A 269,544-nucleotide genomic window follows, 5' to 3' on the forward strand; every position below is an offset into this window, starting at 1 on the left:
GCTCACCTGTGTGCAAGCCTTTGTGGCCCATAGCACAGCCCTTGGCCCCCTGCTGCTGTTCCACAGTAGAAATCTCCCAAGTAAAGAGGATTCCGGGGTGTTCATGAGCTTGCTGTTAACTCTCAAAACCTCCAGTTGGGTTGAAAAGGAGTAGTTTTATTCTGAGAATGCCTTTTTTTTTTCCTACACCATGTGGAATGCAGGATTTTAGTTCCCTGACCAGAAATCGAATCTGTGTCCCCTGCAGTGGAACCCTGGTCTTAGCCACTGGATCACCAGGAAGTCCAGAGAACTCATTTCTTTTTTGGAGGGGGATATGCATTTATTTTTAATTAAAAAAAAATCCCCCCCCCCAAAAAAATTGAGGGCCATGACTCATTCTGTCAGTTCTCACACATGTGCAGATGTCTGGACCTGGGGAGGAGGACTCACAACCTTCTCAGGACATGTTTCCTGTCCTCCTGCCACAGGGGACATCAGCCTCCAAACCAAGGTCAGCCTGAGGTGTTTGTTTCTTTGAACTTCAAGGGCCAAAGCCAGAGAGAGCTCCTCCTAACTAGAGGAGGACCTTCAAATCCTTGAGAGGGTGTCTGAGTTGCTGCATGGCCCTCCTGGACAGCAGGGGTGGCCACTCCAGGGTCACCACACCTGGCACGTCTGGATCACCTCCTTCAGAGCCTTCACCACCACCATGCTCTTGTCCTTCCTGTCCAGGGTGAGGAGAACTGCTCTGTTTCCAGCTTCTTGAGACACAAATGCCACCAGGTTCTTTGCGAAGACATGGATGAGAGGCTCACCCTTCCCGAGGAGGACTTTAGTGGTAAGCACAGGCTTGCCAATGTCACTGGTCACACTGCTGGGTTCCAGGGTACCCATCTTCCCCAACTGGGTCACCACCACCAGGATGTGACTGGTAAACGCTGTGCAGACCACCTGGGTGGGGACTCCACACACCACTGCAGTCTTCTGTTTAGATATCACCAATGGTTTACCTTCCGTAGCTGAGTCTGCTCAATGGCACCTAGCCACCCGCCACGCCACCCGCACTTACTGCGCCCAGAGAACTCTGACAGTAGTCTTTATCAAAACATTTGATCACTCAGTTGTTTAACCAGTAAGCACCTTTTCTGGGTGTGAGAGACCCCTAGAGGTTATCCTGAGCTGACTGCGCTGGGTTCAGAGATGCCAGAGCCACAGCTGCCAGGTGGGTAGGCTCTGCCCTCCAAAGACACACTCAGTTCAGGGCACTAGCCTGAATGACCATGGCTTCATCACTTCTTCCTAGGGTTGCCCTAGAAAGGCCTGTGAGTGGCCTTAGGAAAAAGACACTAGCCCTCCCCTCAGGGCCAAGGCCTGGCCTATGTTCTGGGGGACAGTATGCACCCCTGCACCTCACCCAGCTATTTACCAACCCCAGAAACTGGAGACCTGGGGCCTCTCTCCCACTTTTTGGGAACCCTGCTCCTGCATAGGTCAGTGCACAGGTTGATTCATGATGGGTGACTGTGCTTTGAGAAGGTACATCAATGCAGACAAACCATGAAAGTATCATGCCCCCACCGACACCAGAGCCCTGGTGAGGCCCTGGTCCTCACAGAAGGATGACTTGCTGTGTCCATCTAGGCTGCAGAATAGTGGCCCTGTCATCACCTGCATCAGGTGTGTCCCAATTGCCTTTGGTTTTGACTGGGGAGTTCAAATTGAACCACAGTGAGGCTCAACCATCGCCAGCAGCTCAGATCCTTGCTGTTCTGCATCTGGTCTGTTCTTCCCTTGGTCCCAGTAGTCTCAACTATTTACCATATGTTGTGAGGCCAAGCTCCCTCCAAACCGTCACCAAGTATATCTTCATTCTGTTAGCTGAAAAAACTATAAAGTCCCCAAATTTAGGTATCTAAACTCAGATTTCATGAGTGCCTCTGAAATAGAGATGTGGTACAAAGATCCCTTGTCTCAGGCCCCAAATTGTGGTCTGTAAAACAGTCATGGCAATCACAAAAATGTGGGTAGACTGGGCAGGAGACATGAGGCAGTTCCCACCGGTTCCCAGAGAGCAGAGAAGGCCTGTGATGCTTATTATGAAGCCCTGCCAGCTGCTCTGTGGGACAGCACCCAAGCCAGAACACGGAAGTGGGGTGGAGGCTGCAAACACCTATTCATAGCCTTTTCTTTCGGGAGGCCCAGCTCCTGTAAAGTACCCCCCAGGAGGTACAACCACTTCCTCCTGACTTGCTCTACTGGCACTGGGGGAGGGGCACAGAGCACCTGGTCTTGACCTTCAGAAATTCATATTCTAGAAGGAATACTGCATAGGATATGAGAACACATGCCCTCAGGAGCAAGGTGTCAACAAATGCAAACTCTCTAGAGTACAAAAGCATACTTTTTCTGTTTTACCATTTTTAAAACCAAGATGTTACTATAGCCAACGTGTACATTTAATGTAACACTGTCTCCCTCCTGCCAAGTTATTAAATCGATGATGAGTTTTAGTGGGGGTGGCATTTCACAACCGAGGAAGTGAACACAAATGAAGAGTGTCGACGGGGTTGGGGGTTGGGCTTTGAGCCTTTGAGGGCAAGGCGCTGCTCCGTCCGAATTGCGCCGCCGGACAGAAGCTAACATTCCGGCCACGCATATTATTTTAAATGCTCTGAAGTCACGTTAAAGAAAAAGAAATCTTTAATTTTAATATTTTCACTTAACCCAACAAAATATTCCAACGTATCCATACAAAAAGTCGTCAAAGGAATATCGTACACTCCTCTTCCATCCTCAATCTGTGTGTTCACTGTGTGTTACACTCACTCCGGGTCACACTGCCCGGTCGCATTGTAGAGCTCGGTGATAGTGGCCGCTAGCCAACTCGGAGGCGGACGGCGCAGGTTTACCCGGTCGCCTGAAAGCTTCCCGAAGCCCGCTTCATGGGAGGCAGCCGGTAGGAAGGAAGGGAAGTGCCCACAGTGGACGGTGGCGGACCGGAGCCTCTCACCAGGCGAGTGGCTCCAATCCGAGAACAGCTCCGGTGGGCCTTGCTGGCTCCTCCATCGCATTCCGTCTGGGGCCGTCCCCGGCCCCCCGCGCGCTGCCCTTGCGCCTCGCTCCGCCGCAACCGAGTAGCGCCATGGCCACTCACGGAGGCCACCCGGGCAACGCCCGCACGAGAGACCAGCAGCCACGGCAGGCGCCGCACGGGCCTCACGCGCGCCGGAAGCATGTCAGCCTAGCTTCCGGTCTGCAGAGCCGGGGTGGGGGCGGTGTCAGGTGGGGATACGCGGTCCAGTCAGAAAGCAACACGAGGGGTTTCGGAGGCGCAAGCGTGGCTCCGCCCCTCCGCTGAGGACTCCTCCCCACTGCCACGTTCGACAAAGGATCGCGCGGTGAGCGCGCATGTCTTGGCCAATCAGGAGCCGCACAATCCGGGTCCCTGAAGGTAGCAGCCATTCCAGGCCCGGGGAAGGTGTATGAGAAAACCACCAGTCACAAGTCGAGAGAGAGAAAGTTCTCCGACAGGAGCCAATGAGAGGCCGGGAGAGAGTGCGAGCGCGAGCTCCTCGACCAATCCCGGGCGAGGACTAGGGAGGTGCCTGTAGCAATTCCGAATCCGGGGCCGTGACTTGTATGGGCCCCCAATGCGAGCTCAGCGGAGGCGGGCCCCGAACCCCCCAGGCCAATTGGAGGTGGGCAGGGCGGGCGCGCGCGCGGCGGCCGGAGTTATAAGAGCGGGACGGGCGGCGCGCGCTCTCGTGGCCTGCTGTCCTGGCGGCGCCAACTGAAGCGCCGCTCCCGTGCCGACATGCTGCGCCGCGCTCTGCTCTGCCTGGCTCTGACCACACTATTCCGCGCGGATGCCGGCGCCCCCGATGAGGAGGACCACGTTCTGGTGCTCCATAAGGGCAACTTCGACGAGGCGCTGGCGGCCCACAAGTACCTGCTGGTGGAGTTCTGTGAGTGCCTCCAGCTCGTCCATCCGGGCCTGGCCTCGCGGCCACTCGCGGGATGGAAACGAAGCAGGGACAGAGGAGGGGGCAGGGGCACCGGGGTGGACTGGGGGGCGGGGGGGGCTGGAGGATGGGGGACCTGGGCGCCCTTCCCACGCTTCCTTCCCCGGCCCCGCCAGAGATGGGTTGGAGTCTAAAGGAGTGTCAGCGGGCCACCCCTAGACGCGCTGACTTCTATCCCCTGGAGAGGCCCATCTGTAAGCGGAAACAGCTCACAGACCTGCTGTCAGCGTCCCTACGCTGCCCGCGTCCTGGGGGCATACCTCCTGCCCAGCTGGACCTTGATGATGACCGAGGGCAGACATCCTGAATGTGCCTTTGTGCCTGACGTCCACATGTCAGGATCCCTCTGTTAGCCTAAGAAAAGTAGGGTCGACTCTATGAACTGGCACAAATAAGGAAGGACTATGCAGGAGGTAGCCTCCGAATTGCTCACCTGAACTAGTTCCCGGAGAGCACTGCTCCAGCCCACACCACCGTTCACCAGGGACAGATGTTTTCTGATGAACAGTGTTGCCTACCAGAATTCAAAACTTTTGTTTGTGTTCGTAAGTGTATGAGCCCTGACTATCTCAGATGGAAATCTTAGACCCAGCACAGCCACTAACCTGAGTTGAGAGAGAATCTAAAGAACTTGTGTTAGATGTGAGTCTCTGGCTGGTGTGCACGGATGTGTGTCTCACAGTTACCACTCATCAGTAAATATACAGCAGCCATGGCTTTAGCTTTAGCTTCTTAATTTCTCTGGTTCCGAAAGGGAAATTCTAGGACCCGACTGCGTTAACTGCCTGCAAGTAGTAGGAAGTTATTAATCATTGACGATGAGGGAGAGTAGGAACCAATGGTTTGTCTTTTGTGCCACTTACCCGATATTGCTCAAGAGCATCCACAGCCCCTGCATTCAGAGGCTTTATCCTGGTACAGAAATAAAGATCTCATGGAGGGAGGTACCAAAGGAAACGGGAAGGGAGGCGGTGGAGTGGATCGGTGCTGCTTTCTAGGTCTTGCTTTCTCTCCCAGACGCCCCATGGTGTGGCCACTGCAAGGCTCTGGCCCCAGAGTATGCCAAAGCAGCTGGGAAGCTGAAGGCAGAAGGTTCTGAGATCAGACTGGCCAAGGTGGATGCCACTGAAGAGTCTGACCTGGCCCAACAGTATGGTGTCCGAGGCTACCCTACCATCAAGTTCTTCAAGAATGGAGACACAGCTTCCCCCAAAGAGTACACAGGTGAGAGTGCGGCGCTATCCTTTCCTTGCCAGTAGACAGGGTCTTGGAAGATAACAGGCATGGAGGAGAAGTTGTTCTCCGACTGGGTTCTGGGGTCTAGTTCAGCCTTTCAGGGTTGTGTGAGGAACGTTCTCTCAAGGAGAGAGGGTCATCCCACAAGGTGCCTAGCTGGCTGAAGCTTGTCCTCAGGTTGACCAATGTGGGGGTGGGGGGAGGCTGAGCAAGCGGAACAACATGTTTTAGCCTTTGCTCACTCTGTGGTGTGCCTGCCACCAAGGCAGGTGTGAGGGCCTTTCACAGAGGAGGGGCAGGCAGAGATTAGCGGGTACCAAGCTGGGGCTTGTGGCGGTCGTGGTAGAGCTCAAATCCAAGCTCAGCTGCACCGGCCCCTCCCTCAGTTGCTGCTCAGCCGCCTCCCCTATGTAGTCCAGTCGTTACTGGTGACCAAAGGGGAATCTTTATGAAACCAGTTCCGTGGCTTATCCACCCGAATCCTTTAGAGCAGCCCGTCTTGTTCATTCTGACATCAGCTCTGATCTCAGTAGGCTGCTGTTCTGGTGCTCCCACTTTTACTTGTGTTTGCTTTTGGAATGGGAGTGCCATCTGCAGAGTTAACACAATCCTGTCACTAACACTGAGGTCTTGTAGATGAGAAAACCCTTTCTGACTCCCCCTGTAACTGATAGCACAGCTTTTATTAACTCTAGGCAGAGTCCTTTTAAACATGAGATTTGGCAACCCCATTCCAGGTCAGTCACACGAGGGGATAAAGGGCAACTGGTCTCAGTCTTGGAAGGAGCAATTTTTTTCCTTCTCGTTTTACCTGCCATGGTGGTGTGCGTGGGCTGATCTCTTCCTCCTGCCAGTCCAGGAGGTGTGTAGGTTGAGGACACCTGACCAGTCTGGGTGCACGAGGCAGTAGTGCCCAACCTGCTTTTTCAGGGGAAAGCTGGTCTTGAGGCTGTCTCGCTAAGCAGCCCTTTCTTCCAGCCCTACCACATTGCTAATTAAGACGAAGCCTAGTGTGAGATCACTGGGGGGAAAGTACGCGCGTGTTTAGTGAATTTAAATATCAAGGAAAATTTACAAGATGCAAAAGTGTTAGAGGAAAAAAAAGGTGATTTATGATCTGTTACCCAGAGGTCACTCTTGCCTTTCCCTTCTTTAAGCACATCTACAGTCTCCCATATACACATACAAGCCGTTTTTTAACCTTGGAATTTGGGTAGGTATGTAGACAAGATGCCTTTCCTGTGGCAAGGTGATATTTTGCTCTGGTTTTAGCAGAGAGCTCAGATAAGGATAGGTGGGGAGGGTGGGTGCATCCCTGATATCAAGTGGACCCTGCTTGTGTTTGGGCGTAGCCGGCCGAGAAGCCGATGATATCGTGAACTGGCTGAAGAAGCGCACTGGCCCCGCCGCCAGCACGCTGTCCGACGGGGCTGCTGCAGAGGCCTTGGTGGAGTCCAGTGAGGTGGCTGTCATCGGCTTCTTCAAGGTAGAGGCTCTTTAACTTCACCCTGGGTCTTCCCCCCACCGGCCGTGGCCTGGGCATTGTGGTCTCCCCCATTGCTGACCAGGGCAGGAGTCCTCAGTGTTGGGACAGTGGCCACCTCTGCTGCTTCTCTCCAGGACGTGGAGTCGGACTCCGCAAAGCAGTTCTTGCTGGCAGCAGAGGCCATTGATGACATCCCCTTCGGGATCACATCTAACAGTGACGTGTTCTCCAAATACCAGCTGGACAAGGATGGGGTTGTCCTCTTTAAGAAGGTGAGTGCCCCTCCCCCCACCCCCCTGGTGGGGAGTTGAAGTTCCGGGCTGGTGTTGCCTTTGAGGACCTTGCCCAGGTGGCGCTGGCTGCTGGACTGCGGCCCGCCTGTTATCAGGGCCCGTTTGGCAACGTCAGGTAGTAGGAGCCTCTTAGACTGTGGCCTTCAGCCCTTCAGCTGTGGGCCCTATGTCCAGCTTCTGTGTTGGCCCCATTGCGGTGTTTTATGCAAGCCAAGTAGCTTCAGAAAATTAAAGGAAAGCTGTGATGAGACATATGTGATAAAGTTTAGCATTTTAACCACTTTTAAGTTTTCAGTGGCATTAATTACAGTTGTGGTATCGTGCAGCTGTCATGTCTGTTTGTTTCCACGGTGGGGTATTAGTGGCAGGTGTTCCCACTCTGTTGGCAGAGCTGGGCCTCAGGGCTCCTTTGGGCTCCTGCAGGCTCCCCAGGCCCTATGTCTGTTATGCTTGGTCATGAAGGGGCCGTGTGTCTCTTGACTTCTCCGCACTCTTCCTGGGACACAGCTGGGGTTTGTGTGTGTGCACAGCAGTTGGTGGGTGATCGGGGTCTCTTTTTTATCTTAGCCACCAGATAGTGGGCCTGGGGCTGGCCAAGCACACATGCTCTTGGGACACAGCTGTCCGTGGATTGGGTACAGAGTGGAGGAGGAGGGAAGGCTATGATGGAGGGGAGCTGGAGCTGGAGGTACGTCTTCAGGGAGAGGGGCTAAGCCTTGGACTCCTGTCCTGTTTTGTTCCCAGGGTTAGAAGGTAGTTGCAGCATTACAGCAAAGTTGTAAACTGAGTAATCAGAAAGGACACAGTGTTTGGGGGGCCCAGTCCCCCCACTGTGTGCACTCCTGGGTGGGGCACTGCTGAGCCTCTAGCACCTGGGGGTAGGGAGGGCAGCCCTCCCAGGTGCACTGGGTTCTGGGGTAGCTTGCTTTCAGCTATTTCTGAAGTCCTTTTGTCTTTCTCAAAACAAGAGGTATTATATACATTTTCTTGACTCAGAGGCCATCCTTACCATGTCCCTTAAAGGGAACAGAATTGCTAAATTAGTCAATTATCTTCCCAAAGGTACCCAGGAAACTTATTAACAGCTGATTAGGACTTCCCTGCCTGGTGGCTCAGACGGCAAAGTGTCTGTCTACAATGTGGGAGACCCGGGTTCGATCCCTGGGTCAGGAAGATCCCCTGGAGGAGGAAATGGCAGCCCACTCCAGTACTCTTGCCTGGAAAATCCCATGAACGGAGGACCCTGGTGGGCTACAGTCCCTGGGGTCGCAAAGAGTCAGACACGACTGAGTGACTCCACTACCAGGAGAAGACCCAGCCAAACTGGATAGAGTTGAGTGGAATGAAGGTCCTGGGGGCCTTGAATAGAAAGTCTCGGGTATGTCTTGCAGTTCTGGGTGAAGGACGGAGGAGATTCAGGCCTGTGGCGCTTAAAAACCCCTTTTCATCAGCTTGATCCACAGTCCTTTTCCATTACCCTTGAGATCTGGAGTGGCACTTGTCACACTGGATTGATGATGGTTCTGGTGATCACATTTTCTTGAAGGTTAGAAGGATGGTTCTTTGTTCTACAAAGACTGTAGTCATGGTTGCTCATCTCTTCTCGGCCTTAAGTCTCTGGTATCTATTCGGGGAGAAGCTCTTCCACTTGCTGGCTTCCGGCAACCATGCTGGAATGCCATGCTACTTTGGGCAGTTGTGAGCAGGAGCCTGGCAGAGCCCATGGGCTTTGTGCTGAGGAGTCAGTTGGGGTCACAACTGCAGTCAGGCAGAGAGCTCTAGGGATGAGAGGAAGAAGGTGCAGATTCCCCGCTGGCCCATTGTCCCCTTCTCCACCGTTACTTGTTCCGCTTCCTTCAGGCTGTTTGCCTGGTTCCTCAGTGTGAGCAGGGTCTTCTGTGTGGGCAGCCTTGAGAGATGGGACTCCCAAGAATGGCCAGTTGCCACTTGTACCTCTGAGTCCGAGTCCTGGCTTGGGTCTGCTTGGACCACTGGTTTGAGAGCTGATCATCCTGTGTCTTTGGTGTTTATTTTGTTTTTCTCTTTCATCTTTGAAGCCAGGGGCTTAAGAGTGGGGGTAGGGCCTTATTTTTGTGATGTTCTCATTGCAGACTGGTGGGGTGGCTTCTGCCCAGGGCCACAAGACCTCCTGCGGCTGTCCCCAGATAAACAAGGGTTGTTTGTTTCTCACCAAAGCAGGCACTGAACACAGTGTAACGTGGCACTGTTACCTCGACCAAGGTTGTGTCCCAATAGAGACACGGCGGTTTTGGAGGAGTGGGGATGCCGTCTGTTTATCTCTTTAATGGGAGATCTGCTTTATGCCTGATGGAGCCTGGCCGTGGCTAGCCTCTTGCCTCCATGTCCTTCTTGTCTCTCGGCACCTTCCCGTCGCGTGTGTGGGGAAGGCAGAGCCAGCTTTAGCTCTATATAAGTGGGGTGGGAATGGGAAGTGGCTAGTTATTTTGGGAAAATGCAGAGGGAAATGACCGGGCAGGGAAGGTGAGTGGTTTCTCTCTGTAGGTCCCATCTGAGTTCACCCAGGTGATGGGAGGCTCACTGACCAGCCGCACAGGCTGAAGCATCGCTCGGCCTCCTCACAGGGATCTGTGTCTGCCCCACCCATCCGGAGCTGGGGCCACACCTCTCAGCTCTGTGACTGCAGCCTTTGCTTTTCATGGCTCCAGGACTTTGAAACTCTTTTTAAATAGATTACTGGAGTTCCCAAAGACCTTTTTTTGTGTGTGGAATACCTACCCATTTTTATTGTGTTAGATATGTTAGAAGTGAGAAATTAAAAAAAACACTGTTCGTTGTAAAATAACAATAATAAATGTTACACGTTATCAAAAAAGACATTTCCCGATGGTCCAATGGTTAGGAATCCATCTGGGATTCAATCCCTGGTCGGGGAACTAAGATCCCACAAGCTGCGTGGTGTGGCCAAAAAAAAAACCTAAACATTTTTGTGAAAATTAATTTTTTCCCAAACAACGTTTTCGTGGTCAGAGTGGTGTTTTAGATTTCTGCCGGTCTCTAATGTCTGTCCGAACAGAAGACAGCTGGGTTCTCCTGTTTGCCTTCAGTCTGACGCAATGTCACACGCCGTGCTGCATACTCTGGGGGAGAATGCATGACAGGGCACCTGCTGTCTGAGCATGGTTGTGAAAATCAGTCTGACCTTGCGGCCGCCCTGGAAGGGCCTTGGGTCCAAGAGGGGTGAGGCTCATATTTGGAGGGCCGCAGTTTTAGGGACTTGGCAATGAGGAGTCCCCTGGCACCCCACCCAGGACGTGGGGCTCTCGAGGCTTGTCAAGAACGTGCTGGGGCAGGGTCTGAGCCAGCTGCTGCGGTCTCAGCCTGCAGGAGGCTGCCTGTTGGTGTTCGTGGGGAGCCTTTGTGCACTGCTGGTGACCTCACTGTCACCTAGTGCCTAGAGGATGTGTCCTGGCAGCCATCACCTGGTTTTGCTTTGGATGGAGACATGCGGGTCCTGCTGTCACAACCCAGACAAGAAAATGAGGCTATAAGACTCCCTTCCTGGCCATGGTCAGCCGGCCAGGGCCACAGGGGGCTTTGTGGAGAGTCTTGGCACCCACGCCTTTCTCTGTTCACAGTTTGATGAAGGCCGGAACAACTTTGAGGGGGAGGTCACCAAGGAGAAGCTTCTGGACTTCATCAAGCACAACCAGTTGCCCCTGGTCATCGAGTTCACCGAGCAGGTGTGTCTCTGTTGCTGATCTTGCCCCAGTTGGGGGGCTGGGGCTGACATTTGGTCCTGGGGATCCTGACTTACAGAGGCCAGGTGTATGGTGGCCTTGGGGCCAAGGAGAGAATAGCCCATGTCAATAGCTTGGTTTGTGTCTCAGACCAAGTAACCTGTGTTTCCAATGCAGACAGCCCCGAAGATCTTCGGAGGGGAAATCAAGACTCACATCCTGCTGTTCCTGCCAAAAAGCGTGTCTGACTATGAGGGCAAGCTGAGCAACTTCAAAAAAGCGGCTGAGAGCTTCAAGGGCAAGGTGTGTGCTCCCCATGGCCTGCGAGCAGCTTGGCACCCCCAGGTCAAAGGCTGATCGGAGGGTTCCTCCTGCCTCAGGACAGCCTGTTTTTGTGTGGGGTCCCGGTCGTTGGGGAGTGGGCAGCAGGGAAGTCTAGGGAGCCCTCATTGTGCAGTGCCGTCAACATGCCTTTTCTCTCCCAAGATCCTGTTTATCTTCATCGACAGCGACCACACTGACAACCAGCGCATCCTGGAATTCTTCGGCCTGAAGAAAGAGGAGTGCCCGGCTGTGCGCCTCATCACGCTGGAGGAGGAGATGACCAAATACAAGCCAGAGTCAGATGAGCTGACAGCAGAGAAGATCACTGAGTTCTGCCACCACTTCCTGGAGGGCAAGATTAAGGTGCGGACCTTGTCCAGGATCGGGGTGCTGAGGATCCTTGGGGCGCACAGAGCAAATAGGTGGCAGAGGGGTCCCCAGGCAACTGCACGTGCCTGACTCTTCTCTACTCGCCCTCCAGCCCCACCTGATGAGCCAGGAGCTGCCTGACGACTGGGACAAGCAGCCTGTCAAAGTGCTGGTCGGAAAGAACTTTGAAGAGGTCGCTTTTGATGAGAAGAAGAACGTCTTTGTAGAGTTCTGTAAGTGAGGCCCTCCACTCCTCTGGGCTCGCTGGGGTGGGGCACTTCCTGGCCCAGCGAGATGCAGAACGGCTTTCTTTCAGATGCCCCGTGGTGCGGTCACTGCAAGCAGCTGGCCCCCATCTGGGATAAGCTGGGAGAGACCTACAAGGACCACGAGAACATAGTCATTGCCAAGATGGACTCCACGGCCAACGAGGTGGAGGCAGTGAAAGTGCACAGCTTCCCCACGCTCAAGTTCTTCCCTGCCAGCGCTGACAGGACGGTGCGTCCACCACCGAGGGGTGTGCGGAGGGGTTGGGGGGCTTTTGGGGGGACTGCGTCTCACATCTCATCCCCCCTCCCTGCAGGTCATTGACTACAATGGGGAGCGGACACTGGACGGTTTTAAGAAGTTCCTGGAGAGCGGTGGCCAGGATGGGGCCGGAGATGACGACGTAAGTGGTCGTTGGACCTGGCGGGCTGTGGGGGCCGTGGGGTGTGCTGCCACGCAGTACTGCACAGGATCGGGCGGGAGGTTGGAAGGGTCTTAAGGTGCCACTGTTTGCTCAGGAATCCTTGCAGGCACATCCAGCATGTTCTCTAGAGAGTTGGCTGAGGTGCTCTGCCCGGTGTGAGCTCAGCCCTCTCCACATCAGCTGCGGGGAGTGGAGGGGATAGCAGAAGTGTGCACCCGGGCCAAGAGGGTGAGGTGGTGGAGGGACTGGCCAGTTCAGGCCACAGGGTCTGCCCAGAAGTTCAGGGATGTGGGACGAGGGGCAGACCCAGCTGCAGGGTGCAGTGAGGACTGTCAGGGCCGCGTGTGCTGCTGTGACTGGCGGGCTGTCACCGGCCCCGCCAACTCCAGGACTTGAGGGGTGGCTGCTGCACACCAGTGGCTCCCTGCTCAGCCTTCACATTTGTGCCATGGATGGAGTAGGTCGAAGCAGTCACTCGCTCGACAGCATGGGGTGAGCTCCCAGAGCACCAGTTCTGCTTCCACCCTATATTGTGGGCAGGAGCCCCCGTGCCTCGCTGTCGTCCAGAAGCCCACCCCACACATCCACGCATCTGCTCATAGAGACCAAAGTTGGCTGCTTGTGTCTGAGCGCCAGACTGGTCTCTAGTGTCCTCGGCATGGGTGTGGAGGCCTCAGCAAGCTGGCCCAGCCTGGACGTCTCACATCCTTTCCTTTTCTTCCTATGTCCCAGGATCTAGAAGATCTTGAAGAAGCAGAAGAACCTGATCTGGAGGAAGATGATGATCAAAAAGCTGTGAAAGATGAACTGTAACGCAGAGAGCCAGACCTGGGCACCAAACCCGGCACCTCCCAGTGGGCTGCACACCCAGCAGCACAGCCTCCGGACGCCCGCAGACCCTCCCGGCGAGGGAGCGTCAATCGGAAATGCAGGGAACTTTTCTGAAGCCACACTTCACTCTAACACACGTGCAAATCTAAACCCGTCTTCCTTTGCTTTTCAACTTTTGGAAAGGGGTTTATTTCCAGGCCAGCCCAGCCCAGCCCATCTTGGTGGGCCTTTTTTTTTAAATCGTGATGTACTTTTTTTGTACATGGTTTTGTCCAGAGTGCTCGCTAAAATGTTTTGGAATCTCACGCTGGCAAATGTCTCTCATTCCTGTTAGGTTTATACTATCACTTTAAAAAAATTCCGTCTGTGGGATTTTTAGACATTTTTGGACGTCAGGGTGTGTGCTCCACCTTGGCCAGGCCTCCCTGGGACCCCTGCCCTCTGTGGGGCAGAACCAGGCAAGGTTGGACGGGTCCCTCACCTCATGCGGTATTGCCATGGTGGAGCGCAGCTCCTGCATCATTTGATTAAATGGAAACTTCCGGTCTCTGTCACAGGGGCCCCCCCGCCATGAGCGGAGGGTGCAGCTGGGCCCACGACAAGCCCAGCAGCCCCCTCCTTCCCCAAGCCAGGGTCCTTATTGTTCTGTGATGTCCAGGGTGGCCTGAGGCCTGCGCCAGGCAGAACCGGGACCCTTCCTTTCCAGGCTGGGAGACAGCCAAGGATGCTTGAGCTGAATCACATGTTGACAGTTCTTCAGGCATTTCTACCACAATATTGGAATTGGACACATTGGCCAAATAAAGTTGAAATTTTCTGCCTTTTGTCGCCTCTGCCTTACAACTTCCAGGCATGGGGATGGGGGTTGGAATTCTGACACTCTACGGAGAGGAGGTGCGCTTGGTGCTGCTCTTGTTGAGCCATCTCTTTCTTTTGGAGCATGGCAGACACCCAGAAGCATGTACACATCCCGTGGGCACCGTGCGTGGAGCTGTCAGCATGTGTGGAGCTGACACCACGTGTCACGTGGTGCATGTGGCCGGGGTAGAGGCGGGGCTGCCTCCTGGCCCTGCTCCTATGCTGTCCAGCTGGCTCACCTGTGATGGGGGTCTGCAGCTTTACCTGTTGTGGACACCCAATGGTCACAGCATGGATTCTGCCAACATGCCATGTCAGGACACGACAGCCAGGGGAGCGCAGGTCTATTGTGCAAGAGTGCCCCCCGCAGCCTAGAACCACTGCAGCTTTGGATGAGAAATCAGGGGCGTTCAGACTTCAAGAATGCTGTGCTCAGAGACTTCCCTGGTGGTCTAGTGGCTAAGACTCCAAGCTCCCAATCCAGGGGGCCTGGGTTTGATCCCTGGGGAGGGAACTAGATCCCACAAGCCACCACTAAGAGATCCTGCATGCTCCAACTAGGATCCAGCACAGCTGGAGTAAGTTAAAAAAATTTTTTTATTTTCTTTCATTTATTTTTATTAGTTGGAGGCTAATTACTTCACAACATTTCAGTGGGTTTTGTCATACATTGACATGAATCAGCCATGGAGTTACATGTATTCCCCATCCGGATCCCCCCTCCCACCTCCCTCTCCACCCGATTCCTCTGGGTCTTCCCAGTGCACCAGGCCCAAGCACTTGTCTCATGCATCCAACCTGGGCTGGTGATCTGGTTCACCCTAGATAATATACATGTTTCGATGCTGTTCTCTCGAAACATCCCACCCTTGCCTTCTCCCACAGAGTCCAAAAGTCTGTTCTGTACATCTGCGTCTCTTTTTCTGTTTTGTATATAGGGTTATCGTTACCATCTTTCTAAATTCCATATATATGTGTTAGTATTCTGTATTGGTCTTTATCTTTCTGGCTTAGTTCACTCTGTATAATGGGCTCCAGTTTCATCCATCTCATTAAAACTGATTCAAATGAACTCTTTTTAACGGCTGAGTAATATTCCATGGTGTATATGTACCACAGCTTCCTTATCCATTCGTCTGCTGATGGGCATCTAGGTTGCTTCCCTGTCCTGGCTATTATAAACAGTGCTGCGATGAACATTGGGGTGCACGTGTCTTTTAGATCTGGTTTCCTCAGTGTGTATGCCCAGAAGTGGTATTGCTGGGTCATATGGCAGTTCTATTTCCAGTTTTTTTAAGAAATCTCCACACTTTTCCATAGCGGCTGTACTAGTTTGCATTCCCACCAACAGTGTAAGAGGGTTTTTTAAAAAGCGCTGTTCTCATCACTAGACCTTTGTGTAAAAAAGAATCTGATGTTACGATAGCAAATCTCTTACGTTTTTAAAATGTAATTTGACTCCTTAGAGCCTCTGCTTACGCATAGCTTGCATAAGGAAGAGTAGTTCAGTTGACCTTTCCTTCCCCCTGCCCCCGCAGATTGAAAAACCAAAACTCAAAAACCATGACAAAGCTGTCATCCTGGCTGCAGTGGCTGATGGCACCTGCACCTGGACTGGGGACACCTCTTGGGTCTTGGGGTTCCACGAGGGCTCTGAGTGGGACACCCACAGGAGCCAGAAGGGCTCGGGTGGGCATCAGTCCCCAGCCAGGGCACCCCTACCCAGGGCAGAGTTTCCTGTCTGTTCTGTGCACGTCTGTACTCACAGTGGGACATTGATGTCATTCTTGGAGGAAACAGGGGTGGAGATCCAGCCCACTTTGGGAGGTCAAGAACAGCAAATGTGGCTAGGTCTCCAAGGAGCCCAGGCTGACTCCACATGCTCCATCAGCCCCTCCAACGTGCTGCCGGAGTAGGAAGTATGTGCGCCTTACCCGACCTGCGGCCCCCAGCTCTGACGCTGCTGGGGCCCTGGAGATGGCTGGGGCATGTCTGGCAGACATGACGGTGAGACTTGCTATGAATGTGGTTCCCTTGGTGGTCTCAGTTTGCGGGGAGGTGTGTGTGTGTTACTTCCCCCATGACCACAGCTACGTTCCAGCCAGAGGCCTGTGTGTCTGCTCCCTGCCCTCAAACCCCAGGGCTCCTCCCTTCTCCCACCTGGGCATGTGGTATACAGCTGGTATTCAGCAACAACCTAGCATTAGCACCGTGGGCAGCAGCAACTAAACCCTGGCTTGTCCACACACTCTGTCATCCGAGTACTGCTCCCCAGCTCAGCCAACAGCGGGGCTCCCGTCCCTGGTTCTCAGGTGGCCTGTGCTGGGGCTGTTCCAGGGTCTGTGTGTGTTGTGCCTTGGTCCTGCTGATACGGTGAGACATGTATTCGCAAAGTAGTGAGCTCGGGCACTTGGAGGTTCTGTGGGAGATTTCCGGGGAGACGATAGCCCTGCCCTCCAAAATGGGAGAGGGTTCCCAGAGGTACACATGTGGATTCCAGAGAAGCGGATCCAGGATGGGCTGATGGCAGGGCTGTCCAGAGTCCCAGCTGCGAGGGGTGGGCTTTGCCCAGTGATGGACGCTGGTGACCCCGCTGACCAACTCCGCAGAGCCTGGCCCTCCGTGCAGAAAGTTTGGGAGCAGGCATTGCTGCCCAGAGCACGTCGTCATGTCATGTGCTCCTAGGAGGGGGAGTGAGTCACTGATACCTTTCCCCTTTTGCCCAGGCAGCTGATTAGCACATTCCTGGGCCTGGGATTGCTGGGAGGTGGCGGTTGGAGTCCCAGACCAGGCAGGGCTGGTGGATTAGCAAGGTAACTTTGCGGGCTCTGGGGTAGGCAGTCAGGGCTTAACAGCCTAGGGCGTCCCAATCTCTCTCTTCCTCTTTCCAGGTGGTAGGAAGCGATTGGCCTGGAACCTAAAAAGCAGCTGCTGGGGCTGTGTACTGGACCCTCAAGATCTGGCTTCGGCATCTGCTGGGAGGCGGCCGAGTGGGCCTGCGCAGACTCCCCTCCAGGCCCCTGGCTTGTTTTCTACTGGAGGCAGACCTCTGCTAGTTAAGTCTCCTTGGACTTTTCAAAGTGAGCGTTCTCCATTAACTGTTTCAGTTTGCTTCAGTTCTCCAGAAAGCAGAATGTTCAAGTTGTGCAAACCAGGTCACTTGACAAGTTCACAGGGGCAGAGGCTCAGGGACAAAGCTGTGTAAATACAGGTTTGGTGCTGGTGTGGCTGTGCGAATAGCAGGTTAGACTGCTCACGGCTGACTTCTGCCAAAAGTTGCTACAGGCTGTGTCCATGGCTTTGAGGACGTGTTTCCCAAGTTGTCACCAGAATACCTTTCAGGCATCTGTCCCTTCTCTGATCCAAATATTCAAACAGAAACCCCAGAGCCCAGATCCTGAGCTTTCTCAGCTTGCCTCTGGCAGGATGGAGTGGGAGGGTCCTTCTTGCGGTCACTAGTAGGCCCACCCTGATGGTTTGCCCTATCTGGCCAGGCTTTTGGTGGCAGCTTCTTCATCCAGAGTTCTTTCATTTGATCCTCTGAGCAGGGCAGGCAGACAGAACTTTCCACAACGGCAGAAAAGGCAATCTTCACATCAAAGGAAAGTTCTGTCTCTGTGTACAGCATGGTACTCTGTCTCTGGGCTTCATGTAAACATGCTGATAGAAACTGTACCCGCTCGTAAGTGACACAAGTGATCAAGAGCTGGGATCGCTCAGCACTACACTCTGTGCCTGAAATGCAGGAGCCCTGGGAACCACCCCTCCCTTGGGGCCCCACAGGGCGTGGGCCGGGTGGAGTTTCCCAGGGAACGTCAGCGGCAGAGAGGCAGGAAAAGAAACCCCATCAGGGCAGTGCAGTTTTCTGCAGCATTTGGCCCAAGTCTTTGCACCTGGAGTGTTGATGAATTTGTTGATTTTGCTGGGACGAGATCAACATGGTGGTGCAAGGGCTTCTCGTAACCAAGGTCCTGCCCCCCACGAGACTGCTGGCCCATCTCCAGCATCCAGGTCTTTAGTGACTGCCTGGAGGATCTTGCCAGCATTAGGGGCCAAACTGCACCCCTCAATATTTATATGCTGAAGTGTTAACTCCCAGTACTCCAGCATGTGACCTTATTTGGAAATGGAGTTGCTGCAGATGTAACTGGTTAAGATGAGGTCAAACTGGAGTAGGGTGGGCCCTACTTCCTGGACATCAGTAGGCTGGTGTCCTTACTAAAAGGAGAAATTTGGACTTCCCTGGTGGTCCAGTGGTTAAGAAGCTGCCTCCCAATACAGAAGACACAGGTTCAACCCCTGCTCTGGGAAGAGTTCATACATAGAGGGGAAAATAAGCCCTGTGAGCCACAACTACCAAACCTATGCGCTCTAAAGCCCATGCTCTGCAACGAGAAGCCTCTGCAATGAGAAGCCTGTACACCACAATGAACAGTAGTCGTCACTCACCACAACTAGAGAAAGCCAGCGAACAGCAACAGAGACCCAGTGAAGCCACAAATAAATACATAAATAAAACTTAAAAATACAGGGAAACTTTTTTAAAAATAATATTTGGCTGCACTGGGTCTTCATTGTGGCACGTGATATTTTCTATTTCCTTGCAGCATGAAGGATCTTTCCTCACGGCATGTAGGATCTAGTTCCCTGACCAGGGATGAACCCAGCCACCTGCATTGGGAGAGGGGAGTCTTAGCCACGGGACCACCGGGGAAGTTGTGCATTTTGACTCTAATCTCGGAGGTTTCCAAGCAGAAGGGCAGTGCCACTAAAGCCCACATTTTGGGAAAACTGCCCTGAGAGTGATACAAGCCATGATAGATAGTGACAAATGACAGGGAGATGGGTTGGACTGGGCCTTCTTCTGTACAGCCTCTCCTGTGTTTCCTCAGGTGTGGGCCATCCCCTCGCCTTCCTAGTGGGCAGAGGTAGCTGTGCTTATCATGTATCATGCCCTTCTCCCCAAGTTCTCGGGACGGAGGGAGACCCTGGTCCTCATGACCTTGGTTATCTGTCCGCCTTGCTTATGGGCCTTGCCCTTCTAGTGCCTCTCCTGCCCTCTGTCAAGCACCTTCGAGGTCCAGTTGTGGGGCAGGGAGCAGTGGCCAGGAAGGATCTGACCCCTTTGGCCAGGCACAGCGACAGGTGGGCTGAAAGATGAACCACTAAACATGATCCTGAGGGCAGGGCTGGAGCGGCTCAGTTTCAGCCCCTCGGGTGCGAGCATGACTGCGCAGCTTTATATAGCTCTGCCGGCCCTATATAAGAAGGTGCCCTGGCCAACGGGAGCAGGGAGAGCACTGTGGCGGCGGTGCTGGAGGTCACCGTCAGTCAGAAGAGCCTGCACACGGTTCAGGTCCGTGCACCTTCCTTCCCCGAGCAGGAGGGTCCCCACAGGGGTGGCCCAAACCATAGCTGCCAGGATGCCCAGCAGAACAGCCCGCTATGCCCGCTACAGCCCAAGGCAGCGGCGCCGGAGGCTCCTGGCTGATCGCAGCGTGCACTTCCCGAATGACGTCCTGTTTTTGGACCACATCCGCCAGGGCGACCTGGAGCAGGTGGGGCGCTTCATCCGGACTCGGAAAGTCTCTCTCGACACCATCTACCCCTCAGGTGAGTGCCTGCGGGACTGGTGAGGCTCTGTGGGGTGGCAGGGGAAGGCCTGAGCCTTGACCCCTCCCGTCCTATCCAGGCCTGGCGGCCCTTCATGAAGCAGTGCTTTCTGGAAACCTCGAGTGTGTGAAGCTGCTAGTCAAATATGGGGCAGACATTCATCAGCGAGACGAGACAGGCTGGACACCCCTGCACATTGCCTGCAGCGACGGATACCCTGATATAGCCAGGTGAGAGGGTGGCCTCCAGGATGTAGTTCCCCAAAAGGTGGCCCTGCTAGTATAGCTAAAAACCCTAAGGGCTTCTGGAATCTCCTTTCTGCCCTGTTGCCTTCCAAGAGCAAACTGCAAAAGTTAGCGAAGCTTCCCAACGGTCGGTTTCTTTCTCCTCACCTCACCTGGAAAGAGAAAAAACAGATAGATCTCAGAACTGCAGGCTGCTACCTTCAGGCAGGGGTGAGCATTCTCCAGGCCACATTCCCTCCTCAACCAGGGCTGCCCTTTGCACCCCAGGTACCTCATTTCCCTGGGGGCAGACAGAGAAGCGGCGAACGACGATGGAGATCTGCCTTCAGACCTCATTGACCCGGAATTCAAAGACTTGGTGGAGCTATTCAAAGGGACTAAGATGGACTGAGCCCAGCCCTGCCCTCCCAAGGCGCTAGCTCTGCCTGGAGAAGTCAGGTGCCCATCTCCCCCGGATGCCAGGAGTGCCCCACCAGCGGGGCTATGGGCCGGCCAGACTGGCCAGGATCCCACACCTGGGCAAAACCCCTCCCCTCTCCCAACCGCGGCCTGGCTTTTTCTTCGGGTGAATTTTTTTTTTTATTGCTATACTTTTTACTTTTTCAATAAACGTGATTCCCAAGCCCGTGGTGATGGCCTGATTACTGGGGGCCGTCCTGTCCCAGTCTTTCGGCTCCGGTTGCTCCGGTGGTCAGCAGACAATCGCCGTCCACTCTGGTCTGGGGATCCGGCAGTGTCGGAGCAAGGAGCTAGAGTCTCGTGGCTCCCGACCGCCGGTCCATGCCGTCCATCGATCCCGCTACTCCCAGGCCCTGTCTGTCCCAGAACCCCGACCCCGCTGACCCAGGAGACTGTCCTCGACATCCCTCGTCCCCGGCTGGCACGAACTCCAAGAACACCTCACACCCCAGCCTCTCGGCCCCAGCCCTCAGTCTCCGCCCCTCCCCGCGCAGGCGGTCACGTGACCTGCGTCAGTGCGCGTGCGCGGCGGCGACACGTCACTTCCGGCCGGGCCCCTGGCAGCGGCGGCGGCGGCCGAGAGGGCGAGGTGAGGCGGTAGCGGCGGGGGCGGGGCGGACGCGGCCCGGACCCGCCCTGGCGCGGCGGCCGCGAGGGGAGGGCCCCGGGCTGGGTCGCGGGGTTCCCGGCCCGCCGCGGCGGAGGCTAGGGAAGGGCGCCGCGAGGCGGGGCGGGGCAAGGGGCTCAGAGGGAGTAGCGGGCCGCCGTTCTCCGTCGCTGAAGCTGCCGCCTCCTCGTCGTCCCGGGAGCAGCCCTGACGATGCTTCCTGACCGCGAAGCGCGGCCGGCCGGGCTCCCGCGGTTCGCCCTCCATCGCCTTCCCGCGTGTCCCACTCTCCTGGTGTCCGAGCTGGGCGAGGCAGTGTCAGGGGAGGGAAGGGGGTAAGAGGCTGCCAGTCCTCGGGGAGCTCACCGGAACCCCGGAGGATGCCGGGGTGGGCGGGGACCGCCATGGGGAGGCCGCGAACGGAGCGACCCAGGTTTGTGAGAAACTTCGGGTAACGCGGAGGCGCACAAGTCGTGTCCCCCACCTGCCTTCTAGGAAGACTTCCCAGAGAAGATGGTCATGAGCCAGGCCCCCAGGGCCAGGGCGATGATTTTGGGCAGATGGGACATTTTGAGCAAAAGCCTTTGCGGTGTCAGGGGGAGTGTCCAGAGCTTTTAGAGAGCCGTGCGGGGAGGGAGGGGGCAGGCGCCAAGTCTTGAAGGAAGAGGCTTGATTTGGGGTGAGTGGAAGGGCTGGCGAGATTTCCAAGTGAGGAAGGAGGGGAATGCATACATTGGGGTTTGTTGCTTGGGAGGGAAGCTGCTGCTGTCACCAAGAAAAGAGGGAGAGGGGTGGTGCAGTGCTTAGAGGCTTCGCCTGGGGGTCTTCAAGGGTTGCCAGGCCCATTTGGCATCTAAAACAGCAGTGTCCTGCTGGGGCTTGCTTGAGTGGTAGATTGCCTTCTAAAAGTCTCATTGGTAGAAACTGGGCTGTTGAGATCCCCAGAGACACAGAATATGAAGGGGAAATGGAGTCTTGAGAAAATTTGAGTACCTACCAAAAATTTTAAAGGAACACAAAGTGGCTGCAATTGCATCATTGATTCTTAACTCCGGAATATCCATTGTCACTTTTCCAGACAACAGAATATCAGCTCACCCCCTGTCTTTAGACATATGGCTGTGTGTGGGGAAAGAGTTCGAGACTGGTCTTTGGGCTCCCTTCCCGGCATTCCTCCTCCCTGGAGGTCTCTGAAGCCCTTTTTTCCCCCATGAAAGAGCAAGGCGCTACATAGATCCATCCAGGAAGAGTCCTTCCCTGTCTCTAAGCATAACCACATTGGTGCCAGGGGTCTGGAACCTGCCAGGGGCACAAGCGAAGGCAGAGGCAGTCTCTGGGGTGCTCAGGGCAGCTCAGTCATCCTAGCCTAGCCCTGATTTCTGTGGCCTGGGAGGCCGAGAGGTTGGGAGTCTCTTGGGGCCCAGACCCCACTGTGCTGAATGGCAGGTTGCTTCATCCGCTAAACCTCCAGAATGGGGTTTATCGGTGTTCTCGCTGGCTCAGTGCGATGGCTCCTGCACAGTTGGCCCCTGGCTGCTGCCCCTCCACAGTGTCATGCTTGTGGGTCTCCACCATGCCTGAGGAAACTTTCTGCATTCAGTTTGCCCAAGGCTGTCCTGGCTCACACTTCGTAGTCAAGAGCAGCCCTTTTACTCTCAGAAATGCCCAGTTGGATGATGCATTCCTTCTATGATTGCCCTGTCCACTGTCTTGTTGGATAAGCAGCCACAGAGATCTTGTTTGAGGTTGTGGCTTCATGTGGCTGTACTTGGGTCCCTTTGAGCAGGAAGGCCTAGTGAACATTCTTGGGGGTTGTTTTGGCTCAGATGGAGATTCCACGGCCCATAGAGGGAAGAGACCTGCCCAGGGGTGACAGAGCAGCAATGGATGACCCCCAGTCACAGAGTGGTTCTGGATCCTGCTGGGTGCTGAGCATGCAGCCCACTGGCTGCTATGGGCTAGGCTGTTGTGGACAATAGTCAAGGCCTGTGGAGCACACCGGGGGACTTTGTATGGTTCTCTGTGACTCTGGCACCAGCGGAGGTGGCTCTGTGGCTCAGACTGTGTTTGGGATGGGCTGGGGGCCCAGTAGCTGGTGACACCCACACCTGGTGAATTAGATTGTGGCCAGACTGAGGGCCTGATGGCAGTAGAAGGCCCTGGTAGTGTCTGGGTGGGGAGTGACTTGGGTGGGGAGAGGTTTTGGGAAGATCATGCTGGCATCATGTGAACCAGGGATGGAGGAGGGTAGTGCAGGGTGCTGTCCCGTCATGGATTGGAGAGTGAGCAGTGGGTGTCAGACCAGGGGTGGGTGGGAATGGGAAGAAGTAACTGAAGAGTACACACATGTAGGGGGAGGCTTGGGATCTGTGGGCCAAGGGGAAGCTCAGCATCATTAGATCTGAGACCTCAGTAGTGTGAGCTGGGCCACACAAGCTCCACCGAGCATGAAAAAAAAATGGTGCTAACCTTTGTGCTGGCGATTGCCAGATACAACCCGATTTCAAAGCTATTAAAAGGATAAAAAAGTTTCTCAGAGTTGATGGGATGTAGTACATGTAGTGAGGTTTTGAGCTCCAGTTTTCAGGAAATAATTGTCCCTGATAATCATGGTAAACAAAAGTCGGAAAGCAAACAAGAGGAGGGAGATGTTTGCAGAAGTGGATGCTTCCTCCCCACTGGCCAGATGGACTGGAAACTCCAACCTTAGGGGACTCTCATGGCCTACTGGGCCTTTTTGGTGTCCCTGGCACTTTTCCAGGCGTGCCATTCTCCCCAGCCTGCTGGTCGCCTGGCTCCTCTGCAGTCACCTCTGTAGAGGCCCTGCTCAGCACTTTCCCCAGACAGTAAATGTGCTCGAGTTTCCCTTTGCTTCACCACACACACCACTGTCAGCCCAGGCCTCGTGCCTCTTTTCACAACCGATTGTCAGGGACAGGCAGTCTTAGCTGATGGTCCCACTTCCTCCCCTCACTCCACTGAGCCCCTTCATGCTAGGTCGTTGGAGATTTTGTCATGGTGGCTCAGTGGTCACCTCTCCGCCCTGGCCTTCCTTGAGTCCAACTGCCCTTTTAGACACCTCCTCCCTGACCTTGTTTTGTCTCTTGTCCACGCCTTGCAGCTCGGCCCTCTCCGCTGGACAGCCGTGTGTCCCCAGGCTTCTGTTTTTAGCATCAGTGGTATGATTCGCCCGCCGTTGCCATGGCTCGTACTTGTAGCTGTCACCTTCCAAGGCGGAAGCAGGCCCAGTGTACATGGGCCCCTTTCAGTGGCTCTCCCTCGGCACAGACAAGTGCTGTTTCTCTGGTTGTTCCTGTGCACCTCTCGGTAGCCACCAGGCCTTTGGGTACATCCTGGAACTGGAATGGCTGTCACGGGGCATGCGTATTTGTTAGATTTTTCCCGGAAATTTCCTTTGGGGTCAGCATGGGGGGCCCACCTTCTTGGAGGAGCTGCAGGAGATTATGAAGGTGAGCGAGTGCAGCTCACTGTCCCTCTGTCTTCAGGGGAGCAGCAGGTCCTGGCCCCGCAGGAAGCTGCTGGTACACTCAGGTGAAGCCTTGGTGTCCCTGCATCCCACAGGAGGCAGGGTATCCACGGGGGCGGGGCAGGGCCAGCCCGAGGTCCTAAGGAGAAAGGCCCCTGGAGGGAGGCCGAGCTGCTGGGAGAAGATGGAGGACTTGGGGGTTCCTCACAAGTAGGAACCAGCTGGTAGGACACAGGCCATTAAAGACAGACCTGGTTGGGTGTGACCTCCCCCATTGAGAGGAGGCAGACAATGACTCCTTTTTAAAAAGTCCTTTTACTCATTCTTCAAGTCCTGAGGACATGAGAGCCTGCGGGTGTCTTGCCTCTGGCCAGGGTACTTCCTGGCCGCTCTGTCCAGGGCACCAGAAACCTTATTAACTCAAGTAGCATATCCGTGTGGACAGGTGCCCAGTGACAGGTACACAGCTCCACGGCTCGTGGGGGATTCTAGCCTGTGGTCAGGAAGCGCAGCCAGTGGGGGCAGCAAGGGGTGGGTTCCCACTGTGGAGACCAAATGCTCCAGGGGCCTGGGATCCAGGCCTTGGGAATGCAGAGACCAAGGGGAGCAGGTGAGGTGCTCAGAGAACCCCAGAGCCATAGATGCATGTGTGCAGTCGGGGCAACGGGAGCTGGAAGGGGCTGGCCTATGAGTTAGGCCTGAGACTGAATGGGGCCCTGGACCAAAGTCAGGCACCCACAAAGGCTAGGCAGCTCTCAGGCTGTGACCAGAGGAGGCCAAACCCAGGCTGCCCTGGAAAGAAGAGGCCCTGGAGATGGACAAAGATGGGAAGGCAGGTACCCTGAAGAAGTGGCCCCCGAGGTCTGAGAGGACAGACTGCAGGAGGGCTGAAGGGGCCTGGGCATGAGGGGCCAGCCTGGACTGGGCGGGGGATGGCTGATCTCCAGGCGCCTCCCTCCTGTTGCTTAATTGAAGCCTCCTACCTCATTGCGTTGCCAACAGCCCCTTGAGACGTGAGTGTTCTTGAGCCCCTTCAGTGTCCCCAGGGCACCCTCAGGCCAGAGAGGCTTTCCCTCTTTGCTCTGGTGTCTGTGGGACTGGCACCTGGACAGGAGAATCATAGGCAGTGAGATCCCTGAGTCCAGAGAAAGGAGAAGTCACTTTGTGAGGAGCAGGGCCTCTCTCCTGGGAGGGCATAGGCTTCGATGTGCCCTCCAGAAGCTGGCTTTATGCTTTGTTGTTACTACCTCAGCTTGTAGGCTGTTTCACCTGTGCAGATTTTTTTCCCCCAGCTGTGATGTGCAGCATGTGTGATCTCAGTTCCCCTACCAGGGATCAAACGTACGGCCTCTGCAATGGGAGCACAGTGTCTTAACCCCTGGACCACTAGGGAAGTCCCCCTGTGCAGGTGTTTAAATGCCAAAGGAGCCAGAGAGGAAGTATCCACTGGGTCTCATCTTCCAGGCTCTTCAGGAGGGGCTGTGGCTACACGCTCTGAGCATTCTGGGGCCCCCAGGCTCCAGGGGCTGGGGAGGGGAGGCGCTTGTGCTCACAGGCCGTTCCCAGGCGTCCCCCTTTCCCCAGCACCTGGGGTTGGCCTACTCTGGGGCAAGGCCAGGCCTGGGACTAGCCCTATGCAACTAGCTTCCTCACCCTGCAGTGTGTGTCCTCAGCCGGAGAGGGGACTTTGTCCAATTGGGCGGTTTGAGAGTGAGTCTAAAAATAGACCCCCATCCAGGGCTGTCTGGTTCCTGGGCTGAGAGAGCCTGTAAACAGGACACACCCCAGAGTCTCGGTCACCAGGATTGACCTGATGGCTTCCTCCAGGTTCACAGCCCTCCCCAGCCCTCCTGTCACACCCTGGGGACCAGGAAGCCAGGCAAGCACTTTTCCCATTGGGAAGCATATCCCCATTTTACAGATAGGAAACTGAGGCTCAATGGAAACAAGATACTAGGCCCTGCAGGCCATGAGGGCACTGGACGACTACAGGCCTTTCCTGCGGCTCCGCGCGCTGTCAGGAGTGGTGTCCTGAGACTTGAACTGGGAATATCAATGGGGCTTCCTGACCCTGGGGTAGGTGCTCCCTGGGCCACAGTGGTCCAAGTGTGGGGTCCACTTGGAGCTCAAGCTGCTCCGACTCATGCCTGTTGGCGACCCCTGGCTGCATTTGGCTAATGGTACTATACCCTTAGCCAGCTGGATTGTGGCTTGACCCTGTCTCCTGGAAGGCAGGGAGATCACAGCTAAAGGGAAGAGGCAAATGCCCCCACGCCTTTCCCACCCCTGGACCCCTTCTGGAGAGGGTGGCAGGGTGGCCTTCATCCCACCCCTATGTCGTGGGCCTTCCCTTCCAGAGGCCGAGGGGATCCGGCAGTGGAGTGGGAGGACCAGACACCCCAGCGATGACCAGGTGGGTCTTAGGTAGTGGAATGACCTCCAGGTGTGGGGGGGCCCTGCCCTGAAGCCCCTCCTCACGGGCCGGGCTCCCCCCAGCTCCCCCGTCTCCAGAGTCGTCTACAACGGCAAGAGGAACAGTAGCCCCCGCTCTCCCCCCAACAGCAGCGAGATCTTCACGCCGGCCCACGAGGAGAATGTGCGCTTCATTTACGAAGGTACGTGAGGTGTCCCCAGTCAGCCACCCTGAGCCCCTTCTGCCCTGCACTCCTTTGGGGTGTGGAGACCTGTTCTGGTCACGGGTGTGCCTGGTCAGCACTGTGGTGTTCCTGACAGGCAGCACCCCAGAAGAGGCAATGTTTGGAGTCAGTGGTGTTTGCTTGGGAAGAGGGGGGCCATGGAAGATGGCGCACCCTGGGGAACCTGGGGTGTCTTGGGAGTGGTGTGGTGGAGGTGTGAGCACGTGTGCACAGCATTTGTGCTGGGAGGTGGGGGACAGGACGTGGGAAAGATGGGGCGCCCACCTGGAGGAAGTGCTGTACTCTAGTGGGTCTCATATGCCTCTGTGACTGCAGCTCTGGTCATGGTACCATGAGGCCGAAAGGGGCATGGCTTGGGCAGGGCTCCTCGAGGGAGCAGGGTGTGTTGAGGACAAGTTCAGGTTAAGAGCAGGCTGGACTCAGGAGCCAGAAACTGTTGAAGTGGGAGTTTGGGCATGGGGGGCCTGCAGGGCCACTTGGAGGGGAGGGACGGCAGGAGCTGGTGCCATCTGCTCGGACATTGATGGGGCCGGATTGCAGGCCCGGGGGTCGGGGCCCTGACCACCCCTGCTTCCTGCAGCCTGGCAGGGTGTGGAGCGGGACCTGCGCAGCCAGATGTCGGGCAGCGAGCGGGGCCTGGTGGAGGAGTACGTGGAGAAGGTCCCTAACCCCAGCCTGAAGAGTAAGTGGGGCTGCCCTGGGCGTGAGGGGCCGGCTAGGGGGCAGGAAGGCCCACCCGCCTGCTGCTTCCAAGACAGCCTGGTTGGGTGGCCTGGATCCCAGGGCTTTCAGAGGCAAGGGCAGGACAAGGGACAGACCCTGCCTCTCCACCCGTACCCACCACTGACCATTCTGTCCCTCGGCAGCCTTCAAGCCCATCGACCTGAGTGACCTGAAGCGCCGGAACACGCAGGACGCCAAGAAGTCCTAAGGCGCGCCAGTGCCCCTCCCCTGGCCTCCGGGAGATCTGGGTGCAGCCTGCCGCTGGCCGCCTCCTCTCCTGTGGGCTCAGCTCCTGGGAGGGGGAGGGGGCCTTGCTCCCAGTGGGCCGAAAATCCCAGGACCAGGACAGGCATGATTGATGGCCAAGGCCTGCCCCTCCTCCCCGAGCCTTTCCTTTCCTCTCGGGGGATCTCAGGTTACCCCCGTCCCTAGGAGGGCCTCGGCCCTGCCAGCCCGTGCCCCCCAGGCCTGGCTGGACCTTTGGAGCTGCTGGTCCTGCCTGCCCCCCAGGGCCCTGACCCTGATTCTTACCACCTTCTCCTGCCCCCACCTCCCAACCCCTGGCCACTTACAGGATCAGGAGGGAGATGAGGGGCCCTTTGTTGTCTCCTGTGCTGTGGGACTGGGCTGGTTTTGTCCTGAAGTGGCCAGGAGCCAGGACAGGGTGGTCCCACCCACACCCAGCATGGGTCCCTCACCGACCCCTGCTGCATCTGTGGCCTGGGCACCGGGAGCGTCTGACCCCCCCACCTCACTGTCCAGCCTGACCCCTTCCTTCCCTGTCAGCTTCAGGGTGACACCGGCTCTCCGGGCCTGGCACACTGCTGGGTGCCCCCTCCACGGGTTCTAGGCAGCCAGGTCTGGCCCACCTTTGGGAGGGGGCGTGGGGCTGGCCTGAGCTGGCGAGGCTACCCAGTGGGTCCTGCTCTGTGTGGTGAGTTGGGAGGGTCTTCAGGGCCATTTTTTTCTTCCTGTGCCCTCCAGATCCAAGTGTCTGACTGGAACCTGAGGACCAGTAAATAAAGGTGGGGTGGCATTGGCTTGGCAACTTGGTCTGTGAGGCCCCTGTTTTTCTCGGCTGCCCACACAGGGCTGGAAGTCTAAGGCCCAGAAGTTCCGTCTGATCCCTGGGCTCCACCAGGGGGCTTGGGCTTCTGGAGGGCAGTGGGAGGTGGAGGTGGGGGCCCTGGAGGTAACACATCTCCTGTCCGCTGTCCAGGGAGGGTGGCTGCTGGACTTGGAGAGCCCCAGTGCACTTGACCTTCAGACCTGGACGTAGCCCTGGCGGACAAGCCAAACCGGAATTTATTTCGGGAGCAGCCTTTCCTGTTAGAGTGTTCTGGGGCTCCAGCGGCCCCACAGGTGGCTCTGGGAGACGTCTTCTCCTGGAGGGGGTTCCCCAGGGATGAGGGTACAGGAAGGATGGTTCATGCAGTAAGCAGCAGTCAGTGGGCGTTGGCTGGTGCCAGGCCCTGAGCCAAGTTCCTGTAACCACACAGGCCTGTTTGCTCCCCAGGGACCTATGGGGCATCCTGCCAAGGGTCTGACTGCCTGCTGGGCTGGGTCACCCACACAGCCCCCCTGTCTGTGGCTGGAAGGAGGTGGGCGTGGCCTGGCTGGGGTTCCGGGCCCTGTGGTCAGAGGCTCAGTGGGCACACGGGCACACGTACCCTCCACCCAACATGTCAGAGACCACTGAGGATGGGGTGATGGTTGGCCAGCAGAGATCCCCTGTTGGGGAAGGGGAGGGGTGGGCCTGAACCCAGCTAAGCCACTGCTGCACGTGTGGCATTGAGCAAGCTGCTGAGTCTCGCAGCCTCAGTTTCCTGAAGTGGAGGTTAGCACCTTCCTCTGGGTGGCTGCCAAGTATTAGGGCCTGCCGCCGCTACAGTCACCTCATGGATGCTCGACAGGGCACTCGACCCATAAGACTTCGGGAGCCTGGATGTCTGCCTTCTCGCAGCCACGGTCCTGGCCTTGCTGTGAACTCTGGGGCATGTAACACTGCTGTCCTGCCTCAGTTTCCCATTTAAAGTGAGGGTTTGGGCTGTGGTGCCTGGAAGGCCTCCCCCTGAAGGGGTGTTCAGGCCCCCTGGCAGCACACTGGAAAAATCTAATATGTTGCGTTGATTTTGCTCCCAGCCCTCTCTGGGTCATTCCTCCCTCCTGTGGGGTTGGAAAGTGGGAATGGTGGCACACCGGGCCCCCAGCATCTGGGTCTCCTCTGTCTACGACCACCCTGGCCTCACCTGCTAGCACTGATACTTGCCCCTGTGTGGGTGGGCCCATGGGACAACCCTCAAGGCCTTTTCATTCTTGCTGTCCCTGCCAACTTAAGATTTTCTGAGGTAGAGGCCCTAGGCCTGGAGTCTTCAGAGGTGGGAATGTGGTTAACGGGCTGTGCCGGGGTTGCAGGGGAGTGGTGATAGAATCCTCACCAGCATGGTGGGCTGTCTGGTTGACCCTGAGTGGCTGGAGACACCTTCCCTAGCCTCAAGACAGTGAGGGCAGAGGAGATGAGGGAGTGTCCTGGTGGACGGGGTACCCACACCTCCATCACATTCTACCCTTGGCCGTGCCATACACGTTTCTGTTTGCTTTTATTCTGTGCTGGCAACTTGGTGGGGGATGGGGTTATTACCATAACACCTCAGGGAGGGGGCAATTTTATTGCCCACATCTTTCATATGAGGGAATGGTGACCTGCTGTAGGAGACTGGCCGTATCTGATTTTTAAGCTTGTTTATAAAAATCTGAATTTAGCACGTACTTGCTGAGTATGTACTCTGAGCATGTTCACGTGTATTGAGCATAAGCAACAACTCCCCAGTGTCATACCCATACTGTAATACCCAGTCCACAGTCCCCTACTGTCGACAATAATGTATTCCTCACGGGTTATACACTGAAAGGCCAAGTGCATCAGCTGCATCAGCTTGGTGTGTCCCTAGTACTGCCTCCTACATTTTCCCTCCATTTATGATGGCAGACTCCCTGGATACCTGATGTTGGAGTTTCCCAAATTCTGGTTTTGGCTGGTTGCATCACTGTAGTGTTAACAGGCTCCTCTGTTCCCTGCACTTTTGTAAACTGAGGTGAGATATGATGAGTGATGGAATTCACTGGAGCAGACTTTGGGTGTAAAGGGATCACTCTGGCTGCTGTGTTGAAAACAGGCCATAAGACTCAGGGTAGAAGTGGCGAGACGTGTTAGGAGGGCTACCTCTGGTGAGTCGTGGAAGGAAGAAGCTGGGTGAGGGGGTAACATGCCCATGCTTAACGTGAGCAGTGGAATTCGAGATGCCATTGGATGTCTTAAGTAGAGGTGCCAAGTGGGAAGGTGAGTCTAGTGTGGATCTGGAGGGGCCGCAGGGGTTGGAGATAAAGGTTGGGAGTAATTTTAATGTTGATGAAGAAGGGAGGAGGGTGGGACCTGATATGGTCCCTGCGTTCAGGGGAAGGAGGCGGAAGCAGGACAGGGGCCTGGGAGTAGTGGAGAGCAAGGTAAGAGAAAGGGCAGGCAGGGGAGGACCCGGGACTGAAGGCTGCCACAGTGTCCAGGAGGAGGCCCAGGCCGTCAGAGAGTTTGGCCAGGTGCAGCCCTCAGACTTCTCTGACTGTCACTTAGAGGCAACCACTTTCAACTTTTCTGCTGATTCTTTTGTGTTTCTATTTTTAAATAGCATACATGAACGGTTACTTCTTACCCTTTCCTTCTTACCCCCAGCCCAGCTTACTTGCATGTGTGCTCAGTCATGTCTGACTCTGCAACCCATGGACTATAGCCCCGTCCTCTGTCCATGGGATCCTCCAGGCAGGAATACCGGAGTGGGTTGCCATTTCCTTATCCATGGGATCTTCCCGACCCAGAGATCTTCCCGACTCCAGGGATCAAACCCACTTCTCTTACTTTTCTTGCATTAGCAGGAGGATTATTTACCACTGGCACTACACACACATGTTTTTACCATCCACTGTCCTCCCTAGTTTTTTTTCTCTCATAACTTTGGTTACATCAGTGTTGAGTATTTAAATTATGATGTCTGTGTGTGCAGAGCTGAGCCATGTGGTAAATTGTAATTTTTTTTCTTTTCTGCTCAACTTTCTGTTCTTGAAGTTATTATTGTCTTCTTTTTTCATTTGCTTAGTTTTCTATGTTCTAACACTGAAGACCTGAACTCTCCACCAGGTTATCTAAATCTTTTCTCAGTGTGTTCAGTCACTTTGATCCCCCTGAGGGTGTCTCTCCTGTAAACTTGCCCTGCTTAAGGCTGCCTCCCCCAGTGACCCACTCTGCCTGGCACACTAGTGCCATCCTGGGGATGCCCATCACTCTCCTAGGTGTGATCCTTGTTTATTATAGTCCCTCTGAGTGCTGCACACACACAAACACACATACACAGACACACACTCTGGGTAGTTCTCATGCTTGTGGGGGAAGGGCATGAGATGAAGGGCTGGGGTGGAGGTGGGAAGGGAAGCAGAGATGGCGAAGGGGCAGAGAGCCTGGAACGTTCATCTTCCTGAATGCAGGGTGATGCTGTGTGGGTGCTGGGCCCTGCTTTGGAACGTGGGTTCCCCCACCTGTAGCCCCTCCACCCCACCTGCAGGACAGACTGGTCAGAGTCTATGTTTATTGGCTGGATGAGTCCAGCCCCTGCCCGGCCTCCACCTCCACCCTTGACTTCACCAGCCTGTTCCAGTTCCCTTGGGGACAGGGACAAGGTGGAGGAGGACAAGGGCAGAGGGAGTCAGGATGGGGAGGGCTGTCAGGAGGCCCCTGGGTGAGGGCAGTCACCAACCCTGAGCTCAGCTGGCGTGAAGGAGAACTTGTGCCCTCCCTGTGCTAGCTTGTGTGCCCACAAGGCTTCTGGGCACGGAGGACGGGAAGGGGTGCCCCTGTGGACAGGGGCTCAGAGGCGTGCTCGGGCCTGGGGAGCCTGGGACAAGAAGTGGTTGAAGCCTCAAGGTCAGGGGTCTCGGGTCCTCAGAGGTGCAGTCGGCCACGCTGCCTTGCTACCCTGCAGCCCCCACCAATCACAGTAACATCTCATCCCACCTGAGCCACAGGAGAGCCCAGTCTACTGCAACTCACTTTCTGCCCTTCCCTCCCTGCAATATCCGGTGGCACGAGGTCAGGGTCCCCCTCAGGAGGGCCCCAGTGCCTGGGAGGTGAGTAATTCTATTTACCTTTCCTGAGAGGCCTCCTGTCCTTTCATTTGCCCCAATTAACCCAGCTTTGCCTGAGCAGCTCCAGCCCACGTGGCTGGGCGGGGACTGTGAACACCCCCTCCCCCAGGTTCCAGCAGTCACTTCCCACCAGCTCCTAGAAGCAGGGCCACCTGACTGGCCCATTTGGCTTCTGCTCTTGGCTCCCGCTGCCTCTTTCGCTTTTGACAGCACCCCTGCTCCTCCCTTCACACCTCCCTGCACCAGGCATCATGGCACCAGCCACAGGGGCTGCTCGTGAGGCATGACCATAGTCCTGATGCTCCTACACTTGCCTCTACCCTCTCCATCAGATGCGCTGTGCCCCAGGGGTCCACAGCTTGGACTCGGCGTGCCCGCTTGACTCTGCATGAACATCAGCCCTCACTGACTACCAAGCAGGGTGCTCACCCACCACACAACGGACAACACCCTCGTGCACAGCTGTCGTGCTGGAGTAGCAAGGACTGCAGGGACTTACTGTGAACTCTGTTGGGTTGTGCCACGGTCTTAGGAAAACTCTGCTGTGCCTGCACTTGGGTGGTCTCGATTTGGGGCATTCATCTCTCCCCACTTCAGTTGGCAAGGTGGACTGTGATGCTGGGGTGGAGGCAGAGACCAGCAGAGGACATCCAGTTCTGGCCTGTCCAGTGATGCCCTCACTGGGCCTGAGTCCAGTCATGGCTGCGGCTCCAGCAGGGAACCAGATGGATTCATGTGGGGTTGGTAGGACTGTGATGTCAGTGGCTCCCCCCTAGGCCATCAATGCCCTTCATTTCCCTCTGCAGGCGAATGGTGACCCTCCAGGGGTGGGGGGCCAAGACTGAATGGGCACTGTCCACTCTGGCTGGGGGTGGGGGTAAGCCCACCTAAACTGGGCTGGGGGCAGCACACACTGGTGGGGCACTGCCAGCCACCACTCACTCATCCTCAAGGGTTCCAGCTCCAATTCACTGGTATGACAGGGTAGCAAGGAGAAATCTGGAGGGTGTGAGCCCACACGGGCTGTCCATGGCCACTCCCTTCTCATGGGAAAGCCCTGGGCTCAGCCGGCCCTTCTCCTCCAGCCCAGCTCTCCATCTAGGGTGTACACAGAGCTCTTTATTGTTGGAGGACATGTTTCCTTGAAAGGGGACACACTGACCCAGGATGACAAAGGGGCACACGTTCACAGAACAGCTTTCCCACCACAGTCCGTCCCCCACCCCTGGGCACAGAGCAGGTGCCCTCAGACCACCACACTGGGGAATGTGTGGACAGTGGGGTGCTGTCTTGCTTCCACACTCTAGCCTTTGTTGGACATCAGTTCCAGATTTCTGGTGATGGCCTCTCTGGGCCTCTGGAATTCTGGGGGCTTCACTGGGGGTTTTCGGCCGATCCAGGAAGGCCACCAGCCAAGCGGGTCTCAGCAGAGGGGTCCTGGCTGGTCCCATTGCTGCCACTGCCCCTTGAAAGCAGCAGCTTCTCACTGGGGGGGCCCCTGAGGGGCCTGGTCATGTGGCTGCCGGCGTGGCGCTCCTCCTGCAGTGCTTTGCCCTCACGCCAGCGATGCCAGCGCCGCAGCAGCTCTGACTGCACCTGGGGTGGGCAGGTGGGTCGGGCCATACCCAGGGCCTAGCCCCTGCCACCCTCCCAGGATCCCCAAGCTGCCAGCTTTGAAGGGCAGTGTGGTGCCCTGGGTATGGAGCCAGGCAGGCTCTGTCACCACAGAAAGCTGGGGACATCTGGGAAGCCCTCACTCTCTAGGTGCAGGGCTGAGGCTGACCCAACTTGGCAGGCCTGACACCCAGCATACGGCAAGTGAGCCCAGTAAGTGCAGGTGGACACAAGGGGCTTGCACCCCTGAGGGGTAGGGTCTGAGGGTGTCTACACTCCCCCTGACACACACCCCATCACCTACCTCCTTGTTGAGGAAACAGTAGAGAACAGCCACCAGCAGACCCTGGAGAGAGTGGGGGGGGTGGTCAGGGCTGCTCAGGGCCTGGGTTTTGGGCAGTTATGGGGTGGGAAGGCACCTGGAAGGAGCTGAGGAAGAGGTCGAAGAAGAGCTTGGCGGAGCGCAGGGTGCCCTGGGCGTGCTCATCTGTCACAAAGGCGAATACCACCTCGTGGACTCCCAGCAGGGGGATGAGGGTCAGTGTGGACTTGGCCAGCCTGCGGGGGCAGAGCCTGAGCCACCTGGCCCAGGCCCTCACCAAGGCTCTGGTGCCCCACACCCACCTATACCCGCTCTGGCCCCCGGGGGTGTCCGGGTCTGTAAGCCTCCTACCCCCCCACAACCCCACACCCACCGGAATTTGTAGTCAGTATAACGCATCTGGTGGGCTCGCAGCTTGGCCACCAGGAGGTGAAGGATACGGATGAAGATGAAGAAGTTGATCTGTGTATGTGGAGGACACAGCTCAGGGCAGCCCTTGGCCTCCCCCCCCCCATCCCTCCTGGAGGTGGGCCGGGCAGCCAGCCAGGCCCTGGCTTCCGGGGCCCTAGGGCTGTGGGCACCCACTCAAGGATGAGAAGCCTGGCCTGAGGCAGGGCACTGGCCAGTGTCCTGGCAGAGTGCCAGGCCTCCCTCCCTGTCCACCCAGGCAGGATGCTGTCTGTCTCCTTGGGCTGCTGCAGGCCAATGAAGGAAGGGAAGGGCGGGGGGCAACTCCAGCAGCCTCTCAGCCCTCCCTGTGGTGCCAGCAGGTGCCCTGTTTCCTCACCAGGATGGCCAGGAAGACAGGGAAGCGCAGAATCCACCAGAAGGCCATGTTGTCATTGCTAGTCCAGCACCTACAGGACAGGGACTGCTTGTGTCCTGGCAGCCTCCCAGCATTGCCCCGCCCCGCACCACCACCCGCCACCCCGTAGATTCTATGGGATCTAATTAGTGCCTCAGGAAAAGAAGGGAGATAATTACCAATGACCTCCACCCTGGGGCACCAGGTTTGCTTACCACCCCCCACTGATGCTGGCCAGAGACCCCGAGCCACTTTCACATTCTGAAGCCACATGGCCATTCCGCAAGGGGCTGGGCTCACCTCCCAGCCAGGAGAGGTGAGCCCCTCTCCAGCCCGCCCTCCAGTCAGCCAATACTCACTGGATGTTCTCAAACAGACACTTGACCACGGCCCAGGGGATGACGAACAGCATGGGGGCACCTGTGGAGGGGAGAAAACAGCTCTGGTCCCAGGGCCCTGGACTGCCTGCCCTCACCCCTGACCCCCGCACACCAGTCCACTCACCCCAGCCGATGCCCAGGTAGAGGGGGAAGCAGCTCCTCTCGGGGACAGCGGCGAGGCTCAGCAGGCTGTGCAGGTACACGCCCTCCACCAGCAGCCAGCAGTAGTTGGCCACGATGCCGTACTGCATGAACACTGCGGCCACCCGGCAGCCAGCCACTGCCTGGCCACGGGGGCAGCGTGAGCACAGGTCTCCCAGCCGCCTGCCACCCCGGGGCCCGGAGGCCAAGAAACCGGGTCCGGGCACTCACCCCATCACTCAGCCAGACGCTCACGCTGATGTCGTCCCCGATCCTCTGGCTGTAGCGCGTCTTGAGCAGCGTGTCGATGACCAGCACGGAGCTGGCCTTGAGCATGAAGGACACGAACAGGTTCATGTGGATGTAGTTGCGGGTGCAGTGCAGCTTACTGTGGGCACGGCGAGTTAGTCCCTGCCCCCCTGCCCACTGTGGCCCCACCACCCCCACCCCCGTGCAGGTCAGTGGGTGTACCTGAGGCCCAACAGGGTGGCGAGGGCCAGGAGCAGGGCCCCAAGGGACAGGGAGTAGCCCACCGTGTACATCACCTGGAAGCTGCTGTACATCTTGGCCACCTCCTTCTGCAAACGGCAGTGGCCAGTCGGGGCTGGAGGGGGCCGCCTTGCCCGACCCCACCCTAACCCCAACCCCACCCTGTAGCACCCACCGCGGGCTGACCTGCACTTCAAGCTCCTCGTTGTCCATCTGGCACTGGGAGGCGTTTCGCCACGGCTGCCCCCGAGGCCCACGCACCCACTGCCCATCGGGCCCACACCTCTTGAAGACGAGGCGGTGCTGCACTGGGAGGGGCAGGCTCTGGTCAGCGCCCCGCCCCCACGCTCGACCCCCTTGGCCAACCCCCCACATCCCTCCTGCGGTTACCTTTGTGGTACCAGGGCAGGTACCAGGGGCAGGAGATGTTGGCCGTGGTGTTGGGAGGGGTGTCCGGCCAGCAGGAATATTTGTCGAAGGTTCTGTTACAGACCAGCTCTGCAGAGGCGGGGCCAGGGTTGCTCCTCAGCAGGGTCCGGCCCCCACGACCCCTGCTGCACGCTCTCTGCTCCCTGCAGTGCATGCTGACCATCCTGCCTGCCCCGGACGCCTCTGTCCAGCCCGGTCCTGAGCTCCAGCTCTGCCTGGCCACCTCCCCTCGGATACCCCACCTCTCACCCCGGGGGTCTCCCCTCTTCCTAGTGCCCCTCTGGCATCACTTCTGTCCCTGGAGGCTGAACCCCAATTCTGTTGCCATCCTTCTGGTCCCAACACCAGCCCCCTTCCTTGCGCAGACAATGGCTTCCCAGGCAGCTCCTCCTGCCCTAGTCTCTCTCTCTCTCTCTGCACCTGAGTGATCTTCAGAACTTGTTCAGAACACTGGGGCCCAGTCTGCCTGAGCACTCCAAATAATGGCCCATCTCCCTGCCCGTCACCAGGCCCAATGCCCTCTGCTTGCCCCTCCCGGTTCACTTCCCCCACACATTGCCTGCTGGGCCTTGAGCTCCATGGGAGCGAAGACTGTGTCCAGGCCTCAGGTGTGGAGGGCTGGTGCCTGGCAGCAGAGGAAGGTGGTAAAGCACCCCAGTTCTGGGGCAGTTCTACCATTTCTTAGACACCCTGATCTGCAGCCCTGGGCTAGTCACTAGCTCCTCTGTGGCTCAGTTTCCTCACTTGTAAATGGGTGGGTGGGGGTTGGGGGCACAGGGCTTTCCCATGATGGGAGCACTGGACTCGGGCCAAAGGTGGGTCTCACCAGTCGGAGGGGGCAGCAGGCTCAGGTTGTGGAGACACTGGTCACCATAGAGCTTCCACTTCTCAAACAGGAAATCCATCACCTGAGCAGAGGGGGTCTGTGGCTAGTGAGGGAACAGACGGATAGACAGAGGGGACAGAGGCATCAGCACGAGGAGCAGGCAGCCTGGTGGGAGTCAGGGGCTGGGTGGGGGGCTGGCAGCACTCACCTGGCAGGCCAGCAGCAGCAGCAGGAAGAGGTGGGGGTAGCATGGCTGGATGGGGGGCATGCCTCTGGGAAGCTGCCCCCCACATCTGGCTGGGGTTGCACAGCTGGGGCAAAGAGGTCCTCGTGGGTGCACGCTCCTCTGGGGTTTCGAGTATCAGAGCAGCAGGGTCTGTGCGGTGGGGGGCAGGCTCTGGTGTGAAGAGGCGCAGCTGGTTTCTTTCACGATCAGCAGGGTGTCCTGCTCCCCTAAAACCACCCCTCCCTCGGAGTCTCCGAATCCTACTGATGGAGTGGGAGCTGGGAGGGAAGTTATGCAAGAAGTGGTCACTCTGCCACTTGGGGGTTGGGGTCTGGCCCCGTGCCTGGGGGTTTGGCGCCATCATCCAAGGGGAGCTGCTTTCTCACGGCCCGTGGCTGTCTGTCTGGAGGCTGGGCCAGCCCCAGAGCCCCTCCCCTCCATGCTAGCTAAGTGATCGCTGTCCTGCCTGGTACCAAAGATGTCAGTGGGGGAAGCAGCCTCCCTAACTGCCCACCTCCTCCTTCGGCCCTCACTATCCTTCCCACTATTCTTAGCCCCTGGGAAAGTCAGCTTGGCAGGCCGGGATAGGGTGCTGGGACCATCCATCATCACTTAGTCCCCAGGGATGCGGTTATTGAGGTGGCCCTGGGCCAGCTTCCAGCCTTGCCAGGAGCCAGGAGTGCCAGGCATATACTTAAGGTGGTCCCTGGCACAGGCATGCTCCCACGCCCAGGACTGGGGTGTCTAGGGGCTTCCTTGGGCCCCACCTAAGACTCAAGCTGGGCTTCCTGGGTTCCCTGGGCCATAGCATGCAGGCAGCTGCAGTGTGTTCCTTTGAGACGAGCACTGCCGGGCCGCCAGGGGCTCAGAAGCAGGACCGCTGCCCTCATGGTTCCTGCAGTGGGGGGGCCCGAGTTGCCTGGTCCTGGCCAGAGCCGTGCTTCAGGCACCAGCAGCCCCATCAGGCATCGTGTCACTGCTTCCAGAGTCCATCTTCTGCTCTACTGAATTCCACGAGGGCACAGGGAGGAGCTGCCTCACATGAGCACCTCTAGGGCTGTGGATGGGCCCCTCCCACCAGGTACCCTGCCACAGAGTGAGCACGTGGTGGACTGATGGATGGACAGATGGACAAAACTGGCTGGCTGGAAGGCAGTGCCTGGGAGAAGCCAGGGAGGAGGTGGGGAGGAGGGGCGCAGCCTATGACTGAAGGTGGAGGGTTCCCGGACAACCCTGGATCTCAGTCTCCTCCCATCGGAGTCCAGATGGGCCCTCAGGGGGCCAGCTCACGTGGACTCTCCTATGATTCACTCCTCACCCTTCATGGGACGCCATGGGGTGAGTCTACATGGCCTGCAGTGGGGCTCCTCACCCTGGCCCTTGGGCCAGGGTGTGGGTCAGGCCTGGTGAGGCAGGGCCCAGGAGTCACTGGTCTGCGGGCCCTGGTCTAGGTGAGGAGCCAAGGTTTAGGGCTGCTCTGGAGGAGCTGGACCGGAGGGCTCTCCGAGGGAGTAGCCCCCCAGGCGGGTGGAGGACGAGGGGCGGTTCAGGTGTCCCTAGCCCAAGGGGCCTTATCTCTTGATTGTTATCAAACAGCCTGCTGCCCTGCCCTTGCCCAGGCCACAGAGCCTGCTGTGTGAGGAGCACCGTGCCCTGCTGCTGGAGAAGGGGAGACGGGTGGGCCGGCTCAGGGAGGCAGAGGCAGTCTGGATAACTAGAGGCTGGAGGGACGCGGGAGGCAGAGTGACAAAGGATGGCTGGGGCTGAGTGGATGGTGCACAGCAATCAGGGGACCTGGGGAGAAAAGATACTGCCCGATAAGCTGTCCCCGCCCAAAGGCCCTGCAGCCGGTGGTGAGGGGAGGGCGAAGTGGGGGGGGTCCTCCAGTGAGGAGCTCCAAAGCAAAATGTCGGCCCCCTCAGAGCCCAGCTGGGGGTGGGGGAGGGCGTGCCCCAGCAGTGCCTTGACCTTCCCACCTGAAAAGTGGAAGTTCACCTTGCTGACTTCCTAGGGCTGTTAGGAGAACTCAGGGTGGGCAGGGCAACAGCTGGGCCAGTCTGCCTTCCAGGTAGGAGTCAGTCAGTCTGGGAACCGCAGAGAGAAGCAGAGCCCCAGGGTAGAGGGGGAGGAAGGATGGGCTGCCCTGGGGCCCCAGTAAGGGCAGGGGAGGGGGGCGATCCTCCATACCCTTTACTCTCGTCTGGCACATGGGGCTGGGAATCCTTGAAGATTCACGCCATACAGTTCAGTACCTACAGATCCCAGGCTGGGTAACCGGTTCAAGGCACCCAGGGCCCCAGGGCCCTAGGGATCAGAGCAGCAGCACCCCGCCACCAATTTAAGAGGAGGATGACTGCTCTCACTAAGACTCTGATAGAAACACAAGAAGCGGCAGAAATGGATGAGGCCCCCCATGCCTTTCAGGGGAGTACGGGCAAGATTTCTAGACACCTCTCTGCATGAGGGCTGAGTACGGGATGACTTCCAGCTGTGTGCAAGGCGGAGGTCCTGCGGTCCCTGCCCTGAGCACTCAGGTGTGAGGCTGACCCCACAGGAGAGGGGGACATTGCGGGTCCCAGTTCTGGTCCTAGGACCAAGGACAAATATTAATAATTTAACTTCTCAGAGCCTCGGTTTCCTACTTGCAAAATCATTGGCTCCTCATCACCAAAGAGTAAATGAGCTTTGCCACTTAAAGAGGAGAACAGAGTATCACGTCCAGGCCCCCTCCCTACCGTGGGGGACACTGCAACCCCAGAGGCAGCCTGCCAGCCCCAGGGATAAATATTTGTTGAATGAATGAGGACTGAGACCTGGATGCGGAGGTGCCCCTCCACGCCTCCCATTGGCTGTGGCATCAGGCAGGGCTGCTGTTTTCCACCTTATTACTCTCCTGGAACGGCCCGGGAGCTGGTGGGGGATGGGGGACTAACAGCAAGGGACCAAGCCTTCTCCGTTCACCGACCTGGAGGCTGGGCTCCCTCTCTGGCCCTAGACTGCACCCGCCCAGCACAGGTAGCTCAGGATTAGACACTGATGGGGTGGGACGGAGGCCCAACTTTCTCCCAGCCCCAGCTCACCCCCTCCTCTGTTTTCCAGCCTCCTCCACTCCACGGGCAGGGGCCGGGGGGCATGTGTTCTGTCCCCTGCCTGGCAGAACGCACCACTCCTAGGGGCTCAAAGCTCAGCCATTTTCCCAGTTTCTCTTGGGGATGTCCCAGACTCCCAGACCGGGAACTGGGGAAAAGACCCCCCCAGGATGGATGGATCTCCATGAGGTGGGTGCTGGTCACCCCAGCTTCTGAATGGGGCCTGCCAGCTTCTGATGAGAATGGGCTTGGTGGGTGTTTGTGAAACCAGAGCGAGTGGCAGAAGGTCATGGCCCCAGGGCGAGATCAGATCACCGGCCACAGGTTGTTGACAAAGCCTGATTCCTGCCTCCTCTCCCACTCGGTGGGGGCAGGGCGGGCCTGGAAGAGGGCCAGGGTGCTATTGCCCCACCAACCCTCATCCCCCAGCACAGAAGGGTGGACAACATCCCGAGGGGTCCTCGGAGAATGCAGGTGCCCAGACATCAGGAGTCAGTAGGTTCCTGGTAGGGGCAGAAACCCTGCGGCCCCTACCTGTGAGTGGGGGCTGCCCGGTGAGGAAAGAGCAGACTGGACAATGCCCTGCCCTCTCTGAGGATCAGAGTGACAAATGTAGGCTCCCCGGATGAACGTATCAGGCTGGGTGCTATCGCCCCTCGGCCCCTCCGGGGAAACCCGGGTAACCAAGACACTGCTGGGCAGCTTTGTGGGGCAGCCCCGGCTGGAGTAAAGCAGGGCTGCCCAGCGCCGGTCCCCACGCTTCTGGGGGTGTCTCCGCGGTTCTGTGTATGCGCGGGGAGGGGAGAAGAGGGGGTGATGGAGGGAGGAATCGGGAGTGGAGGGGGCGGCAGGACAGAGCGCCCGGCGGCCACAGACACCCCACTTTTTTCCCCCTGGGACGCGCTCCCCCAGGAGGAGAGGACGGAGGAAGCGAGGAAGCGCCGAGACACGCCGAACTGCCCTCCGGCTAGTTCGGAACCAGGTTGACCCTTCCGAGCTGGAAGGGCGCATCCTGGGGTTGGGAAGGGGGTGTCCGACGGATGAGGAGGGCGATACCCAGGGCCGAGACCGCCCACCTACGAGAGGGGTGCGCGCCAGCCAGTCCCGCGCACCAGCCTTCGGCCCCTGGCCGGGAACGTGCCCTCGGGCAGGTACCAGGTGCTCACCACGCGCCTCTCCGGTCTCTCCCTGCTCTCCGCCGTCCTCCGCGCGCTCGGGTCGGGGGCCCGCACCGCTCGCCCCCGCAGGGCTGCCTGATCAGGGTCGGCGCCGGCTCCGCGCCCGCGCCCGCGCCCGCGCCCCGCGCCAGCCACACGCGAACTTTCCGGCGGCGGTGGCGGCGACGCTGGGCGGCGGCGGAGGGGGAGGGAGGGGGCGGGGGCAGGAGCGGCTCGCAGGTGGAGCGGCGGCCGAGGGTCCCCGCCTGCCGCTCCGGGCCCCTGCCCGCGCCTCCGCCCTCCCGCAGCGGCCGCGGGGAGCGACTCGGCCGCCCCGGAGCTCCTGCCCGACAGACCCCTCCCTGCGCGCCGGTGCCGGCACCTGCCTCGCGGACTCCTGTCCTGCAGAACTCTCCCCGAGGACGCCGCCCCGCAGACCTTCTCACTCAGAGCTCACTGGGCAGACCCCCGCCCGGGGAACCCCGGCCGGCCGATTGCAGCTCCCAGCCGGGAAAGGAGCGGTGGACGGACAGGTGGGATGCGTGGTAGGCGCGCGACCAGAGATGGGGGCTGTGGCCCCCTGCCCTTTCCTCTCACTTTCTCCGCGTTTTGGGCCCTTGCCACTTTTTTCCCGGGTGCTGATTGCGGGAAGGACTGACGCTCCACTTACCCTGCAACGTGGCTCCTAGGTGACCTTTCCAGCGACCAGAGCAAGCTTGATTGGAGTGGGGGCCAAGGCCCTCCACGGGCCGAACCCACGCCAGGCGGGGAAGGGTGGCCCCTGGAATGCCTCTTTAAGCCCGGGTGTCCCAAGTCTTCTCCCTTAAGCCCCCTCCGAGCCGTTCATCCATCAGCCCCCCACCCCACCCTCTACACCAAGCCGGCTGCCCAGAGTGCCTGGCCACTGCTTCTCCTGCTTCGAGAGGAGAACGCTATGCTCCTTCCCACACCTCCTCCTTCCCACATCTCCTCCTTCCGAATGCCAGATCCCAGATTCACCCTCCTGACTATGTCCTCTTCTCCCCGCCCCCCCCCCCCCCTCGGGTCTAAAGCCAGCCAGCATCTCAACTGCCGCTTTAGGACCCCTTTCACTTTCTCACCTGCATCCCTACACACACCCCAGTGGTCAGTCCCCAGTGACCTCAGGGTCACCAAACCACATGGACACTTTGGGGCCTCATCTTTCCTGGCATTTCAGGATCTGGGGACCCTGATGGTCATGCCCTCCTATGGAACATTCTCCCATGGCTATGGTTTCCAGGCTGGCATTCCCATCTCCTCTCTGCACTCTCCTCCGCTTTCCCTTGGACAGTTCCCCATGTACCACCGGGTCTCCTGATGTTCACACTGCTAGATGCTCAGGACCACACCAGGACCCCTTTCCACTGGCCTGCTGCCATTTCCTGGATGCACTTCCTCGGCCCACCCACCAGCTGGACACCCTGCAGGGATCCTGAGATTTCCAGTCATCACCAAATCCTAATTATCCCTCTCATGTTTCCCTGGAATCCACTGTCAACCACTGTCCTGGGTGCCTTCCCTGACCCACTGGGTCAGCTCTTTTTTAGATCTTTGGGGCCCTTCTCTAAATTCTACTTCTGTTTGGGGGCTGGAGGACTTTGGAACACGTGGTTCTCCTCTACCCATGGCTCCCCCACCCTCCAGCCCCCAGAGCAGAGCTGCAGCTGGTCCCAGCACCCCGTGACATGCACACAGGTGCTTGGTAACCTGACCTCTACACACCTGCCCTGCCACTGTCTGAAGGCTCGGGATGGGGGAGTATTACTGAGGGTGCCCTCCAGACCCCCATTCTTACCAGCCCACCTGGAAGCCTGCCCTTAGAGCAGCCTGTTTTGGTTCAGGCAGTGGCCAGAAGGCAAAGGTCATTGGCAAAGTCTAGCTCTGCTTGTATAGGGCTGACTGCGAGTGCTGGGTTCAGGTGCTGGGGGAGGGGAGCTTTCTGAGATGGGTCCCCAAAGACCGCCATCCTCCATGCTCTTCTCCCCTCCCCTGGCGCCTCTCTTCCAGCTCTCCTCCCACCTCTCTGGCAGTGGGGCACCCATACAGACCACACTGATCTGAGTAGGTGGAATCTTGCTTGTGACCTTGGTGGGCTCCTGCCTCACCGTGAGCTGGGTAACTGGCACCACTCTGGGTGTCTGTGAGGCTCAGGGCAGAAACTAGAGGTTCTTCCTAGAGGTGGGATTAACCTGAGGAACTGGGAAGGTCATCCCTGCTGTGTGATCTTCAGAGAGGCCCTCTGGACCTTGTTTTCCTGAAGATGTTTCGGTTGGGTGGAGACCTGGCAGTCTGGGGGTAGGTTCTGGTTGGCCCCAGTTGGGTTCTAGCAGAAAGAGATGAGAAAGAATAAATGTAGAGTGTATGATATGGGGGTGGGGGCATACCTGAAATGTGTGGACACAATGGGGAGCAGAAGGCAGAGGGAGAGGGAACAGATGGGGGTGAGGGCCCCCACCCCGGGCTGGGCCACCTTTATTTACATAACTGAATTCATAAGACATAAATAGACCAGAAACTGGGAACGAAGGGGGCTGGGCCTTCCCACGGAGTGTTGGAGGTCTGGAGACTGAGGAAGGGGCCTGTCTACCACTGAGTCCCTGAGGGTCCTGTTGGCGCCTTGGAGATGTGCTGGTTCCCATGTGCCAGGGCAGGCGGGGGGCTGGGGGCTGCCCTCTGCAGCCTCAGAAGTGCTGTTCCGTCTGCCTGTGCTGTGGGCTCTGGAGGGCACATCAGTAGAGCTCAGTTTAGGCATTTGGCTGAGTGGTATGAGCTGGTACTGCCGACAAAGCTGGCAGGGAGAATCTGACACCCCAGCCTCAAGTTCTGGGGGGAAGATGATGATAAGTGGCCAAGAAAGAGGTGGCCTTACAAGGTGGTTTGTGGCCAGATGCGGTGGTTCGTGGCCAAATGGGGTGGTTCGTGGCCAGACAGGGTGGTTCGTGGTCAGACTGGGTGGTTCTCGGTAGAAACCCAGGGCAGAGGGACCCTGGATTTGGGAGCTGCAGAAAATTGGGCAGAGGGAAAAGAGATGGTGCCCCCAGAGAGACAGCTGTTAACGTCACAGGGTGGTTCCTTTCAGATCTCTTTACTGTGCCTTAATACATTGCTTTTGATAGTTTTATGTCTAGGTATTCCAGCACAGTTGGTAACACAAGCATTTCCCCATCTTCATAAGAAGTCCTCTCAACACCATGGTACATGGGCACTTAGTATTCCATTGTGTCGGTCTGTCAGACTTTACTCAACCATTCACAGGATATAGGAATCAAAAAAGGGAACAGTCCAAAGCTGTTTCAGGTATGCCCCATCCCACCCCAGGGAATGAGCCCCAAACTGCATCCTCAGATGTGCTTGAGAGACCGAGAACCAACAGAAGAGAGGACACTGGAGGAAACAAGAGCTAATGCAGGGACCAGAAGAAAACTTCAGACGATCTTCCTCAGATAGGGAAAGACAAAGCACCCATGCGACTAGGAGAGGGCACTTCAGAAAACAGGAGGAAAACAAAAAAGAGTCCTTGTAAGGTACAAAATAATATCTGAAAACTTAAAAATTTGGTAGAAGGATTGAAAGAAGGAGTTGAAATCTCACAGAAGAAAGAACAAAAATCAGAGAGACAGAAACTAAGGGATGGTGGAGGATCCATATGGGAGGTCAGAGGGACAGAGTTTCCAAAGACCAGCGGAGGAGGAAGACCATTGTGAAAAGTAATACAAAGTTCTTCCTAGAACTTCCCTAGTGGGAAAGTCTGCCAAGTACCCGGCACAATAAAAACAGCAAACCAGCTAATGGATTAAAAAATTCAACCATGTTGCATCCTCATGAAATTTCAAACTCATCAGAATAAAGAGAAGATATGGAAAGTTTCTAGAGTGTGAACAGAGGTCTCCTGGAGATGGGCACTGTTCAGCATGGCATCAGACCTGTTGCCGGCAGTTGAGGGAGCCACGTTCCCAGTGACAGGATTTCTCACCTTATATCCTCTTACCAGGGCCACCATCTTCCAAGTTATGCCACAGGTTGCGAGGGCAGAATAAGGACATTTCCAGACACCAGAGGACTCTTAAGTTCCCATGCAGTTCTTCTTAAGAAGCTCCAAGCTTGAGCCACCCAGCATGGAGTGGGGTGCCATCCAGTCAAGAAGACACTGGATTTTGAAAGCTTAGTATAAAAATAGAACATAAAGTGTCATGAATCGTGTGTGCTGGTACATGTTGAAGGAATCCTCTTCCCGACAAATTGGGTCAAATAAAAGGTTTTGTTGTTCAGTCACTAAATCGTGTCCAACTCTTCTGTGACCCCATGAACTGTAGCCCGCCAGGCTCCTCTGTCTATGGGTTTTCCCAGGCAAGAATACTGGAGTCAGTTACCATTTCCTACTCCAAAGGATCTTCCCAACCCAGAGATTGAACCCATGTCTCCTGCATTGGCAGGCAGTTTCTTTACCACTGGGCCACCAGGAAAGCCTTCGTTTCATCAGTTCCTTTTCCTTTTTAAATGTGGTTACAGAATGTTTGAAATGACACGTTGGTTCACCGTTGTGATGCAAAATATTTCTGTTGGCCGGCACTGTCTAGAGACACCAAGAAATTCTATCAAGAAGGAAATGTAATCATAGCCCCAGGTCACCCACCGACCATTCCACCAGCAAAATTTCCACAATTAGGGTACGAATGCAGAAGGTCATGATGCCTCTGGATTGAGGGGGGGAAAGGGGTCATGAGGGCCCTGGTGGGGGTCCTGGGAAGTTGGGATAATGCTGTACAAAGCAAATCAAGACTGATCCAAACTATCGATTGAGCACCTACTGTGTCCTGGATGCTGGGAGACGGAGGGAAACTGACATCTTAGGAGAGGGAGGCGGACAATACACAACCCAGCAGATCTGCATGTTCCTGCTGTGACGTCAGGTTCTGATAAAATACGGCAGATAAGGAGATAGAGTGAAGAATGTGGTTACTGTAGATATTTTCTTAAAGTCCTGGATGTTCCCAGACCTTGCCTACTCCTCCCCCTAAAATTTCCACTGCTCCAAACTGGGTGTTTCTCCCTTAGTTTTCCATACTGCTGTTGCACAAATATGGAAATGATGCATGATATCTGTGGCAGGTTGTTTTTTTTCTTCTTGTTGTTGTCGAAGTATTGTTGATTTACAGTTCCATGGCCTCTTATTAAAACACCAGCTCTGATATATCTGTTTTTCCACTCAGAAGTATGCTTTTGGGCTGCATTTGTGCTGACCCGGGTTGGGGAGTGAGTATTTAGTTATTATTTGAGGGGATCACAATGGAGCTCTTTACTTGAACCCCCTAGACATGTAAACACCTAGGGAAAAAAACTCACCTCTCCCATTTTTGGTCTAAAATATTAAAAATAAGGACTTCCCTGATGGTCCAGTGGCTAAGACTCCATCCTCCAATTCAGGGAGTCCATGTTTGATCCCTGATCAGGGAATTAGATCCCACATGCTGCAACTAAGCATTTGTATGCCACAACTAAAGATCTCACGTGCTGCAATGAAGATCAAAGATCCCAAGTGCTGCAGTTAAGACCCAACGTGGCCAAAAATAAATAAATAAATTTTAAAAAACATTGTGGGGGGGCTACAAAAGTGTACTATAAAAATACATATAGGACTTTTTTGTTGCCCCCAAATTCCTTCATGACACCCTGTAGTCCATCCTCCCCCTCCAGGCCCCTAGCCATCACTGACCTGATTTCTGGGCCTATGGATCTGCCTTTCCAAGAATACATATAAATAGAATATGTAGTCTTTTGTATCTGGCTTCTCATATATGGCAAAATTTTTGAGATCCATCAGTGATACAGCCTGTAATAGTGGTTCCTTCTGTTTGTTGCTGAGTCCTGTTCCACCGGATGAGTGACCTGAGATTTTGGTTATCCATCCAGTTGGTGAACATGGACATTTGGGTTGTTCCCAGTTTGTGTGTGTGTGTGTGTGTGTGTGTGTGTGTTGGTTGAAGTACATGGCATTAAGGATCTCAGCTTCCTGGGACCGAACCCCCGCCCCTTGGACTGGAAGCGCAGAGCCTTAACCATTGAATCATCATGGAATCTCAAGTTGTTCTCAGATTTTGGCATTGGGAATTCATCTCCTCTAAACGGTTGTGTGCAGATCTTTATGTGGACACATGTTTTCATTGCTCCAGAGGAAATACCTCAGGGTATTGTGGTTCCCACGCCCATGTCTGACTTTATAAGAAACCTCCAAGCTCTTGTCCTGAGTGGCTTCACTGTCCTGCATCTCCAATGGCCTTGAGGGAGAGCTGCCATTGCCCCGCATCCTTCTAGGCCCTCAAGCTCTTCAGGGTTTTTGAATTGTTGACTCTGATTTTTTAGCCATTCTACTTCCAATGTGTTCCAATGCAAGTCCTTCAGCAGATGCATGTTTTGTAAATATTCTCTCCTATTCAATGACTTGCTCTCCTAATTTCTTATTTGTTCCTCAGAGAGCAGACATTTTTTAATTTTGATGAAATCCAAGTATCATATTTTTGTTTCAGGACTTGTGCTTTTTGTGCCCCATCTGAGACATCTTTGCCTGATCCAAGGTGGCTAAGACTTTCTCCCGTGTTGTTGTTAGGAAGAGTATTTCATGATTTTTGATGCTATAGTGAAGGATAGTTTTGTAAAATTTCTGTTTCCAGTTGCTTGTTGCTATTGTATAGAAATGCAACTCATGTTGCATAGAAAAACTGATGTGTTTTCTTCTGTTAATTTGGTATCCTATGACCTTGCTAAACTCATTTATTAGTTCTACTTGTGTGTGTGGATTCCTTTCTTCCATGTTTTCTCTTTAAGATTTGTCATTTCAGCTCTTACACATTGATCTATGATTTATGGTAAGCTATCCTGGCATGTGGTGCAATGTGTTGTTTGTTTGGCAAATGCACCCAGTTGCTCCAGCTCCATTTACTGAAAAGACTGTCTTTCTTCACTGAGTTACCTCAGCACCTTTATAAAAAACTCTCTTGACCATTACTGTGGGTCTGTTTCTGAATTCTCTTCTATTTCATTGTTCTGTATGTCCATGTGTATGTCAATACTACACTCTCTTGGTTACTGTAGCTTTGTAGCATGTCTTGAAATTGGGTACTGTGACTTCTTCAACTCTTTTAAAGATGTTTTTGTACTATATGTTCATTGCATTTTCATTTGAATATTAAAATCAGGTTGTCAACTGCTACCAAAAAAGTCTACTAAGATTTTGATTGAGATTCAGTTGGGGAGAAAAGACATCTTAACGTTGAATCTTCCTAGCCACAAATAAGATGTATCTCTTCATTTATTTGGGTCTTCTTTAATTTCTCTCAGCAACGTTTGATCATTTCCAGTACAGAGGTCATACAGATATTTATTTGTTGTTGTTAGGAAGAGTATTTCATGATTTTTGATGCTATAGTGAAGGATAATTTTGTAAAATTTCTGTCTCCAGTAGCCTATTGCTACTGTATAGAAATGCAACTGATGTGTTTTCATTGGTTAATTTTGAATCCTATGACCTTGCTAAACTCATTTATTAGTTGTACTTGTGTTGTGTGTGTGGATTCCTTGGGTTTTTCTATGGAGGTGACCGTGTACTCTGTAAGAAAGGATGTTTTCTTCCTTTACAGTCTGTGTGCCTGGTTGTTTATTTTTTGGTAACTTATTGTACAGACTGTGACCTGTAGTACAATGTTGAGCAAAAGCGATCAGAGCTCATATCCCTGCTTTATCCCCAATCGTTGGGAGAAAAGCATTCAATTTTCCACCAGTAAGTATGATGTTATTTATAGGTTTTACAGAGTTGCCCTTTATCAATCTGAGAATGTTTCCATTCATTCCTAGTTTGCTGAGAGATTTTTTCTTTTTAAATCATGAATGGATGTTGAATTTTATCAGATGTCTTTGGTTTTTTGTGAGATTTGTCTTTCTCTATTTCTGTACTGAATAATACTGATTTTCAAATGTTTACCAACCTTGCATTTCTGGGATACATTTCATTTGGTCATGAAATATTCTCCTTTTTATGTACTTCTGGGTTAGATTTGCTGACATTTTATGAAGAGCTTTTGCATCTGTGTTCATTAAGGATTTTAGTGTGTAATTTTATTTTCTTTTAATAAGAAAATTGTCTGGCTTTGGTATCGAGATGATATTGGCCTCATAAAATGAGCTGGTAAGTACGCCTCCCTCTTCTGTTTTCTGGAAGTCTGTATAGAATTGGTATTATTACTTCCTTAGACATTGATAGAATTCATTTCTGAAGCATCTGGGTCTAGACTGTCTTTTTTGTAGGAAGGTTTTTAACTACACATTCACTTTTTAAAATAGACATAGTGCTATTTCCCTAGATATTGCCCCATTGCTATTTGAAATTATTGTGCCAATTTTTTAGTATCTCTAGCAGGATTTAGGGTTTCCCTGGTGGATTTAAGACTTTCTTTTGCTGGAATTCCCCAGCAGTCCAGCGCTCAGGACTCTGCATTTTCAGGATGTCAGTTCCCTGAACATGGATTGAACCACAGCCACAGCAGTGAAAGTCTAGAATCTTAACTATGAGGCCACCAGGGAACTCCTGATATTTTCTTACAGTAAAGGAAAAAGGTGTTGGGTCATTGTTGGTGGAAACATGTCTGGAATGGAGTGGAGCCTTCCTCCTGGGGCGGGTCTGAGCTGAGGCCCCTCCTCCCTGAGCCTCCTCCCAGGTATTCATCCTCCTTCCTTTCTGACCTGCCAGCTCCTCCTCCCCTAACCTTGACTTTGATTACAAGAGAAACTCCTACAAGTGGACTTTGCCAGCCCTGCCGCTCTCTGGCCTCAGCAGTCTTCCCAGGTCCCACTGCTATGGTAGCAGGTGGTTACTGGCCTGAGTCCCCCTCCAAGCCTGTCCGTTCACACAGCCATGAATCCGGTGGAGGCTGCCTCTTCTTGCCCTCCACGCAGGCCTCCTCTGCCTGTTGGACACCATGGCTGCCCTCCTGCTGCCAGGGACCACCCCACTCCAAACTCACCTCCAGTCTCCATCTGTGACCTCCAGATAAACTGAGGCTGGGGTGGCCACTGTGCATATGGGCCATGCCCAGACCCCACCTCTAGAGGGCAGGGGATGTGCTCAAAGATGTGGGGGAGCCTGGAACAGGGAGAAGCCAGGCTCACCATAACCAGCCACAGTCACCCCCAAGTCTAGATAGCCTCTAGGGCACCCAGGACATGTCCCCCCTCACTGCCCATCTTCTGGGAGGGTCAGCTTACCCCTAGTGTTCACCCAGGTCCTCTGCAGGTTGGGCCCTGGGCCAATCCCCACCCACTCACCCTCTTTAAAAAAAAAATTTTTTTTTAGGGTATTCTTTTATTATTATTATTATTATTTTTTATAATCTTTTTTTTTTTTTTTTACCCCATGGACTGCAGCCTACCAGGCTCCTCCGTTAATGGGATTTTCCAGGCAAGAGTACTGGAGTGGGTTTCCATTGCCTTCTCAAAAAGAAAATTTTTTTTTTAATTGGAGTAATGTTGATTTACAATGTGGTGCTAGTTTCTGCTGTACAGAAAAATGAATCAGTTATACCTACATATATATGCACTTATTTTTAAGATTCTATTCCCATATAGATCTTTACAGGGCTTCTCAGGTGGTGCTAGTGGTCAAGAATCTGCCTGCCAATGCAGAAGATGCAGGAGATGCAAGTTGGGAAGATCTCCTGGAGAAGGAAATGGCAACCTGCTCCAGTATCTTGCCTGAAAAATTCCATGGACAGAGGAGCCTGGTGGGCTATAATCCATGGGTTCACAAAGAGGTTGACACAACTGAGTGACTGCACACACACAGGTCTTTACAGAGTACTGAATAGAGTTCTCTGTGCAAGTTGTAGGTTCTATGTATTCTATATATAGTAGTGTGTATATGGTCAATCCAAGTAAGTAAGTAAGTGTTAGTCGCTCAGTCGTGTCCAACTCTGTGACCCCATGGACTGTAGCCTGCCAGGCTCCTCTGTCCCTGGGATTCTCCAGGCAAGAATGCTGCGGTGGGTTGTCATTCCCTTCTCCACGGGATCTTCCTGAGCTAGGAATTGGATCCGGGTCCCTGCACTGCAGGCAGATTCTGAGCCACCTGGAAAGCCCATCTCCCAGTTTACCCTTCCCTCCTTCCTTTCCCCCTGGTAAGGACAAGTTTGTTTTCTCCATCTCCCCCACGGCCTCTCTGAATTCTCCCTGGAGGGTGGTGGTGGGGATCTGGCCTCTTTAAGAAAAGGTAACTGAAGAAGTTGAGCCTGCCTGAGGCCGCTCAGCCAAGGTGGAGGCAGTGGAAGCCCAGAAGCCTCTGTCTTGACCAAATGGGACACTGGACCTAGAGAACAATCTCTTCAGAGGGCTGGGGTCCCCGCTCCCATTTTACAGATGAGGAGCTTGAAGCTCTGGAAGCCAAGTGGCCAGTCCAGAGTCTTCAACCTGGGCTGACTGAGGGGTGCAGTGTCCTCCCTCCCTGGCCGTCGTTCTCTCTGCAAGTGACCCCTACTCTCTGGGTCCTGGCCTCTATCTTGCTGGCTGACTCTTGCCCTGAGCTACCATCAAGTTCGTCAGGCTGAGCAAAGTCACATCAGGTGGCATCCGGCGTGGCTCAATCAAATCAAACCACTTAGAGCGATGGGAGCAACAGGAAGGGGCCCCGGGGCTGCAGCCCCTGCCCCTGCCCAGGATGAGGGGGGCAGACAAGCCCAGGCCCCCACCTGGGCCATCAGGGCGGGATGCAGAGCACAGGTGAGGTGGGAATGGAGGAGGCAGGACCCAGGGGCTCCTGCAGAATGAGCCCAGGCCAAGTGGAATGGAGAAGGGGGTGACAAGGAGGCTGGAAAAGTTGGGGAGGGGTCCTGCAGGGCTGGGGGCCAGAGTGTAGGGAATGAAGCCTGAAACTTTGCTTGAGTCAGACTCGCCCCAAAGCATAAGCACTTTCGGATTGTCCTCACTTCTTCCCACCACACCGTGTTCTTAAAACCTCCGATGGTTCCCCTTTGCCTCCAGGGCTGTGTCTTCTCCCAGTGGTGCAGAATGGTCCACCGGCTGGCCCAGCTGGTCTTCCTTAGCTAGCTTCCCCAGTCTTCTGTCACCCATTCTCCCAGCTGGCCCCAGAGCTCACCTGCAGTGGCTCCTCTATGCCACGGACTTCCTACAGAAAAAATCTGATGGCTTCTCTGAGTGATGGCCTCAACCTCTGAGAGGTGGGAATTAACAGAACCCTGGAGCAAAAAAGCTGGGGTTTATCCACCATTCCCATTCCTCGAGGCAGCTGGTGATGGGGTCGTGACAGCTGCTCACCTAGAGTGGACTGGCCTGAGTCACGGGTGGGCAGGGACACGCTGGTTGAGCCTTGTCTTCAGCATCGGAGAGATGAGGGGGAGGAAAGAGAAGTTTTAAGGGTTGGACATCGACTGGCCTGAAGCCTCGAAGAAATCTCTGGTCAGCCAGTTCAGGGTCCCAGTGAGATCCAGAGCCCTCTGTTTCCAGATGAGTTGTATCTCCCCAAATTGTGTATAATGGCAAAAAGTGAAGAGGAACTAAAGAGACTCTTGATGAGGGTGAAGGAGGAGAGTGAAAGAGCCAACTTAAAACTAAAAATACTAAAAAAACTAAGATCACGTCATCCAGCCCCATTACTGCATGACAAATAGAAGCGGAAAAGGTGAAAGTAGTGACAGGTTTCCTCTTCTTGGGCTCCAGAATCACTGCGAATGGTGAGTGCAGCCATGAAATCAGAAGATGATTGCTTCTTGGCAGGAAAGCAATGACAAACCTAGACAGTGTGTTGAAAAGCAGAGACATTACTCTGCTGACAAAAGTCCATGTAATCAAGGCTATGGTCTTCCCAGTGGTCATGTACAGTTGTGAGAGCTGGATTGGAAAGAAGGCAGAACACCAAAGAATTAATGCCTTTGAACTGTAATGCTGGAGAAGACTCCTAAAAGTCCTTTGGACAGCAAGGAGATCAAACTAGTCAATTTTAAGGGAAATCAACCCTGATTATTCACTGGAAGGACTGAACTGGACAGACTGTTGTTGAAGCTCCAGTAGTTTGGTCATCTGATGAGAACAGATGACCCATTGGAAAAGTCCCTGATGCTGGGAAAGATTGAGGGCAGAAGATGGCGTCAGAGGATGAGATGGTTGGACAGCATCACTGATACAATGAACATGGAACTTGGGCAAACTCTGGGAGATGGTGAAGGACAGGGAAGCCTGGCGTGCTGCAGTCCATGGGGTCGAAAAGAGTCGGACACAACGACAACAAAAATATATATATATATTTGGCTGCACTGGGTCTTAATTGCAGCATGTGTGATCTTCAGTGTGGCGCTCAAACTCTTAGTTGTGACATGGGGGACCAGGGATTGAACCTGGGCCCTCTGCACTGGGAGTTCAGAGTCTTAGCCACTGGACCACAAGGAAAGTCCTGTAGACTGTAAGTTGATAAAACTGTTGTTCAAGCCACCCAGTCTGTCCAACCATTGTGGCAGCCCCAAGACACTCATAGAGCCATCATGCAGTAGGTAGAGTCACAGCCCCTAAAGCCAGAGGGCAGGTTTGCAGGTAGTTGGGTCAAAGACTTGATTCTGGGGAGGTGTGGGGCCGCAAAGGAAAGGACGTTTGTGCTTCACCATCTCCTGGGCCTATGCCAGGACCCATAGCAGAATGTGGACTCTGCAAGCCAGATCGGGTGTCAGGGTGGAAACCCTCAGCCCCGGAACTCAGACCTCCCGAAACTGCTGGCAGCAGAAGTGGCCACAAGCCTGGCTGGAGGAGACCAGCCTCCCGCTGCCCAGGCCACACAGGCGTCACCAGGTAGGTGTCCTTCCCCAGGTCCGCCTGCCTCCCCTCCAAACCCCTGACCATCACGAGGGGCAAGTCTCGTGTGGCCTGATGATGGGCAGAGATGGATCATTTCCCAGGGAGCTGTGGCCAGGCAGGCGTGTGTCAGCAGGATCCGGGAGGAGGGGAAGTGGATATTGAGGATCTAGAGGAGGTGGTGGAACTGGGCTGGGGAAGGGAAAGGTATTGATAAGGGCATTTTCCAAATCTTGGCAAGGACACCTGGACTTGGTCCTAAGATGCCGTTGGAATGGCTCCTGGGAGACTGAGGGTGAGAGTCTGGGGAAACGAGGAGAGCTGGGGGATGTATTTGCAAGAGGATCTGCAGCTGACGGAGAACAATGAGGAAAGCCCTGGGAGGGAGCGCCCAGGCCCCCATGGCATGGCTATCACGTCTTTAGGTCTTTGCTGGGTGCTGGCTGGACACAGTTGGCTCCTTCCTTGGGGCCAGAGCAAGATGGCAGCCAGTCTTTAATGTCCAGTCTCACAAGGGACATCCTGTCACTTTGTCACCTTATATTAGAGGCAAGTCAAGTGTGCACTCAGTAGAGAGGACTTCATGAGGGCGTGGATGACAGGGTAGGGCCCTGGGGCAGTTAGAGGAGCCCCCTCAGGGAGTGGGGGTGGGCATCGCTTCACTTTTATCCCTTAGAAAGGTCAAGGGTGGGTAACCCTTCCCTGACACTCTAGACCCGAGCCTCGACCCAGGACAGAGGAGACCACTCAGATGTCTCCAGAGCTGCAGATGAGGGTGTTGACCCTGAGACCAAGACACGAAGGAACCATGAGGCCTCCCTGTTGGGTGGGGGCGTCCAGAGTCTTAAAGACCTAAGAGACAGAGTCCTTAAAAAGTTAGACATGATGTTTCGAGAGAACAGCATCGAAACATGTATATTATCTAGGGTGAAACAGATCACCAGCCCAGGTTGGATGCATGAGACAAGTGCTTGGGCCTGGTGCACTGGGAAGACCCAGAGGGATCAGGTAGAGAGGGAGGTGGGAGGGGGGATCGGGATGGGGAATACATGTAAATCCATGGCTGATTCATGTCAATGTATGACAAAAACCACTACAATATTGTAAAGTAATTAGCCTCCAACTAATAAAAATAAACGAAAAAAAAAAAAGTTAGACATGGAATCACCATGTGATCCAGCAAGTCCACTCCTGGGTGTATTCCCAAAAGAACTGAATATGGGGCTTGAACAGATATGTGTACATTCATTTCATAGCATCACTATTTTTTTTAAAAAATATTTATTATTTATTTTAGTTTTTGGCTCTGCTGGGTCTTGGTTGCTGCAAGTGGGCTTTCTCTTTGTATTTATATTACTTGTTATATTTTATTGTATTTTACCAGAATGAAAAAATTTTTAAGTCTTAAGATGCAGGGAGGCTCGTACACATCATACCCCCTTTTTTTTAACTCTTTTTAAAAATTTTTATTATTTATTTTTTTTATTGAAGGATAATTGGTTTACAGAATGTTGTTATTTTCTGTCAAACTTCAACATGAATCAGCCATAGGTATACATGTATCTCCTCCCTTTTGAACCTCCCTCCCATCTCCCTTCTCATCCTGCCGCTCTAGGTTGATACAGAGCCCCTGTTTGAGTTTCCTGAGCCAGACAGCAAATTCATACCCTTGTTTAATTCCGGAGCATGACCGCCGCCAGCACCAGCTGAATCACGGACAACCGTGAATTCGACCAAGCAACCAAGCGGTGGCGGAGGGGCGGGGGGGTGGGGGCCTGAGCGCAGCAGCCCAGCAGGTCAGCTCCCCCCTCAGCCTCCACTGCGTCCTGCAGACACCCACCCAGGGAGCGTGCTTCCTGCGTCCTCATCAGAGGGGAAGTGGCGGCATGTTCCCCTGCCCTGGGGCCCTGTCTCCTCGGCTGCTGCCGCCAACTCTAATATTGGGAAACAGGAAAGATGTTTCTGGTTGTGAGTTGTTGGAAACTCAACTAGCTGGCTGGAAGGATAAATGGATGGAAAAACAAAATTCTTTAGGGTTCGGCCTGACCCTGACCCTCACCGGGGCCTGGTGGACCCTCTGGAGGGGCTGGCCTATAGAGCCCACGTGACCAGATCTCAATGATGGGGTCCAGGGCTGAGCCTGGACACTGGGAGCTGTTGTGGGAGGTGGGTCCCCCCCCCCCACCAGGGTGCAGAGATAGCTAACCATTGCTGCCACAGAGATAGCTAACCACAGAGATAGCTATCCACTGCTGCCAGGTGTGGCCCCTGCAGTGGCCCTGTGTGGCAGTGTAGGCAAGGGTGGCTAGTCCTCCAGTTTCCCTCACTGGGGGCTCTGTGTTGGCTTCTGGGAGAGAGGGAGCCTCACCAGGGTCCTGGGCTTCCTGGTCACCCTCCTAGGGTCTGGAAAATAAAATTGTGCCCAGTTGGCTTATGTGAGGAAGGAGCTGGTCGCCCACAGGGCAGAAGAGGGAGGTTGAAGGGTGAAGGGAGGACACAAAGACCCCGGAGACCACACTGGGAACTTGACCAGGCTCCTCTCAGCACCCCTTCACTATACCCCGTGTTCAGTGCCCCCAGGGCCTACGGTAATGGCTTTCCTCTGAAGCCCTCTCTCCTCCCAACCCTCCCTTGTTCCACTGGAACCCCACCATCACAACCCCAAAATTATTCACTAAAGGCAGCCAGAGCCTTCTGTCCACACTCTGCCCCCAAGCCAGCTCGGATCAAGCCCTGCTGCAGAACCCCCACTGTCCCCAGCAACATTCAGAACAGATAGACACTCTCCATGCGACAGACTGGCCACAGGGTCTGGTCTTGCCCCCTTCCATCATCTTTCCCAGCCAACTCTCAGACCACACGAAATGGCTCTGCACTCTCCACCCAGTCACCTGCTGGCCCTTCCAGGCTTGATCATGGCACCATGTGAGCCGTCGTGGGTTGCCCCCCCCCCATCCTGCCTGCCCCCTCCTCCATGAATAAGGCTCTGAGGTCTGAATCCTCTCTCCCATCAGCCCAATAGCCCACACTGGGCACTGGCGATGCTGGTGGATGGTCCAGCCGTGGACCTGGGTCATATCCCCTCTCCCTAAGGTTGGCTGAGCTCCAGGAAGGCTGAGGGTCTGGAGGAGACCCTGTCCTGAAACCTGAGTTCTCCTCCCACCTGGGCCAGGCCGCTGCCCTCTCTCTGAAGGCACTGGGTTTTACCCTGGGTGGGTGGCTTTGATGGGATCTAGACCCTGGCATTTTGGAGTTTTGCATTAACACTTTTCTAGACCACTGCTGTTCCTAGAAAATGTTCCAGCCAGCTTCTCCTTTGGTCATCCTCCTTTCACCTTGGAAGGCAGCCTTGCAAAGGGGAGCCCCCTTAGCCCCTCCTAGGCAGCAGTGCCCCCATCATTGGGCCTCCCTACACCTCCGGCTCCGAGCCCTCTGGCCATAGTGTCACCAGGCTGCCACCCAGCGGCCACTCGGGGAGTGGCCAGCTTTCTGTTTGGCAACCGGCCTGCTGGGTGGACCCACCCAGGCCCAGCTGCTTCTCCCATCTATTTTCTCCCTCACTCACTCCCTCATCTGTTCACTCATTCATTCACTTAGCAAACCACAGGGAGCCCAGCTGAGCCAGGTCCCGATGGACCTCATGGCTGGAAGGACACAGCCAAAGAAAATGCTCAGCCCTCCTCTCGTGGAGTTGACTTTCTAGCTGGGACACAGACGGGGTCAAACAACTGGGGATGGTGGGATGAATTGGGAGATTGGGATCGATATACATATACTGAAAGTGAAAAAGTGTGTTAGTTGCTTAGTCATCTCCAATCTTTGCGACCCCATGGACTGTAGCCCGCCAGGCTCCTCTGTCAATGGAATTCTCCGGGCAAGAATACTGGAGTGGGTAGCCTTTCCCTTCTTCAGGGGATCTTCCCGACCCAGGGTTCGAAGCTGGGTCTGCTGCATTGCAGGCGATTCTTTACCATCTGAGCTACCAGGGAAGCCACAAATATACACCACCATGTGTAAACAGTAGTGGGAACCTTCTGTATAGCCCAGGGAACTCAGCTCGGTGCTCTGTGATGACCTAGAGATGTGGGATGGGGGGGCGGTGGAAGGGAGGTCCAAGACGGAGGGGATATATGTATACATATAGCTGATTCAATCCATTGTAGAGCAGAAACTAACAACATGATAAAGCAATTATACTCCAATTAAAAAAAAAAAAGAGGCACTCTTTTTTGGTTTTCACGGCTCAAGGAACGATGAGCAGCAGTCTCCTGAGACACCCTCTTTTTTTTTTTTTTTTAATTTTTTATTAGTTGGAGGCTAATTACTTCACAACATTTCAGTGGGTTTTGTCATACATTGACATGAATCAGCCATAGATTTACATGTATTCCCCATCCCGATCCCCCCCTCCCACCTCCCTCTCCACCTGATTCCTCTGGGTCTTCCCAGTGCACCAGGCCCGAGCACTTGTCTCATGCATCCCACCTGGGCTGGGGATCTGTTTCACCATAGATAGTATACATGCTGTTCTTTTGAAATATCCCACCCTCACATTCTCCCACAGAGTTCAATAGTCTGTTCTGTATATCTGTGTCTCTTTTTCTGTTTTGCATATAGGGTTATCGTTACCATCTTTCTAAATTCCATATATATGCGTTAGTATGCTGTAATGTTCTTTATCTTTCTGGCTTACTTCACTCTGTATAAGGGGCTCCAGTTTCATCCATCTCATTAGGACTGGTTCAAATGAATTCTTTTTAACGGCTGAGTAATATTCCATGGTGTATATGTACCACAGCTTCCTTATCCATTCATCTGCTGATGGGCATCTAGGTTGCTTCCATGTCATGGCTATTATAAACAGTGCTGCGATGAACATTGGGGTGCACGTGTCTCTTTCAGATCTGGTTTCCTCAGTGTGTACGCCCAGAAGTGGGATTGCTGGGTCATACGGCAGTTCTATTTCCAGTTTTTTAAGAAATCTCCACACTGTTTTCCATAGCGGCTGTACTAGCTTGCATTCCCACCAACAGTGTAAGGGGGTTCCCTTTTCTCCACACCCTCTCCAGCATTTATTGCTTGTAGACTTTTGGATAGCAGCCATCCTGACTGGCGTGTAAATGGTACCTCATTGTGGTTTTGATTTGCATTTCTCTAATAATGAGTGATGTTGAGCATCTTTTCATGTGTTTGTTAGCCATCTGTATGTCTTCTTTGGAGAAATGTCTGTTTAGTTCTTTGGCCCGTTTTTGAATTGGGTCATTTATTTCTCTGGAATTGAGCTTCAGGAGTTGCTTGTATATTTTTGAGATTAATCCTTTGTCTGTTTCTTCATTTGCTATTATTTTCTCCCAATCTGAGGGCTGTCTTTTCACCTTACTTATAGTTTCCTTTGTAGTGCAAAAGCTTTTAAGTTTCATTAGGTCCCATTTGTTTAGTTTTGCTTTTATTTCCAATATTCTGGGAGGTGGGTCATAGAGGATCTTGCTGTGATTTATGTCGGAGAGTGTTTTGCCTATGTTCTCCTCTAGGAGTTTTATAGTTTCTGGTCTTACATTTAGATCTTTAATCCATTTTGAGTTTATTTTTGCTGAGACACCCTCTATAAGGCAGTGCAGGAAGTCCTGTCCGGGAACAGCGCAAGCACCAGAAGTGTTTGGAGACGGTGGAGCTTCAGGGCAGCCTGAAGAACTATGCCCCTCAGAAGGACAAATGCTTCCCAGGCACTGTCAGGCTTAATGTCCCACTTGTGGTGTCCACTCCCCGCCCCAAATATGTGTCCTGGGGGACCAGCAGCACTGTGATAAGGCCAAGGCTTGGAAATCCCCCACGGACAGCAAGGCGCTGAAGAAACTCAAGAAGAGTAAGAAGAAACAAGAGTAAGAAGCTGGTCAAGAAGCTGGCCAAGAAGTATGACCCTTTTCTGGCTTCAGGGTCTCTCTGTGATTAAGCAGATCCCACGAATCCTGAGCCCAGACCTGAACAAGGCTGGCAAGTTCCCATCCTTGCTGACCCACAGTAGGAACATGGTGGCCAAAGTTGATGAAGTGAAGTCCATGATCTGGAAGAAGTCCATGATCCAGATGAAGAAGCTGCTGTGTCTGGCAGTGGCTGTTGGCCATGTGAAGATGACAGATGGGGAGCCGTGTACAACATCCACTTGGCTGTCAACTTCCTGGTGTCATTGCTCAAGAAAAGTTGGCAGCACATCAGGGCCTTGTCCATTAAAAGCACTGTGGGCAAGCCCCAGCAACCTGTACTAAGGCACAGCTTAATAAACCATACTCCACACACACAAAAAAGAGGCAAGATTGAAACTTCCATTGAATTTATGTCAGAAAATACTTGAGATTGGTTGAATTACCTCACAATAAAAATCAAACCCATCAGACTGAAAAAGCAAAAACAACTGGGTAGATGGCAGGTAGGATGGGGAAGGGGAGGCTCCTTTTGTCCCAGCCTCACAGATTCTACCTGTTATTCTGCCTGGGGCCATGTTGTGGGTGAGAAGATGCTACTTCTGTGAGAGCAGTGGACTCCTCCCCGCCGGGATGTGGCCCGAGTCAGCAGTGGACTGCATCTGTTTCCCGGGGGTCCCCCACTCCACTCAGCTTCTGCATTCCTAACTCACCTGCAAGCACTGTCTTTTTTTTTTTAAAATAAATCATTCTTTAATTTGGCTGCACTGGGTCTTCGTTGCTGCTCGAGGGCTCTCTCTAGTTGTGGCAAGTGGGGGCTACTCTTCATTGTGGTGTGTGGGTTTTAGGGCTCATGGATTTAGTTGCTCCGTGGCCTGTGGGACCTTCCTGGACCAAGGTTGGAACCCATGTGCCCTGCATTGGAAGGCAGAGGACCTTAACCACTGGACCATCAGGGAAGTCCCTGTTTTGTTTTAACAGCTTTGTTGAGACGTAATTCACATACCTTGAAGTATTTCTTTTCCTATTTGGAACCAGTCTGTTGTTCCATGTCCAGTTCTAACTGTTGCTTCCTGATCTGCAATGCATATAGGTTTCTCAAGAGGCAGGTCAGGTGGTCTGGTATTCCCATCTCTTTCAGGATTTTCCACAGTTTATTGTGATCCACACAGTCAAAGGCTTTGTCATAGTCAATAAAGCAGAAATAGATGTTTTTCTGGAACTCTCTTGCTTTTTTAATGATCCAGTGAATGTTGGCAATTTGATTTCTGGTTCCTCTGCCTTTTCTAAAACCAGCTTGAACATCTGGAAGTTCATGGTTCACGTATTGCTGAAGCCTGGCTTGGAGAATTTTGAGCATTACTTTACTAGCGTGTGAGATGAGTGCAATTGTGTGGCAGTTTGAGCATTCTTTGGGATTGCCTTTCTTTGGGATTGGAATGAAAACTGACCTTTTCCAGTCCTGTGGCCACTGGAAGAAACCTATATGCAGGTCAGGAAGCAACAGTTAGAACTGGACATGGAACAACAGACTGGTTCCAAATAGGAAAAGGAGTATGTCAAGGCTGTATATTGTCACCCTGCTTATTTAACTTATATGCAGAGTACATCATGAGAAATGCTGGGCTGGAAGAAGCACAAGCTGGAATCAAGTTTACTGGGAGAACTATCAATAACCTCAGATATGCAGATGACACCACCCTTATGGCAGAAAGTGAAGAGGAACTAAAAAGCCTCTTGATGAAAGTGAAAGAGGAGAGTGAAAAAGTTGGCTTAAAGTTCCACATTCAAAAAACTAAGATCACGGCATCTGGTCCCATCACTTCATGGGAAATAGATGGGGAAACAGTGGAAACAGTGTCAGACTTTATTTTATTGGGCTCCAAAATCACTGCAGATGGTGACTGCAGCCATGAAATTAAAAGACGCTTACTCCTTGGAAGGAAAGTTATGACCAACCTAGACAGCATATTAAAAAGCAGAGACATTACTTTGTCAACAAAGGTCCGTCTAGTCAAGGCTATGGTTTTTCCAGTGGTCATGTATGGATGTGAGAGTTGGACTGTGACGAAAGCTGAGTGCTGAAGAATTGATGCTTTTGAACTGTGGTGTTGGAGAAGACTCTTGAGAGTCCCTTGGACTGCAAGGAGATCCAACCAGTCCATCCGAAAGGAGATCAGTCCTGGGTGTTCATTGGAAGGACTGATGCTGAAGCTGAAACTCCAATACTTTGGCCACCTCATGCGAAGAGTTGACTCATTGGAAAAGACCCTGATGCTGGGAGGGGTTGGGGGCAGGAGGAGAAGGGGACGACAGAGGATGAGATGGCTGGATGGCATCACCGACTTGATGGACATGAGTTTGAGTAAACTCTGGGAGTTGGTGATGGACAGGGAGGCCTGGTGTGCTGGGATTCATTGGGTCGCAAAGAGTCGGACACGACTGAGCGACTGAACTGAACTGAACTGAATTCACATGCCATATAATTCACTCATCTGAAGCGTACAGTTCAGTGGTTTTTAGTGTGTTCACAGCCATGCAGCTGTCACCACAGTTAATTTTTAGAACATTTCATCACTTCAAAAGAAAATCTCCTGCCTTCTGGCCCCAATCCCTCAGCCGTCCTTCCCTCCCAGCCCTAGGCAAGTGCTAATAAACTCTCTGTCTCTATGAGTTTGTCTGACTCTTTTCACTGAGCTTAATATCTTTAGGGTGTAGCTGTGTTTTAGCGGGTGTGAGGGTTTCATTCCCTTTAAAAGCTGGGTAGGTCCACCCATTGAATGGATGGACCACGATTTGTTTATCCCTTCATACACAGACGAACTTTTGGCTACTGTGATAAGGTGGCTGTGATCACCCGTTTAACAGCCTTTCACGTGGACACGTGTTTTCATTTCTCTTGGGAATAAACCTAACAGCCTTTCACGTGGACACGTGTTTTCATTTCTCTTGGGAATAAACCCAGAAGAGGAATTGCTAGGTAACATGATAATTCTTAGGGCTTCCTTGGTGGCTCAGCTGGTAAAGAATCTGCCTGCAATGTGGGAGAACTGGGTTCAATCCCTGGGTCAGGAAGATGGGAATGGCTACCCACTCCAGTACTTTTGCCTGGAGAAATCCCTGGACAGAGGAGCCTGGCGGGCTATAGTCCTTGGGGTCGCAGAGAGTTGGACACGACTGAGTGACTTACCACTTTCACTTTCATAGCAACTCTTAGTGACTAAACAATGACAACAATGGTAACTCTATATTTAATTGATGAACTGCCAGCCCCAAGAATCCTTTAATATCCACGCCTGACCTAGTCACAGCCCTGATCAAGGCCCTCTAACAGTGTCTGACCTCATAACCCAGGCCCTGTTGGCCCATCTTCTGCCCTCCACCCACTGGCTTCCATCCTGGGACTCAGCTCCCAGGCTCCCGCCCACTGCAGAGGTTTGGCAAGCGCCAGGTTCTCCACATGGAGCTCTCCTGCCTCCCTCCTGCTTTTCTTCGGGCCTCTCAGAATTCCTCCCAGAAACCCAGGCAGGCTCCCAGAAGTCCCTTCCTATTTTGCTTCCATGGCGTTTATGCAATTAGTTAATTAGAATCCACGTCTGGAGGCACCAGAAGGGCAAGTACTCTGTATTTTAAAGTACATAATAGATTGTGGTACTGATGACAACACGTAATACAATTTTTTTTTGTGGAAAAAAAAAAAAGCACACAATAGATGTTTCAAATCATTCTGTAGAAGAAGAAATTCTTTTGAGCAAAAGGCCATCCAGACCTGTTTTAATTTCTAAATAGGATTGGGATGGGCTGAGCTCCCTTTTGCCCGCCTAACATTCTGCAGTCCTCAGCTCTTTTCTGGTAAGAGTATTTTGGTTTCCCTTTGGGGTCTCTCTCCCCACTCTTAGTCTAGGGGAGGTTAGAAACCCAGACTTGGCCAGCCAGCCTGTCCTTGGCAGCTGAAGTTGATTCACGGAGGCAAATGGCTCAGGTGGGGGCAATGAGAAGTCACCCAGGCCTGCTCTCACTTGTCCGTGGAGACGCTGAGCTGGCACAGTGTGGCCAGGATTTGAGGAGAAACTGCCTAGGAATGAAGCCATGTGGAGGAAAGTCAGACTGAAACAGGAAGAGAGATGGATGACACACCTGGATTAAGTCATGCCTTATGTCCAGGTGAGTCAATACATTCCCCTGTGCATAAATCAGTTTGAACTGGGTTTCTGTACTATGTAATCAAAATATTCCTGATTAACGCAGGGTCTGCATGTGTGTGTGCTCAGTCACTTCAGTCGTGTCCAACTCTTTGTGACCTTATGGAGCCAACCATAAGGCAAGTATTCTCCAGGCAAGAATACTGGAGTGGGCTGCTGTGCCTTCCTCCAGGGGCTCTTCCCAACCCAGGGATTGAACCCGAGTCTCCCGCATCGTAAGCAATTCTTTACCACTGAACCACCTAGGAAGCCCAGTGCAGAGTCTATAGCTCAGAAAAGTTTTGCAATCTTAGCCCATTTTTCTATCAGGTGGGTTTTTTTCTTAGTGATTTGTAAGAGCAGTTAGTATATTAGGAACTTTTTTCCATATACTTTGCAAATGTTTTCTCCGGTCTGTTGTGTGCATGTTTGTATTTCTTTATAGAATGTTTTGCCATGCATAATTCCAAAAATTGTTGTATGATCAAATGTCTGTCTTTCCTCCCATAATTTATGGGTTTTAATTTTACTGTATCTTTTTAAGGCAATGCCCTTTATCAGATCAACAAGTTGTTCTTCTACTCCTAGGTTGCTAGACAATTTTTTAAAAATCACAAATGAGTGTTCAATTGTCTCAAGTCCTCCTTCTGCAGCTGTTCAGATGATTGTGGATTTTGTTTTCTTTTAACCTGTAATGAGAAGTACATTCATCAGTTCCCTGACATTGAAATCCCACTGTAAGCTCAATATGGTCAGAGATCTAACATTTTTTTGTTATATAGCTGACTTCAATTTATTAACAGTTTCTTTGGGTTTTCTGCATTCACCATCAGGAATTAGATTGGTCTTTTAACTTTCATTTTGGAGTTGAGATCATGCTAGCCTTCCATGATTTTTTTTTTAACTTTTTTTTTTTTTTGGCTGTGCCACATAGTATGAGCGTTCCTCCTTGATCTGAGGTCAAACCCATTCCCCTTTGTCATTCCCCCTGATCTGAGGTCAAACCCATTCCCCCTCAAAGCTGAGAGTCTTAACCATTGGACCGCCAGGAAGTCTCTGAAATTTTTAAGACAGGGAGTTTTCTGTTCCATAATCACAGTAAAAATTCACCTGTGAAACCAACCAGATCTGGTGTGCTTGTGTGTGAGTTTTGGCCAAACATTGTGGCAGTAACCAAAGACCATGTAAATGAGAACAAGCGGGGCTACATGCTCACCTTGCTCTGATAGGGAGGTAGCCCCCTCACTTGCATGCTGGAGAGATTCAAAGCAGACAAAGGAGGGGGCAGCTCCATCATGAAAGAGGGGCTCAGGAGGGCTCAGGTGCACCCCGACAGGGGGCTATGGGCTTGGGGAAGCGGTGGGCAGCTGACTGGAGGTGCTGCAACCCATCTGGTTGGTTACGGCAGCATACTTGACTTTCTCTGGTTGGTCCTGAGCCGGAAGTGGAGGCAGAAATTAGGGAAGCTGGCAGGTGTTGGCCAAGTCCTGGCCGTTTGGGGCTAGCTGAGTTCTGTTGGCATATCTAGTAGCTATGTGTGTGTGTGTGTGTGTGCGCGTGCACGTGTGCATTCAGTTGTGTCAGACTCCTTGTGACCCCCTAGACTGTGGCCTTCCAGGCTCCTCTGTCCATGGAATTCCCCAGGCAAGAATATCAGAGTGGGTTGCCATTTTTTCCTCCAGAGGATCTTCCCTACCCAGGGATCGAACCTGCATCTCTTGCATCTTTTGCATTGGCAGGCAGATTCTTTACCACTGCACCACCTGGGAAGCCTGCTAGTAGTCATGGTCCCAGTTTATTCAGTCTCTCTGTGTTTTTCTAGAATGTTACCCATTTCTTTTTCCCTTTCAAATGTACTGGTATCAAGTTGTTTGTAGGATTCACTAATAATTTCAATATATAATATTTCTTTTACATGTTTTTCTCTTTCATTGCAGATTCATGTCTTTTCTCATTGTCCTGTTGGACATGTTAGTGGTGTGATGACATGACACGTCTTTTTAAAGTACCAGTTTTTAAAGTTAAGTAATTTATTCGTTTACTTTTGGCCATGTTGCATGACCTGTGGGATCTTTGTTCCCCAACCAAGGATCGAACGTGCACCCCCTGAATTGGGAGCACAAAGTCTTAACCACTGAGCCATCAAGGAAGTCCCCTAAGGTACCAGTTCTGAGTTTTTGTTAGTCAATTTCCATTTCTTTCCTTTCTGTTCTTACCTTTGGTACTTCCTTCTGCTCTCTGGGATTTACTCTGCCCTTTTTGTAATTGCTTAAATTGAATACTTAGATTATTTTTTTTAACCCTTTCAGTTTTGTGATAAATGCTATAATGCTTTAAGGCTATAAGCTTCCCTTCAGTGTTGCAACTTTCAACGTGTCATATTTTCATTGTTGGGCAATTCAAAAATTTTCAGTTTCCATTGTGATTATCTCTTTAGCAGCTGTTATTTAGGAGAGTACACATTTTAGTTTCTAGGAATATGGCATTCTTTAAAAAACCCCAACTATCTTTTTACATAAAAAGAAATTTTAGTTATAGGAGGTTTTTTTTTGTTTGTTTGTTTGTTTGTTTTTGGTAGTGTTCTTGGGATTTTCTACATTGAGAGTCATATCATCTGAAATAGGGGCAGTTTTATTTCTTCCTTCTCATGCATGAATGCCTTATATTTTCTTGCCTTCATTCACTGGCTAGGAACTGCATCCAATCCTACACTGCATAAGGATGGTGAGAGTGAACAGACAGTCTTGCCTCGTTCTAGTTTACGGGAAAGTATTCAGTCTTTCACTACTAAGTATATAATGTTAGCTATAGGCTTTTGCATCTATATCATAAGAGAAGTTTTTCTCCCATTTTCTTATTTTTTATTGTCTTTATTTGGTTATGGTATCTGGACTATCCTAACTTCACGAAATAAATTGAGAAGTATCTCCTCCTCTTGTTTTCTGGATGAGATTGCATAAAGTTTTTCTTTAAATGTTTGGTAGAATTCTCCATGAAACCACCTGGGCTGGTTGGGTCTTCCTTTGGGAGACCCAAACCTTTGGGAGATTATGGATTCACTGTCCATAATAGTTATGGGGCTATTTCCATGATCCATTCTAAACTGGATAAGTTGTGGTGGTTTGTAATTTTTCTAGGACTTGTTCCAGTTCATCTAAATCGTCACATTATGTTTTACAGTTGTTTGTAATATTCCCTTACCTCTCTTTTGGTGTCTGCAAGGTCTGTAGTGATGTCCCCATTTATCAGTCTTGCTATGAATTTGTCATTTTGATTAATCTTTTCAAAGAAATGCATTCTGTTTCATTGATATTCTCTATTTTTTGTCTATTTACAACTTAGTTGGTTTCTGCCTTTAGAATTTCCTTCTGTTTACTTTTGATTTATTTTTGCTCTTCTTTTTCTAGTTAAGGTAGAAGCTTACATTTATTTTTTCATTTGAAAGATGCATTCTTATATAGTTTTTTCTCATATAAGCATTTAATGCTATGAGTTCCCCTCTAAACCCCGTGTTTGTTGCTGCCCAGACATTTTTGACATTTTTATATGTTGTATTTTCATATTTATTCAGTTCAACTTATTTCGTAGTTTCCCTTGAGATGTCCTCTTTTGACCTGCTGATGATTTTGACATGTGTTGTTTCCAAGTGTTTGGATTTTCTTTTTATCTTTCTGTTAAAGACTTCTAGTTTGATTCCACTGTGGTCAGAGACACAACTTCTATGATTTTAATCCTTTAAATTTCTTGATGCTTGTTTTCTGGCTACCACGGAATATGTTCCCTGGGCATTTTAGCAGAAGGTACATTCAGGTGATTCCTGGTGGCTTGCTGTGACCATGATCATATGGCAATTAGAACTCTGTGTTGTGAAAAGAAGTTGTGTCTTGTTCTTGTGGGTGGAATGTCCAATAAATGCCAGTTAGATTCTGTTAGTTGATAATATTGAAGTCTTTAACATCCCAACTGATTTTCTAGATCAGAAATCTAGATTTCTATCAGCTACTGAGAGAGGGGTGGTGATGTCTCCAGCTAAAATTATGGACTTGTCTTCTTTTTAAAAAGAAGAGTCTTCAGATGACTAACTTTTGAGTAAAAGAGCAGATGAAAAATTTTATATAATAAATATGAGAGAACACCATTGGTGAAAAGCTTGTGGAATAGAGCCCAATTCAGTCTCAAAGGAAAAACTTTATAGCTTTAAATGCATAACTTAGAAAACATGAATGATTAGTAATCAATCTAGTGATTAAAAGAATATTAAGGAAATATAATGAACAACACTATGCCAATACCTTTGACAAATGCCTTGAGAAACAAATTGCCAAACTCATCAAATAAGAAGATAACCTGAATAGCCCTATATCTCTTTTAAAAATGGAACTGTTAGTTTAAAATCTTCCCTTGGCAATTCCTTATCAGTCCAGTGGTTAGGATTCTGTGCTTTCACTTTTGAGGTGAGAGGGTATGATCCCTGGTCAGGGAACTAATATTCTCCATTCCAAGAGGCTAAAAAAAAGGGAGGGGGCAGTGGAGACTTAAATAAAATAAAATAAAAATCTTCCCACAAAGAAAACTGAAATTGCTTGGTGAGGTTATGTTTTTAAAAACTCAATAGTAAGAAAGCCATTTAATTGTAAAAAAAAAAATGGTCAAAGTGGTTGAAAAGACACCTTACGAAAGAAGATACATAGATGACAAATAAGTAAGCCCATGAAAGATACTCCACATATTTAGTCATTAGGAAAATGCAAGCTAGAACTACAATGAGATTCCCCTGCACAATATGAAAATGGTTTAAAAAAAAAAAATCTGACTCTACCAAGCGGAGGGAGTTGAAATTCCTTTACTACTGGTGGGTAAAAATGGTAAAACCACTATGGAAAACAGTTTGTCACTTTCTTAGTGATTTTTACCGAGAGGAATGAAAGTACATATATGTCCATACAAACACTGCAAAAATTTTCATAGCTACTTTATTTGTAATATCCCCAAACAGGAGACAGCTCTACTGTCCATCACTGGGTGATGGACAAGCACACTGAGGTCTCTTCATCCATGCAATGGCATGGTGGTTTGTAATTTTTCTAGGACTTGTTCCAGTTCATCTAAATCGTCACATTATGTTTTACAGTTGTTTGTAATATTCCCTTACCTCTCTTTTGGTGTCTGCAAGGTCTGTAGTGATGTCCCCATTTATCAGTCTTGCTATGAATTTGTCATTTTGATTAATCTTTTCAAAGAAATGCATTCTGTTTCATTGATATTCTCTATTTTTTGTCTGGTGTGAAATGTCCTGAACAACTTATATGAATCTCAGAGTACTTATGCTGAGCGAGGAAGTCTGACAAAAAGAAAGCATGTTATGTGTTTTCATTATATGAGAGTATAGAGTATTGAAGTCCATAAGAAATCCATGAAATGAATCTCCACACATCTACAACCTGTCAGTGATTGAGGATGGGGAGGGCAAAGAGGGGCCAGAGGAAAATTTGGGGGCAGTGTTTGCAATCTAGCCTGGGGTGACAGTTTCAGGGTGTGTTGTCTGCACAAATTTCTAAAATTGTGCGCTGCGATTGTGCACAGTTCATCACGTTAGGATGAATCACACGACAGTGAAACAGTTAAGACCTCTCAAGTGGCCTTCTGGAACATTGGCTCTTGGGAAGGTCCTTCTGGAACCCAGTAGCTGTGCTGTGAGAGGCCCAAACTACAGTGAGGCCACTGGGAGGCCCCGTGGTCCGTGACTGGCCTCCCTTGGCTCCTTCGTAGGAGCCAGGTCTCGGCCGTGTCACTGCAGGCCCAGGGCTAGCAGCTGGAACACCTTGCCTCACGGAAGGCAGGAAGGCCTTTGCTCGGCAGTCGGTGTCTGGTCACAGGCCCTGAGCCTCCATGGCCGCAGCCCTGCCTCACGAGGCTGCCCAGGAACTCCCCACCCTGGGCGCCAGCCTGGGGCTGGGCAGCCAGGTAGCTCTGCCCTTGGCTCCACTGTCTTGGGGCAGGTCCCCTGGGAGGCCCTGGGCCAGGATGGAGGGAGGTCAGCCACCCAGGAGCCCAGGGGCTGAACTATATCAGAGCAGGGGGGCCAGAAATAAGGCAGGGTCCAGACAAGGGGCAGATTGACTTTCAAACAGGGTGCCAGAAACAGAAGAAAGAAAGGTGTGGGGGGTGGGGGTGGGGCGGTGCAGAAAAAGAAACCAAAGAAGAAAGTCTGCAGCCTGTGTGGGACACACCAAACACCCAGTCTGGGGAGAGTTAACCCAGTAGGGCAAAAGGCATCAGAGAGAATTGGAGGAATCACTCCAATTAACCATCTGCTTTCAGAGAGGAGGGGACACACCCATGGGAGAGGTGGGGTGGCTGAGAACAAAGGGCTGGAGGGCATGGGGTGTGACAGCAAGTCACAGACTAAAAGCACCAGGACAGAGACTCAGGAAGGTGGAGGGCAGAGACGAGGTCAGTGGTGACCCTATAGTTGAGGCAGAATGTTCTTAAAGGCACAGCAGAAGCCAAGCAGGGATGTGGAGGAACTGATATATACAGACCAAGGGCATGCCTGGCTCCGGGAACTTTACCAAGCTGACCCTGAGACAGACAGATCTTGGTTGTTACTGACGTTCAGGGCCAAAGAACTATTTAGGCTTCAACTCAGAACGAGGCTGTCAACCAGAGAGGGTGGGGAATCAGGTCAGCATTTACAGGGAAGGTGGCATCTGGAAGCTTACAGGAGTTAAGCTGTGGTTCAGGCCCCAGAGTGATGAGCAGACCCCAGACCTCCAACCCCACCCAGCCTTTCTGGGAAAGACCACCCACAAAAGAAACCCTGGCAGTCCAGGCAAGCAGGAAGATGGCCAGAGAGGCCAGGAAGGTGGCGGGGCCTTCAGCAGCCTCCTCCAGGAGGCCAGGACAGCCCCTCTCAGTCCTGCACACTGGATGGCTCCCCAGGCCCCCCGGGGAGGGTGAGGGGACCCGGGTGTCCTTGAGCAGAATCAAGACCAGAGCTCAGCTTTTACAAACAGAACGGAGGCAAGACCTCTGTACAAAAATGATATACAAGACACAGCCTTGCGTGTTTAGACTTCGATGATGTAAAACTATCGTGTTGCTACCAAGTCTAAGCTCATACTACTGGCCTCCTAACAGGCCAGTAATCAAGAGGCAAATTGTTGGGGCAAGGAATATGACTTTATTTGGAAAGCCAGCAAATCTCCAAGATGGTAGGCTCATTCACCCTCCCCACAAAGAACTATCTTGCCTGAGTTAGAATTCAGGTTTCTTTTATATTAAACGAGAAGGGAGTTAAAGTCATTTCCTGGTTCCCATCAGACTCTGGAGGGGGTGTGTTCATTTCTTTCTCCCTGCAGTCATTCGCAGGTGGGCCTGGTCAGGATGTTTCCTGTGAGCCAAACAAAGGTATTTTAGCTTAATGCTCATTACCTGGGAAGTAGGGTTCCCAGAGATGGGCCATTGCATATAATTTGAGCTTATAGGCAACATTCCGTTAGCGATTAACTTGTAATAGAATACAAGGTTCTTATTCCCAGTTACAGTGTGGCTGTGAGGATGGGACACGACAGGAGAGGCGTCCTCGAGGGTCACAGGTGTGGGTAAAGAGAGGGAAGGTCCCCTTCCCATCATCTGAGAAGGGTTCCTGCTGGCCACAGAGCATGGGTCTGAGCTCTCAGGACAGACTCCGGCTTGTAGCACCAGTAGGACAGCAAAGTGGCCACGAGGACAAGCTGTACACACACTGCCCCTCTCCACCTCCCGGGTTGGGTGGTCCGAGCAGGCTGCTGTCCGGGCAGGCTGCTGCCTGGCCCCTGGAGACGGGAGGGCAGCTGTGGGAGCCAAGCTCAGAGTGGCCTCCCAGAGGTGGTACTGGGCCCCTGGGTGCTGTGTTGGGTGCCTTCCACTGCCTTCCGGTCCTTCCAGCTTGTCAGCAATTAGGAGATGGGGGAGCGGGTGGTGTCAGAAGGAGGGGAGTAGAAGGGGAACAAAACTGCGTGACTCGACTTTCCTGGTGTTTCCATCCTCTTTGGGGAACTAGTATCTCTGGTGAAAAATAAATACTTTCTGAAGACTGGCATTTCCTCCACCTCACTTCTGTTTTTCTTTTTTTCCTGTTAAATTCAAGCAAAGTGGGGAAAATACCCTAGACCTAGTGGCCGTGGTTGTTCTTCTGGGAAGGGGTCAGGGCCCGGGGTTGGCGGGAAGGAAGTAATCCATCCCCTGAAAACCCTGCTGGGTGTGCAAATTTGTATTGTGGTGCATGGGTTACTTGAAACAACTATTTATAAACACGCGCAGACTGACCAGTTTCAGTAACAAGGGAGTGAAGCAGGGGAGACGTGGACAGCTCGGCCTTGTCCCCGGGTCAGCTGGTGGGGGTCAGCTACCTTCCCAGGCCACCACTCCTACCTGCCCTGTCCGGCCCTCTACGCTCCTTTGGGCTGATTGCAAGATTTGAACCTCATCTCCAGCTGCCCCAAATACCAGCAGCCTCATTCCAGGATCCAGAATTCCACCAAGGGCTGGATCAACAGGGCTGGAGCAGGTCAGGTACTTAGGAGTGTGTACATCACAAAGATGCCCTCCTGTCCCCAGAGTCCCCAGCCTCCATCACATCAGTGTGGCTCTCTGACTGCTGCTGCCTCTGTAGGCACCACATGGCATTCCTCATTTAATGTGTCCTTGCGTGTGTGCATGCTAAGTCACTTCAGTTGTGTCTGACTTTTTGCGACCCCATGGACTGTAGCCCACCAGGCTCCTCTGTCCATGGGATTCTTCAGGCAAGAATACTGGAAGACTGGCATTTCCATGTATGCCCTCCTCCAGGGGATCTTCCTGATCCAGGGATGGAGCCTGCTGGACGGAGCACCAGACAGCCTCACTGAGACACAGTCCAATGTGTCAACAAAGAGACCACAGAGATCAACACAGCCAGACGCTGAAGTGCAAAGGACAGGTTCTAATCAGCACTATACTCCCAGTGGGGACAATTCCAGCGTGAACTGAATTCCATTTCAACTTGTGCGGAGGTAACTGGTGTTTTAAAGTGGAAATATGGGAATTGGGAGGGCTGAGAGCTCAGGCAATGGAGTCAGGCAGCAGACAGTTATAAAGCAGGCAGGAGGCTGGGAGACCCCATCTGGCTCCTTAACACACTTGTCCGAAGTGAGCCTCTGTGTTCTCACAGAGGCCGGAGATGTCCAGCCTCGGGTGGGTGCTCTAAGCGGGGCTGGGATTGCCCGGGGTATGCAGTTTGAGCTGTCAGAAACCCAGTCTTCCCAGGCCTGATGCAGAAGCAGTCTTTGAGACCAGCCTGGCTAGAGTTTGGTCAAGGAGAGAAAATTTTATTCACCACCTACCATACAATCCCTCCATTAAAAGTGTACAATTCAGGGGACTTCCTTGGTGGTCCAGTGGCTAAGACTCCGTGCTCCCAATGCAGGGGTGGGCAGGTTCGATCTCTGTTCAGGGAACTAGATCCCACGTGCCAAAATTAAGACCCAGTGCGGCTAAATAAATATTTTAAAAAATAAAGTGTACAAGTCAATGATTTTTAGTATTATTCATAGAATTGTGCAACCATCCTATACTACTACATTTGAAACATTTCCATAACTCCAAAAAGAAATCTGTCTCCGTCTGTAGTCACTCCCAATTTCCCCACCCCACCCCACCCCACCCCATCCTAACTTCTGGCAACCACTCATCTATTGGGTTGGCCAGAAAGTTCATTCTGGTTTTCCCATAATATCATGCAGGAAAACCTGAATGAACTTTTTTGCCAACCCAATACTTCCTGTCTCTGGATTGGCCTGTTCTAAACCCTTCATACAAATGAAAAAGTGAAAGTGATAGTCGCTCAGTCACATCTGACTCTTTGTGACCCCATAGACTGTAGCCGGAATCACATAATACATTGTCTTTAGTGACTGACTGCTTCCACTCAGCGTGTTTTCAGGTTTCATCTATGTTTTAGCATGGCAGTGTTTCACTCCCTTGTATGGCCAAATAGTATTGCATTATACAAATATACCACATTTGACTTATCTGCTCATCAGGTGATGGCCATTTGGGTCATTTCCACCTTTTTGTTGTAAGAGTAAAATGCTGCTCTGAAGGTTCCTGTGCAAGTTTCTTCGTGGCCAAGTGTTTCTAAGCCCCTGTAGCAATAGGCCCAAGCTTGGCCAATAATTGCCAGCTTCCCTAATTTCTGCCTCCGCTTCCAACTCAGGACCAACCAGAGAAAGCCAAGTATGCTCCCCTAACGAACCACAGGGGTTGCAGCACCTCCAGTTGGCCCCCCACAGCTTCCTCAAGCCCACAGCTCCCACTTGGGGTGCACCAGAGCCCCCCTCTCATGATGAAGCCACCACCTCCTCTGCCTTCTTTAAGGCTCTGCCAATATGCAAGTGAGGGGGCTGCCTTCCTGCTAGAGCAAGCCAAGCATACAGCCTTGCTTTTTCTCATTTGCGTGGCCTTCATTCATTTCTACACATTTTACAGTTTCAACTCTGTGGTCCATTTTGAGGACCGTATGCCTGTGTGTGGGAGGGCCCACGCTCACTCTGCGTGTGGATGTCCAGTTGTCGAAAAGGCGTCTTTCCCTACTGCCTTGTCTTGGCACCCTTGCTCAAACTTCTTGACAGTGGACTCCTGCTGTGTAACTTTTTGTGAACTATTGTCTCTAAGGAAGAAAGGTGGAGACTGAATCATGAAATGCTGAGTTTGCTTCCCTGCCAGCGTGAAATCCATCACTTCCTTACCTGAATCAGGTGACCTGCAGGTGAGGCTGCTCCTCTATTTTGCTCACATTCTCAGGCTGGTTCTGAGCCAACACAGGTGGAGTACTCCCTGGGGAAGGGCCTCATCTCTAACTTGCCCCAATTTTCCTGCTTTCCCCGGCCTGCCTCATTTTCCCCCTCTGTGCCCCCATCCAGGAAGCTGGGCCCCTGCAGGGCTGGTGCCTGAAGCCCTCCCCCACGGCCCATCAGTAAACACTGCATCCCTTCACTACCCTTTGCACCCTGCTCTGCAGTACCCTCCCCAAACCACATGGGGCCCTTCATCCCCTGACACTGGTCCAGGAAGCGCCGCGTAAGCTGGCTGGGCTGGGAGGAGGCTGGTGAAATGCCATCTTCCCAGGCTGTCTGGGCACTCTTGCAGGCAAGTAAAGAGGATCCCAATGCTTCAAATCAAAGCAGCTTTAAGGGCAGAGAATGTGGCCCTGTGTGGCCAACGTTTCTGAGATTTGCTGTTTTCAACTTGCCAGCGGTCTGAGAGAAGCGTCAGCCTGCCCCACGACCACAGTCATGTGTTCCCGCCATTCCCGCTTTACTTCTTGGGCTCTGGGTTCCAACCACCCAGTGAGACTCCAGCCTGGGTGCTGGGGCACCAGACTGGACATTCTGTGAGGCTCTGGGTGCTCCATGCCCTCCTGCCTGCCTGCCCAGGGCTCAGGAAGCCTGCCCCCAGCCATGTGTGCTTCCAGACCCATGGTTGCTTCGTGCCCAAACACTGCAGTGGAAACCGCGCTCCACACCCAGCACCGTCACCCAAAAATGTGACTCTAATCCAGGTCTCTCTGCCACTTTTAGGAAATTCACAGAGGAAGGGGCCAAATTGGACGGGAGAAGCAACTGGATCCAGGACCCGGCTTATCTTGCGAAGAGAGGACGAGGAGGGGACGTGCGCCATAGAGACGTGAGATCTCAGCTGGACTTGATTCAAACAAAACCAACAACTTAATGACATGCACGTGGTAACCCAGGAAATTTGATGATGGTAACACAGGCCATTTTATGTACAGTGAATTATTGCAGTTACGTTAGAATTTTTTAAAGACTGTTTTCGGAGACTTGTTAAGTATTTATCTATAAATGACAGGACATCTGAAATTTGCTTCCAAATAATCCAGTGGTAGGAAAGGGTCTGTAGGGCTTGGAGAACACAGGCCCAGTGAAAACTCACTGCTGAGGCTCGGGTGGGCATGTGGGTGGTATGTTGTTTAAGTAACAGCTTTGTTGAAATACAGTGATTTTCAGGTTACAGAGATATGCAACCATAACCACGACTTAAAAATTCTTTTTTATCTGCTTGAAATGCTCCACAAGTCTCCTTGCTTCATGGCAAGGGTGTCAGAGGCACTGACATCTGAACTGCCTGTGGTGTATCTGTTCTTTCCCGACTGGGGCAGCAGGAGCCCCAGGGTAGCTTCCACCTGTCCTGGGACAGCAAAAGGTCAGGTGGTGTTCACATCAGCTCCTGCCCCAGCCTGAGGGTCTGTAGCCCATAGAACCTAGGTTGGCCAGTCCCATCTGGGTTTGCTAGATGATAGGCCAGCATCTAAAAGGCCAGGGCTCTGACTCAAGGGGCACCTCCAGGGAGATCAGGCAGCAGCACCGCCCCCTGCCCCCACCACAGGAATTGTCTCGGGGGGCTTGTAGTAGCAGGTGCCTGCTGGGAACTCTGTCTCAGGGGGCTTATAGCAGCAGGTGCCTGCTGGGAAGGGGCAGCCCTGGGTGGGGGATCCACAGTGACCTGGATCCAGGACTGCAACACTGACTAGTCCCTCAACCAGCCCCATGCCCTGCTCTTCCCCCAGCCCTCTGCCCACCGGCCACTCCAGTGTATCCAGTCAGAGCTGTGACTTCCCCCCTGCTTTGGGCCCTGCCCGTCCATAAACCCTAGAGCCCTCTTTGGAAAGTGCAGAGGATCTCATAGGCCCTGGCCATGAGGCAGACTAGTTAGGGGCCTGGATGCAGAACCAGACTCAGCACTTCACCGTCCTTTATTAACATCCCTGCAGGGCAATGTGGGACTGCTGGTTACTTGCTGGGGGCGGGGGGTAGTGGCACAGTGCCCACCTGACTGGGGGAGGCCGACAGATGCAGCCCCCAGCCTCATTTGCAGGCTGCTTTGGGCATTTTGGCTGACCAGCTACTGGAGACCTTGCAGGTGACCACTGTGCAGTCAGCCCCCGTGGACGTGCCACTCCTGCTCAGGGAGCCAGGAGGGGTCACTGCAAACTCCCCGAAAACAGCAGCCACCTTCTGGCGCTGAAAGCTTTTGGTGAAACTAATTGTTAAAGCTGGGCTTCCCTGGTGGCTCAGCTGGTAAAGAATCCGCCTGCAATGTGGGAGACCTGGGTTCGATCCCTGGGTTGGGAAGATCCCCTGGCGAAGGGAACGGGTTACCCACTCCAATATTCTGGCCTGGAGAATTCCATGGACTGGAGAGTCCACGGGGTCGCAAAGAGTCGGACATGACTGAGCAACTTTCACTTTCACTTGTTAAAGCCAGTGGGGGGTGGGCTGGACCAGGAAGGGTGGGTAGGGTGCCTAAGGGTCACACGCAGGCCCTTCCTCCTGGGTACTCATTCTGCCCTGACCTGGCAGCTGTGGGGCGCAGCTACCTTAGAGAACATCACGAAAGCTATGGTCCCTCTCCTGGGATGAAAGTGCAGGTGCACACGTCATTCGATGAGTGGTGCTGGGGGTTCACACCCCTACTCCGCTACCCGGCTCCTCAGTGGGAGCTGCTGGGGGTGCTGGGCTTCATGAAAGGAAGAGACTTCAGGGGCTGGAGACCCCAGACCCTAAAAGCTTGGACAGCCCACCCCTCCCAGCTCCAAGATTAACTGCCTACCTGGGGAGAGAATACCCAACCTGGGGCCTAGACCCTCCAAGGGAGTCACTATTGTGCACAGGGTGCCGCTGGACACCAGGCAGGGAGAGTCAGCGGCGGCAGCGGGAGGTGGAGGTGAAGCCAGCAGCTCGGGAGGGGACAATGGTCACTGGGCTGGCCAGGCAGGCCGGGGTGGGGGTCCTGGGCCAGAGGGGGCAGCCGGAGCACAGTGGGCAGGTGCTGGGCTCAGGGCAGTGCTCAGCTGCCAACCCTCCAGGACTCTGGAATAAACTGGTGCAGGGGGCTGGGTGTGACCCAGCTGCTCCCACCGCCACATCAGGATGGCACTTTGATGCCAAAGTGCTTGCGAAGCTGTTCCAGAAACACAAATGTGAGCACGGTGTGGGGCATGAGGCGGATACCAGCAGGCACGAGGCCCTGCGGGAGAAAGGAGGGGAGCATGAAGACAGCCCTAGAGGGACACCCCCCCCACCCTACACCCCCCCCCCCCACACCCCCCTGCCCTGCCTCCCGACCCCGAACCTTGTAAAAGGCCAGCGGCCCTAGCTTCGCTGTCTCCATGGCGCAGTGCAGAACACCCTGCAAACAAACGCCAAATAATGAAATAAAATAGCTGCTTCTCGAAAGGCAGGAACCCCCACAACCTCACGCCCCCTCCCCCACCACCAGTGCCAGTAGCTGGTGACACTGATGTGGATGTGCAGAGCAGCAGGCCTGAAAGCTCAAAGGTAAACACGGGGGGCAGGGCTGGTGGGCACAAAGGTCAAGGGCTGCCCTGGCCTGTTAGCCAGGCAGAACTAGAATTTAAAAGCACACCAGGGCCAGGCTGACCCACCAGGCACCCGCGGTTCTTGGGCAGCTGCCACAGACACAGAAGATATCCCGCGTAATGGAGGGAGCCCCGGACAGGTGCTTGGCCCCAGGCGCTGGACCTGCCACCCTGCTGCGACCAGGCTGCCTCTGTCACCATGTCAAAGAACCTGACTTAAAAATACACTTGGGGCCCAGGCGGCTGCAGGCCTGATGGCAACCGCGAGGGACACAGCCTCATCTGTACCCTGGCCCAGGGACACAGGCTCACCTGGGAGCAGCAGGGTGGGGACCCCACTCACCCGATACTCGCCCTTGGCATTCATCAGCCGGGTCTTCAGCACATCCAGGGGCTGGCATAGGAATGTGGCACATCCACCCTGGAGGGCAAGCTGTCATCAATGGGTCTGCCAGGAGGGCACCGCTTACCTCCCCTCTGCAGGCCTGTCTGGACCCCCAGGAGGTGTCCCCAGGGCCATGGGGACAACACGAACACTCCCAACCTGGGCTCTGGGGATTCGTGGGCTCCTCCCACTAATGCAGAGCCCGAGAAGGGCAGCCACCATCCTCACCAAAGCCTCCCACCACTCTGAGCCCTTGCTCCGCCCAGGCGCCCCCAGCTCCCAAGGCTGGTCAGGGACCCCACACTACTCACCGCAATGAAGCTGGCGATAAAGTGAGTGAAGATGCTGTCGGACAAGTAGCCCGTGCTGAGGACCAGCTGCTTGGCTTGGTCATAGCAGGACAGCTGTTAGGAAATGGAGATGGTCAGGACATGAGGGATAGCTCAGGGGAAAGCAGATGGGGCCCGCAACGACACCAGCTGGACTGACCAAGTACCTGCTCTGTGGGTCATCTACGGGCGCTGCACTGGGGCGGACAGACGAGGCCCAGACCTGCCTGAGCCCAGCTCTGCAGCCACACCTGTGTTAGTGCCCGCTGCCTTCCAGGGCCCCAACCCCCAGGTGCTGCCTGAGAGTGCCACCCCAAGCCAAAGTCCTACCTGGCCCACGGTGACCAACATCCCTCGACTGGACGCCATGGTTGCACCTGAGAACAGCTTCTTCAGACCCTCTGTCGGGGGAAGAGGAGAGGTTGGGTACCCAGCCCGAAGCACCCCCCATCCCAGCCTCCCCCCAAGGCCCACTACCGGGTCCTGCCTGGAGGCTGCCCCAGGCCCCCACCTCCTGTCTTACCTTCTCGGGCCACACGGTACAGGCCGTCCAGGGCGTGGGCATAGCTGCCGGGGGACAGAGAGTGATGCTCTCCCTGACCACAGGCTCCCACGGGAAGGTCCTCCCCACAAATAGCCATGCCTCCATCACAGGCCAGGAGGAACCCAAAGAATCACAGGGCCAGAGGACATCAGCCTTTTCTAAGAGCTCAGAGAGGTCTCACTGCTCAGGGGACCTGAGGGCCTAAAGATCCCCCGCGTTCCAAAGGAAAATCCCCTCGCTGGGGGATGCCAGCTCCGAGGCTGGTCATGCCTGCAGGCTGTTACCACGGGCAGGAGGAAGGGACGCCCTGCAGGGTCCCCTTCCCAACCTATTCAGTCTGCCCTCCCCATGGCCTGTGTTCCGGCCAGAGTGGACAATGGGATCTCCTGAGGCCACACTCCTCCCTGAACTGGCTGATGCTGGCGCCCAGGGTTTAACTACAGCGTCTGTCCATAAACAGGGTCTCAGAACCCACGGTGTCTCAGATCTCACACAATATGTTTTTATCACAGAAATAACCACCCAGCTCCCAAACCCTTTTGAAGACCACTTAAGCTTCTAACTTACCCTCCATGAAGCATGTACAGGTGCAAGAGGGAGCAGAGTGACCAGGTCCTGCCCACCGCCCAGTCCGGCCCCCAATCCTGGATCCTCCCACAGGGGTAGGACCCAGAGATGCTGGAAGCCCCCTTGGGATTCCAGAACAGACGCTCACAATGTATGTTTCCAACATCCATCAGCCACCCCATTGCTCCACGTGACCCCACAGATGTGGTGGCCTGTGGGAGTCCCCACCCTGCTCAGGGGTCTTCTCAGCCCTGGCCCCCAAACCCCTGGGCACACCATGCGACTCACTTTCGGCGCTGATTCTGGGGCAGCTTCATGTCATTCTGCATCCTGAAAGCAAGCAGAGTGTTCAGGGGAGCAGGGCCAGACACTCCACAGACCCCAGCGGGAGTGAGCAGCTGGCCCCGCCCGGGGCTGCCCCACCACAGGCTCAGCACCACCCTCCAGCGCCCCGGACCCCAAGATCTGAGCGACATGTTCCAGGCTGAACACAAAGAGACCCTAGTGAGCCAACCTGGCTCTGCTGGGGGACAGCAAGACCCTGGCCTCAGGGCCGCACTGACCTGACGTTGACCATGTCCGCAGGGGTCCCCACAAAGCCGCCGATGCAACCTGGCACAACAGCCAACACATGACCGCTGGCAATGCCTCCTGCCTCACCTGCACCACCCCCTCCCTCCCGGCTGCTCACCGCTGATGGAGCCCAGCAAGACCTTCTTGTAGAAGGGCAAGGGGCCCTCACTGCCCTTGGTCACCTGGTCCCGCACAGTCTCGTAGATGGCAAACCGAGTCAGGGAGTAGGTCATCTGGGGAGAAGGGGCCCAGCTCAGAAGGTGCAGGAGGAAGGATGGCGCTGGGCACCCCCTATATCCTTGGCCCTCCAGTGCACGAACATCACCATGTGGGCCACAGGGACACCCAGGAGCCTTCCAGAGGCCACACAGCCAGCAAGCAGCTGAGCTAATTAAAAAACCTGGGGCTGGCTGAGTCCAGGCCCCACCCCTCCTCATCCCCTACCACGTCCCTGCAAGCCTCAGTTTCCCCATCTGTAGGTGGAGGTCTGGCACAGCTGGCCTGACTCTGTGCAAGGCAGAAGCCATGCCCTGCGCCCTCCCCGGGGGCTGCTGGTCTCCTAGGCCTTGTAGTTCTGTCCTTGTAAGCAGTCTTGAGAATGCGAGATTAACTTCCAGGCCCAAAGGGCATCTACAGTGTGCAGGAGGGAGGCCAGCAACCCCTCCGCCTCTGTGGGCTGAGAGTGGGCTCTGGGATCAAGACCTAAGGGATCGAAGGGATCGCTGGCCATGAGCCCCCACCCACCCACTACCCTGGGAGATGGGGCCCCCCCAGAGGTACCTGTCTGCAGAGGGAGGCGCTCAGTCCGTTGTAGAGCGCCAGGACGCCGTCAGAGCGCACCACCTGCAGCGCCATGCCCGTCATGCGCAGCTTCACCTCCTGCTGCGTCTGCAGGTGCACCTGTGGGGGAGGGGTCCTACCCGCTCAGAGCCGCACCCCACCTGGACCCCGCCCCCGGTCAGCTCTGCTCTGAAGCCCTTTGCTACAAGTGCTACCAGCACCCGTACTGAGACAGGAAACTGAGGTCTCCTAAGGCACCAGCTGGGGCGTCTGGCACCAAGCTCTGTTCCACGCCATCACCTCACAGAAGACAACGCCAGCCAATATGGGAGTGCAATTCCAGCTGCCCTGGGGCGGAGTCATCAGCCCCGTCCTTTAGATGAGGACACTGGGAGACTCCAGAGCCCCACTTGGTAGCCTCCCGAGAGGGACAGAATTAGGGGACTGAGAGATGTCCTCAGGAAACAGGGGAGACTCAGGAAAGGTGGGTGGGGCTCCGTGGGGCACCCAGGGGGAGGGGCACTTCGGAGTGCATTCTTGCAACACACTCTCAGGTCCTACACGTCCAGACTGGACACAATGGGGCAAGTTACTGACTCTGCTGAATTAGTCTCTCTCGGCGGTGAGCAGGGAACCTAGGGCCTGGGGCCTGGGGGCAGGGTGGCCAAGCAGCAGCACCCTGTGCAAGCAAGAAGCCTCTGTGAGGGTGCAGCCGTGGGGCAAAGGCAGAGGTCAGGAGCTTTAAGATACTTTTTTTCCCGAAGACAATGCCGAGAGATTAAAAACTCTGGCCAGGGCCTCCTCTGCTGGAGGCCTCTATGGCTGCCCACACTGCCAGCTGCAGCCCAGCCCAAGGCCATGTGCTCCCTGAGCCAGAGGGCGGCCACATTCCTGTGGCCAGCCACCTCCCAGACTCCCACCCCCACGCTAAGTGTGCTGCAGCAAAATAACATCTGGGGCTAGGGCAAGGGGCAGTGACGCCCAAAGGAGCTTTGGACAAGGGAAAAGGCTGGCTTGGGGCCAGGGAAGGCTCCAAGAGTCCTTGAAAGCTGTTTCTACCTCCGGGCAGACAGTCAGTCTGACCCTCCAGGGCCTGTGATGGGGGAGGGGGGAGGAGGGCACAGGGACCTGCGTGGGCACCCAGAAAGTAAAACAAAGCAGGCATGAGAAAGGTTTCCTCTTCCTACAGACCAAAAGCACCTTAATACCTGGCCCTCCTCGGCCAGGCCACGTCACAGGTCCTGGCGGCTACCCACAAAGGACTCTCCCAGATCTCTGAAATGCTGGAGGGGCTGCCAGTTTCAGCCCCACCCACAACGTCTACTAATCCTGCCTTTCCTGGTGGCTAGGCTGAAGCTCGAGGGATAGTTGGATCAGCCCACGACACAGGTGCCAATCGTTCCAAGGGGGTCAGCGTGGGTTTCAGGCTGCTCTGGGTGGGAATAAGGAAGGGGATGGCCAGGTGACCACTCTTGCCAACAGACTCCGCAAGACCACGGCCCAGGTACCGGGGCCCAGGGCCCAGTTGCCAAAATATGCTTTGAGTTTCTTGCCTTTCTTTGTTGTTTGTGGTGAGAAATGAGCAAAAAACTGGTCTGTCTCAGAGACAAGGGAAACTCTGTCTTATTCTGCCCCCTAGGCATTTTATTAAAAAAAAAATCTAGAAAGAGTGTGATTGCTTCTCGATGGAAGAAACAATTACCCTCATTGGGCAGGACCTGCACGCTGGGATCATGTCTTCCAGATGCTCACCCACCTCCCAGGAGGAAGTAGCCCAAAGCAGGGGTGCCGGCCACATCCCTCCTTCGTCTACCGGTGTGTTTGGTAGGCACCCACTAGGCAGAGGGAGCGCGTGGTCCTGCCGGGGTGCCGACAGTTGCGCTCAAAGAGAACCACCCTCAGGAGAGCTGGGAGGGAGACCAGCCCAAGGTCACACAGGTAGCAGAGAGGGGGGCCAAGGGGCACCTCTGCCGCCCGTTCCACGCAGAGCCTCCGGGCGGGGGCGACAGCCCGGCCCGAGGCCCTCCCCACGCCATACTCACCTTGAGCAGGTCCAGTGGGTGCGTGCAGCAGGCGGCCCCGCATGACGCCAGCCCACCGAAGTACCAGCGCGACACGCGCGCCTCGTCCGCCATGGCCCGGGCACCGCCGCCGCCGCCGCTGCCAAGGAGCGCAGGTACCGGCCCCGACCCGGCCTGTGAAACCCAGACGCCGGCCCGGCCCTGCTCCAGCACCCCCCCGGCCCGGCCCGGCCCGGCCCAGCCCGGTCCTCGCAGCCGCCCGCCGCGCGTTCAAAGGTTCGCCGGCCGCCCTAGCAGCCGACAACCAATGCACCCGCGCGGCCCGGGGGCGGGAGCTAAGGGGCGGGGTCTCGCAGACCCCGCCCCCAAGTCCGAGGGTGGGTCCCGAGCCTTAAAGCGGCCGCGGCTCTGTACGCTAGCGTGCTGGGCTCCACCGAGCCGCCCCAGTGGAGGCGGCTCAGTGGGGCCCCCTTAGTGGGACCCCCAACTGGCTGGACCGCAGGAAGCCTGCTAGGTGGACCTTCTTCGCTCCTCTCAGGGACCTGCGGCCTCCCCTATCCTGCGCCGGCTAGCCCACGGGGAGGCCCCGGCGCCTAAGTCACGTCTGCAAAGGTCACGGCCCGAGTAGTCTGGGCGCTCGGCCAGCCCCCACCCCTCCTAGAGGCCTGCCTCCCATAAGCGCCCTGCCGCTGCCGCGGTCCCGGTTTCCCACCCCCGCGGCGCAGGCCCCGGATACGTACTGCTGCTAGGGGCAGCGGAAAACCTCCACGGGGCCAACCTGCGGATTACAGGCAATTCGGAGACTAGCCGCCCCGCCCACCCATCTCTCCCGAACGCCCAGCCTTAGGCCAGCTCTGACCAGACAGCCCCCAGACAGCTACCCTGAGGCGGCACAGGATGGGATTCTGGGCGTGAGGGCTCAGGCTCCTGGGAGGCGGTAGTCAACAAACTCCCGGCCTAGCCGGAGCAGGAGACGCGCACCTCCCATCAACTGGAAGCGCCGGTGTGCTGCTAGCCAGAAGGCGCGCCAGCGGGGCAGAGGAATCTGGGTCCCCAGGGCCGCTTTTGGACGGGGCCCCATGGATCTCAGGGGAGGCAGAGTCAGAGACCTCTGCACTAGTAAAGGCCCCATGTCCTGCTGTCCCAGCTTAGCCACTGCTGCCCCCACCCCAAGGGAGAAGGGTGAGGGGCACCAGGGAAGCAAATCTTGGGTCCCTGGACCCACCAGGCACCAGGAATAACAAGTCCAGCCCAGCCTAAGCAAACAGGGATTCTCTGTCAGAGGCAAGATGCCAGAGCAAACCCTGCCATTTGCCTAAAGAGGCCTCCTGGAAACTAAGGAAACTGCCTTCTAGAACCATAGGACGCCTCTGCCCTCTGTCATCAATCGGGAGGGTGAACAGCTGGCTGCAGAGATTTCCAGCCCAGAATTGCCAAGGAGCCTGGGATGGGGCCAGGGGTAGAGATGTGCTGAAAAGGCAGTTGGATGTATGGGAGAAATCCTGGGAAAAACAGGAATGCCCCCAGAGTGGGGCACTCTTTTTAGAAAACGGTGGATTTTGCAAACTATAGGTCAAGGAACTAAAAAAAATCCCAAATTTTCAAAAGGATCCCAAACACTCGTGCATAAATCTGAAGAGATGGGGACTTTGGACAATGGCTTGGCCTGGCTACCAGGCCAGGCCTGTTTTGGGATCTGGTGTCTGTGCTGCAGCATTTACACACTTTCTCTTGGTTTCCGGGCAGGGAGGATGCAGCCATGTGGGTGGCCTGGCATATGTCAGGGTCCCTGGAATTGGCAGGGAGGAGGAGGAGGGGGGTGTCTATGGGGTGAGAAGCACATGGCCAGCTCTGGTTCTCCCACTGCCGTGTCCTCTGTGATCATCTCATGAGCCTGCACGAAGGCCAACTCCTACCAGGCTCTGAAGGGATCTTCTAAGTTCTTCCGTGGGTGCCAGCAGGGCAACTCAGGATGCCCAGCAGCCCCACCTCCCAACACCAGGCCTAAGGCCTGAGTGGGCTCCAGGGACCCAGGGTGATCCCCAGTGGTACACCCAACCTAACTCCAGGTCTGCGACACCTTAGGGCCACCACAGGCTGGAGCAGGTTGGGGGATCTGGAAGGGTCAGAGGTCCGGGCCAGGGAGCGACATGGGACGGGAGGCTGAGGGTCTTCAGCGCTTTCAGACAGGACTTTGGGGTCGGGTGGGAGCACCATGACAGCATCCTGTCTGTTGTAAACAATGTGGGAGGAGTTGGGCTTGATGGTCCCGCGGGTACAGATGCCTTTAGCAATACTACCATGGACAGAGTGGCCCATCCTTGGCGGGTGGGGTGAAGGGAGCCCATGTCATCACCCTAGCTGCCCTGGAAAAAGATGAAGGAGCTCAGAGGATAAGTGGCCGTTAAAGGTCACCCATAGGGTGGGAGGTGGGGTGTGACCACACAGGCCTGGGCTGAGGGCTATCCCTGAGCCTGGACCACTCCCTGCCCCTAGGAAAAGGCAGCAGATCAGCAGCCCACACTTAGCCCCAGGTAGCTAGCTATCCCCTCTGCTAAGTAAAGGCACACTCAGAGATCTGATGCCGGCCAATCGTTAACTTCATGGGCCCCAGGCTTGGCTAGTGAGGCTCTCCAGTCAGGGGGCCACTTCCCCTCTCCTGGGACTCTTCCTGCAATGATGGCCAGCTGGAAGCACATTCTTGTGGAGGACCCCTAGGTGGTGTGGGGGTTGCTGGGCACATCTATCTGGGAGCCTGGCAGCTCCTGGGCCTATCCTGAACCATCTCACCCAGAGGGTAGCACTCCCAGACCGAGTGTCCCCTTCTGGTCCCACGAACCAAGAGAGGGGGCTCCAGGTGGGACCTGAAGACCCAGGCCAGAGGGGGTGGGTCCCCACGAGTCACAGGAACTATGGGCCTCTTCAGAGTGGATACTCAAAAAGCCCTAACCCTAGCTGCCTGCCCTCAGCCCCAGGGGCCTCCTGGCATGGGCCAGTGATGGCACTTCCCCAGAAGGAAGCTAAGGGTCCTTGGAAAAAGAGGGCACTAGGCAAGAGCCCGCAAGCTTGGGTGGTCACTGCCACCTGTAAACGTCACTCTGACACCAGGTCACCTCTTCTTACCAACCCCCTGGCTCTATAACAAAGCTCTCTGAGCCCCTCTAAGGGAGCATTTGACACCCCCAACTGCTGTAGGCTTGCAAAGCACACCCTCCTGCCTTCTGTGCCCCACCTATGGTACACACCTCACTCTCACCTGCCCAGGTCTGTATTTGCTGTTAAAGACCATTGATACTTAAAGACAAGGAGTTCCAAAGGTGCCCCCACCAGCTCCCAGGTGAAGATTTAGTGCCAGCCACGCAGGAGCTGCCACCCCCACTAGCAGGACTAGTCTGCGTTGGGATCTCAGAGGACAGCTTGCTGCACGTGGTGCCCAACCGACACACACGACTCCACACACAGGGCCTGGACAATGCATTTTTCCCAGCAGCCACGGGGGGTGTGTACACTCCTGGTAGGTTCTAGAGTCCTTCTCCCTGGGGCTGCACAGTCAGCGGCTGCCCCTCCCTCCCCATCTCAGCAGGTCCGTCTGTCCCAGAACGGAGTTGGCCTCGTGGTGCGGATACCCAGTTCTGCTCCAAGGCTGCTCCATCCACTGAGCCTGGGTGCTGGGCACAAAGCAGGCAGAGCCCCACTCAGGGCCCGGGAACCCTGTCCACAGTCTCCTGGGTGGCTACTCCAGAACCACGGTGCCGCCCACTGCCTCCAGGGCCGCCTTGATCTTCTCGGCCTCGGCCTTGGCCACGTTGGCTTTGATTTCCTGAGGCAGGGATTCCACCAGCTTCTTTGCCTGCCAGAGATTAAAGTCAGAACCCGACCTGGGCCTGGGCCAGTCTGAGAGCTGTCAGTGATGGTGGGAGAGGGCTGTGTGGTACACGGAACCTCACCTGGACGAGGTTGATGCCCTGGACATAGTTCTTGATCTCCTTGATCAGTTTCACCTTGTCCACGGGCTTTGCCTCTGTCAGGCGGACAGTGAAATGTGTCCGTTCTTTTTGTTTGGGGACGTCTTCTTCTGCTGCCTGGGGGAGGGAGGTAGGAAGTGGGTGCCAAGGTGAGAAAGGACGGGGTGAAGCAAGCAGATTCATTCCCAGGCCACCCTGTCCTGTAACCCAAAGGCAAGACCCAGGCAGGCAGTCTGACAAAGCCTATGATTTTGCCAGGAGGCCACAGTGAGATGGGCAGGCTCAGGCTGCCAAATTGGGTGCCCTCCTTGCCTGATCCATCTCTCCAGATGCTGCTCTAAAACTACCTTCTGCCCCCACCACCCAGCACTCTACTTTCCTTGTCCTTTAAAAACTAACTTTTGAGACAAGGAAAAATGACACCATAAGTGCTTTGCAGCTAAAATAACACTACAGAAAAGCAGTGCTGATGTAGTCGTCAGCCAAGCCCAGGGTTACATACTGATGACAAATTTACAACCAGCTTCAGCTCCACCAGGTGACCAACAATGGGACAAATAGGCATGACAGAGCTCCAGCGGTGAAGACTGCAGCACCCCTAGGGCAGGGACTGCATGGGCCAACAGCCTGGGGCAGTTCTACTTTGGGTCTGCTGCCTAATTATTAACAGCACCCCCTTTATCCTTAAAAGCACTCCAGTTTAGACAAGTGACAAAGTAATTCTCCCTCTCCTTGCCCCAGTTGTTTAGCCTGTATAGTCACATTCCAGGTCATGGTGTGGGGAGGAAGTGTGGACGAGGCTGGTAGCACTATCAGACACATGTGGGATGTGGGGCGCTCCACAGGACCCCTGACCTGGTTTCCTCAGTAGGTGATGGCTCGGGGAAGAGGGTTGAGGGCAGCCACCCAGATTTAAGAGACTTGAGAAACCCAACAGCCAAATGCAACACACAGACCTCATTTGGATTTGAGTAAACCGACTGCTTTAAAGAAAGTCTGGGACGTTCCCGGTGCTACAGCGGATAAAAATCCGCCTGCCAATGCAGGGGACATGGGTTCGATCCCTGGTCAGGGAAGATTCCACATGCTCTGGAATAACTATGCCCATGCGCCACAACTACTGAGCCTGCACTCTAGAGCCTGTACTCCAAGAGAAGTGACCACAATGAGATGCCAGTGCACCACAAGTAGAGAATAGCCCTCACTCTCCACAACTAGAAAAAGCCTGCAAGCAGCAACAAAGACCCCGTGCAACCAAAAACAAAATATGAAAGAAAAAAAAAGGCTCTGGAAATGGAACTTCCCTGGTGGTCCAGCAGTTAAAGAATACGCTTTCCAATGCGGAGGACAAGGGTTTGATTCCTGGTCAGGGGACTAAGATCCTGCACGGCTTGGGGCAACGAAGCCCTCCTGCCTCAACAACAGAAAAGATCCTGCATGCCTCAATTAAGACTTAAACGTAAAAAACTATTTTAAAAAAAGTCTGGAACCATTAGCAAAACTTGAAAAGCCTAGGGTAGGAAACCCTGCTAATTGCATTTGTTGTGCAAACAGCTCCTGGTAACGTGAGGAAACAGTGGTGCTTTCAGAGAAGGATGGTGGAACACATGAGGCAGAAGAGACCAGAAATCTGTCTCAAGCTTCAAAGAACAGGTGAAGCAAATGTGGCAAAACCTTTATGACTTCTGAGGCTGGGAGATGCATATATCAATAATTGTGTTATTTCTCCTTGTGGATAAGTCCGAGATTTCCATGGCCCTGCTATCCCTCTGCCTCACTCTCATCCTTAGCTCCTCAAGTCTTTCCTCAGAGTCACCTTCCCTGCAGCCTTTCTTGAAACTGTAACCCTCTCCCTCCCTTAAGAGCTTCTTCCTTACTCTTTTCCCTTTCTGTTTGATACAATTTCTTTTTTTCTTGTTTCCTGCCCTTTGGCTGTTCCCCTCCACCACAAACATGGTCTTCACATGGGCAGGAACCTGCACAGTCTTGGCAGGGAGGAGGTGCCAGCGAGGCTGCAGGGGTGCCCACAGCTAGAAAGCGCACAGACCTGCAGGCTGTGCCTGGTTGATGAAGGACCAAGATAAGGGATGAGGAGAGAAATCTGGCCATGTGAGGTGGACAGGATATCAGCTGGACACCAGAGAAACACCGATTTATGCCCCGGCCCGACCTCACCTCCGGGGCTGCTGGGGCAGGGGCAGCCCCTGGCACCATGCCACCCATCGGCATCAACCCAACATCTTGAATCTTCAGTGTTTTCTGCAGGGACAAAGAAGGGTAGTTTCAGGAGCTGGTTGTCACACACAGACATGCTCAAGAACACGCCTGGCAAGGTCCTTGCATTTATAGAGCACACTTTGGATAATTTACCAAACTCCCAAATATCCCAGCAAGGGGCCCCAGAGCTCCCTGCCCAGCCTGAGCACTGATACCTTCAGGAGCTCGTTGAGGTCGGAGATCTCCAGCAGCGTGAGGCTGGCAATGTCCTGGACCAGCTGCTGGATCTTGGGGGGGTACTCCTTGGGGGCGTTATCCAGGGGGGCACCAGTGAGGGCCTCCCCCCTTCGATGGCTGCTGCATCTCATAAGCCGCACAGCGCAGACATGAGGTACCTGTTGCCTGAACCCCAATAAAACAGTCGTCAGCCTAGCACAGCCGGGTGACATGAGCCAGGCAGGTAGGTGCCATGAGCTCAGAAGATCTAGCTCCTTGGTCCCAACACAGGTTCTCAGACTCCAGGGACCGCGTGGATAACAAAAGAGATTTCCCAGCCACTTAATATATTCTTCAAAGGGCCTTGGAAACCCACATAACTGTCTGCAGACACGCTACCCACGACGTTTCCGGTTTGGATGAACTCTACCAGCCCATGGACGTAAAGCAATTACCTGAATGCAATTTGCCGCGCAAACTTTCAGAACCTGGGGTCCCTGGTGGTAGAACGCCAGATCAACTCATGGGAGTCCTACCACGTCACTGTACTGCCAGGGAAACTGAGGCCCGGAGAAAAGCATGGACCGGTCCAAGGTCATCCGGGGCCACCCCAGAACTGTCGGCGGCCCGTGAGGTTAGGGGATCGTTAAGTGGGGGCCCCATGCCTACCACCCACGTATGAACTCACCGAGTCGGGGGAAGCCCCCCGCCCGCGGACGCCGCCCCAACGTGCACCCTCAGTGCCGGGCCAAGGGCCCCATCCTACCAGCCTGACCAGCCCTCAGCGGCCAGCAATACCTGGCGAGGCGAAGCGCAGCAGCTCGAAGCCCGAGACACGGCCCCCGTAGGAGGCTTGTGGCCGCCGGCAGCATCGCTCCACAGGAGAAAAGGTCACACGCGGATCCTAGTAGGCGGGACGCTCTAGCCACCGGGGCCACCGGACATACGAGCTGGGGAGGACACTCTAGCCGCCAGGACTACCGAGCATAGAGCTGGGTAGTACGCTCTAGCCTCCAGGACAGCCGCGCAGACAAACTGGAGGACGCTCTAGCCTCAACTCGACTTGCCTCCTCTAGCTCCGCGAGATTATGCAAAAGACAACGGGCGGCGCAGGCGCAGAGCTTCATTGAGGGGGCGCTGGCCCGACGGCGGCTGATCTGGGCCCTTCCCGCCGAGAGAAAGCCGAGGGAGACCCGGCGCCAGGGTTCGTTCGAGTCGGGGAAGCGAACTGGGCCCTCGATACACTAGGGACGACGGGCAGGGACCTGACCCTGTTACTCGGCATAGTGACACCTGCAGCAGAGTCCGGGCGTATGACATTTGCGCTGCCGCAGGGCACGCCAGGGCATCCCCAGTGCCCTTCCTCCTAAAGTCCGTTCTGGGGCCCCGGCCGCCCGTGGGCTGTGGTCACCTGGCGGGAGGAGCTCCCCGGCCCTCTGGGCCGCCTTCTTCTTGGTCTCCTTCTGTATCTAAACGGACACCTTACAGGCCAGCTCGGGAGCAGATTTGGTCCTTCCGTTCTGGCCGCCGCAGTAGCGAAGCCGCCACCCTCCACCTGAACCAGAGTTACAGCGTCTGCTAAGGGTTGTGATTGAGCCCGGAAGGGGTCGAGGATGGGGTCCTTGGGAGAATTTGTAAGCCTGGACTCTTGTCTTCAGCTGCCCGAACCTCTGCACTCTTGCGTCTTAGTTCAGCTCCCAAATATCTGGCACATGGGGTGTCCCCAGCCCTTTGGGTCCTAGGGCCTTTGCTCCTTAAATGCAGCAGGGGACACACCCTTCTCCTTCTGTCCTAGATACTACAGGTGATTTTCTGAGAGCCCCGGGGTAACAGTCCTGACTTTAGGTCGAAGAAAGCTGTGCTTCCCTTTGCCCAGCACCTCTGTGATCCTGGCCCTGCTTTTGACCTGAGCTCTGAGCCCATTAAACTACTGCATTCCTTCATAGAAGAGCTAACAAGGGGAATCACCCAAGAGGTTTGCACACTTAGTTTATGAAATGTACTGAACCCTGGATGTGAGAGGCTCTGAGTCTATGTTGTCATAAACATTTTCTTCTAGGCTACAATTCTGACAGTGCAGACTCAGACTAGAGCCCAGGCCCCGCACGTCTCTCCCAGGAGTCAGGGCAGTTGGGTGGAGAGGGCACAGGCCCGCAGTGCTCAGTCTCAGGAATACAATTGCTCTCAAGGCTGAGTAGCGTGCACCAGTTGAGACTCCTGTGGAACTAGGCCTTGGGGCGAGGGGCAGCTGGCCTGTGAGAAGGCACCCACACACCCACCCAGAACTGAACCAGCTGCCCAGCACTTTCCCTCTGAGCAGACACCCTGATACTTGTTGAAAGACATTTTTATTATCACTGTTCCATTCCGTCTACTCAGGGCACTGGATAAGATGGCAGCTCAGAAGCAGAGAAGCTGGAGACAGGCCCCACCCTTCCTGTGAGGGCCAGGAGCATCCCTGCTGACAGCCTAGGGGGCCATGCTGGAGAACTCTGGGGAGCACTCACGCTAGTCACAGACCATGGCCCCAAGGTCTCCCGGGTGCGGATGGGAGGGCATGAGCTGTGTGGGGCGGAGACCCCACTCTGGCCAGCCCTCACAGAACCCGACATACTGGGCTGGGGGCTTCCTCTCAGGGAAGGTCCTTCCCTTCCACCCTCCTTCCCGAGGCCCAGCCCTGGGGAAAGGAGTCAGACGCCAACCCAAGGAGACAGGGAGGAGGATGGGGCCGAGGGGGACCAGGAGCTGGCAGGCAAGGACGGAGACAGAGGCGGCTGGAGGGAAGGGCCACCCCGCCCACGCGGAGGGGGGAGAGCAAGGCGGGAGGACGCGCTAGTTAGAGATGGAGGCAGCGGTTATGGAGAACCGTAGTGTTACTCTAGATGGGGCGCTCCCAGCTGGGGTCAGTCAAACGAGATGAGCTGGGCTTCGCTGCCCTGTGCCGGCGGGCCCTGTGCTGGGGGCTGCTGGGCCACTGGGGGCTGCTGCTGAGGAGGGCCGCTGGAGGGCGCCATCTGCCGGGGGACACACGGGCCGGTGGTCTGTCCTCCCTCTCCAGGCCCCAGCCTCCCCATCCTCTACCAGCTCCTCTCCAGAACACTCCACAAACCAGCCTGTCCCAGTACTTAGGCCCCTCAAGCCCACGCTCCTGACTCCTTCCCTCCCTCCACTCGTCATGGACTCCCTGTCCCCAGCAGAGACAGGCTTCCACTCCCCAGGCATTCCGGATTCATGTCTCTGGAGCTGAGTAGATGGGACCTTGGGCTTTTAAGTAAACATATGGCTTTGACACCCAACAGTTATTGCTACGTGTCTGTCCTGGTGCTGCCTGAAGAGCAGCAGCCCTGGCCCACGCCGGCCACACCTCCCAGGGCAGCCCCACTGTAGGGGGGGTCCACAGTGAAGCCTGTCCCCTGTCATGACCCATGGTGGTCCCAGGAGAGGCTCACCTGCTGGTACACGGGCTGCTGCCCTGAGATATAGGGTTGCTGTGGGGGCGGCAGAGGCGCATCTTGGCCGGGGAGGGTCGGCATGAGATTCTGTGGACAATGAAACAGCCCCACGTTAAGAAAGCAGCTCTAACCAGGTAAATGCCAACCAGCAGGGAGAGGCAATGGAGGGGACGTGGGGTGGTGAGCAGAGCGTGGCGCCTGCCCAGCACGCTCCCACCCCCAAGGGCCCTGCTCCTCCCACCTGAGGCCCCCCAACAGCCTCTCACCTGCATGCTGTAAGGCTGGTAGCCCATGGACACTGACTGGCTCCCCATGTAGCCCATCGTACCAGACTGTGGGGGCTGGGAGATGGCTGGGAGGCTCTGTGGGGCCTGGGAGGCCACGTTCTGTGGAGGAGAGAGGGTGATGGAAGACAGTTGGGCCCAGAGGCCTTGTAGGGAAGGGGCGGCTCCCCACGTACCTGATAGCCCTGCGTAGGAGTAGGCTGGTATGATGAGTAGGCTGGGCTGGTGGTGGGCCCTGCAGGGCCCTGTGGAGCTGCCTGTGCACCAGCCGCCCCTGCTGGGTACATGTATGCGCTCACCATGCTGGGATCTGCAGGCAAAGAGGAGAGAGCTCAGACCTCTGAGGATGGATGGGGCAGGAGACGGGGTTTGAGTTTCCCTTTTCCTTGTGACTAACAGAAGTAAGTTTGTGTTTCATATTCTCACCAAAGAATAGTAAGTGAAATCAATAGAGGCAAGAAAGGACCCACAGAACATCTCTCTCTCAAAAGACCAGTCATAGCCCAAATGAGAGGTGGTCTGCAAGATGACGGGCCAGTGGTCTTTGGGAAGTCAGTGTCACAGAACCCCATGGAAGACCAAGGAACGTTCTAAGAGGGAGGACAACTAAACAGGTGACAGGTTTCTTGTTGGCACAAGTGAGGCCCTGGGATTGTGTGAGCGCTAAGCGGGCCGTGGATGTGGTCACACCAGGGCCTCAGGGCTCTCTGTCTGGCTCCTGTGCCCAGGCCCTGGGCAGCATCCTGGTTTAGCAAATGCACTGAAGCCTCTAGTAGTAAAGGGTGTCACACCCGCCACTCCCCTAAGTTGGGTCAGAAGAGACGGTGAGTCGGGGGAGAGAGAGTGAATCTGAAAAATGCTGTGTACTGCTCTGCCGACTGTTTTGTAAGTTTGAGATCACACCAAAATAATAATAAAAAAAGGAAAGGGTAGTGATTTGGGGTTCGTCTTGGCTGTTGGGGCCCCAACCCTCCCACCCCACCCCACTCTGTTACCTGCCGCGGCTGCTGGGATGCTGGGGTAGGGGCCGCTGGCGGCCGGGGCTGGCTGACTCATGTACATGGTGTGCATGGGCGAGCCCTCCACCGAGCCGGCCGGGCTGAAGGTGCCCGCGAAGCTCGCCGGGCCGGAGGGCTGGTACAGCACACCCCCCGCCGCAGGCATGGCCTGGAGCTGGAGACAAAGAGATAGCTTTCAGGGCACTTCTCTGTCACCAGGGTACCCCTAGGGACTGGGGTGTGTGGTGGGCACGTGCCTGGGCATAGGGCAGGGAGAAAGCTGGCATCTGGGCCCGCATCTGGATGGTCTGCTTCTGCTGCTCCAGGCGCATCTGCCGCTCCTTCTCCTGCTCCTGCAGGCGCTGGATGGCCAGCTGCCGCTGTACCTCCAGGTACTCCTGTGGATCATGAGGCAGGCGTCAGGGCTGCCTCTGGCCCCAGCACCCCACGGCCGGGCCGGGCCGCCACCACCGCACCTGCTTCTTCTGCCGCATGATCTCCAGCTTCTGGGCCAGCTGGATCTGGCGCTGGCGCTCGGCCTCCTCGGCTGCACGGCGAAGCTTCTCCCGGTGCTCCTCCCGCAGGGCGCTGAGCGCTCCCCGGGCGTCACGGATCTGCGCCAGCTTGTCCTGCAGTCCTTCGTAGTACACTGTGGGGAGGGGGCAGAGCTGGGGGGCCTTGGCATTGGCTGGAACAGGAGCTGCCCAGCCTGGCTTGGGAAATGGCAGGGTCCAGCTGAGCACCTATCTACAGGGTGCAGCTGGCATCGGGGCTCCAGGGCGGGTGGACATGCATGCACATGTGTGGGCACACGTCCACACACATATACACTCCCTCCAGCTGTGATCAGTGGGACACCTGCCACTGAGACTCCCTCATGCAGAGCCCAAGGTCCCTCGGGGCAGCCCTGCCCACACCACCCCAGGTGCAATGATTCCTGGCCCAGAAGGCACCCACTGCCCCTAGTGGGTGTGGCAGGCCCCTGATGGGAGCCCCCAAGGCCCTGGAGGGACACCTGGGAGGGTGCGCATGGCACGTACACCTGCGCTCATCCAGCTGGTTGAGCAGCTCCAGCAGCTGGGGGTGCATGGTGTTGATGGACTGGAAGAGGGACAGCACGGCCGAGTCGTTGGTGATGCTGCGGCCCCGCACATGGTTGCTCTTCATGCGGTTGACGAAGGTGGTGACGGCGTTCTGCAGGGCCTTCAGGAACTGCGCGTGGCTCTCCTCTGACTCCCCATTCTGGTACTGCTGCCGGGGCACAGGGAATCTGCCTGAGCACCTCCCACACCCCCAGCCCGAGTAGGGGCAGGGTCCCTCTGTCCAGCTGAGCCAGATGCTGAGCTCTGAGCTTGCTGTAGGACTGACTGGGTCCTCCTGGGGGGTCTGCGAGAGGCACCCTCAGCATCTGGTTCACGAGAGAGGAAATGGAAGCCCAGGGAGGCTCGACTCTTGCCCATAGGCACAGTGTGGCCGAGACAAAGCTGTCCTAGCCCTGGCCTCTTACTCCACTGGGCACCAAAGTGCAGAGCCCCAGAATATTCCAACCTGTTCGGGGTAGACAGGAAGGAGTTGAGCAGGGCCCACAGCCAACCCAGAGACATTCAATGGAGAGCTGTAAGCAGCTATGACCCACCTCTGGGAGCTCACCGTGAGCCTGGCACTCTGCACTCTGGGAGGCCAAGTCTGCCCCCAGCCCAAGGAGGGAGTCACGACTTACCTCACTAAAGGCGGCTCCGGCTGCAGTTACGGCCTGAGGGTCTGTCTCCGGGAGGGAAGTCTGGAAGGGACCAGACAGTGAGACTCCACCTCTGCCTATCCTCGTGTCCCTCTCCCAAGGGACCACAGTCCGAAGCCTGAGAATGGCCCCTTACCTCCACATTGGCAGGGATTGTGTGTCCCTCCCCAGGCTGGGCCGTGGGCTCTGTCAGAGGCACTGGCGCGGATGGTGTGGGGCTCTTCCGAGCCTCCTCCTGCTTCTTCTCCCAGTAGTTCCGGTTCAGGTACCGCGCAAGCTGCACAGGCAAGAGGGGGTCACTCCCAAGGGCCAGGAGGCAGCGAGGGGAAAGCACCACACTTGGGGTATCCTCACCTCGGGGTCAATGTCCTCAGCCAGAGGCGCCGACGAGTTCTGGGGAGACATGGTGGATGTGAGAGGCCACAGGCCAGAGAGGCCTGGATGATGTAGCCGTGAGCGCAGACCCTGCAGACTGGCCAAAGCCTGTCCGAGCGCCAAGGGGCTCCATAACTGTAGCTGGAATGCAGGGTGCTGCCCCACCAGCCCTCCCATGACCACAGGGATGGGTGGGCAACTGGCAGGGCTTCTCTCAGCTCCACCCACAGTGCCCTGCAGGGTTTGCAAATGTCTTTCTAAACCTCTGCCCCATCTGCCACCTTCCTCCTTTGACAGAGAGAACTCGGTCCACCTCCAGCAAACAGACCTGTGATGGCCTCATGGGAGGCTAGAAAAACGAGCACCTTTGACCCAAAATGTCCCCACCTCCTCCCACTCGTGGGGCTATGGAAGACACCAGGGTCTTGACAGTGAGGCCTCCAGCCCTTCCAGTGTCCTCTGTTCCACTGGGGTCCCGACCAGGGAGCTGAGACCTGTGGGCACCAGGCTGCCTCTGTCCCTGCCCAGGAGACTCGAGAATCCCTGCTGAGGCACAGTTGCCTGCCCCCCATCCCACAGGAAGGGGGTCCAAGCCATTGGGGCTGAGCTGAAGGGCAGGCTCACCACAGGCGAAGAATACAGGCTGCTGGCAGGGGGCGCTGAGGAGGCCACGGGTGTGGGTTCTGCCTTAGGGTACGCGGTATAGGCCGACTTCTGCCTCTGCAGGAGAACCAGGAGGAGGGTGTCCGAGGTGCACTCCACACTTTCCTGGGCACCCCTAGACTCTGCAAGGCTGCCCCCTGCTCACCATCCGCTCCTTCTCCTCAGCCTCCGACTGAGACAGGGCCAGGGCCAGCTGCAGCTCCTCCTCTTCCTGCAGGGCCGTCTCGTCCCTTTTGGGGGGCAGCTGAGGATGACAGGACAGGGTTAGCGGGGCCAAGGGTCAAGGCGCCCCCAGAGGCCCGGGCCGTACCTGCGACTGCTGAGACAGCGGGCTGGTCAGGTACTCCGGGGGCAGCTCCGTCGTCGAGGCTGCTTTTCCCTCCGCTTTTCTGGAAGAGACAGGATGCTGTGTGTCACCGGGTGCTGTATCCTACCCCCATATGTTCTTGGACACAGCCTGGGGCTTCCCTCTGACACCCCCAGGGAAGGAAAACGGGGGTTCGACAGACCACACTCCAGAGAAAAGCTGGACCCTCAAACCCGTTGCCACCTCTGGGCTGCAGGGCCCTGGGCAAGTCACTGGCCTAAACGACAGCTCCCTTCCTGGAAATGGGGCTCAAACACCTCCACACTGCAGCTTTCCACAAAAAAGGACCTCCCAGTGGAGCGGCCTACAGATACCCCTTCCCCAGATCATCAGATCCCATCACTGAGGCTGGGAAGATGGACAACACAGGCTCCTGGGCCAGCCACGCAGGGCCTATCACAAGGAGACCTTAGACCCAAACCCAGAGATGTGCCTCAAACAGCCTAGGCCCCTCAGCAATGTCCTTGTCACAAAAGACAGAGAGGCTGAAACTTACCAGGTTAGAAAGCTGAGGAGGCGGGCGGGTCCTGACAGGACAGAACCACCACGGGCCATTACTGGAACTTGGGAACCCTGAACAGGGACTAACCACACTGATGCCAAATGCCCCAGCTTGATGGCTAGCAGCAGTCTCATGGGAAGAGTTCCCCTTGGGGAGCACACACGGGAGTTGAAGGGAGAGGGACAGGGTGCCTGTGGCCCACTCTTGACAGTTCAGGACACAAGGTGGGTACGGGCACACAGGCCTGGGGGGGGTGTGTGTGTACGTGTGATGGAGTCAATGGGGCTGCAGAAAGGCAATTCACTGTCATGAGGTGGGGGGTCTCCAGGCCACTCCTGCATCTCTTCTCCCAAAACTTTATAAACAAACCCAAGCAACTGGCCAGCAGGACTCAGACCTAGGGGCCCTGCCTGGCACTGCCCTAGCTCCAGTGTCCCAGGGGACTCACTTGTTGAGCTGCTCGTAGCAGGGCTCACACACCCGCACCTCCTTCTCGATGCCGAACTTGGGGATGGTGGAATACTTGGAGGAGCACTTGCCACAGAAGATCTGGCCACACGCCCGGCAGTGGTGCTGTGATATGGGGTGGGTCAGGGAGGCCTGGTCAGCCACTCTTCACACCCACCTCCTGCCCAGCACTGCCCGCTGCAGGACGTGCCAGGCTGGGCCTCCCAAGCTGGGGTGGGAGGCCACAAAGGCCCTGGGGGAACAGGGCATGCTCGAGAGCTCTCAATTGTAGCCTCCGCTTTGAGGAAAAGAAGTCAAATTAAGAAAAAAAGTTCACAAAAGAATGCATAAGCTGTCCTAATAAATAAGTTTTACTGGACAATGAGTCTGGGAAGTCTGCTCAGATGTCCCAGGCTCCAGCCTCGGCCTTGGCTTCAGTGAGCAGAGGGAGGGTCCAAGCCGGACAAGCCGAGTCAGCTGAGACTCAGCCAAGGGGCTACTGGCCAAGGCAATGCAGACCCAAACCCCTGGGTGTGGGGTGTTTCCATTCCCCGGGAGTGCAGCCTTGCCTGAACCTTGCCTGAGGGCGCTGACCACTGGACACAGACCCCAGGTGACCTCACTCCCCACACCGCCAGGTCCCAGTCCAGAAAGGGCCTGGTATGGGCGCAGTGGCCTTGTGATGACAGCGGGAGGCTTGGGGTCTGTCGCGGCCAGGTGGGGAGCTGGGGCCCTCCCCAAGGCAGGTGCACTCACCTTGCGGGTCATGACCCCGAACTGCACCCGGCACCGGTGGCACTCCTCGGCATCCACCCAGTCGGGGGCCTGGGGACGGGCAGAGTCAGGTCACACGCCCCTGCCCTCCCTGACCACCCCCGCTCTCCACAGGTGTGCACACAGGACTGCGGCCAACCCACTGCAGACGTGACTCGAGGAAGGATCTCCCACCAAATCAGTCTTCTTTTCTTTCTAAAGTCCTGACTGCAAGACTTCCCACAGCTTCTGGGACATGGAAGTACTTAACTGGGAACCATAGCCCTAAGGCACCTTCAACCAGGTTCCTTTCTCTACCTGCAGACAAAGCTGCATATTCTACTTCAAGGGCATTCTCATGCTGAGGTCAACGAGCAGCTCACCTGCTCCCAACAAGCCCAGATCCCAGGGTCTCCCTTCTGCTTCCTGCAAGCAGCCTAACTCCTGGACCCAGTACCCCATGAACTCACTCTCTCCGCAGCAAACATGGCATCGCTCTCCTTGAACTCTGGGAAGACGTGTCCTGGAGAAAGGAGGCCCCTGTTACCGCTGAACGCTGCCCAGGTGTGAGAGGCCCTTAGCCTCACCTGTTCTTATCCATCAGCCCTGAGGCCTCCAGTGGTCACATCCCAGCTCTTGGCATCTGCCTCCCCGAGCAGAAAGAAGAGGCCCAGAGCCCCCAAGCAGCAGGCACAGTGACCTCACACTGCACAAGGGTGTCTCGGGGCACAGCTCAGCCGGCCTGCCCCACAGTTGGGGTGGCTCCACACGGCCGCTCAGTCCTGGGGACCACACACAGAGCCAAGCCTTGCTCCCACCACAGCAAGGCCTCACGGGTCTTCCCTGGGCCTCTCGTCTGGCTCCTGGCCTGCATTCCAGCCAACCACACTTCCCAGAGCTTTTAAACCGGAGTTCCCAAGCTTTTTTTTTGAGACATGGATCCGCTGGAATCCCAAAAGTCTTTCTTCATTGGTTTTTTTTTTCTTTTGACCATGCTGTGTGACTTGTGGGATTTAGTTCCCCAACCAGAGATCAAATCTGGGTCCCCGACAGTGAAAGTCCAGAATCTTAACCAGTGGATTGCCCGGAAATTCCCTCCATAAACTCTGGATGTCCTCTCTCATGTCTGAAGTCCAGGAATTGAGAGTCTGAGGACAGCTTATTGACCTGGATGGGTCCTTCATCACACAGTGTCTGCACAGTCCTGCCCACCCTGCAGCCAACAGGCAGTGCCCTTGCTCCCACTCCATGGCTCATCTTGGGATCAGAAGACCCGGCCCCGCCGTGCGGCACAGGTGGAGACGACCCAGCCTGCCCTCTCACCCACACCTGGTGGGAGCACCAGGAAATCTTCCAAACATGGCCTGAATCCACCGCTCTCCTTGCCAGAACCCCAACATCTCCCCACAGGCACCACAACAACAGGGAGGAACACACACTGGGCCTGAAGAAGCCTGTCTCAGCTGCCACAGCCCCGCTTAAGACTCTCCAAGTCCACTGTGCTCAGAGCACAGTGCCGCGCCCAGCACAGCCTCCCTTGGGCCCACCTGGTGCAGGGCAGCCCCTCAACTCCTGATGGTGTGTCCCAAGCCCGGAACTGGACCCTCTCGCCCCCACCCCCATGACTCACCTTCCACCTTCATGATCTGGTACGTGTCCTGGACCACCTTGTACTTGGGCTCGTTCCGGAAGGCGTGTGCCCAGGCCTGAATCAGATACAGGATCTTGTTCCGGACGTTTACTTCTACCTGCCTCTGTAGGCAAGAGAAGAAGGAAGATGAGGAGATGGAGGTGCCAAAGAGATATCTCAGAACAAGGAAGCAGCTGGCAAGACCCCAACAGGAGCCCAAGTAGGGCACCAGGGCCATGTAGGGACCCACTCCCCAGATCCAGGCCTCCTCAAGGAACCCGGTTCCCCAGACAAATCCATTCATGCTGTCTGTTGACTCAGGGCCTGCACTGGTCTCTAACCGCCTGGGAGAACCTGGGGAATCCCTCAAGTGAAGGCTCTCCCACCCCTACTGTCCCATCACCACCTGTCTCTCCCCATCTCATCCCGTGCCCAACAGGACCCTGACCACCTAGGGAGCCCCTCAGCCTGTGACCCACTCTGGGGCTGGCTAAGGCCAGCCTCCAACAGGCATAGCCAACCGAGCCTGGGCTGAGGGTGCAGACGCACAGTCAGCCAGCTTCCTCCTTCCAGTCACAGGCAGCACAGACAGGTGGGACGAATGGCTCCAGAAAGTTCCCCACATACAAGGCCACCACCTCCAGCAGATTAAAGCACAACCAATCCCATTTCTAGGGCTCTTTCGACGATGTACACACACAATGCTCAGGACGGTGGGTCGAGAAAGTTGCTTTGAGGAGACACCCACCACAGCTCCCATGCCAGAGTTCCTGCTCTTTTTTGTAACCTAGGTCCAGTCAGTGGACCCCTCTCCAGGAGCCCCGGCCCTCCAAGGACTCAGATCCCAAGCCGTGTGAACAGGACACAATCATGCCCACACAAGGAGGGCAGGTTCTAATTCTCCCTCTGTCACCCAGCACTGAGGAGCGGCTGGCCAAGCCTCCAGTCAGGGCTTTGGAAAAGTCCCGCTGTCAGCTCAGCCTCAGATGGGCTCCAGGCTGCGAGGCCCACAGGCGCCCAACAGGCCTAGGCCACAGTGGCGGTGAAGTTGGTGCCAGAGCTGTGCTCCTAGGTTGCCACCTAGGGCGGCCTCAGCTCTGTGGGATGCCCTTCACCTCCAAAAATGGCTGCACCACCCCACTCTACATCATACAACCTCCTGGTGTCACTGCCCACATCACAATCCCTACAGGTGAGCAGGGAACCTGCCCTGCTCGGATGATCCCTTGAGGCCCTGGAGGACTTTCCCTCCTCTGCCTTGGAGGGTGGGGCGGGGGGCGGGTTGCCCACTGCTCTGGCATCCCTTCTCTGTTCCTGTTCCCCAGCTCTGCCTCCACAAACACAACAAACTCACGTGCCTCCCTGCTCTATGCAAGTCTTTTGGGGACCCCAGGTCTCCACTCACATGCGCTGCCATGGCCACACGCACACTGTTCCTCCCCACCTTCTCTGCTGCTCAGTGAGCATCCCAGGCCCTTCAAGACTCAGCTCCTGCCCCCCAGGAAGTTTTCCTCACCTTGCAGGAGGAGTGGGGTCTCCTCCGCACTCCCAGATGCAGCCCTGGCTAGCTTCTGGGAAGGCCTGACCTCTCCAGGCAGGGATCACAAACACCTGCCCTCCAGCCCTCGGCACTGTTTCTGACACAGGTGCCAGCAAAGTCCCAGGAAGCCCTCAGGGTGGTGCACCCCCGCATGGGCCTCTCTGCTTCCTGTACAGCGCCCACCTTCAGCAGCTCCTTCAGTTCCTCCATGGTCTGCTTGTTCGCCACCTCGTCATGGACTGTCTGGCCGCAATTCTTCACCACAGACTCCATGACCTGCAGACCCCAGGGAGTGGAAGACTTAAGCTCTGGTCAGGGCAGGAACTCCCCCTCCTGGACAGGTCCACCTTCCTCACGAGAAGGTGGGCCTCAACAGGGCCCTCAGACCACCCAGCTAGGCGGGAAAGCCAACAGAGCAGTCTCCAGGGCAAGCAGCAGCCAGGGCTACACCCGCTCCTTTTAACTCCGTGTTTTATCACCAAGGACAGACACTGCAGTCAACCTCAGGGCCTACACGTGTCAGCCTCAGGCAGAATAGTGGAAGCACTGCTCCCAGCCCAGCCCAGGCCTCTGTCCCTGCTGCCTCCACTGTTGGCAGTGCGCCCATCGCTGCCACCCTGACCAGGACCGACTGGAGTACAGGGTCTGATTACCTCTAGGGCGTACAAGGCCACGTGGGGATTCTTGTCGTTAACTTTCTTCTTGATGGAACTCACTGCATATTTTGCCCTGACAGAAAAAAAAGGGATTGGTAAAAGCAAACAGAGGGGGAAGAAAAAAAAAAAACAGCTTCTAAGACTGAGGAAAAGCCCATTGGCCATTTGGTCCTTGAGACCCCCTAGGCAAACTTCCAGGTGACCATATACTCCCAAACTGTACAGATAAAGTCCTTTAACTGTCCTGAGATCTCAAAAGCCCTAGTACACAGACCACACAGTCCTCCGTCGCAGTCTAACGTGCTCAGCTTTCATCCGGACAGGATCCTGGAGTGGGAAGCAACCCCAGTCCACAGTGCGGCCACCCCACTGCTTCTGAGGGAGCACTTACTGTGTGTCCCCCTGGCGGATCAGGTCACAGATCTGGAGGATGGACTCCCAGTCAGTCTCCAGAAGAAGCTGGCTGGTCGCTTTGTCTAAGACAGAAATGCACCATTACAAGGGCTCATCCTGCTGGGTGATCCCCTAGCTGGCCCCCCAGCTCAGCAACAAGCAGGAGGAACTGCCCCCTTCCCATTTTAGACATCTGGACCAAACGGGAAACTATGTGACCATCCTCCTGACACCTGACAATAATCGTGGAAAGCACTGTCCTTCCTGAAAGACATTGTGGGCTTTTTACACATAAGTGCTGTTCCAAACACTTTACACAAACTCACTCAACTCTCACACAACCTTAAGAACTAGGGAATATTTCCACCCTCTCTGCGGACAAAGAAACTAGGTGAGAAGTGAAGAGAGGTAAAGTCACTGGGCCTGAAATCACATAGCTTGCTGGGGTGGAGCCAGAATTCAACACTAAGCTCTGCTCCCTCACCCCTCAGAGTCCCTGGTTTTCAGAAGCTTAGCCTGTTTGTTTAGCTCTCAGCTGTGGCACTTCTGGAGAGACATACAGCAGAGACCCCGGTCCTCTGCCTCAAGTGCTTTGTGGAGTGCAGACAGGGCTGACCTGCCAAGGAGGACTCTCCAACGACCACCTCTAGTCTACGTCACTGTGGCCTCAGACACAGATGAGCGGCTCAGGGGCTGCTCTCCCAGTTCAGTCAGGACCGTGGTCCCTGGAGTCGTACAGAAGATCAAAAAGGATCTGACAGTGACTCCTGATTTGATCGCTGAAGGGCTGAACCATCTCCTGAGCTGAGTTCCTCAGCCCAGATAATTCAATGAGCAACGAAGAGGCCTCATCTGAGGTCCCTCCGAAATCACATTTGAGGAAAAAGGAGGCCAGGTTCAGGCTGACCGTTCCACTACCCAGGGCGCCTGTCCCAAACACAGAACAGTTTCCTGAAGAAGAGTGAGCTTGTCAATAAACATTGATTTTCCTTCCTAAAACCTGTGACCTCCAGGAGGTTCAGAAAGATCAGCTATCCACCCCAACAGAGGAAACGCCTTCTTAGCCCCGGCGCTTCTTCCCGGAGCCCAGTGGGGACATACGGCACGAGTCTGGATCTCTGGGGAAGCAGCGCTCCAAAGAGCTGGCAGGTCCCAGGGAGGACACCGCTGGCTCCACCCTTTGCGGCCCACCTATGGGTCAGAATTCCCAAATCCCACGTAACCTAGGTTTTTGGCGGGGAGAGAGGGTCTACTGAGACTTTACTATTTCACTGAGTCATCCATTCTCGTGACTCAGGACGTGAGGCCCGCTTGGCCAGACGCTGGTAGTTACTTCCCCAAGCTCCTGGCCGGTCTCCTGCGCGGACCGTCACTCAATCGGTCGGCTCCAGGCCCTGCGCCCAGGACCGCCGGGCCTTACGTCTCCTTCGCGCCCGCCCGCCCAGGACCGGAGTCGCGCGGCGGTCGCCCGGGAGCACTAGGGGCGTGGGTCTTTCCCACCGGGGAGCGGGGGCCGCGTTACCTAGGAGACGCTCGAAGGTGCCACTGCCGCGCCCCATGGCGACCCGGTACCCCAACCTGACGCCGCGGCGATCCCCACTGCTGGCCGGCGCGCCCCCGACTTCCGCTTCCGCCTGCCTCTCAGACGCGCGCACGCGCACGTCGCCGGCCAGCCCGCGAGCCGTGGGGAGGCGGGTCTTTCCGCTCGCCCCGGACACTGGGCGCCGATTAGACCGCGCTTACTGAGACGGTTAGAGTAGGGAGCCAATGAGCTGCCCGGCGGCGGAGTCTATCCAATGAGAGCGGAGCTGAGGGTGGGCCTTGCGTGTCTCACGGAGCTAAGGATGTCGAGTGGAGCGGGAAGCGGGATGTGTCTCCTACTGGGGGCCACGGGGGTGGGGAAGACGCTGTTGGTGAAACGCCTGCAGACTATCCTTCCGCGCTGGGCGGTGGGGAAAGGGGGTCCGGAGGGGCGTGGGGATCCGAGGGGTGCTGATGGCGAGCGGGGCGGGGGCCGGGGGGCGGGGCCCGGCCGGCGCGCCCTCCTTGGCCCCACTCAAGAGTCCTTGACTGCCTCGCACAGCTGAGCTCCCGAGATGGGAAGGGCGACCTGGGCGATCCGCCCCTGACGCGGCCCACGGTAGGCCTCCTGCAGGTTTAGGAGAAGCGGATCCCCTTGCGATTAGCAGAGCTTTGGGTTCCTTTAAATGGAAGCTGGGGTCTGACTGGTGGGTGTGTTCAAGACACCTTTCGGGAGGTGGTGGGTGTCATCGCGGTGAGCCTGGCTCCGCCGGGACAGAGTCGCAGGGCATCCGGAGCCGCCTGCCCCTCACCACTGGTCAGAGTTTGCTGCTCCCCGCACAGTGCGAATCCCTCTGGTAGGTGTTGGTCCCCCCGGCCACAGCCAGCCCTGTGGGTCCTGCACCCCGGGGAGCATCTTTAGACCTCCTCCCTTGTGGCTTCTACCTTAGAGCCTAAACACTTGAGAAGACTTATGTTGGTGGTTAGGTCGCAGTGTAAAGGGCTGGGCACATTGCTCTCCAGGAGCTGCCCGTGGGAAAGCGCTTGAGGTGGTCTCTACATCCCGGTTTTTTCCACAGGTGGGTACCAACTTAACGGACATTGTGGCTCAAAAAAAGATCACCATCCGGGAGCTGGGGGGCTGCATGGGCCCCATCTGGTCCAGTTACTATGGAAACTGTCATTCTCTCCTGGTAGGTCCTAGTCTTTTGCCCGTCCTTTGGGGAAGAAAGTCCCCATTGCAGGGTTGTCTAGTCCCCAGTTTCACTTTGTGTGGGATAGAATTTGGGTTCGCAGGCAGCTATGCTAGTCAAGGAAACATGGCCCAGGCCAGAACTGCTTCCTTCTGGGACTCCAGCTGCTCCCTAATGCTGCTGCTCCCAGGCAAACGTGAAACCTCACCGAAGGGTTGCTGAAGACAGTATTTCTTCTGTGCAGATAACTGTGTCATCCACTCACTGTCTTATTGTTCTGGGTATGTTTGTATGTTTTATGTTTTAGTTATGTATGCCCTGGTTCATCCCATCCTGGCAAGATCTATGCCCCAAATTCTGGGGCACTTCCTTGTAAAAGTAACGGCTGCACAGGTAGAGTGACTTCCGTGTGGGTGGAAACAAATAACACTGGTGATTCTTGCATAGCTCGCTCCCCTCTGCTTTTCCTGAAGCCTTCCTTGCTCTTCCTGAGCCAGGCTTGTGATGTGAATAGAGATTTGGCAAGGATGGTATTTCATCCCAGGGGGGCCCTAATCTCCATTCACTTCTTTCCAGTTCATGGTGGATGCCTCTAACCCCACCCAGCTCTCGGCATCTTGTGTACAGCTCCTGGGTCTCCTATCGGCCGAAGAACTTGCAGAAGCATCAGTTCTGATTCTCTTCAATAAAATGTACGTGTCTGAGAGGTGAGCGGGAGTGCAGGTGTGCCCCAGGGTGGAGCTCCTATAGAGGATAGCCAAGAGGGTGGCTCATTGCGGGGTGGGAGGGGTACGGTGATGGCTAGGATGGGCTTCTGGCAGCCTGCTCTGATACATGCTGCTTTCACTCCAGTGACCTGCCCTGTTACATGACCATAGAAGAGATGAAGTCGTTAATCAGGCTCCCGGACCTCATTGCTTGCGCCAAGCAGAACATCACCACCGTAGAAATCAGTGCCCGGAAAGGCACTGGCTTGTCAGACGTGCTGCGCTGGCTCCAGGACACCCACAGAACCAATGGCTGACTGCAGGGTGGAGAAGCATGGCCGGCCTGCTCTGCGGCAAGAAGGCAGAGGTGGCACTGCTTGGCCACCGGCCGTCTGTTGCTTTTTATAAAAGCAGGCTAAGCCCTGGAAGACGGGGTTCTGTGCTGAGTTGCCGTGATGGATAAATGAGTCACCCAGGTTACAGAAACTCCTGATTCCTGCTCTCTGGCTCCAGGGTTGGGAGAGGAGGAGAGGCCTCCCAGGTGGCTTGTGTCCTGTACCATTCTGGGATGGTTTTAGGGGAATTGTTCCCCTCTCCCCAGGAGATCTGCTTTCCCAACTGTGATATAAGCTCTAACCTGTAAAGTTTCTGGTACCCTAATGGTGGGATACCTCACAGACAATGTCAGGTACATGAGTCAGTGTGGTAGGAAAAACCAGGCTTTGGGTTAGAAACAGTAAACATTTACTACCCAGAGGTGCCTCAGTGGTGAGGGGCCCCACAGGTAGGCCAGGGTAGAGAGGGGCTCTGATGGGGTATGGGAGGTGCTGGTGAGCTCTTGGCCAGACCCTCAGGCCACAGTTCCCCCATGGCCCACTGTGTTCTCTCAGCTAAGAGATCTTGTAGGAAACACCTACATCTATTGCTTGGTGCATCTGTATCCTAGGGCCCCTGTAATGAATCACCATAAACGGTGGCTTGCAGCAACATAAACCTAACAGTCATAGGACTGGAAGCCAAAAGTCTGAAATTGAGGTATCAGCAGGGGTGAGCGTTTTGGAGACTCCAAGGGAGAATCCATTCCTTGCTGTGGTTGCTGCGTGGTGTCCTTGGTTTGTGGCTTGCAGGACTTGGATCCCTGACTCTGTCTTTTTTTGTTTTTTATTATTTATTTTTTTGGTTGCGCTGGGTCTTTGTTGCTGCGTGAGGGCTTTCTCTAGTTGCAGAGAGCTGGGGCTACTCTGCCTTGCAGCGCATGGGCTTCTTGTTGCGGTGGCTTCTCTTGTTGCGGCAGCTTCTCTTGTTGCGGCAGATTCTCTTGTTGCGGCAGCTTCTCTTGTGGGCTTCCCTGGTGGCTCAGACGGTCAAGAATCTCCCTGTAATACAGGAGACCTGGGTTCAGTCCCTGAGTTGGGAAAATCCCCTGGAGAAAAGAATGGCAACCCACTCCAGTATTCTTGCCTGGAGAATTCCATGGATAGAGGAGCCTGGGGGCTACAGTCCATCAGGTCCCAAAGAGTTGGACATGACTGAGTGACTAATACTTTGACTTTTCTCTTGTCGCAGAGCACGGGGTCTAGGGTGCAGGCTTCTAGGGTGTAGTTGTTGAACTCGGCCTTGGTTGCTCCATGGCATGTGGCATCTTCCCAGACCAGGGATTGAATCCATGTTCCCCACATAGACAGGCAGAGTCTTACCCACTGTACCAGCAGGGACATTCTCTGCCTCTGTCTTCACATGATCTTTTCTTCATATGAGGATGTAACAGTGGTAAAGAATCAGACTGCCAGTACAGGAATTGCAAGAGACACAGGTTTGATCCCTGGGTCAGAACAATCCTCTGGAGTAAGAAATGGCAACCCACTCCAGTATTGTTGCCTGGAAAAGTCTATGGAGAGAGGAGCCTAGCAGGCTACAGCCCATGGGGTTGCAAAGAATCGACACAACTGAGCAGCTGAGCCCAAACAAGGGCCCACCTTAATCCAGATTGAGCTCATCTCAAAATCCACAGTCACATGTACAAAGATTGTTTTTCCAAATCAGGTCCTCTTTGTAGGTTCTGGGGGTTACAACTTGGGCATACCTTTGAGGCCGCTATTAAGCCTGCTGCAGTCTGGTAAGAAATCCTCTGCTTCTGAGTGTGGTTGTGTGTTTCCTACAATACCTTCCTCTGTCTTAGCTGGTGGTCTAGCTCACTGGGCTCCAAGGGCCTTTGGAAGGCCTGCATGGCCCCCTTTAGCCTTGTGGGGACCCAAGGCCCCAACACCCTGGGATTTCTCTAGGGCAAGAACAGTTCACACTGGCCTGCCTTGGCCACCCAGGTGGTTGTGCCTTGGCCTCACCCACTCTGGTCCCAGGGCCAGATGTCCAGGCCCAGAGGGGACAGGCAGGGGGCTCGGTACAACACTCCAGGAGAGTGGGCTGAGGGGTCTGGGCTCCAAGTTGACCTACATCCTCAGCCTGCTTGTTTCCCCAGTTGCTCTGAGAAGCAGTTCTCAGATGGAGTAAATATGCTCTGTGAAGAGGCCCTGGGGTTGGGCAAGCCATCCTGAAGAATCTTAAAGACAGCCTTCCCAAGACCTGGAGGAGAGAATAGCTGGTTTTTGGAGGGAGCTGCTGGCTGACCGAGTCAGTCTGAGGCCATAGAAGAGTGCTTTGCAGTGTTTGTAACACCTGAACATGGGCGCGATGGAGGTTTGGAGCCCCACTGGGGACCATTCTGTGACTGTGTACCCAGGAAGGCATGCTGGCCACTCAGAACCCATCTTCCCTTCTGGGATGGAGCAAGGTTCTGAGCTGTTCTGCTGTCTGGAACCTGAGAATCTGGTGAGGGGCTGGTCATTCTCCCTGGAGAATGTGCCTCCTGTGCACACTCCCCACTCGCCCAGATTGCAGGGTGAGCTTCTGAATGCTGGGGTCCCACTAGGCCCCAACACGACCCCCCAAGGTTGGCCATCGGAGGAGCCCATCCATTCTCAGTGTTCTTCCCACTCTGCTTTCTCAGAATCACCTACAGAGCTCATCGATGCAATGGACCCTGGACCTCCCGAGTCCATGTGGATGCCACAGGGCTCCCTGAAGTCAGTACTGAGTTCTCAAAAGTGCTGATCCTGCCATCTGGTGTCCTCATTCCCAGACTGGCTGGGGGGGTGGGTGGGCAAGTGGGCAAGAGTCCCCCAGGTATCAGCCAAGGACTGTAGCAAAGACTGCCTCCTCCTGGCTGCCATGCTAAGAGCAGGCCTGGAACACTAGTGCCATCACTAATATATTTTTTGTATACATTATACTTGTATGAAATATAAATATATAACAATATGTTTAAGATAATTTAGTTGCCCACCTGTTAAAAATGAGTAAAATAAAATATTTTTTAAATATCAGTAAAGTTAGATAATTTAATGAATCGTGACTTTCATTCACAAAGTGATGGTTTTTAATATTCAGGAGTAAACTGTCAAGAAATGTGTAAGACATAGATGAAGCAGACCACAAACTAGCAGCAAGAAACAAGATTTACATACACAGTAGTTCTTAACTGGGACAGTCTGGCCACCAGTGGATACTCTGGAAATATTTTGGATGATACAGCTGGGGGTGGGGGCTGTGATCCAGCATCTATGTGTATCTATTAATACAAAAATAGAGAACAGGAGAAAGAGAGAATGACATTTATTTTAAAGAACTAGCTCATGTCATTGTGGAGGCCGGCAAGTCCACAATTGGCAGGATGCGCAGCAGGCTATTGAAGTGGGTTGATGGTATGTTTCTAGTCTGAAGGCCGTCTGCTGGCAGAGCCTTCTTTGTGCGGGTGAGGTCAGTCTTCTATTATTAAGGTCTTAACTGAAGTCCACCTGTATTATGGAAGGTAATCTGCTTTACGCATAAAGTCTACTGATGTAAATGTTAATCGCGTCTAAAAAACACCTTCACAGAAACATCTAGAATAATATCTGTCCATCGGTGGACATTACAGTGAGTTCCTTGGTCTAAAGAAGTGATGGTCAGCTGCCCAAACTGGTGCAAAATCTTCTGTTGTGATTTCATAGTACTCTGAGCATTTGCATCTTCCACCAGGGCGGCAAAGCACAGTCCAGAGTTGGCATCTCTTCATGTCAGAACCCCTTGTAGCCCTGGGCTTCTGGCATCAGTCTGACCTGCCCCCTTTGCTCCCCCTGCCCACCAGTGCACCTGGCACATGAACTTCCATGGTCTCAGTGTCTCACGTTGGCAGACAGAACAATTGTTATCAGCATTTTGGACCTCAGAGGGCGCAGATGCTGTGTATTCCAGTTCTAGACCACCACAATAAAGCAAGTTTCATAATAAAGTCAGCCACACAAATATTTTAGTTCCCCAGTGTGTAAGTTTGAAATATTTTGAAAATTGCCAAAATGTGACAGACAGACATGAAGAGCAAATGCTTTTGGAAAAATGACACCTATAGAACTTGCTTGATACAGTTATCACACACCTTCAATTTGTTTAAAAAAAGTTATCTGTGAAGCATAATAAAATGAGGCCTGCCTATTTGTCTACATTCAGCCCATCTCAGTGTTGCTACAGCACCCGTGTCCACAGATTTCATGGACCCAGGTAGTCATCTCATGGGAGCACATGGGGATATCTTTGTTCCAGTCACCTTCCAAACCTGGAAAGGGGTTCTTCTGATAGGCACCAACATGTCCCACTCTAACGCACCCCTCAAATGGGTCACCACTGATTTCCATGGGACTGTGCCCCAAATGGACATCCTTAAATAGGCCACTGCCCTCCTGCCTGACCATATGGCCAGGCCATTGGCCACTACCCTAGTCAGTAAAAACTCAAAACCTGGGGGCTTCGACAGCTCAGTTCTTCATCAGTGCTAGGAAAAATGCATGTAATTTAGCCCAAACAAGCTGGTCCTTTTTAACCTTTTTCAGTCAGTCTCCATCTGCTGGTCTTTACATAGAAGCTTTCCAAACAAAATGCTGTCCATTCAACTTGGAACTGCCATTCACAAAGTGAACAGCTCTTTGTTGGTCAGTTGAGAGCAGTTTGTAGGGCACTGTCCAAGTGACTCCCAAGTAGACCCCAGCACCTCCTCATGTGGTTCCAGGGTCCGCCCCGGGTGAAAAGAGGCTTCCTGCATCTCCTTGTGTTCTGCAGGCAGCTTGGTCTGTGTAAACCATTTCCACTTCCATGTTAATATGGAACCCTTCTGGGCACTGCCACCTGCATTAGAGTGTTTCTCTGACATCGGCCTAGACATCACAGCTATTGGAGCTTAAGATCACTTTATATCCTTCAGTCACTGGGGCAGCTTCAGTTACTGTCAGGTGGCAAGGTGGTAAACCCCCCTCAAGTGGAAGTTCTCCCATCCAAAGTCCCAGCAGCTGCCGCTAGGGGGGTGCTCACAGGTTCTTGCCCTCCACACAGGGCCACCATGGCACCCCAGCTTCTACCCCACACTGGGTTCAGCCACCCTTCAGTTCAGTTCAGTTGCTCAGTCATGTTCAACTCTTTGCAACCCCATGGACTGCAGCACGCCAGGCCTCCCTGTCCGTCACCAACTCCCAGAGTTTACTCAAACTCATATCCATTGAGTCAGTGATGCCATCCAACCATCTCATCCTGTCGTTCCCTTCCACCTTCAATCTTTTGCAGCATCGGTCTTTTTCAGCCACCCTTACTGGTTCCCATTTAGCATGTCCCGAAGGGCAGTTATATGCCTTCTGTTTTTGTAAGATGAGGTGCAAGACTGCACAACTGCCCTCAGAAGCCAACTGCAAGCCCAGGTTGTTACCTCTGCTCTTGACCGACAGCTGGGCTATAAATCAGGTTCCCAGGACCGCCCTCCTCAAGTTCAACGGATATGCTAGAGTGGCTCACAGAACTCAGAGACACAGTTTACCAGATCACTGGTTATAAAAGAAAATGACTCAGCCAGATGGAAGAGAGCCCCAGAACAAGGTATGGGGAAAGGGCAGAGTTCCCATGCCCCCTCCAGTGAACACTCCCTACGTTGCCATGTTTATCGACCTGAAAGTTCTCTAAACTCTGCCCTTTGGGTTTTATAATTGATTGAATCATTAATTCAACTTCCAGGCCCTCTCCCCTCCCTGGAGTTTGGGCAGTTGGAGGTAATGGGCACTGAAAAGTTCTAACCCTCTAATCACGCTGGTTCTCTTGGCAGCCAGCCCCGATGTTTAGGTGGGGTCCAAAACCCAACTCACTCACCTAACAAGAGACATCTTTGTTGCTTTAATCAGAAAATTCCAAGGGTTTTAGGAGTTCTGTGCCAGAAATAAGGATGAAGACCAAATGTATATTATACATAAATCACACCATCACAAGTCGATTCCAAATTGTTTTTCAGGAGAATGCTGGTCTCCCTGTGGATAACAAATTCACTAGGGTGGCCTTAACTCTGTTCATTAACAGGCCAAACCAGGACTTTCTTGGTTAAGAGAACTAGGACAGAATGGGAAACTGTCCTCTGAAGATGTAGTTAACTTGGCAAACCGATTAGCCTGCACCCTAGGTGATTCTACTAAGAAAAAAACCCAAACATTAAAATCCTTAATATATCAGTTCAACAGATAAGAGTCCCCTAAGCAAGTCCTCCCAGCCTTCATCATTATTGTAAGAAGCCAGGACACTGAAAGAAAGGCTTCGAGAAACCAAAGCGCTCTGGGCATCTTCAGTCACCCAGTCCATCTTTCTAGGGTCCTCCCACTTCTCAGTGATAGGACTCCAGGAAATCAGTTTTTCCAAGTCTCCCTCTTAATTGCTTCAGAGAAACAACTCTCCAGACTGGGAATGAATTTCTATACTGGAGCTACATTCTCAATGCTCAACCCCAGTACTATTGAACAGTCCCTGCCTTAGAGCTCGATTCCCAATTGTGGAGGTCTCCAATAAACCTCAGCAAATCAAGAAAAAAAGATACTGAACCCACAACACTCAGTGCTCTTCCAACAGGAATGAACAGCTCATGCCCTTACACCAGACTGGTGGTGATAAAGTGAGGGGGCAGGTGAATACACTGTTTAAAGTGCTGGATATTGTGAATCTGAACACCAGCATGCAGACTTCAGTGTTGCTTTCCCAAGTAATGAATTTTCAGCAGACAATATCAGGCTAATATCATGCAGCATTATGTGGGAAGATATTGGATCCAGGGTTGGTGTCACATTCCAAAAACGCAATCCAGAAAACTGTCCACATGGCTCCCTCCCAGACGCTCCAAGTTGCCTGACAGACCATTCGAGGTTTGGCAAGTGGGTTTCACAGGGCTGCCCACCATCTCATGGGTGTAATTCTTGGTAACGATTGGCAGGGCTTCCCCGGTGACTCAGTGCTGAAGGACCCTGCCTATGCTGGAGACGCGGCTTCCATCCCTTGGTTGGGAAGATCCTCTGAAGAAGGAAATGGCAACCCACTCCAGTATTCTTGCCCAGGAAATCTCATGGACAGAGGAGCCTAGGGGGCTGCAGTCCCTGAGGCTGCAGAGAGTCAGACACGACTTAACGACCAAACAGCAATGATGATTTGCATGTTTCTTCATTGGACTGAAGCTTTTCCACACAGCCAGGCCACTGCCTCCTCTGTGGCTTGGATACCATTGGAAAGGAACACATTTTGAACTTCATAGAGATTGAGGAACCCACTTGATTGGTCAAGTGCTATACAAGTCTGTGCCATTTGGCCAGTTCTCATCAAAACCTCCTTAGGTCAGAGCAAGTGTCAATGAGCACATAATCACAAATTGTGCAGCCCAACAACTATCACTTGACTCATCACCTAAAGTAATTTCAGACAGCTACATAGACTTTGATTTCATACTTAATGAATAAGGAAGCATTTGTCCGATAGCAAATACTACTACTACTACTTGGATAAACACCTTTGGAGAAGGAGAAACTCAATTACACAAGATGAGGGAACAAGCACAAATTTCACCTGACTCTCCTTGGCCCTTTGATTTATTCAGCTACCTTCAGGTCCTGGGTCATGGTTTAGAACCATCATACAAGCTCGCTGTCATATTATTACTTTTACATTCTGCTTTGCATAGTTTTGGTTTTTTGTTTGTTTGTTTTTTCCCCATGCTGCATAGCTTGCATGATCTTAGTTCCTCAACCAGGGATTGAACTTGGGCTCTTGGCAGGGAAAGTGCAGAGTCCTAACCACTGAACCACCAGGAATTCCCTATTTTAAAACTTTGTACATGTTGCTTGTCAACACCCTGCAGAAATGCACACTAAATAGAATGACATTGACTCAGTGCCTTGAGATGCTGCTTATGCTCGTATCTTCCTCACAAGATACGATTTTAAGAGGGAAAATGGCTGAGTTTCTCCTTTTACTTTCCTTACTACTCAAACGTGGCCTCACTCAGTTTCTATCACTATGCACTTTCCCTCTGACGTGGCATACAATGTCCACGCAAGGTCCTGGGATTGAGGGACAAAACACAATTGCACTAAAACTGATCAGTAATGGTCTCAAGGAAAGACCTGGATCAAAAGCGAGGGGGGAATGTGGAAATGAGCAAAGGAAAGCTCAATCAGAATAGGGTCGGGAAGCTCTGAAGGGAAGGCTCTCACGCATGCGTTCCTCAGCACCACAGCTCACAGACCCAGCGGGAAGGAAGATTTTCCCTGACTCAGAAATAAGCTACTCATTGCAGTCAATGGAAAACCAGAGCCCCCCTAACTTCCCCCTCAGTTCAGTTCAGTTCAGTTGCTCAGTCATGTCCGACTCTTTGTGACCCCATGGACTGCAGCATACCAGGCTTCCCTGCCCATCACCAACTTCAGGAGCTTCCTAAGAGTCATGTCCATCGAGTTGGTGAGGCCATCCAACCATCCCACCCTCTGTCGTCCCCTTCTCTTCCTGCCTTCAATCTTCCCCAGAATCAGGGTCTTTTCTAAATGAGCCAGTTCTTCACATCAGGTGGCCAAAGTATTGGAGCTTCAGCTTCAGCATCAGTCCTTCTAATGAATATTCAGGACTGATTTCCTTTAGGATTGAGTGGTTTGATCTCCTTGAAGTTCAAGGGACTCTCAAGAGGCTTTTCCAACACCACAGTTCAAAAGCATTAATTCCTCCTAAAACCTAGTAAAAGCTGACTTTCCCTTTGTCTCCTCCAACTTGCCACACAATTTGCTTGTTTTGAATTGAAATTCTGATTCCAATAAACTCATTTTGGCCAAAGATCTTATTTCATGCTCAGAGTTAACACCCTTAACCCAGGCTGGATGTCCTGATGGCTGATCCTACCTGGGTTCTGTCTCTAGAGGTGACCCGAATCTGGGCTTTGTTCCTGAGGGGTGATGCCCAGCTTGGGGGCCTATCTAAGGGATGACCCCAGCCTGGTCACCATTGCTGTTGGGTTAGGTTGGGCCTGGTGATATCTCAGATGGTAAAGCCAGCTAAGCCAACTTGACCAGTTTTATGAGACTGACGCCCTGCCTACTGCGCTAAGGAGGCAGATCAACTTGACCAGTTTTAAAGGCACTCTGACAAGGGTCTAAGGAAATATAATTTCCACATTTCTTGTGACCAAGGGCAAACTTCCTTCACCACGACCTGTTTCCTCATTCCCACGTTCATACCGTACTTGCAGTGCGTCCAGGAAACACCAGTGTTTCTCAGCAGCCCCACCTCACCCATTGCTCTCATGGCCCTGCCTATCTCAGAAGCTGATTGTAAGGATGCCAGCACTGAACAAGAGATGCGCTGCCCGCCCCGACTGCCGTGTGACGGGGGGTGAGTCCTGGCTACTGCAGCCAGCCAGCACCTGGCCGCCCCGTGCAAGGGCTGAGGCCACCCACCATGCAGAAACACACCCCAGAGAGTGACAGCCCTGATTCCAGGTACAGCTTCCAGAACTTCAATCTTTTAATTCAAAAATAAACTTCACTGCATAAAATACAAACTTGGGGAAGAGCAAAACAGATCCCATACCATTCCACACTCATCATTCTCTAGGGCCGCCCTGGCCAGTGCTGAGGCCTAGCACTGACTGAGCTGCCCAGGCCATCTTTGCTGGCTAGAGGAGCCTGAGCTGTAGAGAGCAAGACAGCCCAGTGGCTGTCAACCTCCAACAGGGCTATGAGCAGCCTGACCCTGTCCCTCCATGTTAAACTGTTAGCAGCCTGTAAGCCACATCCCCATGCTCTCACTTATATCCCACACCTGAGCAGGAGGATAAACCCAGGTGCTCCGTCCTTTGGCGCCCGTGTGAGGTTCAAACCCTGCCAGGCCCTGCCCTTAGCAGGAACTTACATGGCCCCTCTGATCGCAAGAGAACCCTGGGCTGGGCTCCTGTCCGTGCTGTCTAGCCACTCTAGACCTGCTGGAGAGCCCCGCCATGTCCTCCCCAGAGGCCTTGATGACATAAGGACTCAGCCTCCCCAACCTCAGTGTGGGTGGCTCAGTCTTCACACCCCAACATAAGCTGGGGTGGCTCCACCTATCCTGCGGGGACCGTGGTGACAGTGGTCTGGTGGCCTAGATGCTGACCCCCCGCCCCTGCTCCACGCCAGCCTGCTGTCTGGCTTTGGCTCCAGCCGTGTGGCTCTGTCAAATCCGGTAGAGCCTCGCTTATAGTCAGCAGTGTCTACAATTCACTGGCATTTAGGGACAAGATTATGGGATTGGCCCTCCCTAAAGTGGCCCTGGGTTGTGTCTCAGCCTGGACCTGTGTGTTCAGAACAAAGCTGCATGTGACGCTAGGCTCAAGGAAACGACGCTGACTGTATCTCACCCAGGTGGTGGCTCCATCTATGGGGGCTCAGGAGACAGACAATGCTCTGTGCGAGATATGGGTCCAGCGGATGGTCACTCCTGAAAGAGCAGTCTCTAGGGAGAAAAAACAGGAGCCCGCTCCCCCACCTGAGTCCCAGACTATGTTCTGGGAAAGGACTCTTGACTGTAGGCCATCTGCTTGTCCAGCTCCAGCCCAGGTGCAGCAGCTCTGGTCCCTCGTCATCACAGCTGCGTCTCTGGCTTCTTCCCGGGAGCGAGGTGGGGTGGCTGTGGCGACTGAGTCCCCTGCCGCTGCAGTCTCTTTAGCGCCCTGTAGGCGCTCACGGCCCGCTCCCTCTCCTCCGCCACGATCCTCTGTCTGGCCAGTGAGGTGGTCAGAGGCTGGGACACACCACCAGGGCTTAAAAGCTTCTTCAGCATCAGTGATTTCTTGCCAGGCTGAAGAACAGAGAGAGGGAGGCTGAGCCACAGGTTTGGGAAGGAGGGGAGGTTAAGGAAGGGTCTAGGTCAGTCCAAAAGTCAGTCCGTGAGAACATGGCACTCTCCTATGTGCCCTGGACCCGGCAGCATCAAGGGGCGAAACTGGCCACTCCCTGAACCCCTGCTTACCTGGTCCCTACTCAGGCTCATCCTGGGCTTGGCGGTCAGCTCTGGGGGCTGCAGCGCAACCTCACCAAACTTTACCGCGTCTGGAGGGGCAGAGGAGCACAGCTGAGGCCTGCTGCCCACACAAACCCTGCAGCCCGGGCACCCAGATCCACTGTTAGCCCACCCACTGACCCCGACACAACTGCTTCCGGAAAAGCTACCTTGGAGCAGCTCCTGCTCTAGCCTCTCTGCTGCCTTCTCCTCCCTCCTCTGCCGGGCCTTGTCCAGTCGCCGCTTCTGGAACCTGGGAAGAGAGCACAGTGCTGCTCTTACTCGTAAACCCTCGGTTCAGGGGACTCAGGAAGAGGGAGAGGTCACCCCTGCCCACGAGGGATGCTCTATGGCAGACCCCAGGGGGCTTCCTCCAAACCCCACGACCCATAGAGAGCACTCCTGAACCCAGCAGACCCTCCCAAAGTTCTAAGTCAAGGGTCCTCAGCATCAGTACTCCTGGAGCCATGTGACAATGTCTAGAGATGTCCTGGGCTGTTACAATGTGTGTGTGGGGGGTGCTCCTGGCACCTCATGGGTGGAGGCCAGGCATGCTGCTCACTGTCCTACAGGGCACGAACAGCAGCCCCCGCCCCCAACCAGAGAATCACCTGCCCCAAGTGTCAACCGTGCTGCTGTGTCTCAAGGGCCCTGCACAGTAGCATGTGTGACATGTCTCCTTACTGTTACCGGTCTCTTTATAGCTTTAGAGAAATTTCTTTTTTTCTTTCTTTTTAAATTAAGGCCACGCCACATGGCATGCAGGATCTCAGGTCCCCCAAGCAGTGATGGAACTCATGCCCCTTGCAGTGGCAGCACTTGGCTGCCCAGGAAGTCCCTGCTTTCAGAGAAATTTCTGATGAAAGCCTGGCTTGGTTCATGACAAAAGTTTCAGTAGAGGCAGAAACACATCTCAAAAAGCATTTGTTTGCTGGAACCTCTGCCCCAGCCCCCACCCACAGGCTCAAGAAGGTAGTACATAGTTTGTGTCGTAGACTTCTCCAGGGCTGAGAGTAGGGATGGGCAGCTGGTGGTAGGCTTCCTCCTGGTGCCAGTATCTCCACCAGGAAGCTGAGTCTGAGAGGTCACAGAACTTGTCCAAATGACACAGCCTCAGGCTCTCAAATTTTCTGGGGGCTGGAAAGGTCAATCCTGGAAACTGACTTCTGTGGGGCAGGCACAGTTCCCTGGTGGTTTGCAAGCACTCCTGGGAAGGAGCCTCACCTTTTTTCTACTTCCCTACAACGACTGGCCTGGAGGGGACAGCTAACCCTCGCTTGGCTCCTGGATCCCTTGATGCTTTCCACAGAGAGGTACAGACAAAGCCAGGCCTTCAGAGTTCTATGGGTTCAGAGCCTCCCAGGTCAAGAGGCTGAGGTGCAGAGAAAAACACCCACTGACACCAGGTCCTGCTTGCTCTGACTCACGGGGTGGGGAGGGTGCCCCTTGGCAACAAGATGCTGTCAATGCAGAAGACATTCGAGGAACCCCACAGCCTTGCCTCCCAGCCCCTCCAGCCCCCACTCACGCTTTCTTCCGCTCCGACTTCTCCTTCTTGGGAGCCACCTGCACCTCGGGCTGCCGGTTGGCCTGGTTCTTGCTGAGGAATAGCACGTGCTGGGCCTCCTGTTCCATGCGCCGGACATAGGCCCTGTTGGACTCCCACTTCCTCTGCTTGAATTTGGGTACGGCAATGTCCGGTTCCCCTCCCTTTGCTTCCTTCTCCAATGTCTTACTGAAGGCTGCCTGGGCTGAGGACAAAAGGGAGACCTCAGAGAGGACAGTGATGAAGGTGGGGAGGACTGGGTGGTGCTGGGCTGATCGCCCATGTTCATCTCTCTTCTCCAGCCCACAGAAAGGGAAGAGCAGACTCACATGGGAACTAAACAATTTCTAAGATGCCAGCTGGGGGCACCCTGGGGTGGCATCCCCACAGTTCACTGGCACACACCAAAGACGTCCTCTGCAGCTCAGCTGAAAAAAGTGACGTGACCTTAAGTGTCCATCACTAGGTGACTGGCTGAATGAATCCCCTTATGTTCATCCAGAGGTGTCACTGCACAAATGTTGAGGAGAGCTTCGTGGAGTTATGGGGAAGGGCGTGGAAAGATCTACAAAATCCACTGGAAGGGAAAACCCAGGACACCAAACAATATACAGAATGAAAGTATAGCTTTTATTAATATGTGAAAAGTGAAATATGCATAAGACTAACATGTGAATAACTAAAATAGGCATAACATTTCCCCTGGGGATGTAAAAAAGAAGATGAACAGTGGCTTCTTTTAGGGGCAGGGAACAGGATTCAAAGACGCCTCATCTTATACCTTTCAGCACTGATTTCACCAAGTACATAAGTTTATATTTTTTAAAATAATTTAAACCCCCAAAAGTGCTGACTCTATAGGGCATGGTTCAGAATGTGCCATCATCCATCTGGGTCAGTGACCTCCTCTACCCCTCTGCTTCCTCAATTCTTTACTTCACTATTGATTTGGCAGCCATCTAACCCCCAATAAAAAGACTAAGGTTTACAAAGAAATGACAAAATAGCATTGCTGCAAAATCAGTGTCATGTTTAGGAACACATACACCTATAAGTGTACATGCAACACAAACACTCTGGACCCAATTCCCCCAGCATCCAGGGAGAGACTGACAGGTGGGCACACTACCTGGCCTTGGGGAAAGGGGTGGGGGTGGCGGTGGTGGGGAAATGAGCTTCCCAGGGGGTCTGATCAACTCCCTCCATAACCTCTGGAAACCATCCACTTCTCTCCACCATGACTTCTGCACTCTGGTCCAAGGAACCATCATCATAGTATCGCTGGCCTGCAGTGTTCTCTCACCCCTCAATCCTTACATAGAGACCTTTTTCTTCAAGTAAATCTGAACTGACTGTCCCCTCTGATGTATCTCCACTACTCTTGGGGGGCGATGGTGAAATCAACACTTCCATCTTAGCCCATGAGGCCCCAGGGGCTCCTTTTGGAGCCTCACCTGAAACCACCTTGTCACCTGCTGCCACCTGCCACTCTGGCCCTGGTGACACCAGCCTTCAGTCAGCCTTCCACACGCTCCTGCACCGTCTGAACTGCTGGGGCCTGGCAGATTTCTTCTGCCTGAAACACCACTGAATACTTGTGCAATTAAGTGGATTCAAACACATAAGGCTTTATGGCCACCCAGCATAAGCCTGCAATTACCCTCTTTCTTCCTCTTCTTGTTACTGATAGGATTTTTCATCTCTTGCCGGCTCCTCATAATCTCTCGCAACCTGAAAGGAATTTCCTGTTCATCCTGGTTCTTGGGCTTGCAATTCACTTTCTTCTTTTCTTTGCTGTGAAGGAGAACACAGGGGTGAGACAGGTCTCAAGTGGTGCATAAACACAATCAGAGAAACCGAAGCTCAGCCTAGAAGAAGAAACTTCGCAGGCTAACCTGGCCGCTGTCGTGCGTGCCGGTCAAGAAAGCACGACCTCGTCCTAGCCCGCCCGGAGACAGTCCCTGGACCGGTCTCCCACAGTACCCTGAGTGGAAGGACCTGACTTCGTCCAGGATGACAAGACGGCGCCCGGAAGGTGACCTGTGCCACACCGGAGACTCCATCACGCCTCTGCCCACCCAGCTGATCCTCCCGGACGCCCACCGCCCGAACCCGGCAGCAAGTTGTGCCCTGCATGCGGAGGGGCGCCGAGGTGTCTTCAGGGCGGTGAGATCCGCACCCACCTGCGCGGTCCCGGCCATGGCGCCGAGCGCTGCTTCCCCAACTCTTGCTGCCTCCGGCGCTGCGGTCGCCCTGGTCTCCCAAACCCCGCCGTTCCCGCCGACTCCACCGCCGCCACTCCGCGCCGGAGTCCAGCCATCTGCACGCACGGGGTTCACAGGAGAAGTCACTTCCGCACTCCCGCGCGGTCCCGCCCTACTCCCGCCACTTCCGCTTCCTGCGCCCATCAACTCCCTGACGCTATACAGCTCCTTGACGGGTCGGGATTGGCCAGAGCGGCCGCCTTTCACGGCCGCCTGCAGCGCGTGCGCAGTGAGCCAGGCCGCGGGCAATGCTGCTGAGAAGGGTAGCTGGGGGAGGCCGCGCGGTGGCTGCCGCTACCCTCGGCGGGGCAAGTACAAGCGGGGACGGGGACGGGATGTGTTCGGGAGGCTGGGCCCCATAGAGGCCGAGGAGCCCCGCTCTTCCCGCCGCTGATCAGAGCTCGGGGTGGTGCCGGCGGGTTCTGCGCTCGTTCCCCCCTCCCCGTCCAGTATCTGTTGAACAGCTACTGTGTGCAAGGCCTTAGGGGAAACCTCAGTGAATAGGAGATGATGCTCCTCGCTGGAGAAGTTAGAGAAATAAAATGTGGGCCTGTGTTCAGTGCCCTGGAGACAGAGCAAGGGGCCAGGGTTGGGGTTCCAGGTGGGGAGAAGGCTGTCCCCTGGACCTTGGGAATGACTTGGGCTTCTCCTGTGACAGAAGGAAGAGGGATGAAGGGCTGATGCGATTAGTCAGGATGGTCACGGGAGGGAAATGTGGCAGTACTGGTTGGAGAGGGAGAGGTGGCTGTTTGGGCTGGAGCTCACAAGCCTCCACCTCCGCCACAGTCCTGACCACCAGGCAAAGGCATCTTAGCTGGAGATACAGTCTCACCGCTCAGCATCTGCCTAGTGCCTGCCTACTGCCAGGCGTTGAACCCAGCCTCTCTCACGAACTTATGGGTCATCCTCATCCCAAGCGTCAGGTCCCTCTTACAAATGGGAAACTGAGTCTGAAGACGAAGTAACTTGTCTAAGGTCATACAGGAATTAAAGAAGCTGAGAAAGACATGGAGTCCCCTGCCAGTGACAGGAAGCCAAAGTTTGCCCAGAGCAGAAGGCAGGCAGGGCCTTACCAGCTTCCTAGAGACTCATGTGCTTATCTGCATCCTTAGGGGCCACTGTCCAGCTGGGACTGGTGCCAAAAGCTTCCTGGAGGCAGCAGCCTTCTTCGCAGGATCCAAGTCCTTGGAGCCCACAGAGAGTTTGGGAAGAACCATGTGGAAGTGGGGTCCCAAGCAGGTGCAGCGGGCACCGGGCAGCCCAAGTCCTCCCTGCCGGGTGGGGGCCCCTCAGGACCTCTGTACCCGCCACCACCTGAGCTCCAGCCACCCACCAACTGCTGCATGAGCGGCTGCCCCAACTGCGTGTGGGTAGAGTATGCAGACGCGCTGCTGCAGCACTACCAGGACGGCGGGGAGCGGGCCCTGGCCGCCCTGGAGGAGCACGTAACTGATGAGAACCTCAAGGCCTTCCTCCGGATGGAGATCCAGCTCCGCATTAGGAGTGGAGGCTGAGCCACCTGGCCAGACACCATTACCCCGACACTCTCCTCCTCGGGATCCTGCACAGCCGCCTTTATCCATGGCCCCTTCATGCGGCTGGTGCCGGCAGGAGTAGGAAGAGTTGTTTATTGACTTTGCCTGAGAATAAATACATTCTCTGTGGTGGTTAGATAGCAGGCTTTTGTGTCATCATCTGTAGGCTTATGTCATAAGTCATCATAGGTCCACAGGGCACCTAGAGCCTTCACCAACCCGTGAAGGTGAAAGTAAACCCGTTTCCTTGACTATTTAAGTGGCAGTGAGCCCAGGCGCCCCCTTCCATATCCCAGCGTCCCAGAAGTTTGACCCACAGGTCAGCTCTGGTTAATCTCAGTGGTACGGCAGAAGGAGGACCATCTGGCCCCTGAGGTGGCCATTAGCAAAGCTCTGGTAGGCACAAATACCCACAGATGACCTGGGAAGCATCCCATCCATCCAACTGCAGACTTCCAGGCTCTGATACCAGTGGCCTGGATGGACAGGGTTAAACGAATTTCTGCCTGTTTTATCTCCTCATTTAAGAGAAAAGCTAGGGTTGTGATCCAACTTCACTAAGGAGTTGAGCTGATAAAACAGGCCTTCCCAGGTAGAGGCCTTCAATGTAAAGCCAGCATTTCCCATGAAGGCAGATCTGTGGACCAAAGAATGAAACCACACAGCCACAAGACATGCTGCCGTACTAATGCCTGAGGATACACCCAGTAGTGCCAGCTATCTTGGCCAGCTAATCATGTCATCCAGAATCAGTTCTGGTTTTTTCAGAGAAACATGAGAGTAGCAATACATGTTTGTTACACTTTATGTCAGAGAGCATCTACTTCAGTCATGTCCTACAGATTTGAAAATGGCCCAGGAAGCGATTTCCCTGGAGACAAAAGCACAGCAGACCTTAGTGGGCCTGAGGCCCCTGAAGGGGTCTACAACATGGAGGTAGTTAATCTCAGAGATGTAGGAAGAAGTTTACTTTTTTTTCCTCAATAAAACATATTTGTGGGAAAAAAATGAAAGATTTTCTATGTGTATATGATCCTGGGGTTGATCTTTGTGAAATCCCAGGAGGAAGAAGCTAGGGGAAGGGGAGAGATGTAGAAAATGCACCACACGGTGGGAACAGCAAATACAAAGACCCTAGGGGTGGAAGAAGTTCCTTAGAGCACAGAGCAAAAGGGACAGATGAGAGGTGAGGCCAAAGAAGTGGATCAGGACCAGGCTACATGGCTTTGGGGGGCAGAAAGGGGTTCCTCAGCAGTCAGGACTGAAAGCGGAGAGAGGTCTGAGATGACAGCCAGTGCCATGTCATCTTTGCTTCAAAATGAGCAGCTTCAGGGACTTCCCTGGTGGTCCAGAGGTTAAGATTGCATACTTCTAATGCAGGGTCCCTGGGTTCAACTCCTGACCTGGGAACTAGATCTGACATGCCACAGCCAAAAGTTCCCGTGCTGCAGCTACAGATCTCACATGCCACAACTAAGCCCAGCACAGCAAACAAATATTTTTTTAAAACAAGCAGCTTCAGGAGAGGCTGGTTGTTCATGATCATATATCCCTTGTCTGCCCTGACCCTGTCCCCAGTTTGTCCTTCCCTTGATCGCACCTAAGCCCCTTCCCCCATCTTGGGGAATCCTCGGTAGTGCTACCCAACCCCACAATCTGATTAGTGTGGTGTCAGGCACAGTCCTAATCAGCTTACCCAGCTGCAGGATAAATGCCCAGCTGGCACCCTGCTGAGGGAGGCCTGCCACTTACACCCATGGTCCCCTGAGACCTGCCCCAGAACTTGGTGAGTAGCGACCTTCCCAGGTTGCCTTTCCTGGTGGCCACTTACCCAAGGGTGTTAGCGGGTATCTGCTCAGAGGATGGGGAGCTGGTGGGCTTTTCACTACCGTCCTGAGGTCTGGGTCTATGGGAGGCCACCCACTGCCCTGTTCAGAGAGGATGCCCAGCCTATCACGTCCTCTGCTCCCCATGTCAGATGGTGGTGCAGGCTGTCCCCCAGGCTAGCAATGGTCTTGGAGCCTCGGGCTACACACATTCAGCCAACCTAAATGGGCACAAGCCACAGGCCAGGCTGGGGCCAGGGCAGCTTGGGCAGCGGTTTCCATGGAGATAGCATCTGATAGTTGGAGCTCCATCAGGTCTCAGGACTGCCCACACCAGGCCCATGGCCTGGGACTGGGGAAGGGACTGGCTGGGCCCACAGTGCCTGAGCCGTGAGGAGTGGGTGTCATGGGGTTTGAGCCACCAGGGCCACCAGACCTGCTGCTGTCCACCTTGGACCCAGTGTAGATCTGGCCCCTGATCCCCGGTTCCTCTCAGGCTGATGCTGGTCCCAGCACAGAGGCCAAAACTTAGGGAGGGCAGGTCCACAGCGGGGCCTATCCAACTAGGTGCCCTGGTACTCAAGGCCAGGCCTTCCTCACTGGTCTTGATAGAACCACCTGTCCTTACCTCCCAGCTGGTCTCAGCCCTTAAACTCTAGCAGGCAGTGGGCAGTGGCCCCAGACGGAAGTCAGGCATTGCAGCCCACAAATGGGGGACAAGAAAAGGGGCCCCAAGAGGTGGTACCTGGGGCATCCATTGCCAGGGTAGCGGCTCCTGGCTGTGTCATGTACTTAGCCCCAGAACCTTCTGGGCTCACAGTGTTTCCTGAGAGATTAGAGTCTCCCTCTGGTGCTAATAGGCTTAAAGGAAGGTGAGCTTCCCCTGGCCAAGGTCACCAGGGCTTAGGGCACCCAGGGGGAGGCTCTGGGGGAGAGGAGGAAGGGAGGCCACCCCGTGCAGTGGGTTCAAGGACACCAGCAGGTGATGCTGGTGCCTAGTGAGTGGTGGCGGGTGGAGGGGTTGTGTTTACCAGCAGAGGGAAGACACTACTGGAGCCAAGGCTACACAGCCCAGTTGGGGGTTTCCTTGTGACACAGGCCCCTCCCCTGCCCTCCCATTTCTCAGGCTACTTTTAGGCACCATTGGGTATCTAACATGCCACCATAAATGAGGCTGAGTGTTCCACCCCAGAGATAGGGATGGGGAATGCAGAAGGGGGAAGCCATAAGGAGGGTGCACCTGGGGACCACCCAGCACTCTCACCCCCTGCCTGGTCCTCATTTGGGCCCCAGCTGCAGTTGGCAGAGGCTCCCTGGGTCAGGGGACTGCCATCCAAGTCCTGCTGGGGACCGGTGGGTCTCATATTGCAGGGTTTCCTCTGCTCCAGAGAGTTGAGACCTGTGAGGAAGGTCGGAAGCAGGAGGGCCCAGAACGTGAGGGAGTCCAGAAGCTGAAGGTCACTGCGGGATCTCTGCCAAACTGGCCATGAACCTGGAGCCACCCAAGGCCGAGATCCGCTCGGCCACCAGGGTGATGGGGGGACCCGTCACCCCCAGGAAAGGGCCTCCAAAATTTAAGCAGCGGCAAACCAGGCAGTTCAAGAGCAAGCCCCCCAAGAAAGGTGTCCAAGGGTAAGCAGAGCTGTGGGAGAGGTGGCTCTGAGAGGGGGGTGGAGGGCCCACCAGCTGTCCAGGAGGGAGGGGCGCTGCACTGCGGGCGGGGGGCTGGGTGGGGCCTCAGCCACCCTTTTCTCCTATCCTCCCATCCTCCTAAGTGTGTGGGGCGGTTCTCGGGGGCCTGAGCCAGCCTGTCTCAGGATCGCCATTCCCTGGGAACAGGAAGGGGGGGTTCCTGTCACCCTTTTTAGCTGTTATTGCTGAAAGGTCTGGAAAGCACACCCACCCACACCACCACCCAGACACTCAACCAGCACCCCACACACACAGCCCTGTCTGTACACACCCAGGATACACTCAGACACACCACATTCCCAGGAACCTGCAATCAAGTGCACGCACGCCGCCCCCTCCTCTCTTCCTGGTCACCGCCCTGACTGCTCTGTCCTTGCAGGTTTGGTGATGACATCCCTGGAATGGAAGGTCTGGGAACAGGTATGACAACCACAAGTGTCCACCCAGGTCCCCCCACTCACCCACCCCCCCAGAGTGCCCGGGGCCCAGCCCCCCGCCCCAGGCAGAGGGCACTTCCCCCTAGCTGTGCTTCATTCCCTTTCTCGACTGCAAGCTTCAGACACCACCCGAGTAGGGTCCTTCCTACTCAGTGGGTGCATGGAGAGGCTGGAAGGAACAAAGCTCTTGCTGTCCCAGTCCCCCAGCCCCCTCACCAGCAGCAAGACCCACCTTGCTCCGCCCCTCCTCCAGGCCTGAGGCACCCACTCTCTTCCTGGGAAGGGCACCCATTCAATACCCCTCAAAGGTGGTGTGTCCTGAGAGGAGGGCTCTACGCCCAAAGGACCTTGTACTCTCATCACTGGGGTGTGGACAACAGGGCCCAGAGGGCATGAAGGCACTGGGGGCCTTGGGACCCTCAACCTACTGCCCCCTTGTCCTGCAGACATCACCGTCATCTGCCCATGGGAGGCCTTCAACCACCTGGAGCTGCACGAGCTGGCCCAATACGGCATCATCTAGCCCTGGACCCCCACCCTCAGCCCCTCTACTCCGCTGCCTGCTCTGACCCCCTGCTTAAGATTCCTTTGAGGAGGGCTGGCCCCCTGGGAGGTCCAGAGTGTCTGGATTGTGTCTGGAGACCCTCACAGGGCGGCAGCCTTGAGCCTCCTGGATGCTAGTTACCAGGAGCCCACCACCTCCCTTCAGGACACCCTCTCGGGGCAGCCGGGCCCTGCTTAACTTCCGGAAACACTGGTCCACAGATCCTCTCCTCCCCAGGCTGGAAAGCTAGGGCAGGCCTCCCAGTGGTGTCTGCCACATCCCACCTCCTGCCACCTCCCACCACCACCCCTGCCCGTCTGGGGGTGAGGACGGGCTCCCCTCACTAGCCTTTCCCAGTTGAGGCCGTTGGGCCGGAGGTGGATGGCAGGAGTCCTGCAGGCGTCAGAGAATGAGAACCCTCTGGACCAGTCACACCAGTAGGAAGCTTCTCCTTTCCAACGTGGCCCATGCTTGCTGTCCTGTTTCAAATAAAGTTAGCCTTGCTCCCCACCTCTTGTCTGGAGTGTATTGTCAGTGGGGACAGGGCCTGAGGGTAGGGTCTGTTCAGTAGGAGTGGATGGCGCAGGCGCAAGTGGCAGGGATGGCGGGGCCTTGGCCAGGCTGAGGGGAGGAAACACATCAGGTGCTGAGAAGGCTCCTGAAGGCCAGATCGGGGCAAGGTGGGCAGCTTCACGTACTGCAGGGACAGGAGCTCGGGTCAGGGGGTGAGAAAGCCTGTTTGCTCCCCACAGGTGAGGATACAGGTGCAGGGAAACTGGGCCCCCGTGCCCCCCTTAGTGACCACTAAAGCCGGACAGATGCCCACCAGCAACTCTGCAATTCCACTCCTGACCCCACAGCGGGGCACGCTGTCATACATACAGCCCTGCACAAAACTGTCCCTACTAGCAGTCATCTTCTGGAAACTGCCCAAGTGCATGTCCGCACGTACGTGGGGCTCTGTTCACACAGCAGTAACTGGAGAGTGACTCTCGAGAAGGGGGCCCCAAGATCCCATCTATGTGAAGGCCAGAAAAAGCCACGTGAACTGAAGGTAACAAAGTTCCACCAGGGGTGACCTCGGGGAGGGGACAAAGAACCCTGCTGGGGCTGGAGCTAGACTTGGTAGTGGTAGTGGGTCCACAGGTGTGTAGGTAAGTAAGAAGCCTCACGCTGCCCACTTAAGGTTGGTGCAATTTACTGTATGAGTGATACATTGCAATAAAACTTACACTTTGCCAAAAAAAAAAAAAGGACTCTGGAGAGAGAGGCCTTGGCCTCATCCTTAACCACCACAATGGACAGGAAAGGGGGAGGTGGCCCCAGAGGAGGGCGGGTGCCAGGCTATGGTGAAGACATGGAGTTTTGTAGGCTGGGCTTGGAGGTGGGACTTGGAAGTGGTTGGAAGTGGAGGTCAGAGTTGAACGTTGGAAGTGAGGGTCAACGTGAAATTCAGAGCTGGGGGCTTGGCAAGCAGGATCTCATCCACTTCTTGCCCCCCGCTCCTTCTGCCGGCCAGGTGGCTTTGCCTGGCACCCTCCGTGGGAGGCAGATGCTGGCCAGGGGGTCATCGAGGTTAGCTTACACTAGAAACAGCAGTGTTTGCAAGCAAGTGGGCAGTGTGAGGGAAAGGGAACCCTGGGAAGCTGGAAGTCAGTAGGCAGAGGTGGCCTGGGGGTCCAAGGCGTGTGTCCCTAAGCACCCAGGCAGGTTACTCTGACATCTGCCCTGGGAGGGGAGGGGCGGCCTGCAGCCCCAGACCCCAGCGGGGTCTTTCGTCCCCGCTGTTGGTCGGCCCACGACCAGTTTGGCAGAGCTCTGGACACTGGGTGGGGTTCCTGTGGACAGGCCCCCACTCCCTGCTGCCCCCTTGTGGACAGTCAGGGCCCTCACCAGCTGGATGGCCAGCAGGAGCTCCACCCCCTGGACCAGCACGACCCCGATGGCGTAGCAGCCCAAAGTCCGGATGTTACTGTGCAGCCACCGGAGGAGTGGGGGACTGCAGCCCTCCAGATGCACCACCCTCTGGGCCGCGTCCTCGTCCAGGCCCAGGGCCCCGAAGCCGCACTGGTCATTGACAGAGGCTCCGCCTTCCCAGGGGTCGATGCAGCAGGAGGCAGGAAGGCTGCAGGCCTGGACCCCAGGAGAGCTGCAGTTAAAGTACCTGCAAGGGCGCACAGTGTCAGTCTGGAGGGCAGGTCCCCTGGTCTGGGACCCCAGTGTGAACTGTCTCTTTGTTTGTGGTTGCTTAGTTGCTAAAGTCGTGTTCAGCTCTTTTGCAATCCCACGGACTGTAGCCTGCCAGGCTCCTCTATCCATGGGACTCTCCGATACTGGAGTGGGTAGCCATTTCCTTCTCCGGGGATCTTCCCTACCCGGGGACTGAACTCGTGTCTCCTGCATTGGCAGGCAGATTCTTTACCACTGAGCTTCCCAGAATGTCTCCTACCCACCTCCAAACTTCCATGGCCACATACGTGCATAGGCACGCAGGCATGCACATGTGCATGCATGCAAGCATGTGTGCATGCATGCAAGCACAGAGGCATGAATGCACACACATATACATACAGTATGAATCCACACTGGCATGCATGTATAGAGGCACATACATGCACACTTGTGCACAAACACACACACACAATACCCAGTTCTCTATAATTCATCCCGTACCAGGTAGGCCTCTGCACATGCTTCTTGGCTAGAAGGCACACACTGCACAAGACAGTTGGAGGGAGGCCAGCATTTGTTGGGGGCTGGAAGGAAGACGCCCTTGATCCACAGATGCTGCTGAGTTGGTCTGAGCATCAGGGTTCGAGCCGGAGAAGGGGGGTTGAGGACTGGCAGAGGTTTCTGTAGGGGTCAGTGGGTTGTGGTGGGGACGTGAGGGGTCACACTGGACAGCGACAGGGACAGGAGGCTTGGGAGGAGCTCACAGGGCCTGGAGGGAGTGTTGCTCTTGTCACCTGCTTCAGGCGGCCCTCATGTGCCCCTGGCTTTGACTAGGCATCTAGTCAAAGCATCCAGGGCCCTGTGAGCTGCAGGCTCATCCCTCACCAACCCCCGCCCCATACAGGCACAGTCTCATCTCCTCGAAGAGTGGGCTTCACTAAGGCCGGGGCTTGGAGACCGGGTAGGCTGGGTGAATATAACAACATCAGAAAGGGCTGCCACCAACCCAAAGTCACACATGGCCACCCAGTGAGAACAAGCCTTGTGAGTGTTTCTAGGGTGCCTGGTACTCGGAAGGAAGGGCTCAGCACGTCTCAGGGACTCATGGGTACAAGTGGCTGGTTTTCAAGAGTCTCCATGTGACTCTAAACACACACACATACACACATACATACACACATAGCAGAGGGAGAACTGTGGAGTCATAGTCTAGAGGGATATCCTGGATTAACCTAAAGTGAAAGTGAAAATCGCTCAGTCGTGTCCAAGTCTTTGCGACCCCATGGACTACACAGTCCATGGAATTCTCCAGGCCAGAGTACTGAAGTGGATAGCCTTTCTCTTCTCTAGGGGATCTTCCCAGCCCAGGGATTGAACCCAGGTCTCCTGCATTGCAGGCGGATTCTTTACCAGTTGAGCCACAAGGGAAGCTGGTGGTGGTTTAGTCACTAAGTCATGTTCGACTCTTGCGACCCCGTGGACTGTAGCCTGCCAGGCTCCTCTATCCATGGGATTCTCCAGGCAAGAATACTGGCGTGGGTTGCCATTTCCTTCTCCAAGGGAAGCTAGATTAACCTAAAAGTTATTTTCAATTGACACTGAGATATATTGTATGATGTCCTTACTGGGGGAAAAAAAACAATAAAACAACAATCTCCAAAAATGATTTTCTACATCTGCTATCTGAGTTTCTCCATTAACATCCCTGTGTGACCATGTGGCCCTGGCTGGGCCCAAGCATGTACATGTGCAAATGTGCCCGCGTGAGCGTGTGCACATGTCTGAGTATGTATAGGTGAGCAGCCTGTACAGGTGAGTGTGTGTACAAGTGAGTATGGGCATGTGAGTGTGGTCCACCTCCTCTCCAGCCCCAGGGACCCTGCCAGTCACTGTGGGGCTACCCTCTTCCCTCGTGGGCTCCGGGACTCACAGGTTCTGCTGCCAGTCCTGGTAGGAGTCCGCCCCGCAGCACTGCAGCCCCAGCTGGACTTGGTCGATGAGGAAGCACAGGTCTGGGTCGTCTTGGTAGTGGGTGATGGCCAGGCGCAGGACGTGCTCCAGGCCATCCTGTAACCGGCCCCAGAGGGCCACCACCAGGGCCCCCACCACGGCCTCCAGCACCAGGAAGGCAAGGACGCCCCCAGAGAAGCAGCGCAGCAGAAAGGCGTTCTCACAGAGGGCACCCAGGCAGCCCGCCAGGCTCACTGCGCTGACCGCCAGCCCACCCAGCACCAGCCCCAGCATGGGGTCTGCAGGCAGGGGGGACCCCCAACTACTTCCCAGAGACCCCTTGACAGCCAGGCCCCAGAGCCCGATGGCCAGGGCCAGCAGGCTGAGCAGGGAGAAGAGGAAGTTGGACAGGAAGAGTAGGCACTTGAGGCAGCTGCTTTCTGAGGGGAGCAAGCAGGCCAGGAATCCCCCAAGGCCTGCCCTCCAGGCTGGGTCCTCCCAGGGAGCTGGTTCTGGGCGACTGGAAGTGAGGGGGCTGCTCCTGGCGAGGGGTGGTTCCTGACCTCCAGCCTCCTGCAGAGGAAGGAGGAACAGGGAGGTCTCACCGGTGTGACCCCCTTCTCTCAGACCCTGTGATGCTCAGCTGGGAGCAGGGTCAGAGCCTGCAGGGGGGGGAAGCTAGACAGCAGAGGTGGAAGGGGGCGCTCAGAGACCCTAGAGCCCAGGGACATGGGTGCGGCCATGAGACCAGGGCTCTGTGAGGTGCAGGGCCTCCCAAAGACCCCAGCTTGCCCTCCAGGAGGACCCTCAGCCAAGTTTGGGGGCCCTGGCCTTACCCAGGAAAAGAATAACGGGGTGCTTAGGGTTGGGGGGCCCACCCTCTTCTCAGTTCCCCAACAGAGGCCTGAATCACTGATCATGAGATTGGGAGAAGCTGCCAGTTTCATCGATGGAACTTTGTCCCTTGATGGACAGTCTCCACCTCAGTTCTGCCTGCTCCCCAACCCCTCCACTGGCAGGCAGGTGTGGGAGGGCTTCTGCCCCCTCTCTGCAGGGGAAGGGGCAGCAGACCCTTGAAGTCTGGTTGTGGGAAGAATGAGGAAGCTAAGACCCCAGGCCTGGGCAGAGTCCCCAGTTTCCCAGGAAGAAACAAGCCCTTTACTCCCCACCTGTCTGACCGCATCAGAGCAGAGGAACTAAGGGTTATTGATCAGCATCCCCCAGACCTAAACAAGTCAGTAAGAGCAAAAGGACAAGCTGCCAACGACATTGGCCTTCAGCCCCTTCTGCACCAAGCCAGAGTCCACCCTCCCATCACCCAGATCCACAGGGAGACCTGCCAGATCTCTTGTCTAGGGGCCATACAGGGCTGAGTGGATGGCAGCCTTAGGCAGGGGGCAACAGGGAGATGAGAAGGCCGATTGGGGGCTGGGTCACAGGTGGGGGGGGCAGGGAAAATGTGGGGGTGGCCTGATGGGTGATGGTCCCTGGGTGTGTGCTATCCTTGGGGTGTGGATGCACCCCACGCCATGTTAAACACAAGGGCAAGGTTGGGTCACCTTTCAGGGTTGGAACAGGGTGCTGGGGGTGGTTAAGTCACCTGATTAATAAAGCCCTACCCCAATCTTAGCAGTGGGGCATCCACCTCCCCAGTACATAGCAGGGCTCTGGGTGGGGTAGGGGGGAGAGAACACCTCCAACCCTGGCAGTCGCCACAGCATTGCTTACCTGGGACAGCAGGGGGCTCCTTTCCCCCTCCTCCATCCTCCACCAGGACAGGTGTGCTGGACCCTGGTTTCTCCAGCTGGGACACCAGGCCTGGTGTTGCCTGTGGCCCTGGCTGCTCTGTGAGCTGTGAGCCCTACTGGGATGATGTGGTCACAACCGGATCATGTGAGGAGTCATATTTTAGGGCTTAACACAGCCTCTGCTTGTCGAAATGCAGAGAATTCTTCTTCCTGAGCCCAGATTCTTGGCCTTGCTCTCTGCAGGCATGACGTGGGAGCTGTCGGGGGGCTGGCCTCGTGGTCATCGCCAGAGGGTCCCAGTGTGGACAGCCTGGCAGATTCAGTGCTACCCCTCAGCTCAGCTGGAGGATCAGATCCTGGGCCTCAGTAATAGCCTGGGAGACCAGCCCACAGCTAAATGCCAGTTTATCCTCTGACTTATTCACTGAAAGAAAGAAATTATATATATATATATATATATAAATAGATATAAAATGAATATGAGTTTGAGAAAACTCCAGGAGATAGTGAAGGACAGGGAAGCCTGGTGTGCTGCAATTCATGGGGTTGCAAAGGGTCGGACACAACTTAGCGACTGACCATCATAATTATATACATACATATATAAATATATACATATAATTGTGTGTGTGTGTGTGTGTGTGTGTGTGTGTGTGTGCCTAGTAGCTTCAGTTGTATCTGATTCTTTGTGACCCCATGGACTGTAGCCTGGCAGGCTCCTTTGTTCATGGGATTCTCCAGGCAAGAATACTGGAGTGCAGAGCCTTTCCCTTCTCCAGGGGATCTTCCCGATCCAGGGATTAAAGTCCAGTCTCCTGCACTGCAGGCAGATTTTTTACCATCTGAGTCACCAGGGAAGCCCATAACTATATACAAATGTATGTATGTATATTTGAAGTGCCTTTATTATTTTTTTCACATATCACTGGGTAAATTACATCCTTCTTGGCTTTGAGGTACCCAGGATCCCTCACCCTCTGAGTTTCTCAGCAGCAGGACATTGTCAAGGGCACTATTGGGCCCTAGAGCTTGGAAGGACCCTGGCCATGCAGCACAGAACAGACAGAGTTGTGCTCCAGGCTCCCTGAGCCTTTATCGTCTTCCTTCTCGCCCTGCCTGCCTAGCTTGGATGCAGTGGGAAGAGATGCTCAGAGCGGGACCCTACCCCCCACCAACTCTGCAAGACCCTGGGCATGAACCTCCACACCTCCTGAGTCCAGCTTATGGAGTGCATGAGACTATGATGTGTGTGGATGTTGCTGTTGGCTGCCGGGGCCCTGAGACCGTGGAAAACAGAGGCTGCCAGGGGCCCCTCTGCAAACACGATTGCATGGCAGGAGAAAGGGTGGTCTCTGGGGGGTTTGTGTACCCTGTCCTGTCTCCATCGTACTCCCCACTCCCTTTCTCAGCTTCCTCTGTTTGATGTTTTAGCCCATCTCTTTTCCTTCCTCACTCACTATTTACAATCCAGCCACATGGGCTGCTTGGTGGGCCCTGATCAGCCTGGCACTCATGTGCCCTGACCTATGCCATCCCCTGAAATCTCCTTCTGGGGTCCCATTCCAGACTAGCACAGCCCAAGCAGCACTTTTCATTTTTATTTGCTTTGTTTATCTGTGTTCTTTTAAAATATATATATGTTTTATTTATTCTTGGCTTCTCTGGGTCTTTGTTGCTGTGTGGGATTTTCTCCAGTTGCAGCAAGCAAGGGCTACTCTCTAGTTGTGGTATGCAGGCTTCTCATTGCAGTGGCTTCTCTTGTTGCATGGGCTTCCCTGATAGCTCAGTTGGTAAAGAATCCGCCTGCAATGCAGGAGACCCCAGTTCCATTCCTGGGTCAGAAAGATCCCCTGGAGAAGGGATAGGTTACCCACTCCACTATTCTTGGGCTTCCCTGATGGCTCAGCTGGTAAAGAATTCGCCTGCAATGCGGGAGAACTGAGTTCAATCCCTGGGTTGGGAAGATCTCCTGGAAAGGCTACTCACTTTAGTATTCTGGCCTGGAGAATTCCATGGACCGTATAGTCCATGGGGTCTCAAAGAGTCAGACAGGACTGAGCGACTTTCACTTTCACTTTCTCTTGTTGCACAGGAGCACAGGGTCTAGGACATGCGGGCTTCAGAAGCTGTGGCTCCCAGGCTCCAGAGCACAGGATCAACAGTTGCGGCACACGGGCTTAGCTGCTCCTCAGCATATGGGATCTTCCCAGACCAGGGATCAAACCCATGTCTCCTGCATTGGCAGGTGGATTCTTTACCACTGAGCCACCAGAGAAGCTCCTATCTTGTGTTTTTGCTTCGGGTTCCTCACTAGCTGCTCCCATAAGGACCACTCCTTGGAGCCCAGCCAAAACTCCAGCAGAGGGCCAGCTGAGTGTTAAGCCACTGAATTTTGGGAGGGTTTGTTACACAACAGCATTGTGAGCACAGATGACTGACACAGGGTTTATTCTCTGCCAGGGACTGGTCTGCAACTACAGAGCCCTGCAGTACAGTAGTGACGAAAGCTGACGATCCCCCACCATTGGGCGCTTACATTCAAGCACAGGGAAAGTCACAGAGTATGCGGAGAAACAAGTAACTATGTGCTGCTTTGTATGGTCATGAGTGTCATGAAGCAAGGAAAGAAAATAGTGGTGATGTTGTCTTGCATCACATGATCAGGGAGGCCTCACTGTAAGTAAGATGTCTGGTTCCTAGGTTTACACCCAAAAGTATTGAAAACAGGGACTCAAACAAATACATAGATATACAGGACCATAGCAGCCAAAAAAGGAGACAATGCAGGTGTCCATCAATGAAGAATGGACAAACAAAATGTGCTCCATCCATGCTATGAGTATGTGTGCATGTGTGTTGGGTTGCCTCAGTCATGTCTGACTCTTTGTGACCTTATGAACTGTAGCTCACCAGGCTCCTCTGTCCATAGGATTCTCCAGGCAACAATACTGGAGTGGGTTGCCGTGCCCTCCTCCAGGGGATCTTCCTGACCCAGGGATCGAACCTGCATCTCCTGCAGCCCCTGCATTGCAGGCATATTGTTTACTACTGAGCCACCAGGAAGCCCACCATACTCAGCCATAAAATAGAAAGAAGCTCTAACACAGGCTACGATATTGATGAACCTTGAAAACATGATGCTCAGTGAAAGAAGTCAGACACAAAAGTCCACATATTATACGATTCCACTTGTAGAATAGGTAAAGCCATAGGGACAGAAGGTAGACTAGTGGTTGCCAGTGGTTGGGAAAGGGGGAAATGGCAGCCATGGCTGAATGAGTGTGAGGTTTCCTTCTCAGGGGTGAAGAAAACTTTAGGACTAGATAGAGAAGGTGATTGTTCAACATTGGGACCACACTAAAGGACAGTGAGTTTTCCCCTTTAGAATGGTTAACTGTACGTTCTGTGAATGTCATCTCAATTTAAAAAAAGAAAAGAGGGACTTCCCTGGCGGTCAAGAGGCTAAGACTCTGCTCCCAATGCAGGGGGCCCAGGTCCGATCTCTGATCAGGGAACTAGATTTCACATGTCACAAGTAAAGAGTTTACATGCTGCAACTAAAGATCCTGGCATGGCAGGATCTAATATCCCTGGTGCGGTAACTAAGACACAGTGCAGCCAAATAAATAAGTACATATTTTAAAAATTAAAAAAAAAAAGGAAAAGAAAAGAACAAGAGGACTGAGAAGAAGCTGAAGGAAGAGAGGGAACGAGCCTCATGGATTTTCCTGGGGCAAGGCCCCTGTGAGGGTGAGTTCAGGAGGGTCCCCTGGGAGTGTCTCAGGATCCAGACCCGCGACATGAAGCAGCATGGCACAGGCAGAGGGAGAAAGTGAGCAGTCAGACAGTCCCAATAAAGGCCTCAGGGATCCTTGCAGCTGGGATGGCCTGCAGAGTTGTCCCAGACTGAGACATGGGGCTGGGCCTTGCTAACCATCGACTATTATTGGGCATGAGCTGCATGGGGGAAGGGACTATGATCGGGAGTAAGCCAAGTCCCCAAAGGGGAGCTCAGCCAGCGCCACCAGCAGCTTTGGTCCTGAGTGGGGGTCTGGGCCGTGCCCTCGGCACACGCCAGACTAACGTGCAGGAAGAGCATTTCAGGCGTGTGTAGTGCTTTAGATGGGAGCAAGCCTGGAAAGTCTGAAGAAGGGTGGCTGTCTTCAAATTCTTCTCCGAGTGAGATGAGGAGATGACAGGTGTTGAGTAACATGCATCCAATCTGACAAAAGGACCACCCAGGCTGCTGTGCTACTGGCAGTAGGTCAGGCATAGGACAGGAGCTGGAGGTCAGGCCCAGTGCAATCAGACTGAGGCTCGTCTCTCCCTCAAAGGGGACACGCCCGGCGTCATCAGTTACTGCATCAGGCTTCAAAGCAGGCTCTCAGGAAGATGGTTGTCACCTCTGGCTCCATCTCAGCCCTGTTCTGATATTGGGTAGCCTTTGTATGAAAGTGTAGTTACCACCATTGTTATGGGCTAAACTGTGTCCCCCCGCCCCGGCCAAATTTCTATGTTGATGTCCCAACCCCAGTGCCTTAGAATGAGACTTTGAAGGTAAGGCCTTTAAAGAGGTAGTTAGCTTAAAATCAGGCCATTAAGGCGGGCCCTCCTCTAATGTCCTTATAAGAAAAGGAAACTGGGACACAGAGAGACACCAGGGATGCACTTGTATAGAGGGAAGACACAGGACAAAGACGGCCATCTGCAAGCCAAGGAGAGCGGCCTCAGAAGAAACCAAGCTTGATCTCTGACTTCCGGCCTCCAGAACTGTGAGAAAATAAATTTAAGCCACCTCAGTCTGTGGTATTTTGTCATGGCAGCCCCAGAGATAGAACTACTAAAATAACTTTAAAACATTAATGTAATACCTTCACAGTCACACAACGGAGATTAAAAGGTAAGTGGTGTAGAGTAGAACAGCGCGTCTGTCAATGCTTGGACGTGACCACACTAGGAGACGTCACCACCAGGACGCAGTCTTGTCCTTCTGTGTAAGGGATACAGTCAGTATATGAGAAGCAAAAAGAGGCCGTCCTGTACAAGAGCAGGACAGGGTGAGAGAGCAGGATGCGTGTCAGCGGGATAAAAACCACACACCTTGCCCCTTGACAGGAGCAACCCTATCAACTCATCAACTCTTCCGCCAATGTTTGTCCTGCGTCCAGCCTCCTCATGGCCACCGTGTTCTGCCCTCTGAACTAAAGCCTCAGGCTCCCGAAGGGTCTCCCCGATTCTCCTCCTGCACTATTCTCCATTCAGCTTCTAGAAGAATCCTACAATGTTACACAGAGCATGCTCCCTCCATTCTCACCGCTCCCAATACCCCCCTAACACACTTTGAACAGAATTTCCGTTTGACCAGCAGGGCGCCGGGAATGCCCAATTCGAGCCCACGGATCTCTGTCCGTGGATGAGACGCGCTCCGATGACGGTTCCCTCTGGGCTGCACCGCAGCGTCTCTCCACCGCGTGGCCAGCGGGGGGCGCCCCTCCCGCGGAGCCCGGCGCGGGGCCGCCCTGCGCAGGCGCGGGCCGTTGGTGGGGCCGGAACCTGATTGCGGGGCCGGAACCTGGTTGCGCGGCCGCGCGGCCGGGGAGCGCGTCGGGTGAGGCACAGGACGTCGCGGCGGTGGCGGCCGGGCGGCGAAGCTGGAGCGGCGGTGGCGGCGGCGGCGGGAGGCCGGGGCCGGGGCTGAGGCCGGGGTCGGGGCTGCGAGGCCCGTGGGGCGGCAGGCGGCGGCAGCCCGGGGCTCGAGCCCGGACACGGGAGCGGCCACCATGGCCGAGAGCATCGTGAGTAGGGCGGCCGGGCGGGAGGGCGCCGGGATGAGGCAGCATATTTGCCGGCGCGGCCTGCGGAGAGGCTCAGCGGCCCGCCCTCCTCCTCCTGGGCCGGCCAGCCGGCTGGGTTTCCGACCTTCTCTCCTCACTCCTCCCGTCCCTGGCTGGAGTGGGAGACCGGGCGGTCTGAGGGTGTGGGCTGTGCTGGCCTCTCTATTCCTGGTCGCGGGGTCTCGCCGGGCGCGCCTAGAAGAGGGGCTCCGGATTGCCGGGGACTTCGACCCCTCCTCGCCTCCTGTCCGTCTTTCCTGCCTCTTTGCCTTCGCCCCAGTGAGTGCCTTGTCACAGGTCACTAAAAGAGCATTTTCTATAAATGGGGACCCCCATCCCCGCTAGAGGAAGCTGCGAAGAAGGGAGACGGTGGACTGGCAGATGGCAAGGAGACCTTGACAGCTACCTGTCTGTAAAGGGATGTTAAAAAATCTTATTTTGTACTCGAAATTAGAGATTAACACACGTCCCCTTAAAGTTTTTTTTTGTGTTTGTATTTTAAAGTGAAAATCAGGAAAAAACTAGCCTTCCCTTAACTTGTCAAAAGTTCCTCTCAGAAGTCAGTGTGGCCGGAAAAAACCCAACAGACCAGCTGGACAGAAGAATTTTTTGGTTAACTTTAAGGGCCACTTGGAATTTCCTGGGGGAAGCAAAAGCAGTATGGGGTGGCAAGTCATGTTCAGAACTTGGCCTTGGGAGGGCCTCGAACAGTTTTGCCAGGTGTTGGGAATAGCACTCATTCTCTCTGGATGGTCAGGTCTGCAGGAACCTCTGGCTCTGGGACTTTGAGACTTTTCCTCTAGTGAGTCCTAACTCTGCTCTCTATTCAGGGGCCCTGGCTTCTTCTCTGTTTTGCAGCCTAGAGATGAGCAGAGGTAATAAATGACCCAAGAGAAACGAGTAACTAACTCGTTTCAAAATAAGACTTACCACCAATTGTTGGTAACTCATCCTAGAGATAGGTTAAGAGTTAGCACCCAGATATGCTTCCAAACTTTTTCTTTACTGTAGTATTTTTAACTGAATTGAAATACCTGTAGATAAGTGAGTTGTTTCAGAGAAAGCCACTTTTGTTTCTGTGTATAAGGCAAAGCTCTAGTTGATAGCATGGATCTCTTGCTGAATTTCTCACATTGTGAGGAATTGAAACAGATCATTCTTCTGAAATTTATTTCAAAAGTTTACTTATTTAGAAGAAGTCTTCTAAAAGTTTCTGTGGAATAACTTGATTTTTATCTCACTGATTTTTATCTCACTAATTCTTTGACTCCCTCAAGAAGTATTCTGGGCTCACTTTCTTATAAATAGGGAGACCTAGGTTACCAAGAAGTTAATGTGTCTCTGTTGCCTGGTTTGTCTTTTCTTGGTTATTTTACTTTATAGCCTGTGTCAAAGGCCAGGCCATAACTTCCCTCAGTATAAGTTATGTTTGTCTTTCGGAGTTAAATACTGAGCTTAGCTTGGAAACCTCGACTGCTGTGTCTTGTTGTAAACGAACAAGTAGAATAACTTCTTAAGCTTTGGAACTCTCCAGAAACATGTAATCCTGACCTTTAACTCCTCAAGGAGTAGAGTGTCATGCTCTTGGTCCTAAGTGAACAGTGAAAGCCACAGTCACGACACCCCTCAAAGAGAAGCAGGGCTCTTTATTTCTTAACCTGCCTCAGTATTGGAGACAGATTGCAGAAACAAGTGGGAGGTTACCTTATGTCCAGGCTGTGTATTAAGAAAACATTTTTCTAGATGTTGAATCTACAGTATACTAGAAATCAAAAGTCAAAAGACTTTTTGTTTGTGGTACACACAGATGAGTGAGAAAGTTAGACAGATGTTATTGAAAAGCAAAAATAAAGAAAATACACTTAACAATTGGGATTTCATAAGGACTATTCAAAACAAAATCTAAAAATTGAATACAATATGGGGGCAAAACCTTTTCAGTTAAGCAAAAGTTATTCAATCCCTGGGTTAGGAAGATCCCCTGGAGTAGGAAATGGCAACCCGCTCCGGTATTCTTGCCTGAAAAATTCCATGAAGAGAGGAGCCTGGCGGGTTACAGTTCATGGGGTTGCAGAGTCAGACACGAGTTTTACAGTTTTACACACACACACACACACACACACACACACACACGTTACTAGAAAATGAGAAAGGGATTACCTCGTAGTCCACTAGAAAATGAGAAAGGGATTACCTTGTAGTCCAGTGGTTGGGACAGGACTCCGTGCTTCCCCTGAGTCAGACACGAGTTTTACATTTTACACACAAACACACACACGTTACTAGAAAATGAGAAAGGGCTTACCTCGTAGTCGAGTGGTTGGGACAGGACTTCTTGCTTCCCCTGCAAGGGGTAGGGCTTTGATGCCTGGTTGGGAAAGTTCTGCATGCTGAGAGGTATGGCCAAAAAAACCAAAACAGAGACAGACAGAGGCAAGCGATTTTTTAGGAAATTTAGGAATAGTTTAGGAAAATCTAAATTATTATTATTTAAAGAATATTTGTTTATTTGGCTACATAGAATCTTAGTTGTGGCGTGTGGGATCTAGTCCCCTGACCAGGGATCAAACACAAGCCCACTACATTAGGACCCAGAGTCTTGGCCATTGAACCACCAGGGAGGTCCCTACATGATTCTTAATATCTTTGATAAAATCGACCAGATCGAAAGCCGTTGTGGCATTTTGTCCTGTATCAATGAAAGCCTTTCAAAATCTATTGCTTATGACATTTCTCATCTGTATAGTGTTGTTTTGAATACAATATACAGTGCAGTGTTGCTGAGAGGAAGAACATGAGTACTTTCTGGCACATGCTGTTTGTGGCTCCTCCCATCCCTCAGGTGGTTGGAACATCCTCTGTCTTGCTGGTGGCAGGGCATGCCATTTCATGCTCCCCATTGAGGCAAGACCTCGGATGGTTGGCCTGGACACAACAGCTCACCTTCACTGGGCTTCTGTCAGGGTGAAAATCAAGTCTAGAAAGTGCTGCTCTGTCCAGCTATCTTCCAGACCTGACAACCATTTCATGGCTAGCCGTGAAAATACATATATTTAAAACCCTGACAAGTTTTACCATGGTATTAAACATCTTATTTCTTTTCTTTTATTCTTTTTATTGAAAGTAAATAACAAATTAGAAGATTCCCTGCAATCCTTTTATGTTTTTAGTTTTTTTTCTATTTTGGCCTTGTGGCTTGCGGGGATCTTAGTTTCTAGCCAGGGATCGAACCCGTGCCCTTGGCTTTCGCTGCGGGTCCTAACCTTTGCTAGTCTGCTAGGGAGTTCCACATTGAATTCCGTGATCTTTTAAAAGTCATCTGTATGGATCTGGGAACAAAGATTTTTTTTTTTTAACAACTCAGTTGCTAATGATTCTTGGGTTTTTTTCCTGCTGATAAAAAAAAAATATTTATGTAAACCTGAAGAGAAAAATGTTGGTCTTTCAGATATATTCTTTACAAATAATGGTTAAAAGTTGAGGTTGTGGGAATTCCCTGGTGGCCCAGAGGTTGGGACTTTGCACTTTCACTGCTGAGGGTGTTGGTTCAAGCCCTGGTTGGGGAACTAAAATTCCACAAGCCATGTGGCATGGCCAAATCAATTTATATTTTTTTATTTTATTTATTTATTTTTTATTTATTTTTTAAAACCAATTTTTAAAAAATTGAAGCTGTATTTTTCTGAGTGAGATGATACGAGTTGACTATTAAGGCAGCCCTCTTAGGATGTCGTCCCCTGTGCTGATGACACTCAGACCTCTGCTTCATCTTCTAGAAACATTGGGTTACAATACGCAAGGGGAAAGGTGAAGTTTGACTCTTAAGTTTCGGTGACTCGTATGCCGAGAGACTGCAGATGTTAGTTTCCGTAATAGGCCGGGACCTTCCAAGTCTGCACAGTAACCACCTTGTTTCATTTACCACAGATAATACGTGTCCAGTCCCCAGATGGGGTGAAGCGGATCACAGCAACAAAGAGAGAAACGGCTGCAACATTTTTGAAGAAGGTACCTGTGGCTTGGGTATTGACCTTTCTTCATCCTTCACTGTTGTTCCCTTCCTAGTCTGTACCTTTTCTCTTTCCCTCATTTTCTTGATTCCTCCCCACTCCCAAGTTTAGTCTCTTGCATTGGTTTTCTCTGTCATGATTGGTGGGACTGATACAGGATCAGATGTGTCACAGCTGACCACTGCTTACTGTTGCAGGACCAAGGGCCCAAAGGTCAGTGTAAAAGGATTTCACAGGAGGAATATTTGTGAGTGAAAAATCAGAGAGTGAAGAACTTGAATCGTCCGGCAAAGGGGAATTATTAACATGTATAGAATGATCCCACTTTCTTCTTAAAAAATTAAGTAAAGCTCCGTATACAAATCTGTTATATGAGAATGTGGCTTAAAGATCATAAGCCAGACCTAAAAGGAGTAGCTCTGGAAGAGGAAGCCAAAGGAAGAAGAGTGGCTTTTGCTTGATGCTTTCATTCTAAAGGTCGGCAAAGCATGGCTCATGGCTGGCTGCCTATTTTCATTGGAACACAGCTGCACTCATTGGCTTATGTACTGGTTTTGAGCTCCAGGGGCAGAGCTGAGTAGTTGTGACAGATTGTATGGCCTGAAAGCTGAAAATATTTACTGCCTGGCTCTTTACAGAGAAAATTTGCCAACCTCTACTTTATACATTCTTTATTATTTGAGTTTGTTGTAGATAGCTTTTAACTTTTATAATGATAAAAAAATATCATTTTTCATAAGCAAAAAAAAGTCACAGATCGTTAAAGCCAGAGGGAATTTTCAGTGTCAGGTAGTCTGATCTTTTTGTTTTCACAAAGATGGAAATTGAAGTCTAGGGAATAAGGAGATTTGCTGAGGATTACACTGTCATCTGTTAAGGCAGTCATAGCACTTAACCTGAGAAGTTTGGTTTCTGAAAAGTAGTTTCTATTCTGATTCCAACAGTGCTGCTTAAGCGACCGTATTTACAAGAATAAAAGAAAAAAGACCAGGTGCAATAGATCGCACACAGAAAAGAGAATCTCTGTGTCTTTAAGGACTTTTTAATATCCTGTGTGTGTGGTTAGTCGCTCAGTCATGTCCAGCTGTTTGTGACCCCATGGACTGTAGCCTGCCATGGAATTTTCCAGGCAAGGATAATGGAGTGGGTTGCCATTTCCTACTCCATTTTAATATTTTACTCTTTGCTTTTTTGGTAGCAGCTGACCCTTGTCAGCTCACTCCTGGTGATGGTGCTGGGATACCCTAAAAGCTTGAGTTCTTGAGAGATTGTCTGAGACAAACATTAAGCATTACGTAGCTATTGCTTGGACAGTTGTGGGGATAAATGTGAAATTAAGAGGACTGCCTACAGTTGTTCTTTACTTTTCTGGGTCTTTGTGATTTGAAAATTTCTTATATCTGTACTAACCATGTAGAGATATGATTTTGTTTTTAACTTGAGACTTTTGTGCTTGGCATCAAATATAGAGTTGTTGGACAGGTTAAATTCAAATGATTTCAGAGAAACCTAAAAATACAGGATTATTCTGACTTTTATTTACCTCAGAAGTATCCTGAAGTCCTAGTGCTCCTTCTGGGTATTTACTTGTTGCCTTGCATAGGGAATATAGATGCAGTAGCTGTCACTGGATGTGGGTGGAGTCAGGGAGGTACAGTTTAGTGTTGACCTAATTTCTGAAGCCATTATCACCACAGTAGTCATTGCTTAGGAGAAATTTGCTTGGGAATACTCAAAAACAAACACATTTGTTACACTGAGATGTTTCCCCTCAAGTGAAAATCCTTTCCTCTGATTATACAAATAATATGGATTAATTATAAAAGCCTCGAACAATACAGGGAAGTATGAAGAAGCAATAAAAATAACTCAAAATTTTACTAGCCAGAAATACCTGTTACTGTAGCACATCTTTATGTGCACACATGTGCAGGCACATGTGCACATGCACGCCTGCGTATGCATGTACGCGTACTTGCACCAAAGTAGGATTGTACTGTACTACTGCTGTTTCAAATCTGAGGTTAAGGAGAAACATTCATGGATCACTAAAGAAAAAAATGGAGAAGGAATTGGCAACCTACTCTGGTGCTCTTGCCTAGAGAATCTCATGGACAGAGGAACCTGGTGGGATGCAATCTGTAGGATTGCAGAGTCGGACATGACAGAAGCAACTTAGCACAAAAAAAGAAAAAAAAAACCCGGCATGCCTGCATTTTACTTCATATGTAAAGTGCTTTTTTAAGACTGATTTGGAAATAATGTATTTTAATCATGTATTATGCATTCGTAAAGAGGAAAATCCAACTGAAATTAATTGGATAGGCTCTCCCTGTGACCTCACATTCAGAGTCCAACCTTCCTCAACCATTTTTTGATTCAGGTGACGATGTTATGTCTTATTGAAGGAGTCACTGGCTGCCCGGTCAGGAAGATCAGCAAGCCAGCCCCCAACACCTGTGTTTTAGGTGCTGGTGCTAGGGTGCTCTCCACCTCACCAACAAGGCTCAACAGCTGAGATCCCTGTTTCTTCCTTGATTGATCATTGAATGGATTGTTTGATGGCAGTGTTGAGGGGTGATGGTTGTTTAGGTATCTGGGTGACAAGTTACACGAGTCCAGGCAGTGACCCATATACCAACCCTACTGCCCTGCAGACAGAAGTAAGATGCACCCATTCTAGAGAAATTCACATCTCACCTTGTGATCATTTGTAACCTGCTTTTTTCACTTCACAATAGGTTATGGACATGGCTGTATGTCAACAAATGTAGATTTGTATCTTTTTTTTTTTTTTTTACTGTGATAAGAAAAATAACATAAAATTTGCCATGCAAACCATGTTTAAGTGTATAGTTCAGTAGCGTTAAGTACATTCATAGTGTCCTGCAGCCATCACCACCATCCATCTCCAGAATTTCTTCATCTTCCCACACTGAAACTCTGTTCCCATTAAACACAAATTTCCTCCCCCTGCCTCCCCTTCAGCTCTGGTAACCACCCTACATTCTGTCTCTGAATCTGACTCCTCCAGGTGTGTCATATAAGTGGACTCATACTGTTGTTGATAATTAATAATTTGGCTGTGCATTTGTGCCCTGTAAGTGGGCTTTGAAATGGCCTTCCTGTTGCCTCACAGACTTGCCTGAAAAGTATGTTAACCACTGAACTTTGTTGGCTCCAACTTCCCATCCCCACACTTGATACCCTTGATCCTGATTTAATATGAGGCATTATGCTCTCTAAGGAAATTGGTTTTGCAAGTGTAATGAGACGTCTTGCAATGAAAATCTGTCATAGAATCTTGAGTTACTGGATCCTTTGAGACCATCTAATGCTTCTCACTGAAGAATTCCTTCTCTGTGAATCATTAGACCATAAACCCCTCCAGGACAGGTTCTTCTGGCTGTCTTGTTTGGCGTCATCTTTCCTCATCTCCAGGATCCAAGGGTTTGCTTCTGCTGCTGTCACTTCCCTGAAAGGGCCCTTACTGAGTCACCCCAGATCCTACCTCTATCCTTTTTTTTTGGCTGCACCTTGTGGCTTGTGGGATCTTAGTTCCCCAACCTGGGCTCAAATGTGCACCCTCAGCCATGAAAATGCAGAGTCCTAACTGCTGGGTTGTCAGGAAATTTCCCTCAGTCCTTTCTTAACCGACCTCTTAGCAGCAAGTGACTCTGTCCTTTCTCTTTATCATATTACACATTTTTTTTTTAACCTGTGAATTAAAGTACCTGCTGAGAGATGCTTGAAAAATGTGAACAGTCAAAAAGACTGATGATGAGGCAAACACCCAAGTCTGAGTTGGGGCAGTTGCCAGCCTCCAGGAACCATCGGTCAGCCTTCCCACGTCCTCACCCTGTCGTTCCTCTCCTGGCTTGATGGGAGCTGCTTCCCCACTTTTCTGTGTTTTACCACCTCTGTGCGTTCCTAAAACCTAAATTTTAGTTTTGGCTGTTTTTGAACTTAAGTGAAATCATGCCATGTATTCTTTTTTGTTACCTTCCATTATAAACATTTGTATTCATCTCACACAGTACCATGTTTCTGGTTTTATTACAGTAGTCACACATCAAGATTATCTCAGGTGTGAAATGAAGTTTTTAAGTTTTTTTCCCTGGATGCACTGCATGGCATGTGGGATCTTAGTTCTTCTACTGGGGACTTGTGCCCTCTGCGTTGGAAGGCAGAGTCTTAACCACTGGACTGACAGCGAAGTCCCAGTTTTTAAGATTTTAACTGTGCTCTTGTAAGACTCTGCTAAGATTTTTTTATTTAAATGCTTGATGCCTTGTGTTCGATTTTTGTATCTTTAGATAAATAATTCAGAGTTCAAAGAAGCAGTTATTTTCACAGGAGCACCATACAGAACCTAGTATGTATATTTCTGCATCTCCCAAAAGTGGGATTCAGCATATGTGAAGTAATGTTGCTGGCTATTGTATTTGAAAATACTGTTGCTCTCGGTGCTGATAGAAAGCACAGATCTCAGTCATGTGGTCATAGGGATTTCCCTCTGCCCACAGGGCCGCCCACACAATACCCTGCACCACTTCAGAGATTGCCTTACATCCCAGGGGTGCTATCCTAACTCATACAGCCAATGTTCCTGATGCAAGACTTCTTTCTTATTCTTGGCAATAACTTGCAGTGCTCTGTCTATAGAAAAACAGTATGGTTTTGCAGAACAGGTAAAATGCCACAATTTGTTAATTTCAGTTTATTGCTGTTTCAGAAAAACGTCAAAGTCTTTAGTCTTGCCTGTTTCTTTGTCTTTGGCCACACTGCGCAGCATGTGGGATCGTAGGCCCCGACCAGGGATTTAATCCATGCCCTCTGCGTTGGGAGCATGGAATCTTAACCCCTGGACTGCCAAGAAAGTACCTGGTCCTGTTTCTGACTAGCATTGTTGCTCTCAGGATTCTCATGGCGATTCTGTGATGATTTCCTGTTGTGTGATTTGGAGTTCTTATCTTCATGTGTCCTCTGCTCTGAGTTTCTGTCTGGTGTTCAGCCTGAAGAACATCCTCTGGCATTTATTGTGGTGGAGGCTGTGGGCAACAGTGCCCTTGGGTCTTGTCAACTTGAGAATGTTTTCATTTTGCCCTTGTATTTGAAAGGTATTTTCTTCAGATGGAGAATTCTGAGTTGACAGATTTTTATTCCTGCCTCAGCACTTTAAAGATGTTGTTCCTTTGTCTTCTGGTCTCCATTGATCTTTGGTTTTTAGCGATGTGATGACAGTGTGCCCAGGCATAGTTTTCTCTTTATTTATCCTATTTTGGTTTTGCTGAACTTCTGGATTTGTTACTCGTATGTTTTTCATCAAATTTGGGGGTTTTGGCCATTCTTTCTTCAAATATTTTTCAGTCCTAGCCTTACTCTCTCCTGAGGATTATTTGCTATTGCTCTGGAGGTTCCCTAAGGCTCTGTACATTCTTTCAAATCTCTTATCTGTAGATTGTATAGTTTCTAATAAGCCATCTTTAATTGACTTTTTTTTTTTTTTTGTCATTTCCCTTCTGATGATAAGCCCATCCAGTGAATTTTCTATTTCAGTTGTAGAATTTCCATTTTATTCTATTTTATCATTTCTGTTTCTCTGCCAAAATTCCCTGTCTCAGATGACCCTAAGAGTTGAGCTCCATGTCTTGGCCCCAGACTCGAGTTTCCTTGTAAGAGAGCAAAATAACAAGAGGAATTTGTTTAATGAGGAGCAATTTCTAAACTCACTAGGAGTGTCTGATGTATATATGTGGTCAGGGTAGTGATACTTAAATATTTTGGTATGTTATTTGCTGTGCTGTGTGACTTGTGGGGTTTTAGTTCCCCAACCAGGTATTGGACCCAGGTGCTTAACAGTGAAAGCTCAGAGTCCTAGCCACTAGACCATCAGGGAATTCCCTTAAATATTTTATTAAATCTCTGTTGTTTGGGGCTTGTTTTAGGTCGCAAAGGAGTTTGGCTTCCAAAATAATGGCTTCTCAGTTTACATCAATAGAAACAAGACTGGAGAAATAACAGCGTCATCTAACAAATCCCTCAACCTGCTGAAGATCAAGTGAGTGCCTGAGGGGAGAAGGTGGGGAGTGGGGAGGGCATTCTGGCACTAGTTACCCGCCTGAAGTCACTAATTTCTGCCCTGTTTCCTTCTGCTACTGTGATTACGGTCTTGAACGTGGACCAAAGTGCAGGTGACCGTGCTGCTTGCCAGGTGTTTGGCAGCCATGCCAAATATACAGTTACTGTCGAGCAGATCTGTTTGACTTGCAGAATTCAGGGATATACGTCACAGAGGAGGAGTTATAGTGCGTGTGCAACTGCACACTCAGCTGCTTCACTGCAGAGAAGGACCTTGAATGTAGCTCTGTGTGTAGTTCTGCCTTGAGACCTGCTTGGTAGGTCTGTGTTGTATTTCTTGCTGGCAGGACCCCTGGAATGCCTTAGAATTGATAGGTAATGTCAGAAGGAGTTTCTTGGGTGCAGAGACCTCTCCTGTTTTTTTAGTTTTATGGGAGCACAGCCACATCCATTCGTTTATATGTTTTCATGCTGCAAGGGTAGGGCTGAGTGATTGTGACAGAGGCTGTCTGGTCTGCAAAGCCAAAAATATTTCTCTGTCTGGCCCTTTATAGAAAAGGTTTGCTGACCCCTGTCTGAGCTGTGTGGGCACACCTGCTCACATATCAGTGAGCAGAACCCTTCAGGTCTTTGCTGTCCTTAGGTAGCAGGCAGGGAATTCTCTTATTTGGGCTACAGGTAGCCTGGCTGCTGTGACCACTAGTGAGGGTTGGGCTGGGCTTTTTTGGTACTTGGCTGTGTGCCTTTTACCAGTCAGAATAATAGGCTGTCTTGGCAATCTGTGTGGTCCATTTTAGATTCACAATTAGTATGTCTTGGTAGGGGAAATGCAATTTTAACATGAATTTATTTGTTCTTCAACGGATACTTGTTCGGCACCTGCTCATTGCCTGCTGCTGTGATGATGTAAAGCCTTGTCTTGTGTATATTTGTTTCCAGTGGATGAGGGCCGTCTTTCCTTCCAGCTTGCTAAGGGTTTCTGCATCTTGAGACTCACTTCTCATGGGTGTTCCTTGGGTTTGGACTCATACCCACTACTCCTGGCTGTGTGCCTGAATAGCCACCCAATCTCACTGGGCCCCTGCACCCTTGTCTGTTGGGGGGTGGGGGCACTTGTGCCTCCTCCACATGGTTGTCGGGTCCCTACACAGGACGAGCACTATGGAAGTGGCAGCTATGTGTCTCAGGGCTATTCTGACGGCTGGATGGCAGAAAAGGGGGGCTGCAGAGTGAAACACCCTCGAGGCAAAGCTGTCCACCTGAGGTGCAGTCACACTTGGAGGGCGTGTCTTTCTGGGTGATCCTGGAGCGTGTCTTTTCAGTGATGGTTGTGATGCTTGCTGAGCGCCATGAGCCCAAACTTGGGAACCATGTCCTGTCACTGTTCAAGACTTAGCTGACCATGTCTGTAAGAGTCGGTCACCCAGGGCTCCTTGTGGGTCTCACTCCACTGCCTTTGTTGCCATTTTCACAGTTCAGCTGGCTGTTCTAATTCTCTTATTCATTTGTAGGTTCTTTTTTTCACCCTCTGGCTGCTTTAAAGATCTTCGTTGGTCTTGGGGTCCTGTGGTTTCTGTTTGACCTGTCCAGGTGTGGACTCGGTGGCCTGTTAGTTGCTTTGTGTAATTCTACCTGATGTAAAATGTATTTTCTGTATCTGCAGGTGAGGTCTAGAGAATTCTTCCCCATTATCTCTTTAAATATTACCTCTCCTTCAGTCTCTCTATTATTTCAGTGATGACATTTTTAACTTTTTTCTATTTGATTTCTTTCAGTCCTGGCTGTTAACTCATGTGCTCACAGGGGCTTCTTCCCGGCTCCTGCTCTGCCCTCACGCTGGCCCCCAGGGTTCCAGTGAAGACTGCTGGGTTCCTTGGGGTTCTACCTTGGCCTGTCACACACTGGGTGCTTCCCTCTCAGGTCCTGAGGTGTCTGGAGTCTGTCTCTCCTGAGTGTATTTAGGGTTTGCAAGGATCCTGTTGCACTATAGCTGGTGTTGTCTAGCCTGTTCTAAGCAGGGGATTTGGGAAGAGCTGCTAAGTCTGCGGCCCCTCTGCCCACTCTCGGAGCCCTTGGTCATTGCAGATGGCCTCTTGTTGCTCACAATTCTTCATTCCATTTCCAGCTGACATTTCATACATAAGTATACTTTGTCTTGAATTCCACACCTGAAGTCTTTGGATATCTAAATCTGTTGATTGTTTCCTGCCCTCTCTTGGTCCTGGTGGTTTGTTTCTCTTGTACATTTGGTGACCTTTTCTTGAGAGCTTGTATTTGGCCAAACTTGGTCTTAGGGGGCCCTGAAGGATCTGGCTTTGTTGGCTTTCCTACTGAAGGAAATGGCAACCCACTCCAGTATCCTTGCCTGGAAAATCTCGTGGACAAAGGAGCCTGGTGGGATGCAGTCCATGGGGTCGTACAGTCTGGCATGACTGAGCGACTAACACTTACTTACTGTAAGCACAAGGGGGCGTTGTGGGCTTAGCACTCAAGTTAATTTCTGTCTGGTTTCCTGAACCAAGTAGAATCCCTAATTGTACCCTGGATGCTCGCAAGAGCAGGCCTTCGGTTTCAGACTCTCAGACAGTTTTGCCTACAGCATGGTGGATGGAGGCAGATAGGATTTCTCCTTGGTCTATTTTGTCAGCTGGTAGGTTTTTTCCCAGCTGTTGAGACATGTTCAGACATCTGGCTCTGTGTGGCATTTTGGGCTCAGCAACTCTCTTTGGGCAGGCAGGCTCAAGGCCTCATCTCTGTCATCCAGAGAACGACTGTAAGCCAACTTCAGGGTTCCCATCATGAGCTGGCCATAGGCTCCTTCACTATTCTTGTTTGAGCTGCTTTGGGTTTTTGGACCCTTGGGAGTTCCTTTCTTTAAGCTCCACAATGCATTTTAGAGTGTGTTTGTTAAAACTGATGGAGCAGTTGAGCCAAGTATCCTGAACCTGGAGGATGTTTAGGAATATCTCATTTGCTGTTAGACATAGACGTCTTCAATTACAAATTGGAGGTCTTATCACCCTAAATTGTGAGAGGAAAAAGAGGGCGGAGCAGACCCGTCGAACAGCTGCAGCCCAGCCTGCCCATCCTGGCTGAGGCACCTGTTCCGGTTCTCTCTGTTTGTTGTTTGGAGGCTGCAGGCTGTGCTTCCAGTCTTACTTCCTGCACGTGCCTCTTGTTGAGAGCAAGGAAATACTTACCCAGTGGTGGTGCTATAGCTTTTCCTCCCAGATTGGGAGGTGCTACAGCTTTTCCTCCAAGACTGGGGTTGGCTGATTGTCTCAGGGCCTGCAGTGCTCCCAGGTGGGACTGTTCACTTGCCTCAGGCATGGTGGTAGGTGGGCAGTCAGGCTCTATTGAAGTCTGCAGTGGGTCTGATGGGGAAAGGACGCTGTTCATATTGAAAATGATTGAAAACCAAATATTGCCCTTTACAGTGTGAATCATGGCAGCCTTTGTAGAAAGCAGTATGTCAGCAGCTTTAAGAACAAATAAAATTCCTAAAGTTTAATGTACCCTCTCTGGGAAATCTGCCTTATGGCCAGGAGACCGTGCCATCTCTTGGTGGCATGGTGGTGGCAGGTCTCTCAGGAGCCTTGCCTGTCATGGGGGAGCAGCAAAGCGTACTGTGGGGTGGCTTCACTGCAGAACATTGACTAGAGGTAGAACATCTTTGGAGCAATTGTGTGAGAACAGCAAATGGAGAAAGTGTATGTCTAATCATCTCAGGTTTGTACATCAGTGATGTGCATGTTACGGACACGTGTGTGAATGTAAAGAAAGAAAGTGGAAGGATGTGCCCCAGGGAGGTAAATGAGAGGGCTAAAGAGAGGGCCAAGGAAGGAATGAGGGGAAGTGGGCACCAAGCAGAGGAGGAGGAGGTGGGTAGAGGCTGTGTTGCTCCAGTGTCTGGAGAGGTTGTGTGTCTTCTGTGTAGAACTAGGTGTGTCTGTGCCTGCGCAGCATAGATCCTGCAGTGTGGTTGTAGGGAAGTTATATTTCAGTCCAGAGAGCCTGCTGCTAACCTTGGTAAGGTGAAGAGGCATGAGGAGACAGGAAAAGAGCACTCACTCTCTTAAAATCGGAAGCCTAGCTGTCTGTGCCGTTGGGGTGGTTGGTGTTGGCTGTTTGTAGGTGTCAGAGGTTTTCACAGGAGTTGATCTTCTGTGCAGCTCAGGTTGTAAAGAAAGGCAGACGGCCTCAACTTAAATTTGTTGTTTGAACAGGCATGGAGATTTGCTGTTCCTGTTTCCCTCGAACCTTGCGGGACCGTCATCTGAGATGGAGACGTCGGCCCCGCAGGGGTTGAAGGCCTGTGGTGCTCCCAACGTGGTGGAAGATGAGATCGACCAGTACCTCAGCAGGCAGGACGGGAAGATCTACAGGAGCCGTGACCCACAGCTGTAAGTGCCCTCGGGGCCACAGGGTCAGTCAAGTGAAATGTCTGTAATGTGTTCTGAAGAAGAAATGTAAGTTTCGAGTTTGACCGTCTATTTTCAACTTACATCTCCCTTAAATTATTCTTTGAGCTTTTTCTCATTTCTCACAGTTTGAATCTCAAACTGTGCTCCACATGTATTTTAAAAATTTTAAAGTGGTGAGAACTAGGAGATTTGAAAGAAGGAAGGAGCCTTAAACCAAGTCCTCTCTGTGGTGTGCCCCTGAAATACCTGGATGCACATGCAGAGTGGGCTTTAGCCAGTGTGACAGGGTAGAGGGGGTGGTACCCTGGCACCTGCTGGCACAGGTCCTCATTCACATCGTCTTGTTTAATTCTCGTGGGCGAAGCTCAACCTTCCATACTCAGTGCGCTCTTTCCGTTCTTCTAGGGAATGTTTCATTTGCTAAAGGTGCTGCTGCCTTCGGAATGTTCACTTTTCAACGAGGATTGTGTAAAGTGCTTATGCTTGTGTACATTTGTTTATTTTAGATTTTTTGCTGTTCTTTTTTTTTTTTTTTCCATTTATTTTTAATAGTTGGAGGCTAATTACTTCACAACATTGCAGTGGGTTTTGTCATACATTGACATGAATCAGCCATGGAGTTACATGTATTCCCTATCCCGATCCCCCCTCCCACCTCCCTCTCCACCCGATTCCTCTGGGTCTTCCCAGTGCACCAGGCCCAAGCACTTGTCTCATGCATCCAACCTGGGCTGGTGATCTGTTTCACTATAGATAATGTACATGCTGTTCTCTTGAAACATCCCACCCTCGCCTTCTCCCACAGAGTCCAAAAGTCTGTTCTGTGCATTTGTGTCTCTTTTTCTGTTTTGTATATAGGGTTATCATTACCATCTTTCTAAATTCCATATATATGTGTTAGTATGCTGTAATGTTCTTTATCTTTCTGGCTTACTTCACTGTATAATGGGCTCCAGTTTCATCCGTCTCATTAGAACTGATTCAAATGAATTCTTTTTAACGGCTGAGTAATATTCCATGGTGTATATGTACCACAGCTTCCTTATCCATTCGTCTGCTGATGGGCATCTAGGTTGCTTCCATGTCATGGCTGTTATAAACAGTGCTGCGATGAACATTGGGGTGCACGTGTCTCTTTCAGATCTGGTTTCCTCAGTGTGTATGCCCAGAAGTGGGATTGCTGGGTCATATGGCAGTTCTATTTCCAGTTTTTTAAGAAATCTCCACACTGTTCTCCATAGCGGCTGTACTAGTTTGCATTCCCACCAACAGTGTAAGAGGGTTCCCTTTTCTCCACACCCTCTCCAGCATTTATTGCTTGTAGACTTTTGGATAGCAGCCATCCTGACTGGCGTGTAATGGTACCTCATTGTGGTTTTGATTTGCATTTCTCTGATAATGAGTGATGTTGAGCATCTTTTCATATGTTTGTTAGCCATCTGTATGTCTTCTTTGGAGAAATGTCTGTTTAGTTCTTTGGCCCATTTTTTGATTGGATCCTTTATTTTTCTGGAATTGAGCTTCAGGAGTTGCTTGTATATTTTTGAGATTAATCCTTTGTCTGTTGCTTCATTTGCTATTATTTTCTCCCAATCTGAAGGCTGTCTTTTCACCTTGCTTATAGTTTCCTTTGTTGTGCAAAAGCTTTTAAGTTTCATTAGGTCCCATTTGTTTAGTTTTGCTTTTATTTCCAATATTCTGGGAGGTGGGTCATAGAGGATCCTGCTGTGATTTATGTCGGAGAGTGTTTTGCCTATGTTCTCCTCTAGGTGTTTTATAGTTTCTGGTCTTACATTTAGATCTTTAATCCATTTTGACTTTATTTTTGTGTATGGTGTTAGAAAGTGTTCTAGTTTCATTCTTTTACAAGTGGTTGACCAGTTTTCCCAGCACCACTTGTTAAAGAGGTTGTCTTTTTTCCATTGTATATCCTTGCCTCCTTTGTCGAAGATAAGGTGTCCATAGGTTCGTGGATTTATCTCTGGGCTTTCTATTCTGTTCCATTGATCTATATTTCTGTCTTTGTGCCAGTACCATACTGTCTTGATGACTGTGGCTTTGTAGTAGAGTCTGAAGTCAGGCAGGTTGATTCCTCCAGTTCCATTCTTCTTTCTCAAGATTACTTTGGCTATTCAAGGTTTTTTGTATTTCCATACAAATTGTGAAATTATTTGTTCTAGTTCTGTGAAAAATACTGTTGGTAGCTTGATAGGGATTGCATTGAATCTATAGATTGCTTTGGGTAGAATAGCCATTTTGACAATATTGATTCTTCCAATCCATGAACACGGTATGTTTCTCCATCTGTTTGTGTCCTCTTTGATTTCTTTCATGAGTGTTTTATAGTTTTCTATGTATAGGTCTTTTGTTTCTTTAGGTAGATATACTCCTAAGTATTTTATTCTTTTTGTTGCAATGGTGAATGGTATTGTTTCCTTAATTTCTCTTTCTGTTTTCTCATTGTTAGTGTATAGGAATGCAAGGGATTTCTGTGTCACACAAGCTATTTTTGTACCATTCTCAAGAGTTTTTGCCACATCCACATACCAACTTTCTTAGTCTTTACTGAACATTTTTTTGGTTTTTTTTTTTTTTAATAGATAAGATGTTTATTTAATAAAATTCATCAGCAATGGTCCAGTGTCATCTGAATTAATTTTCATTACAAACTCTTACAATAAATATCATTTAAGCCTGGAAAAGTCCATGGACAGAGGAGCCTGGCGGGCTGCAGTCCATGGGATTACATGGCTGAGCATGTGTGCACGAGGGTGGAGGGAGATGGGTTGGTGGCAATAAAGTGGTAGAACTAAAAAAAAAAAAAAAAATCGTTTAAAAATAAAAAGATAGAAAGTTTAGCAAAGTGTGTTAAAATGCCTGTGGTTTAGTTGCTAAGTTGTGTCCAACTCTCGTGACCCCATGGACTGTAGCCTGCCACACTTCTCTGTCCATGGGATTCTCCAGGCAAGAATACTGGAGTGGGTTGCCACTTCCTTCTCCATTTACCGAACATTTTTATTTAAATTGACTTTAAATTCATTTACTTTTGCTTTTAGTTTGTGTCATTTTAAGCAGTTAATATCCATGGAATCACAGGTTTGATGCACAGGTCAATAGTTTTAGTACACACCAAAATATTAAACTGTTAAAAGCTCTTCATCACGTACCATTTCAGATAATTTCACGTGGGTGGGGCAGCATTTCATTAGGTATTACATGCATTGTGAGTATCAGCCTGCAAGGAGGCAGAAGAACACGTGCTGACACTGCGCGTTTCTCTTTCCTGTGCTCTAGGTGCCGGCACGGGCCTCTGGGGAAGTGCGTGCACTGCGTTCCTCTCGAGGTGAGTCCACGCAGAGTGAGTTCCCAGAGCCGTCTCCACACTTCTCTAAGTCCCTGGGCTGGGTTGGAGTGGTTCAAGGAACTTATCTATTTATTGCCCTGGGCCTCGGATTCCCCCAAGTGCAGGCTGCACTGAGGATGAGCCTTTATTTATGGGAGTGACCTTCTGGGTAGATTATGAACAGCTGGGACAGGGTATTGCTGTGATAAAGGGGCAGCATTTACACTGGGTTCCCTGGACAATCCTTTTAAAACCTGACACAAAGCTGGACCTGGCGGTTTTTGTGTTCATCATCGTTTTGATTTACTTTGCCCTGAATCTCACGACTCTACTGATTTGTCCTGGTGAGATTGAGAGTTACCATAATAATGCTGACTTGTGACTGGTTAACACTGAATTTACGGCAGGAAGGCCAACCTGATTTTCTTCATGAGTCTCCTCTTGCTTCATCTTGTGGCTTTTTTTTTTTTTTTTTTTTTGCAAAATTTACTTGATACTTACTTAACTTGCATCATTTTATGTTTAATAGAGATTAACAGATTAATAGAGATTTAATTAATTAATAGAGATTAATAGAGTTATCTTTTAAAGATAACTGGTACACAGAGAACCTGGTTCTGACCTAGAACAATAGTGAGGACCCAACACCAGTGCTCCCTTTCTGCCCACCTGCCTCCGGGCTTGGCAAGTGGAGGCTGTGGCCATGACCCCAGATGCAGGTGTGTGACTCTGTTTACTGTGTGTTTTGGCAGCCGTTTGACGAGGACTACCTAAACCACCTAGAGCCTCCCGTGAAGCACATGTCCTTCCACGCCTACATCCGGAAGCTGACCGGAGGGGCTGACAAGTAAGCAGCTTGAATGCGGGGGTGCCACCTGTGTGGCTTTGGGTCGCAGAAGTTCATTTTCTGTCTCTTGCACACGTTGCTTAAAGCCCCTTGGCATTTGAGTGAGAAAAGTAAAGATCAAAGTCTGGGCATGCATTGTTTGAATTTGTGAATTTTATTCTGATTCTAGAAGAGGAAACAGGTGGGTGGAGACTCTGGTACCTGCTGTAGTCTGCAGTGCCAGTGCATGGGCAGAGGCCAGGCTGGTGGTGGCCTCTGTGGAGGCCCGGGGGTACCTTGGCAACCTTCTCTCGGGTATGCGGTGTCCTGGCAGCTAGCTGTTTGTGAAGATGAATGAGATGAGGCATGTCAGTGGCCAGTCCTGTGTCTATGGAGTCTCAGCCCACCTTCCCTTTGCTTTTTGGAAAACCTGAACCACCTCCCCCCAATTCTCTTGGCTGTCCTGTTTCACAGCCCCCGTCAGCCCTTTGCCCTGGAACCTGCCTCGTTAGCAGCTCAACTTCACAACCATAGTAAGGCCAAGGTAGGGTGTCATCCCTGGCTTGGCCTCTGGTGCCTCAGCAGTGCTGTCTGCAGTCTCGGCCAGGCGGGCAACGGGGGTGCAGGTGGGCAGTGGGGACGGCTGGCTCTTAGAGAGCAGCTGTGACAGTGGCAAGCTGAGAGCACTTTGATTTCTTCTGAATTACATCTAGTCCTTGCCGTGCAGCCCTATCCTGCTGATGTGTTCACCTCACCAAAAAGGAACGGACTTCTTACTGGGATTTTATGATTCTTGTCTGTGCAGCGAGAGGAGATGGTGGCTGAGCACAAGTCAGCAACATTTCATGAAGAATGTCATGTTCGCCTGCTTGTAGTTTTTCTCTGACAGCCTGCTGACATCCTGAAATGACTTTTAAAAAAACTTAGACCAGGAAACAAAAAATCCCACCCGAAGCCTATTCTTGCTTTGTCGGTGGGGTAAGCTCTGAAGCTGTCTGGACCAAAGCACGAGTGTGCTAAGGTTTGCTGGCCTTTTGTCAGTCTAGGTCAAGGGCTTGCTTGTCACTGTTGTTAACACGCAGCCTTGGTTGTAACCCTTGCTTCCCAAGTGCCATCATTTTCATGATGCTGCTGGCTTGTGGGGACAGTGCTGATCACTGGGCTGTTTGTGAACAGGAAAGCGACGGAGGTTGCAGGCACTTGTGCAGGCTCACCTGTAAGTCCACAGTGGGGCCCAGGACATCCTCACTCACCGAAAGCAGAGTGGTGATATCTTTCTTATGTATCCTAATCACATTTTTTCTATGGATAAGAATTCTGTCCAGAAATCTTAAGTATTAGACTCATTACGTAAATATTTGTTAAGTCGATGAAATTTAAAAAGTGTTTCATTTTCTCTCAGAGGCATAGGTTAAATCCAGATATTCAGCAGTACTCTTGAAAGTCTTCATAGATGTTAGTGAAAACGAACTGTTTTTGTCAGAAATAACTCTGAATTCCGTACAGTCTTAAGTGTACGGGACAGAAGCTAGAACTCCATTAGAATAAATTTTAGCACATTTTCCCTGCTGTTGCTACCACATGCTTAGCTCCTGAGAACTCTGTTCAGGAAGTGTAAGGTATCTTACATTTTATTTCCAGCCTCCTGTTAAACTTTTAACCATTGTAATGTTTAATTAAGTTGCATTTTCTTGTTCAGGGGGAAATTTGTTGCCCTGGAGAACATCAGTTGCAAGATTAAATCAGGGTGTGAGGGACACCTTCCATGGCCTAACGGCATCTGTACTAAGTGCCAGCCAAGTGCCATCACGCTGAACAGACAGGTGAGATGTTGGCTGTGTCCACCTGGGTTCAGAAAGCAGTATATTTGTGTTCACGGCTGAGGAAAGATCTCTAGCTCCTTCAAGCATAGAGGGGAGCCTTCAGTTTTCTGTGTTGTTGGCTTGTGTAGAGGCAAAATTTTCCTGGTGACTGTTTAAAATGCTCAGTGGTTGTGACTTTGCCTTTTAAGAAACTGGCTCTGGAAGTTGGCTATGGCTCAACTATGAACAGAACTGTCCTGGGACCAGCTCAGGACATCTTTCCAAGCCAGGTTACGAAGGGAACTGGGCTCAGGAAGGAGATTAGGCTCAAGAAGGAGCTCAGGGAAAATTTTGTGTAATTATTCTGGCTTTTTCCACTCTTATCATCCATTCCTCCAAGAATAGCTCACCTCGTCTTTCCCTTGCTGCTGCCAGCCCGTGTTTAGCTGTTTAGAATTCCATGGCCTCCTTGACCATCTGAGAACCTTTCTACTTTTCTTTTTCTCCTTCCTTCCTTCCATCCATCCCTCTAGTTCTCTTTTCTTTCTGTCTGTCTTAATTTCTTTTTGAAAACTTTTTTTGACTTAGAAAATGTGAAAACCTGCATTTTAGGTAGAATCCCAGTAAGGTGTTTTGTTTTTTTTTTTGGCTATGCCATGTGGGATCAAACACTCCCCCCTGCAGTGGAAGTGCAGAGTGTTAACCACTGGACCACTAGGGATGTCCCCTGGTGAGATTAATTTGAATTAATTTATTGAGGAGTCCCACCCTTACCCCTTCTACCCACTAAAATCTGAAGTAGTCTTAAGGGCAGAGCACATTCTTCGAGTCTTGTGCTAAAAGAATCTATTATTTTTTATCGAGTATTTGAATTTAACCTATTGTTGTTAACTCTACAGAAATACAGACATGTGGACAACATCATGTTTGAGAATCATACAGTTGCTGACCGCTTCCTTGACTTCTGGAGGAAGACAGGGAACCAGCACTTCGGGTACTTGTATGGACGGTACACGGAGCACAAAGACATTCCTCTTGGTATCAGGGCTGAAGTAGCTGCAATTTATGAGCCTCCTCAGGTAGACATGAACAGGACTTACAGTCTGTGGGTCTCTATTGCTTTGTTTTGATGGCTCTATGGGATGCCTTTTTCAGATTGTTTGTTGCTTTTCCTACTGCATCATTTGCCACAGTCTGTAGACACTTAGACACACTCAAAAAGAACATTCGGAGAGTAAGACCATAGCCCCTGAATATTTCAGTGTATGTTTCCAAAGAATAAGGGCACGTTCTTATATAACAAGTGCATTGAGAAATTGAAGTAAGTTGAACTTGGATACAGATCTAATCTGCCATCTTATTCCACTTTTGTCAGTTCCCCCAAAAGTGTCATAAAGTTGCTCTCTTCTGATTCTCCTATCTCCTCTGCCCATGCCTACAATCACCTATCCTAGGAATTAGGAAATTAGAGTCACAGAATTACTCTAGTTCTTTACCTTATGCCACACATGTAACTTAATAACAGTATCAAGATTACCACCAGTGTAGAACTGAAAACAGTTTAGAATTGTTTAGGTGGAAGGGTAGGGTCCCTAGGGTATATCCCACTAGGGACCAGTAGTTGGTTTCTGTGTTTAAAGTTGCATGGGATATCTTCTCTGTATGATTATGTCACCAACAGCTTATAACCAACATTTAGGTTCATTTGATTTTCAGTATTTAGGGATTGGTTTTATATATATGTATTTATATTTGTTGTACAGTTACGTAAAACTTTTATATGGTTGTGTGTTATATATATGTAATATATTTATATTGTTTTATTTTATATAATAACTTTACTACAAAAGTGAGGACTGGAACTGTATTGCATCCTGGTTTATGATATGTTGAGATAGTTAGAGGGTTTTGTTCCTGCAGGTTACTGTGATGCAAAAACACAAAAAGTGCAATGCACTGAGGCCTGAACAGAGAAACAAATGGAACATAGTAAATGTTAGAGGCTGAATTAGGTGGTGGGTATATAGATGTTCACTACTGATTCTTTAAACTTTGTTGTATGCCTAAAATTTTTTATTTTAAAAAACGTTGGGAAAGAAAAAAATTTGCATGTTTGCAAAGTGAGTTCTACAAACAGCGTCTTCCCCTTCATCTGATTTCCTCCCTCCCCTACAGGTAGCCCTCACTTTAAACAGTTTTTGGCTTAGATCTGTAAAGTTTGATTTTTTTTTTAGTGTAAGTGGGTCCATAGATACTCCTGTCTTCTCCTTTATCTCTGGGGGGCATCATGCCATGCGCATGTGTGTCCCCTTGTGCTGTGTTCCGGAGATCTTGCCGTAACTGGTCTACTTTTTTTTTTTAATAAACCAAGGTCTGAACTGTAGGCCTTGTGGCCTTCGCAGGTTTGTGGCTCCTGTAGAGATTCCATTTCTTCCCTGGGTGTATTTATACAGATTGTGTGTCGTCTACCCCCTTGACATTCTTGTTATTTATTGAGAGCCACAGAGGATGTGTTGGACCAGGCCTTCTGTGATGGTTCACTTGCAAGGAGATGGAAGATGGCAGTAGATGCTCACCCAGAGACCCTGCTTGTCCAACCCTTCAGGTGCTGAATGTGCTCTGTGAGCGGGATCTGCTTTTGGAAGCACATGACGTTCCAGTTCAGCTTTGAGGAGGGTCCTTCACGATGTTCCAGTTCAGTTTTGAGGAGGGTCCTTTCGTGAAGTATTTTAACAGTTTCATTAAGAGTATGATTGAACAAAAAATGGGAACAGAAGGCTTTGGCATCGAAACTACTAACAGCATCATCAGAGCTCCCAAATTGGGGGTCCTGGAGGTTGAAACATTTGACCTCTAATAACCTCCAGCTCATTAGAAGTTGAAGTTCATGATGCCACATGTCATGAAACAAAAATCCTTAGGTTTGTTCTGAGTTTGTGCTTTGACCTGTGCTCTGGAGGTATTAATCATCTCCATATGGGTCATACCCAGCAACATAAAGTTCTTTTGTTATTTTGCCAGGATTTAACTAATTTACAAGGATATACCCAATTAGCATAACTCAATTTGGAATTACCTTCACTTTCCTGTTTGATAGCCATGTCTTCTGTTCAGTATGATGCTTAACCTATGAGCGCATTTTGGTGCAGATTAAAGATTTCAGCAAGCTTTGTCTACTGCAAGAAGTGGGGTACTATAGCCAGTGTAGGTTGCATGTGAGCCAGCCCAAGCACTGCCCCCACTACCCCGAGCTGAGCGCACTCCTCACCAGTCAGCAGGATACCCATTTCAGGTGCCCGTTTGTTGGCTTAGAGTGTGTTTATCTTCTGTGCTCTTTCACTCTGCCTTGCCTGTGAAGTTAAGCACTGTCCTTGTAGAAGTTGTGTGGAGATTTTCCAAGGCTGTTTTCTGGGAATGAATGTTACTTTGCAACTCTAACCTTGCCTAATCTAGCCAAGCTTACTTGGAGTTAAACTATTTATCCAAGGGAGTTTTGAAACTAACTTCTATTCCAAACAAAGGAATCTTAAGGAGTAGAGAACCTTCTCTAGTCCTGAACAACCACACGTTTCATGTGGAGCCGCTAACGTGAACCAGCCTGAATATTGCCTCTTCATGTTCTCTGAATCTTGATTAAAAGCAAAGCCAAGCCCTGGAAGGAAAGAGCCTGGAGGACTTGGCTTGTGTATCTGGTTGAGCTTTTTTACTGCCGAAAATCTCCTTTTTGGCTAGGGAGATTGGTGCTCCTTTGTGACAACCGACCAGAAATGGAGCAGAGCTGCTTGCTGCTTTTCTGAACCCCTCCTCTAAATCCATCTTCTCTTTTTAATACCCTCACAGATTGGTACACAGAATAGCTTGGAGCTTCTTGAGGACCCAAAGGCTGAGGTGGTTGATGAGATTGCTGCCAAACTTGGCCTGAGGAAGGTACTGAGACTTTTTTTGTCCTTGAGGGAGGACCTGGGCTCTGTGTTGGGGACATCTAGGTGGTTGGCGTGGCCAGGCCTGGTCCGGGACTGCTCAAGGTCAGATGCAGGCCCTGCACGTTTTGAAGCCTCGCTTGTGTTTATTCGGCGCCTAAAAAAGGATGCCAGTGTAGGGACTGTTATATGTAAATCCACCAGACATACTTCTTGTGGAGTGCCTCAAAGTGGGCCAGGAAAGAAGCAGCAGGAGCAAGACCCCTGCTCCTGCTGCAGGGGACCTGACACTAGGCTCTGTGTCCCACCTGCCTGCTAAGGCAGATCCTTCTGTGTGTGAGCTCTCCCTTCACTTGTCTGTCTGCACTGATCATTTTCTGTCCCCGGCACTTGGAGATTCTAGTGGTTCCTCTTCAGTCCTCATCGAACCTCCTGTTTGTAATTGAGTCATCTGAGCATATAAGCCTTGCTAGTTTTCTGGGCAGTTAGAAGACAGAGGGTTTTCTTTTTGAATCTGTTTATCTAGTTTATCTCACATCTTTGGTAGAGTTCCTAGGAACTATACAGGTGACTTTTTATAGATACTGTTGAAATGTGAACTTGAACACATCTTAGAAATTCACTATTAATAGCTACATAAGTTTTATCCTTTGTTTCCTAATCAATTTAGACAGGGAGAAACAGACTCCGTACATATAAATGGGGGAAGACTGGAAATGTGCCTTATGACCCAGGAATGCCATGGAGCAAAGTTACTGCATCATTTTAAGAAAAAAACTCCTGTTGTTTCTAACAAGGAGTCAGTATCATGATTTAGGGGCATATTTTGATTTAAATTATGAAAGTTTCTCATGTTGAAAAGAGAAATCAGTGTTTTTTTTTTTTTTAACCCATTTTTGTTATAAATGTTTGGTTCACGATAGAGTAGATCTTGAAATAACTTAAATGCCTTTCTCCAAACACTAGTTCCTTAGCCCTTATCTCAGCTTGATTTTGATTCTGTTTTGTTTAATGTTAAGTTACATTTATCCCTTAAGTCTCATTTTCTCCATTGCCATCCTCCTTGGGGGTTTTGTTCATTTGGGCATTTTTAAAGAAAGTGAAAGTCTCTTGATTTGGCTGGTCATGTCTGCAGGAGGTGGAGTTGAAGAGTTTCATGTCAGGGTTGTACTGGAGACGGTCACAGGCACCAGATCACCTCTTTGAAGGACAGAAATGGGTGTGTGTCTGGATTCCATTGCCGCTCTTCAGCCTCCTAGCCAGGTTCTGGTTCAGGAATGGTAACCAGCTGTGAGGCTCATGGGCACAGGAGGGCCAGGGTTCATAGAGCACGTGGACAGGCACTGTTGCTGTAGCAGGACGTGCCAGGGAGGCTGACTGTGCCGAGGTCTCAGATCCCTGTACCCTCAGATGCTTCCTTCAGCCCTGCACTGGTGCTCAGAGGAGCAGCTGGATGAAGTCTCTGTTGTGTTTTTTCTTTTATTTTAAATGCATTTTCTAGGGAGTATGTTCTCCTGTCTTATGGAGAAAACCCTAGTGTCTGAAGTGGCACTGTCTTTATTTGCTTGCTCGTCATTTCTCCTTCTCTCCAGAGTGCCAATTCCCTTTTCACTGATATTCTGTTAGTTTTGTCCACCCCAAGGTCCCCTGCACCTAGCACAGTGCTGGGCCCAGAGGTGGTGCTGAGTCTAACACATAAATGAGCTTTGCTCCTTTGCCCTCATCTCCACCTGGCAGCATCAGGGGGAGGACAGCCAGTGTCAGCTGAGTACTGTTTGAAAGCCCAGGTGTGGACGATGCCTTAGCTGAGGGGCTGACTCACCTAGAAAGAAAGGACCGACTCTCGGAGTCTCCTCTCTGGGCAGAAGCTAGAAGGCATTCATCACCTGTTTCAGGGAGAAACTCAGAAGGTATTTTTCTCTCTTATGCAGGTTGGCTGGATATTTACAGACCTTGTCTCAGAAGATACTCGGAAGGGTACAGTTCGATATAGTCGAAATAAGGTGAGGTGGGCAGGGATGTTTGCTTGCCTGGACCTTGTTACAGACCAACTCTGGGCTGCACTCTTGGGAATCTCTGCACAGCTTACGTTTTTAGACCACATTATTTTCAACACATTGTTCTTAATAAATTAAGGCTGAGTCTGTTCATTCTGTCTCAGAAATCAAAACCCTCCTTACCTTTCTGAAGCCCTGCCTTTCAGAGGTCAGCCCATGAGGTGAATTGCCTTGTGTTTCTGGCCTTACTGATTACAAGTGGTTTTCTGTGAGGGGTTGGTAAGTAGGAAGTGTAGGTACTTGTTTCACCGTAGTTTGTGACGTGTCATAGTTTAGTTCTTAATATTTTCTGAATAAGAAATGCAAGCAGGGATTTCCCTGTGGCCCAGGGGTTGAGAATCTGCTTGGCAATGCAAGGACATGGGTTCAATCCCTGGTGCAGGAAGATTCCACATGCCATGAGGCGACTAAGCCCATGTGCCGCAACTAAGACCCAATGCAACCAAATACGTGAATAAATAAATATTTAAAAAAAAAAAAAAAAGAAATGCAAGCATATTTTGACATGATGCTGTAGAACTTGATATGCTGGTTCTCTTTTCTTAGGACACCTATTTCCTGAGTTCAGAAGAATGTATCACTGCAGGAGACTTCCAAAATAAGCATCCCAACATATGTCGACTATCTCCAGATGGACATTTTGGATCCAAGTTTGTTACTGCAGTGGCTACAGGTATAAATGGAGGCAGAGTTATATTATAACCATTACTACCCTGTCAATAGGTTTTGTTCCTCTTTGCATTCTTTTTTAGGCACTTTTTTTCTTTTTTTTTTCGCCTCACCCTGGTACCAGGCCTGAATGGATACAGGAAAGAAAGGATTAAATCATGTCAAGTCTGTGTTTAGCCTGCTCTGCTACCCAGTTGTTGTTTTAGTCACCAAGTCATGTCTGACTCTTTGCAACCCTGTGGCCTGTAACCCCACCAGGCTCCTCTGCCATGGGATTTTCTCAGGCAAGAGTACTGGAGTGGGTTGCCATTTCCTTCTCCAGGAGATCTTCCTGACCCGGGATCAAACTCGGGTCTCCTGCATTGAAAGGTGGATTCTTTACTAGTGAGCAACCAGAAAAGCCGTGCATTCTTAACATAGTTAAAATAGATTTTCTTAATGGGCCTGGGAGACATGAAATTCTTCTTTCTGGTTTGTGGCAGAAATCCTGAACTCAGCATCGCCCAAAACTATTAATCCTAGAATTGTGGCTTCAGTGTAGCCCTCCTCTACTCCACTCTCTTAGCCTTAGTCCAGGTTCACTTCTGAGTGACCTGAACAGTCCAGGTTCTGGATCTGAGTTCTAGGCTGCCTTTGCCCCTTTCCAGTAACCAAGGATGGCTCTGGTTAAGTAAGAGAAAAGGAATTTACTGTTTCTGTTACTTGTTTATTTATGAGTGGAAGTGTCATTTTAAGAAACCTTTTCCATAAAGCTTTTATTGGGAGTGATGAGTGTGTTTGTGATATTGTGTCTATTGTATTACATGTTACATATATGTCATGAATGTCAAAGTCGCTCAGTCGTGTGCAACTCTTTATGACTCCGTGGACTATACAGTCCATGGAATTCTCTAAGCCAGAATACTGGAGTGGGTAGCCTTTTCTTGTCTAGGGGATCTTCCCAACCCAGGGATCGAATCCAGGTCTCCTGCATTGCAAGCAAATTCTTTACCAGCTGAGCCACAAGGGAAGCCCATACGTCATGAATACATAGTAATACAAGATTATGGCCTATAAAAAAGTGCCACCAAATCTTCTATAATACACTTGAGATGCTAGAAAAAAGCCAAGTATAAGACCATATGGTTCAAAAGCAGTAGGAATTTGAAACTTGGAAAATCAACTCATAAAAACAGTCTCTTTGGTCAGTTTATTAAACACTAACCTTGATCCTGTGAAGCCTTGAGTTCTTCCATCACAGAGGTGACAATCCAGTTCGCTCATGGCTACCACACTTCTTCTAGTTTAAAAACAATCCAGTTCGCTCATGGCTACCACACTTCTTCTAGTTTAAAAACCCAGTTTACAAATATCCTAAAGCGTATAAGTAAATATGTGCTCAGTCATGTCCAACTCTTTATGACCCCATGGACTGTAGCCTGCCAGGCTCCTCTATCCATGGAATTTTCCAGGCAAGAATACTTGTATTGAGTGGGTTGCCATTTCCTTTTCCATAAGTAACTATATCCCCTATTAATCCCAGTTGAGCCTGTTACCACTGCCATGGGAACCATGAAGGAAAACATCTTTCATGCTGTCTGAATTTTCAAGATCCATTTGATGTGAGATCCATTTAGAGTGACAGGCACCTTCTCTTTGAAATGAATGTATTTTGGGGCACAAGAAGCTATGGCAGCATCGTTCACATGTTAACGTGAATTAATGGGGTCAAGTGCTTAAGATGGGAGTTTGGACAGGGATTACTGAGAGCACTAATTCTGTAGCACAGAGTCCTTCTACCAGGGCCTCACGGGGCAGGGAACCTATTGTGATGAGAACACTCAGGGCAGCAGGAGCCAAGGGGGGAACAGAGAAGAGACAGGTTGTACATGATCAGAATTTTGCCAAGCCAGCTTTCTGTTTGACACAGGGGAGGAAAGTGTTCTCTTTCTACTCCCTACATCACATAAACCCCCCCTCACTTCATTTAGGCTGAGATTCTGGGTCTAGGCATTTAGGCTGGTGGTTCTCACACCTATCAGACCTGATACCTGCTCTTTAGTACATTTATGACACGTCTTTACTATCCGGAAAGTAAAGTTCATAGATAATATACCAGCCTACACACCTGATTCTAAAAAGAAAGCAGAGTCATACGATGACTGTAACATTAAGGAAGAATAACAGTGAAAGAACATGTAATAACACAATACACTCCATGAGCCAGCAAGTGCTTGGGGACTGATACTTGCTGAGGACAGCACTGTGGAGGGCTGCCAGCCTTGTGGGCAGGCCCTGTGCAGGCATCAGTGACATAGTTCCTAGACATTCAGCCAGCAGCCCTCCATAGAACTCTGAGCCAGGCAGGGCCCTTCCTCAACTTATACAGTATTCTGTTCATAGATGATACGCTGTTAAAGCTATGAGCGTTTATTTCTGTGGTTGTGTATAAAACGCAATTGATTCTAATCCCAGGTCCCCACAAATACAGGTTTTGCCTACAGGAGTGTGCACAGGACATTTCAAGGCCAGGTGTGATGTAGAGCGGTTCTTTGTCGTGAGGGACTCCCCTGAACACAGCAGGACGTCCGGCACCTTTGACTCTAGCCTGCTAAAACTGGCAGCTCCCGCCCCACCCTGCCCCACTTGGTTAAGAAAAACAAAAATCACCTCCACAGATTTTCAGAACTGCTCCTCATGAGCGCTGTTGTTTTAGGCTTCCATGGGCTCCCATGGTAACCTAACCCCTTTAATTACTGTTTCTATGGGGAATTATTTGATGAGCCCAAAGAACTGGTACATGTTTAGAATTATAAATAGTTTGCAACTCAGGAGCTGCCTGTACTTTCAGTTATTGAGTCATACCTGTTGTTGAGAATTTGGAAATTACAGATTGTCCGTGGAATTTTTGCTTCTGAAATAGGCACTTTACTGACAGGTTTTAAAACTGTAAGGTAATAAATCACTTATAATAAAATCTTCAGTTAGAGTCCTTTCAGATCTGGGCTGAGTTGTCCTTGGTAGTGCTGTGAGATGCTCAGATGCATAATTTCTCTCCTTTTCCCGGGCGGTGGTGATGGTTATCCATCGTGGTTATCCAAAGTGTCAGAGATCACTCATGGGGCTGTGACATTCATTCCCTGGATTGCACTGGAGGGTCATGTGCCTTGTGTTTGTTGCCTTGACGTTAGTTAGCTGTCATTGCCCAGGCCTGCCCCCGCCCCCCCAACTGTGAGAGTCAAGGGTCAGAGAGGAGATGCTAGGCTTGGATGTCCACCAGCCTTTGGAGCCCATTGTGATGCAGCATTTGGAAACCAGCTGCTGTTGGCCTCTGGTGTGCAGAGTCAAGTCGAAACAAGCCCCTGCTTGTCCCTTGGAGGCTGGCTGTGCCCCATCCTTTACGTGTTTGATTGCTTGGCCATCATGTCTGCCTTCTGGTAAATGTTTGCAAGCCAGACACATAAAACACCTGTTCCTTGATCGGTACCTTACTCTGCTTTTATAAAAGAAACTAAGTTAGAGATGTTAAGAGCTTTTTTTAAAAAATTCTCCAAAGCTATCGCAGTTGTCAAAGTGTGACCCTGATTCTGGAGGGGAGGAAGATGGCAGAATGGTTGGTCCTACCTGACCTCCGTGGGTTTTACCCTCATCTCAAACTGTAACCCTGCTGCAGGTTTCTATGGAGTAGGACCTGAGAAAGGTTAGAGTGCAGGGCAGGGTTCGGTGCAGAGAGCGTGGCCTCCTAAGTGCTGTGGCAGGATCCCCGGCTGCCTCCCAGATATGCCGGCTGTCCAGGTGTCTGAGGTCGGGGCTCCCCTCTGCACTGTGCAGGTAACTAGCATTGTATTTGCTGGGAAAAGTTTCTGTCTTCTCCCGTTCACTCCCATCCGTCTCTCTGCATTCACTCAAGAATGAAATTTGCTGAAACATGGGACTCTGTTATTCACATCCCTGTGTTACTAAAATCCAGGAGCCCAAGCATGCTTTTGGATGGGTGTTAGAGAAGGTTTAACAGTCATGCCTCCAGTTCTGAGAGAGCATGTCGCTGGTGGGCCTGTTTGAGGAGATGCAGTGGCATTTCCACAGCCTGTGTCCAGGGCTTTGTGCCCACAGCTCTCGTGAAGCTGCAGTCGAACGTTTTTGATTCTAGCGAAGACACATACATGGGAGTTGGCTCTGCAGATCCGAGGTGAAGAATGACACTTGTTTTGAACATCCTCCCATGGCTTCTCACTGAAGGTCTTTCTCTTGCAGGTGGCCCCGACAACCAGGTCCACTTTGAAGGGTACCAGGTGTCCAATCAGTGCATGGCGCTGGTCCGCGATGAGTGCCTGCTGCCTTGCAAGGACGCCCCCGAGCTCGGCTACGCCAAGGAGTCCAGCAGCGAGCAGTACGTGCCCGATGTGTTTTATAAGGTAAAAACGCGATGGTGCCAGAAGAGAGAGGTGGATGGAGAGCAGTGCGGACGCTGACCTGTCCTGGATGTTACTAAGTTTGGTGCATTCTGGCCGTGGGTCCACCATGGTCATCTAGAGGCCAGCTTGTGGATAAGGGATCTGTAGCATTTCCAGGGCTTTTGTTAACTATGCAGGCTTGTGTGGTGTTAGGGCTTATAAGCAAAAGTGGGGATGATGCGCACTGGGGTTGGGGTGCATAACAAGTGAGACCATTGCAGTACAGACTATTTCAGTTTCTGAAAAGGAGAATTGGTGCCTGTGGGCCTCAGCAGGAGTGAAGGTTGGAGCTGCCTGGCAGAAGTGAGGCTCTCCTGAGGAGACCCAGTCATCCATTTCTAAATCTATTTCCTGTGAAAGCTATAAAAATGACTTTTATTGAAAACTGTGGAGACTTCCCTGACGGTCCAGTGATTAAGACTCTGGGCTCCGCTACAGGGGACATGGGTTCCATCCTGGTCCGGGAACTGAGGTCCTGCGTGCTATATGGCGTGCCACACCCCTCCCCTCTCCCAAAAAAAGAAAGAAAGCTGTGATCTGGTTTGGAGAGTCAGCGTTGGGTGCTTCCCTGGGGGCTAGTGACCTGGTTCCCATCCTCCTCGTGGGAGCTGTTCCTGGTCACAGTCTGGCACCCTGCCTGTTCCCCGTCCTGGGCAGACTCTGGTTTCCCTCTGGCACTGCTCTTCCTGGAGGAGCCTTTATTTCTTGTGGTGCAGGCTGCTTTCGTATGTCTGAGAAGTACTTCATCTCCATTGCTGAAGGATGTTTTCACTGTGTGACGAGTTCTAGATTCACAGTTCTGCTCGTGGTCTCACTGCACTTAGGCCACAAAGACTTGCTGGCAGAGGGACCTGGAACCAAAAATAGACAAGCAATGAAAGCCCATAAAGAGTGATGATCCAGTTTCTTTAAACTGATTTGATTCTTTCAGCTTTGTTTTTTGTATCTGTGTGCAATGACTAGACACTAAACAGTGTCTAGTCATTGTTTTGTTGTTCTTATTGTTCAACAAGGCTGTATTTTTAAATAGCTTTATTGAGATACAGTTGGCACATCACACACTTCACTGATTTGAAGTGCCCATCTCAGGGGCTCTTAGGATATTTGCAGGGTTGCGTAGCCATCACCACTATCTAATTTTAGAACAGTTTTGTCCCCAAAAAAGAAGCCCTGCATCGTTTAGCAATTACACACCAGTCCTCCCAACTCCTGACAACCATTGATTTGCTTTCTCTGGTTTCCTTGATGGAATCCTACAGTGTGTGGTCTTTTGTGACTTGACTTTTCACCACTTACAGTATCTCATGGTTCATCCATGCCTGCAGTCTGCAGTGCTTCATTCTTTTCATTGCTGAATAGCATTCGTGTTAAGGACACACCCTACTACCTGTGGGACATGTCAGACACCCAGGAAAGCGCCCAGAGCTGAGGGGCTCCAGGGCCTCATCCTGGTGGTAACTTGAAGGCTAGACACTACGTGATTGTGACAAAGACTTTACCTCCTCAGGGATTGGAAGCGGGGCTAAGACTGTCTGAAACTGGATCTTTCCTGCTGTGGGCATCTGTGGCAGCGGGTGATGTGCAAAGGAAAAGTGCGAGGGCCTTAGGGTCTTGTCCCTGCCGCTGGTCTCCTCCTCAGCTCTTTGGTATGAAGGTCTGTCTTCTACTTCTGAATCTGAGCTTCTGCATGGTCTGAGGGTAGTGGGGGCAGGGACCATCACTGTGCCAGAAAGGCCGGGTCAGTATGGTAGCAAGCAACCTGTCTTTGCTCTGTAGCAGCCTGTCAAGAAACGCTCATGGAGCAGGAAGGCCTCGATGCTGTATCTGCTTCTTTTGGCTGGTGGCAGTGGAGAGACACAGTGAGGCTGGCCTGTGATATAGCTCGCTCAGGCGTCCCGTCAGATTTGTGGGACAGTAAGGAGCTCTGGGAAAGGGTTCTCCATATCATTCTTGAAAGGAAACATTTCCAAGAGTCTTAAGAGTTCTGTTGTCTCTTCTCTCCTGTGGTGTTCAGTAACAATTTCTGGCTTGATAACCCAGATTTTGCCCGTACACAAATTCTGTGTGCATCAGGTACTCTGAATAAATACTTTTAAACCATTATTAAACATTCACATCAAAATCACACCATGCTGGGAACCACTGTGAAAGTTTGATCTTCCCAAAAGTTCCTGTCTTACAAGATATGTGTCTGTATGGTGCGTTTCGGAATGCAGAATGACTCACTTTTAGACCCTAAGACCTGGTGGTCCTGCTAGTTGCAGTCCTAAGCCTTTTGGGGACAGCTTGCCGGTCTGGGGGCAGTGATGGGGTCTGGTGTCCTCGTGGAAAGCCGTTCCCTATTAGCTGCAAAGACCTGTGAATCCCGGCGCGCTCAGTGTGTGTGGACACATTGCTCCAAGGTCATCAGGCTACCATCTTTTTTCTTTTTTCCTAGAATTTTAAAAATTAAATACTGAGTAGATATGAAAGATTATTTATAAAACATGTTTAAGAAATAAAAAAAAGCAGAAATACCAATCCCCAGAATTAAGAGCCAGAACATTCCTATGGCCTCTGAAGTTGCTGGGTCTTCCTTTCTCCTTCCAGAAGGAGTGCAGTATGACTTCCTTGCTTTTCTTCTAGTTTTACCTCCTATGTATGTTTTCCTAAACCAGGTATTTTGAGTTTTACATGTTGCTGCACACAGTAGACCCAAAACTCTGCTCTTGTGTCCTCCGAGCTAGGCCTTGTTCCCTTACCCTGGAGCAGCCTGAGACTTACCTGTGTGTGGCCATTGTGTTGCCTTGGCGCGAGTCCACTGTGAGCAGAATGCCACGTGAAGCACCGTACTCAGCTTCGGGCCCAAGTCCTGCTCACCATTCAGACATCCATGGGGCGTTTTCTTGAGCTGTAAATGTGCCATCCTGATCATAAGTGAGGCCAGGCTCCTTTTTCTTCATTTGTTGGCTCCCTCCTGTCTCCTGTGATGTGCTGGTTGTATCTGTTTCCTGTTCCTCGCTGGGTGGTTCATTCTTTTTCTCCCTGCCTCTGACCATGTCAGGAGTGTGACATCTCCGCCTCTTCTCTCCCGTGGTGTCATTGAAGCAGAAAGCTTACATTTCCGTGTGGTCAGCTTTCTATGGTTTGGCGTTTTGAATCAAAGAAAATCTGTTATCTTGTCTTCTCTAAGGCTGGTGGTTTTGAGTTTTACGTTCACCTAGGATTGCTTCAAATGTGTGTTCCAAGGTAGGGGCCCAGTTTTCTGCTTAATTTATTGTAGCCATATTCTGTCTGAACACCATTTATTGGGAAAACTGTCTTTCTCTGCTGATCTGTGGTGCTTCTCCATTACCAGTCGTCCCCGTGATTGTGGCCTCACCTCTGTCCTCCCTTCTGTCCCCTGGCCGGTGTTGCTCAGCCAGCACCAGTACTGTGCTGTCCAAGTCACTGGAACGTCACTCTTCCCCGATCTGTTGCGGCCCTGCCCTGCTTATCTCCCTGAGCCCGGACTGTTCCTGACCCTCCCCTTCTTTAGAATTCAGGACCAGCCTGCAGGTCTCACCCAGATGTGATTCTCTCTCTCTCTCTCTCTCTCTCTCTCTCTCTCTGACACACACACACAGACACACACACGAACGGACGATACCTTTGACATCTCTCAGAAAGTTCGGATTTTTTTCCTTGAAGGTTCTGTCCATTGTTCGTTAGATTGTTCTTAGGTACTTTATAGTTTCTGCATACTGCAGTAAGCACTGGCTTGGCAGTTCAGCTCTCTGTTACTTGTTCCTCTAATTTGTACATGTGTTCTGGATTCTCTACATTATGCAGGAGTGATGATTCTTCCCTTCGTTTTGGCTCCTCGTGCTGGCTAGGGCTTCTGGAAGTGTTGAGTAACCAGTGCTTTTGTCTGGTTTTTAATCGTAAAAGATGTGTTTTCAGGATTTCATCATTAACTGTGAGTTTGCTGTGGGGCTTTTTTGTGTTTTGTTTCTTTGGACCCTTTATCATGGTGGAGATTTGCTTTTTATTTCCATGTCTTGTTGTAAGTTTTCCTCCCCTTAAGAAGAGAGCTCCCTTTTGTCACGGAACATATTATTTCCTTAATCATGCTGCTGTTTTCTTAGATTGCTTACTTGCCTGTTAGTGAGAGCAGGCTAGAAGGGCTTCTCAGAATTGTTTATAGCCCTGTAGGAGTTGAGACACTCATTTCTCATACATTTCAGGAAAATATCAGTTTGAGCAAAGAGGCCTATGAAAGCAAACATTTAAGTAATCCTTTTAGTCCTCCTGTGGGCTTTGGGGTTGATTTAAAATATACCTTGTAAACAGGACACATACCCGTGTTTGTCTAAGGCTGTTCATCATAGTGTTATCTGTGGCAACAAAAACTTAAAGCAATCTAAAAGTCTAGTAACGGGAACATTAAATTGTAATGCATCTATATGGTGGGATATTCTGTGGTCACTAAAAATGTGTGTTTGAAAATTATGTGAAGATATGCGATGAAAAAAAAAAGATATGCGATAAAACTCATGATGTAAAATTTAAAATGTATCTGTATGGGACTTCTCTGGTCATCCAGCAGCTAAGACTCTGTGCTCTCAATGCAGGGGGCCTGGGTTCGATCCCTGGTCAGGGAACTAGATCCCACATGCCACAACTAAGACCTGGCACAGCTCAGTAAATAAATATATTTAAAAAATAAGATGTATCTGTATGTATAGTAAAAATCCCGATTCCTGTAGATGTTGGTGCATGTATGTACACACATTTGTATGTGCTTTCACACAGAGGACAGGGCTGGAAAGCTTGAGGGTCCACCTTTGTCTGCAGCTCTGATCTGTTTGTCCTGGAAAGCTCTGTGGCACCAGTGAAGAATGGCCGGGGAGCACCCCCTGTCAGGGTGGGGAGAGATGCACATAGAGGAGCGAGGAGCTCGGCAGCTGGCGAGGGGATGCTTAGGGGTGGGCAGCAGGATGTTGAGGTGGAGGTTGTGTGTGCCTCAGGGGTGCAAGCCTTCTAAATGTTCTCTCACAGAGCATGTTATTAACGTGAACTCAAACATGTGTTTGTTAAGAAAATTAGACTTTACAGGTTAATAAGAAACTCGACACCCCAGCACCTGCCTTCACTCTCCTTGCAGCACCCCCAGGCTCATGCGGATGTGTGGACGTTGACAAGGCCTCGCCCATGGAACTGTAGCCTCTGCATTCAGTCCAGTCATGGCTAGTGTGCCGGGTGCCTCGCTAGGTCCTGGGGCTGTAGTGGTGAGCAGGTCACACTCGTCCTTTCCTCCTGGGCGGTATGTTGATGGCTGTTGAGGTGTCTGGTGTGGCAAGGAAGTTAGCCAGGTGGGGAGGAAACCCATTTGGGGGCCACGCGTCCATAGGGCATGGTGCATCCAGGGGACCCAGGTTCAGTCTAGCTGGGGTGTGCATATGATGGCTGGTGGGCAGTGAGAAGCCACAGAAAGAAAGATGGAAGGTGGTTCTGGAACATTCTTGCTGGGTGTGGTAAGAAGAGGGATCTGGAGGCAGGAGGCCACTGTAGCAACCTGAGTGTCAGATGCTGATCAGTGGCTGATCCAGGAGGGGCAGCTGGAGAGAGACGTGAGGCGGGCCTGCAGTGTGAGAGGTGGCAGGAAGAGCTGAAGGCCAGGCTGTGGGGCGGGAACACCTGGTGTGGGGGATTCATTCTGGGTTCAGAGTCCGGGGCCCAGTGGGGAGAATGCTGGTGCCGCAGTCCAGGTGACATGACCTTTGGGGATGGCGAGGGTGTTCTGGAGATGAGAGCCCTGTGGGCCTTGCACAGGGAGGCCAGGAAGGAAGTGGGTCTCTGGTTTGGGTGAGTGGTAGGTGCTGGAGCTGTAAACCTTGATGCGTAGTGGTGAGAGGAAGCTGTGGAAGCGGGTGCCAGTGCCCGTATTTTGAAGTTGGAAGCAGTGGGACAGGAAGGAAGGCGAGAGGTGCCAACCAAGAGTGCCTCTTCAGGGTTATCTGCTGAGACACCCCAGATTAAAGCCCTGGAAGTAAAAGAGAGAAGGTGGACTGTTCAGTGGACAAGGAGAGTCTCAGAGACCCCAGGGAATGCTGCTCTTAGGTGGCTGCCCAGGCAGAAGGGTGGCAAGGTGGGTTCTCCCGGCATGAGGGAGCTGTGGCCTCAGTGATGACGATCTGGAAGAGCTGACAGGTGGCTGCGGTGGGGAGGAGCGAGCACACAGGTGGATGGGGTGTAGTGGCTGTGGAGGGGACTGGTGCTCTCTGGGGGCCTGTGGAGTCCTCTCTGTCCCACCCATCATTTACCCACCTGTCCTCAGCCCAACATGGGTTTGTCCTAGCATCTGGCACTGACTAGCCATGCTTTGTGACTCATCCCAGAGCTCACTCCATGTGTGTGCTGAGTTACTTGGGACATTTCGAGCAAACCACCAGCGTTGTTTTGTCAAAGATTAACCTATATTTCAGGGGTTTCATGTGGTCTCCCAAAGTTCCCCTGAGAAGGCTGCAGCAGGCTGTGCTGCAGACCAGCCCTGTGCTCGTCCGCTCGCCTGCCTGGGCCCTGCTTTTGGGACTCTATGCTCTGCACGCACTCTGTCCCAGGTCTCGTGTGCATTGCTGTTTTCTGTGTGAATTGCTTCTCTGTGCCCTGAGATATTTGTAAGGCGATTCATCATTTTTGCATTTGTTTATGAGGGGTCTTTATACGTAAACCCTTTGTCATATATATCATTTCTTTAACTTTACATACAAAGGAAGTTCTAACACTTTCTGATTTTGAGATACCTTAATCTTTTTTTTTTTGTTTTTGTTTCAAAGTAGTTTATTTAGGGGTTCCATTTTCATTCCTCAATAGATTTTATGTATTTTTCATATGCTTCTTCACTCATTAGTTCATCTAGTTCTGAAGGGTTACTGAATGTCATCTTGATCAGCCAACCATCTTCATAACAAGACTTGTTGACAAGTCCTGGATTTTCTGCTAGAGCTGTATTAATTTCAGTTACTTCTCCTGATAGAGGGGAATAGAGTTCACTAGCAGCTTTCACACTTTCCAAAGCACCAAACTCCTCTTGTTTGTTCAACTTTGTCCCAACTTCAGGCAGACTACAGTAAACAACATCTCCCAAAGCTTCCTGTGCAAAATTGCTGATTCCCACTGTTCCAACACCGTTTTCTGTTGTTACCCATTCGTGTTTTTCTGTGAATTTCCGCACCGACAGCAGAGCAGGGCCGGTGCGCAGTGCCCGGACTGCACCCGCCCGCAGTCCCCATGGCCGCGGCGAGCAGGGCGCGCTGGGTGCCGAGATGGCGCGCAGGCTGCCGACTGCGGCCCGCACGCTCCGCACCGCTTGCAGCGCCATGTTCGCACGGGTGCAGAGGGTCTCGGCCGAGATACCTTAATCTTTATTCATTGTAATTCCTGCTTTTATCATCATACTTAGAAAATAATTCTTTACTTAAAGCTATCTATTTACTTATATTTTCTTTTAGTGCTTTTTGATTTAATTTTGCATTCAGATGTGTAATGTTCATCCATTATTTATCTATTTATTTTAGTTTCATAATACAGTTTTATATTTGTCAGGGCAAGACTCTGCACTATTCAACTTTTTAAAGCAAATGTTTTATTTTTTGCCTATTTATTTTTAAAATTTTCTTTTATTTTTGGCTGTGCCGCTTGGCTTGCAGGATCTTAGTTCCCCAACTAGGGATTGAATCTGAGTCCTGGCAGTGAAAGCACCAAGTCCTAACAACTGGACTACCAGGAAATTCTAAACAAATGTTTTCATCACAGGAGATTGTTTGCCTCCAGCATTAATCAGGAAAATGTATCAAGGAACCAAGAAATTGCCAGCAGGAGAAGAAACTGAACAACATATGAGTATAACACCCCAGTCTAGGGAGAGGATTTTGTGGTCTCTTGAGACCTCTGAGCTTGGCTTTCATTCTTTCCGTTGAGCTAGAGATGACAAGTCTGTGGTCAGATCCCGAGGGTGGAAATGGAGCTGGATATGCACACCCTTGGTGGCAAGGCTGCGGAGGAGCAGAACCCGTGAGTCCTGGTACTGAGATCTGGAGTCTGAAGTGGACACACCTGCTGTCCCACCTGCCCTCTGCCCCTCCTGGCTATTAGCTCTCGGGCAGAGCAGCTTGTCCTCATACCCCTTTGTGCCCTCCGAGTGCTCTGGGGCCCGCTGGGTGCATGCACACACTGTCAAGCCTGGACCAGGCTCTGCTGGTCTTCTGCTTCTAACAAGTGCTCTTTAGGTGCTTATCAACTGCACTGTTTCCTAAATGGTGATTCTTTAAGAGATTTTGTCCTGAAAATGTTGTTTTTTCTTACTTTATCCTGTGAAGTCTCAGATCAAGCTGCTAGTTTCGCTTATTGTCTTCTTGCCAGTTCTTTAAGGAGAAAAGCAATACATTAAGGATTTCATTCACCTTTTCCAAAGCAAGCTGGTGCCACCCAGTCAGTGAACTTTGCTGTTGTCCTGGCACAAAGCCTGCTTGCCTCTGAGCTAACAAAGACAGAGATCCCTGGATTTCTCGTTGACGTTTCTAGACATGACCGATGGCAGGTAGCGAAGCGTCAGGGACCTCGATTTCTGACTCTCCCAGTGTCTTGCTCCAGGTGGAGATAAAACTGCTGACACTTTGGTGGCTGCCAAACTTAGAATTAAGATGTCTTTCTCCTAGTGTATTCTGCCTGACATTTGCTAACGCCCATAAAAAGTAATTGCCTTTTAAAATGGTGTGTGGGGCTAGGGCTTGGCTGGCAAAAACATTTGAGTGAAAGCATGGGGGAGAGATAGAAGGTACCTGCTTTTCCTCCAGGGAAGAGATGGGGATACAGCACCTTTATTTTCTTGGGGAGCAGAAGGGTACAGTGGGGTAGTTAAATTTGAAAGAGAATAGCATGACACAAAAAAAAGAGAGGGGGGCATTTAGCAAGAAACATCCCTAGAGGGGAAGATTAAAGCAAACAGGTGCTGTGAAAATGTCTCTGCATATTAGAGCTTAATTAGATTTGAAGATGAATTCCAGACGGGCTAATTATGTGTGAGTTGTTGCAGGTTGTTTCTTGTAGGGGCAAGCATGTATTTTTGGAAATGGTGATGTAGTTTGATTGAGTTTGATTCCCGCCTCCTACCATGTTTCCTCCATTGAAAAACTACCACTTTTGGGGCCCAGGACCCATTCAGCAAGCCTCATATCTTGGGCTGCCAGTGTCAAAGCTGGTAGAGCCACAGAAAGCCTGGCCTACTCTATATGCTGCAGCAGTGAGCATGCAGAATGACCAAGGACTCTTGCCCAGGTGGAAGGGACAGGATTCCAGCCTCCGAGGAGGGCAGACAGACAGAGTGGGCATTGTTTCCAGGAACCTGTCCTCTGCTGGTGCTCTTACTCCCTGTGTGGCTGGCTAGTTGTGTTTGCTTAGATGTATTTGAACCATTTTCTGGAAGGGCAGAGGGGCACGTGCTTGCTAGCAGCTCTCTGGGTTGTGAACCGAGAAAAGGTAGGGAAGGTGTGGGTAATCTGAGATGTGCTGTGGACCAAAGAGTTTAATATCTGGGGAAAAAAAAGGAGCAGGACCGCTTGGAGCCTCTAGACTTCTCGTTAGGATAACAGACTTGGTTTAACGCCTGTGAACGTTGTCTCAAAAGACTGCATGGGCCTCTGACATCCCCAAAAGGTGTGATGTGCCGGGGTGGCACTGCGTCACCTGCGTGCCCCAGGGAGGTCTGCTTGGCATCCATTAAGGTCTGAGAGCCTTAATAAACATAAACTTTTATATAAGGTTCCATAATTGGAAATTATGGATGTATAATTTATATATGACTCAGTGAATGATTTATATAATGTTAAGTGATGAGTTAGATAGAAAATATGATCCTCTCGCAGAATCTTTAATGAAAAGCGTTAGTTCTTATGAAATTTATTTCGAGAGCTCTGTTTGAACTCAGCATGTTTGACATAAATCAGATCTAATTGTCATTTTATGATTAATGAACATATGCTGGCCATTTTTCCCCATAATTAAACTTTATGTTCCGTGCATCTGACAAAGCAAAACAAGTTTAGACTTTGACAGATTGGTGGTGGGGTTTTCATGTTTGCGTAGTAGTATGTGTACTTGTGTGTGTGTGTGTGTGTGTGTGTGTGTGTGTGTGTTTATTTTGTTAACGTGTAAGGATTAAGTTTCCATGAAGTTGGGTTTTCAAAGGTATGAGGGAGGTTGTTAAGAGTTTGCATTCAGGTGTGAGACTGGGAGAGCTTATAGAGAAGGAGGGGGCACAGATGCGGCCTGAGGGGGATTGTTTCCAGGAACCTGTCCTCAAGGGAGCTGGGGTGTCTCCCAGAGCTTCAGCAGCAGGCTGGGGGGCGGAGACCCCTGTGGCCAAGAGCAAGTCTACTTTCTTGGGTCGTGGCCTCCAAGAAATGGAAAGATGGAGTCATTGCAAAAATGTGCACATTTTCTTCTCTGCTTTTCATACACTTCAACAGGAATTGTAGTAATTTAAGGAGTGAGGCAAGCATGTGGACGGAAAACCATCACAGGTTAGCACTCACACCCTGGACCTTTGTCTCCTATTTCAGGACATAGACAAGTTTGGCAATGAGATCACCCAGCTGGCCCGCCCCCTGCCTGTGGAGTATCTGATCATAGACGTAAGTGTGTGTCATCTCCCCGCGGAGGTCAGGATGGCTGGGGGAGGCCTTGAGAGGGCGCCGCTTGAACACCTGCCCCTCTGCCTGCACAGGATAGCCACGCAGAGATGTTTGAGTCACTGAGCTCCTGGCATCCCTGAAAAGCTAGAAACCTTAAGGGCTTTTCATTTTTTATTTCCTTAAAAACAACTTAAGGGGTTAATTTCTCCCAACCTACAGTGCTGCAGAGGACCACCGACAAGGCCAAGCAGCCCCAGAGGTCAGTGAGCCTCTCCCTGGCTCTGTGTGCAGGTTCTGCCCTGGCCACAGCGGCTGCCACAGCAAGGCTCATGGTGGGCTGCTGCAAGTCAGTCCTTAGGGCATACAGTCATGACTCTGCCCTGAGTGAAGGGACAGCATGGTCTCTGGGAGGGCACTCGAGGAGCCAAGAAGGCACCTGCTACCGGCATACCTTCCCCAAGCCTCGGCTCCTTTCTGGAGGCATGCTCCGCTCACGGAGATGTGGTTGTATGCAGAGGGCAGCGCGTGCTGCAGGACCAGAGCCTGATGCATTTGCTGCAGTCAGCACTCTGTCCACAGGGTACGGGAGGTGGCTCATTTCCTAACTGCTGCCTGCCAGGATGAATTCAGGCCGCATTTGGACTAGGACGGGCATGTGATTCAGGCTGTAAAGTATCATTGCATTTGGAGCAGCGGGTCCCCGTGAGCCGAGCCCTCCAACGCTCCATTCCAACTGACAGCTCCCGAGAACATATTTATTACCTAGGCCATAAAGGCATCTGCTTTTTAGACTACCTAGGGTGTAATTAAGATGAAAACAGATTGATGGAGCATACACTTAGGAGGAGTCTACGTGATTTAAAGCCAGCTTCCTGAGGTCTTCTTTCCCAGTGGCCTCCCCACCCGTTTCCTTTCACGAAGGAGCTAAGCTCTTGCCTTAGTGCTGTTGCAGTAGCATTTGGTTGATGAGGAAGCATTCCACCCTGTGATACTCAAGTGCTCTCTTCTGTGGAGGGAGGTTGGAGCAGGTGCCCAGACAGGTGTGCTCACTCCTCACCCAGGCCCAGACCCCCACCTGATCAGCACATTCAACGACTTTAAATAAGCCTCGTGACCAGGTGGCCGTTCGGGCCTTCTGTGGAGGTGCTCCGCATGTGGGGGGGTGAGCCAGGCAGGCTGGGTGGGGAGAGGGTTTGAGCACAAAATTAAGTGCTTGACACCCTGCATCCTCTCCCCTGGGCTTCTGGGATAGTCAGACTGCTGTGTGAACTTGGCTCTGATGTTCTCCAAGGGGCAGTTACAGGTCTAACAAATACTTCCCTTAATTCCACATTTACTTACTAGTGGGTCTTCTGTTGTTGCCAGTCCACTCCTTTATCTGCCTTCCAAAGGGAGAGGTGTGAGCCCGCCACAGGCCTTGTCTCTGCAGTGAGGTGGCCCCTCCGCCATCTCTAGAATCATGACAGCAGCTGAGACTGAGCCCCATGTGTGCTGCCTGTTCTGTGGGCTCCACATGTCTGGGCACACTTGATCCTCATGTAGCCATAGGAGGCATGGGCTCTCCGGTCTCCATATCTCTCAGATGAACCGAGCGAGGCCTCACAGGAGGACTTGGCACTGTGCTGTGTTCACACCCTATGCCCTGAGGCCACGTGGTGTCATCCATAAAAGGCCAGCAGGGCTCGAGTGGAGGAGCTGCTGACGGCTCAGCTCACTGTCACAGCGCTGGCACAGGCACAGCGGGTCCTGAGCCAGCCAGCCTGGCACAGCTTGCTGCCTTCACTGATGCAGAAAACAGGCCAGAGCCACATTTTCATTCTTCAGAAATAGTCCCAAAGGAACCAGAATAGCTGTGCTAAATCTGGACGAGGTGTAATCTGCTGCTGCCAGTGTCATACTGCAGAGGAAGAGCTGCGTCAACCAAAAGATGGCTGATGGTGGTGCACACGTGGGTGCGTTTGTGGGGAGGGTCACCTGCCAGGAGGAATGAGAAACTGTATTTGTATTGATTTTTGCACGTTTGCCACTGTCCCTGTAGTTACTATTGATTTTGAATTTTAAATGCCCTCTGTCGTTTCTGAAGCACATTTGAGGCACTGCAGGGCTTCGGCTCCTCTTTGGACACGAGCTCCTGACTCCAGCCATCTTCAGGGGAGAGCCATGCCCTGCATCTCCCCGGCCTTGCTTCTCTTCCTGCTTGGTCATGCCCTGGCTCCATGGAGTGGTGCCTGGGAATTGGAAGGGGCCTCAGCCAGCTCGCTGGAGGGCACGGTGGCTTTCAAAACCGTCAGGAACTGATTCTGCACTTGCCCTCCAGACATGGTGGTGGGAACAGAGTTGGCTCCTGAGATGGCGCTCACGCCTCTGCTCTCTGCCGTGGCCCACCCTCTAACCCCCTCAGCAGTGGGAGAGCAGCTGAGGGGCCATCCCAGTGGAGATGGAGTTAGGAAACTGCCCACAGGTACCACAGTCTCACCAGCTATGAAAAATGATTCTTTCTTTGCCTCTGAGAGTCACAGTTTCAGAATTTTCATTTAGGGGCTGTCCTAAGAGCTAAACATTCCCTTCAGGGTAGAACAATTAGGACTTTGCTGCTGTGAGCAGCTCAGGACTCCAAGGATTGGTGTGCTCAGGGCCCACATCCCTGTTTATGACACAATTAATTTATCATGGGTTTGTGTTTTTGTTCATTAGATCACAACAACTTTCCCCAAGGATCCAGTTTACACTTTTTCTATTTCACAAAATCCATTTCCTATTGAAAACCGGGATGTATTGGGTGAGACCCAGGTAAGCTCCTTGTCTTTAGAAACATAATTTAAAGTCACTGCTGCTTGTTTATCTAGCGTCACTTGTTTTTCCAGAAAGTATCAAGGTTTCTGACTCTCATTTGTTCTTGTGACAAAGCCTGGTTAGGCTTTTTTCTAAGACACTGCTGATTGCATGAGCCCTCTCTAGGACAGGGGCAGTGGATGAGCATAGAGGCAAATCCCTCTAAGTCCTCAGGCCTATGGATTTGCCAGAAGGACCATTCTCAGGGGCCCTGTTTAATCGGTCACTTCATGTCCTCTCCCAGCAAGGTTATTGATTGTTGATAAGCGCCGTCTTTTGTGGCGGTGTCTTGCTTTGCTGTGTGCTCTGCCCCCTACCTCGTCACCCTGCCATGTTTCTCTGGCCCCGTCTGAGCCATGGGGCCTCATGTGGCCTGGGCACCTCGGCTCTCACCTGCACGTCAGACCCGTCAGAACTGCTCTGACTGCCTTGTCCTCACGTCAGTGGCCTGTGACATCCCAAGTTGATCCCAGGCACTGCAGAAAGGGGCCTGGTTAAAGAATGCCTGCATCGAGAGTTTCTTCTGAAGCAGTGACTAGTGTCCAGGGCCTCTCTGATACTTCGGTTTCCTCACTGCCCACCTGACCAGGTGCTGGGGGAGGAGCAGAGCCACTGACTGGGGTAGCACCCTTGAATCTCCTGCTTCAGTCCTGTTGAAAGTGTTTGTGTCATATAATCCCCCCATCCCTCTGCCCCAATTCCTGCTCCTCACTACTCTGCTGCCCGGTCAACAATGCACCCGGACAGACGGGGCTTCTCGCAGCCCCACAGTGGCCCTTCCCACTCCCACTCCTCCCCAGAGGTGAGTTTGAATGTGTCTCGCAGCTGGGTCAGTTCACAGACATGTTGCTAAAACCTTCCCATAAGTCAGATATACTAAGAGCGTTTTCCTGGAAGTTTTCCTCTGCAGCTGTGTGTTCCTCTATCCCTGGCTCCCAGTAAATGGTTCTAGAAGGAGAGGGGGTGGGCCATCCCTCAGCGCTCAATGTGCTCAGTCCCATTTTTGTAGGACAGTGGCTCTCCTCCGACTCTGACCTGGGACCAATGGGTGCTTGTGTCTGTCTCCACCCCTCCATACCTGGCCCTCTAGGATTTCCACAGCCTGGCCACTTACCTGTCCCAGAACACCTCATCTGTGTTCCTGGACACTATCTCGGATTTCCACCTCCTGCTGTTCCTGGTCACCAACGACGTCATGCCTCTGCAGGTACGAGCCAGGTGGGCTTCCTGTCCTCAGACTGGAGCACTCTGGGCAGCACCGGAGCAGCTGAGGCCCCCTTAACCTGTCCTGTGGGCAGCAGCTTTGCACGAGGGCCTCGATAGGTGACTTTCTCAGTTTTAGAGTTTGTAGTAGACTAGCTTGTTTGAAAGTGTCTGTCCTCCATGATGGAGGACAAATCATATGGGATGCAGAGGCCACTTAACTCTGTGTCCTTCTAGGGGGAGCATTAGAGATAAACAATTAAAAAATTCCTGTTGGAACAGTTTGAGAATCCCAGCCTCTGCTTCTTCCTGATCTCCCCTTCTCCCGAATCAGCTCTGGTTTATCGCCTTGGCCCAGAAGGTTGGCCAGCATCCAGGCCCCGGGCACACAGCTGCACAGTTGGCATTTTTAAGACATGCTTTGTGGGGAGATGAGGGTGAAGTGTTACAGATGGCAGCTTCTTTCTGAGCATCACAGGAGCAGCGGGTCCAGTCAGGAAGCCTCTTGCATGGGTTATGTCGTGGCTGTCCTTTTACTTTGGCCCTTTTTCTGCCTGAGACCCAAGGAAACATTTCTACAAGGAGAGGTAGTAGAAGGGCGAAGCCCCTTCCTTCCGCTGCTTTTCTGTAGCTATTTTGTGTCCTGCTGGGTTGATCTTGTGTTTGCTTTTGTCCAAACTATTCACTTGTGATACTTGACATTGGGCATCCTGAGGCTTCACACTAGGTTTGCCTTCCCTGTTTAGCCCAGAGAGTTGTAGCTTAGGGCCTTCTCACTGGAAACTGTGTGCTGTTGTTGCAGTCACCTGTTAGGAAGCATTTTCTGAAGGTACTGCCTGAGAGGCCCTGGAAGGCTTTGTAAGTTTCTAATTATAAAAGCTGTTTAGTTCTCTGCACTTTTACCCTGGAGTTCTAGGTTGCAGAGTACACTGAGATATAGACGCGATGAGGACAGAGGACTGAGGGAGGCGAGAGGGATGAGGGTGGGCCTCGTGGCCACGGGGCTCCTGCCCGTCTGCCTAGGCCCTCAGGAGAAGGGCTGTGAGCTGTGACTACCTAGGGGGTGGAGTGGTCAGTTCAGGAGAGAGAGCAGCACAGTGGTCACCTTGGGGCTCTCTGGGAAGAATTTACATTTTAGCTCAATTTAGCATTTCTCTTTATAGACTAAGTGTGTGATGTTTTGCATTTCATAGTGACAGCCTGGGAGATTTTCAAAATTCCCCCTTCAGTGTGTCTTGATATTGGGGAGGAAAAACTTGTGAGCAAGTCTGTCCACTGTCAGTGAAGCGAGTTGGAACCTTCCTTTCTGGCTTCTTGCAGGACAGCATCAGCTTGTTGCTGGAGGCCGTGAGGACCAGAAATGAGGAGCTTGCCCAGACCTGGAAGAAGTCTGAGCAGTGGGCCACCATCGAGCAGCTCTGCAGTAAGTGTCCGCCCCTCCTGCAGACCCCATGACCAGGGCTCGGGCTCCTGCCCTTCAGGCCCCAGTACTTCTTCCTGGGCCCTGGCAACCTGACCCCAGATGTATCCTGATGGCATCATGGGCAGTGGAACAAGCACAGACAGAACTTTGCTGGGGTCCACAGCTGTTTTTAATCACTGTAACATATGTGTAAAGGCCACACATCTTGGGTACATAGTTCCATGGATTTTTGTACATCATTTAAGCATCTTAGGAGTAGTTTGAAAGTCATTGTTTTAGGTGAACAGGAATTTCACACTCAACTAAGTGCTGAGTACAGAGAGCTTTTGGGCTCCTTGGAGTTTTCTTTTCCCCTTTCCCCATCAATCCTCAGAGTATTCTTGGTGGAGAAGGAGGAAAAAAAAGAATAGAATTAGGGTATCTTGTGTCTCCAGAGTGAGAGCCTCCATTCATCAGCCTTGGGAGCTGCCCCCCACACTCCAGCGCCCTCGCCAAGAGCTCGAGAGGGTGGTGACCCTGGCGGCCCTTTTCCCTGTGGCTTTGAGAAAAACTGCAGTGCCCCCTGAAAACACACCTGAAAGTACATATAAAAAAGTGTTTATAAACAGTTTCTCAATCTGGAGGGCAGATGCTTGAGCCAGAATTAGGAAACCCTCAGTGGAACCCAAGCCACAGGAAGCCCAGTGGGGTTCTTACTTTCTCTACACTGAGTACCTGGAAGTTCAGGGGCTGAGGAGCCTTGGTATTTATTCATCGTGTTGCTCTTCTGTTTAAGTTTTCTTTTTATATGATTCTGACAGCCAAACAGTAAAAGGGCTGGACATGCCATTTACCTCTTGTCCTCGTGCTCTGAAACAGAGGACCCATTGTTTCACCAAATTCCTATAGCGAAGCCCATGGCTTCATGTCCTTGGGTGGACAGTGTGAGGTGCTGGCCAGGGTCTCAGCTCCTGGTCCAGCTCTTCTACGTACTAGGCTCTCCCAGACCCTGGTGTTATTCGTCAGATGCCTCACACAGAAACATTGACTGCAGCAGCTTTAATGGTTTGGAGCTCTCTCTCTAAAAAGAGAGCTCTAGAAAGAGCACATGGGAAAGCTGGGAAAGGAGGGTGTCTTGACCAGGAGGTTTTTTCCCTAGATAAGCACTGGCCCAGTTGGGAGAAAAGAAAACTAGATCAGGAAAGGATTCAGTCTGAGCATGTGGTATGCCTTGCCATTCTCACTAGAAACTGATGAAAAGCTAGTGACCCCATAGGAGCTGGGTCCCATTGGCTCCATGCCTCATACTTAGGGTGGGAAGAAACCCAAACCTATGCCAAGCATCAGTCTCATACCAGCAGGATGATATGGTCTGGACCCACTGCCTGGAGCCTCTATTGGGAAAGCGCCTGTCACTTTGCTAAAATGTGCTGTGTGGTTGTCAAATGCTGTCAACAGATACACTACTCAAAGAACTCTGCTCACTGCACAGGGGTTGGTAACATAAATTAGCAGTGGAGTACCCTTTGCAGATGCAGAGTCACAGAACATGAGAGATCTCGTGACACAGTCCACCGATACCATGTAAGAGCTCTTTGCTGAAAGCTAACACTTTGCCAGAAGAAGAGCTAAATAGATGGTAAAGAAATACCATTGCTCTGGACTGGAAGGCAAGATATTTCTAAGATGTCAGTTTTCCCAAAATTAATTGGTATAATCTCAATCATCATTCCCCATAGACATATTTATTTTGCAAGGGAAGGGAGGGGGGAAAAGTTCTAAAATTTATCTGGGGTTGCAGAGGGCCTAGAAAACAATCATGAAAAAAGAAGAATGGAGACTTCGTGGTCCAGTGGCTAAGACTCTGCATTCCCAGGGCAGAGGGTCCAAGTTCAATCTGTGGTCAGAGGACTAGAACTCACATGCTGCAGTTAAGAGTTAGCATGCTGCAACTAAAGAGTCTGTATGCTGCAATGAAAATCGAAGGCCCCATGTGCCACAACTAAGACCTGCTGCAGTCAAATAAATATTAAAAACAAAAAATGAAGCTGGAGGACATGGACTGCCTGTTTTCAATAGTAAGGCTGCCATGGTTAAAACAGGGTGCTCTTGGCATGAAAATAAATAGGCTGATGGGCCAGATGGAGAGTTGAGAATTGGGTGATAACAAGGCACCTGAACGATTACCTGAGGAGATATACCCTTTTTAGGAAAACAGGTCGAAGCAAATGGGTATCTGTGTGGGTAAAATGAACTTGGGACTTCTACAATACACCCCATATATAAAAATCAACACAGGACTTCCTTGGTGGTACAGTGGCTAAGAATCTGCCTGCCAGTGCAGGGGACACAGGGTTCAATCCCTGGTTTAGGAAGATTGCACATGCTGTGGAGCAACAGCCTGTGTGCTACAAATACTGAAGCCCATGAGCTCTAGATCTGGCAAGTCACAGCTACTGAGCCTGTGTACTGCAACAGGAGAAGCTAAAGATTAAAAACAAAAAAGGAGAAAAAATCAACACAGGCTGGGACATTAGGTCTATCAGAGGCTGATAGACCTAATGGTAAGATCTACAACTATAAAGATATATGTTAAAAAAAAGAGTTGAATATGTTCAGGACCTTGAAGGTAGGACAGAGAAAAAACACTGACTAAAAGATTGGTCAGGTGGACTTTATCAGAATGAAACACTTGGGCTCATCAGGAGATGTTGTCAAAAACTTGAAAAGGCAAGGCACAGACTAGGAGAAGATAAACTGTAGAAGATGTTCCACATAAAGAGCTTCAGTAAGGTCACCATCAGTCATCAGGAAAGTGGAAATTAAATAAGCTACCATTAAAATAAATAAATAAGCTACCATTACATGCTGTGAGAGTGACTGAGATGCAGACACTGGCTGCATGGCATGCTCACACACTCCCAGAGCAGCTGGAACTCTCCCACGCCCTGGTGAGGATGACCCAGCCAGCCCACTACTACCCAAGAGACAGGCAAACACAGATCCCCACTAAGGTTTGTGTTAAGAATATTCGTAGCAGCTTTGTTCACAATAGCTTAAAACTGGCAGTGACCCAACTGTGCATCAGGAGGGAGACAGATAACCAGAGATGCTCTTCATATGACGTACTGCTGCTCAGCAGTGAAAAGGAAGGAGCCATTGACATAGCAGCTGGGCGGGGGCAGTGGGCAGGTGCGTGAGTGGCCACCGCCGGCAGCTTTCTGCTCAGCAGACAGCAGCTTTCCCTAGCAGGGTTCTGTGTGTGAGAACAGGGGACCCAGGGTGGGGGCTCTCAAGCCACATTCGTCCACACCCATGGAAGTTGCTTTTCGAGTCCACTCCTGTCCTGGTAAGCAGCCGTGCAGAACTCTCAGACGGGGTGGGACAGCTTCCCTGTGCAGAATGGATGAATACTGCTTCTCTTCCCGCCCCATAGGCACAGTTGGTGTGCAGCTTCCGGGCCTCCAAGAGTACGGAGCCGTCGGGGGCTCCACACACGCCGCCTCGTCCGCCATGTGGGCCTGTCAGCACTGCACCTTCATGAACCAGCCAGGCACCGGCCACTGCGAAATGTGCAGCCTCCCCAGGACCTAGGGCTCCTGGGCCCTGCTGGTGGAATGGGCCCACCCCAGCCCTCTCGGAAGCCGAGATTCTTGTGACCGTGCCCCACCTCAGCAGCCCTGAAGGCAAGGCGGGGGCAGCTGCCCTGGGGTCTCTGACCCAGGAAGTTTCTCAGCACCAGGCTTCCCTGGAGAGAGGGAGCCAGGCTTGTGCTCTGCAGGCTAAAACCAGTCTCCTGGTGGAGGCACGGTGTGGCCTCACCCGGCCGCCCCGCAGCAGCCCCCACTGTGGTAGAAGGACTAGGTGCCTCTGAATCATCACCTGGAATCGAGGGGGTGGGAGGGCTTGCTGCCACCATCCAGCTTTCTTTTTTCCTTCCTTGGATGCTTTTTGTTCCTGCTCCTCCCATGTTTTTGGTCAGGAGCTCTTGGTGACCTCTGTACCCTGATGCTCTGGGGTAGACCCTGCCTGTGAGAGCCACCTCTTCCCCTTCCGGTAGCCATCATGCAGTGGAAATGCGTGGCCACGGGCTCATGGCCTCCTGTCCGCCTGGTCTGCAGGTGAATCTGCTGCCCGCCCTTTCCTGCTCCCAGCCAGTGTCCATGGGGGGTTTTAAAGTCTGCTTTGGTTGTAATAACAGTTAATCAGTAATTCCTGCCCAGAAGACTTATTTATTTTTTTTTAAGATAAAAACTGCATAAAAGGGGAGTGAGAGAGACTAGTTTCCACCTTCGTCCCTCCTTTAATGAGTCCCTGGAGGTGTGTGCAGCCTGGGTGAGTGGACAGGGGACCCACAGTCAGGTCTCCTCACAAATGAACCTCAGTGCCTGAGACTTTCCTGCCAGGCCACACGGCTGGCACAGCTGCAGACCCAGGACCGAGCAGGAGCCTGGTGGTGTCCCCCACTGAGCAGGCGGCCCCTCGGGCAGCCAACACTTGACCAGGCCTGCGTGGGGTGAGCTGGGTGGCCCCAGGCAGGGCCGGAAGCTCTGGTCCCTTTTGTCCCCACACCATTCCTTCCTGTTGTCCTGCCTAGACCCTGGCCTCTGACATGGCCACATTACAAGCCAGGTCAGAGAGTAGGGAGCCTGGTTGTAGAGGGCTGTGGAGCTGCTGCTGGGTCGTGGGAAAGTAGGTACTGTGCTGAGGTGTGGGTCCAGGCCATCCCAGGACAAAGGTTGTGGTCAGACCTTGCACGTGCTCTAGGGTCCTGCATTTCTTTTACGGCTGGGTTCCAGTCTGGCCCTTCCCCGGGAGCTGTGACATCCTGATGCCTCTTTGCCTTAAAAAAAACCCGTATCTCTGAGCTGCACTGCACCTATCCCCGGGAGAGGTGGACCCAGACACAGGCTGCTTGAGGACTTCATGTCTCTGTCCTAGGGCAGGACGCAAATCTCTGTGGCCCTCCCTCGCCCTTGGCCTGTGAACGGAGCACACCTGGGTGTTGTGTTCACTAGTGGCAGGGGTGTGCCTGGCACCTCCAGGTTGACCTGGCATAGGACGCTCAGTGGCCAGTGTGTTGGGCCTATTCTAGGGGGCACGAGGCGCAGAGCCCCGTTTCCCCAGCTCATCTGTGGCCACCTGCCAGAAAGCTGGGCGTGCGTTCTGGCCTAAGTCGCCTGCTCCTTTGATCAGACGTGAGTCTGCAGGGGGAGCAGAAGTGTGCTGACCTCAGACCTCGCGGCCCCCGCCGTTCCTCCTCCACTTGTTCTGGTCTTTACCTTCTCTTCGACCAATATCCTGCTCACCCTGAAGTTCTGGCATCTGCATAGTTCATTTCCTTCTGTCTTTTAGCTAAAGAAAAAGTATTGTGATTTCTCTGCATCTGGTTTTGAGTCACTCTGTTCAGTAATGCACTTTATTGTCCAAAGACAGTCAGCGGTCAACATAAAGGAGTGGGGGCACCCTGCCAGCAGACTCAGGCCCAGGCAGCTTAGCCATCCTCCTTTTACACAGGGAGGGGGCCCCCAGCCCCACCTGCATCCTACCTGCCCTCATGTGGACACACCCTCTCATGCCACCAGGCACCATAACTCAGCGAAGGGTGACTAGGTGCCCAACCTCCACTGACCAGTCTGCTCCCCATGCTCCCACTTGGGGTTTGCAGTAGCGTTGCCTGGATTCCAGCCCTGCAAGTGAACCAATAAAAGCACCTGAAGCGACTGCCAGCGCCCCGTTTGTCCTTCCTGGGCCCTGAGGCCTCTCCCTGCCCTGATCCTTGACCTGCCTACCTTGTCGGGTGACTTGATAACTGTTCCTCTCCACACGTCACTGTCCTCTGCTGATGTGTTTAGAGTATGAAGGATAGAGACCCCCTCCTGCCCAGGCTCCTCTGCCCTGTGCTCCCAGCGTGATGTCCACGGGAAGACCAGAGCCTTGCCTCCTCTCTGCCTTTCCTGCACCCTTCCCACCGTTAGCCATGTGGCTGCTCCTGGCCTTTGGTGGGTCAGGTGCAGGCAGCCAGGCAGCAGGTGAAGGACAAAGCCCAGAAGCCCGCAAACTTGCACAGACACGGGGGGAGCAAGACCTGGTGGGGACATGCTGCTTGGCCTGAATTACTTGTCGAATGACAGCCTTCCCACACACCTCACAGCCAACTCTGTCCTTTGGCCACTGACTCACTGCTCCTTGAACATATATATAAGAATCCCTACCACTGATGTCCAGGGGGCCCTAGGGTAAGAGGCCCAGCTTAGCTTCTGGACTGGGATGAGTGGCCTCAGCTTGCAGCTCCAGTCCTGTCCCTGAGTTTGCCTGCTTTTATTAGCAATGTCCTCCCCTCTGCATAGCTCAGGCTGCTGACCTTGTTGGTTCTATGAAGTGATGAGGTTCTGGAATATCCCCCTCCCTTTGAAATCAAGCAAATGGAGGGTACTGCTTGGAAATAGAACTCAGGGTCCTGCCACCCCCTTTCTTGGCACGTTCAACATGTTGGCATTCTATGTTCCTATGAGAAGTGATTGGTACTGCCTGTACATGCTGTCCCTCCCCACCCCCAGTGCTGTTAGTAGTTTGTCCTTGGAAGATATACAGCCTCCACTTGTGGCATAGAGACCACTGACTGTCCACAGCATGCTTTGCTGTCTCACCTCCTGCCACAGGCCTTCCGGGGACACCCACATGAAGGGCCTCTGCCTCTGCATCACCCCTGAGCTGGCTAAGCCCCTTGTTCATGTCTGTACCCTCCAGGGCGATCAGCATTCAGGGGCCCCTCACTGTTCAGGATAGACTGACGGTCATAAATCCTTGTATCACAGAGTGTGGGGTTTGCCTGGGTTTGGGCCAGGAGCCTGCTAGCCCCCCAGAGCCGAAGGGAGTGGGGCAGAGCAGTGACCAACTTCACAGTGCCTGGCCAGTCGGGGCCGAAACAGGGTGGTATGGCCTGACTGGCTTAGCCCATCTTGCAGTCCACTTGCCCATATGGTCATTTTCTCTGGGACAATCTCAGTGTAGTTCCCTTGGTGTTGGAAGTCTGGGAGGACCAGAGTAGAAATTGGTACAGGCATGTCACCCACAAGGATTGGAGGTCATAACACAAGCCAAGAACACGTTGCACTCGGGGGTGGGGGTTGGGGGGGGGTGCAGGTAGAGGAGGAATTCAGAGTCAGAGTGGTGTGTCTTGAGAGGACCATGTCCTCACTTCAAATTCCAAAAACCAAGCAGGAGCTGGTCTTAGGGCAAAGGACAGACTGCAGATGGTGCACTCATGCTGGGTCCAACCCAGAAGCACAGTGGCTGTCCACTGCCCTGAGGGTTGAGCACCACCCTCAACAAGGGGGATTAGAACTTGTGCCACCGGTTTCTTGTTTTGGTAGGTACACCAGCCTTGGTGAGGTCAGCTTAACTCAGGCCCAGAAAACACTTGGCTGCTGGGCCCCTTCAACTTGGCCTGTCTGGCCACAGCCCCGCAGATGCCTCTTTCACTCCTAGATGTGTGGCCTTGAGAGGAGTGTAACTGACCTATCTGCAGGCATCTTTCAGTGTCACTCTGATCTCAGTCTCTATTCAGAAAACTCTTGGGCCATCTGATCAGATCTTTCCTCAAAGCCGTGGAGGATAGGGTTAGGGAGAAGAGGTGTCTGGCCCTGTCTTCACCCTGACCACCAGGATGGACTGCTGGTGAGCTGTACCCGCCCCCCTTACCAAGGCCTAACCAGTGATTTTCTTTATGGTCTTCTGCCCTCAACCCAGAATTCCTCTGGCTTACCCCTTTTCCCCACTGTCCAGTCAAACCAATACACCCACAGACAGTTCAAGCATTAAAGGAAGAGACCCTTCTGTCCATGTTAGGTTCAGAGGCGGCAGTGTCCTGGTGACGGCTTAGGTGTGGATGTGGCTCAGAGGGAAGAGACCCCGGCTGAAAGTGTCAAGACCTGGCGCTGCCCGCCCCCTCCTGGACTTAACAGACCCAAACCCAAAACGCTAGACAGTCGCTTTAGGAGCGGACTGTCCGCTCGGAGGAGACGTGCTCTGGGGGGGTCGCCGCCTTGGGGGAGCCAGTGTACTAGCCAGGGTTCGGGAGCCTGCCCAGCCCTTCGACTTCGGGCGGGTCCAGTGGAGCCCCGAGTGGAGAGGAGTGGAGAGGCCAGGCCCTTGTGCCTCCCGCGTTTGGCTTTAAAGACGTTGGCCCTTTGCCATACAGCTCTGTCTGCGCCAGCTTTATCCCAGCGGCGTGAGGGCCAGGTTCCCGCTGAGGCTCCCCTGAGACTCGGCGCGCAGCGGCCCCGCCCCCGGCCCCGCCGTAAGGCGGAGGCCGCGCTACGACCTGGGCGGCCGTAAAGCGCAGGGCCCCGCCCCCCGGCTCCCGCGCCGCGAGGCCGAGCCCCCGCCGGTGGCCGGGCTCCAAGGCGATCCCACGATGGCCGGCCCCAGGCCGCGGGTCGAATACCTGGCGGGCTTCTGCTGCCCGCTCGGGGGCCTGGCGGCGGGCAAGCCTCGCGTGCTGTGCCACGGGGCGGAGATCTTCCTGTCCACTGGGAGCGAGCTGGTCTATGTCTACGACCAGAAGGGGCGGCTGCTGATCGTGAGCACTGGGCACACCGGGGAGGGGCCGGGACTGGGGGCCTAGGGAACGGGGGGGCTGGGGCGGGAGGGGATCCGGGGCCCTGGAGGGGGCGGGGTCGGGGTCGGGCGTGGATGTTCGGAGCGGCCGGAGCATTTGAGGAGTTTGTCCTCTGCTTCACCTGAGCCCGCCCCCACGCCCCTGACCCAACACTGCCCTTCTTCCCGGTCGTCCAGGCCGTGTACAAGTTTCCCGGTCAGGTGTGGCACCTGGAGCTCCTGGCCCTTCGCAAGGTGCTCTATGTCCTGTGCGCCCGGAGCGGCATCTATTGCTTGTCTTTGGACCAGACGACCAGGTGAGGCTTGGTCGCTGGCAGGCACTGCTTTAGGTTGGGCGCACACTGACCTCTCCCGGGTTGAGGCTGATATGTCCTCAGATGGGCTTGTCACTGTGAGTGGTAGTACTTCCCTGTCGTCCTCAAACACTGCTCCTGTGACCTGTATGGTCTGGTCACCTCTGGACTGGGTTCAGAATGAGCACTCACCACAGGTGAGGACTCGGGGGCCTGACAGTTCTGCACTGATGAGAATTTTCTGTCCTAACCCCATTTCTGGAAGCCTTGATACATGCTGTTATGCATGTGTCCCTGGGTGACCGGGGTGGGGGAAGCAGAGCATTCCCTGGAGCAGGTGGGAGGCACTGTGGCATGCCAGCTGCTCCCTGGTGGCGGCCTCTGAGATTGCTGCCTGTGCAGACCCCACACCCATCATGTCGGTGGCAGGCTGTCCTGAAGGGAGCCTGTGAGCACTGTAACCAACAGTTCCCTGGGTTCTCCAAGGTCTGTGACCCAAGACGAGGACGGCGGGGACGACCAGGACAGTGAGGATGGGCAGGTCAGTGAGCCCCCCGTCCCTGTGATCCCTGTGGACCCAGATTCCTGTGTGCTCCCGGACACCTCGCTGCATGCCTTCACCATCCTTGATGACGCGCTCGTCACCTTGGCGCTGGGCCCCACCCAGTGGAAGATGCAGCTGTTTGAGCGTCCCTCTCCAGGGGAGGACCCCAGGCCTGGAGGCCAGATTGGTGAGGTGGAGTTGTCCACCTGCACCCCCCCAGCTGAGAGCCAGGGGGAGTCCGCAGCCCCCCGCTTCCTTCCAGTGCTGTGCTGTGCATCACCACCAGGCTCCAGGACCCCACTCGGCCACTCCTGGAGCTCTGGGGGTGTGACGCTGGAGGGGGCCCTCTTTGGGCTCCTCTTTGGCGCCGACGCCGCCCTCCTGGAGTCACCCGTGGTCCTCTGTGGGCTGCCCGATGGCCAGCTCTGCTGTGTGATCGTCAAGACCTTGGTCACCTCCACGTCAGCCCCGGGTGACCCGAAGGCCCTTGTCAAGATCCTCCATCACCTGGAGGAGCCTGTCGTCTTCATTGGCGCCTTGAGGACAGAGCCGCTGGCCGAGGATGTGGAAGACGTACACTGCGACTGCCTGGTGGCCCTCGGGCACCACGGCCGGACGCTGGCCATCAAGGCCAGCTGGGACGAGGCAGGGCACCTGGTGCCTGAGCTTCGGGAGTACAGCGTCCCAGGGCCCGTGCTCTGTGCGGCCTGCGACAGGAGCAGCCGCGTGTACCACAGCACCTCCGCGGGCCTCCGTGTAGTCGACCTGGCTCAAGAGGGTTCCCCCTTGGATCCCACGGAGCATGACGGGGCCCCAGGAAGCCTGCCCGCTCTTCTGTATCCGGACAGCTTGGGTGTCTGCAGCCTCGCCACCCTCTGTGTGTCATCCAGCGCGCCTGAAGGTATGAGCCACGGCCGAAAGCTAAGAACCAAAGCCGTGGGGTGGGTGGAGCCTCCGCCCTGGCATCTCCTCCCTGTGAACTGGCCGTCTTCCTCTCCCTGCCTCATTCCTGCTCTCCTTAAAACTTCCCCGGGCAGCTCGACCCTCCGCCGGCACGGCCTCGTGGTTGATGCTGGTCTTGGGGTCCTGTGTGAGTTTTGGGGCAGGGTTTGTGTCCCTCTGCCTGGGTAGGGTCTGCACCTGGGCGCCCCCTGGTAAGAGCATTTTCCTGTGACAGGTCTCACGTGGCAGGTGGTCCCGGGAAAACTCAACCTGGTTCAGGTCAAGCCTTTACGTTTTTCCTGAAGGCTGGAAAACATTTGTTCCACTTACCGAGTGGCCTCCAAGGAGCCCACCCTGTCCTGAAGGCAGGGGGCAGGGAGGGGGCATCCCTGAGCTCTGCTGTGTGTGTTCCCTCCGGACAGAGCCAGACAGTGTTTCAGCCGTGTCTGCCCAGTGCTGCGGGGAGAGGTACAGCTGCCCTCCCCACACCGTATAGTCCCCTTAAGATGGCCCATGAGTGCACTGTAAGGCCTGCCGTGGACCATACTCGACAGGAAAGAAATGCTTTCGAAGGGAAGAAACTGCTGTCTCCCAGAGGGGAAGAGGGCTGCCTGCAGCAGGGAATGGAGGAGCCACACCTCTGGGCAGGGCTTAGGGCCTCAGTGGTACTGGACCTGCAGAACCAGTGGGTCGCAGGAGATGGAACCGGTCTCCTAGGGAGCTCCTGGTGCCCAGAAGTGGGAACGGAGGCAGAACACTGCTGGGGAGGTGGCAGGCTTCCAGAAAGGCCCCAGCAAGTGCAGACTGGTCAGTGGAGGAGGCCTGGGCCTGCGTAGCACTCACTTCTCTTAGGAAACCTCAGAGCAGCTCTATTCAGGACAGAGGCTGTTGAAGGGGGCATACACCCTGCTAACTTGATGGCCCTCATCTGTTCCCTTTTAGTCCGCGTACAAGGTGACGCCTCTGCTGGCTGACCCCCTCCCAGAGAGGCCCCTCACAGTGTGTGCCTGGCCCAGGATGCACCCTGGACTCCTCGAGGATGTCCCGAGGACCCTCTTTTCCTCACGGGGGGTATTGGTGTTCTGCCAACACATATCTGAGTCTGGAAACTGCTGTGTGTTCCCAGCTGTGTGCCCCTCCCTGCCTGCCACCCAGGCCCTGTGTGTCTTCTCCTGCAGGAGGTGCCGAGCTCCTGGCCCTGTCTGCCAAAGGCCGGCTGATGATCTGCCACCTGGACCCACACAATGAGGCACCTCAGCCCTCCAGAGTGACCTCAGCAAAGGCTGGCCAGAAAATTAAGCAGTTGTTGTCTGGAATTGGCACTGTGTCTGAGAGGTGAGCAGTGGGCTGTGGCCCCGGGCAGAGGCCTGCATGGCACCCAGGAGGTGTCCAAGGCGTTGGCACTGGCACTGGTCCGAACAGGGCCTGTGACTTTGCCTCTGACCCCTGAGATCGCCCCAGACGTCGCGGTGCCTAGCCAAAGGTAATAATAGAGGCCAGCGCGGATGCCAGGCCCCTGTGGTTTAGGACCATTTCCAGGGTGCACGCCACCCTCTGGGCTGTCAATGGTGGCTCTGCAGAGGAACACCTGGCTGACTTGGAACACATCAGAGAGCACAGCAGGGGTGGCCAGCCCCACCATGGGTGCCTCCTGGCCCAGTGACCCTGATGGGGGTACAGGCTCTGTGAGCCCAGGGGGTGGGGCCAGGCCACCAAGTCCAGGCTGCCCCAGCTCCATCTTCCACCCTCTTGTCTCTTGTTGCTGGAGAGGAGGGTCGGGTTAGACAGTCGCATGAGAAGGACAGGAGCTCCTGAGGTGAAGGCTTCTCACCTTATGCTAAGGAGGAGTGAGGTCTGGGTCTTCCCTCAGCAGCCATGTCTGTTTCCAGAGTGTCTTCTCTGAAGAAGGCAGTTGACCAGCGGGACAAGGCCCTGACCTGCCTCAACGAAGTCATGAACGTGAGCTGCGCCCTGCTCTCGAGCCGGGAGGGTCCACGGCCCATCTCCTGCACCATCAGCACCGCCTGGAGCCGCCTGCAGCTGCAGGACGTGCTGGTGGCCACCTGCCTGCTGGAGAACAGCAGCAGCTTCAGCCTGGACCGGGGCTGGGCCCTATGCGTCCAGGTGCTCCGCAGCTCCCGGGCCTTAGACCTGGACTCGGCCAGCTCAGCCGTCACCTACACCATCCCCGTGGACCAGCTCGGCCCCGGCGGTCGGCGCGAGGTGACGCTGCCCCTGGGCCCCGGCGAGGACGGTGCCCTCGACCTGCCCGTGACCGTGTCCTGCGCGCTCTTCTACAGCCTCCGGGAGGTCGTGGGCAGGGCCCTCGCGCCCCGCGACCCTTTCAAGGACCCCGCTTCAGCTGAGTGCACCCCCGTCGTCCTGCCCGAGCAGGACGGTGTGTGCCTGCCCCTGAGCGAGCACACAGTGGACATGCTGCAGGGCCTGCGCTTCCCCAGCCTGGGCGTGCCCCACACGGAGGCCCTGGGCCCTGCCAAGGACCCCATCCACACCTTCCTGGGAACTTGCCGCGTGCCGGGCAGCCAGTCGGCGGGACCCGAGTCCCTGCGGGCCAAGTACCTGCCCCCGTCAGTGGCCACCATCAAGGTGTCGGCAGAGCTGCTCAGGGCCGCCTTAGGGGACAGTCACGCAGGTTGGTGGCACTGACTGGCTTCGGGCAGCCTCGGGGCCCTTCCTCCCTCCCCTGGAATCCGGCCAGCCTCACCGGCACACCTTTCTTCTCCAGGTGTGTCCCTGGGCTGTGCCACCCTGCAGTGGCTCCTCACCGAGAATGCTGCCGCAGACATCGTGAAGGCCCAGGCGCTGTCCTCTGTCCAGGGAGTGGCCCCCGATGGCACCGATGTCCACCTCATCATCCGAGAGGTAAGCAGGGTTCAGCTCTCCTGCCCCGGAGGGCATGTTGGCCTCGACAGCAGCAGTTCTGAGTGGGGTCCCTGGGCCACTCGAGAGGAATCAGATTCTGGGGCCCACCTTCCAGAAGAGTCTGACGCACCCACATCCGAGAGGCAGGCTATGATGGGGCGGCCTTCGTAGGGCTGGAAGCTGCATTGGCCTCCCAGCCAAGTGTCCATGAGGACCACCCTGTCCAGCGCTCCCCACGCGTGGCCCTGGCCCTGCATCCAGCTGGAGTTCATAGTGGCCCGAGCAACTCACTCACTTGTACCCCCAGCAGCAGCACAAGCCCTCCAGCCCCTAAGCCACGCAGCCCCCAGAGCCCCAGGGCGCTGGGTCCTGTCTCAGATACCCCACCCAGGGGCCACTGAGTCACTGAGGTGGGGCCCAGTCCTCTGGCCGCGTCCCTTGCACACACCTTTCTTCCAGAGACCCTCCTGGCAGCCTTGGGATCATATCCTGCTGGCCCTTGTGCTGCAGCGTTGGTGGCTGTGGCGGAGCATCCCGTGTGACACTCCTCTGAGGGTGGTGGGTGGAGGCTGCCCACTGGACGGCCCTTTCAGGTCCACCAAGACTAGGCAGCATCAAGGTCGGGTGTCCCAGGGGCCTGATAGTGGAGAGGGTGGGGTGCCCAGCCATCCCACAGTCCCAGAAGGAAGAGCTTCCAGAGACAGCATCCTTCCTAAAGTCCCTGGGGGAAAAAAAAAAAATAAAGTCCCTGGGGTCTTGCCGTGCGTCCTGGCTGTCACCCATCTTTGCCAGGTTTTATCTTTGGCTGGAGGGCACTGGGCAGAGATCTCCATTGCCCAGCCCCCTCCCTGTTTTTTTACAACCTGACCTTGCTGTTGGGTGACTTGGAATGCATAGGGTGGACCCTGGAGGGGTCGGGGCCTGGGCTCTCCTTGGTGGTGCAGCCGCAGCCATCACTGCCTCTGGCATGAGTGCCACACATCTGGACGCAGAGGGAACAGGGCTCTTCCTGGACGGATGTTTCCAGATGAGCAGCTTTACTGTTGCTTGGCTAGCTGGTTCTTCAGGTGGAAACTCGTGTTCGGTGTGGAGATCGAGGCCTGGGGCCCCCCAAACTTTGCCCACAATGGGATGTGGAGGGTCCACCCAGGCCTCATGTGCCTCAGCCAGCTCAGATGCTCCCACAGGCCAAGCTGCCCTCAGGCCAGGCGAGGCTGTGGACAGCCAATGAGGGTCCTTGTGTGTTCCAGGTGACCGTCACTGACCTGTGCCCAGCGGGCCCCATCCAGGCCATGGAGATCCAGGTGGAGAGCTCCTCTCTAGCCAACATGTGCAGGGCACACCACGCCATTGTCAGGCATTTGCAGGTCTGTTCGCCCTCATGGGCTTCCCTGGGCAGTCTCTGTGGGGTGGTGGGGACACAGGACTCTGGTGTCTTGGCTTCCTGCCCAGGGTTGCACATGAGCTGTGGCCAGTTGGGAGGTGGTGGGGGACTTGTCTCTCACCCTCCTGGCAGTAGCCCCCAGTGGCCTGTGAGGACATGTGGTTACAGGGAGACAGTCCACCTGTGATTTGTCAGCATGAAATTTCCTCTATACAGTAGTGTGGAGAGGTCCGGCTCAGGTCCTGGGATAAGGTTTCTGCTTGTTGGGGCTTCCATGTCTTTGCCAAGAAAGCAAGAGTTGGCAGCCAGCCCCTCACATACACACAGCCCTGGGGGCCGCTCACTGCTGCTTCAATGCCTTGTGGGGTTACTGGGGCCACAACTCCAGGATCTGAGGAGGTCTTTGTGACCCCAGGGAAATCTGTGAGCTGGGGCCCTTGGCAGGGTGGTCCCAGGGCCGGGAGGCCCCTCTCCAGCCTGTTCTGAGTGTGTGCCTGGCCTCGGCTGCACAGAGCGGTCTGGGTTGGCAGCTATCAGCCGATTCCCACGCTTTTCCTTATGTGTGGGCTCTGCGTCAGCCTCACCTGGGAACTTAGCAGTGCCCATGCCCAGGCCCCATCCCAGACCCCGAGAGTCGGAGAGCTGCAGTCCGAGTTCCAGCAAGGGCCGCTGTTCAATTAACAGACCCACCGGTGTGCCCAGGCGAGCCTGGGTGCCAAGCCCTGATCAGAGGTCCCCTTCAGCCGTGCTGTGACGGCCCTGCCATGGCATAGCCATGGCTTCATGCCCGGGCTCAGGAATCTGTTCTCCTGTCCCCAGAGCAGAGCGCCCACCCCTGCATCCCTGCACCCCAGAGGGCTCCATGTGGTTGCTCTTGCTGGGCCTGAAACGTGCAGGGCTGTCTCCAGACCTGCCAAGTGTGGCAGCTAAGAGGCGGACAGTTAGTGAGAAACTGGGGATGTGGGGAGCATGCTGACCAGACTTCCTGCAAGAAGGGGAGTTAGCATCCCAGGGCTGCTAGGACCAGGTGACCAAGTGCCGTGGACGGGACACAGTGGGTTCAGTTCGGAGGCCGGGATCCAGGTGTCTGCAGGGTGATTCCTTCCGAGGCCTCTCTCCTGGGTGTGTGGACGGCCAGCTCTTCCCCAGGTCCTCACAGGGTCATCCCTTGGCATGTCTGTGTCCTAATCTCTTCCTAGAAGGACACCAGCCTTGTGGGATCAAAGCCCACCCACCTGACCTCATTTTAATTTGATTATCTGTGAAGACTCTCTCTCTCCAAACACTATCACCTGAGGTGCTGGGGGCTGGACCTTCCACGTGTGAATCTGGGAAGCATGAGTCAGCCCCTGACAGAGTGCTGCGGGCACTCCCCTAATGGGAATCTTCTCATGGGCTGCAGACCTCTGGCCTCCATCAGCCACATCGTGCACCTATGACAGGATGTTCTTCATTCACTTGGCCACTCAGAATTTGGGGGACCTTGTCAGATGTGTATTTTCTGCCTCTGGTGGCACCTCCTGCTACCTCTCGGGGTGTTGGGGTCTCTTCTCTGTTTTTTGCCCCGGAGACCAGTGGGGGCCTTGCTGCCTGGATCCATCTGGGAGCATCCTCTCTGGGAACCAGGAAGGTTACTTCCAAGTAAACGACCATCACGCTAGGGCTCGTGTGGAGTGGAGATTAACTAGGGGCAAGGCAGGGAGGCCTGATGGATGTCTCAGCGAGCAGAGAGGGCTGCCTGGCTCTGCAGGCCGGTGCCAGGAGCCCTGGGCTCTGTCTGGGGACACACAGGAGGGGTGCCCTCTCCAGCCACCTACCCCTTGTATCCCCCCAGAGGCTGGTGGTGGAGCAGGCCGCCCGGGGCTCCAGCCCGCCTGATCTCCGCCTGCAGTATCTCCATCAGATGCAGGCCAACCATGAGGTGAGGCCCTTCTGGGGTCCGTGCCCTGAACCTTCCACCCAGTGTGACCCTCCACTGGGGTCACACACACAAGCACCTGCGTGTCGCCCAGCTTGGTGGAGCCTCCCAGTCCGCTCAGCCCACAGTCAGGTCTTAGCTCCTGTTGCAGGGGCGAGATGAGGGCAGAATGTGCACGGTCATGCTGTCCCACCTTGGCTAGGACATTCCAGTCCCCTGGGGACAGGGTCTCCCCTCAGCCCAGCCATGCCTCCTGTCCTGAGGGGTCATCATGTTAAGGCCACAGAGGAGTGTGTTTCCTGGGCCACCTGCCACAGCCTGGGTGGGATCTGAGTGGTGGGTGTCCCCCCGCCTCGGAGGGACCTACTCACGTGCCCGGTAGGAAGGTGGCCCCTAGCTTGTCGCCACCGTCCCTTCCTGTAGACGCTGCTGCGGGAGGTGCAGATGCTGCGGGACCGGCTATGCACGGAGGACGAAGCCAGCTCCTGCGCCACTGCCCAGAGGCTGCTGCAGGTGTACCGGCGGCTCCGCAGCCCCAGCCTCCTCCTGCTGTGACTCCAGGTGGGCCCCGCCCCGCCCGGGACACCGGGAGCCCCCTCCCCAACCCCCACCCCGCCCTGCCCGGGGCCTTCCCGGCCTCTAAACCCTTGACAGCTCACAGTACCTCCATGGTTTTATGGAGATAACCTGGCTCCTGACCCAGGAGGCACTCGGCCTGGTTACAGCTAGGGAAGGTCTGGGGTGAATGCAGCCGGCCCCCCAGATGGCCGCCCAGTGCCCCCAGGGTGGGTGTGCTCAGAGGAGGCAGGTCATGTAGTTGTCCTGTCAGGATAGCCAGGCGGTCTATGACCCCGCTGGGCTGGGGGCCCGTTCGCCCTCCCACATCACTCCTTCCTTTCCTCAAGCAGCTGCCACGGCCTCTGCACTCAACCTCCACGCCTCTGGGCCGCCGCCCACCCAGAACGTCGGGGCTGGATCATCGACGTCGCTCCACTCAGAAGTCGGGCCTGGCCGTGGGGTCTAGACTCCAGAGCAGGGTCTCTGCTGCCCTCACAGCGTGCGGGGGCCCCAGAGATGGGGCTTCGGGGTTGAGACTCGGGCAGGTGCGTTTCAGCGGTTGTCTGGTTCCCACCACGGTGCCCAAAGCCGGGGGCTGCCCCTCTTAGCAGCACCACTCGCCTTCCCATAGACCTCTTGTCCAGACCTCTCTCCGCACCTGCACAGCTGTCCCGCTCTGGGGGCCTTGGTTCTGCTTCTCTGCAGTTACTGGGGTCACCAGGTGGGAGGGTGCTCCCTGTGACCAAAGCACAAAGACTCGGGGTGGGGGTGGAGGTGGGTGGGGGGTTTTTCCTGCAGGTGCCCTGTGGCCAAAACACTCAACAACTAGGTGCCTCTGGCCGGGGCCACACCCAGCGCCCAGCACTGTGCGTTGTTTCCAAGGGTCCCTTGGGGCAGACAGCAGCCCCGGGGTGGCTCCGGTGCTTTGGGGGAGGGTGGCTCTCCCCCTGGACTTCCCACGGTGCTCTCCTGCTGTGCATGCAGGGCCTGCGAGACAGCCCACCTCAAAAAATGACCCTTTCTGTTGCTCTGCCTTGTCCCGAGCTGTTTTTTACACCTCCCCCTGCTTTGGTCTGGTGGCAGCTTTGACCTGTATTCCTGGGCTCACCGCAGCTCCAAGCCCCCGGCAAGGCTGGTGGCCACTGCACTCCCCAGATGAGCCTTGAACTGGCCTCTCTGGGGCCCTCAGGCCAGTGGGAACCCTCAGACACTGGGGTGAAGTGGTCCCTGCAGGGCCATTCAGGTCATTGGGGGCCCCTTCCTGGGAGGACCATGGGCATCTCGTCGTCCTCCGTTGAGGGAGAGGGGTGGTGATGTGCTCCAAGTTGGGGTCTGGGGTCATCACACAGACCCAGCACTGGAGTGTTCTGAGCAGGAGGGAGGACGGGGAGGGGGTCTGCCCACCCAGTACTGTCCTGTGACTTCTGTCCCTGTGTGTGCTGAGAGCAGTGTAACAGCTGCCTTCAAAGATGAGCAAGCAGTTGGCCTCCGGTCCCTGCTGGCTTGGGTGGTCCTTATGCAGCCTGGAGGGGAGCTGTGGCCCAACCAGGGAAGGGCCTACACCCCCTTAGTGGCTGTTTCTGAGGGTTGTCTTCCTGTCACCTCCCCGGGGGAGGAGGAAGTGGGCAGGCCAGCCCACAGGGACCCCCAAGCCCTCTTCCGTGCCTCCCATCTCCAGCCACTGCCCTGGGCTGCACAGACTCCACTCAGCATGTCTGAAGCCAAGTAGCCTGTCCAGCCAAGGTCAGCAAACAGGAGACCCTGCTTGGTGCCCACTGGAGCACTTGAACAAAGGTGCCAAGAGTGCCCAGCAGGCGACCCTCCTGTGCCCCAGGCCACCAGGGGGCAGTGCAGACCGCACGCAGGGCAGTCCCCTCGTCCCCTCGGGGCCAGTGTCCATCAGAGCCCACCCCGGCCTGTTGGCCCACATGGGACCCAACTCTTCTTCATCCCTAAGGTGACAGGAAGCGGTGAGGCAGTGAGCCAGCCAAGGGGGGGCCCTGGAGAGGGGTCCCAGCTGCTCCTCTTTCCCAAAGCGCCTCACACTGGCCAGACTCACTGGAAGGGGCGCTTCAGGCCCCAGGCAAGAGTGAGGGCTGCCCAGGGTGGGAGAGGGTGTGGGCTGAGGCGAAGGGTCGGTGAGGCCTGTGGTCTCCCCCTACTTTTGCTCAGGCTGTCCCCCCAACCCCTCCATGACCCCAGTCCTCAAGGCCTAGGCCAATCCCAGGGGGCACGCCTCCCACCCCACTCCCACCTCCTGTGGTTCAGGTTACACAGCACCTCCAAGAGGCATTGGCCTGGGTGGGGGTCCTTGGTAACGGGTGTTTTGGGTGCCAGCTGGTTTGGGGAGACCTGTGGGTGAACCATGGGCCTTGTCCTGGTGGTCCGCCCTTCCTACGCTGGATGGGGCTGGGTGGCAGCAGGCCAGTGCCCAGGCTGAGACGAGCCCTCCCCCCATGGTTGGCCGCACATAACCCTGTCTGGGAGGGGTGGAGGTCACTTCATCAGGTGCTTCCAGGATTCCCTAAGACCCTGCCCCTAGGGAAGGGAGCAGTGATGTACTCTATGGAGACCCTGAAGACCCTCTAACCTACCTGACTTGCTGGGACCTGGGATGAGGCTCCTCCCAGCTGTCCCACTCCCATCCTGGTCCTACTCAGTAGAGTGGGGGTCCTCTCCCACCCACCCCCGCCCCCAGCTTGGGGAGGAGATATGTGCCAAGGAGTGATGCAGACAAAAGAAGGCCGGGGACTGGCCGTCCAGAAAGGGGTCTCGGGACGTTCAATTGGCTGGACAATTACCGACCTTGGATTTTTCTGGGCATGAGGGATGACGACGTGTCGAGCGTCCAGCGAGCCTTTGGCAGGCCGATGTGAACCCGTCCCCACACACCCCGAGCGGCGCCACCGACCCATGAGCTGCTGGTCACAGACACGGTTTAATGGGTGACAGACAGGCGGCGCTCAGTATTCCCAGAGCGCGACCCCAGCCGGCGCGTCCGCGTCCGCGCGCAGCAGCCCAGAGGCGCCGCCGCGCAAGTACTTGCCGCTCCGGGCCCGGATGGCCAGGCGGCCGCGCTCCCGGAACTCGAATAGGAAGTCCTCGGCGCGCTCGCCATCGCTGTACACGCTGCCGTGGCTGCCGGTGTGCCAGAACCCGCCGCCGCGGCCTGGGGTGGAGCAGAGAGGGGTCGGCGGGCGGCTCGCGCCCCCATCCGGGCTGGGCACAGCCCTCCCCACTCTCTCCGGGCCCCCGCCCCTCCAGCTGGCCCTAGCCCGCACCTCGGATCTGGTAGGCGCCATCGCTGAAGCTCAGGTGGAACACGTCGTAGACCGAGCGGTTGGTGTCTAGCTGGTTGGAGCCACGTCGGTGGCAGACGAAGCCGTCGAGGCCGCGCAGGACCAGGATGGGCCGGTTGATGAGCTTGAGCGTGAACTCCTCGTCCTTCCCTGCTGGCAAGACAAGGGCTTGAGTGGCCTTCCCACAGCCCCGTGAGAGCGCCAGGCCGGGACCCGCCCCGCTTGTGCGCCTGGATCTGCCCACCGCTTATGTGAGCCCCTGGTTCCCCAGAAGTGCAGCAGTGATCGAGATGCTCTGGATCTGAGCCCCCATGTCAAGAGCAATGGGCTGGACCAGGGAGTACGACTCTTGTCGGACAGCAGCCGCTCCATGGGGAGGGAGAGGGCCCAGCCCTGGGTGGAGACAGGGGCTGAGCTGGCACTGTCCCCAGGCAGAGCGCCCAGCCCCAGGCTCCCCAGGGCAGGAGGGGTATGCTCACCCACAAAATCGCTGATGGCTGCCAGCTGCCCATTCTTCTTCATGCACACATAGCGCCCGTTACTGGCCTTGAGGGCCACCCGTCGGCCCCGCCACTCCATCTCAAACATGGTGTTCTCAGAACTGGAAGGGGCAGGTCAAGGTCCCCTCAGAGGAGCAGGACATGGGGACTCAGGGTCAGACCTCCCCCATCTCCTTCAAGTCCAGTACCACCCACTCAAGGCACTTGACTTCCACTGCTACGCCCACCACCATGAAGAGCTGCCCCACGCGCTAGCAGCCTTCTTCCCTGGTTGGGTGGCTACGTGGTCCCCATGGTTGAAGTGGAGGTGGTGATGCAGGTGGTAGTGGAAATGGAGATGATCATGGTGGTGGTGATGATGGAGGAGGTGGTGGTGACGTCAACGGAGGTGGTGCGTGTAGAGGAGGTGATGGTGATGGTGGAGGTGGTGATGTTGGTGTTGGTGGAGATGAAGGGGGTCACAGAGGTGAGGATGGTGCACTCACACTTGTGTAGCTGTGGCCTGGATGCCCCCATGGGTGACCAGGGTCCAGTAGCCCCCAGTGCTGGAATAGAAGGTGCACTTCTTTGTCTCCTGGTCAATTTGCATCAGGAAGGTCTCGTGATCCAGTTCTTCATCTTGGTTGGCTGAGACATTGACCCCTGGAGGGAGGAGATGGGAAGCCCCTCACGCCTCACCCTGGGTGGGGTGGGGAGCAGAGGGATGGGGAGGCATGCTCTTGGGGCATCTCAAGTCAGTGGGGGTCTCATCTAGAACTCTTTGGACTTGAGAACATTTGGAGTTCGGCCCCAGCGCTGTGCAGGCACACTGCTCCCTAGAGGCCGGGTTCCCAACACAGCCCCAGGAGCCAGGCCCTTCCGTGCCACCAAATCCCCTGCCTCAGCTAATCGGCAGGTAATCTGCTTGCTCCTGCTTTCTGGACCCAGGACTTACAGCAGCCTCTATTTATATCTCCTCCCTAAGCTGCTGGGTGGACACAGCAGGGTTCCTGTCCTTCCCTAGCATGGCTCAGGACACAGTGAGGGCCTGGGGTCTGCTCCTGGGCACTGAGCAGGGACTGGCCCCCTGTCACCTCCTCAGCCCCTCATGCACATGTGTGTGGTCTCCCAGGACCCCAGAGGGAGGGCAAATCTACCTGGGACTCTGCCTGGGAGGGAAGTGAATGGGGCATCTGTGACCAGGGTGGGGAAGAGCAGTCAGGCAGTGGAGTTTCCCTGGTATCTTCCCATAAACCACGTCCTTGTTCCATCACAACTGGCAGATCACAGAGTTCCCCTAAGGCTGAGTCCCAGCAGCTCCAGCAAGCCAAGCAGAAGGGAGTGGGGCATACCCCCATCAGGGCTGAAGGGTCAGGGCCACATCCTGTCCTGCCCCGTCCCCTGGGAAGGAAGTGGGACAGCAGGCAGGGCCCAGACTGGAGAGGGGGGCCCATGGCTTTGTCCTGTTTGTCCCCCAGACTGGAGTCTGTCTCCCTTCTTACACAGATCACTGCTCCTACCCCAAGAAAGTGACCCCTTCTCCTTGCCAACCCCACCATCCCATCAGCAGTACTGCACAAAGTAGGCTCCTGCTGCCCCCAGCCTGTGATCAGCAATAACAAAACAATGGCCCTTGTTCCCCAGATGCTGGCCCGTGGGGAGCGGTGGACAACAAAAATGGTATGTCCTGTGCCCATGACTGCTGGGGTTTTGGCCAGGGACGGCCTCCCTGAAGCAAGACCTGAGAAGGTGAGGGAGCCATCCGACAGGTACTAACAGGAGGAGTGAAGCCAGGGGTCTGAGGCTGTGGTTGCAGGTTTTCCACCCCCAACTCTGAGGTCAAGCCTCTTGGTGTCCCCAGCATCACCTTCCACACACCCCCTCCAGACTGGATACAGCCCAGGGGCTCAGCCTCACACAGCCAGCTGCTCCTGGGACCCTGATCTTGCAGCAGCAGGGTCTCATGGAGTCCTGGTTGGTGCTAGCAAAGAGCATGGACCCTACTGTCCCAGGAGGAATTGATCAAGTGGTGGATGTGTGAGCAAGAAGGGGTGTCTGAGCATTTACAGGAGACCTATTCTTACTCCGGCAAAGCCACAAAAAAAGCCAGTGCCCCTCTTTCCTTTGGACTTTGTTCTGTTTGGACATGAGGTCCGGAATAGCAGCAGCCGTCTTGTGACCACAGGGGCACCAGTCTGAGGTCAGAGCTGTCCTGGGAGAGCAGTTCCTCAAAGAGGAAGGAGCGGAGGACTTTTGTGATGCCACTGAGCTGGATGTGGTGCCTGTTTGGGACCCCACCACTCCTGTGCCTCCAGACCTCCACTTAGGCAAGATATTAGCGTCCTCGTGGCTTAAGCCAATAAGCAGCCATTGTTACTTGCAGCAGCAAACACTGCTTGTTGGGCAGCCCAGCAGCAATGCCACATAAGTGAGGGCTGGCAGTGGGCATAGCAGAAACAAGCAGACTCTGGTTGATGAAGGTTGGGAAAGAAAAAAAAAATCAGCAGGAAAAGCCAATTTGCTCACAAACACCCTGGCCTGGAGGAAGGAGACAAGTTTGGGGGCTACCTGGCCAGCAAAATGACAGGGACCAAGGGACCACCAGCCCACTCCACAGAAGCCACCACTCCAGCTGCCTCAAAACCTAGTGGCACTATACCCCTGCTCCCTCAGCCTGAGATGCCACACTCTGCTTCCCTGAATCACTGGTTAGCAAAGTCAACATCGGAACGTCTCAGGGCCAGGTCTGATGCCCTCAGGCTTACTGCAAGGAGAGCAGGGCGGTGAATGTAGGTACCTCTGGCCTCACAGTGGTGGTGGGGGAGTGAATCTGTTCCTTTGTGGGGGAATTCCCCCATCAAAGGGATCGGGTCAGATGCGGGGTAATCCAGAGAATGAAAAATGGTTTCTACGGCTACCATCCCCCCCTCACCACCACCACCATCATCATCACCATCACTGTCATCATCTCCATCACCACCAATACCATCACCATCACCAGCAGGACCACCAGCACCATCTCTGTCACCATGGCACCCTTACCATCACCACCACCACTTTTACTACCACCAGCATCACCACCATACCCACTACACTTGTCTCACTCACAAGCTGAACGTGGACAAATGCTTTGTATCCAGCATTTCCTCTGACTCACAGAGAAAGCTTTCCCCACTACTGCCCGCCTTTTACTGGCAAACCAAGCATATGGGCCTTGGTCAAGGCCAGAAAGCAGTGTGGCTAGACAGTAGAACCTGTGATGGGAAAGACTGGGGCTGTCTGTCCTCCCTTACACCCCAGGACCCAACCACATGCCACAAGAACTCAGGGGTGTTTGCTGAATGTCAGTCCCTACTCTGCACTGGCCTTGAAGATCCAAACGACAGGCAGGGACCCCTAGAGCCACAGCTGGGCCACCCCTCTATGTGCTCAGGGCTGGGACCAGGTGGTGGCAGTGAGCTGGGTCCGGGTACACCCACCCCTTCTGGGTGCACAGAGCCAGGAGTCCAAGTGGCATGGAGCCACTCTGGAACCTCACTTTCCTCGAGGGGAAGTAAGAGCTGCCCATGTTCACCCCACAGGCAGAAGATCATGTGTAGAAGGGCCCGCGGGTCACATGAAGCAGGTGACCAATGATCGGGGACTTGGGGGGAGCCATGCGACACCTGCTGAGCAGAGAGAGTGTGTCCCCACCAAGGAGTCCACGCCCTGGAGGGACCGCTTGCATCTATCTCCCTGGACTGGAAGGGCCCCCAGGACCCCTCCCCACTCCATTCCTGCTGCCTGCTTTCCCTGCACTTGGTCACAGCCCCAGTTTCCTTTAAAGTTCAGAAGTGGGGTGATGGAAGAAAAGGGGAAGGGCGGGCAGAGGGCAGCCCGGTGTGGACGGGGCAGGAGCAGTGAGCCTGGGCCTCAACCACCTCCAGCTGGGTGCTGCCCATCCTGCATTCAGCAGCTGTCCAGCGGGCCCGAGGCTCAGCAGGGACCCCATACATGGCCTACGGCCCACTCACTTACACTATGTGCTACTACAAGCGTATTCTCACCCCTCAACCCGGAGCCACTCGCTACAGGACCCTAAATACACATACACACACACACACCGTGACTGGCCCCGCACAGGACCCTACACACACACACACACACCCCGTGACTGGCCCCGCACAGGACCCTACACACACACACACACACACCCCGTGACTGGCCCCGCACAGGACCCTACACACACACACACACACACACACACACACCCCGTGACTGGCCCCGCACCCCAGTTACCTTGCCGCACGGACACATAGCGGTGGTTGGCAGCCACCAGCACCACCTGCGGGTGACTCTCCTCCAGGTCGAAGAGCTCATCCTTGCCAGGCCGTGTGTTGCGGCCCGCCCTGAGAGTGCCCGCGGGGCCCACAGGTGCCAGGTAGCGGCCATCGCAGTCCTTGAAGGCCAACTTGCCCGCCTTGAACTCGAGCGTGTAGCGGGCGTGAGCCTCGGGCTCCCAGACGAGGCGGCCGTCGCTGCGCAGGTAGCGGCTGTCACAGGACTTGAGGCAGTACTGCCGGTTCTGGAAGATGAGCGTGATGAGCGCGTCCACACCCCACGGCGTGTTGCTGTCGGCCGCGATCTCGTCCTCCTGTGGGCACAGGTGCGCGTAGCGCCGCCGGCTCACGCTCAGCAGGTGGGCCTGCGGGTGGATGGCCAGGTGCACCGTCCACAGCTCAGCCGGGGTGATGGCCGTGGCGAAGCAGGACAGCTGGTCCTCGGTGCCACCGAAGAAGCGGCCATGCGGCTCTGACTGCAGTACCCAGCGCCCGTCGGGCTGCGGCAGGACCAGGAAGCGGCAGTCGCGACCCGGCCGCTCCGCCTCGCAGGCCACACGCCCGTCCTCCTCGGCTGACAGGTAACGGCCCAGGTGGCTGCTGCGAAACAGCACGGCAGTGCCCTCCCCTGGGTCCGGCTCCAGCACCCACATCTGCTTCCGCTTGAGGCTGGGTGCCGAGGCGTTGACCTTGAAGCCAAAGCTCTCGGCCGTCAGGTAGCGGTCAGTGTCATTGACGAGGCCAAACTGGATTTTCAGCACCTGGTGCAGGCCATTGGTGGGCATCTTTGGGCCTGGCTGAGATCCCCGACAGGGGCCCAGGAAGCTCTCTCTGTGCTCACCGCCCCTGGGGTCCCCTAGAGGCCCGGCTCGTCTGGGTTGGCCTACGGCCCCCGGGCCCGACTAGCGTCATGGACCCGCTGCCCGCTCAGATGCTGCCTCTGACCAGCAGTGGCGGGCCCAGGCAGCTCTTACATGGCCAGCGGGCAGCAGAGGGCGGGTGGGAGGGCGGATCAGAGCCGTGCCGGCTTAGGAACAGCAGCAGCCTTTCGTTACCCCAGCTTGGATTTCAGCCACTCCCGGACTGCCCAGGGGCCAGAGCCCGGGGCCGGCGGGACTGGAGAGCGCCACTCGCCGCAGGGCTGACCACCTCCTTGTGCTCGCTGGCGGCTGCCTGGCCCTGGCTCTGGTGCTGTACCCTGCCCTCTGGACACCTACCCCCAAGTCTTGGCCTCTCTCCTTGCCCCCCACCTCCAGGCCCCCAGACCCACTGCACAGACTTGCCAGCCCAGGCCAGCTCTTTCCCAAGGTAGAGAAAGCTGCCTGATGGAAAACTTGTGTGTGGCCGCAACCCGATCGCAGCCCTCCACCCTGGGCCGCCAGATCCAGTTACCGCTTCTCTGATTCCTTGCTGCTACCTGGGCGGCTGTGGCCGAGCCTTTCACTGTCCTCCTCAGCAGCCCCTGGGTCACAGCCTGCAGCCCTGAGTCTGGTGCTTCCCAAGGGTGACCTGTTGCTGGGAAAGTGGCAGGCAGGGTTGTCGGTGCCAGTGAGTGGGCCAGGCAATGCCCCCATCCTGGTACTCATGGCACCTAGATCCAAACCAGGTGTGAAGAGGCAGCTGCTCAGCTGGATTCACACTGGCCAGGCAGCCTGGCTTTGCTCTCGGTTTGGGCTGAGGTGGCAGCTGTGTGATGGAGACAGTCACGCCTGCCTCACGGGCTGCACAGAGGGAGGGTGACCTGGGAGCACGCATGTGGAGCAGACGTTATCCCGGGCAGCACGAGGAGATGGCAGGCCGTTGGACTTGGGGTCACAGGGCCAGGCTCAGACCCAACCCCTGTACCCTGAGCAACTCTCAGGGCCCATGAGGTTGCTCTGTCTGCCATGGGCGGGCTCTGGTGAAGCCAGCCTTGATGGGTGGCCCTGGGGACCCCTGAACTGCCACTCTTACTGCATAGAGCGACTGGCCTGACTGGGGGTCCTTATGGGGTCCTTAATGGGCCGAGTCTCACGATCACATAGGGCAAAGCCTTCCCAGCAGAAGGATGAGGCCAGCAGGCTAGGAGAAGCCACAGGTGGCTACCTCTGACCCCAGTACCTCCCAGCTCAGTCTCTGGGGTCCCACCCTGTTGTACCTCCCCAAACCCTGAGCCTGAGGAGGCTGTCTTTGGGAGCTGCGGTGGCCTGCTCAGCTTCACCCTGACTGTCTGTCTCTTGCACCTGCCTCAGGGGCCAGGAGCCAAGTAGTGAAACCAGAGCCACCTGCCCTGGGCCTGGGCCAGCCTTGGTGTCTTCTTCCTCATCACAGCGTGTGACCCTCAGGCCTCCCTGGAGACCAGGAGTGGGAGCTGCAGGGCACTTCCAGCCTTGGCCTCCTGAGTCTTGCCCTTGATGCTCCAGGTATCACCCCTCCATCCCTTTCAAGGCCATGCGGGGGTCCAACAGAATGAAGGGGCCTCGGGTTGGGCATGCGGAAGGCTCCAGGAGGTGGGTGGGGTGGATGGGCACACGGCTCGGGAGTCGTTCCTCCACTTTCTGGATCCCAGGCAGCGACCTCCCCAGGCATGTGCAGACACTGAGCAGACCAGGAGACCCGACCCCTTGCTTGAGGGGTTCACACTGGGGTTCAGGGAGAGAGGTCTGCACACAAATCCCCATCACAGCATGGTGCATACTGAGTGAGGAACTGGTCTTGGCTAGTGTGGTCCACCTCTGTGGCCCAGAGGGGTTTATGGGACACTGACTGACTAGGCTGTGTGCCAGGCACCCCATGGGAGGGAGATGCAGTCTGGGCTTGCACCCCCTCCGCAGAGATGAGGCCTACATGAAATCCCCCCACGTTCCCAGGGGACTGCACTGCCCAGCGCTTGATGCCAGGGAAGTGTCCTGGTTTGGCAGTACCAGCCGTAAGGCTGTCCGCACTTCAGTTCCTGTGTGTATGGGCCGCCCGGGGGGCAGCTGTGTCCATGGCCACCCTGGGCACGGGCAGTGTTCTCTCCTTGCACTCCCAACCCCCAGCCAGCCTTCTGAAGGGGCCCGCCGGACCTGATTAGCATGACGGCCTCATTAGCGCTGACTGGTGCTGGCAGGGCGCTCATGGGCATCACGTGCCCCGCGGGAGGAAGCCCAGCCGCCAGGCGCTAAGCAGGCCTGGCTCCAGGCAGCCTCTCAGCAGCAGAGCCAGAAGTGCCTGTGGCCTCTCAGTTCTTGGGCCCCACAGCCCCAAGAGGGGGTGGGTGGGGCTCCCCGGCACTGATCCAGGGGCCCAGGGGGCAGGGGGTAGGGGGGTGTGGGGAGGTGGGCTCTGAGAGGCGGGCCTTCCAGCACAGGCTTCCTGGGACGGAGGGGGCCTTGCACAGATGGTCCCTCCTCCCTCCCTCCCTCCTCCTCCCAGGATCTCAGGGCCTCGCCCAGCTGCCTGCTAGGGTCATGGTTCCTTTCTGGATCCCCTGCAAGGCTCTGGCACACAGTAGGTACTTAATAAATGCCTGTGAATGTTTGATGTGGAGGTTCCTATGTGATGGGCCCAGGATCTGCTGATAGATGGGGCAAGATGCCTGCAAGTCTGGGCGTGCGTGTGTGTGTGTGTGTGTGTGTGTGTGTGTGTAAGTACACACAGGCAGGAATTGGGCAGAGTGAGCCACAGCCACCTGCTGGGTCAGCCCCAGCCCGGAGATGCTACTCTGGATCCCAGCCTCAGAACCCCCTCGGGGCTGCCCAGCAGGGTGACCAGGCTGTGCGTGGCCTAAAGGAGTTTGTTTCAGGGGCGTCTCTCACACGGTGGCAGCATCCACAGGCAATGGGGAGCACCCTTCCCACAGAATCCCATGCCCCCTGCCAGAACTTTTCCACACAGCCACCCACTTGGAGCACACAAATGTGCCCACCACTGCCCTGTCCAGCCTGCGCTCTGGGACATTCAAGGTCCCTGCCACTCTGGGAGCCCCATTCACTTGCCCTGCTCACTTCTGAACCTGACCCCGTCCCTTCCCAGGGGTGGGGGCATGAACCCAGTGTGTGCCCACCACCCTGAACTGGTATCTGCAACCAGGACCAGGCCTGGGCACAGATGTCAGGCCGCCTAACACACCAACTTTAATATGTTTGACTGGAGGAGGGCGCCATTTCCTACAACGAGTCATGCCTTTGGCCCCTACTACCAGGAGTGGCCATCTGTGGATGGACACAGCCAGATAGGCCCTTCGGGCCACAGCTGGGCCCAGAAGGTGGGAGTGGCCTCAGCTGTCAGACATCCCCAGCAGACAAGGCTGGGGCCGATCCTCGGCCTCCTGCCCCCCTTAGTGTTCAGGTGGGGGGACCAGGGGCAGAGAGGGCCTTAAAGCCCCCCAGACCCCTAACATCCACCCTGCAGCTCTCAGAATACTGTTCCTTTCCTGGAATGCTGGGGATTGGGCAGTCCTAGCCATTTGGAGAGACCCCCCTCCCACTCCCCCCAGCCAGGCTCCTCTGGGGCTACCAGGGAAAGCACCCCCACCTCTGCACGTCTAGACAGCCAGCCCTCGATGCTAGAGCCCAGCCTGGGTTCCTGCCAGCATGCTGCCTGCTGTCATGGCAACCAGCGCGTGCACCAGGCTTGGTGCCCGGGCAACACTGATGCTGGTGGTGTGAGCTGGCACAGGTGCTGTGTATGTGCAGGCTGGGGGAGGGGGCCCTCTCTGCCTCAGCTGGCCTGGAGCCCTGGAAACTGGGAAATGGCCCAGGATGGGGGCCAGGGCAGCTCCACCGGCTGAGGGACCTCCACAGTCACACCTTTCCTAAATCAGATCTTGGCCCCCTGCACTGAGCAATGGCAGAAGGCCCCTGCCCACAGGGCAGTGAGTCTCTGGGAATTACTCCTCACAGAAGAGATCGCTGATGCCTCACCCCAGAGCCTCAGCCCCAGGCCTTGACCACCTGATGCCCTGGTTGGTGATCTTGTCCCACCCCACCCCGGGTACACCATCCCTCCCATGGCCAGACCTCTGCCATCCCTCCTTAACCTTCTGCCCTGGACTCCTCGGCCCCACAGGGTGAGAGCTGCCCTGGTGGTCCAGGTGCCGCTGGGCACAGCCCAAGGCCCTGATTTCCTCACTCCTGGGCCCATCACCTGCTTTCAGGGTCCAGCTTGGCAGGCGCCCAGGGCCCAGCCTCCTGCATTGTTCCTGAAACAGGCCCACAGCTTGGTGTCCTCATGATTTTTTCATGGCAGAGCTCTCCGCTGCCCCGCAGTTCCACTTACACGGGCGGGCGGGGGCCTAGGTTGGTTTACTGGAGGCCTGCTGGCGGTTTAGGGTGACAGCTCCCCTCAGCAGGGCAGAAGGGAGAGGGCACCGACATCTCAGACTGCACCGTGTGGGCAAACACTGGGGGTGCCCGGCCTGTTCCACATGAAACAAACACTGGGGTTGCCTGGCCTGCTCCATCCACCACTATCTCTCAAGATCCCTCACCTCCCCCACCGACCCCTCCTCCCAAGACCCTCATCTACACACACACACACACACACACACACTCACACACATGTACATGCACCCACACACACACCATCTTGGCAGTTCCACTTTAAGCAGAGACCTATAGGCTGGGCTGGGGAGACCCCCACTTGGGGCTGTCAGGGTATGAAGTTGGTGAATCTCCTGGCTTTTGTCTGTTGTAAAGCCTGTGTGTGGGGGGGCTGCTGGGGAGAGGGGGAGACGAGGGCTATATCTGGCAGGAGAGGGGAGGGAGAGACCAGAGGCCTCTGGGCTCCAGCAAGGCCAAAAGTTTCCAAAGGGACCATAAGGACAGGATTGAGGGCAATGGCCACAGGGCGATCTTCCAGCACCTACATCTCAGGACTTTGCACATTCTTGGGATAAGAGGAGCACTCACATTGTCTGAGTGAGTCCCGGCTACATGGGACTGAGTGAGGAACAGGTCAGCTTCATCAAAATATGACTACTTACTGCCCACCTGGGCTTCAGGACACACCGGTGGCCAAGGTGTGTCAATACTTGGCACGGACAGTCAGGAGCTCACAATTCTGCAGGTGACCATAGAAGCCTCTGCCCAGACTCTGCCTGAGTGCACCCTTACACAAAAACACACAGAGATGCCTGCACCCAGACACACACACAGACACTCAGTTCAGTTCAGTTCAGTCACTCAGTCGTGTCCGAATCTTTGTGACCCCATGGACTGCAGCATGCCAGGCTTCCCTGTCCATCACCAACTCCCAGAGCTTGCTCAGACTCATGTCCATTGAGTTGGTGATGCCATCCAACCATCTCATCCTCTGTCATTCCCTTCTCCTCCCACCTTCAATCTTTCCCAGCATCAGGGTCTTTTCAAATGAGTCAGTTCTTCGCATCAGGTGGCCAAAGTATTGGAGTTTCAGCTTCAGCATCAGTCCTTCCAATAAATATTCAGGACTGATTTCCTTTAGGTTAGACTGGTTGGATCTCCCTGAAGTCCAAGGGACTCTCAAGAGTCTTCTCCAAAACCACAGTTCAAAAGCATCAATTCTTTGGCACTCAGCTTTCTTTATAGTCCAACTCTCACATCCATACATGACTACTGGAAAAACCATAGCTTCGACTAGATGGACCTTTGTTGGCAAAGTAATGTCTCTGCTTTTTAATATGCTGTCTAGGTTGGTCATAGCTTTTCTTCCAGGAGCAAGCGTCTTTTAATTTCATGGCTGTAGTCACCATCTGCAGTGATTTTGGAGCCCCAAAAATAAAGTCTCTGTTTCCATTGTTTCCCCATCTATTTGCCATGAAGTGATGGGACTGGATGCCATGATCTTAGTTTTTTGAATGTTGAGTTTTAAACCAGCTTTTTCACTCTCCTCTTTCACTTTCATCAAGAGGCTCTTTTTGTTCTTCTTCGCTTTCTGCCATAAGAATGGTGTCATCTGTGTATCTAAGGTTATTGATATTTCTCCCGGCAATCTTGATTCCAGCTTGTGCTTCATCTAGCCCAGCATTTCTCATGATGTACTCTGCATATAAGTTAAATAAGCAGCGTGACAATATACAGCTTTGACATACTTCTTTCCCGATTTGGAACCAGTCTGTTGTTCCATGTTTGGTTCTAACTGTTGCTTCTTGACCTAAATACAGATTTCTCAGGAGGCAGGTCAGGTGGTCTGGTATTCCCATCTCTTGAAGAATTTCCCAGTTTGTTGTGATCCACACTGTCAAAGGCTTTGGCAGAGTCAACAAAGCAGAAGTAGATGCTTTTCTAGAACTCTCTTGCTTTTTTGATGATCCAAGGGATGTTGGCAATTTGATCTCTGGTTCCTCTGCCTTTTCTAAATCCAGCTTGAACATCTGGAAGTTCACGGTTCACACACAGTTGAAGCCTGGCTTGGAGAAATTTAAGCATTACTTTGCTAGTGTGTGAGATGAGTGCAGTTGTGTGGTAGTTTGAACATTCTTTGGCATTGCCTTTCTTTGGGACTGGAATGAAAATTTACCTTTTCCAGTCCTGTGGTCACTGCTGAGTTTTCCAAATTCGTTAGCATATTGAGTGCAACACTTTCACAGCATCATCTTTTAGGATTTAGAATAGCTCAACTGGAATTCTATTACCTCCACTACCTTTGTTGGTAGTGATGCTTCCTAAAGCCCACTTGACTTCACATTCCAGGATGTCTGACTCTAGGTGACTGATCACACCACTGTGGTTATCTGGGTCATGAAGATCTTTTTTGTATAGTTCTTCTGTGAATTCTTGCCACATCTTTGTAATATCTTCTGCTTCTGTTTAGGTCCATACCATTTCTGTCCTTTATTGTGCCCATCTTTGCATGAAATGTTCCACTGGTATCTCTAATCTTCTTGAAGAGATCTCTAGACGTTTCCTTTCTATTGTTTCCCTCTATTTCTTTGCCTTGATCACTGAGGAAGGCTTTCTTATCTCTCCTTGCTATTCTTTGGAACTCTGCATTCAGATGGGTGTATCTTTCCTTTTCTTCTTTGCCTTTAGCTTCTCTTCTTTTCTCAGCCAAACACCCATGCCAAGGCCAAATCTATCTGCAGAAGCTCAGGCCATCATGAAAGAATCAGACACTTCATGTCCAACAATCACAGGCACTTATTAAGTACCTACTGTGTGCCAGAAACCTTGCTGGAGATCCAAAAAGGACTAAACTACGTCTCTTACTTCTGGGCCAAAACAGAAATAGTTCACTGCCTTGTCCTACAGTCAAGAAGGCTCTGCACATGGGCACCTTCGTCAAATGGCTCCCATGGGGACCATGCCATGCCACTCAGCTCGAGGCATTAGTGCTGGTCTGCTTCTGATAAAAATCTTCTCACCTATAGGTGATGCTATAAATGGTACAGAGAATAGGAGTGAGGCCCTGGGGACTAAGTGTGTCATAAGTTAGGATAACTAAATGCAATACAGATCCTGGATTAGGTCAGGAAAAAATTTTGTGTAGGACATTATTGGGACAACTGTCATCACTGAAATTTAGATTGCAGATTAGATGAACTGTCCTATTGATGTGAAACTGCCTGATTTTGGCTACTGTACTGTGGTTATATAAGACAATGTCCCTGTTCTTAGGAAAAAGACACTGAAATATTAAGGAGTAAAGGTCAGAATGTCCGAGACCAACTCCCAAATGGTTTAGAAATTAAAAGAGAAAAACAAAAAGAAAATAAGACAAGTGTGACAAATGGTAAAAAAAAAAAAATTAGCAAGTCTGAAAGGGTCTCAAAAAATTTTTTCTTAAACCATAATAACTAAATTTAAATCCACTGTAGGGACTTCCCTGGAGGTTCAGTGGTTAAGAAATTCACGCTTCCACTGCAGGGGGCATGGGTTCAATCCCTGGTCAGGGAACTAAGATCCACATGCTGCACAGTGTAACTAAAATAAATAAATAAAATTAAATTCCACTGCAGGGTCAGAAGCAGTCAAAAAATATTACAGAAAGTTAAAAAATAAAGAGATAGAAGAAAAATAGGACTATTAAAAGATTCAACCAGGAGGTATGGCTGGCCTATTAATAGAAAACCCCAAATGAAAGAACGGAAAAAAACAAAACAGAAAAAAAAAAAACAAAACAGGAAAGAGGGAAAATATGAAAGAAATAACATGAGAAAATTCCCAAGAACTGAAGGACATTGAGGGTCTAGGGCTTAGTAATGGCCAAGACAAGAATGAGAAGTCTTCAGTACCAGTACCCCAGAAATCTCAGATCAGCTAGAAAAAAAGGGGAAAGCCTAAACTCTTGTGCATGCATGCTAAGCTACTTGAGTCCTGTCCTACTCTTTGCTACCCACCAGACTCCCAGGCTCCTCTGTTCATGGGATTCTCCAAGCAAGAACACTGGAGTGGGTTGCCATGCCCTCCTCCAGGGGATCTTCCTGACCCAGGGATCGAACCCACGTTTTTTAGTCTCCTGAATTGGCGGGGAGGTTCTTTACCACTAGTGCCACCTGGGAAGCCCAACAAACTCTTGTGGAAAAACACAAAAAACCATGGACCCTGGGTTGGGACTCAAATGACAACCATATCCCAAGAGCAGTAGTGGGAAGAGCCAGGGGATCAAGCCTTCAAAGCCTGAGGGAACATAGCACTTCCCTCGCCGTCCAGTGGAAAAGAGTCCATCCTTTCACACAGAGGGCGCGGGCTTTATCCCTAGTCAGAGAACTAGGGCTTCCCAGGTGGTAAAGTAGTAAAGAACCCGCTTGCCAATACAGGAGATGTAAGAGATGCGGGTTCGATCCCTGGTTCGGGAAGATCCCCTGGAGGAGGTCATGGCAAACCACTGTAGTATTATAGGGCTTCCCTTGTGGCTCAGGTGGTAAAGAATCTGCCTGCAATATAGGAGACCTGGATTTAATCTCTGGATTGGGAAGATCCCCTGCAGAAGAGAATGGCAACCCACTCCAGTATTCTTGCCTGGAGAATTCCATGGACAGAGGAGCCTGGCGGACTACAGTCCGTGGGGTTACAAAGAATCAGACACGACTGAGCAACTAACAGGGAAATAAGATCCTGCATGCTGAGCATTCATCCAAAAAATCTGAGGGAACATTTTCATCTTGAAACTCCCTCCCTTGTTCCCAGGTAGGTAAGACACAGGCACCTGCAGATATGCCAACTTGCTCCTACTTACAGGCCCCAGGCCTGCCCCTTCCCAGCCCCACACTCAGTCTGTGTCTGGGCAAAGTAGGGAAGAAAATGCTGTGGGCAGGAGCGGGTCTGTGAGCCTGCTCAGTACTGCTAACCTTGGCTGGCTCCTGTGGGTCAGGGCTGTACCGGGGGGCTGGCTCCCTGAGACAATTCACTCACACAGGCCCTGGTGGACACACAGGTAGGGTGACTCACCTGTCACCCAGGGAGGCAGAGGTGCCGCTCTGGCCACCTGCCCATGGGCATCCTCTGTCCTTCCCCAGGAATGACCTGACCCCAACCTGGCTCTCTCTGCCCCCCACCTATCGACTTTCAGGGAGACCTCATGAGTCTGCCCTCAACTCCCTACCCACCCACCGACCCACCCCAGGGCGTTCTGAGTCTTGCTGTTGCCCTGGCGTGGCACTCCAGGTTCCCTAGAGGCTGCACCTCCACCAGCTCCCACTCCCACCTTCCTGGGGCTAACCCAGCCTCAAATGACCTAGCCCCACCGCTGACAGCCCTTGCGTGGCTTCTGGAGAAGTGGTTTGAACACACACCCCTTCGTACCCCAACCCTGGCCTGCCCATGCCAGCAGGATGTGTGTAGTTGGGGGAGGGGCTCAGAGTCCCACCCCTCCAATCATGCTGTGTGTCCTCAAACCAACCTCAGCCTCTCTGAGCCTCCTCCTTCTCTCTGAACTGGTTATCTACGGCCATCTGCCCAGGTGGCCTAGCTGCTGAAATAACCCAGCATGTCCAGTGAGCAGACAGTATGGCAGCTACCATCTAAACCAGCTGTGTATTCAACAGACACACTCAGGCCCAGGGTCTGCCCTAGCTTCGGGGTCCCTCTGTGGGTGCTGTCTGCTCCCTGAACAGAAGGTACCGGGACACAGGGGTGGGCTGGCTCTGCCTCCTGAGTGGTGGCCCTGGCCCTCCCTTCTGTTGCCCTGGGTGCAGGCTGACCCCAATCCCACCTTGTCTCCCTGCGTCAGTACCGACTGAGGTCACCGGCCACTCCCAAGCCGCTCCCTGTCACCCTCGGGCGGCAGTGACTCAGCGGCCACTGACAGCGACCTCCCCAGCCCGGGTCAATGGCTGCCGGGGTTATGCGGGAGGCCCGGGCCAGCCCGATGGAGGGTTGGGGTGAGGCTGACAGGTGCGGCCCCCAATCGCCGACTCCTCGCCCGACCCGGGGCACTTTAGCCGCGATAGCAGGATCCACCTGGCGGCCCACCCGGGAATGACAGTAGCCCGCCTTAGAGCTGGACGCTCCGGGCCGCCGCGACCAGCCAGAGCGCCATCTCCTGGCCCAAGCCTCCGAACTCGCCGCTTACAGGGGATGACCCGCACCCAGCCGGTGCGTGACGGAGAGAGGTGCGTGTTGCGTGCGGGCACTGCGCACACCTCCCCAGTCTGCACGGCTCTGCAATGCAGTACCCTGCCCGCAACCCGTTGTGGAGATGCGGGTTGAACGGTGAGAGCGAGGCCCCAGATCTGAAACCCGCTAACAAGAGGGGGCGCAGAATGGCCGTGGGTAGCAGGGCGCCCCAGGCTTCCTGTCCCAGTTGGCGCTGCTTCGGCGGCAGCCTCTTCCGCACTCTCTCCGCCGCCCGTTGGACCTAGCTTCTTCCGGGACTCCGGCGCTGACCCCAAAGGGCCCAGGGAAAGCCTGTGCTGCGGCTGGGGTCAGGCTCCAGGAGGTGGAGGCCAGCCGGGGGACGGGGAGGGGCACGCTAGGACTCGAGGCCTGGGACCCGCTCCGGGACCAAATTAGGACAAGTGGCCCTGGGCCCGGCCAGCGAGTCCGGAGTGGGCGGGGCCGAAGTGGGCGGGACTGAACTATATAGGCCCCGCCCCCGGAGTGCGGCTTCCCTGGGAAGTCCGAGCCCGGGAAGGAGGGTGCGGCGAAAGCCCGGGTGACCCGTCCGGAACCGACTCGACCTCCGCCCTGACCTCGCCCCGCGCCACTCTGCGCACCCCAGCTGCAGCCTTTGGAGCAGTGGCGGGGAGCAGACAGCACCAGAGCAGCGGCCTCCTCCCTGTGTTTTGCCCTGATCCGCCTCCCCGTCTTCCGTGTGGCGCCAGGTGTCCCGGGGGTGGGGACACCTGTCGCGACAGTCCTGACCTAGTCCAGCTCAAGAGAATTCGGCTGGCTGGGCGAGCTCCCCGCAGCCTGGGGCCAGAGTGAGAAGTGCAGGAGGTGGGCCCCACCCTTGTTGCCTGCAGCCCCATGCGCCTACCAGCTGCGGTGCTGGAAGAGGGTTCCTGGGGGCAGTCGGGCCTTGGGTGGGTCTCCTTTCCCTCTCAGCTCTAGAGCCATATTCTGCTCCCCTGTCCCCCTTCTGACTCTCAGCCCTCCGGCAGGGCTGGCTGGAAACCCTCCCCCTCCATTCCTCCTTCCCTCCCTTGTATAGGAACCAGGGGACACCGGCTGCTCCTTGCCTCAGGAGAACCACACTCTGGGGCCAAGGGCGTGGCCAAACTGAATAACAAGCATTCAGGTGGGAGGTGGGGACTTGTCCCTACGCTAGGAATGACCTGGAGGCCTGCAGGGAGGCAGCAGCCAATGGGAAAATATTTCTGGGCAGATGCTGGTCCTGGGCTGGAGGGCTGTGAGTGAGAGGTGTGTGAGGTGAGGGGGTGGAGGGGTTAATCAGAGCTTGCCATGAGAGCCCCCAGCAACAGGATAAGGGGCTGAATCTATCTCAAGGCAGTCAGTGGCACGGGGGGCAGGGTGATGGGATTTGTAGCATTCATTGGACGGAAGCAGAAGGCTGGCAGCCGGACTGGACAGATGGGGACTGGGATGTGCAGAGTGCTGTGGTCTGGTGGGCACCCCGGTTTGTCTTTAGCCGCATGCTGAGCTAGGGCTATCATGAAGCAGCTGGAAGCTCAGAATTCTGGGTATAATCCTTGGCTCCTTTTTGCAATCTGTGGACACAGCTCACCAAGTGTAAGAACTGTGCCCTAACCACAGGGGGCAGGTTTCACACAGGTGGGCAAAGTGTGCTATTGGCGTGTGTGCAAGCAAAGGTGAAAAGCAGACTGTGAACACTTCTGGACCTCTGTGCCGGGCCAGCAGGCTGCTGAGTGGTGTAGAGAGCACTGTCATGGCCCTAGAGGCCCAGGGGAGTGAGGCCTGGGGGTGCATAGTTGGGCAGCAGAGTGCACAGGCCGCTGCTCTGGGAAATCTCAGCTCTGACACATGGAAGTACTGAGTGAGTACATCTTACTCATCAAAGAAAACTGAATGCCTGGGGACATCGAGGCCAGAGGTCTGGAAAACCTCAGTGGTGAGGCTTGAGGAAAGTTCACTGGGCCATCCAGGGGCATCCTGTCCCCAGACCTATGTCCAGTGCAGGAGGGCCACTAGGCTCAGAGCCTCTGGTGGGTCACACGTCGCTCACATCACTGGCCCATCTTCTTTACAGCAACTTAGACCCAGAACTCAGGTCTTGACTCCCAGCCCAGTACTCTTCCAAGGGCCTCCTCAGTTCCCATTGCATCATAGTGAGATGGGAACCTCCCAGAAACTCCGGCGGGGCCTGTCTGTAAGATACCTGGAGCTCTCCACTGCCACAGCAGTGAAGCCCTGGCCTAGGTATCTCTGTGTACCTGACCCCCCAACTTCATGGGAGGGGACACCCTGTGACCCTCAGTTTACCTGCCTCATGTAGCAACGACTGGATGACACATAAAGAGGCCTGGCCCAGTGCATCCAGGCACAGGACAAATGGCAGGGCTGAGCACACAGCACCTGACAGCTCACCAATGCCTGAGTGCTCAAGCATTTGGCCACCATGGAGGCTCCACAGTGGAGGCTCCACAGGGCTTGGGGCTGGAGCCCCGGGCTCCTGGGGTGCCTGTCTGTAAACTGCTGGCAGGAAAACAAACCCCTCTAGACACCTAGACCAGAAACAGAAGTATCTGGCCTGACTCTGTTCATTGATCTGAAACTCAGAGGTAGGCGGGCCAAGCCAGCAGGAACCTGACTTTGCTTACCAGGGCAGTCTGGGGACCCTTGTTCCAAACAGACAGAACCACTCCAGGGGCTATGCCTGCTGCCATGGGAGCCAGCCCAGCACTCTGGAGAAGGCTTTATGTGATAGAACACTCATCTTGCATTTGACCCACAAGCCTAGGAGAATAGGACAGTGAGCTGAGGGTAGGGAAACTTTGTGGTTTTCGTTGGATTTTGGTGGTTTTTTTTTTTGCCACACTGTGACACGCAGAACTTCCCTACATGTCCTGTCCAGGGATTGAACTTGTGCCCCCTTCAGTGGAAGCACAGAGTCTTAACCACTGGACCGCCAGAGAAGTCCTCCTTGGTATTTTAAAAATGAAGTTATTATGAGATAATTTTAGACCGCCACAAATGCAGGAAAGTCAGTATTAGCATTGCTGCAGACTTTCCACCTGGTTTCCCCTAACGTTAACATCTTACACAAGTCATGGTACAACTGTCATACTGAGAGATTGACTGGTACTTAATTCATTAAACTTCAGACTTTGCTCAGATTTCATCAGTTCTTCCACTACTGTCTTTTTTTCCCCCCTGTTCGAGGATCCAACTCAGAATCCCACGTTGCATTTGGGGGGAGGGGAAAGAAAGGCATTCCTGGCAGGTGGAGTGGCAGAGGCAAAGGCATAAAGGGGGACTCATTACCAAGTCCCTACACTGCCTGGCAAGTAACTGGCTAGTGGGAGATGGTGAGAGGCAGGAGGAAGGGGTGGGGTGATGGGCTGCAGGTCAGGCTACCAGGTGCAGAGGTGACCCTGATCCTGCGAAGGATCCCTGGAGGCTGGACCAGGGAGACTGACAGGCTGGTGTGGCTGTCGGAGGGAAGGGAAAGAAGGACCCTGAGCTGGGGTTGCCTGGCAGTGCCCCAGGGCTGGGGAGGCCTGGGGCTAAGTCAGTCAGGCCACACTTCCTTGCAAGGTGATGCCACCTCCCTGCACCAGTGTCTTCTCAGCCGTTAAATGGCCTCAAGACGAAACGAGATGCAGCAAGCACACGATAAATCCACCAAACCCAGCACCGAATTAAAAAAAAAAACAAAAACACACATCATTTCTCTGACCCCCCTCCATCCTCACGATGGAAGGACACACCCGCTTCTGGGCAGAAGTGCAGCTGCTGTCTCTCGCTCCTCCCAGGGCCTCCCTGCTCACCCGAGCCAGGGGCTGCTACATTCGTGTGGTCCCCTCCCAAGGGATTCCTGGGCCTCTCCATCTTGAGGGAGGAGGGGGCGGCCTTGCGCTTCCAAGAGCACAGCCCTGAGATGACCTTGGGCGAGGCCTCGCACTGCCAGTTGCAAAACAGAAAAATCACAGCACAGAATAAGGCGTTCCCCAACCCCCTGCGCAGGGCTTGGAGGTCTCTCTCTTTTGGGAGCTCGGTCCCTGCACCCGCAGCATCCACTTACTGCTGGTTCTGGGGTGGGGTGCTCACAGGCGAGGGTCGCCCCCTCCACACCCTCGCCAAACCTCCAGCTCCTTTTCCCCACCCCCGATACCCGCCCGCGCCACCTGACCTCTGGGGACACGCGCACCCCCACCCTTCGCTCTCGCGGCCGGGTGTGACGCGGGCGGCGGGGTCTCGCGGACCCGCGGACAGGGTGGGAGGGGCGGCGGCGGCGGAGGGTCCCCCTCCCCGCCCCGTCCCCTCGAAGGCGCCGGGGCCGCCTCGCCCCCGCCCCGGCCGCCCGCCACCGCCCCTTTGTCTCGCCGGCCAATCCGCGGCCTTCTTGACTAAATAAGGCGAGGAGCGCGCCCGGAGCCCCTAGTCCGTTACTTCCGCCCCCCGCCCGGCCGGTGACTCAGGGCCGGCGGCGGGCGGGGACGGGGCTGCCCGGGCTGCGGCTTCCCGGGCGGCGGGCGGGGCTCTGGCGGCGCCGAAATGGCCAAATATGGCCGCGCTGCGCGCCGCCGCCCCCCACCTGCGCACCTGCGGCCGCACCTTGACCCCCCTCCTCCCGCGCCCCGCGCGGGGTGACACAGCCGCGGAAGTGGAAGCTGTTCCCCCACCCCATCCCACCCCACGCCAGGCCGACTGAGAGCGCCCCTTCCCCTCCGCCGCCGGCCAGCCCTGCGGGTGGGGGGCTGGCTGCCTAGGGCGGGAGCCCCCGGGAACCCAGGCCCGGTCCCACTTCCCCCCCACGACCAAAGGCTTGTGCATCCAGCGCCCTTGCAAAGTGGGGAAGATGGCAGCGGGGGGGAAGGGGACAGAGTTCCAACGGCCTCCGCCCCCTCCCCATCTGTCTACGAAGCAGCAGCAGCCCGGGCGCACCAGACAAAGGAGTGCCGGAGGGAACTGGAGTCCGGGGAGGGGAGGCCCCCGCAGACGAGAGAGCCTGAGTGGAACGCGGGGTAGGCGGACACTGGGCGCGACGCCTTGGACGATACTGGAAACTTCCCACTTGCCATGTGTGACATCTTGGGACCCCCCCAAGTATTGCAGTCATCTTCACACACTTACTCCCCCACCTGGGGATCGAAGGCCCCGTGGTTGTGCCCAGGGGCGCCTATAAGGGTGGGTTTTTCTGGAGGCTGACTTAGCCCCAGGTTCTCCTTTGGGTGGAGCACACACCTGATGGACAGCAGCCTTGCCCTGCGCCCTTGCAGTCTTGGGAGTTGAGAACCCAGCTAGGCCTGGCAGCAAGGGTGGCCATAGGCATGGCTTTGTCATCTAGGTGACTGCAGTCCACAGGTGAGCTGGGTGCCTGCTTTATCTGCCTAGCGCAAAGGTAGATGTGAACACCAGCTAGACACCAGACCTTGCCCAGCTCTTTGGGGTGCTCGGCCCCGCCCCCCATCAGACACCAGCCCAGAGCACCTGGACCTTGGACGAGTCCCCAGACTCACTCTGCCTGGTACCATTGCCATCCCTCTTGGCCAGTGCTCTTCCCCATGTCTCCTGTGATGTTTTCATTCATTACTGAGCAATCCTGAAGCTTACAAGTCCAAGGAAACCATGGTACCTAGTTCCCTCTGGACATATCCCAAATACTGGCGGCAGAGGGGGTCATTAGGACCCTGCCAGAGGTGACAAGTCTTTAAGTGCCAGCTCCTGGGAGAAAGGGCACGCCCTGGACCTGGAAAAACCACAGCCCCAGGGCAGCAGGGGTCCCGGAGTGGGACACGACTGAGCGACGGTACACACGCGCGCGCGCGCGCGCGCACACACACACACACACAGAAGAGAGGGTGCCAACTTCAAGTTTAGAGGGGGAGTTGACCGTTTAGGCAGTCAAGACTTCTTCCCTGCCTCAGTTTCCCTACAACGCTCAAAGGTCATTAAAATGAAACAAAGCTCCACCCCCTCCCCAGAGGAAACAGAGTGACCCCAAACCCAGAGTGGAGCCCCTGCCTGGGGACAATCGGGCCTGCGATTTGAGGGGCAGGATGCGTTGGGTGTGGTAGAACCGGGCCAGTCTCTGTACTGTCAGGGACCACGGTGCCCCAACTCCGGCGCTGAGGCCTACGCGGTCGTGGCTGCGGTGGGGGACGATCGGCTCCTTCCCATCCAGACAGGGTCGAAGTCACGGCTCCCCAAGACTCCCCTGGAACACCGGGCCCACAGTGCCGCAAGGGAGGCCGGCCGGGACCACCACCCTCCCCTCCCCTCCCCCAGCCCGGTGCCGGGAACCCGCCTTGATGGCCTGCAGAGACCAAGAGGGGACGATTAAAGGGGGCGCGGGGAGGAAAGCCCACCGGCGCGGCCAGGCCGCGGGTACACACCCTGCTCCGGGTGCCGCCCAGCCCCGGGCCAGGCAGTTTCGGGGTGCAGCCGGGCCCTCCCCCACGGCGCGCGACAGTCCCGGGGCGGGGCGCCCAGGTCAGCTCCCTGGCCTCCTCTGCGACCACTCCTGAAGTCCCCCCGGGGGCGCCCACCCATCCCGCCCGCGCGCCAGTCAGCGCGGGGTCTCATTCTGGGGGTCTCCGGCGCCCGGGGGCAGCGCGGGCGGGGCGGTTGGGGGCGGTGCGGGCGGGGGGCGGGACCGGGCTCGGGGCCCCACGTGCCCCTCTCGGGCGGGCCAATGGGCGCCCGGCGTTCGGAAAGATCGCCATATATGGACATGTTCTGGGGCCGCGCGCGCCGCCGGCCCGCGCGCGCGCCCCGCTTCGCTTAAATACCGGCGGGGGAGGCCGCGGACGGTCTCACTCGCCGCAGCCGGCCCGCGTTCCGTGTCTTCCCGCGCTTCTTTGCTCGCTCTTCCGCACCCCGCGGCCCGTCTCCGTCGGTAAGCGACTAGGCCTAGGCGGCCTGCCCGGGTATCCGGGCCCCCGCACCCCCTTCGCGGTTCTTTTTTTCTACTCCCGACCCCGGAGGCCCGACCACCCCGACCCCGGGAACAAAGGGTAGTCGGGTGGGGCGGGGTGGGGTAAGTGGGCTGCGCCCCAGCTGGTTCGAGGAGGGCGCAGCGGGTGTGCTGCTGGGGAGGGGGCAGGGCGAGTCCGGGCGGCAGTGTTGAGAGCCCCCGGTCTCCTTTCCGCGGAACGACGGGGGAGGGGGCGTTACATAAAAGCCGGCCCCGGTTCCAGGCGGTTACTCTGCAGCCAGGTCGGGGGGAGGTCGAACGCCTCGCGGGGAGGGCCTTTGCCGGGGCCGTTCTCAGCGTCAGGGCGCGCCTGAATGGGTTCCATCTTTGAATAGATCGCCATGGAAGAAGAAATTGCTGCCCTCGTCATCGACAATGGTTCTGGCATGTGCAAAGCTGGCTTTGCTGGGGATGACGCCCCCCGGGCCGTGTTCCCGTCCATCGTTGGGCGTCCCCGACACCAGGGCGTCATGGTGGGCATGGGGCAGAAGGACAGCTACGTGGGCGACGAGGCCCAGAGCAAGCGTGGCATCCTGACCCTTAAGTACCCCATCGAGCACGGCATCGTCACCAACTGGGACGACATGGAGAAGATCTGGCACCACACCTTCTACAACGAGCTGCGTGTGGCCCCCGAGGAGCACCCCGTGCTGCTGACGGAGGCCCCTCTGAACCCCAAGGCCAACCGTGAGAAGATGACCCAGGTAAGCACAGCCGGGTGGTTGAGATAATTCATGTATTTCACAAGTCATTTCATGTTTAGTTTTGTTTTCTGAAATTCAAGTATTTCTTTCAATATTTCCAGGGTTCTGTTCTTCTCCTGGCATTTCCTTCCTGAAGTCTCAAGGTTTCTTATTTGTGTTTCTGCTTGCTTCCTTTTCTTTTCTCCACACATCACATTTGTGGCATGCTGGCATGGTGTGAGAGCATGGGGTGACCCTGAGTCCCTTCCTTTGACTAATGGAGCCTTTTGTCTCCTGCAGATCATGTTCGAGACTTTCAACACTCCTGCCATGTATGTGGCCATCCAGGCTGTGCTGTCTCTGTACGCCTCTGGCCGCACCACTGGTATTGTCATGGACTCTGGGGACGGGGTCACCCACACTGTGCCCATCTACGAGGGGTACGCCCTCCCCCACGCCATCCTGCGTCTGGACCTGGCTGGCCGGGACCTGACAGACTACCTCATGAAGATCCTCACGGAACGTGGTTACAGCTTTACCACCACAGCCGAGCGGGAAATTGTGCGTGACATCAAGGAGAAGCTCTGCTACGTCGCCCTGGACTTCGAGCAGGAGATGGCTACTGCTGCATCCTCCTCCTCCTTGGAGAAGAGCTATGAGCTGCCTGATGGTCAGGTGATCACTATTGGCAACGAGCGGTTCCGGTGTCCCGAGGCGCTCTTCCAGCCCTCCTTCCTGGGTAGGTGTCCGGTGGGCAGCATGACTGACCTCCCTTTGAAGCTGTCGCGGGTCAAGGTGCTTTTCACCTTGAAAGTGCGATCTCTGAGGGTGAGCTTTGTCTCTTAGGTATGGAGTCCTGTGGCATCCACGAGACCACCTTCAACTCCATCATGAAGTGTGACGTGGACATCCGAAAGGACCTGTATGCCAACACGGTGCTGTCTGGTGGGACCACCATGTACCCTGGCATCGCCGACAGGATGCAGAAAGAGATCACTGCGCTGGCTCCGAGCACAATGAAGATCAAGGTGAGACAGAGGCGACTGTGGCCTTGGGCCCAGGGGCCTTGCAGGTAAGATGGTGCCACCAACTGAAACCCCATTGTTGTCATTTCAGATCATTGCTCCTCCTGAGCGCAAGTACTCGGTGTGGATCGGAGGCTCCATCCTGGCCTCCCTGTCCACCTTCCAGCAGATGTGGATCAGCAAGCAGGAGTACGACGAGTCTGGCCCCTCCATTGTCCACCGCAAATGCTTCTAAACGGACTGCGAGCAGATGCGTAGCATTTGCTGCATGAGTTAATTCAGAAGTATAAATTTGCCCTGGCAAATGTATACACCTCATGCTAGCCTCATGAAACTGGAATAAGCCTTTGAAAAGAAATTTGTCCTTGAAGCTTGTATCTGATATCAGCACTGGATTGTAGAACTTGTTGCTGATTTTGACCTTGTATTCAAGTTAACTTTACCTTGGTATATGTTTAATACCCTGTGCATATCTTTGATTTTAACCCCTAGTTACATGCGGCTCTCTCATCTCTGTAGCTGAGGTGAGAATGTTTATGGAAGAGAAATCCAATGGCTTGATTAGGATCTGGGAGACTGCGAGTCTCTGTCTGTGCAGGGTATTAATGTGTCAGAGCTGCCTATTCCAGGATTTCTCTAGAGGCTGGCAAGAGTCCTGAAACAGTTGTCATTTCTGTCTTGGCCGGTCTTAAATGGGGTTGGGAAGGTCCAAGCCTTAGGACCTGCTTTTCCTTTCTTACTGAAGATTTCCCACCAGAATACCGTGGGCTGTTACTTGCCTTGAGTTGGAAACAGTTTGCATTCACACCTGTAAATTTATTCATCCTTTTAATTTATGTAAGGTTTTTGTACGCAATTCTCAATTCTTTTAAGAGATGACAACAGACTTTGATTTTCTACTGTCATGTGAGAACATTAGGCCCCAGCAACGCGTCATTGTGAGGAAATAAAAAGTGCTGCAGTAAACTGATCGGTGCCTTCTGTTTGAGTGGGAAGTGCTGGGTTGTGTGGGGTATGACCACCTCAAGCTCAAATTGGGCAACAAAAACTGGTTTCTCCCAAACGAGAGGTGAACAGGGGTCCTAGTGAGCATCTAGAGCTTGGGTGGGACTGTCCCCCAAGGGGGCAGGGAGGAGGGCATCTTGATGTCTTGGGTATGAAGTTGTGCTGCCATAGAAGCATGAAGGGTGTGGCTTTCTCAGCACACAAGTAGTGGTGGGGTGGTGGTGCACTCTGGTCAGTGAAGCAACCATGGGTTTGATTAGAGCATGATTGCTGAGCTGTGGAATCTTCAATCTGCTGCTAAGGGTCACCTGGTGGGGTGAACTTGACTCACAGGCTCTAGACTCCTTGACTTAATGCCCCAAGGCTTTTCCTAAGGGCAGGCAGAGTCTTCCACAGCTATTTCAGATTTTCAAGCTTGGTAGGTTGGGTCAGACCTAAACTCATTAGATTGAAAAGGCTTTAAGGGTTTGGAAGACCATGATTTACAGATCTGGAGATTTCATGCCTTGGCTGTTGGGAAGCAAGTTTCACCTGCGGGGGCTGGTAGTACTTTCTAGCTTAACCTAGTAGTTGGGGAGGGGCTTCCAGGTCCGGGGAAGGAGGGAGGGAGGCCTTGTTAGACTGGGTCAGGAGCAAGGGGCCCTAAGAACAAATGACTGAAGAAGATGGGGAGTCTTTTTGGGGAACAAAATAGGGACCCTGCCAAGCCCAGACCTCCAGTGCTTTTCTCCTGTCCGCTTGCTCACAGCAGCCCTGTGACCACTCATGGAACAGAGTGATGGGTCAGAAATTACTTCTTTTGCCCTGGGCAGCATTCCATTGTCAGAACAAGAAAATCTGATCTGAAGCCTGATTGGATTCAGGAACAGGATAGACCGGACTCAGGTGAGGGCAGAGGGGAGAGAACACCTTTAGAAACAGAGGAGAAAGGTGGCTGCCTGGGTGACCACAATCCTAGCTCCATAAACCCTTCCTTGCATTGGGCCCAGTGATCATGGCCCTCTACTCTGGGTCATTGTCCCCTCTGCAAACTGGAGAACAGTGCCTGCTCCACGTGGAGGCCAGCCACCATCCCCATATGTGGAAGGGGCACATGTCAGCCTTCTCTTCTGCTCTTGAGGGGTATAGCAAGATTCCTGCAGCACAGAAGACACTGGCCTTTCTTTGTGGCATTCTGGGGACAGTTACCGGATGTCAAACACAATCACTGTACCCACTGGAGGAAGGAGCATGGCGGGGAAGCCTGGCCTCCGGCACTGTTGTCTGGCCGGACCTGTTGGAGAGCTCAGCACGGTGCCATCTGTGAAAGGAGTCTTCATGCCAGAGGGAGGCCCTCCTCCAGCCTCTGGAAAATCTCACCTTTGTCAGCTCTGCCTACAGAGTACAGCAAAATGCTACGCTTTGCACGGGAGAGGAAGCTGGAGGAAAAGATCGACTAGTCACTATGACTTTCGACACAATTTGCTCAAACGAAAGCAAAGGTGGATAGCTCTGCTCACTTCTGTCTCTGTCTCTTTTTGGCTGCATAAGGTTTTAGTTGTGTCACATGGGCTTCTCTAGTTGTGGTGCATGGTATTAGTTACCCCTTGGCATGTGGGATCTTAGTTCCCTGGCCAGGGATTGAACCCACGTCCCTGCACTGGGAGGCAGATTCTTAACCACTGGACTGCCAGGGAAGTCCCAGTTCTGCCCACTTCTACAGAAAAAAAAGGAGCTCTTCAAGGGAGAACATCATTAACAAAGCCAGCAGGCACTTAGGACGCAGCATCTTTGAAGTGGAAAACAGGATAAATCTGCAGACCACAGATCTACAGGCCAATAGAGGGGATGTGGGTTTGATCTCCGGTCTGGGAACTAAGGTCCTACATGCCACGAAGCTACTGAACCTGGAAACCACAGCTGAGACCTGATGCAGCCAAATAAATATTTAAAAATGCATAAAGGCTAATTAAAAAACTATATATATATACATACATATGTATATATATATCCATACCACGGAAGGACCACAGATGAGAGAAAAGCATTCAGATGGGCCACTTAGGGAAGGAAAGAAAACCTCAAAAACTGATGTCTTAATGCCAATTAGCTTAATGAATGGAAGCTTCTGGAAGGGCTGCCTCAGAGAAACACATGTCCTGGGGAAATCTGTGAGCTGAACCTTTGAGAGGCTCTTCTTCCCCAGGACCCCTGGTGTCCTGATGCTGAGACAGGTGGAGGACACTGAGTGACTCAGGAGCTTCGTGGGTGCCCAGCGTTCCTGCAGTGTGAGGAGCCCATCCACGTACCTGGTGGACGGTCAGTGATGACACCAACTCAAAATTAGCATACCCTGGCAAGAGGTGGATGTTGTGTTTGTTGGATGCAATCAAGTTCAAGGCCTTTTTATCATGAATGGTAAATATTTGAGTAGAGAACAGAAAGTGTTTCAAGGAGGGAGTTGCAAGGATTCACACTGGAAAGACTAGTCTCTGATGACTTAGAGACTGTGGCCTCCCAGGACCCTTTTCTGGTTAGAGGCACCAAACTTCAGCCCTGGAGAGCTCTCCATGGGGTGTTCCTCCCGAGAGGCATGTGAGCCACCCCGGCTAGGGCTGCCTGCTGCACACACAGCCCCCGGGGGCCACACAGCCCCTCACAGCTATGCTGGTCCGCAGACTCCACCCCCAACGGCCAGTGGCCATTCAGATTTTTTTCATGATGGAAGTTCCCTTTCCTCTTTCAGCTTCTTTCTGAGGCCTTAAGGGGTGCCCTCCAGGGGGACCTGTCTTAGTGCAGGGTTCAGAGGCTGCCCCTCTCTGGGGGCTGTTCCACTTCCTACCCCATTGATGGTGAGTTTGACCCTGGACACATTTTTAGACAATGAAATACACAGAATCGCTGGTTATGCAGAATAATGAAGCCTCAGCTGTCTGATACAGCATCACCGTATATACGAGTGGCTACCCCTAGAGTTGTGCAGTGCATGACCTGTGTACCATGATATCCCTGCACAGCCCTGCCCCACCCCTTGTACACCCATCCTACCACTTCAGTGCCTATGTTATCTGTCTCCCTCACTGGTCTGTGAGGTGTTTTTGTTTTTAAATGATGGTAAATATACACCGTATATAAAATTTATCCTTTTTTACAATAGCGTTAAAAAGAATAAAATACTTAGGAATTGATTTCCCCAAGGAGATGAAAGATATATCCAATGAAAGCTACTAAACATTGCTTAAAGAAATGAAAGAAGACACAAATACATCCCATGTTCATGGATTGGAAGACAACATTGTTAAAATGTCAATATTACCCAAAGCAATCTATAGATTCAATGCAATTCCTACCAAATGCCCAATGATATTTTTTTTTCAGAAATAGAAAAATCCATCCTAAAATTAACACAGAATCTCAAGCACCCTGCATAGCCAAAACAATCCTGAAAAAGCACAAAGCTGGAGGATGAACACTTCCTGGTTTCAAAACTTAACTACAAAGCGCAAGTAATCAAAACAGTGTGGTTGGTCCTGGTATAAAGACAGACATAAACCAATGGAAAGAGCCCAGAAATATATCCTCCCATATATGGCCAAATGATTTTCGACAGGGTTGCTAAGACCGTTCAATAGAGAAAGTATATTCCTTTGAACAAATGGTGCTGTGAAAACAGGATCTTCACATGCAACAGAATGAAGTTGGACCCTTACCTCACACCGTATACAAAGACTAACTCAAAATGGATTAAGGACCAACATGTAAAACCTAAAACTACACAACTCTTAGAAGAGAACAGGACACATATGTGAAACAGATCATCAGCTCAGGGTGAGACAGGGTACTCAGGACTGGTGCACTGGGATGACCCTGAAGGATGGGATGGGGAGCAAGGTAGGAGGGGGTCTCAAGATGGGGAACACATGTACATCCATGGCTGATTCATGTCCATGTATGGCAAAAACCACTCTACAATACTGTAAAGTAATTAGCCTCCAATTAAAATAAATTAATTAATTTTAAAAAAAAGAACAGGACAAAAGCTTCATGACACTGGATTTGGTGTGCACACGTAATATATATAAAACCATCTGTATCTATATTAAGTTAAGCATGAGTTCCTACTGATGTCTCCAACTCTAATCATTACCATTGAATCAGTCTGCTCTTCTGCCTTCATTTATGTGTAAACTCTCACTCTATCAATGAGAAACATAGATCCCAGCATTCATCAGGTTGTGCTGTGCTGTGCCTGGTCACTCAGTCATGTCCAACTCTTTGTGACCCCATGGACCATAGCCCGCCAGGCTCCTCTGTCCAGGGGTTTCTCCAAACAAGAATACTGGAGTGGGTTGCCACGCCCTCCTCCAGGGATCTTCCCAACCCAGGGATCAAATCCAGGTCTCCCGAATTGCAGATGGATTCTTTACCAGCTGAGCTACCAGGGAAGTCCCAGCATCCACCATACATTCATTTAACCATCAATTCCAGTGTATATGTACAGGCAGAAAGGAGATATTGCAGGTCCAGGCCACCAAATAAAGCGAATATTGCAATAAAGTCAGTCACATGAATTTTTTTCTTTCCTGGTGCATATAACAGTTGCAATGCAGGAGACCCGGGTTCGATTCCTGGGTTGGGAAGATCCCCTGGAGAAGGAAATGGCAGTCCACTCCAGTATTCTTGCTTGGAAAATCCCACGGACAGAGGAGCCTGGCAGGCTACAGTCCACGGGGTCACAAGGGTGACTTAGTGACTAAACCACCACCATATAACAGTTATGTTTAGGACCTCCCTAGCAGTCCAGTAGTTAAGACTTTGCCTTCCAATGCAGGGGTACATGTTCAATCCCTTGTCAGAGAGCTAAGATCCCACATGCCTCATGGCCAAAAAACCAAAACATAAAACAGAAGCAGTATTGTAACAAATTCAATAAAGACTTGAACAATGGTCCACATCAAAAAAATCTTTAAAAACATGTTTACATTATACTGTAGTTATTAAGTGTGAGATATGTTAGTCACCTAGTCTTGTCCAACTCTGCCCACCAGACTCCTCTGTCCATGGAATTCTCCATGCAAGTATACTGGAGTGGGTAGTCATTCCCATCTCCAGGGGATCTTCCCAACCCAGAGATTGAACCCAGGTCTCCTGCACTGGAAGCAGATTCTTTACCATCTGAGCCACCAGGGAAGCCTCAAGTATGCAACAGCACTGTCTAAAAAAAAGAAAAAAATGTATGTACCTTAATTAAAATACTTTATTGCTAAAAAATGCTATCATCTGAGCCGTTAGTGAGTTGTAGTAGATCACAAGATCACAGGTCACCGTAACACAAGTGTCACACATATGATCAAAGATCACAGGTCACTGTAACACATATGATAATAACGAAAAACTTTGAAATATCGTTAGAATTACCAAAATATGACACAGAGACGTGAAGGGAGCAAATGCTGTTGGGAAAGTGGAGCCGACAGACTTGCTCAAGGTAGAATTGCCACAAACCTTTGATTTCTAAAAAATGTGCAATAAACTGAAGCTCAAAAAAATAGGTCTTGCTGTACAGAGTTTCAGAATTAACCAGTACCAGCACGAAACGACTTTACCAACTACAGTATGGGGCTATGTACTGTACTGTTCTTTTGTCTTTAGTCTTAGGGATCCTCCCATTCCCAAAGTTACTTAGGTCAGTAACCTTTCCTCCACCCGCTTTAGTCAGGCGGTTTCATTCATTTGTAGTAGTTACCTTCTTTTGCCACATTCTGCCTTCCTTCCTCGGGTCCCTTGATTTCCAAAATGTTTTTTAAAAATAATTTTATTGATTTGCTTATTTATATATTTATCTTTGGCTGTGCTCGGTCTTCACTGCTGTGCCAGCTTTTCTCTAATTGTGGCCAGTGGGGCCACTCTCTGTTGCAAAGAACAGGCTTCTCATTGCAGTGGCTTCTCTTGTTGCCGAGTTCGGGCTTGAGGGCTTGAGGGCTTCAGTAGCTGTGGCCCATGGGCTCAGTAGTTGCAGCTCCCAGACTCTAGAGCACAGGCTCAACAGCTGTGGCTCAGGGGCTTAGTTGCTCCGAGGCATGTGGGATCTGCCTGGATCAGGGATTGAACCCGTGTCTCCTGCGTTGGCAGGTGGATTCTTTACCACTGAGCCACCAGGGAAGCCTTCCATTCCCCTATTGAAAGACATCTTGCTTGTTTCCAGATTTTGGTAATTATGAATAAAGCTGCTATAAACATTTTTTTGAAGATTTTTGTGTGGACATAAATTTTCAGATCCATTAGGCAAAAATCCTAGGAGTATAACTGCTGGATTATATGGTAAGATTGTGTTTATTTCTGTAAGAAACGAAGTGAAATGAAGTGAAAGTTGCTCAGTCATGTCCAACTCTTTGCGACTCCATGGGCTATGCAGTCCATGGAATTCTCCAGGCCAGAATACTGAAGTGGGTAGCCTTTCCCTTCTCCAGGGGATCTTCCCAACCCAGGGATCGATCCCAGGTCTCCTGCACTGCAGGCAAATTCTTTACCAGCTGAGCCACAAGGGAAGCCCAAGAATACTGGAGTGGGTAGCCTATCCCTTCTCTAGTGGATCTTCCTGATCCAGGAATCAAACCAGGGTCTCCTGCATTGCAGGCGGATTCTTTACCAACTGAGCTATCAGGGAAGTCCCTGTAAGAAATGGCCAACTTGTTTTCCAAAGTGGCTGTACCATTCTGAATTTTCTGCTGGCAATGAAGGAGAATTTCTGTTGCTCCACATGCTCACCAGCATTTGGTGTTGTCAATGTTTTCAAATTTTAATCATTTGTTAGATGTTAGTGGTCTCATAATGTGGTCTTAATTTGCATTTTCCTAATAAATAATAATGTTGAGCATCTCTTTATGTGTTTATTGGTCTATTCTATGTCTTCTTTTCTGAGGTATATAGTCTATTCTTTTGCCCATTTTTATTGAGTTGTTGGTGTTTTTATTATTATTGAGTGGTAAAGGTGCTTTGTCTATTTGGTCACTAATAATTTATCAGATGCATATGTTGCAAGTACTTTATCTCATTCTATAACTTGCTGTTTCATTTTTTAACAGTGTACTTTGAAGAATAGAACATTCAAGTTTTGTTAACATCTTATTACTCATTTTTCCTTCTTCCTTTTTGGCTGCACTGTGTGACTTGCAGGATCTCAGTTCCCAACCAGGGATTGAACTCGGGCCATGGCAGTGAAAGCCCGGACTTATAACCACTAGGCCACCAGGGAGCTTCTACCAATTTTCCTTTTATCATTAGTGTTTTTTACATCCTACTGTAAGGCCATCAAGATTTTTTTCTACTTTTTTTTCCCCCAGAAGTGCTATGGTTCTAACTTTTACATTGAGATGCATGATTCATTTAAAGTTGATTACGGTGTGGGAATTCCCTGGCAGTCCATTAGTGGGGACTCAGTGGTTTCACTGCCATGGTCTGAGGTTCCATCCCTGGTTCAGGGAACTAAGCTCCTGCAAGCCATGCTGCGGGGCAAAAAATAAAAAATGTTGATCACTGGTGAATGACGTAAGGTAAGAGTTCATTTTTTCCCTCAGAGATATCCAGTTGTTCCAGCACCATTTGTTGAAAGGATTTTCCTTTCTTTATTAAATTGTCTTGATATGTGGCAGAAATCAACTGACTGTGTGGGTCTACTTCTGACCTCTTTACCTTGTCCTGCTGACCTATATATACATCCTCCTCACAGCAAACTCTCTTGATTACTTCAGCTTTACATTGTCTTGAAATCAAGTGGCGTATGTCCTCGAACCTCGTTCTTTTTCCTTAAAATTGCTTTGGCTGCTCTAAGTTCTTTGCATTCCATATCCATTTTAGAATCAGGTTGTCATTTTCTATAAACAACAGCCTCCTGGGATTTTGATTAGGGCTGCATTAAATCTATAGTTCAGTTTGAAAAGAATCAACCATTTCACAATACTGAGTCTTCCAAATAATGAATGTTTTCTTTCCCTCCGTCTATTTAGGTCTTCTTTCATTTCTCTCAGTAAGATTTTATAGTTTTCAGTTGACGGTTGTTACATGGCTCTAATTTATTCTTAGGTATTTGATGTTCTGGGCTATACTTGTGAATGATCTGGTTCTTTTCACTTTCCAGTTGCTCACTGCTAGTGAGAGAAACAGTGACAAATGATTTTTGCATCTGGTCTGGCATCTTGAGATCTTGCTAATTCACTTGTCAATTCCAGAAGTAGGTGTTCTACACACATGACCAGATCCTGGTCATGAATAAGGAACGCTTTATTTAATTTTTTTCTTTCAGATATGTTTGCTTTTAATGATTATTTTTGTCTGATTGTACTGGCTAGCATCTCCAGTATGATAATTCAAGACTGAAGAGGAGTGATAAGAATAGTTCCTTATCTTAGAGAGAAAGCTCTCAGTCTTTCGTCATTCAGTGTGGTCAGCTGTGGGTTCTTCATAGATACTCTTTATCAGGTTCAGGAATTTCCCTTCTATTTTTATTTTGACTTGAGGCTGTTTTTTTTTTTTTTTTAGGCTGTACTGTGTGGCTTGTAGAGTCTTAGTTCCCCAAATAGGGATCAAACCATGCCCTCTGTATTGAGAGCGTGAAATAGTAACCACTGGCTCACCAGGGAAGTCCCATGATTCTTTTTTTAAATCAGAAATGGGTGTTGCATTTTGTCAAATGATACTTCTGCCTCATTGAGAAGATCTTCTGTTTTTCCCCTTTATTCCGTTATCATGGTGACTTACAGTGATTGATTATTGAGTGTTAAACCAATCTTGTATTCCTGGGCATAAACCCCACTTTGTTGTGATTTTTCTGTATATTGTTGATTTAGTTTGCTAGTGTGTTAAGTGTTTCTGTATCTGTGTTTTTAAGTGATATTCATGTGTATGCAGTAATCTTTTCTTGTAGTATCTTTGTCAACTTTTGGTGTCAGGGTTTGTGATTTTTCTCTTTTTTTTTCTTGACCACTTTTATTAATTTGTTAGGACTGCCATAACATATTACCACAGACGAGGGGCTTAACCAACAAATATTTATTTTTTCACAATTCTGGAGGCTAACAGAATGAGATCAGGGTGCTGGCAGGGTTGTTTCTCCTGAGGCCACTCTCTTAGGCGAGTACATGGTCCTTTCCCTCTCTGTGTCCTCACTGGATTGTCCTTTGTGGGTGTGTCTGCTTTTATCTCTTCTCATAAGGACACCAGTCACCTTGGATTAGGGCCCATCTACCTGACCTCATTTTAGCTTAATTAACTCTTTCAGTTCAGTTCAGTTCAGTCGCTCAGTTGTGTTCAATTCTTTGCGACCCCATGGACTGCAGCATGCCAGTCCTCCCTGTCCATCACCAACTCCCAGAGTTTATTCAAACTCATGTCCCTTGAGTCGGTGATGCCATTCAACCATCTCATCCTCTGTCATCCCCTTCTCCTACTGCCTTCAATCTTTCCCAGCATCAGGGTCTTTTCAAATGAGTCAACTCTTCACATCAGGTGGCCAAAGTAATGCAGTTTCAGCTTCAGCATCAGTCCTTCCAATGAATATTCAGGACTGATCTCCTTTCGGATGGACTGGTTGGATCTCCTTGCAGTCCAAGGGGCTCTCAAGAGTCTTCTCCAACACCACAGTTCAAAAGCATCAATTCTTCTGCACTCATCTTTCCTTATACTCACATCATACATGACTGCTAGAAATACCATACCCTTGACTAGACAGATCTTTGTTGGCAAAGTAATGTCTCTGCTTTTGAGTATGCTGTCTAGGTTGGTCAAAACTTTTCTTCCAAGGAGTAAGCATCTTTTTATTTCATGGCTGCAGTCACCATCTGCAGTGATTTTGGAGCCTACCAAAATAAAGTCTCTCACTGTTTCCTCTGTTTCTCCATCTATTTGCCATGAAGTGATGGGACCGGATGCCATGATCTTTGTTTTCTGAATGTTGGGCTTTAAGCCAACTGTTTCATTCTCCACTTTCACTTTCATCAAGAGTCTCTTTAGTTCTTCCCTTTCATAAGGGTGGTGTCATCTGCATATCTGAAGTTATTGATATTTTTCCCAGCAATTTTGATTCCAGCTTGTGCTTCATCCAACCCAGTGTTTCTCATGATGTACTCTGCATATAAGTTAAATGAGCTCTTTAAAGCCCCCCATTTCCAAATACAATCACATGCTGAGGTCCTGGGGGTTAGGACTTCAATAGATGAATTTGCGGGGGGACACAATTCAGCCCTAATAGTATAGCTAAAGTTTTATCAAAGTTATTAAAATTCTCAAAGAACTAGCTTTTTAAAAAGTTTTTTAAATTTTTATTTACTTATTTTTGGCGGCCCTGGGTCTTTGTTGCTATCCGTGGTCTTTTTTTAGTTTCGGTAAGCAGGGGCTGCTCTTGGTTGGAGTGGGCTGGCTTCTCACTGCAATGGCTTCTCTTTTGCGGAGCACGGCATCTCGGGTGCACAGGCTTCAGTAGTTCTGGCACACAGGCTTAGTTTCCCTGCAGTTTGTGGGATCTTCCTGGACCGGGAATTGAACCTGTGTCCACTGCACTGGCAGGCGGATTCTTAACCACTGAACCACCAGGGAAGTCCCCTAAGAACTAGTTTTTGCTTTCAATGATTTTTCTCTCATGCATATTCATTTTCTATGTCATTTTCATTGATTTTTCCTATTTCCTTTGTCCATCCATTTCGGATTTATTCTTCTCTTTTCTACGTCTTAAGACAACAGCAGGGACTTCCCTGGTGGTCCAGTAGCTAAGACTTCATGCTTGCAATGCAGGGGGTCTGGGTTCAATTCCTGGTCAGGGAACTAGATCCCACGTGCTGCAGCTAAAGATCCTGTATGCCATAATGAAGATTGAAGATCCTGCATGCCACAGCTAAGACCTAGTGCAGCCAAATAAATAAATAGGAATAAAATATTTTTTTTTAGGAATAAAATATTAAAAAAAAGACAACAGCAAAGATCATTGATTTGGGGACTTCTTTTAAAAATATAAACATTTAAAAAAACAAACAAATAAATAAAAATATAAACAGTTAAAACTATATATATCCTCTAATCACAGTTTTAGCTGCATCCCCAAAATGTTGATATATTGTGTGTTTTCCTCTCTGTGATTTAGTTTGGATAGTTCCTATTGTATCCTCCAGGTCTCTGGTATTTTGTTTATCTGCTGTTAAGTTCATGTAATTCATTCTTCTTCTTCTTCTTTTTTTATTTCATTTTATTTATCTGGCTGCACTGGGTCTTAGTTGTGGCATGTGGGATCTACTTCCCTGACTAGGGATTGAATCTGGGGAGCACTGAGTCTTAGACACTGGACCCCCAGGGAAGTCCCTATGGGATTCATTCTTAATTTTAAATATTGTATTTTTCAGCCTTAGAAGTTCCATTTGGTTTCTTTTAGGTCATCTCATTATCTGTATTATGTTCATGTTTTGTTTTACATTTGTGAACGAATATGTAACATCTCTTTTAAAATCCCTGTCTGCTAATTCCACCATCTCATATCTGGGCCTGTTTCTGTTGACTGATTTTTCTCTGGTATGGGTCACATTTCCCTGCTTCTATATGTCTAGTGGTTTTTCATCCAATGTAGGATATTGTAAGTGTTACATTATTGAATCTCTGGATTTTATTGTCTGTTTTTTAGAGTGTTGAATTTTGTTCCCACAGGAAGTCAACTTACTTGCAGAGAAGTTTGATCTTTTGGAGGCAATTTTAAAGCTTTGTTAGGCTGAGTCTAGATTAGCCTTTGATTCTGGTTTAGCGCTACTCCTGGTGTGACTCTTACAGGATCTCCGTGAAGCACCTTGGATGCTTAATGAGGTCTGTTGGGAACCCACATGTGTCTTGGTCTGGAGCTCTGGGAATGGTTCAGCTTCACAGCTCTTTGGGAGTTGTTCTTAGCTGAATCTCATGGGGTTTCCGGTCCACAGGCACAGTTTAAAATTCATAATTAAGGGGACCCCTATGTAGATTTTCAGAGCTCATTCTCTGCGCAGCCACCTCCTTAGACACTCTGCTCTGCAAATGCCAAACATTTCAGAAGCTCCAAACTCCAGTCTCTGTGTCTCAGCTCACATGACCTCTGTGTTCTGTGCCTCAGTCCAGAAACTACCTCCAGACAGAAAGCCAAGATAATTGTAGGGCTCACATCTGATGTTTCTCTTCCCTTAGGGATCACAGTCCTGGGATGCCTACTGTCCAATGTCTAAAAATAGTTGCCTCATGTTTTTTCTTTCCAGTTTTCTAGTCATTTATGGCAGGAGAGCAAATCCTATACCAATTATCCCATGATAGCCAAAAGTAGAAGTCCATCCTATGTTTTGTAATACATATATTGACATATTTTTATGCATAAAGGTTATATTCTTCCATGATCTGATTTTTCTTTTACCGACATGCTAGTGACATCTTTCCACGTCAATATGTTTGAATGTACCTTCTTCATGGCTATGTAGTATTCTGCTGTGGAAATTTATCGTTAGTTAACTACCTCTCTTTGGCAGTGTTTGACACTGAATGTTCAAACTACCGCACAATTGCACTCATCTCACACACTAGCAACGTAATGCTCAAAATTCTCCAAGCCAGGCTTCAACTCTATGTGAACCGTGAACTTCCAGATGTTCAAGCTGGATTTAGAAAAGGCAGGGGAACCAGAGATCAAACTGCCAACATCCTCTGGATAATCAAAAAGGCAAGAGAGTTCCAGAAAAGTATCTACTTCTCCTTTATTGACTATGCCAAAGCCTTTGACTGTGTGGATCACCACAAACTGTGGAAAATTCTTCAAGAGATGGGAATACCAGAATACCTCACCTGCCTCCTGAGAAATCTGTATGCAGGTCAAAAAGCAACAGTTATAACTGGACATGGAACAACAGACTGGTTCCAAATCAGAAAAGGAATACATCAAGGCTGTATATTGTCACCCTGCTTATTTAATTTATATGCAGAGTACATCATGTGAAATGTTGGGCTGGATGAAGCACAAGCTGGAATCAAGATTGCCAGGAGAAATATCAATAACCTCAGATACACAGATGACACCACCCTTATGGCAGAAAAAGAAGAAGAACAAAAAGAGCCTCTTGATGAAAGTGAAAGAGGAGAGTGAAAAAGCTGGCTTAAAACTCAACATTCAAAAAACTAAGATCATGGCATCCAGTCCCATCACTTCATGGCAAATAGATGGGGAAACAATGGAAACAGTGAAAGACCTTATTTTGGGGGGCTCCAAAATCACTGCAGATGGTGACTGCAGCCATGAAATTAAAAGACTCTTGCTCCTGGAAGAAAAGCTATGACCAACCTAGACAGCATACTCAAAAGCAGAGACATTACTTTGCCAACAAAGGTCTGTCTAGTCAAGGTTACGGTTTTTCCAGTAGTCATGTATGGATGTGAGAGTTGGACTATAAAGAAAGCTGAGTGCTGGCCGAAGAATTGATGCTTTTGAACTGTGGTGTTGGAGAAGACTTTTGAGAGCCCCTTGGACTGCAGGGAGATCCAACCAGTCCATCCGAAAGGAAATCAGTCCTGAATATTCATTGGAAGGACTGATGCTGAAGCTGAAACTCCAATACTTTGGCCACCTGATGCGAAGAACTGACTCATTTGAAAAGACCTTGATGCTGGGAAAGATTAAAGATGGGAGGAGAAGGGAACGACAGAGGATGAGATGGTTGAATGGCATCACCAACTTGATGGACATGAGTCTGAGCAAGCTCTGGGAGTTGGTGATGGACAGGGAAGCCTGGCGTGCTGCAGTCCTGGGGTCGCAAAGAGTCGGACACGACTGAGCGACTTAACTGAACTGAACTACTTCTCTACTGATGGCTACTGAGGTGACTTTAAGATTCTTACTAATTCACATAACACAGTGACGGACTTTCTTATTTATGCATCTTTGTGGACTTGTCTGGAAATGCTCACTTCCTCAAAGCTCTTGTCCAACCAACCTTGAGCTTTCTTCAAGGGTATTTGCATTTTAAGACTTTCCTTAATTTTCATGGGGAAATTTCTGTTTAAATCTGGAGACTTAGTTGGCAGGGGAGGCCCAAGAGGGAGGGAGTACAAGTATACATATAGCTGATTTGCTTCATTGTTGTTCAGCCACTCAGTGGTGCTAGACTCTTTGCGACCCCATGGACTGCAACAGGCCAGGCCTCCCTGTCCTTCACCAACTCCTGGAGTTTTCTCAAACTCATGTCCATTGAGTCGGTGATACCTTCCAACCATCTCATTCTCTGTCATCCCCTTCTCCTCCTGCCTTTGGTCTTTCCCAATCACTTCATTGTACTAACACAATATTGTAAAGCAACTACACCCGGATTTAAAAAAAGAATAACGACAAAGAAAAAATGTGGAGACTCTTCCAAATTTCCAAATCACTCTGCCAACTAAATTCAATCATGCAAGTCTTGGGATTTCCCTGGCAGTCCAGTGGTTAAGATTCTGTGCTCCTAATGCAGCGGCCTTGGGTTCGATCACTTATCAGGGAATTAGGATCTCACATGCTTCGTTGCCAAAAAAAAAAAAAAAAATGTGGGGGCAAATCAGGCAGGCCTGTGTAGCTGGTTTGTTTTTTTTTTTTTTTTTTGGTTTTTTTATTTCAGTAAATAATACTTTATCAGACTTTGCCAAGACAACCACAGGCTTATCTGCTCTTTTCATTTACCATTTTAACCCAAGCATCTCCCTAGATTATTAAACATTCTTTGTCGGGATGACTGGGCCAGGATTCACATACTCTCCTCTTTGGAAAAGGTGGTTGATGCCACTGGTTGTGGTTATTATCCACCCCATCGTGATGACACGTGTGTTAGCGCTTTCCCATCACTCTGACTACCATCCTGTAGAGAGAGATTACCTAATGTGAAATCACTGGGCCGAACCTGAACCCTAATGCATGGTGGCTGATGTGGGGGCCACGGACGGTGGGAGTCCACCCCAATAGGCAGGAAGCAGAGAAGGCAGGAGTTAGGAGCATGGCTTCAGTGCCAGTCTGAGCACCTGAATCCCAGCTCCACGACAGCTGTGTGATCTTGGGTGAGTTCCTAGGCCTCTCTGAGCTTCACTCTCCGCAGTAACATCGGAGTACATACCTTGCAGTGCTGTGGGGAGTATTGTGCTAACCTGTTTAAGTGCTATTATCCCCTTCAACACCCTTTCCTTCTGATGTAAAACAGACTGAAAATTGAGGCTGCCTGCCCCGAGTCAGTAACATTTATTAAGCACCCACTGTATGCCTGGTGCAGTTCAAGCAGGTCCTTGAACTTGGGTAGTGCCTGCTGCAGGGGGGTGCCTAACTCCATGTTGGGGGGGGAATGCCTGTGCAGGTATAACCTCCCTGAAAGGTGGACAGGGGCAGGGCCTTGCAGGGCACAGGAAGGCTGAGAACTTTCTGGGCGGAAGGAACTCCATGTGCAAGAATGCCAGGATGGAGAGCTGATCATAGAGCTGCCCAGTAGCCCCCAGGGAATGGGGACTTGCAGGGCTCCACCCAGGGTTCTGACCCCAATTCCAGGCTCTACTCTCTGTCCTTTGTCAGGAAAGGAAAACCATGTAGCTACAGAGTCCCTTCCCTTCCCTCCTCTTCTGTTTTCATAACCAGCTCATCAAGGATGCCAGGCTCTGTCTGTACCGTCTGCTGCTTTTGGGGGCAGGTGGGTCCTCTCTCTTGGGTAACCAACTGTCCCAGAACTCAGAGTCTTAAAACAACCATATCTGAAGGTCCAGAAGCAGCCTCCTTGGGTGGTCCTAACTCAAGGTCTCCCACAAGGTTGTGGTCAAGCTGTGGGCTGGGACCATGGTTTCTGAAGACTCAACAGGGACTGGCAACAGCTCACGTGGCTGTTGGCAGGAACCTGTGTTCCTTGCCCGGAGGAGGAGATGATAGAGAGAGCCATGGTCTCACAACATGCTCTCAGAAGTGCCATTGCTCTGCCCTCCTCTGCTGGCCACCAGACCTGCCCTGGTCCAGTCTGAGGGGGCTGGGGGCTTGAGGACCTGGAGATAGGGCCATGGGGCCACCTTGGAGGCAGTCACAGCTGCTGTCGCGTGTCTGCCCATCTGTGAGTTTTGTTTTGATGGTTTTTTTTTTGGCCACACCACGTGGCTTGTTGGATCTTAGTTGCCCAATGGAAGAGTGGAGTCCTAACCACTGGGCCACAGGGAATTCCCTATGTGTTTATGTAAAAAGCTAACTAGTCAGCTTTATTCTTAAGATGCATTAAGTCCACCTGAAACAGGTTGAGGCTTCTGCTGGCATTCTTCCGGAATCCTTTCTTGGGACATTCTACGAGCTCAGAAGGCCTCAGCCTGTCCAGCGTTGACAAAGAATTTCCTTGGATTCCTTCTCCAGATTTCTTTTTGCTGAAAATAGTCATTGGCTGCAAATAAATCCCTTTTTGTGATGCTCATGGATCTAGTCTGTCTTGATGATTCACGCAAAGGAATAATCCAAAGTGTCCCCTCAGCCTTGTCAGGCCCAAGGAGGGGTCAGCACTCACCAGCCCTTCCCCAGCCCAGAGTTCCCATATCGCTGGGAGGCGTGGACAGGAGAGGCCTGGGCCAGGACTGCCACCTGGCAGGGGTCTCCTAACTTTATAGGAGCCCACAGCTATGGCAGAATGAACCAGCTGCCAAGGGCAGCACCGGCCCTGATGTCAAAGCACGGGGGGTGGCCCACAGCCAAAGTGAGGAGCATGCAGGAGAAGGGGACTGGGCCTTCAGTGCCGGGGACCCATTACATCAGACATCCAGGGTCAGGAGATAATTTGTCTGTTCTGTGCCCCACGAGGCCCCTGTGGAAATCAAACAAGCAGTCTGGCCCATTTTTAAAGATAAATTAAATGCATCAATATAAAAAATGTCAGGCAGCAACATGGAAGGGAGAGGGTGGGGAGGTGGATAGAGCCGTGTGATTTATTGGCTCTTTAATAAGCATTTCTGGGGCTGTTCTGGCAGCCTCGCACCAACCACAGGGTGCCCGGGGGCCCCTTCACTGAGGTTGTGAACACAGCCAACACTCAGTCTTGGCATCTACTCGCCAGGCCGAGGCGTGTGTCCTTCTAGCCGGTGTCTGGCAACATCAAATACAATGCCACTGGGGAAGAGATGAGAAGGAGTAAGTGGTGGGCGCCCTTCCGTCCTGGGTAAGGTCTCACTGGCTACCCTGGGGCCAGGCCAGGCTCTCCTGTGTGGTTACTCTTTGGGGCCTGAGCACAGCTCCTTCCTCCTCCTTCCTACAGTGGTCTCCCCCCATCCCCCATCCTTCCCCCTACCCCCGCATCCCAGCAACACCAGCTAGACCACCCTGAAATGCTGAAATGTTTGCCAGTCTGGTAGGTGAAAAATGACACCTCCTGGCTGTTTGAATGTGCATGTCTAATTTTTGGAGGGTTGAAGCGTCTTTTCATTTGTTTGGGGCCTTCGTGGAATGTCTTTATCATAACTATTGCCTATTTTCTATTGAAGTACTGCTGTTTCTCCTTGATGGTTAATAAAGACTCTCTGCTGTGTCGAGAATGTTATCGCTAATGTTTCTTCGCGTATGTTAAACACAGTGGCCTGGCCTATTGCCACAGCTCTGGTGTGTAGCTGGGAGGAGGGTCAGCCTTGATCTGAAAGGTGGTCTGCAGATTTTTTGGATTTATATTCACTATTTTATTGTCAACAAATACTTAAGAGAGGGCCTCCTGGGGGCAGGCAGGATATAGCCGGAAACACAATGGCAGAAAGAACTCACATCCTAGTAGGGGGAAACATTCTTAAAACAAGGAAACTGCTTTGCACTGGAGGCAGACGCTAGCTATAGAGAAGCAAAGCTGGGACTGGGACGGAGGGCATAGGGACTGGGGCGGAGGTGAAAATTTTAAGTAGGGGGTTAGAGGAGAGCCCTCTGAGAAGACATTTGAACAAAGATTAAAAGGAGGAGATGGAGGGGCAAAGAGAGATGGACAGTGCGAAGGCCCTGGGGGTGAGTGCAGGCCTGGGTGAATTCCAGGAACTATAGGGAGAAACAATCTGGAGTCTGGGGTTTTGAGATGCTGGTGGACTCAGCAGAGAGTTCAGATTATCAGGGCAGAGGGCTCTCTCAGGGCTGAGTGGACAGCTGGAAACAGAGTGGCTTACAAGGGTCTAAGGAGATTGAGGCAGATCCAACCCAGCGCTGGGTCCACAGGCCCTTGGGAGGACCTCCTGGTCTGCTCTGTTCTCCCTCCTCTCTGGGAGTTGGGGTTTCTGATCCACATCCAGGAAGCTCTAGGGGAGCAAAGGCCCAGGCCTGATGACAGGAAGGGTAGGGAGATGGAGGTGATGGGTTTTACCTAGTCACATGTCCCTGCAGCTGGGGGTTGGGGGGCATTGTGCACAGGGGCGAGGTGCTGCCAGCCTTGCCACCCCTGTCTGTTCCCAGGAGGGAGTGGGGGACAGCACCTGCTCACCAGCCCTCTCATTCATCCCATTCTCCTTTCTGAAGGTGCTGCGGGCCTGGCCTGCCTCCTGGAGGCTGCCCTGGGGCCTTAATCTCGGTCATCTAAGGGGCCGGTCACATGCGAGGGGCTGAGGCCTTCGATTCCTACCGCCTTTGTGCAAAGCCCCGCCTCGGCCACCTGCGCTGGCCCGGGGCGGAAGCAGTAGCACCCTCCGTCCGTCCCGCTGAGCCATCCGGCCGGACGGGTAGGGAGGGGGCGGGGGTCCTCCAGGAGGCAGGCTCCCCAGGGAAGGGACAAGATTCTGTCCAGGAAGAGCCCTGATCCCCCGAAGGCCCTTCAGAACCCGAGATAAGTTATCTCCCCAGAAGAGAGGCGGGGTCGCGGCCGCCCTTGATTCTATTAGTTATTCCCCGAAGCAGAGATGACTTAATGAAAATTCTCCTGAAGCCTTTTCTTTTAACCTTGCCGCTCTGCTGCGGGGCAGGGGGAGGAGAGGGAGAAGGGCGGAGGGAAGGGAGGAAAGGGAGGAGGGGAGAAGGGGGAAAGGGCGGGAGGGGAGGGAGGGGCGGGAGGAGAAGCCCGATGCGGGGTGGGGGAAGCCCGCCTGAAGTCGGACGCGGGTGCTGGGAGGCGATCGGCCACCGAGAACCCTCGCCACTCCCAAGTGCGGCCTCCCCACGACCGCACGCAAGGCTGACAGGGACCCCCGCCACTGCGGCCTCGCGGGCCCAGGGGCTCCTTTGTCTACGGATAAAGGGGCCCCTCTCGCAGCCAGATGTCGCCCACAGGCTCTGAGGGGGCCATCTCATAAATTCTGCTTCTCCCTTTTGTACTGAAGCGTTTATTCTCTTACAATAACGACAGTTCTGCGTCAATAGGGGCTTCCACCTCCCGGATCTAGTTGAAGGGACTGCGGGATGCGTGGGTTGCGGGGGCTCGAAAGGGGCGGGCGAGCACCGACCATCGGTCAGAGCAGAGGACTCTGCACGACTGGGGAGGGACGGCGCATCTGCAGGATCCCCTGCTCGTGCTCCCCCGGACCAAAGCCGGGAGGGAGAACTGGCTCGCACGCGGCGCGAGAACCCCACCAGAACTCAGGAACTCACTGCAGCGAGCTCCCGAGCGGCGGGGGCGGGGCCGCGCGTACGGCCCAGCGCGCGTGCGCCCGCTGCAGCGCGCCTGCTGGGCGCCGGGAAACCGCCTTTGTGATTGGCCCGGGCGACTGCACTCTTGGCCAATGGGCGCGCGGCTCTCCGAGCGCCCAGCGGGTCGATGGCAGTAGGGCCCAGGTGGCGGGTCTGATTGGGGCCAGCTGTATGGTTCCTGGGGTCTCTCTTTAACCTTCCTCTGCCGCCCTTCAGTAAGGGAAGTGAGGCTGCGAGCGAGCCTACGATTCTTGTCGACACCCCCCCGCCCCAGCAAATAATGGACCTGTGCACAGAACCGAAGTCGGCTCGACGTGAAGCCCCCGCCCGACCCAGTGCTGGCTGGGGGTTGCCCTGGGCCTTCGAAAGTTAGTAGACAAGACATTTCCAAAAACCAACAGTGTCACCAAAGATTACCCGTGGTCTTTTCTAGGTGGTGGAGTTGGAGATGAATACAAACTTTTTCTTTTCTGTAGCTTATAAATTGTTTAATCTGCCACTCTCCCGTCTATGAGATTTCCCAGGCAAGAATATTAGAGTGGATTGACATTTTCTTCTCCAGGGGAATCTTCCTGACCCAGGGATTGAACTGGCATCGGCAGGGGGATTCTTTACCACTGAGCCACCTGGGAAGCCGGCTTATAAGTTAGTTTCAACAGATATGTTTTGTATTGAAAATTACTTTAGGACTTTTCTGGTGGCGCAGTGGATAATCCACCTGCCAGTGCAGGGGACATGGGTTTGATCCCTGATCCGGGAAGACTCCACATGCTGAGGTGCAAGTAGGCCCATGCACCACAACTAGAGAGTAGTCTCCACTCTCCAGAACTAGGTAACGCCGGAGTGCAGCAATGAAGAGTCAGTGCAACCAAAGATAAATAATTTTAAAGAAGAAAATATTACTTTAAAAAATTCGTTTAATGATGATGAAAGTAACAAGTATTGGTGAGATTGTAGAGAAATTTGAGCCCTCATACAGTGCTGGTGCAGCCTTATGTAAAACAATTTGTCCATCCTCAAAGAGCTAAAGATAGATTTCCTTTCACTTCTAGGTATACACTCCTCTTGAGCAGTGACTCGAACAAATAAATACTTGTAAGTCAATGTATCTTGTAACATAACAGTAGGGAAAAGGTCCATCAACAAATGAATGGATATAATATGGTCTATCCATATAAAGGAATACTATTCAGCCATGAGAAGGAATGAAGTTCTGACACACATTGGAACGTGGATGGACATTGAAGACATGATGCTGAGTGACATACTGAATAGTGAAGTGAAAGTCACTCAGTCGTGTCTGACTCTTTGGGACCCCATGGACTGTGGCCCACCAGGCTCCTCTGTCCATGGAAATTCTCCAGGCAAGAATACTGGAGTGGGCAGCCATTCTCTTCTTCAGGGGATCTTCCAGAACAGGGATCGAACCTAGGTCTCCTGCATTGCAGGCAGATTCTTTACCATCTGAGCCATCAGGGAAAAGCACAAGTATTGTAGTATTGTATGACTTCATTTACATGAAACACCTAACCTTGGCAAATTCAGAGAGAGAGAGAGTAGATTAGAGGTTATGAGATAGGGAAGAATGAAGAGTTATTGCTTAGTTGCTACAGAGTTTCTCTCTGGGATAATGAGAAAGCTCAGGAAATGGATAGTGGTGGTGGTTACTGAACACTGAGAATGTACTAAATGCCGTTGACCTGTATACTTGATAATGGTTTTAAAATGACATATCTTGTTATATACATCTACCACAATTTAAAAAATTAATGATGTAATATCCCCAAACTATGGAATTGTACACTTTTTTTTTTTTTTTTTTTTTGGAATTGTACACTTTAAAGGGGCAAATTGTATGGAGTATGCGAGTTATATTCGAAACAGTATCTGCCATCTTTTTGCTCTCAAAGTGCTCTGGGCCTGGGTGTGGCAGGATTTGAGTTTGGAGGTATTGATTACACTTGGGGAGGTGGGGGTGGCTAATACCCCCACGCTTTACCTGGTGTGCGTGCTACTCTTCACCCCACCTGGTGAGCTTCGAGGAGCAGAGTGCCTTACGGGGCAGCTCCCTTTTTGGTTCCCAAGTTATCTGAGATCCAATCAAGAATACGGGGCGTCGATCCCCAGGCTGGATCCAGGCTGGATTCCCTACAACCGGTGCGCCCCACCCCCACCCCTACCCCACACCGCCAGCTCTTCGGGTCCACAGGTCTGCGATCGTCCCTGCCGCAGCCGCTGGAGGGCGCCCCAGCACCGCTCCTGCCGGCCGCTGGCTTCCCCCGCCCTCCACCACTGAGCCCTCGGCGGCGAAGGAGGTTGATCTCCTGGTTCACGTCAGGACGGTAGAACCAAGGGTGGGAGCGGGCGGGCGGCAACTTCCCGCCCCGAGACTGCACTGCAGCTGATGAGGGGCGGAGGTGGGGAGGGGAGGGGGGCGAAAATGCAGCAAAGGCTCAGTGGAGAAAGAAAACGCAGTTCCTTCCTCCCAGGACCCCGTGCCTGCCTGTTAACTGCTCCTCTGCAAGCAAACCTGCACTAATCCCACATCCCACCTCCTGAGGGGGTGCCTGCCAGATGCTCTGAACACTCACTTCCGTTAAGACAAGGCACTAGATGGCCAAGACCTGGCATCCCTCTGGGGTCCCTGTGGCCCATACTCAACACCTCCACGCCTCAAAACTCGACCCATGAGGGAGGTGGGGGGTCTGAGTTTGGGGGTCCTCAGCAGGTGACATGCAAGCAAGAACCAAGACATGGACGGCCGCCCTCTCCCGGCCCTCCCTGCGTCTCCTCCCCTGGCAGGACTTCTGGTTAGAGCAACCCCAGAGGATTCAGATTGGGTGCCAGTGGCCTCTCCAGGAAAGGACAGCATCCACAGTGAAATCATCACACTGGTGGCCCTGGCCCAGGGCTGTGGCAGCTGCAAGGGTCTCCTCTTCACCTCCCAGTGAAATGACCCTGGTCCCAGGCTAACTTCTGGAAGTGGGACCCTCAGCCAGTACCCGGGCCCAGACACTGGTCAGTGTCCTTTCTCAGCCTCTGCCCCATGGAGGTCTCCTGCTGACCGCTCTGTCCTCCGTGGAAGCTGCTGCTGAGACGCCGTCTGCCTCAGGTGGCCCAGTAACAGTCATTTGACATCAAGGGACAGACGTGGTCTGGCTGTCCAGGGTGACAGTGACATCATCACCACCATGGCATCTGAAGAGCAAAGATACTTTGGAGAGAGCCTGTGCCAGGGTGGCAGCTGGGCGGGGGGAGGGTAATCTTGGCCCAACTCACAGAAACCCTGTCACCACCCTGCAGCTGCAGCCTCAGGAGACACCACTGCCCCAGGACTCAGGACTCGGGGGAAGGGCATTTGAGAAGGTGGCTCTGCTGCCCTCGCTAGAGTTGGGGAACTGGATGCAGGGCTGGTAGTGGGATGCTCCGGCAGCTGCTCGGCCTCCCAAGCAGTGGCCAGCCCTGGGTCAGTTGGGTCACAGAGCAGCCGGCCCCTAAATCATTCTGGGCCTGCCCAAGGGGAGGCTTCCGCTGCAGGTGGATGACTGGTCCTCGCTATCACCTCCAAAGTCTGTTTCCTTTTCCCTCTGCTGGCTCCTCCAACCTCCCTAGACATCCTCCTCTTTCTTGGGTGGAGCCTTCAGCTTCCGCAGGCCTCCATGTGAGTGCAACAAAATGCCACTGAAAGGAGCCTGCAGTGTTGAGGATGTGCCCCCAAGGATCTGTAGGGCAGATGGCTGAGAAGCCCAGAAGGTCTGCATTCTGGGCAGAGAAATGGGTCACCCCTTGTAACTTGCTCCAGCACCCCTGGCTGGCTTTTGCCCCAAGACCCTCCTTCTCTGTGGCTGGCATAGAGGGTCCCTGCCCCAAACAGCCAGGAAGGGGGTACATTCCACCTGCCTCTTCACCCTGAACCCTTGCTGGTGAGATGCTCCCACAGACAGGCTGTGTTGTCCCCTTGGCTCTGCTCCCCCCTCCTTCCCATTCACTGGGCTCCCGGCCACCCTGATGGGGCCTGTTTAATTGATTCAATTTGTCCAACAGTAAAAACACTCCGCAGATGTCAGGCTCCCAGCACCCCACCCCCAGGGAGCCAGCAGACACCTGCCAAGGCCCTGAGACTGGAAGTCCTTCCAGGGCCACTACAGTCAGGCTGCAGGGGAGGCCTCTGAGCCCATGATGCTTGCTGGGAGCTAGAGTGGTTGGCCCAACACACCAGAACCCAGGAGTCACACACGATGGCTGAGGGACTCCTCCACTGATGGCATGTGGAGGCATTCTGAACACGGATCACATTCCAGTCTATCTCAGGGAATTACATTTTTTACAGACTCCCAGGTCTGGGCAGGTGATCTCGGAGGTGACTCCCTTGTTTGTCAAGCTGCTGTCCCTAAGCCACCATTAGGGCTCCATCAGCAGTGGTTTGGGGGCTTTTCCAGGTCAATGGGGGTTGGAGTGGGTGCTGAGGAGTCCTTGGGGCCTGACTTCCTCCCTTGCAGGGGCCCTGTACTTCCTGTTGTCTCAGTGGTCTTCTCGGTTGACACCTCATGGAAGGAAAGGAGCTGAGACTCTGGGTTCCCAGTGGGTGGGGGAGAAGGAGCACAGGGGAACTCTGAGTGGGAGGGGAATCTAGAGATTGGGAGCCCTGTGTCCATAGTCGGGCCAGTACTGCAGCCGACTGCCTCCTGAGATTTGTATGTAGCCACCATCTCACTGGGAAATGCCTCCAGGCAGTTTCTGGGGAAAGGTGGTGGGCTGGGATGGAAAGGGACCAGACCTGGACCCCTGACCCCCTAACCCAGCCCAGAGCTCTCTCTCCCTGCAAGGGCCTCTGGCTCCTGGGGCCACCACTTTCCACCCCAGAGGGAGGCCACTGTGAAGTGATGGAAGAGGGAGATGATTTAGGGAGAGTTTGCACAGCTGGCCAGGCTGAGGCAGCGGCTTTTGCCCCATCCCCCACCCATCCCCTCTGATTAGGAGAAGACTGTCATTCTGAAAACGGTCTCAGGTTAGCAACATCCGGACACTTGGCCTCCTCTCCTCGGCAAACTTCCCCTCAGGAAAAATCAAGAGACATTCCTATCACTCACTGGGTACATTTGAGAAAGAGCCTGAGCTCACTTTTTATGGGTTCTTCTTGTCCACAAGTCCTAGGAGACAGGGAGAAAGCAAGGGTAAGGGAACCAAGGGACAGAACTGAAAGGGCTTGTCCAAGGTCAGCCCCAGCGCAGGCCGCGTTTCAGGCTGCGGGTTCTTTCTCCTGTGTGTGAGCAAGTTGGGGGGAGGGTGGTTGGAAAGGGGACTGAAGGGGAGGCCGGCCCGGAGCGGCCACTTAGTAGGGTCCTCGGCCGCAGCCTGCAGCTCCTCAGTGGCCCCAACCTGAGCTCTGGGGTGGGGGTACGCGCAACGGGGGAACGCGGGCGGTAGGGGACCCCCGAGGCGGGGCCCAGGAGGCGGGGCTCGCGGTGCCGCGGAGGAAAGAACAAAAGGAGGCCCCGCCCCTCCCTGGCCGGCTCCCCGCAGCCAATTGGCGAGGCCACTGTCAACGACGCCCTCTGATTGGCTGCACGAAGACCAATCGGGCGCCGGGGCCGCGAGCCCGTGCGGCCCCACGTGGGGCGGCGTGCGCGGCTGTACTCCGGCCGCGGCGGACTGCGTGCTTATAGTTGGGTGTGCCGGGGAGACCGTACAGCGACTCGCGCCGTCTCAAGGACCCCCAACCCCGAGGACCCCCACCGCCCCGAGGGTCCCCGAGTGTCCTTTGCACGCAAAGCGCTGTACCATCTTCTGGGTCGTCTGCTGTGCAGGGTTAGGGTCGTGGTTGCTCCCGTTGCACACGTGGAGTGAAGTGACAGCTTCAAATCCACCTAGCCTGTTAGGGCGGAAGCTCCTGGAGACCCGGTTTTCCGACTCCGCTGCTCGGCCGCGGGTTCTCACCTTCCCTGGGGGTTTAAGCCACTCACTCACCGCTGTACGCTCCTGACCTCAGGGGAGGAAGAAGGAAGGAGTGTGCCATCTGGGCTTGGCCGTGGAGGCTGAAGCAGATCGGGGGGAAGGAAGGAAGAGGCAATCTGCTGTTGGGTGGTGGAGGGGCTAGGCGGGATCAGTTCATATATCGATTGAGTCAGTTATTGACACCTTCTACTATTCTGGGGACACGAACATTGGTGGCCCCGGGGGAGGCTTGGAGGCTAGCCTCCCCCTAGTTTCCATTAGTCTCCCCTCCAAGCTACTCCAAGTGGAACATACAAGAATGTTCTTTATGGGCAATTGACGTGGTCTTACATTTTTATGGCACCCTCAGACAGAGTATTTGAGGAGAGTTGAATAAATGGAAAATGAATGAATTAAAGGAGAGATGGTGCCGCCCAGGGCCAGCAACAAAGGGGAGCTGTTACCACTTTGACCTGAAGGGTAGGTGTAGTCACAGGAGAGGCCCATCCTGTAGGAGTTCCGACCTTGGAGGGAGGGACACAGGGACTGGCCGGGAGGAACCAGGTGATATATATACTGACCTCACTTTACTCCTGCCTGCGCCTCTCATCTGCCGGCTCCTTTTTGGCTGAATTCCAATTAACACAGCGCCCACAGGTCAGCCTCGGGCCACAAGGCAGAGCAGCTGGGGCAGGGAAATGGGGAGGTGTCCAACACCTGTTGGGAAGTGTGAATAAAAGCATCTCAGAAACATTGCTGTTTTGATGTAAGTGAAACCCTTGTGCACTCCTATGCTGAGGTTGTTGAGAAATGAGTGGGGCGGGGTTCGGCCTTCCTCTCTGGTGCAGAACCAGTCCAAGCTCCAGAAGTGGGAAGACAACATGCAAGCAGCAAGTCGAACACAGGGGCAGAGCGGTGGGTGCGGAGCATGCTTGTCAGTGCACATGGGCCACACAGTTCAGGCGCCTCCTTCAGGAGGCCCTCCCTGATGCTCTCTTTTCATTAAGCGGCTGTCACAGGGCACCGCTGGGACCATGAGTCCCAGGGTCAGGGACTGGTCTTGCTCACTGTTGTCTCTTCACGTGCCTGCCTCCATCCACAGTGCTCAGCACATACTAGAGGGTGGAAGGACCTTTGCATTTTGTCTTGGCATGGTCTGACAGGCTTTGCTCTGAGACAAGGGGTGTTTACTCACTTAACACATTTTTTCAGGAGGCCTTTCTCTGCCTGGCCAGGTCTCAGCCCCAGGAGGCTCCAAGGAGGGAAGGATGTGTTCCAGGTGTGAAGTTTGTGGTCTAACAAGTTCAGGATGAGGTAGCCTGAGCCAAGGACCCTGAAAAGTTTGGGGAGGGGAGATGAGGGAAGGAGGTGGCGCTTTAGGTGGCTTGGAAGGACAGGTAGGCGTTGGAGCACTGGAGAAGGTGAAGAAAGGCAAAGGGCACAGAGGTGAAACCTCAAGATCCAAGGGTGTGGTTTTGGGAAGTCTGGCTGTGTATGTACCCCACTACACGGGAGTCAGGGGGCCTGGGCCAGGTACCCCACCTCAGTTCCCCACCTGTCAAATGGCGGTAATAACAGGATTATTGGGCAGGTTGAAAGAGACTGTATGTGATGTGCTTAGCACAGTCTTGCAGGTGGTAATTATGGGCTCAATAAATACACGTGCGCTGTCATTAGAAGCATCGTTGTAGTCAGGGAGGTGGTGTTCGGTTTGGCGAGTTTGGGGAGCCTGTCTGCGGACCGTGGGGGTTGTAGAGTGAAGGTGGCCCTCAGGGCAGCAAGGTGGCCTTGCATTCTTCCATCACATGTGGTAGGTGTCACTCATCCATCAACCACTCTTTCCTGTGGAGCCCAAGGTGGCCTCAGAATCCTTCTCAGCACATTCTCTAGGCAACCCTCTAATCAATTGCAGCTGGCACATAAGATGACCAATTTGCCATCTCTGACTCAGCCAAGATCAGAAGTTGGGATGTGCCTGGAATCAGGAGTGCCAGTTTCAGACCTGGATCCTCCTTCCAGAGAGGGAGGAAGGAAGGAAGCCGGGGCAGGTGGACGGAATGCTACTCAGGGGCAGGGAGGGCGTGTCCTTAAGAGCACCTTCTGGCTTGCAGGGTTGGGATGTGCAGGTGCCCTTAGCGCTGTCAGAACAGTCCTGACTGAAGGCCAGGGAGGCCAGGATGGTGGTGCCTGTCAAGGTCAAAGAGAGAGAATGAATCAGAAGGAGTGTGAGAGCACATAGGCCCAGGGCTGCAGGGAGTGTGGGGTTTGGCCGGGGAATTGGCAGAGCCCAGAAAGCTGGAGGCCAGTGAGTCCTGAACAGAAATGGGGAGAGAGGAGGAGCAACAAGAGCTGGTCTGGGGTTTCAGTAACAAGACTTTCCTGTGAACCTATGTTCTGTGTCCCTGGACCGCACCTCCTTGTTTTAAAAGTTCATCTATGGACTTCCCTGTTGAGCCAATGGTTAAGATTCCATGCTTCCACTGCAGGTGGCACAAGTTTGATCTCTGGTTGGGGAAGTTGCGCATGCTGAGTGATGCAGCCAAAAAAAGAAAATTCATCTAAAAATCCTGAGGCAGAGCACCGATCTCAGGTTTAAAGGTGGATGGAGTTTCCATTTGTGTTCACCATGCAGCCACCATCCCACCCAGATAACTGCCCCTGTAGTGTCTCCCCAGTGCCACCTCTCATCCCAGACCACAGAAAGGTCTCCCTAGAGATTACTTTTGCCTGATCTTTATATTCCTATTAATGGAGCCACACCACCTGTCCTGAGGCTGTCTGCTTTTCTTAACATAAGGCGTGTGATTCCTCCTTTGCTGTACATGTCTGAGTTGTGTTCTTTAGCATCACTATTCTGTTGTATGGGCATGCCAGTTTATTCATCCAGTGTCCTGTTAATGGACGTGCAAGTAATCTCCAAAATTTAGAGTGCCACTACAGACATTCTAGTGCATGTCTTCTGAGTTTGTGCCTGGCAGTGGGGCTCCTGAAGAGGCAGTGTTAGCTTTAGTATATACCGCTAGTTCTCCAAATGGCAATCCTGACTGCTTTTCTTATTGGCAGTGTGGGTGAGTTCTGATGGCCCCATGCCCGTGTCACCATTTGAGATTGTCTGTCTTTTACTGTTAGCCATTGGGGGTTGGAGGAACACGTCCTGCCTCCCAATCTTCCTAATGCCCCTGTGAATAGGATGCTTACCTGGGTGGGGGTGGTATTACCCCATTTATGGGACAAGAGTCGGGGGAGGGTCTGAGAAGTGAAGCCGCATGGCCAGCAAGCCCTGGAGCTGCTTCTGGAGTTCTAGAGCAATTCTTTCCTCACATCTGAAACCAGAACTCAGAAACTGAAATGTGGTGGTGTGGATAGCTGGAAGGCTCTGGGCCTTGGAGGTCAGGACTGGTGCAGAGCAAGGAGAGCTATGGAAGGGACTCTGAGCATTGGAGGAGGGCAAAGGAGGAGGGCAGGGAGCAGGAGGGACTGTGGAGCCGAGGAGGAGGATTGGGGAGCACAGTGGTGTCAGCAGGGCCAGCACCCAACTGGTGCACACCTGTGCCCAGGCCCTGAGCTGGTACAGGGACATAATGGTAAACCCACACAGGCAGGAACCCTGCCCTCACATTAATGACAGTCCTGGGAAGCAGGCAATCAAGGAAATCCACAATAAATACATAATTATAGACTGTGATGAGCGCTTTGTGTTGTGAGAGGGCCTGACCTGGCAGTGACATCAGGACTGAGAATGAACCACATTAGATATCAGATTGCCCCAGGGACTCTTAAAAGAGGTGTCCCAGCAGAATGGCAGGAGGTGGAAGTGGAAGTCCTCAATACCGACAGACAAGCAGCAGGATAGGAGAGCCTGAGAGACTGGGGGTGGACTGAGCAAGATCCAACACTCAGTGAGGATTAATGTCCACAGAAACCCCAAAATAACAGCGACTTAAACAAGAGAAACATTTCACAAAAAGCCTCCAGAGCAGCTTTAGAGGCTCCACAGTCATCAGGAACCCAGGCTCCTTCTCCTTCTGTCTTGTTGCCCTAGTATTCTCGAATACGGAATCTTCCTCATGATCCAAGAGGGCTGCTCAAGCACCAGCCATCATGTACATTCTAACAAGCAGGAGAGGAGAAGGGACGAAGAAGAGCACAGCCCCTGTGTTAAGGACACTTTCCATTGCACATGATGTTGCTTCACACTGATTGGCCAGAACTTGGAATAGCTGCAAGGGAAGCTGGGAAATGTGATCTTAGCTCTGGGTAGTCAGGTGCCTAGTTATAAGTTGTGGTTCTATTACTGAGGAAAAGGGGAAGACGCACTGGGGCAACACAGTCTCTGCCCCTGCTGGTAACTGGAAACGAAGAGATGATGCTGAAGGTAACAAATGACCTTTTGTCTCTGTCCCTCTCTGCAGATACAGTCATTGCTTAGGCCCAGCAGCTCAGAGGCCATGGGGTACACAAAACATGCTGGAGTCTCTACCAATGAACTGTCCTCACATTTCATCTTATTTTCACAGACAGGGAACCTAGGTCTCAGGGAGGCAAGTGGCTTATCCAAGGACCTGTAGTTGGGAGATAGGCCAAGAAAAGCGGACCTTGCTAAGAACTTTTCAGATTTCCACTATCTGGTGAAGGAGGCTCAAGACCATGAAGCCCCTATCACTCCCTTCCTTGAAATGCTCAAAGCTGTCTCCATACTTGTTAAGCAGGACACAGGAGCAGCCATAACCACCCTCCCTCCAGACCCCATCTTCTCAGGGCATAGGAGGCAAGGCAGGACCGGAGGCAGGTGGCAAAGCTCTGGATGATCCGTGTACCCTTGGTGCTGGACAGGCAGAAAGGAGAGGACCTGAGAGCTGGCCCTCTTAGTCTCAGCACACCCCCCAGCCCTGGCATCAGCCCCTCATTTGGGCTGGAGAGCAGTGTTTCCTGCCCCTCCCCGCCAAGCCAGAACTGGGTTTTCAGCAGGAGCAGGCTCCAGAGGCTTTCTGTGCCTTCAGGGTTTGCTTGGCCTCTTCAGTGTGTACCCTTTCTGTCCCCTGATAAAAAGCTGCTGGATACACCTGTTTATGGCCAGGTGGGCTGGGGGGCACCCAGTTTGTGTTGGGAGCACCAGTTGGGTTTCAAGTTCAACCCATCATCCCACAGTAGCAAATAAACATAGGATGTTGTGTTAAATTTATTCTTTTATTTTATTCCACATGGCGTGTAGATCTTAGTTTGCTGACCAGAGACTGAACTCTCCCCCCTTGCAGAGAAAGCATGGAGTCTTAACCACTGGACTGCCAGGGAAGTCCCAGGATATTGGGTTAAATTTAAATCTCAGACCCTGAATAATTTTTAGTATATCCCTATTACCATGGACCATACTTATACTAAAAGTTACTTGTTGTTTATCCAAAAGTCAAATTAAACTGGGCATCCCGTATGTTATCTGGTGACCCGATCCAGTCAGAGGGTGGTCCCGCTGGGGTTTAGTACCAGGCCAGGAGATACAGGCTTCACCTGCACCTGCAGCTCATGCATCCCACCTGGCTTTTAAAGTAAGGCTATGCTCATATCTCCAGCTCTCCTGAGCCAGGAGCAGACCCTAATTGGCTCAGCTTGGGTCACATGCACACTCCAAAACCAATCACTGTGGGAGAGGCACTCTGATTGGCTAGGCTGAGGTTATATGACTAGAGTAAGGCCTGGCTGCCAGCATGGCTTCTTCCTGTTGTGGATCTCCCTGGTGGGGTCATCTTGGGCACAGACTACAGAGGAGGCTCCTTCTGCTGGGTCAGGGGCTTCTGGACCACTGGGACATTGGCCTTAGGCAGGCTTCAAGGGCGTTGACATTTCCATTTTGGCCAAAGGAGGGAGGCCTTAGGATGGTGTCCCGCAGGGCTGGGGTGGTGTGGTTTCCCTGCTGATCCCACGGAAATTCTGATGGCCAGAGCAGAGGCTGCTCCGGTGCTGTCTTGTCCTTGGCATTGGGCTCGTGTCCCCTTCCTGCGGAGTTCCTCCACAGCCGCGTCCAGCGAACTCCAAGAAGGGAGCCACTGCAGGGACCTCGGGGAACCCCAGGCCTGGGGTGTTTTGCCCAGGATCAGAGGGGTCGGCTGAAGGCCCGGTAGAGAAAAATATAATTACCCTGTCAGTGCGGAGTCTCCTGACACTCCCCCTGCTCACCGCCGGCCCCTGAGTCTGTTTCTTATAAGTGAAAACAGATTTCCTGACAAGGGGCAAGATCTTAAACTTGTTCAAAACCTCCCAAATAAAAAGGGTGGTTTTAACTTTCCCCTCTCAGCAAACCAAATTGTTGAGGAGGCCTCTGGACCATTCCATTACTGCGGGAAGGGTTGGGGAGCCTGAGGCTCCCGACTGCTGGGAACCTTAGGGCAGAAGGGCTGTGGGAGGCCTCGGGTTTAGCTCACCGTGCCGGCATCTGGAGCAGTTTTTCTCAGTGGAGCCCCAGTCCCCACTCCCAGGCTCAGAAAGAGCAGACTTCCTGCTGGCCTCAGGGCCAGTCTGCCCCAGGGCTGAGAACTCAGGTCTCCAGTTGTTCTCTGCATTACTGTTTTTCAAGGTGAGGCCAGTGGAATTTGGTTCCTACCCAGCGAAGCCCTAGTTCAGCCTTCCTCTGAAAGCTTCTTCAGATTAAACCAGTTAAAGGAAGCAGCTGTGGATGCCCCTAGAAGTGCTTCTGCCAGGGGCTGGGTTTCCTGGGAGAGGAGCTCCCCTCCCTCCCGCCGGGCCCTTGACCTGGATTTCTCAGCCTGCAGCTGCTTCGTGCTCCCTGCCTGGCGCCCTGCGCACAGCTTCTGGGTTTGCTGGATGCCGTGGTTTCTGGGCCAGCCTTCTCAGCCGGGCTCAAGCTCTCCGAGGGCGGGCACTTTGTGTCATCCCCTCCATGCTGCATCGTGGTGCCTGGCATAGGGCCCAACACACAGTAGGTCTTCAGCACATACTTGCTGAAATAATAGATGGATGGTTGGGTGAGCAGACAGATGAAAACAAGTTGTGTTCCTGCCAGGAGCCGATCACATCTGCGGGAGGTGAGAAAAGATGTAGGCCGTGTCCTTCTCTGATGGGCAGGATGGCGGATTCTAGGATGTTTGGGAAGGGTGGGAGGCATTGCCTCCTTCCCCGCCAGCCCTGGGTGTCACCAGGGGCCCCTGTCCTTTTCTGTTGAGGGAGACAGGACTGGTAAAGGTTCTCCCTGAACAATGGTCGTTGGCCTGGCAAGTCTAGGGTGCTGGGTCAGTCTTGCTTTTTCTCTGAAAACGGATGCAGTCTGCCTTAGGAGTCCTGCAGAGTCAGGCTGGAAACACTCATTCAAGTAGGCCCCGCTGATCCTGAGGTTGAGGTGGCTTACGATAGAGAGCGCCTGAAAGCTCAATCTAAGCAGTGGAAGGGGGCAAGGGACACTGTCAAGGGAACTTGGAACCTAAGAAAATAAAAGCTTTTCCAAGCTTGAACCTAAGAAAAGCTTTTCCAAGCTCTGCAGTGGCATCAGGTGCCCACAGCTGTGTGGTGAGCTTATTTCAAGCCTTTCTCTGGGCTCGGAGCGGCTCACTCTCCGTCAGCAAAGTGACAGAACCGTTCTTTGGCTGCTCTTTCTGCTTCTAGATGCTGGGGAGGGCCTTGTCCCCAGCCCTGGAGATTTGAGTAGGCTGAGTAGAAGCTGAAATGTGTCTGAACTTCAGAATTGATGGAAATGCCTAGAGAGCGCTGGCTCCAGGCTCCATCCCTTCAATATGGTACAGCACATAGAGGGGCAGTTTGGAGGCCAGCCTGTCCTCTTTATGCCCGAATTGGGCCCTTCCAGGTCTCTTGAGGGTGTGGAGTGGGGATGGGAGCCTCTGAGGATGGGCCGTCAGGATAGCAGAATGTGCAGTCACGGAGCTGTGGCCTGCCCACCCCAGACGGTTCGGTTTACGGCCTTGATTCCTGTGTCTTGCAGTGGCCTCTTGCCGTGCTGACCAAGCTGGCTAGGTGTGACTGAATCTTCTGTTCCCACCAGAGCTGGTCTGGGCTCCTGGTGAGGAGGGTGAAGGGAGGGGCTCCAGCACCGTCCGTCAGGGCCCACAGCACCCCATCCAGGCCCATAGCTTCCATGGGCTGGACCCCAGCAGGCGTGGTGGAGACTCTCCAGGGGGCCTGGGCTGGCCTCAGGACACAGAGCTTGACGAATGAGCCGCACTCCTGACTGGCTCAGTTCTGGGAGCTGGGGCTTGGGGAAGGGGCAGCCAATAGAGGGAAGAGGGGCGGAAGGGAAGGCGGAACATTACCACCCCCACCCCAGGACGCTACTCAGAACACTCTCCTCTGCTCACCCCAATTCTCTTCCTCAGGTCCTTTTTGTCCTAGAGCGCTGGCCCCATCAGCTCCACACTCCTCCCATCCATCCTCAGGGCTGGGCCAGGGGCTGCGTGGGGGCCCTAGGGCCTCAGGCTAGTGTGGAGGGAGCGGGGGAGGTGTGGCTTTGGAGACCCATCTGACATCCCCCCTGGGGCAGCAGGGGGATACATTCTTGACACCTAGGTGGCCCTGTGAATATTTGTTGGGGAAGGGCAGGTAGCACCCCCAG

General features: G+C 53.0%; 20 protein-coding genes, 1 long non-coding RNA gene and 1 pseudogene across 41 annotated transcripts; 12 read left to right on the forward strand and 10 right to left on the reverse strand.

Moving 5' to 3' along the window:
• Positions 1-639: 639 nt before the first annotated feature.
• On the reverse strand, positions 640-3,053 carry LOC122693257 (proteasome assembly chaperone 3-like). Its single transcript, XM_043900800.1, has 3 exons — positions 2,809-3,053; positions 2,239-2,243; positions 640-1,007 (listed from the first exon to the last, which is right to left on the reverse strand). The coding sequence occupies exons 1-3, from the start codon at positions 3,051-3,053 to the stop codon at positions 640-642; spliced, it is 618 nt and encodes a 205-aa protein (XP_043756735.1).
• A 662-nt stretch (positions 3,054-3,715) lies between these two features.
• P4HB (prolyl 4-hydroxylase subunit beta) lies at positions 3,716-13,774 on the forward strand. Its single transcript, XM_043905193.1, has 11 exons — positions 3,716-3,947; positions 5,022-5,228; positions 6,593-6,726; positions 6,861-6,998; positions 10,637-10,741; positions 10,916-11,041; positions 11,225-11,425; positions 11,544-11,664; positions 11,748-11,929; positions 12,015-12,101; positions 12,855-13,774. Exons 1-11 carry the CDS (start codon positions 3,797-3,799, stop codon positions 12,933-12,935), a joined length of 1,533 nt encoding a protein of 510 aa, XP_043761128.1. The 5' UTR covers positions 3,716-3,796; the 3' UTR covers positions 12,936-13,774.
• A 5,460-nt stretch (positions 13,775-19,234) lies between these two features.
• Positions 19,235-20,291, forward strand: PPP1R27 (protein phosphatase 1 regulatory subunit 27). The gene is made up of 3 exons (XM_043905196.1): positions 19,235-19,424; positions 19,504-19,654; positions 19,937-20,291. Exons 1-3 carry the CDS (start codon positions 19,235-19,237, stop codon positions 20,058-20,060), a joined length of 465 nt encoding a protein of 154 aa, XP_043761131.1. The 3' UTR covers positions 20,061-20,291.
• Positions 20,292-20,627: 336 nt separating this feature from the next.
• On the forward strand, positions 20,628-28,650 carry MCRIP1 (MAPK regulated corepressor interacting protein 1). 6 transcript variants are annotated; one of them, XM_043905203.1, is made up of 5 exons: positions 20,628-20,717; positions 26,580-26,635; positions 26,719-26,837; positions 27,460-27,561; positions 27,746-28,650. In XM_043905203.1, exons 2-5 carry the CDS (start codon positions 26,628-26,630, stop codon positions 27,808-27,810), a joined length of 294 nt encoding a protein of 97 aa, XP_043761138.1. In that variant the 5' UTR covers positions 20,628-20,717; positions 26,580-26,627; the 3' UTR covers positions 27,811-28,650. The 6 variants fall into 6 exon arrangements, with proteins under 6 accessions (XP_043761138.1, XP_043761137.1, XP_043761134.1 ...); XM_043905202.1 differs by lacking the exon at positions 20,628-20,717 and adding an exon at positions 20,855-20,989; XM_043905199.1 differs by lacking the exon at positions 20,628-20,717 and adding an exon at positions 20,932-21,070.
• Positions 28,651-33,891: 5,241 nt separating this feature from the next.
• On the reverse strand, positions 33,892-43,227 carry GCGR (glucagon receptor). 4 transcript variants are annotated; one of them, XM_043905208.1, is made up of 15 exons: positions 42,280-42,426; positions 40,020-40,108; positions 38,007-38,195; positions 37,799-37,901; positions 36,934-37,041; positions 36,730-36,851; positions 36,526-36,632; positions 36,286-36,442; positions 36,038-36,197; positions 35,893-35,953; positions 35,516-35,585; positions 35,102-35,190; positions 34,826-34,964; positions 34,711-34,752; positions 33,892-34,388 (listed from the first exon to the last, which is right to left on the reverse strand). In XM_043905208.1, the coding sequence occupies exons 3-15, from the start codon at positions 38,064-38,066 to the stop codon at positions 34,167-34,169; spliced, it is 1,440 nt and encodes a 479-aa protein (XP_043761143.1). In that variant the 5' UTR covers positions 38,067-38,195; positions 40,020-40,108; positions 42,280-42,426; the 3' UTR covers positions 33,892-34,166. The 4 variants fall into 4 exon arrangements, with proteins under 4 accessions (XP_043761143.1, XP_043761142.1, XP_043761141.1 ...); XM_043905207.1 differs by lacking the exons at positions 40,020-40,108; positions 42,280-42,426 and adding an exon at positions 42,941-43,227; XM_043905206.1 differs by lacking the exon at positions 40,020-40,108 and having other exon boundaries at positions 42,280-42,429.
• On the forward strand, positions 42,154-46,539 carry LOC122693258 (translation initiation factor IF-2). The gene is made up of 2 exons (XM_043900801.1): positions 42,154-42,803; positions 45,408-46,539. Exons 1-2 carry the CDS (start codon positions 42,154-42,156, stop codon positions 45,463-45,465), a joined length of 708 nt encoding a protein of 235 aa, XP_043756736.1. The 3' UTR covers positions 45,466-46,539.
• A 6,399-nt stretch (positions 46,540-52,938) lies between these two features.
• On the forward strand, positions 52,939-78,295 carry LOC122693259 (annotated as a pseudogene).
• SLC25A10 (solute carrier family 25 member 10) lies at positions 78,006-85,452 on the reverse strand. The gene is made up of 11 exons (XM_043905210.1): positions 84,870-85,452; positions 82,828-82,947; positions 82,166-82,280; positions 82,038-82,086; positions 81,763-81,804; positions 80,887-80,930; positions 80,694-80,764; positions 80,346-80,438; positions 79,993-80,070; positions 79,403-79,459; positions 78,006-79,297 (listed from the first exon to the last, which is right to left on the reverse strand). The coding sequence occupies exons 1-11, from the start codon at positions 84,960-84,962 to the stop codon at positions 79,196-79,198; spliced, it is 864 nt and encodes a 287-aa protein (XP_043761145.1). The 5' UTR covers positions 84,963-85,452; the 3' UTR covers positions 78,006-79,195.
• A 2,648-nt stretch (positions 85,453-88,100) lies between these two features.
• MRPL12 (mitochondrial ribosomal protein L12) lies at positions 88,101-92,259 on the reverse strand. The gene is made up of 5 exons (XM_043905211.1): positions 92,045-92,259; positions 91,246-91,432; positions 90,989-91,072; positions 88,796-88,930; positions 88,101-88,698 (listed from the first exon to the last, which is right to left on the reverse strand). Exons 1-5 carry the CDS (start codon positions 92,116-92,118, stop codon positions 88,582-88,584), a joined length of 597 nt encoding a protein of 198 aa, XP_043761146.1. The 5' UTR covers positions 92,119-92,259; the 3' UTR covers positions 88,101-88,581.
• A 163-nt stretch (positions 92,260-92,422) lies between these two features.
• LOC122695392 lies at positions 92,423-93,186 on the forward strand. The gene is made up of 2 exons (XR_006341366.1): positions 92,423-92,617; positions 92,735-93,186. It is a non-coding gene; the product is annotated as an uncharacterized LOC122695392 (long non-coding RNA).
• A 389-nt stretch (positions 93,187-93,575) lies between these two features.
• Positions 93,576-106,710, reverse strand: HGS (hepatocyte growth factor-regulated tyrosine kinase substrate). Of its 2 annotated transcripts, none has more exons than XM_043905205.1 (22): positions 106,567-106,710; positions 105,043-105,127; positions 104,649-104,724; positions 104,179-104,271; positions 102,456-102,579; positions 101,296-101,348; positions 100,829-100,897; positions 100,074-100,198; positions 99,067-99,145; positions 98,902-99,000; positions 98,718-98,813; positions 98,073-98,111; positions 97,855-97,995; positions 97,701-97,760; positions 97,021-97,228; positions 96,457-96,629; positions 96,238-96,378; positions 95,978-96,155; positions 95,159-95,292; positions 94,965-95,084; positions 94,696-94,785; positions 93,576-94,260 (listed from the first exon to the last, which is right to left on the reverse strand). In XM_043905205.1, the coding sequence occupies exons 1-22, from the start codon at positions 106,601-106,603 to the stop codon at positions 94,150-94,152; spliced, it is 2,331 nt and encodes a 776-aa protein (XP_043761140.1). In that variant the 5' UTR covers positions 106,604-106,710; the 3' UTR covers positions 93,576-94,149. The 2 variants fall into 2 exon arrangements, with proteins under 2 accessions (XP_043761140.1, XP_043761139.1); XM_043905204.1 differs by having other exon boundaries at positions 97,021-97,231.
• A 178-nt stretch (positions 106,711-106,888) lies between these two features.
• ARL16 (ADP ribosylation factor like GTPase 16) lies at positions 106,889-113,000 on the forward strand. 3 transcript variants are annotated; one of them, XM_043905212.1, is made up of 5 exons: positions 106,889-106,973; positions 107,126-107,184; positions 107,645-107,758; positions 108,335-108,465; positions 108,611-113,000. In XM_043905212.1, exons 1-5 carry the CDS (start codon positions 106,889-106,891, stop codon positions 108,780-108,782), a joined length of 561 nt encoding a protein of 186 aa, XP_043761147.1. In that variant the 3' UTR covers positions 108,783-113,000. The 3 variants fall into 3 exon arrangements, with proteins under 3 accessions (XP_043761147.1, XP_043761148.1, XP_043761150.1); XM_043905213.1 differs by having other exon boundaries at positions 108,335-108,450; XM_043905215.1 differs by lacking the exon at positions 107,645-107,758.
• Positions 113,001-118,329: 5,329 nt separating this feature from the next.
• CCDC137 (coiled-coil domain containing 137) lies at positions 118,330-123,785 on the reverse strand. 2 transcript variants are annotated; one of them, XM_043905217.1, is made up of 6 exons: positions 123,592-123,785; positions 123,069-123,202; positions 121,391-121,613; positions 120,033-120,115; positions 119,833-119,912; positions 118,330-119,661 (listed from the first exon to the last, which is right to left on the reverse strand). In XM_043905217.1, the coding sequence occupies exons 1-6, from the start codon at positions 123,726-123,728 to the stop codon at positions 119,446-119,448; spliced, it is 873 nt and encodes a 290-aa protein (XP_043761152.1). In that variant the 5' UTR covers positions 123,729-123,785; the 3' UTR covers positions 118,330-119,445. The 2 variants fall into 2 exon arrangements, with proteins under 2 accessions (XP_043761152.1, XP_043761151.1); XM_043905216.1 differs by lacking the exon at positions 119,833-119,912 and having other exon boundaries at positions 123,592-123,777.
• A 64-nt stretch (positions 123,786-123,849) lies between these two features.
• On the forward strand, positions 123,850-126,206 carry OXLD1 (oxidoreductase like domain containing 1). Its single transcript, XM_043905218.1, has 2 exons — positions 123,850-123,980; positions 124,785-126,206. The coding sequence occupies exons 1-2, from the start codon at positions 123,921-123,923 to the stop codon at positions 125,184-125,186; spliced, it is 462 nt and encodes a 153-aa protein (XP_043761153.1). The 5' UTR covers positions 123,850-123,920; the 3' UTR covers positions 125,187-126,206.
• On the forward strand, positions 123,852-130,216 carry PDE6G (phosphodiesterase 6G). Of its 4 annotated transcripts, none has more exons than XM_043905219.1 (4): positions 123,852-123,980; positions 128,422-128,665; positions 129,105-129,145; positions 129,609-130,216. In XM_043905219.1, exons 2-4 carry the CDS (start codon positions 128,520-128,522, stop codon positions 129,683-129,685), a joined length of 264 nt encoding a protein of 87 aa, XP_043761154.1. In that variant the 5' UTR covers positions 123,852-123,980; positions 128,422-128,519; the 3' UTR covers positions 129,686-130,216. The 4 variants fall into 4 exon arrangements, with proteins under 4 accessions (XP_043761154.1, XP_043761155.1, XP_043761156.1 ...); XM_043905220.1 differs by having other exon boundaries at positions 123,868-123,980; positions 128,405-128,665; positions 129,609-130,210; XM_043905221.1 differs by having other exon boundaries at positions 123,902-123,984; positions 128,405-128,665; positions 129,609-130,210.
• A 54-nt stretch (positions 130,217-130,270) lies between these two features.
• Positions 130,271-135,592, reverse strand: TSPAN10 (tetraspanin 10). The gene is made up of 4 exons (XM_043900802.1): positions 135,557-135,592; positions 133,809-134,401; positions 131,468-131,870; positions 130,271-130,327 (listed from the first exon to the last, which is right to left on the reverse strand). Exons 1-4 carry the CDS (start codon positions 135,590-135,592, stop codon positions 130,271-130,273), a joined length of 1,089 nt encoding a protein of 362 aa, XP_043756737.1.
• A 5,558-nt stretch (positions 135,593-141,150) lies between these two features.
• NPLOC4 (NPL4 homolog, ubiquitin recognition factor) lies at positions 141,151-194,788 on the forward strand. 2 transcript variants are annotated; one of them, XM_043905226.1, is made up of 17 exons: positions 141,151-141,371; positions 145,338-145,418; positions 151,369-151,481; positions 155,728-155,904; positions 159,220-159,268; positions 160,021-160,115; positions 161,794-161,917; positions 162,796-162,975; positions 165,737-165,823; positions 167,748-167,819; positions 168,420-168,546; positions 172,776-172,936; positions 183,556-183,627; positions 186,322-186,417; positions 187,550-187,666; positions 188,983-189,085; positions 192,501-194,788. In XM_043905226.1, the coding sequence occupies exons 1-17, from the start codon at positions 141,357-141,359 to the stop codon at positions 192,656-192,658; spliced, it is 1,827 nt and encodes a 608-aa protein (XP_043761161.1). In that variant the 5' UTR covers positions 141,151-141,356; the 3' UTR covers positions 192,659-194,788. The 2 variants fall into 2 exon arrangements, with proteins under 2 accessions (XP_043761161.1, XP_043761162.1); XM_043905227.1 differs by lacking the exons at positions 141,151-141,371; positions 151,369-151,481.
• LOC122695399 (glycine cleavage system H protein, mitochondrial) lies at positions 179,759-180,327 on the reverse strand. The gene has a single exon (XM_043905228.1). It carries the CDS (start codon positions 180,315-180,317, stop codon positions 179,796-179,798), a length of 522 nt encoding a protein of 173 aa, XP_043761163.1. The 5' UTR covers positions 180,318-180,327; the 3' UTR covers positions 179,759-179,795.
• A 1,413-nt stretch (positions 194,789-196,201) lies between the features above and the next one.
• FAAP100 (FA core complex associated protein 100) lies at positions 196,202-207,239 on the forward strand. Of its 3 annotated transcripts, XM_043905223.1 has the most exons (10): positions 196,205-197,648; positions 197,864-197,982; positions 198,466-199,424; positions 200,644-200,800; positions 201,355-202,118; positions 202,212-202,348; positions 203,599-203,715; positions 205,567-205,653; positions 206,074-206,211; positions 206,559-207,239. In XM_043905223.1, exons 1-9 carry the CDS (start codon positions 197,484-197,486, stop codon positions 206,203-206,205), a joined length of 2,637 nt encoding a protein of 878 aa, XP_043761158.1. In that variant the 5' UTR covers positions 196,205-197,483; the 3' UTR covers positions 206,206-206,211; positions 206,559-207,239. The 3 variants fall into 3 exon arrangements, with proteins under 3 accessions (XP_043761159.1, XP_043761158.1, XP_043761160.1); XM_043905224.1 differs by lacking the exon at positions 205,567-205,653 and having other exon boundaries at positions 196,202-197,648; XM_043905225.1 differs by lacking the exon at positions 197,864-197,982 and having other exon boundaries at positions 197,525-197,648.
• A 1,888-nt stretch (positions 207,240-209,127) lies between these two features.
• Positions 209,128-216,066, reverse strand: FSCN2 (fascin actin-bundling protein 2, retinal). 2 transcript variants are annotated; one of them, XM_043900972.1, is made up of 5 exons: positions 214,265-216,066; positions 210,493-210,649; positions 209,987-210,108; positions 209,490-209,657; positions 209,128-209,377 (listed from the first exon to the last, which is right to left on the reverse strand). In XM_043900972.1, the coding sequence occupies exons 1-5, from the start codon at positions 215,088-215,090 to the stop codon at positions 209,172-209,174; spliced, it is 1,479 nt and encodes a 492-aa protein (XP_043756907.1). In that variant the 5' UTR covers positions 215,091-216,066; the 3' UTR covers positions 209,128-209,171. The 2 variants fall into 2 exon arrangements, with proteins under 2 accessions (XP_043756907.1, XP_043756908.1); XM_043900973.1 differs by having other exon boundaries at positions 209,490-209,685; positions 209,946-210,108.
• A 15,528-nt stretch (positions 216,067-231,594) lies between these two features.
• Positions 231,595-232,505, reverse strand: LOC122695402 (basic proline-rich protein-like). The gene is made up of 2 exons (XM_043905231.1): positions 232,166-232,505; positions 231,595-232,086 (listed from the first exon to the last, which is right to left on the reverse strand). The coding sequence occupies exons 1-2, from the start codon at positions 232,503-232,505 to the stop codon at positions 231,722-231,724; spliced, it is 705 nt and encodes a 234-aa protein (XP_043761166.1). The 3' UTR covers positions 231,595-231,721.
• A 21-nt stretch (positions 232,506-232,526) lies between these two features.
• On the forward strand, positions 232,527-235,420 carry ACTG1 (actin gamma 1). 2 transcript variants are annotated; one of them, XM_043905229.1, is made up of 5 exons: positions 232,527-232,668; positions 233,082-233,450; positions 233,730-234,168; positions 234,276-234,457; positions 234,546-235,420. In XM_043905229.1, the coding sequence occupies exons 2-5, from the start codon at positions 233,088-233,090 to the stop codon at positions 234,687-234,689; spliced, it is 1,128 nt and encodes a 375-aa protein (XP_043761164.1). In that variant the 5' UTR covers positions 232,527-232,668; positions 233,082-233,087; the 3' UTR covers positions 234,690-235,420. The 2 variants fall into 2 exon arrangements, with proteins under 2 accessions (XP_043761164.1, XP_043761165.1); XM_043905230.1 differs by lacking the exon at positions 232,527-232,668 and having other exon boundaries at positions 233,080-233,450.
• The last annotated feature ends 34,124 nt before the right edge of the window (positions 235,421-269,544 follow it).

Source organism: Cervus elaphus, chromosome 5 (assembly GCF_910594005.1).
Source record: "Cervus elaphus chromosome 5, mCerEla1.1, whole genome shotgun sequence".
NCBI lineage: Eukaryota > Metazoa > Chordata > Mammalia > Artiodactyla > Cervidae > Cervus > Cervus elaphus.

What these genes read in the sequence shown, in the direction of transcription:
- LOC122693257 (XM_043900800.1), bottom strand. Translation starts at nt 3,053, where the DNA reads ATGCGATGGAGGAGCCAGCAAGGCCCACCGGAGCTGTTCTCGGATTGG.
- P4HB (XM_043905193.1), top strand. Translation starts at nt 3,797, where the DNA reads ATGCTGCGCCGCGCTCTGCTCTGCCTGGCTCTGACCACACTATTCCGC. An exon ending in TCATCGAGTTCACCGAGCAG is followed by an intron (nt 10,742 to 10,915) that starts GTGTGTCTCTGT and finishes TTTCCAATGCAG; the next exon opens with ACAGCCCCGAAGATCTTCGG. An exon ending in CTGAGAGCTTCAAGGGCAAG is followed by an intron (nt 11,042 to 11,224) that starts GTGTGTGCTCCC and finishes TTCTCTCCCAAG; the next exon opens with ATCCTGTTTATCTTCATCGA.
- PPP1R27 (XM_043905196.1), top strand. Translation starts at nt 19,235, where the DNA reads ATGCCCAGCAGAACAGCCCGCTATGCCCGCTACAGCCCAAGGCAGCGG. An exon ending in CGACACCATCTACCCCTCAG is followed by an intron (nt 19,425 to 19,503) that starts GTGAGTGCCTGC and finishes CGTCCTATCCAG; the next exon opens with GCCTGGCGGCCCTTCATGAA. An exon ending in GGATACCCTGATATAGCCAG is followed by an intron (nt 19,655 to 19,936) that starts GTGAGAGGGTGG and finishes TTTGCACCCCAG; the next exon opens with GTACCTCATTTCCCTGGGGG.
- MCRIP1 (XM_043905197.1), top strand. Translation starts at nt 26,278, where the DNA reads ATGGGGCTTCCTGACCCTGGG. An exon ending in TGGGGCTTCCTGACCCTGGG is followed by an intron (nt 26,299 to 26,579) that starts GTAGGTGCTCCC and finishes CTTCCCTTCCAG; the next exon opens with AGGCCGAGGGGATCCGGCAG. An exon ending in GACACCCCAGCGATGACCAG is followed by an intron (nt 26,636 to 26,718) that starts GTGGGTCTTAGG and finishes GGCTCCCCCCAG; the next exon opens with CTCCCCCGTCTCCAGAGTCG.
- GCGR (XM_043905207.1), bottom strand. Translation starts at nt 38,066, where the DNA reads ATGCCCCCCATCCAGCCATGCTACCCCCACCTCTTCCTGCTGCTGCTG. An exon ending in ACGAGGAGCTTGAAGTGCAG is followed by an intron (nt 36,633 to 36,729) that starts GTCAGCCCGCGG and finishes TGCCGTTTGCAG; the next exon opens with AAGGAGGTGGCCAAGATGTA. An exon ending in CTACCTGGGCATCGGCTGGG is followed by an intron (nt 35,954 to 36,037) that starts GTGAGTGGACTG and finishes TCCCCTCCACAG; the next exon opens with GTGCCCCCATGCTGTTCGTC.
- LOC122693258 (XM_043900801.1), top strand. Translation starts at nt 42,154, where the DNA reads ATGAGGAGGGCGATACCCAGGGCCGAGACCGCCCACCTACGAGAGGGG. An exon ending in AAGGAGCGGTGGACGGACAG is followed by an intron (nt 42,804 to 45,407) that starts GTGGGATGCGTG and finishes TGCTTTTGATAG; the next exon opens with TTTTATGTCTAGGTATTCCA.
- SLC25A10 (XM_043905210.1), bottom strand. Translation starts at nt 84,962, where the DNA reads ATGGCGGACGAGGCGCGCGTGTCGCGCTGGTACTTCGGTGGGCTGGCG. An exon ending in GCGCCTCCCTCTGCAGACAG is followed by an intron (nt 82,281 to 82,827) that starts GTACCTCTGGGG and finishes CCTTCTCCCCAG; the next exon opens with ATGACCTACTCCCTGACTCG. An exon ending in GTACCGTGTGGCCCGAGAAG is followed by an intron (nt 80,765 to 80,886) that starts GTAAGACAGGAG and finishes TTCCCCCGACAG; the next exon opens with AGGGTCTGAAGAAGCTGTTC.
- MRPL12 (XM_043905211.1), bottom strand. Translation starts at nt 92,118, where the DNA reads ATGCTGCCGGCGGCCACAAGCCTCCTACGGGGGCCGTGTCTCGGGCTT. An exon ending in GCTGCGCTTCGCCTCGCCAG is followed by an intron (nt 91,433 to 92,044) that starts GTATTGCTGGCC and finishes ATTGGGGTTCAG; the next exon opens with GCAACAGGTACCTCATGTCT. An exon ending in AGGGCATCAACCTCGTCCAG is followed by an intron (nt 88,699 to 88,795) that starts GTGAGGTTCCGT and finishes AATCTCTGGCAG; the next exon opens with GCAAAGAAGCTGGTGGAATC.
- HGS (XM_043905204.1), bottom strand. Translation starts at nt 106,603, where the DNA reads ATGGGGCGCGGCAGTGGCACCTTCGAGCGTCTCCTAG. An exon ending in TCATGCGGCAGAAGAAGCAG is followed by an intron (nt 96,379 to 96,456) that starts GTGCGGTGGTGG and finishes CATGATCCACAG; the next exon opens with GAGTACCTGGAGGTACAGCG. An exon ending in TCTCCCTGCCCTATGCCCAG is followed by an intron (nt 96,156 to 96,237) that starts GCACGTGCCCAC and finishes CTTTGTCTCCAG; the next exon opens with CTCCAGGCCATGCCTGCGGC.
- ARL16 (XM_043905212.1), top strand. Translation starts at nt 106,889, where the DNA reads ATGTCGAGTGGAGCGGGAAGCGGGATGTGTCTCCTACTGGGGGCCACG. An exon ending in GTTGGTGAAACGCCTGCAGA is followed by an intron (nt 106,974 to 107,125) that starts CTATCCTTCCGC and finishes ACTGCCTCGCAC; the next exon opens with AGCTGAGCTCCCGAGATGGG. An exon ending in CGCCCCTGACGCGGCCCACG is followed by an intron (nt 107,185 to 107,644) that starts GTAGGCCTCCTG and finishes TTTTTTCCACAG; the next exon opens with GTGGGTACCAACTTAACGGA.
- CCDC137 (XM_043905216.1), bottom strand. Translation starts at nt 123,728, where the DNA reads ATGGCTGGACTCCGGCGCGGAGTGGCGGCGGTGGAGTCGGCGGGAACG. An exon ending in CAAGAAGAGGAAGAAAGAGG is followed by an intron (nt 121,614 to 123,068) that starts GTAATTGCAGGC and finishes TTTTGTCCTCAG; the next exon opens with CCCAGGCAGCCTTCAGTAAG. An exon ending in AGAGCAGGAGCTGCTCCAAG is followed by an intron (nt 119,662 to 120,032) that starts GTAGCTTTTCCG and finishes TCTGTTCTTCAG; the next exon opens with CCTGGCAAGAAATCACTGAT.
- OXLD1 (XM_043905218.1), top strand. Translation starts at nt 123,921, where the DNA reads ATGCTGCTGAGAAGGGTAGCTGGGGGAGGCCGCGCGGTGGCTGCCGCT. An exon ending in CTGCCGCTACCCTCGGCGGG is followed by an intron (nt 123,981 to 124,784) that starts GCAAGTACAAGC and finishes CTGCATCCTTAG; the next exon opens with GGGCCACTGTCCAGCTGGGA.
- PDE6G (XM_043905219.1), top strand. Translation starts at nt 128,520, where the DNA reads ATGAACCTGGAGCCACCCAAGGCCGAGATCCGCTCGGCCACCAGGGTG. An exon ending in CCCAAGAAAGGTGTCCAAGG is followed by an intron (nt 128,666 to 129,104) that starts GTAAGCAGAGCT and finishes CTGTCCTTGCAG; the next exon opens with GTTTGGTGATGACATCCCTG. An exon ending in AATGGAAGGTCTGGGAACAG is followed by an intron (nt 129,146 to 129,608) that starts GTATGACAACCA and finishes CTTGTCCTGCAG; the next exon opens with ACATCACCGTCATCTGCCCA.
- TSPAN10 (XM_043900802.1), bottom strand. Translation starts at nt 135,592, where the DNA reads ATGGAGGAGGGGGAAAGGAGCCCCCTGCTGTCCCAG. An exon ending in GGAGCCCCCTGCTGTCCCAG is followed by an intron (nt 134,402 to 135,556) that starts GTAAGCAATGCT and finishes CTTCCTCTGCAG; the next exon opens with GAGGCTGGAGGTCAGGAACC. An exon ending in GGACGAAAGACCCCGCTGGG is followed by an intron (nt 130,328 to 131,467) that starts GTCTGGGGCTGC and finishes TCCTCCCCTCAG; the next exon opens with CCTGGCCAAGGCCCCGCCAT.
- NPLOC4 (XM_043905226.1), top strand. An exon ending in CTGACCGGAGGGGCTGACAA is followed by an intron (nt 160,116 to 161,793) that starts GTAAGCAGCTTG and finishes TTTCTTGTTCAG; the next exon opens with GGGGAAATTTGTTGCCCTGG. An exon ending in CCAAACTTGGCCTGAGGAAG is followed by an intron (nt 165,824 to 167,747) that starts GTACTGAGACTT and finishes TCTCTTATGCAG; the next exon opens with GTTGGCTGGATATTTACAGA.
- LOC122695399 (XM_043905228.1), bottom strand. Translation starts at nt 180,317, where the DNA reads ATGGCGCTGCAAGCGGTGCGGAGCGTGCGGGCCGCAGTCGGCAGCCTG.
- FAAP100 (XM_043905223.1), top strand. Translation starts at nt 197,484, where the DNA reads ATGGCCGGCCCCAGGCCGCGGGTCGAATACCTGGCGGGCTTCTGCTGC. An exon ending in GTCATCCAGCGCGCCTGAAG is followed by an intron (nt 199,425 to 200,643) that starts GTATGAGCCACG and finishes CTTCTCCTGCAG; the next exon opens with GAGGTGCCGAGCTCCTGGCC. An exon ending in CCATTGTCAGGCATTTGCAG is followed by an intron (nt 203,716 to 205,566) that starts GTCTGTTCGCCC and finishes GTATCCCCCCAG; the next exon opens with AGGCTGGTGGTGGAGCAGGC.
- FSCN2 (XM_043900973.1), bottom strand. Translation starts at nt 215,090, where the DNA reads ATGCCCACCAATGGCCTGCACCAGGTGCTGAAAATCCAGTTTGGCCTC. An exon ending in CAGGCCACAGCTACACAAGT is followed by an intron (nt 210,109 to 210,492) that starts GTGAGTGCACCA and finishes TGCCCCTTCCAG; the next exon opens with TTCTGAGAACACCATGTTTG. An exon ending in TGGCGCCTACCAGATCCGAG is followed by an intron (nt 209,378 to 209,489) that starts GTGCGGGCTAGG and finishes GCTCCACCCCAG; the next exon opens with GCCGCGGCGGCGGGTTCTGG.
- LOC122695402 (XM_043905231.1), bottom strand. Translation starts at nt 232,505, where the DNA reads ATGTCCATATATGGCGATCTTTCCGAACGCCGGGCGCCCATTGGCCCG. An exon ending in TGGGCGGCACCCGGAGCAGG is followed by an intron (nt 232,087 to 232,165) that starts GTGTGTACCCGC and finishes TGGTCTCTGCAG; the next exon opens with GCCATCAAGGCGGGTTCCCG.
- ACTG1 (XM_043905229.1), top strand. Translation starts at nt 233,088, where the DNA reads ATGGAAGAAGAAATTGCTGCCCTCGTCATCGACAATGGTTCTGGCATG. An exon ending in ACCGTGAGAAGATGACCCAG is followed by an intron (nt 233,451 to 233,729) that starts GTAAGCACAGCC and finishes TGTCTCCTGCAG; the next exon opens with ATCATGTTCGAGACTTTCAA. An exon ending in CGAGCACAATGAAGATCAAG is followed by an intron (nt 234,458 to 234,545) that starts GTGAGACAGAGG and finishes TTGTCATTTCAG; the next exon opens with ATCATTGCTCCTCCTGAGCG.